At 37.2% G+C, this 250,490-nt stretch overlaps 13 protein-coding genes and 2 non-coding genes across 47 annotated transcripts in view; 8 read left to right on the top strand and 7 right to left on the bottom strand.

Moving 5' to 3' along the window:
• flncb (filamin C, gamma b (actin binding protein 280)) overlaps positions 1-312 on the bottom strand; it is a 56,644-nt gene extending 56,332 nt beyond the window's left edge. For all 17 annotated transcript variants that reach the window (XM_067391710.1, XM_067391711.1, XM_067391721.1 and 14 more), the window contains exon 1: positions 1-312. This exon is cut by the window's left edge and continues 543 nt beyond it. The gene's annotated coding sequence lies outside the window, so the exon portion shown is untranslated.
• A 7,213-nt stretch (positions 313-7,525) lies between these two features.
• Positions 7,526-44,467, bottom strand: ccdc136b (coiled-coil domain containing 136b). 3 transcript variants are annotated; one of them, XM_067391709.1, is made up of 10 exons: positions 44,347-44,467; positions 43,855-44,096; positions 24,513-24,842; positions 24,211-24,285; positions 21,785-22,096; positions 15,816-15,933; positions 14,792-15,065; positions 12,802-12,936; positions 9,659-9,773; positions 7,526-7,645 (listed from the first exon to the last, which is right to left on the bottom strand). In XM_067391709.1, exons 2-9 carry the CDS (start codon positions 43,907-43,909, stop codon positions 9,669-9,671), a joined length of 1,404 nt encoding a protein of 467 aa, XP_067247810.1. In that variant the 5' UTR covers positions 43,910-44,096; positions 44,347-44,467; the 3' UTR covers positions 7,526-7,645; positions 9,659-9,668. The 3 variants fall into 3 exon arrangements, with proteins under 3 accessions (XP_067247810.1, XP_067247808.1, XP_067247809.1); XM_067391707.1 differs by lacking the exons at positions 7,526-7,645; positions 9,659-9,773 and having other exon boundaries at positions 11,084-12,936; XM_067391708.1 differs by lacking the exons at positions 7,526-7,645; positions 9,659-9,773; positions 43,855-44,096; positions 44,347-44,467 and adding an exon at positions 39,616-39,756 and having other exon boundaries at positions 11,084-12,936.
• Positions 44,468-48,406: 3,939 nt separating this feature from the next.
• On the bottom strand, positions 48,407-53,524 carry naf1 (nuclear assembly factor 1 homolog (S. cerevisiae)). Its single transcript, XM_067390948.1, has 9 exons — positions 53,427-53,524; positions 51,917-52,590; positions 51,583-51,754; positions 51,010-51,103; positions 49,749-49,831; positions 49,474-49,634; positions 49,312-49,363; positions 49,063-49,153; positions 48,407-48,928 (listed from the first exon to the last, which is right to left on the bottom strand). The coding sequence occupies exons 1-9, from the start codon at positions 53,463-53,465 to the stop codon at positions 48,606-48,608; spliced, it is 1,689 nt and encodes a 562-aa protein (XP_067247049.1). The 5' UTR covers positions 53,466-53,524; the 3' UTR covers positions 48,407-48,605.
• A 389-nt stretch (positions 53,525-53,913) lies between these two features.
• trnay-gua (transfer RNA tyrosine (anticodon GUA)) lies at positions 53,914-54,001 on the bottom strand. The gene is given in 2 exon segments: positions 53,914-53,949; positions 53,965-54,001. It is a non-coding gene; the product is annotated as a tRNA-Tyr (tRNA).
• Positions 54,002-54,216: 215 nt separating this feature from the next.
• On the bottom strand, positions 54,217-54,303 carry trnay-gua (transfer RNA tyrosine (anticodon GUA)). The gene is given in 2 exon segments: positions 54,217-54,252; positions 54,267-54,303. It is a non-coding gene; the product is annotated as a tRNA-Tyr (tRNA).
• Positions 54,304-54,631: 328 nt separating this feature from the next.
• On the bottom strand, positions 54,632-116,195 carry sbf1 (SET binding factor 1). 5 transcript variants are annotated; one of them, XM_067391701.1, is made up of 44 exons: positions 115,996-116,195; positions 91,272-91,357; positions 91,001-91,138; positions 90,636-90,761; positions 88,326-88,436; positions 87,348-87,401; positions 85,519-85,548; positions 84,001-84,106; positions 83,686-83,818; positions 82,262-82,370; positions 80,827-80,940; positions 77,908-77,985; positions 77,645-77,758; positions 77,423-77,551; positions 77,207-77,305; positions 76,049-76,253; positions 75,822-75,934; positions 74,415-74,564; positions 74,150-74,218; positions 73,753-73,914; positions 72,741-73,003; positions 72,279-72,451; positions 72,045-72,118; positions 68,679-68,871; positions 68,313-68,443; positions 67,173-67,348; positions 66,338-66,474; positions 66,037-66,244; positions 65,733-65,929; positions 64,846-64,983; positions 64,609-64,704; positions 64,297-64,371; positions 63,774-63,946; positions 63,392-63,574; positions 63,183-63,284; positions 62,914-63,099; positions 61,335-61,461; positions 61,069-61,199; positions 60,619-60,858; positions 60,414-60,521; positions 60,126-60,331; positions 57,514-57,601; positions 57,227-57,358; positions 54,632-57,127 (listed from the first exon to the last, which is right to left on the bottom strand). In XM_067391701.1, the coding sequence occupies exons 1-44, from the start codon at positions 116,048-116,050 to the stop codon at positions 57,029-57,031; spliced, it is 5,817 nt and encodes a 1,938-aa protein (XP_067247802.1). In that variant the 5' UTR covers positions 116,051-116,195; the 3' UTR covers positions 54,632-57,028. The 5 variants fall into 5 exon arrangements, with proteins under 5 accessions (XP_067247802.1, XP_067247806.1, XP_067247804.1 ...); XM_067391705.1 differs by lacking the exon at positions 64,297-64,371; XM_067391703.1 differs by lacking the exon at positions 85,519-85,548.
• A 7,884-nt stretch (positions 116,196-124,079) lies between these two features.
• On the top strand, positions 124,080-135,958 carry adm2a (adrenomedullin 2a). The gene is made up of 3 exons (XM_067391700.1): positions 124,080-124,170; positions 124,484-124,701; positions 132,742-135,958. The coding sequence occupies exons 2-3, from the start codon at positions 124,619-124,621 to the stop codon at positions 133,127-133,129; spliced, it is 471 nt and encodes a 156-aa protein (XP_067247801.1). The 5' UTR covers positions 124,080-124,170; positions 124,484-124,618; the 3' UTR covers positions 133,130-135,958.
• Positions 135,959-148,908: 12,950 nt separating this feature from the next.
• fbxo18 (F-box DNA helicase 1) lies at positions 148,909-159,902 on the top strand. Its single transcript, XM_067391699.1, has 21 exons — positions 148,909-149,028; positions 149,248-149,409; positions 149,484-149,956; positions 150,749-150,879; positions 151,340-151,472; positions 151,621-151,811; positions 151,992-152,066; positions 152,677-152,759; positions 152,861-153,029; positions 153,126-153,345; positions 153,564-153,651; positions 154,297-154,383; positions 154,581-154,717; positions 154,849-154,945; positions 155,070-155,233; positions 155,892-155,967; positions 156,934-157,137; positions 157,267-157,392; positions 158,106-158,212; positions 158,319-158,453; positions 158,525-159,902. The coding sequence occupies exons 1-21, from the start codon at positions 149,010-149,012 to the stop codon at positions 158,690-158,692; spliced, it is 3,045 nt and encodes a 1,014-aa protein (XP_067247800.1). The 5' UTR covers positions 148,909-149,009; the 3' UTR covers positions 158,693-159,902.
• Positions 159,903-160,559: 657 nt separating this feature from the next.
• Positions 160,560-170,624, top strand: glt8d2 (glycosyltransferase 8 domain containing 2). Of its 7 annotated transcripts, none has more exons than XM_067391693.1 (10): positions 160,560-160,743; positions 163,079-163,113; positions 165,919-166,008; positions 166,090-166,282; positions 167,770-167,887; positions 168,166-168,253; positions 168,397-168,509; positions 169,332-169,498; positions 169,585-169,697; positions 170,419-170,624. In XM_067391693.1, exons 2-10 carry the CDS (start codon positions 163,095-163,097, stop codon positions 170,583-170,585), a joined length of 1,068 nt encoding a protein of 355 aa, XP_067247794.1. In that variant the 5' UTR covers positions 160,560-160,743; positions 163,079-163,094; the 3' UTR covers positions 170,586-170,624. The 7 variants fall into 7 exon arrangements, with proteins under 7 accessions (XP_067247794.1, XP_067247799.1, XP_067247793.1 ...); XM_067391698.1 differs by having other exon boundaries at positions 165,723-166,008; XM_067391696.1 differs by lacking the exon at positions 160,560-160,743 and adding exons at positions 161,323-161,980; positions 162,231-162,297 and having other exon boundaries at positions 165,723-166,282.
• Positions 170,625-170,814: 190 nt separating this feature from the next.
• Positions 170,815-177,996, bottom strand: hsp90b1 (heat shock protein 90, beta (grp94), member 1). Its single transcript, XM_067391691.1, has 18 exons — positions 177,856-177,996; positions 177,007-177,109; positions 176,543-176,684; positions 176,335-176,451; positions 175,450-175,781; positions 175,265-175,376; positions 175,058-175,180; positions 174,856-174,972; positions 174,624-174,761; positions 174,452-174,529; positions 173,719-173,784; positions 173,338-173,607; positions 173,000-173,245; positions 172,756-172,892; positions 171,763-171,841; positions 171,517-171,672; positions 171,337-171,432; positions 170,815-171,066 (listed from the first exon to the last, which is right to left on the bottom strand). Exons 1-18 carry the CDS (start codon positions 177,902-177,904, stop codon positions 171,040-171,042), a joined length of 2,388 nt encoding a protein of 795 aa, XP_067247792.1. The 5' UTR covers positions 177,905-177,996; the 3' UTR covers positions 170,815-171,039.
• A 624-nt stretch (positions 177,997-178,620) lies between these two features.
• On the top strand, positions 178,621-186,918 carry ttc41 (tetratricopeptide repeat domain 41). Its single transcript, XM_067392052.1, has 16 exons — positions 178,621-179,270; positions 179,504-179,601; positions 179,713-179,736; positions 179,838-180,018; positions 180,098-180,315; positions 182,791-182,942; positions 183,024-183,502; positions 183,589-183,830; positions 184,273-184,432; positions 184,592-184,740; positions 184,888-185,015; positions 185,123-185,288; positions 185,408-185,558; positions 185,913-186,062; positions 186,172-186,293; positions 186,576-186,918. Exons 1-16 carry the CDS (start codon positions 178,621-178,623, stop codon positions 186,707-186,709), a joined length of 3,204 nt encoding a protein of 1,067 aa, XP_067248153.1. The 3' UTR covers positions 186,710-186,918.
• A 1,710-nt stretch (positions 186,919-188,628) lies between these two features.
• parp12b (poly (ADP-ribose) polymerase family, member 12b) lies at positions 188,629-194,767 on the top strand. The gene is made up of 8 exons (XM_067390947.1): positions 188,629-189,004; positions 190,117-190,252; positions 191,093-191,348; positions 191,422-191,514; positions 191,613-191,739; positions 192,935-193,103; positions 193,201-193,321; positions 193,476-194,767. The coding sequence occupies exons 1-8, from the start codon at positions 188,676-188,678 to the stop codon at positions 193,574-193,576; spliced, it is 1,332 nt and encodes a 443-aa protein (XP_067247048.1). The 5' UTR covers positions 188,629-188,675; the 3' UTR covers positions 193,577-194,767.
• A 3,870-nt stretch (positions 194,768-198,637) lies between these two features.
• On the top strand, positions 198,638-216,624 carry si:dkeyp-27e10.3 (UPF0606 protein KIAA1549). The gene is made up of 21 exons (XM_067392051.1): positions 198,638-198,740; positions 205,053-206,363; positions 207,793-207,881; positions 207,965-208,139; positions 208,458-208,588; positions 208,753-208,939; positions 209,032-209,091; positions 209,389-209,543; positions 209,624-209,801; positions 210,254-210,438; positions 211,274-211,479; positions 211,854-211,981; positions 213,099-213,113; positions 213,200-213,426; positions 213,604-213,833; positions 213,913-214,054; positions 214,134-214,487; positions 214,578-214,630; positions 215,568-215,695; positions 215,765-215,919; positions 216,394-216,624. Exons 1-21 carry the CDS (start codon positions 198,638-198,640, stop codon positions 216,622-216,624), a joined length of 4,443 nt encoding a protein of 1,480 aa, XP_067248152.1.
• Positions 216,625-221,993: 5,369 nt separating this feature from the next.
• svopl (SVOP-like) lies at positions 221,994-230,158 on the top strand. The gene is made up of 16 exons (XM_067390946.1): positions 221,994-222,257; positions 224,469-224,640; positions 224,753-224,853; positions 224,952-225,050; positions 225,314-225,385; positions 225,477-225,601; positions 226,057-226,120; positions 226,525-226,650; positions 226,746-226,874; positions 228,331-228,404; positions 228,633-228,829; positions 228,930-229,041; positions 229,287-229,368; positions 229,651-229,740; positions 229,856-229,969; positions 230,080-230,158. The coding sequence occupies exons 2-16, from the start codon at positions 224,508-224,510 to the stop codon at positions 230,089-230,091; spliced, it is 1,530 nt and encodes a 509-aa protein (XP_067247047.1). The 5' UTR covers positions 221,994-222,257; positions 224,469-224,507; the 3' UTR covers positions 230,092-230,158.
• A 1,912-nt stretch (positions 230,159-232,070) lies between these two features.
• mical3b (microtubule associated monooxygenase, calponin and LIM domain containing 3b) overlaps positions 232,071-250,490 on the top strand; it is a 30,848-nt gene continuing 12,428 nt past the window's right edge. For 3 of the 5 annotated variants that reach the window (XM_067391687.1, XM_067391685.1, XM_067391690.1), the window contains exons 1-20: positions 232,120-232,374; positions 236,093-236,418; positions 236,517-236,724; positions 237,759-237,872; positions 237,948-238,049; positions 240,293-240,448; positions 240,643-240,743; positions 240,826-241,083; positions 242,112-242,227; positions 242,325-242,451; positions 242,526-242,610; positions 242,694-242,841; positions 244,233-244,429; positions 244,529-244,635; positions 244,722-244,793; positions 245,035-245,202; positions 247,006-247,116; positions 248,457-248,640; positions 249,166-249,260; positions 250,305-250,490. The exon at positions 250,305-250,490 is cut by the window's right edge and continues 92 nt beyond it. In XM_067391687.1, the coding sequence (XP_067247788.1) occupies positions 236,158-236,418; positions 236,517-236,724; positions 237,759-237,872; positions 237,948-238,049; positions 240,293-240,448; positions 240,643-240,743; positions 240,826-241,083; positions 242,112-242,227; positions 242,325-242,451; positions 242,526-242,610; positions 242,694-242,841; positions 244,233-244,429; positions 244,529-244,635; positions 244,722-244,793; positions 245,035-245,202; positions 247,006-247,116; positions 248,457-248,640; positions 249,166-249,260; positions 250,305-250,490 (2,796 nt within the window). In that variant the 5' untranslated portion in view covers positions 232,120-232,374; positions 236,093-236,157. Of the gene's footprint in view, positions 232,375-236,092; positions 236,419-236,516; positions 236,725-237,758; positions 237,873-237,947; positions 238,050-240,229; positions 240,449-240,642; positions 240,744-240,825; positions 241,084-242,111; positions 242,228-242,324; positions 242,452-242,525; positions 242,611-242,693; positions 242,842-244,232; positions 244,430-244,528; positions 244,636-244,721; positions 244,794-245,034; positions 245,203-247,005; positions 247,117-248,456; positions 248,641-249,165; positions 249,261-250,304 lie in introns of those variants that run through there. The other 2 variants (XM_067391686.1, XM_067391689.1) reach the window with 2 other exon arrangements.

Raw genomic sequence — 250,490 nt, 5'->3', positions numbered from 1 at the left:
TGAGGAAAAGGCAGAGATAGGACTATTTGCCGGACAGGAACCAGCTTCGAAGGACGAAAGAGTGCAGAGACTCCGTAATTTCCGTTCAATTTTCAATTCTTCCAGTCGCCGCTTTTTAGACCGCCGTTAAAGAAAGTTCTCTCCTGCTTGATTTACATGAAACTTTTCTGAAATAAAAGGAAAGACGGGAAAAGAGACGCGGCTTCATATACTTGAATGGTTAAATGAAGCATGAGGCGCTTTAAAAATCTGAGACCCCTCCGGCAGGGCTCACACGTCAGTCTGCTGGATCTCCTGGTATGCTGCTGTCATCATGACCATATACTACTGCGCGATGGGTGATTCTCTAATCTGACCGAGATAGTGATACCGGCGCCCGATTGGGCGAAGCGCGCGGAGGGGAAGGGGATTGGATAGACTCCGAGCGCCGCGACAGTTGTGACTGTCATTTTTATTTTTAGGAACCCCAAATTGGGCACGTGGGGGCTGGAGTTGCGCTTGTTGTAAAACTTGGGCTCTCTTTTTAACAATTGGGGCTGGAAAAAGCAAATGACAGCATAATTAAGTCAGTAATACATTTTAACACAGCGAGCTAAATAGGCTACATATCAAAGCGCACTGAAGAAAAGGCATGACAGACTATTTATTCATAAATAATAAATAGTAGGACAGTTTATTAATAAACAATATTATGGCCCTCAACTGACAAAACTCTATTCCAGTCAATGAAGTCATATAGCTGTAAAACAGCTTTGTTAAATTTAGCTGTAGTTTGCACTTTATTTGACAGTAAGTGCACTAACATAGCCTACTTTAGAAAGTACTGGGTAATATAACTACATGGGTTAAGGTTAGATTTAGGGGTAGGTTCAGGGTTAGAACCTAGTTATTGTAATTACTATAATAAGTACATAGTATGTACATGAGGAACAGGACTGTAAAATAAAGGGTAGCACTTTATTTTACAGTCCTGTTCCCCATGTATACATACTATGTACTTATCATTATTGTGATAACTGGGTAATAACTAACCCTGAACATACCCCTAAACCTAACCTTACATATATATATATATATATATATATATATATATATGTGTGTGTGTGTGTGTGTGTGTGTGTGTGTGTGTGTGTGTGTGTGTGTGTGTGTGTGTGTGTGTGTGTGTGTGTGTGTGTGTGTGTGTGTGTGTGTGTGTGTGTGTGTGTATGTGTGTGTGGGTGGTCCAGGTATTCCCTATATTCTGGGGACCAAATCACCACCATGGATTTCTAAAGTTGGATTTATCTGCATTCTGAGCAGTTTTGAGATATTGAGCTTCAAAGATTTTGCATTTCATATAGCTAATATTATATGGGGAACAAGTTTCTTTCATACATGAAAATGACACAGACCCTAAATGTTTTCTAAATGTACAATGTCAATCCTGTCAGATTTGTAAATGGGGATTTTTAGAACGGGTCAAATGCAGATAGAACCTTCTAATTCTAAAAAAAAAAATAATCACTTTCCGCTTGGAATTATAAGGTTCTATCTTGCAAAACACTAACTGAACCAATATTATTTTTAGTAGTGTTGTTATAATATCAACATGTATGAGAAAGTTCGATTTAAGACACTTATTTCACATAATTATTTTCTTAAGTTAAACATAAAAGGCAGTGCTAAATATGTTGTCCAGTGCAGATGCTAGTTTTAGGTATAGGAATATGGTGTGTAATTAAACACATTATTGCAGGAACCATTAGTTTAAATTCCAGGACTTTATTTCACAGAAAGTGCTGGTAAAAATGGCTTTCTCTCTAGAGATCACTCAGTGTGGAGTGAAAATTTTGTAGACAAACTTTGATGTTGGCTTGAGAAAGCCAAGCCAGAAAGTTTGAAGTAGTTTTAACAGCTTTAAGTTTAAAGGTTTTACATTTGAAATTGTTTTAGTTTAGTAGTTTTAAAAGCTAGAATTTTAGATTAATGATTGTATTAAATGAGTTTATAAGGTATATTATGGAGGCTATGGATTGTGTGATTATAATATATAGGGTAGAGTTTAGTGTTTGTGCCATTTAAACCTTTTAATTACAGAGATATGGCCATATCATGTAACCATAATCTAAACACTGATCATTTCAGCCCCAAAAAATAACTGCTTACCAACCAATTCATGACCTCGAGTCCCAGTGCTGTCAAATATCGCAAACTGGAAGCTTGTATCATTTGAAATGTAACATACAAACTCTCTCTCTCTCTCTCGCTATATATGTGGTTTAAACATTTTATGATAATATTACAAACATTTAACACAAGTGAATTCATTACAAATAACAAACCGCAAGACACTATGGGTCTGTACTGAAATGTATATACAGTGAATGTGTAATACATAATGTGTTATCGTAATTCAGAGTGTTTGTTCCTGTGCCGAACGGTGACTAAACCATATACAGGCATATGGGTCAGTATTACTGGAAAAGTAGGACCCCCGTGGACACCCTGTTTTAATGTGTCATACACAAAGACATAAATTCAGAAGTGTCCAAAAGAAAAGAAATCTTTTCCACAGACTGACACACAAAACCCAGGAATAGAAGAGGTTCACATGCTGACGATGAAGTCACAGCCATGACTCAGAACCTCAGCACGCTTCGATGTGAACTGACAAATAATACAAAAGTGAAGGTCAGCAGAAAGACTAGATAAATGAAGGCGGACATCTGCTTATCATTTGGTGAATGGCATGGATGTCAGCTCACCTTATGATTCAACAACAGACTGAAACAAAAACAAGCTCTAAGATCTGACAGGAATAAATGAGCACATATATTAAATCAGGATGCTCTGGATAAACTACTTTATTTGTTCCTGTTCATTTACAAAATATACATGGTTACCAAAATACTTTAAATATCATTATTATTATAAGTATTAATTAAATAAATGCCTGTTAAGGCAGGACAACATGTAAACATTTCAAAGACACTGTACAGAACAGATACAATTACACAACCACATACAGACAAACAGCAGCAACGCCACATACCGACATCTCCATACATTTGCCACCCTCCCGCATCCGTTAAAGCACATTTACAAACGATTTTGTTAGTCTGTACAACTTGCAATTCTCTCAACAACTAAAAGACTTTAAATAGAAGTTAAATGAAACAGAAGAGAGAACTGGAGTGGAAATGTACAGTATGGAATTAAAATGACATTCAAGATTCATTGAAAAAGTGATAATATTTCATAATAAGGTCCATTTGGAGAAAGACTGGGCTTTCCAAAAGTTGCTATTTGCTCTGCATATTTGGAAATATTTAAGTAACTGAGGCCCCGTTTACACTAGTTTTAAAATGCATAACTTTTGCTACGTTTAAGCCTGTCGTTTACACTACTCCGTTGAAAACGTACCAAAATAGAGATTTTTGAAAATGATTGCATGGCTGCCAGTGTTGCCAAGTCCACGGTTTTCCCGCGGAATTGGGCTACATTGACACTGTTGGTGCGGGTTGATTTTCATGTCCGCGGGTTGAAGCGACCCTAAATAACAAGATATTTAGCACCTGGAATGCAAATTTTACCAGGGGAACACCATCAAAAACATGGATTTTACACCCCGGAACAGTGGGACCACCCTGAAATGCGATTGGGCTCGTTTTGGGCTAGTTTTGAGTAGCAATTGGGCAGATTTTGTTGTGAAAACCTGGCAACTCTGGTGGCTGCCCATGTTCATTCTGTGTATCCTTGACGACAGTGTAAACAATAACATGGAGACTGAACCGCAATCTTTGCTGGCTTTGTTGTAATTTTTAGCAGCCACTGTGCAGTTAAACTCTGGATTTTTTTTAATACTGCAACTGCCTTTATGCGCACTTGTTTGCGCATGCCCAGTGTGCATGAACCTGTGTTACTACACGAACAAAAATGCATGTAACATGACTGTTCATGCCAGGGTTACCAGGTTTTCATGACAAAACCCACCCAATTGCTACTCAAAACTAGCCCAAAACTAGCACAATGGCATTTCAGGTGAGATCCCCCAGTAAAAATCGTGTTCTGGAGGGTAAAATCCGCTTTTTCCCAATTTTTCCCAATTTCCGGACTTTACTAGGGGGAAAAGTCTGGAAATAAATTTCTGCAACCCCAAATAACATGATATTTAGCCTCTGGGATACGAACTTTACCAGTGGAACCCCACCAAAAAGCGGATTTTACCCCCCAGAACACAATTTTTTACCGGGGGATTCCCCGAAATGCCATTGGGCTAGTTTTAGGATAGTTTTGAGTAGCAATCTGGCGGGTTTTTGTTGTGAAAACCTGGCAACCCTGGCATGAACTGTCATGTCACATGCATTTTCGTTTGTGTATTGTAGACAGAGATCGTTTCTGAAATGCGGCGGAAACGCCAGTGTAGACGAGGATAGTTTTCATTTTAAAACGGCGTTTTAGTGCAAACGGGACCTGTGTGAACAGATAAACAATAATTAAGAAGAGAACATTAATGACATTCAAAACAAAACAAAAAACTTCAGTTTCAGTTAAGTTGCCGATTTGGACAATGCATGCAACGTCTACTGGTACAAAATTGTCACAGGAGCTAAAATCTACCACTGGTTTCTATCACTCAGCATGCAGAATCTACTGCCACGGACATGCAAATGCACAATCTGTACATATTACATCATTTACAAATGCTGAGTGGAAGAGTGTGTGAATTTCGTTCTGACTCATAATTGACTCGTTCTGATGTAAAACACATTTTCATATTGCATTTCATCAAAGTAACAAACTATCCAATGCAGTGCACAAATAGCATGTTTATTTCAAAGACAAGTCACTGTGTAGCATGCACTGTCTTAGAGAAAGTCAGCTGACCATTGATACATTGAACATTCAAGTTGTGCTACCACTGAGTTCTGAGTCTATCAACGGGATAGCAGAAAACGGCACTGGAATGACCTTGGGATACTGTAAATATTCTCAAACACTGAGACTCAGCAACAACTAATGCCAAGTCTTAAAACCACACTACAAAGACCACTGCCACAATGCTAGTCAACCAACTAGAAGCAATGTCTACTACTGTTTAGTCACTTTGATACTTTTTGCTGTTGAAAATGACACAAAAAGACATAAGGTGAAGATAACTTGTGTGTATACCAGAAACAATTATATAGTAATAGATACTGTAGGTATAATGTAATAGATTCTGTTCATAACAATAGTACCTCAAGGCTCAAAGCATTCATATACCAGAATCTTTACATGATGGATATGAGTTCAATTACAGTAATATTAATCTTCCTACAGGAAGGAACTTTTGTAATAGTCCGCATCCACACAAAGACCTCAAAATTGTGACTTCTGATGTAAAAAGCTACATTTAAGTACATATTTGTACTGTCAAACTTCATTAGTTAAATATACATCATTTAAGACAAATCATTGTAACTTTTTTGGTGAAAGGCAGTATGGAAGTTTCTACAGAAGCTTGTTTCCACCATAAAATAAAAAATAAAAAAGGTAATTGCGACTTTTTATCTCACAATTCTGACTTTATAACTCGCAATTGCATGTTCTAAAGTCAGAATTGGGAGATATAAACTTGCAATTCTGAGAAAAAAGTCAGACTTTATAACTCGCAATTGCGAGTTTATATCACACAATTCTGAGTTTATAACTCGCAATTGTGAGTTTATATCTCGCAATTCTGAAAAAAAGTCTGAATTATGAGATATAAAGTCAGAATTTCATGATGAAAACACAATTACAAGAAAAAAGTCTAGCAATTCTGACTTTATATCATGTAATTCTGAATATATAACTCACAATTGCAAGTTTAAATCTCGCAATTCTGAGGAAAAAAGTCAGAATTGTGAGATAAAAAGTCGCAATTACCTTTTTATTTTTTTGATTTAGTGCCGAAAACAAGCTTCCATGCTTCTAGCACTCTTATTAGCTAGATAATTCATGCTATGGATTTATGCTACAGATTGAATTGCATTGTAAGGAACGTCTTTGCCATGGTTTTTCTATGTTTATGTCAGTAGTTCTCAACTAGTTTTTACATTACACATTAAGCGGCAACCAAACACGCTATTAAAATATTTTTTTGTACTTAAAAAAATGTCAAACATTGAAATGTATTAATATTAGCATGAACTGCATAGGCCCAACAATATGCAAAATTATTACCATGATTTTGGTAGATTTACAGACTATAACAGACATTTTTAAAGGTCGTATTTTGCATTTTTTTAAATTTTGCTACAGTATTTTAACCTTACTTTAGGAGTGTTTTTCCCTGCTGTCAACGACACTTTAAAAACATAACCGCGACTTATTTTTGGGTTCCGACAGACCAGTTGAGAACCACTTGTTCATGACATTTTGTACTTATGACTTTCCAACTCTGTAATTTGCCTGTCTCTTTGGAGAGAAGAGATTGTATAGATATATATGACATGCAAAAACATAGCAAATAACCTCAGATAAAATCATTAATGCAACATCAGTGGATTTACAGTAGATCTGTGCTTGTTCATTATACTTATTTCAGAGTTCTTTTAGTGTCATTTTAGTGATTAGACAACCCTTGTATAAAAATATCTATCACTCTTTAGCATCATTTATCAGTCTACACACACAAAATCAATCTATACATTTCATGTCTTGGAATAAACAATTCAGATACAAAAATATCTGTGGAAAGTTTAAAATAAGCATGTTTACCTCCTGGAATAACCTTAACCCACCTGGAATCTTCCTTTTTTTTTACCAAAATAAATGTAAAAATGACAAATAGTATGCAGCACATTAGTATTCACCTTTGCTAGTATATAGAGAAGTACTGTACAGTTACCTACAGAGTTTTTAAAAATAGAAACCATGCCATAGACAAAAGTAAAAGAGGTTCTCAGTTACTGAACTTAAACACAAACGATTTTGACAGTACTGAGACTTCAGTACGTAATTGTTAAAAATGGGAAGATCCAGGAAGATTAAATAAATACTGCATGCTCCTACCTAATCAAAAAGCAATGAAGCACAAAGCAATATGCTGCATCCAAAGCGTTGTTGATGAAGAACCGCATCCTCTTCAGTCCCCCAAGAGATCGGGAATCTGTTTATTTTTGATAGCCAAAAAGAGGTAAATTGTGCAAATGTTCTATCTAAAAGTGATAAGGCAAATAGTTTTGAGAGGACCTTTGAAACTGTCCATTAAGGAAAGAAAACAACTCATGAAATGGAAAGCGGGGAGCTAGACCAATCAGAAGCTCCTCCATTCTGACCTCATGGCTTGGCATCAGTGTCTGTAGCACTACTGGTCTAAACAGATACGATTGTCTACAAAAGCAGAGCAAAGCAGTTTAGACGGCAAACAATCAGCATCACAACGCACATCAAAAAGCATCAAGTTTGGAAGCCATGTGTTATTGTGTTCCCATATGACCCAGGTGAGTGATGGTTTTCGGTTCCCATTGGTGGTTAAATGTGGTCAGGGTGATAGAGTTGTGTACCATGGGCAGAGTGGGATGATGAGGTCACTTCCTCTCCAGCCTCAGGCCAAAGCTCTGGTGAAACTGGGAATGAGTAGAATTGCTGCTGCTGCCACAGCAACAACCATCACCAGGTTCCAGTCTCCCTCATTATCCTGAGGTCAATGATAGGAAGAGGATGACATCAGAGGGTAAAGGTCAAGAGAGGTCATATTTAAATTGTTTATACATTTTTAATAATAGTATAGAATTTTGATATTGGCCATTTAACAGTTATTATTATTATTATTATTTTAAGAATTTATATATATATATATATATATATATATATATATATATATATATATATATATGTGTGTGTGTGTGTGTGTGTGTGTGTGTGTGTGTGTGTGTGTGTGTGTGTGTGTGTGTATAAATTCCATATACCATTTTATTATTTTTATAAATATTTATATTTCTATAATCAGAATTTATAAATATGTCATTTTGTAAGAACTTTATTATTTCCTGTTGATTCTTAAAATAATAAAATTCCTAAAATAATTATATATATATATATATATATATATATATTTTTTTTTTTTTTTTTTTTTTTTATAAAAATACTAAATAATATATATAATTTATACACACCCACACACTCACATATACAAATTATTTATAATTAAAAATCCCAAATTATATATTATAATATTATTATGTATAATATACACATTATATAAAATTATAAAATTATATTATAATTTTATATACACACACTATTATATACATTACATACTACTACATTTATTATAAATTTAAATAGAATATTATTTTGTCTAAGTAAAAAATAATATTTGCTGATAACCAATATGGTATCAAAATCAGCCTCTAATTTTGTAGAAGTAAACTTTTATATTCATTATATTTTAAATTAAACTCTCAATTCAAATCTTTCTCTTAAACTTTCAAATCCATATACTTTTTAAACAAACAAGCTTTGATGTTCTTGACATTTTTCTTCTAGGCGTTCACCAACCTCAAATGTCGATGAAACTGCACAAACCAGAGTCAGAACACAATTTTCCTCTGGCTAGAATTCAGTGACTGAGGCTAGAGAACTGATCTGATTTTAATGAACCTTCTGAGGACTTGTTGTTTATTTCCATCTTCTGTTATAGCGCTGGATATAAGAGCTAAATATACCCATCCAGAAATGTGGAGAGATACAAAGCCAAGAGCAATGACCCAGTAAATACTCCAATCACTGTCACACACGTTCTCTTTTACATACTCTATTACTCTCTCTCCATCTGGTGTTGTGAAATTGGCAGTGGAAACCGCATGACTGTCCAGGGGAATCAAAGAACTGTGTAAGTGTTTGTGCGTGTGGCTTCAGTCAGACCTGCTGGGCAGCAGAACTGTTGAAATCAGAATTGTGTCATGCGTTTGGCTGGGATATTAACGTTAGGAAATCTCAGAGGATGTCTGAATATGACTTCATGCAATCTGATTTTTGATGGTGCCAAAAACCCTGACTGAAAAACATGAGAAATATGTCTATGATGCAAAAATTCTGCTCCACTACAAAAGCACATTCTAATTTGGCAATGTTCTAAAAAACAAGTCAACTCCCTTTGGGTGCATGGTGAGTGTTTTAATGCATTTTTATATATACAGAATTAATTTTGCTCAACGAACTGACCCATTTTTGAACATACTCCATCCTAAAGAGAGTTTTAAATGTGTTTAGGGAGGTTTAAAACCTGTTTTTTTTTTTTTTTTTTTACATCCAGTTGCATTGATTCCTGACTGATATATATTTGAATATATATCAGTCAAGACTAACATTAGCATTAATTGGGCTTGTTCTTCCACAGATTTTATTCAGAAATAAAGTTTGACCTGCAAAGTTAAGATTAACATGTCCATTTAAGAGTGAGTTGTCCTTTCAGACTAGTTAAATACGGTTGTGAAACAATGTGCACATCCATAAAAGGCCCTCGTAAAGAATCAGGCACTGTGTCCAATGGGCAAACAAACAGGCTTGTTTAGCTTGACAGTTATGACCATTCATTAGGGCATATAAAAAGTGATATTTTGACCAAGATAAAGATGACTTTCACAGTACAGGAGGGACAAAAAGGCTCGTCTCTGGACTCTTAGAGAAAGAAAAGGCAAAGCCATACCTTTCCCCCTTTAGGACAAGAGCTCCTTCCAGCAGCACCATATCAGGCCCATTATTACAACCATTCCTATGAAGGGTATGGAGAGAATAGGGCACTCAGACGAAGGAGTGGAGCTCTGAGGAAAAACACAGGGGGTGCAGGGATGGAGAAAGGAAGAGGAGGAAGAGGTGGTGAGAGAAAACAAAAAAGAAAAAAATGACACACTCAAAATAAGGAAATGATTACACATGGGAGGTTTGTGCACATGTGAAATTACAAACAAAACATGGAAAATAATAAAACAAATGTAATATAGAGAGAAAGAATGAAGAGTGTGAAGATGAAAGGGAGAAAACAACCAGATAGATAGATAGATAGATAGATAGATAGATAGATAGATAGATAGATAGATAGATAGATAGATAGATAGATAGATAGATAGATAGATAGATAGATAGATAGATAGATAGATAGATAGATAGATAGATAGATAGATAGATAGATAGATAGATAGATAGATAGATAGATAGATGCCAGCAGTTTATCAGGAATCATCAAATTTGTTTGGAATTTGATATAGTTCAGTGTGCGTTGTGAGCATATGGGTGTTTATGGTATGTTTATGTAGGTGTTCAGTGGTCAGAAAGCAACAGAACGAAGCAATGAAGGACCACGGGGGAGCAGGGAGACAGGAAAATACACCGAGATTAGATAGACAGCAAAGATGGTTAAACACAAAATGGAAACCTTGTGCTCATTTTGACCCTCTGGCTGATAAGCACAGAGCCAAGGCCGCCATCTTGGCATTTAAAGATCCTTGCCCACACTGCACAGCCAGCCCACTCCATTAAACCAACGTACCGGGTTAAATCTGTCGACAGCATCTGGGATAGGTTGGTGAACAGCACGGAAAATAATTTGCATTCATTCTTTCCCTCCATTTGGGAAAGTTGAGAGAAAGTGTTGTAACTTTTTCCTGTATTCTGATTGTTTGAAAAACCAATACAAAACTCCAAAGGTGCAGGGTTGTGTTTCTTCATTTAGATGGAATGAATCACTCATACCATAAAGCATAGCAAATGGTAATCAAATCATTATAATATAAAACAAGCAAATTCATTTTCAGTTTTCAAAGCCAAAAACTAAAACCAAAAAACATTTTTGGTTATTAATTGGGTAACTGAACTTGGTATGCTGTTCAGGTTGTTGTGTTTCAATGTGATAAACCAGTTCTTTGGCCATTAGATGCTTCTCAGTTGTTCAGCTGAACAAATTTTACATATTGGTATTCTAGCATCATTTTTGTCACAATGTAGTGCGTCCACACTGCATAAATGAATCCATATATATATATATATATATATATATATATATATATATATATATATATATATATATATATATATATATATATATATATATATATATATATATGTGTGTGTTTGCACATACGTCACGGTTTGCTCAGTTACCCGGATGCACAGCCATATTGAAGATATTTGGATGTTAACAACAGCATGGATTACACGGTTAATGTACCACTGAAGACGCTCTACTAATTTATGATGTCTAAAACAGAAAAAAATGTGTGGAAGCAGCTAAATCATATAGAGGAGGAGTTAGTAAGCAGAAAGTGTGTGATATTTTGTTAAACTAAAGTTAATATGAGCTTTCCTCTCATATTAATGCATAGCACCCAATCTGGATCATCCTTCTTGTACAGCTCAGATCTTTTCCCTAGAATGCCCTAATAATAAATATAGCACCATTAACTAAATTTCATTAACATTTTACAGAAAATATGTAAGTCTTGTACTATTGGATTTTGTTATGAAATGAGATTAGAATCAGATTTTTAGCCAAGAATTTAACAGCAATGTAATATCAAAATGAGTGTATACTATTACACTACAAAATTAGCTAAGATGAGATCCTGATTCAGTTTGGCAAACCTAAAAAAACGCCTACTTTCCTCAGTTTTTTGCACTCTTCTTGATTTGTTTTAACTTTTGGCAGTCTATAGTTCTCCAAATGTTTTTCCCGGTCCGACCGAGTAGTACAGTCTAAAACACAACATTAATTGACCATTTTTAGCAGCAATAATCAGCTAAATTTTCGAGTTCAGTTCAGTTCGGTTCGGTTCAGTGGCATTGTTTACATTCATTGCCGCCAACATGGACGACTTCTGGATTTATGACATGTCATGAAAACACCCTATATATATATATATATATATATATATATATATATATATATATATATATATATATAACAAAGTGATTTTTCTGAATGATTAAACTAAATGTTTTTTTTTTTGTTTTTTTCTGGAACTTGTGATTTTACAGATTCTGTTGACAGAGCTCCATATGTTTTTAACCCGGAACATTCCTTTAAAGGATTCATGGGAATTGTAGGCGGCAGAACAGTGTGAGTGAGGTGTTAACCAGACAATTAAAGTACAACTATGGAGGACAGATGATTGACATGGGACACGGTACTCAGACTGGACAGACTCTTTGATAGGAAAAAACCTTAATAAATTAGGATTTCTATGGCTTGGAAAAATTCATTCTAAGACCTTGTTGTTAGACAGTACAGGGGTTAGAAAGACCTCTATGTCAGTGCACATTGTACACACACAAAAGCTTGATATGCTACAGTGGATCAACAAAACTAGCGAAACACATTAGCTGCTAGAGGTTTGACAAGCACAAGATGTGAAAACACACACAGCCCAGAATCAATGTGTGTGATAGGGCAAAAAGCAACCCAAAGTAAAAAACATATACACTCGACCGAAAATGGCGGAGTGGTTTAGTTAGACAGGATGCGCTTTGAAAGACAGGTATTGCTGCTGGACAGATGGTCACTTCAGGGGTGGTTGACCCCACATGCAAAACGTTAGTCATGTACAGAGCATTTTCAAATGCTGACAAACATGTAGGTCGATGGAGTCATGGTGTCATTCTGTTGATAATATCTCGCCCTACTTGCTGTGTGAGTAATGTCTGTTTGTTTTCAGCGTGTGTACAGTACAGTGATTTATTTGAGGTCACATTTTTACCCCAAGGAAGTCCACACATTCCAAAACTTCTGTCTGAGTGATGGCTGTTGTGGATTTGGGAAGTAGTGTGACTTGATAATGCCCCTTTATGACCCCTCACCTGAGCCTTCCTACCAGCCAGCCGACCAAGCTCCGCCTTACAGCGCTGCAGCTCCGCCTCTAGCTCCGCCCTCTCCCTCTGGCTGCTCTCGTACAGCCCCTGCAGTTCCATAAGCTCTCCTTTTAGTCCCTCACACTGAAAGAAGGGAGAGATATAGAGAAATAACAAATGATACAGGACAAGTGAATGGATTCAGTGACAAGAGAGAACTACAAACCTTTGTTTAATCATTTCATTATTCGATAGTGGACAGAAGAATCAAAATTTCCTTGTTGTCAAACTGTCAGCATATATTCTGCAGTATTTCCCACAAGGTCATGCTGTTGAGCCACCGAAGGTAAAATAACAAGGTATTCTGATAGTATCAAGCTTTTGGTTCACACTGTTTTTTAAAACCACGACAGATGATGACAGGATGTTGTGATGCCGAATTTCGACCCCCTGCCAAATTATAACCCCTCTTGTTTAAAAGGTGCCATCGAATGTTTTTTTTAAAAGATGTAATATAAGTTTAAGGTGTCCCCTGAATGTGTTTGTGAAGTTTCAGCTCAAAATACCCATAGATTTTTTTAAATTATTTTTTTTAACTGCCTATTTTGGGGCATTATTAGAAATGCGCCGATTCAGGGTTGCGGCCCCTTTAAATGCTCACGCTCTCCGCCCCCGGAGCTCGCGCTTGCCTTAAACGGTGCATAAAGTTTACACAGTTAATATAACCCTCAAAATGGATCTTTACAAAGTGTTCATCATGCATACTGCATGCATGCGTCGGATTATGTGAGTATAGTATTTATTTGGATGTTTACATTTGATTCTGAAACAATTTGAGGCTATGCCCCGTGGCTAACGGCTAATGCTACACTGTTGGAGAGATTTATAAAGAATGAAGTTGTGTTTATGAATTATACAGACTGCAAGTGTTTAATAATGAAAATAACGACGGCTCTTGTATCTGTGAATACAGTAAGAAACGATGGTAACTTTAACCACATTTAACAGTACATTAGCAACATGCTAACGAAACATTTAGAAAGACAGTTTACAAATATCACTAAAAATATCATGATATCATGGATCATGTCAGTTACTATTGCTCCATCTGCCATTTTTCGCTGTTGTTCTTGCTTGCTTACCTAGTCTGATGATTCAGCTGTGCACAGATCCAGACGTTAATACTGCCTGCCCGTGTCTAATGCCTTGAACATGGGCTGGCATATGCAAATATTGGGGGCGTACACCCCGACTGTTACGTAACAGTCTGTGTTATGTTGAGATTAGCCTGTTCTTCGGAGGTCTTTTAAACAAATGAGAATTATATAAGAAGGAGAAAACAATGGAGTTTGAGACTCACTGTATGTCATTTCCATGTACTGAACTCTTGTTATTTAACTATGCCAATATGAATTAAATTTTTTAATTCTAGGACACCTTTAAGTCGCTACCTGATTGCTTATCCCCACCCTTAATCCTAACTCCACACCTACTCCATAACCTCCCAATACTACAGGGGTAATAATCTGGCAGGGGGTCGAAATTCACCACAATAAGGGCAAATTAGCGTGAGAACATAATTCCAAAAAAGCACAGAACGGAGTGGAAAGTTCTACGCATGATCTACTGACGAGTTACAGAACACAGAGACGCAGTCGGATCAATGATCAACTCAATCTACCAAGAGCAGCGCAAATTAGCATCTACTTTAAATCATGCTTTTCTGGGGTGGTAAATAATGGTAATAATTCTAGTAAACTGACAGCGCACACCTTAGTAAATTTGTTCATTAACCACAATTCTTAATTTTATCCATCAGCAATTCATTGGAATGTGAAAACTGACAGGTTGTTATTTTGAACAAGATTAACTAAAAAAAAGGTTTAAAATAGAAAAGTTCTAACTTCTGTTATTTTGCCAAGTGGGCATGATAATCTCAAAATATCTGCCAAATATTAACTAATATGTCAGTCTGTCACTAGTGAACACTATGCCGTACCTCTCTCTGGACCTGTGATGCTTTCTCCTCAGCCTGTTTCAGCTGGTCTCTGAGGGAAAACACCTCTGAGAACCCTCCACTCTTGCCCGTCGGGGTGACGGGCTTCCCCTCAAATGAGATGTTCTTCTGGGTATAAGCCTCCACCCACTTCCCACCTTCTACCTCCAACGTGCTGACAAAACCTTCAGCCTTCACCTCCTTCTCGACATCTTTTTCTGTGTCATTTTCTCCATCATTCTGTTCTGCTTTCAGGGCCAGGCATGAATCAGCTGAGCTGTCAGGATAGAAATGGGAAATGTACAGGATATTTATTATAGATAGATGTACAAGAGGTGGCACTTTTTTATTATTATTACTAATGTACTTGAACTTTTGAGCTCCTGCTGCACTTTTTCAGTGCGAATGTGTGGGTGTGTACTTATGTACTCATCATCAGACCCTTTTCAAAATTATTTTTTCAAAATCTCAATCACTTTCTTAGTCTCTAACAGTGTTTAAAAAGTCTTATAATAATAAACAAGAAAAAAACTATTCAAATTATTAAAAAAAATAAATACACAAATCAACTGGTGCTGAAATATGCGTTTGGTCAACTTATTGGTCAAATTCATATATTAAGTACTTTTTTAAAACTTTAAAATGTTTATAAACGGCTGTTCTCACAAAGTTATTCTTTTAAGCTCAAACATCTAGCACTAGTTTGAAAAACATGATGGTATATTTACAGAAGCATTAGTTTCATAAAGTCAGATAAGATCTTGATGTCATAAATAGCTGTAAGGCAACTGTGGTTCATCTCACTTGCCAGTATATTTGGATAAGATAAAATACACAGTCATTAATGCTTCATGTTGCTGTGAAACACTTTCATAGCTGCTAAATAGTTTTAGTGAGAGTGTCCATTGAGACAGATTATGGCTGAATGCTTCATCGGTCACGCCAGCCTTATTAACAGTCTGTCTGCGATGCTCATTGGCTGATTTATCTTGTTTGTGTGTGACTGACAGGCCGTGTGGCCAATCACCTGGCTCGCTGCTGCTCCAGCATCTCCAGTTTCTCAGAGAGCTGCTTGTTGCCGTTCTTCAGAGTCTGACACTCGTCCTTCAAGGAGCGACACTCCTCCATCAGCTGGTCCATGTCACCTGTTCCATCACAACATGAGAACAGATGTCAAAGTAGAACAGCAAAAACACTGAATTCAGATTATTAGCATGTTAGCATACTACTCTTACTATTTCTGTGATTCTAAATTTATGTTCAATATGAAATACTACTTACTATTTGCAACCTTTTAAAGTATTTATTTGAAATATAATTTGTTTTAGTAACAATCTAAATCTTTTATTGTCACTTTTGATCAATTTAATACATCCTTGCTGAATAAATGTATAAATTTAAGGAAAAAAATGTTACTGACCCCAAACATTCGAATGCTACACATGCTATACATGTCGAAATCACTTCAAACAGTCATATTCTACAATACATTCTTGTCACATGACCTTCGTTGAATACCTACTTAAGTGAGTGGTGTGAAGTTATCAAGGATTTTTCATACATTTTTTTTTATATAAATAAGTTTCAATTTTTAGCAGTACGATCAAGGTGTGACTCATGAAGGAGGCTATGATCGATATTGCTTCTGTTTAACTTAAGATGGAAGGTTGGGAGCATTGCATTCTGGGATATAGTATTTCAAACAGTGTTCTCTGCTTGCAAACTACACATTTTAAAAAAAATATATAGTGCTGATGAGGTTTTATCGATTTGATTTTAATCAAAACGATTAATCGCAATCGCAATCGTAAAATAAAAGTTTGTGTTATTATTATATTATATATTATATAAGTGTGTTTATATATACATATACAGTATCTCACAGAAGTGAATACACCCCTCACATTTTTGTAATTATTTTATTATATCTTTGCATGTGACAACACTGAAAAAAATACACTTTGCTACAATGTAAAGTAGTGCATGGACAGCTAGTGTAACAGTGTAAATTTGCTGTCCCCTCAAAATAACTCAACACACAGCCATTAATGTCTAAACCACTGGCCACAAAAGTGAGTACACCCCTAAGTGAAAATGTCCAAATTGGACCCAATTAGCCATTTTCTCTCCCCGGTGTCATGTGACTCTTTAGTGTTACACGGTTTCAGGTGTGAATGGGGAGCAGGTGTGTTAAATTTGGTGTTATTGCTCTCACTCTCTCATACTGCTCACTGGAAGTTCAACATGCCACCTCATGGCAAAGAACTCTCTGAGGATCTGAAAAAAAGAATTGTTGGTCTACCTAAAGATGGCGTAGGCTATAAAAAGATTGCCAAGACCCTGAAACTGAGCTGCAGCATGGTGGCCAAGACCATACAGCGGTTTAACAGGACAGGTTTCACTCCTCAGAACAGGCCTCGCCATGGACGACCAAAGAAGTTGAGTGCACATGCTCAGAGTCATATCCAGAGGTTGTGTTTGGGAAATAGACGTATGAGTGCTGCCAGCATTGCTGCAAAGGTTGAAGGGGTGGGGGGGTCATGATAATACTAATAGTATGCCACTTGGAACAGACCCACTGTCCTAAGAGCCAAATTGCAAGCAATTCGAAGGCTACATGTCTATGACAGGAAAATATTGAACATTTGACCTGACAGCTGTAAATGCACACCGAACACTGTAACTAGTCTCCATGGAAACAACCCATTCCGCTGTCTTCCCTCTGCAGCAGTCTGACCTGTCAATCAGGAGTCATGTTTGCCTTGCACATCCCCCATGGTGCAACGTTCAACCCCCGATAATCTAGAAGGAATCTCACTTGCAAAAACAACTCACATGCATCTCTGCCAGGCCTGAGTGTGTGCGTGGTGTAAATAACCATCAGAAGCGCATGGACTGATAAACAACTTCGCCTCTGCTGCATCTGACACCAGATCAGAGTTAACATGAATGCCTCAATCAAAGGCTCTGATGTGTTCGTGTTTAACACTGTTTTGCGATCAGTGCATCTAACCCCCCGACCCCACCAGAAGCAATCGCTGGTATGTTGTTTTTATTGCAGATCTTAATATAGTCAAGTTCTAACGGCATCAAGGGAGCAGAAAGCAGCCCCGGCGCCCTTAGAGGCAGAGAAAGACATCAACACCAGACAAATGGGGCTCCGCGGAGGTCCTGCAATCTGTCAGAATGTCAAACAGACACTCAGACCTTGAAAGAACCTGTAATACACTCACATTTGTCAGTGGCAATGCATACTGGGTAATATCAGAGCACTGTGTCATATCAGGCAATGGAGAAGAAAAGTTGATAAAATGTCTGTATCGCATTGCAGGGTTTATTTGCTATCAGCAACTGTCAGTTACAGTGCTGCAATGAGGTTATGTGATGTAAAGAAAAGTCTTGCTGGAGAAATCCCTGCTGGCTGTCTGGAAAAAGTGACTCCATAGAGTTGTGAGAACAGGGGCTTCATTTATAAAACTTTGTGTAGATTTCATCCTAAAAGTGTACGTACACGCAAAAGCTAGATTCTGTGTGCGCACAAAAAAAATCAGATTTATAAAACCATGTGTACACCAGAACCTGCGCCCAAATCCCTTTATAAATCCCAGTCAGTGGAAAATTGTGTGTACGTGCATCTCCACCCGTCTCCTACCCGAAATCACCATATATGGAGCTTATAACGCCTAGTTTTACTATGCATAACCTCATCTGCATATCATTTCCATGCATGTTCCCATCCACTTTACACCACGGTTAACCCGTCAAGGGTACCATACATTGGAAAATATTAGATATGGACTATAAATGCCATTTGTGCAATACACTACATTGATAAAAATCATTCAATATCCTCTTTATGTTTTCAAATAAATATATCAAAATATCCATAAAAACAAAATTGTTTAAAAAAACTTCAGATAAAGGTTTTAGAATAAAGTTAATTCATTCATTTCCACTGGCCAAATAGTATTTTAATAGTTTTAAACAATTTGAATCAAATTTATGCAGTTTTACTGATAAGGTGAACATATCTTTTAGGAAGTTTATAGGCTATTTTTAGTGGAAACAGATAGGCCTACTTATTTATTGCAGTGTAAATACAATTGTCTGTCTCAGCGCGTCACTGACAAAGTATTTTAAAAAAGAAACGTGTAAATCTTACCGTTTTCCTCAAATTATATCCTTCATATACAGTGGTAATTGTTTGAATATCCTTTACATGACATCAACACTCTCTGCAGCTGCGGTTGTACAGTAAGATATTATCATTGGACCTATTCAAACTGGACAACGGACCGTTTGACCACCAAATCCAGCAGTGTCTTCCATAATATCGAAGTTAAGTGTGCATCACTGATCATCGCTCCCACTAAAATATTTTGTCATAACATCTGCAGTTTAGTTTAAGGAGGAATTATTGTGCTCCAAGCGCTCCTCGCTATCATTTAAACAGCGTGTACCAGGAAAAGTGATCGAAAGTAGCACATACTATCTAAATTCATATCATTTTTTTTTAACTTCTCCTTAATGACTGTGTAATGTAATTTCAGTGCTTATCACCAATAGTGAAAGTGTAATATTAATGTAAATGTGTATATCAAAATGAAAACGTGAGTTTCCATGCGAGTTTAAATCATTCTTTTATTTATTTAAACTGTTATTGTGAACATGCACTGTATTTATGATTATGACTCATAATTAGGATTTAAAGTGGTTTTCCTTCATCTGCCATCAGTCACTCAGCTCACCATCGGCAAACTGCTCCAAAATGTTCATACGCATGAGTTTGCGTGGAGGTGCGCAAATTTTCCTGTCAAGTTTGTTTTTATAAATCTCAACTTATGCGTAGAAACTGGCGTACGCACTTTCAGGGCCTGTTTTGTGCATAAGCAAAGTTTTATAAATGAGGCCCCAGAACATGTAACTTTGCATGTGTGTGGAATAGATGGATTATACCCCAAAATTATAGATAAGTAGACTGACAAAAGACAAAAAACAAAACTATAGCTGCGAGAATTATCGGGGTTCAATCGCTTTAAGGCCTTTAAGCACATGCATAAAAAGTTATTATCTTTTAATTAGCAAGCCTGTAACTATTGCCGCGTTTCCACCGAAATTACCCGGAACAATTGTACCAGGAACTTTTCTCCCAGGAAATTTTTGTCCCCCCCTAGACCTGTTGCCTTCTGCGTTTCCACGTGGTCTAAAGTACCGTGAAGATTAGGCTAATTTGTCCGGTGACGTAGTACTGCGCGCGACTGTTTCTTCCTGTCAGTGACTGAATTTACTGCTGCGTGGAGTCGACCAATCAAATGCGGCGTGAATCCGACCAATCAGCATGTTCAGCGCCTAGTCCCACCCCTGAAAGTTCCTGAACTTTGAAAAAGTACCACCTCGCCATCAGGTACCATCAAGTACCACCTCGCCATTTCTGAGGGGGAAATTTTACCCGGAACTTTATTTTGTTCCTGGTTCCTGCAGTGGAAACACACCGAGTACCAGCCCAAAGTCTCTAGTTCCTGGGTAAAGTTCCTGCGGTAAAAACGGGGCTATTCTTGATCATAGATGGAAAAGACCATTTACAGCAAATACAGGCAATTTACCATAGAAATATATATATTTTTTAAAGCTTTTTAACGGTTATCGAGTCAAAAACCTAGGACTAGTTCACCAATGTTGGTTTTTGAAATAATCTCCAATATTTAACAAACGATTCGATGGACAATGGCGGTCCTAGAGGCAAAGTTGCTCAGAATGAGGAGTTCTAGCATGTGGTATGAATCTCATGGGTGTGTGCGAAAAATTGAGCGATACACAATCCTTTATGCACATGAAAAACACGAAGGCACCCCCTGGTGGCCGATTTCTTTCAAATTTCTCACAGGCCTCTAGGCCTATGGCTCAAACCGGCCCAGCGAGTTTTGTTCCGATCGGCCTCTGTTAACCTTGTCTGATAGCTGCTCAAACTTCATTGGCCGATGGCGGACATGTTTATTTAAGACGCGTCAATGTCCTCTTAGACAGTCATGGCACCTTGGACAAAGACACTACATGCCTATAACTATAAGTAGTTAAAGCCATTTTCATGTTTTTTTCCTGTTATAGCGCCACCAAGTGTCCAGTTTCCGCATCCTTTTCCACGCGATCACAGAATGAGCTCTCAACTTTCTTCGATAATTGCTAACAATCAGATTACAGAGAATCTTGCTGCACTGTTTTGGTTCTGACTGGGCAAATAACGTAGGACAGTCTTTACATTAATTAATTAAATGTGCTGATAATTCTTGCATATAGAAAGCTAAAATAGACATTTGCATTCACAGTGTTTCACTCTTCTTAGCTACTGCATTTGAGCACACGCAAAAAAGATAAGATTGTGCCAATGCACACACAGACACCCTGGGTGTGTTGAGTTTCATACGAGTGAATCACTGTAGTGTATTATTTAATACACAGATTAAATAGACAAGGATGGTACAGACAATATGGTACCAACACTAATGTTCTAATTTTACAATGATATCTTTATTGTTATCGTTATATTTGTTGTCCTTGGTATGAATGGGCCTTAAAGTCAACATGAAATCAAAATTGACAATTCTTATTTTTATTAAAGAAATATTGCAGTATATCCATACATCATAATTTTTTTTTTAAAGTCGTGTGGCCTTGTAAGCTTCAATCAAAATAACTTCCCCTCTATCTTTCAACGAATTCTTTCTCTTTTCTGATGATGTATTCACGAGTGCGAGTCCACCTGTCGCCAAACACAATGATCCAATCAGTTCCCGATGGACAAAGTCCCGCCCTACATTTTTTCTTATACATCACAATAGTGAAGAAAAGAATAAAGTTAATTTTGCTAGCAAATGGCATGGACCAGCTAGACCAGCACCAAATCAGCACTAACCAGTATCTACTAGGCTTGAAGCTGGTATAAATTGCCTTTTTGGGATATCCCTATAGTTTGAGCCTGTAGTGTGGTGGGAATCAGACCTTCTCCTCCTGCTCTGTCCTTCTCTTCCCTGCGCTGGTTCTTCATGCTGATTTCGGCCCGCAGCGTGGTCAGCTCCAGCTCGTACTCCTGTGTGGTGCCGCGCAGACGCTCCAACTCGGCACGCAGACGGCACAGTTCCTCCTGCAGCAGGGCAATGTCATTCTCCCGCTCGGCCGCCGCCTCCTCCGCAGCCTGCTGCAGCTCCTGCACCTCCTCCTGCGCCACACGCAGCTCCTCCTGGGCCTCCCACAGCTCGCTGGCCTTCTCCTCCTCAAGGCTATCCAGCTCCTCCTGCACCGAACGCAGCTGGGCTGTGGGTCAGAAATCATCTAGATATTTAGTGTACACAAAATATGGATACTATGCAGAACATACATATTATATACTGCAGAAAGAGTAGGAGTATTATGCTATTTCCAAACATGTGTGTACTGTCAACTTATTTGTATATGAACCTCTTAAGGGCATAAAGACCATTTGAGGTCTATAATCAGCCACTTCACTGGAAGCCAAGGACATCTGAAGTGAAAATAAATGCCTTCATTTCATGTCGCATTACAGCAATCACTCTGCACGTCCTGCTGTTGAGAGGCAAAAAAATTGCGAAACCTCTCAAACAAACCACACAAGGTATGAATTTCAGTCTGCAGGGGCTTTTCTGAAAAGCTGTAATCAGTCTCCTTCTTGCAAGGCGAGAATAGGGACAATAAAGGTTGTGATTAAACCGAAAAAAAAAACTGTTTCTCCGTTATACGGTGTGTGAATCGGATTCTGGCGGCGGTTTGTTGTGTTATTCATATCTGTGATTCCATTACTCAGGATGGTACCTCGGCAGAGCCCGTGCACTTCTGCAAATGCTGGTTTACTTTGCCTCCTCACAGTTCATTTAATTTAATTACAGCGCAGCCACTGAGACAGTGAAAGTGAGTCACTGGGGAAGTGAAGAACATTTACATCACCTTTGCTTCTTCCAACTCACACACACTCACACCCCAAGTAGCAATCCACCAAGCAAATGGGAACAGGATGTCAGTGCCACAGGAAATTACATCATGTTTGAAGGATTATTGAGATAATCTCCATCATGTAGACAGATCGAGTTTGACTGAATACAAGAAAAACTTGCAGAAGTGTTTGAATGTGTGTGCAGAGAGTAAAGAAATTAGTTTATATTATCAATTTGAATGCATCAATGAAGCTTTATTGGAAGAAAGGTACATTCAAAATATGATGCAAGCTTACTGCATTCTGCAAAGTATGTACTGCATAGTGGCCACTATTGAAAATGTTTTGTGAAACAGTATGCAGTATTCAATATTAACATTTTAAACAGTATGCTACATTGTCAAATTTAGAGAGTCATTGTCCAATTATGTCTGCAACACAAAAAATGAAATATAATAGATGGCACAAATGAAATAAGATGGCATGAAAAAACCAAATGAAAATGAATTTAAAAAAAATGGCAATAAATGAATAAAATAAAATAAAATAAAATAAAATAAAATAAAATAAAATAAAATAAAATAAAATAAAATAAAATAAAATAAAATAAAAAATAAAATAAAATATCCAAGTTTCTAAGTAATCCATGATCGTGTGAAATGTTTTCAGACCAAAAATGTTTCAAGAAATGGAAGGTCAAGTCAAAAAATGAAATATAATAGATGGCACAAATGAAATAAGATGGCATGAAAAAACAAAATGAAAATGAATAAAAAAAAAATAAATAAATAAAAATGGCACAATAAATTAATAAAATAAAATAAAATAAAATAAAATAAAATAAATAAAATAAAATAAAATAAAATAAAATAAAATAAAATAAAATAAAATATCCAAGTTTCTAAGTAATCCATGATCGTGTGAAATGTTTTCAGACCAAAAATGTGGAAATGGAAGGAATAAAGAATAAAATAAACAATGAAATAAAATGAAATAAAATAAAATGGTTTTCAGAACAAAAATTTTTAATGATAAAGTGGGATAAAGTGCCCAATGCATTGTACTATGATGTACACTGCATATTGTGACTTGTTTTCTGGGTATTTAATCTATATAAATAAATCCGCAGGCTATGCACAGTATACATATAGTATATACTGCAAAAAAGTAAGAGTAGTATATTTCCAAACATAGCCAATGTTTCCTATTTTTAACAGCACAAAAAAATATGAATATTTAAATCAAGAATGTTTATTCATTAGCATTGGATACAGCCTATTATTTAATATGTCAAATGTTAGAGTATATTAAAGCTGCTTGATGTCTGAGAAAAACTATTTTTATTATCTGACATGAAGTTTTTTATTTGAAGTTTAGTTTCATTTAATTTATCATTGACTGCAGTTATTAGTGCATTTATTAGCACTGAGTTTAAGATGAATAAGCATTTGTTTCTGTTTATAAGTGTATTTCCGTTCACCTTGAAGTCTCTGGATCTGTCTCGTAAAGCTCTCGGCCTGGTGGGCGCTTGCCAGCCGCTCTTCCTCCAAAAGACCTACAGAGCCAAAGAATGACATTAAAAGAAGAGGGAAATCTCTACAGGGACATTTGAAATAAGTAATTAGCAACTTATTACTGGAATCTGACAATATTACCAAGCCAAGAATGTTTGTGTGAAGACATGACTCGAGAAACAGGTGGTCAATGACATTTGACCATGCTCAGAGGGTACTCCCGGTGAAGATTTCACACCGTAAAAACAGCTATTACTAGCATACGCACCCTGAAGCTCGTTGTAGCTCTCCTCGTGTCGTTGTGACACCTCTCTGGTCTCCTCCAGCTCCAAAAGCAGCTGCACCACCTGTGACCTCAGCACCTCCAGTTCATCTTCTTCATCAGCTCCTCTTCGTTCCTCCGTGTCCTCCTCCTCCTCGCCCACAGTCTCCTCCTTCACCTCCTTCTTCTCCCGCTCATCCTCCTGCCCCTTCTCTCCATTTCCAGCCTCCACCTCCTCCAGGTCTCTCTCCTCATTCTCCTCCAGTGACCCTCGCTCTTTGGCTGTCATTTCACTGCCTATACCCGGCCGCTCTGCTTTCAAGTCACACACATCGTCTGAAACATAAAAAAATGATCAATGATAAATTAATCAGTTCATTATATGTAATACTTGATTCTGAACGGTCATTCTAAACTGTATTCAACAGTCAAATATACATACATATACACACACATATATAGCTCGTTTCCGCCACTGACTAAAAATTAAAAAAAGGTAATTGCGACTTTTTATCTAACAATTCTGTCTTTTTCTTGCAATTGCAAGTTATAAAGTCAGAATTGTGAGATATAGTCAGAATTGTGAGTTGTAAAGAATGGTGAGATATAAACTTGCAAAGTTTATATCACAATTGCGAGAAAAAAAGTTTATTTCATGTATTGCGAATTGATATCCTGCAAGTCTGACTTTATTTATCTTACAATTGTGAGAAAAGAAGTCAGAATTGCAAGATGTAAACTCACAAATGAGAGAAAAAAAGTTAGAATTCTGAGATTAAAAAAGTCGCAATTACCTTTTTTAATTTTTATTCAGCTGTGGAAACAAGCTTTCATATATATATACAAATATCAGTATCTTTCTAAAATAGTTTCATTTCAAATTAATTTCACAAAAAAATTAATGAATGATTAAATTAAATAAATGCTTATTTATTACTATTACAAAAGCACTTACATTAATACTTTTGTTAAAACTGGTATATTATTTAAGCTGTAAAGCTGTTTAAATCATTTTTTACTTTTTTTTTGGTGTTACATTGTCATGGCCACAAATTTGTACAATTAGATTGTAAAAAAGAGGCTTTTTTTACACACTAAAATCAACTCAGTATACACAGATTGTTTATGTATTGTGCCAATACTATTGAAACAGTGGGTATTTAAAACATTTACAGAATGCAATGCCCTCAGTGCGATCCAGATTATTTTTTCTTTTTAAGAAAAGAAGGCAAAAGTTGTTGTAATCACCATTATGACAGAAATAATGTTGATCGAGTTTAACTTGTACTGAACCCACAATATTCCAAAACCTCCCTGCTCCAATAAACATTAGCTCATCCAGTAAAATGACATTTAAAAGTTCTCTTGATGTCATACCCACATTCACCGTTAGAAAAGGAGATGTGCAGCTATGCATGTCCCAGACCCCCACCCCCAACCTCCACCTGTCGTCTCTGGTGGGGACTTACTAAATCTATCCAGTCCACCACCTTCATCTGAGGAAGCCCTTCATCACCTGCTGGCCCCTGACTCTCATCTCTCTCTGCCCCCAACAGTCCTCCAGACCCCCCTCAAGCAATCAAAACACCCACCAAGGGCCAACAGTGCCTCAGCGCCAGAGGAATGCGTGCTATTTTAAGGATTTAGGCCATGAATTGCCCCTCTGCCTTCACCTGTTGTCTGTTCACAAACACAAAACAAACTCAGTCCTGACAAGAAATCACAGCCTGCAGCAGCAGAGGCCCTTTCAAAGTGTAAGAGAGCCAAAGAGTCCTCTAGTGGCAGGAGTCGGTATAGACAAAGAAAGAAAGAAAGAAAGAAAGAAGGAAAGAAAGAAAGAAAGAAAGAAAGAAAGAAAGAAAGAAAGAAAGAAAGAAAGAAAGAAAGAAAGAAAGAAAGAAAGAAAGAAAGAAAGAAAGAAAGAAAGAAAGAAAGAAAGAAAGAAAGAAAGAAAGAAAGAAAGAAAGAAAGAAAGAAAAAGAAATTGATCAAAAGTGACAGTTAAGATATTTCTAATGTTACAAAATATTTATATTTAATAAATGCTTTAATGCATTTTAATAAATTCTGCTCGTTGAACTTTCTATTCATTAAAGAATCCTGAAAAAGTTTCACCATTTCCACAAAAATGATTTCTGAAGGATCATGTGACACTGAAGAGTAATGATGCTGAAAATTCAGCTTTGGCATTACAAGAATAAATTACATTTTAAATATATTTTAATTTGTAAAAATTTTTTGCAATAACCCCCCTATTTTACTGTATTTTTGATTAAAATATGGCAGCCTTGGTGAGCATAAGAGACTTCTGTCAAAAACATTAAAAAACTGTAACGTTTCCTAAACTTCTGACACACACACATACATATGTATATATTATATTACATATAATAAGACATTAAGCTGATCCCATTTTTTTCTATGCTGAAGGAGTGGGTAAAGAATAATAATAATAATAATAATAACATTATACATATTTCTTTTATAATTATTCATTATATATATATTTATTTATTTATCCTTTTGATCTTTAATTCATAAAATTAGCAAAATCAGCATGTGAATAGTGAGAAATCGAGGGAGGAAACAAGGGTGTGAGAAATGGAAGAGAAGAAAGGGATTTATTTCATAATGTGATTTTCCCCCCACTTTCAATTCTTTTCCTTCAATGAAACGTTAGATTTTTGCTAAATTTATGAATTAAAGATCAAAAGGATAAACAAAACAGATTTATTTTTACAGTCATCTTTGATCATTATTTACCAAGGGTGCCAATAATTCTGACCACCACTGTATATTATATATATATATATATATATATGACATTAACCAGATCTAATGAGTTATTTTCTATGCTGAGTGACACACTGAATGAAAGAACATTCATGTAAAGAGAGCAGCAGATCTCCTCCTGCTGTCGTTCTCCTCTCTAGTCTCTAGTGCTTATCACCCACCAAACTAAAGAGCCATCTGGTTAAAAATAGCTCATTTCAACACCATCCTTCTCTCCTCCTCTTCTATCCCTTTCTTCTCTTCCATTTCTCACACCCTTGTTTCCTCCCTCGCTTTCTCACTATTCACATCACCGTATTTATCTTCATTCTAGTTAACCAAATGATCCTCTTGTTTTTTACCGGGCCCATCCCTCTTTCCAACAGTCACCTGTTCCTCACTTCTTCAATCTATCACCTCGTTCCAAACACCTTCCTGGCCTCTTTCTCTCTCCTCCGGGCTGATCTATAACTAGAGTTACTGTAGGTTTCTCTCACCTGCCCTCTGACCTCTGAACTCCGAGAACCAGACCACTGGCAAGGCAATTACACACACTTAATCTCTTACAATCTCACTCTCTAGTTCTATTTAATGACTCAAGGGCTCTGTGTGTGTATGTGTGTGTGTGTGTGTGTGTGTGTGTGTGTGTGTGTGTGTGTGTGTGTGTGTGTGTGTGTGTGTGTGTGTGTGTGTGTGTGTGTGTGTGTGTGTGTGTGTGTGTGTGTGTGTGTGTGTGTGTGTGTGTGTGGATAAAAGACTGATTCTACAATTACTGGCACAGTTGATGACTTGAACATTAGTAGCATGTCCTGAAATTTAGATTTGATCGTGACATATTGTATATACCCTCAAGTGGATTTTGGTATAATAGGTGATGTGCGGATTCTTAATATCGTTTGTGGTGGAAATATGTGAAACTAAACAAATTTTTCCATTTTTAGACAAAATGTTAAGTAAGTCTTGCTAAAACAACAAGTTAGCAAGAGATTGAATAACATTGGTAATGCTAATTAGCACGGTAATTACAGCGATTCTTTGTTATTAAAATGAACTGAACATATGACTTTAAAGGTTTTTTGGGGCAAAATATATATATATTTTTTTTGCTGATTTAAAGTTTAAACATCTGATAAATAAAAAAATATAATAAAGACTAAAAACAACAATTAAAAAGGCACAATAAAAAAAGCTCAAAGTGATTATAATTAATCTTTTTTTTTTTTAAATCTTAAAAAAACTAATTGAAGACTCTTTTATTTTAGGCTCATGTAAGTAAATAACTTAAAATCCATTCGTTTGTATAATAATAGTAATAATTTATGCTTGTAAAACTTTCATGCTTGTAAACAATTCTTTTATTATAAGTGAAGACAGGCTTGAACACCTCAGTGGGTATCATATGCCACATCCATTTACAGAACATTTCTGAGACGTTGCACATTTATGCACAACTATATGAATCGATCCATATACCTTAGAGCGGTATCTTGAATAAATTAGCCGAATCAATGATATATGTCTATAATATCACAATGCAAATGAAAATTTGTTAATGCTTTTGCTTTGACAAACTCAGAACGATCTGAAGTCCACAAACAGGACAGAGGAGACAGTCGGCCATGCCAGACCTGACTAGACGATTCACCTCTCTGATCCTCTTAGATCAGATGCCTGTGTGGGATTAACGGAATCTGTCGGTGCGGAAAATGAATTGTCTTGCCAGCAACTCCTCCCCCTCCATTCCTCAGTCTTCCTTTCTCCCGTTCACTCCCTCTTTCTCTTTTCATCTGGTTTGTTTTCTCTCATTTCCCTCTCTCTTCCCGAATGAGATTTATCCCACTGTAATGAGCCCTGTGCCGTTTTATTGATCATGCTTTGCAGATTAAAGTCTTTCAAACATCTATCAAATAATAATGAACCAGTGGGGAAACTCACACACACACACACAGGCTGAAACAGCAGCACAAGCAGGGTCTTAAGCTCACAGGATTACAGGCAGCTTTGATAGCACCAAATCAGCTTTATCCAGTGTATCTGAGCTATGAATTATTCTGTGGGGACAGAAAATTATTTTAACATGCACACTGACATCCGGATCATCACTGGATATGTAACACACACCACAATCATGAACCATCCATCAGAACGGATGGGCCATGTTACACAACAGAAGCCTCTGTGGTTTTCTAAATAACTAGTAGAAAGTAGCGAACAAAACTAATTGTTCTGTAAATATATGGGTCATTGACGAATAAGGTTTGTAAAAGGATGGAGATAGTTTTTAAAATATTACAACATTTCCATGTTTTATAGCTGTTGCACTGAATGACCTGATGTTTCGGGACATGCGTATGAGCAAATGAAAACATGAATTTTTCAAATAGTTAAAAGAGAGTTAGTTACTTTGCTTCACAACCTTTGCAGGTGTATGAATGATGTCACATCCTGTCACATGATATTGACCGCATGACTTGATCCAAAATGGTCCCATTATATTAATTACTCCGAATGACATCAATGAAATTAATTTTTCCGGACATTCTTTCTCATAACCAAGCAATGACTTCTACACATAATTTTAATACAATTTTATCATGCCAGAATAAAAATATATACATTACATTTAAAGATAGTTTAATCACAAATGAAATGGCTGTATTGGCCTTTGGATGGTTAAACCGAATGAATTTTTGACATGTCAGAATCTTTAAAATACCTATAATATAATAAGGATAATAAAATATTATATGTAGCAAAATATATTTAAAACCTTTTGGATTTAATGAAAGAGATCTAGTTGTATTACCTTACATACTTTGGATGTAATATTTTAGTTTTTTATTATTATTAAGGCCTTTGGACAAAAAAAAAGACCCACCACGTCATTGACCCATATACACAACATAAGTGTGTGTCTATATATATATATATATATATATATATAACAATTTTAAAATTTAAAGGGGGTATATCACGAAATTTGGTCTAAAACTAAAATAACTAAAAATATATTCCAAATTATAAAAAATTATAAAACAAATTATAGTAGTTATGTATGTACTATTGTAGTTATGTTTTAAATCATATTTAAAAATCATAAATAAAATAATAATGTAAAACTATAATTTAATAAAATGCATGGTATGACCCCTTTAACTGTATACTGCATCACAAAAGTACATTCAACTCCATACTAAATAGCACAATCTAACACTACACAGAATGCAAAACAGAATGCAGAGGCCTCACTTCCTGTTGAACTCAGATTCATGTGATTTTCACTTGTGTATAATGATTCTTAATGGAAACAGCCCAAGAATAGGCCTCTTTGTTCTAAAAGGCATAGTGTGAATATTTAAGATAATGCAAGAGTCCCGTTCCTTTATTTTTGTAATTTTGCTGATTATCATTTCATGACAGAATCTGCCGTTGCAATAAATAAATGAGAAATGGTATTAAAGTGAGATATAAACCAAACTCTGAGATCAGAACATGCATTTACAAAACAACTGACACAATTCATTTGAAAATGAGCATTTAGTGCTTTGGAGATAATAAAAATGAAACAATTTAATTTCAGATCATGAATGGAGGCCATATTAGATCTTAATATCATGAGTGGCATTAAATATCGACCTGCAAAGAGTTCCATCACGATCGTGACAAACAAACACACACAAACATAGTTCTCATGAGCTCAGAGAATTAATATCATTCCAGTCATAAGCATAGCTTCAGGATCAGCCTGTGGCCCTGGCAAGAAATCCAGTGTAATTATTATTTGATGTTGATGATGTGTGATTGATGTGGTTTTCATAACAAAAACAACATCAATCCAACAGTGATATATTCAAATGTCTTGCGCTCTTCCTTTTTTCTTATACACACTATCATTCTTTTTTTCACACTTAAGTATTACTACTAATTAATTAATTACCATTAAAATTATTAATTAATATAATACATTGCCTATACATGTGGTACGCATTATACCAGTGAAAAATTCCTTGTATGCTAAGCATACTTGGCCAATAAAAGCTGATTAGTTGATTCAGAGATTGATTGATTGATTGATTATGTTATCTTCTGTGTACTGACGTGTCAGTCATAATGTCAATACTATTAGCAGCCAATCAGAGTGATATGATCTCAATGAGGGAGGGGACATTACAACTATATGCATAACTGTTTACAAATACACGACAAAAAATATATATATTTCAAGGGTCACAGCAATGCTGCAGGGTCATAATAAAATAAAAAAAAAAAAAAAAAAAAAAATATATAAATATATATATATATATATATATATATATATAAAATAATAAAAAAATTAATAAGTTCATTCTTAACTGCAAAAATGAAATATATTTCATTAATTTCAAATGTGACTTACAAGTTTATGTATGCTTATGTATTTATGCACTGTGCACATCAAAAATTATTATTTAAATGCCTTTTAATATGTAACAGGGGGTTGCTCCATTCAAAGACCCTGAAAGACCCCTATTATACATAATAGGACTTTATATAGGCACTTTCTGTCCGTGATCAGCCCGTGTCTGGCTTAAATCCAGATGGTGACATCAGTTTCCTGTTTATAGCGCTGCTTTCACTCTCACTGCTAGACCAGGGTAACACTACACTGACCTTAACCTTAACACACACATACATCATCTTCAGCCTTTTAGTCTCAAGCTATCCATCAAATCCAAAAATAATATTTAAATGCTTAATCTAATGCAGTCTGTCGGCATCATATGAGCCGCACTGAAAATCAGAGTCTAAACATCATTAATAAGCTCAGCACAGCACTGAGAAGAGGAAAGATGACTGACACAGTCACAATGGCCCCTGGGAAATCAAGGAGCAAGGGTAGAGCAAACACCTTCCACACGCATACATTCACAAAACACAAAGCCTAGACTCTTGCACACACAGTTAACCATGCAAGACATTTTCTACTTAAATTGCATTCCTCATTATTAAAGCATGTCTGCAATGCAGTGAGCTGTTTTTCCATAGTTAACACATGCCAAAAACAAGTACTGCAGCTGCAGTGTTGTGCAAAACCTAAAGTGCTCAGAAATACATCTTCCCAAAGTCGCACTTGTCAATGTTAAACAGCTGCTCGTGAAATCAAGCGGGCTCCCAGATCGTTTGCTTTAGGGTTTTGACTGAGGGAAGCGATGCGGTCGGTGTTTGGTGTTGTATAAGCCTGCAGCAAACCACAGGGTAAGTATAGACTGCAGCATCTCTGTGAAAAGGACCCAGACTGAGCTGGCTAAACGGTGCCTGTCAGTTATTAAACTGACAGCTCTGGTGAAAAACAGATGCATGGGAAAGAGGTCTGTAGCAGTCACCGACAGGGACATACAAGCAAATGCACACAACATTGCAAAAAATTATTGTCTTGTTTTCCAGTAAAAATATCTAAACATTCTTAAACCAAAATATATTGACTTGGGAAGCAAAATTATGTCTTGTTTTCTGAAAAATTTATCAAAATGAATTTGTCATTTTGCTTCTCAAGTAATTGCATCTTCATTTAAGAAGATTTAGATATTTGTACTAGAAAACAGGACAAAAATACTATGGTAGAACATAATTTTTGCAGTGAAAAAAAAATACTAATGATGGGCCCTGTGGTTCTCATTGCTCTTAAACGGACAGTTTCCCCAAAAATTACAATTCTGTCATCATTTACTCACATTTATGCAGTTCCAAACCTATATTACTTACGTTCTTCTGTGGAACACAAAAGAAGACGTTTTGCAGAATGTTCATGCTGCTCTATTCCATACAATAAACATGAATGTTAACAGGGTTTTCTCTCCATTTTCCATTAGCCCCCGGTTTCACAGACAAGGCTTAAGTTAGTCCTTAAACTAAAATGCATGTTTGAGCCGTTATAACTGAAAGTAACTTGTACTGACAGATCTTAAAATATGTCAGTGCCATTGTTTTGTCTCAAGATGAACACCACTAATGTTTTTTTCTAGTGAACATTTATAAAAGTTACTTAAATATCCTAATTGAACTAAGGTCTAATCCTGGTTTAGGCTAAGCCCTGTCTGTGAAACCGGGCCTATAAGTTTTTAATTTCTTGTCACAGTTGCCTTTGGCTTGCGCACTAAAGATATTATGTACTATGTACAATGCATTATGCCATGACTTTCGATTAACTCCTCAGGTAAACTGCCTAGAGGTGGGTAATATGATTGAAATGTTAACCTTGTCATTTGTATGCATCATTTAACAGTGGCAATGATACACATCACAAAATCACTACAAGAATAGTTATAGACTGAACAAAATCTTACAGGTTTCATAATCCTCAATATCTCCACATAACAAATGTTATGTCTCCAAGTATGTCCAAAACTTACCCACATATAAAGTACACTCACACAAATCGATATATACTATATAGCAAATCTTAATTGCTTGATTGTTTATATTGTTGCAAAATGTACACTATACTATCGTCCAGTGATATATTTAAAGTTTTTTCTTTTCTTTTTTTTTTTTTTTTTTATGCCATGCCAGCTTCTATGGCTATATTCATGGTGAGAGACAGGTTTTTAAAGTTGGATATATATGTATATTAAAGGTGCCATCGAACGTTTTTTTACAAGATGTAATATAAGTCTAAGGTGTCCCCTGAATGTGTCTGTGAAGTTTCAGCTCAAAATACCCCCATAGATTTTTTTTATTAATTTTTTATCTGCCTATTTTGGGGCATAATTAGAAATGCGCCGATTCATGCTGCGGCCCCTTTAAATGCTCGCGCTCTCCGCCGCCGGAGCTCGCGCTTGCCTTAAATGGTGCATAAAAAAAGTTTACACAGCTAATATAACCCTCAAAATGGATCTTTACAAAGTGTTCATCATGCATACTGCATGCATACATCGGATTATGTGAGTATTGTATTTATTTGGATGTTTAAATTTGATTCTGAATGAGTTTGATGGTGCTCCGTGGCTAAAGCTTACATTACACACTGTTGGAGAGATTTATAAAGAATGAAGTTGTGTTTATGAATTATACAGACTGCAAGTGTTTAATAATGAAAATAGCGACGGCTCTCGTCTCCGTGAATACAGTAAGAAACGATGGTAGCTTTAACCACATTTAACAGTACATTAGCAACATGCTAACGAAACATTTAGAAAGACAAATTACAAATATCACTAAAAATATCATGTTATCATGGATCATGTCAGTTATTAATGCTCCATCTGCCATTTTTCGCTGTTGTCCTTGCTTGCTTACCTAGTCTGATGATTCAGCTGTGCACATCCAGACGTTAATACTGGCTGCCCTTGTATAATGACTCGATCATAGGCTGGCATATACAAATACTGGGGATGTACACCCCCACTGTTACGTAACAGTCGGTGTTATGTTGAGATTTGCCTGTTCTTCGGAGGTCTTTTAAACAAATGAGATTTATATAAGAAGGAGGAAACAATGGTGTTTGAGACTCACTGTATGTCATTTCCATGTACTGAACTCTTGTTATTTAACTATGCCAATATAAATTAAATTTTTAATTCTAGGGCACCTTTAAACTTTATCCATATACATACAGTATACTCACCTAAAGCAATATATACAATATAGCAAATCTCAACAGCTTGATTATATATTCTGAAAATAATGCCTAGCTCTGCTAAATTTGACTATAAATGGCTTTTTTTTGTTATCTTTATAGCTCCACATCCCCATTCACTTTCATTATATCGTAACCGGGACATTCTGTAAAACATCTCCTTTTGTGTTCCACAGAGAACTTTAAGACATGGGATTGGAAAGGCATGAGGGCTCATAAATAAATGACAAAATGTCCTATTTCTGTGAACTATTCCTTTAAGAAACAGCACTGACTGGATTAATCAAAATAATCTTTCATTTCAATGATGGAGAAAGTTGACGAATGTCTTTTTTACATTACAATAATGTGCGCTGATGAATTATACACAAGTTGAAGGACATTTATTAAGCGAGCAAATATGGTCAATTTTGATTTCATATTGCCTGCATGCACTCAATGCAGAGAGCAGAGGAGAGTTTTCTATGTCTCGAACATGCATTAAACAGCGCTTGTATAGCCCTACCAGACACATACACACTAACACAATGTAAATTAGCATCCGCTTATGAGCACAGACCTGTGTTTCAGGAATATCAATGAGGCCTCACAGGTGGGGGACGATTACGTATTCTCCAAACACTCCAATTATGTGTCTATGTCTGCTCTCTTCTTAGCTAGTGTAACACTGTTAATTAGTTCTCATTAAGTGATGACAACCTAGACATTACCAAAGTAGCAGAAAGCATCTCGTCAGACTTTCATACAATCAAAGCCATTCACAGTACACCGTTTTCAACTAAAAATGGAAACTTTTTATGCGTTTTGGCTGTTCATTTACACGAAAACGGCATTTTGGGGGCCTGAAAATGCTAACTTTTGAAAACGGGTTCCAAAGTGCAATTTTTTGAAAACGATACAGTTATTATCTCCGTGTAAAAAACAAAAACGCAGATCTGGTATGAGTGCTCTGTAAAAGAATATGTGCGCAGACGCGTAGTCTTTCTTTACAAAGTGACATCGCCAACTGACCTGGCATGCATATTTTTTTAATCGTTTTCGCGGATCCATGTGAAAAGGGGTCGCTTTGACTGTCATCTGTACAAAGAAAACACTTTTCCATTTCTTTTACATCGTTGTTGTGTAAAAGTACCCTCGGTTCACAACAAACTCTCTGTGAGCACTGATATTATAGTATTATTTATATAGTATTTATTAATATTTCACATTAGCTTTTATTTTAATGTTTTTAGTTTTTTAATTGAGGATTAAAAAATTGACGATTCTGTAATTTTTCTTAGTTATTTGGTTCCTAAATGTTTCAATTTAAGAGCCAGAGGCCCCCTAGTCCGACAAGAAAAACACATAAAAGATTTAGAATAGAACAAATATATCCTTTATCTCTGTTGGTCCTGTTAGCACGATATCTGAGCTTTTTGCCCGCTGTGTGGTAGAGCCGTCAAGTCTGAAACCTTGACACACATCACTGACCATTACAAACACATGCAGAGTACTGTAAGACAAGCCTTGTGTATAAAGGGCTCACACTGACTGTGTCCTTCCCAATCGGATTAATTTCTCTATAAACACAAAGAGGAAACATCAAAATCAAACGCATTTTCTTAAAGAATAAGAGAATAAACCGATGTGTTTTATGAAGCTGAAATAAAATATTTAACATAAATTTGGCATAGGTAGCGTGAGAGTTGGGTTTAAGTGAGATATCACCGGGTCCCAGAAGCATTAGAGTGCTTTAAATGTATGTGTACGCGTGTCACATTTCTGGCGCAGTGAGGAGAGGCATGAATTATTCACGTCGCCTCTATCCTGGCTTGGCAGGAAGAAAGGTAGAATGAGAGAAGAGGAGAGAAAAAGAAAGGGAGGAGGGGCACAAGTGGGAAGCAGGAGAATGGGAGAAGGCAAGGAGAAAGTGGCACCGAAAAACGAGTTTGTTGGTTTCGCACTCTGACAGACGCAAAAGGAGGAGCTGTATGACGTTAAAGTTTGCAGGAATTCACACGCTCTCGCCTTGTTGCCTTGGTTACAGCCCCCTGCCCAAGCCCCAATAGCTCTTACTGGGATCTTTTTGCTCTTAACATGCATAATAAAAAATTACATACAAAACCTTGTTGTCTGAGGAGTTATATAATGTAAAAAATCCACCAAATCAATCAAATCAATTCAATGAACATTTAAACACTATACACTAGAACAAGGTTGAAAAGTAACAAGGTAAGACCACTCAGAGCCCCATAGCAACCCCATAGCAACGAGGTAAGACCACTCAGAACACCCTAGCAAACACGTAGCAACGAAGAAAGACCACTCAGTGCACCCTAGAAAACACATAGCAACGAGGTTAGACCACTCAGAGCCCCCTAGCAAACACATAGCAACAATGTAAAACCCCTCAGAGCACCCTAGCAACCACATTGTAATGAGGTAAGACCACTCAGAGCACCCTAGTAACCACATAGCAACGAGGTAAGACCACTCAGAGCCCCCTAGCAACCCCATAGCAATGAGGTAAGACCACTCAGAGCACCCTAACAAACATGTAGCAACGAGGAAAGACCTCTCAGTGCACCCTAGAAAACACATAGCAACGAGGTTAGACCACTCAGAGCACCTTAGTAACCACATAGTAATGAAGTAAGACCACTCAGAGCACCCTCAACACCATAGCAACGAGGTAGGACCACTCAGAGCACCCTAGCAAACACATAGCAACAATGTAAAACCACTCAGAGCCCCCTAGCAACCCCATAGCAATGAGGTAAGACCACTCAGAGCACCCTAGTAACCACATAGCAACGAGGTAAGACCACTCAGAGCACCCTAGCAAACACGTAGCAATGAGGAAAGACCACTCAGTGCACCCTAGCAAACACATAGCAATGAGGTTAGACCACTCAGAGCACCCTAGTAACCACATAGCAACGAGGTAAGACCACTCAGAGCACCCTAGCAAACACGTAGCAATGAGGAAAGACCACTCAGTGCACCCTAGCAAACACATAGCAACGAGGTAAGACCACTCAGAACACCCTAGCAAACACGTAGCAACGAAGAAAGACCACTCAGTGCACCCTAGAAAACACATAGCAACGAGGTTAGACCACTCAGAGCCCCCTAGCAAACACATAGCAACAATGTAAAACCCCTCAGAGCACCCTAGCAACCACATTGTAATGAGGTAAGACCACTCAGAGCACCCTAGTAACCACATAGTAATGAAGTAAGACCACTCAGAGCACCCTCAACACCATAGCAACGAGGTAGGACCACTCAGAGCACCCTAGCAAACACATAGCAACAATGTAAAACCACTCAGAGCCCCCTAGCAACCCCATAGCAATGAGGTAAGACCACTCAGAGCACCCTAGTAACCACATAGCAACGAGGTAAGACCACTCAGAGCACCCTAGCAAACACGTAGCAATGAGGAAAGACCACTCAGTGCACCCTAGCAAACACATAGCAATGAGGTTAGACCACTCAGAGCACCCTAGCAAACACATAGCAATGAGGTTAGACCACTCAGAGCACCCTAGTAACCACATAGCAACGAGGTAAGACCACTCAAAGCACCCTAGCAAACACATAGCAATGAGGTTAGACCACTCAGAGCACCCTAGCAAACACATAGCAATGAGGTTAGACCACTCAGAGCACCCTAGTAACCACATAGCAACGAGGTAAGACCACTCAGAGCACCCTAGCAAACACGTAGCAATGAGGAAAGACCACTCAGTGCACCCTAGCAAACACATAGCAATGAGGTTAGACCACTCAGAGCACCCTAGCAAACACATAGCAATGAGGTTAGACCACTCAGAGCACCCTAGTAACCACATAGCAACGAGGTAAGACCACTCAGAGCACCCTAGTAACCACATAGCAACGAGGTAAGACCACTCAGAGCACCCTAGCAAACACATAGCAATGAGGAAAGACCACTCAGTGCACCCTAGCAAACACATAGCAATGAGGTTAGACCACTCAGAGCACCCTAGTAACCACACAGTAATGAAGTAAGACCACTCAGAGCACCCTCAACTCCATAGCAACGAGGTAAGACCACTCAAAGCAACCTAGAAACCACACAGCAACGAGGTAAGACCACTCAGAACACCCTAGAAACCACATAGCAATGTGGTAAGACCATTCAGAACACCCCAGCAACCACATAGTGACAAGGTAACACCACTTAGAACACCCTAGCAGCAACCACATAAAACTGTGCTAAAACCACTCAGAACACGCATAGCAACATGCTAAACCACTCAGTACACCCTAGAAACCACATATCAACATGTTAAAATCATTTATAACACCCTAGCAACCACATTGCAACTTTGGAAAACCAACTTCCCCATAACATCCGGAGATTAATATTATTTTTCCATTTTTCCTTGTCCATCTGTGTTACATCATCAGAAAATAAAAGTAATTTAATTGGTGGAGGAAGTTTGGATGAAAGAATATAAAAAAACAGACTTTTTTTCCTTAAGAATAATGTCCTCTGATGGATTAGAGAAATAAATTGGGTCAATTCTAAATTGTATGTTTTGAGAACAAGCACACAAATCTCACAAACACAAGAAGATGAGAGAGAAAAATAAGCGGAAAGAAAAGCGAGTTCGATCTCTAAAACTCCAAAAGCAGAAACTCCCAAAGCCTGCGCTCTCAGTGGACTCCTTCATGAGAAAGTTTTTTCTGTGTGTGTGGGCCCTCACTTACCCGCATGTGCGGCGCATATACACTATCTCTCCCTGCATGTAACTTTTCTTGCTAACAGAGCGTGATCTCACTCGAACTGCCCTTGAGATTCCCGCTGTCAGCTCTTCTGGAACGTTCTAAAGAGCCACTCCTCACATCCGAGATGGGGTCAGCGAGCAACAGAGGGAGGAAACCCGCAGGAAGGAGGAGAGGAAGATTTGGAGGAAGGAAAGCTGCAGTATGCCTTGTTTTTGTAATTTGGTCAACGTATGTAAACCTCCGCAACATATAAACAAGAACAAAGGAACATTCTGGGTTCAAAATAAGTTAATTTTGTGGCACGGGTAGGAGCTGCACCATTCTGAATAAATTGAGAATCATGTTTTTTTTAGTTTCAAATAGTGCTGTAAAATCGATTAATCGTGAATAAATCGCATCTAAGATAAAGGTTTGTTTACATTATATACACATATAGCACATATACACACACACAGATGCGCACATATATAATATATAAATATAATAATATATATACACACATATATTATGTAAACACTTATGTTAGATATGATTAATCACAATTAATCGACTTGACAGTACTAGTTTAGAGATCACGATTCTCCCACAATTCTGAACAGACAACAAAATAACAGGTTCTGAAAAAATATAAATTGCTGCAGCTTATTTAATGATTCAATGACTCACTCATAAATACTTCACTTGTTTAATTACTGGATGAATCAGAGTTTCTGAACAAATCTCGTGAATGAATGTTTTAATGAAAAATACTTTTTTTTTTTTAACAGTCGCCACCTAGTGGCATATCAATGTAATTGATACAATCATTATTTGAAGCACCGAGTTACTTTCAAAAGTTGATTTGCTCTATTTTGATCGCTTCCATAGACATCAGTGTTTAACTATAAACTTAAATTCTTGCAGATTGTTGTCAATTAGGAATGAGATCACAATCTTTTAACGTTTAATCATACAGCTCTAGCATGTGATCAATTACCTCAGAAAATTCAATACATCCTTCTGTTTGTACAAACAAAACAAAATGTGTATAGTACAAGTGTCCTTGAAGAAAAGTCTTTGACACAAGACATTTCTAAGCCAAAATTTGCAGCCTATATGTTTGTAAAAATTTTTTTTAGCAGTAATGTTGCCAAAAATCTCAATTTAAAATGACTATTCCATATGGACAAACAATGTCTTTCTGGTGTTTTTCTGCATTTTATTTAAAAAGTAACAGGTTTAATGACTACATGGTCATAACAGGAGTTTGTGAATATGGTGCCATGTTAAGACGTATATGCCCGGTTCCACAGAAAAGGCTTAAGCCTAATCCCAGACTAAAAGGCATGTTTGAGTTATCTTCACTGAAAGCAACTTGCAGTGACATATCTTAATATATGTCAGTGCCATTGTTTTGTCTCAAGGTGCACACCAGTAATTCTTTTTCTAAGGCATGTTTATAAAAGCTACTTAAATGTCCTAATTGAACTAAGGTCTAGTCCTGGCTTAATATAAGACCTGTCTGTGAAAGCAGACCATAATGTTTAAGTCTTCTGGCTATATTTTCACGACTGTGTATTTTAATGTTTCCCTCAATGCGAAACCCCATAGACTTCCATTGTAAGTACATTTTAGGTGTAAACTTCTTTTGATTTCACAAACTAAGGAAGTTGAAAACAGACTTCCCTATCAGTGTGAAAAGACAAAAAAAAACAGGCTGCATGGAAATTCTAAACGTTCAATCTCTTGACGTCAGTACTCAGTGAAGTTTTCTAGGACAATTCGAATGGACAAAGACTTAAACAAGCATGAAATGAGAAAGGGCCTCTATATGTAAATGAGCTGTGGTAGCAAAAACTTTTGGGGTTTGACTGAACCTAAACTTTGTAGGTGCTATGGCACCCAGAATGTGGGCGGTGAGAGAAAGAACGTGTGTTTCATCATCCGGGGGTGGACAGGGAATGCAAGTGGCACTCGAATAATGTGAAACGTGGGCGTCTGGTGGATGGAGGAGAGGAAGGCAGCACCATCACTGCTGGCTAAATCAGCAGGGCATTTAGAGGGAATTGTCAAGGAAGCACTGCAAATAAGAGGCATGTGTGTGGTGTGACATGGAAGTGCTGTGCTAAAATGATCCTCTTTCTCCCCAGACACTGTACGAGCTTCTAAACCTCCTTCAAACTATCTCTCCATCTCAAGTCCACCTACAGAAACATATGTCCCGATTTACTGGGGTAATACAAAAGTCAGATCAAGTACAATACTTATGCATCTTGTCGCAGGGGGCGAGGTTCTTTGGGAACGAAGGAATGGAGATGGAGACGTTGGGACTGAAGCTTTGAAGTTTCGGTGCTGCTTTTGATCAGAGGCACAATTTAAAACAATCCCTCTAGTCTGCACACAACAGCTATTTAAGGCATAAAAGCCCTTCTAAGGAGAAATCTACAGCATTAGCGTGCACAAAAAAAATGTATGCTGACAAACACTCAAAATATAATAGTTTCATAACAACACCCCAGTGAGCATGCAACATATCAGAAAGCAAGTATGTGGTTTCCCATAACCCCTTGCTGCACATCTTCAAAGCCTTTTTATTTACGGTAGCAAAGCTGCTCCATTTTCTTGTAAATATACAGTGCGCAAAAACAAAACAGGCTTAATTTACTAGCCGACACACACTAGCAGACCACAGCGAACCAAACTTGGCTGGTTGACAAGATGAGTCATATGAAGCATGAGAACCAATGGTGTGAAATTTGGCAATTTTGTAAAGTTTGAAATCTATATAATATATATATATTTCTTTAATGTTAAAATACTTTTCCTATCTCTTAATATGTAGAGATAACTATAAATTAGCCATTTGTAGGTTGATTTGGATGGATGGATGGATGGATGGATGGATGGATGGATGGATGGATTCAATGGATGGATGGATTCAATGGATGGATGGATTCAATGGATGGATGGATTCAATGGATGGATGGACAGACAGACAGACAGATACAATGATACAGTAGATAGATTTTAATATCTTACGCAATTTTGCTTCTGAACTTCTGAAGTAAATTTATCTTGTTTTAAGAATCTTCAGATATTGTGTTAAAACTTTACTTAAAGCCTTTATATGCATTACAAAAGTATTTTAACACATTATTTATGCCTTGTAATGCACCTTATGATGCACTGTATAATGAATACATGAATAACAGTTAATACATTATAATACTTCTATTCATTAATAAACCTTTAGAAAGTATAATGCATTAAAATACTAAAATACATGACAAAAACAAGATAGAATGCAATTAAATGTACATCATGAATACCAGGGTTAGTTCACCCAAAAATTAAAATTCTGTCATTAATCACCGTCATGTTGTTCCACACCTCTAAGAATTTCGTTCATCTTTGGAACACAAATTAAGATATTTTTGATGAAATCCGAGAGGTATCTGACTCCTCAACAGACTGCAATTTAACCTCCACTTTCAAGGTCCAAAAAGGGACACTTAAGACATTATTAAAATAGTCAACGTGACTACAGTGGTTCAACCTTAATTTTATAAATATATAGTTGAATGAAGTCGCCATTTTTGTTATGCCGCACAAAAAGTATTCTTGTCTCTTTATAACATTAAGGTTGAACCACCGTAGTCACATTGACTGTTTTAACAATGTTTTTATTATCTTTCTAGACCATGAAAGTGGTGGTTATATGGATGGATGAGTCTATGGACGAGTCAGATACCTCTCAGATCAAAAATATCTTAATTTGTGTTCTGAAGATGAATGGAAGTCTTATGGGTTTGGAACGACATGAGGGTAAGTAATTAATGACAGAATTTCCATTTTTTGGGTGAACTAACCATTTAAGTAAAGTGTTACTGATATTTCTACTGGAAACAAAAACAAAAATCATTTTTGCATTGTAGCAAGTGCATTAGAAGGCTAACAAACAGTAAACCACCACCATTTTATAATAACCTGTTTTGTTTGTTGTTTATCTACACATATTTGTCTTAACCAAGACATTCACATAACCTCACATTTGACTGAGAAACTGTCATACTGATTGTCAGTTTCTATATAACATCAGACAGCCTCATCCTTCTAAACAACCTTCTGCCTCATGACAGACCAGATAACAATGCAGATGGAGGTAGGGCTAGAGAAAACAATAATTATTTCATGCATCACTGCACAAATGAGCACCTGTAGAAACATCACACACACACACACCTGCAGGATCCAAGACCTCCTCAATGACGGGCGGCAGACGCAATCCGCAGTCCATGGTTGTCGTGGCGACAGGCCTCAGGAAGTGGGGGGGTAGGGGTTAGAGGGGGGTTAGATGTCCAAACACACGCACGCCAATGAAGCAGGCGCAGTGATAATGGTCAGAAAACAGGAGGGACAATCACACACAGCCCTGCGAGGAATGTCAGGCTCCACACACACTGTGCTGCGACGGTCGATACATCCTGAAACACACACACAAATACACACAGATCAGTTCAATATCCCTTCAACTGCAGACATCACCGTCTAAACTGCTTACAGATGATTTATTGCTCTTCCTGAACAACTGTGCTGTTCTCTCTCTCTCTCTCTCTCGGTTTCTTATTGTCTCCTTACAAAACAAAGCTTGAAACACTGCACAGCATCAAGGGGATTTCAGCAACATGATCATTCTCTGACTCTCAAACACACAGAAAGCATTGGTCTGCTTACCTTTAATGAGATCTGTGCGCAGCTCAGGACACTGACAGCTTACGTCTCCGTTACTCGCTGTGCATTATCTTTCGTTTACTGCGTGCACTCCTCTCGTCTGCTCTCCCTCCTTCCTTCCCCCCTCTCTCTCTCTCGCTCACTCACTCCCTCTAGCTCTCTTGCTCCCCCTTTATCTTTTACCTCAGTTTGCTCTTTTCTCATCTGTTAACTCTTTGATTGCTTTGTGTGGTCCATTTTCTCACAGATTTAAATCAGCTGGATTTTGGGAGCATTTTGATGCTTTTGCACTAATATACATATTTAATTATATTTAATTTAATTAATAAATATGATAAAAGTTTAATATTTAAGTCTTCATAATTAGAAAATATTTTAATATTTTTGTAACTATATTTCCAAAGTTGGTTGCATGCCATTTGTTAGTTTGTTTATGTATTATTTTTATTCAATTATTATAAATTAAAATTAGTACTGTGAAATCGATTAATCGCGATTAATAGCATCTAACATAAAAGTCTGTATATATATATATATATATATATATATATATATATATATATATATATATATATATATATATATTCACAAATGTATATGTTAGATTTGATTAATCGCAATAATCGTGATTGTGTGTGTGTATATATATATATAGATTATATATATTATATATACACTGCAAAAAAAGAATTGTTGGGTTAACTTAAAAAGTTACCTGGTAACCTTAAAATTTTGAGTTCACTTAAATTAAAATTTTGAGTTAATACAATGAAGGCGATTGGTTTAATCAACAGAAACTCAAAATATTATGTTATGTGAACTACATTACCTAAGTTGATTGGAAAAAAAATAAAAAAGTTAAATAATAACATAGAAATCATTTTAAAAATACTTTTGTTAGATGCAATGGTAACACTTTATTTTAAGGTTTCAGTATTACAGTGTAATTATACATTTAAGTACTGAGTAATAATAATTAACTGCATGTACTTACTATAGGTTAATGGTAAGAATGAGTGTTTGGTTCAGGGTTAATTGCATGTAATTATGCATAATTTCTAGTTATTACTATAATAATTACATGTAACAATGACACTGTAAAATAAAGTGTTACCGATGCAATTAATCGCGATTAATCGATTTGACAGCACTAATTAAAATATTATCAAAGTTTATTGAGTCTTAATTTTTTGAAAACTAGTTTAATATTTTATTTTATTATTAATTGTACCTATCATTGATTATTGAGGCACAGTATATTTACATTCCGAGTGTGATTTAGACAGATCTGGTCTTTAAACTCCCAGCAAGATGAAATCAAACAACATGAAGGCCTCGTACTGAAACTCGCAGCATGTTTAGGGTCAGTTCATGCAGATATCCGAGCAAGACGTGACGACACGACACGACACGGCATTACAAAGCCCTGAAAAATAAAACATCCTGAAACAGAAGACATATGTATATATTTCATCAATAGGCCTATGCATAAACACAAACACACCAGAACAAACAAGACTAGAAATGCCAGTGGGAAGTAAAACTCTCATTTGTAACTCACATCTTGGTTAAATTAGCATATACACGTAATATATCGATGAACAATGACCTGTCTTATTGTTGAGAGATGCAATGAACAGTAGTATTGCGCTATCAATTACTACGCCATAAGGGAAGGAAACTTCTTCCCTCATTAAGAAGCAACAGCTGCCTGAGAGAAATATTTTGCAATTCGCGGTAGCTCAGAAGAATCTTTGTTTGCAAAACCATTCAGGTTGTAGGACATTCGTGTCAGCGCGCGAGAGACAAAACGAGACGAGCTGCCACTCTATCACAGCAACCTGATGGCGTTGCTTGGCAACCGAGCTGTCCGCTGGCAGTGAGAGAAACTGACTCACCGCTGATACAGGGCCAAGAATGTTCCCCTTAAATGACACCTTAAAACAAAAAAGGACATCATCAGAAACTGATAGGGGTTCTGTGTAAAGCGTAAGTTGAAAGTTTAATCACATACTTACACAGATACACCTGCTCAAGGCGACGTGGTAATACAGGAATCCGTTTCGATCATTTTATCTCTGTGTTTCACATAAACACACCGAAAAAGCTCACAGGGAATCGATGTTTTAAGCTCAAAGCCAACAAACGGACAAGGACTCCTTTGTAGCTGCAGAAATACGATCTGCCACAGGTAAGGATCGATATGTCATTCTAGGTTAAGTTAGGCCGTTGGAAAATTTCCATTGTTGAGATTTTTTATTTCCCCCTAAAATTCTCTTAAGTTAAGAGAAATAAAATAATTTAAAATAGAAAATGCAATTTTTAAATTCCTTCATTTTAATTAATTTGTGTACCCTATGTTTCAAGGTGCGTTCACGCCATGAAAACCGAACTGTAAAAGGCCTTCACGCGCTTGTAGAACATGTAATTGCAACGTGTAAACTCGTAATTTTCTGAGAGCTAAGACCTTGTACCACGTGGCCGCTGTACCACCTTTACTTATTAGTCAACATTATATTAAAATTATTTCTAAAATCTAAATGCTACAATTGAGTTTACATTTAATTTTCTTTAAGAATATGCGACCCTGAACCACAAAAACAGACATAAAAGTCATTAAAAAAAATTTGAAATTGAGAAAAGCTGAATAAATAAGCTTTCCATTGATGTATGGTTTGTTGGGACAATATTTGGTATCTGGAATCTGAGGGTGCAAAAAATTAAATAAAAAAATCAAAATATTGAGAAAATCGCCTTTAAAGATGTCCAAATGAAGTCCTCAGCAATGAAGTCCCCTCACAATAATACATTTTTGATACATTTACAAAGCAGCCTATCTTCATGGAACATGATCTTTACTTAATATCCTAATAATTTTGGGCATAAAAGAAAAATCGATAATTTTGACCCATACAATGTATTGTTTGCTATTGCTACAAATATACCCGTGCGACTTATGACTGGTTTTGTTGTCCATCTTATTTTCTTATGTTCGCAAAAGTTATATGTCAACTATGTTACTGACACAATATCCCTATGCAACCAAAAACTGGTTCATCAAAACACACAGCGACTAGCGTCATATATTATTATTTTCTTCTGTGGTGAACAGATTAAGTTTTCCCGTTTTTTCAACATTTTATCAATAATATATTGCCAAGGATTATTTTAACCTAATTGGCCATCAACAATGTTGGATAAATTGTTATGCTTTGCAGTTTTTTGAATTTTGCATAACATCTCTTAAAATGAAAATCTATAATAAAAATAAATAAGTAAATCTTTATTTAGTAAATGTACCCCCAATTATAAAATGAGCAATATGTAACTGCAAAATAAACCACAGTAATTTCCTTCCTGTTTCAGTGGCTCATACATGCTTGAGATAGCAGTCGCAGTCCACACTTCCCATCCAGGTGCCCCATATTGGACGGAAGCAAATGAAACTGCCAGTTCCCAGATGGATTGTGTTGCCCTGGGCCCTGCCAATCTGCTGGAAACGCACTGTGACCTTGAGTCACAATGCTTGGGATACTGAGGTCAGAATTACAGCTTCTAAACAATGGAAAGACAAGAGCATTCCAGAACATCCATAACATCAGTAGTAAAAGGTATATGGAATCATGGGATATACTGTAGGTAACAGAGCTGATGCCATTTTGAATATGTTTGGTTAAAGATGGAAAAAAGACAGTATAGACCACGAGTGTCATTTTAGATAATAGAGCAGACTGGACTAAATCATTGGTTCTCAACCAGAGGGGCGGGGCCTCAACAAACTTCCAGGGTGGGGGAAATAAGTCTTAAAATTATTTAAATTAAGTTATATTAATGAATCGTGAATTGTAATTTCCTCATTACTTTGGAATATAATGGTTACTTTACTGAAATGGGGCAGGCTCAATGATGTATGCAGCTGACAAATGCGAGCTTTCTACACTGTTCAGGTGATTTACATTTGTTATTTTTGCACTTCTGAGCCACACTACAAAAAAAAAAAAGGAACATTAATCAAATTTTTGAAGTGTATACTTTGTAATAAATGTACAAAGCAGCTGTGTCTAACACCACACAGTGAAAGAGACTTACTGAAAAATAATACAGTATAAAGAAATTAATCATTTTAATACAAAATGAAAAATTGCACTAACAATATACAGTTAGGTTTAATGCACACTACACACCTGTATACAGTTATATTAGTATGCAAAGATTGTGATCCCTTTAAGGGCGCAGGTTGTGAAGAGGATTCAGTCACAGGTTTACTGATTAAATGGAGGTGGTGGAGGAGGAGGAGGTGGGGGCTGGAACATAAAGCCCTGATTGGGCCCTGGGGGCCACGGGGCCATGCCCATGTGAAAGGGTGGCGGTCTGGGAAAGGGTGGCATCATTGGGTGCTGGAAAGGAAACATGTGTGGATCTGGATGGGGGAACATGTAGTCAGGTGGGAAGTGGGGGTGAGCGTGATAGTTGCTATGAAAACCGCCGCCGCGATTGTGGTGCTGCCCACGGGGAACGTTGCGGTTCTGTCGGGGCTTCCGCCGGCCTGCTTTTTGAGGCGCTTTATGGGCATCCGATTCATCCTCTGTTAAAAAAAAAGTGGTTAAGAGAGAGTGGTTAGCGCATGTGCACATTACGTCATGGTGCTTGTGTGGGTGATGCAGGATCGAATTCAGCTTGCAACATTGCAAAAATGTGGACATAAAATGATTGACCCACCTGAGTCAGAATCGTTTTGCTGCCGTCTCTTTTGTTCTTTCAGCTTCTGTTTGGCCAGCTTCTCTTGCTCATCATCACTGAAGTCAAGTGCCTAAGCAGGATAAAAACCAATCAGCGGAGAGGCTAAACCATCACTTATTAACAGATAACACTGATGACATATTAAAGCAGGATATCACTCTCTCCACAGAGATTAAGCCTTTGCTGACCTGATTTCCCAAATAATTGTTATGAAAAGGGCACATTTACCTCAGGGGGTGGTTCCTGGTCATTCTTCCAGGATGCATCTGAGCCTTTGGTCCTTGTTTGAGAGGAATAATTTGCAAATGTTTGTGGAAAAATACCACAAAGCGTATATCAATAAAACTGAGGCACACCCAAGCTTTCCGCTCGAAATGGTGAGGTACTTACTCATGGAGCCGCTCTGTAAAAATGTAGTCTGTGAAATCTTTAATTTTAGGGGCGAAGTAAACCGGGTCTCGAACTTTAACATCTTTCTGGTCAATATCGTCATGGGAGTTGAACCTCAAAACGTAGTAGGGCTGACAAACCGGCCCGAAGATTTCAAAGACCTGAGGAGAAAACAACAACCTTTTAGTCCCACAAAACAACTGTTTAACAGATTTAAAGACTGTTACAAAAAGTTTGGGAAATAAATCTGGCACAGATGGATAATTGATACTGACCTTGCCAACAGAGTTTCTGTTTTTGTTGAATAGCACACTGTCTTCATTCAGTGCTGGTGTGTTCTTGTATGACTCCACGATCACTAAATAAAATGAATCCATTTTGTATGAAATGTTCTTTAAATTCAGCCAAAACAAAACCTAAATGGTGTCTTTTACCGAAGATGTTTTTTAGTTTTGACTAGTGGAAAATTGATTTCTGAAGGATCATGCGACACTGAAGACTAGAGTAATTATGCTCAGCCATCACAGGATTAAATTACATTTTAGAATTTATTAAAATAGAACAAGGTTATTTAAAACTAATAATTTTTTCTAGAGATGCACCGGTACTAAATTTCACCGCCAATACCGATAGCCGATTATTCAGAACGATATCAGCCAATGCCGATACCGATAGTTTGGTTTTTCTTAAGGAAAAAAAAAAATCTCTCCTATAAAACGTTGCAAACTATGCAGGGAACCCTCTCATATGGTACACTACAATATTAGAGGTTACAGTTAACAACAGAGGTATTATATTCAGCTGCTGTTTATTTTCAGATATAATAATTACACTCAAATAAAAACTTAAATGTTTGTATAAAACTTAGTAGACATGATGTGACATATTGTCCACACGCGGTTTTATTGAAGTCTTTCCACGGTTGAAACACAAATAAAGTGATTACATGAGACGTGATACATTCTGGTAAGTTGTACTATGTTTTTCAACATACCTTTGATGTTCATGCATGTTTTTCGAGACGTAATTTGTATTGAAGAGGAAAAAAAAGACTTGCGCGCTGCCGCCTGAACCGAGGCATTACAGCGATCTGACACGTCGCATTTAAGAGCATCAAAACGCCATTTATTTTTTGAATTTCATGATAAAAATGGACAGAATTTGAAAACTGAAACTTTTAATCTGACAGAAGTAACAAAGCACAAAGCTTTTTGCGATTATTGGGTGGGAGGAGCTACAAATAATTTTTTGTAGGGGAAAAAAACAAACCTGGCAACTCTGGCTTGAATTACAGGTGATTCATAGGGTCAAAAAGAGCCTGGTTTAACGTCACAAGAGTGATTTTCTTCACACACAGTATGTATGAGTTGCAGTGTGAACACGTTTTTCCGCAACCTTTTGATTGACAGGATATAATCGGCCCTGATCATCGGCGGCCGATGGCTGCTTGTGATAACAATAGCTTTTATCGGCCGAAACAGATTGTTGGCCGGTACATCGGTGCATCTCTAATTTTTCCACAAGATGCCTACATACCCAATTGCTCCACAATGCTTGATATCGTGCCAATGGGCTCCATCTCTGTATCCTCTGGAAGACTGATGATCAGGTTCTCCACTGCAGGAAGGTCCTGAACACACAGAAGATACATTATTTCTCATTTATGCCTGGCATTAACATCTTGGTTGATTCGATAACAAGGCAGATTTAGTTTAGTTTTAAACATACTAAACAAAGAAACCAATTTTAGAAACACATCAATTTGGTTTATAAACAAAGTAATGTGACATGTAGCCAAGTATGGTGTTCCCATACTCGGAATTTGTGCTCTGTATTTCACCCATCCAAGTGCACACCCGGAGCAGTGGGCAGCCGTTTTTGCTGCGGCGCCCGGGGAGTGATTGGAGGTTAGGTGCTTTGCTCAAGGGCACCTCACTTGTAGGTAATGTGAGTGGAAGAAAGTGCTGTTCATTCACTCCTCCACCTATATTTCCTGCCAGTACTGAAACTCGAACCTGCAACCTTGGGGTTACAAGTCCGAATCTAAAAATTAGGCCATAACTGCTGTTTAGAAGAAAAGGAGTGGTCTATTATAGCTCATTCCCTCACCTCAATAAGCAACTCATCATGGGTTTTCAATGGTACTGGCTTCTTCTCATTGCCCATGGCAACAACTCCATCATCATCATCTGCATTGTTCATCACTACCTCAAGAGGCTCAGTAGAAGAAGAGGATGAGGACGATGAGGAGGATGATGTGGAGGACGACGAGTCTGAGTCACTGAATAACATAAAAATAATCGTTAAGCATTAATCATTAAATAATCATTATGACTAGCTTTACTTTATGTACATAAAATCATACAATTATTGTATATGAGCTTCATGTGATAGTGCTAGAGCAGAAGGAGTTTAACTGAAGATAACAAGATAACAATTTTACCTGTCTGAACAGTTGTCATCCGAGCTGTTTCCTCTGTACTGCATGCCCAACAGAGCCAATGAACCCGTGCCAGAGTGTGGACTAACCACAACTCCACACTGCATCTTTGCAGGTCCAGTCTGAATGCTGGAGCTCTGACCTCCTGTTTGATCAGACTGAATAACGGACATCTGATCGCTTGCCAGTCCAGAAAGATGACTGATGCACGGTTCTGATGTTGGTCCAAGTTGACCGCTTGACTTCTGCTCACTGGTTTGTTCAGATTGAATGCTGGAGCTCTGATCTCCGGTTTGTTCAGACTGAATAACGGACATCTGATCTGCCAGTCCAGAAAGATCACTGGTGCACGGTTCTAATGTTGGTCTAAGATGACCGCTTGACTTCTGTTCAGACTGAATACTGGAGCTCTGACCTTCAGTGTCTATAGACTGATCACCAGTGTACGGACCTTCTGCTGGTCCAAGCTGACCCCTGCTGCATTGATCTTCTATATGTTCAGACTGAATGCTGGAGATCTGATCTTCTATTTGTTCAGATTGACTACTGGTGCAGGTTTCATCTGTTGGTCCAAGTTGCGGACCAGCGCTCTGATCACCTTTCGTTTCAGTCTGAAACTCTGTTGTATTAATATCCAATTCCATTTTCTCGTTTTCAGATTTGGTCTCACTTTGATCCTGGAAACGAAATGAGTTTGAGAGAAGAGGTTAGATAAGAGAATAATACAAATACAAATTGAAATAGACTTAAATGTCTGCTATGCTAGTTCTGTTATGTCTGTAGTATGTATATTGTGTCTGTTGTTATTTTGTTTAGATATTCTTTTACGATTATATATCTACTTTTCTCGAAGTCTACGAGGGGTGGGTTCTAGATTTGTATAATTGTATTCTTGAATTTCTTTACTTAAAAAGAACAAGGACAATGTTGTTAACAAAAAAAAAAAAAAGACGTTTATACATTTTAAAATGCCTTGAGCACTAACTGAAAGCACTTTATATAAATATGCAAATATATTATTATAGTTCACGGTCACGTGATATCAACCTGCGTCCATGAGGGCGACCCGCTACAGGTAGAATAAAACAGCTTTTTCTAGAAGACTGATGTCTAGATTCTTCACCTCAAGTGAGTGAAAATCATTTTAATGATACTTCTCAAAAGCGCTATTCATTACTTTATGCGTAATATTTATTTTATTTAACAAAACTGTACCTTTAAGTAAGATTAAAGTAACTAAGGAGGGTGGCAGTACGGATATTCGTGATGCCGTGACTTGCAATCCAATTTAGTATCATAAATGTGACAGTTAACTTCCAATGTGAGTTGTATCACCCACTATCTGATAATAATAGTGACCCAAGTAATATTCATGGTTGATGTGCATGCTCAATTATCGATAATTCACGCTTGAAGTATATATTTACACTTTTCTAACAGTCAGTACTTGGTCAGTGCGTGCCAAAATGAATATAAATTATCAAACATATTAATGATATAGAACATTCTTTACCTGGCCATCAATTACGTTCTCTGTGCTTGAATTCTCCATGTTTAGGTTTCCATGTGAGAACAGCGTGAAGAAATCGCTTTTTTTACGTCATATGCGTCACAACAACAGGAACCATAAAGTCCTTTTCAAAATAAAAGGCCCAATTATTAATAAATAATAAATAATATATATATTTTTTGTTTAAATAAATTAAACATTTGTTAAGTGTATATATATATATATATATATATATATATATATATATATATAATATAAAATACTGTAATACTTTGTGTGTGTACATATATATTAAGAGCACAAGCTGGCTTTTCCTTAGAAAAGAAAAACAGATGTAACGTTACTATCTGGAATGGACCACAATTATTCTCTTCTTTTCATTGTTTGACAAATTAAATGGCATGTCAGGTATTTATACAGGCAGACGAGGCACTGCCGAATCAGTATAAAGCTGGAATTAAATCCTTAAAAGTGTCATAGAAAAATCAACTCCTTCGAGCCGGATTCGAACCAGCGACCTAAGGATGTCAGTGTTAAGCCTCTACAGTCCTCCGCTCTACCAACTGAGCTATCGAAGGTATGTAGTGACGTCATGTGCAATGGAATTTAGTCATACGCCTAGCATTGCCAAACTAAAATAATTTAGTCGGCGCGGTTACGCGAATATTACCAGCAATAAGATAATTCTTTATCTGAGGAAGAAGTGTGGATGATCTGAAAACAGTGTAGACAGAGTGTTTGCCAGATAATTTATCACTGCTGGCTGCGAATAAACCGAACCAAATAAACGTTTTCCTTCGAGCCGGATTCGAACCAGCGACCTAAGGATGCCAGCTTAGACCACTACAGTCCTCCGCTCTACCAACTGAGCTATCGAAGGCCTGACATGGCGGTGAAATCCAATTGGTCTATCAACAACCAATCACAATGTTATTTAATTATTCATGAGAGGCTGAGGTAACCGTACAGTGCATGTCGTTCTCTACCAGATAAAGTTGTTGAGAACTAAATATCTTCATGCCAACAAAAATGTTAAATATGAACATCAGATCTACATTTAGGTTACAAGCATAGACTGGTTACAAGACAACACGGAGCCAAGCTACGGCTACTGTAATGTTCACGATTTACCAGCAGATGGTGCTATGAGTCCCTACATAAATCTATGTACATGTAGGTCCAGAAAGCGTAAAATGAGGCTACAGACATCGCCCAAAAATCATTTTTAATATTTTTTAAATTAACTGAAATTATTTACACACACACACATGCTGTTCAAAATATGTATACCTTTCTTCCGTGGAACACACACACACACACACACAAAAAGAAAGAACAGCGTCATTTTGTTTTTTACAAATTGCAAGTAAATGGTGACTGAAGCCATAATTCTGCCCCAGAATAATTCTGCCCCAAAGATGAGAGTGAGTAAACGAAGATATAATTACCATTATTGTTTTTTTTTTATCCTTTATGGAACACTACCAATCCATAAAACAAGAATAACACCTATAAACAGTAAAATTATTACCCCCCTCTCCGAGTTTATCTGACACAGAGTCAAAGGGCAGATATTCTAGTGTTTTAAGGATGGATTGGGATATTTATGTTTTAATTTAATAAACAAAGACAAAAAGCAGCACACACAAATGTCAGGAGGCCATGAACCTCACAGTGGTTTAATCCTAAAAATATATATGGCATGATTGACAACACAACCTGGATCAGATGAAATGAATCTAATTAAAAAAAAAAAAAAAAAAAGTATGAAAAATAAATAATTAAAAATGTTATGCAGTTTTTGCTGTCAGATATAACGAATGTTACAAAAACCGCTGCATCCTATAGGACTCGAATTATGTGAACTTGCACTGATCATTTCAAAGAAGAAAAATAAAAAAATAAAAAGAAATTTAGGGTTTATTTAGGAGTCACATCTGAAGGTTTCCAAAATATATATATATATATATATATATATATATATATATATAATCATTAGTCACGTTAACAGAGAGATAAACAATGGCACATATTGGATTTCTAATTTAAAAGTTAAGTGGTGCTCATATTCAGGAGACAAAGTTAAATAAATTACTACCATTAACATACACATTTGAGTATTATATACAAAGGGAGTTACTGGAACAAAAATCTACAATTCAAATTTTGTTGTCAACAGTTCTGAAGTATTACCCTATTTTACACCATGTGTGTGTATGTGTGTTAGTTCTTGTATCTGGAATTAAAAAAAACAAAAACAAAAAAAACCCTGCAACGGTGCAGTCCTGTGATAAACAGGTGATACTTTTATGCATCCTCACCAAGTCCAGCAAAATAGACCCTTTCTCTAAAGGAATAATATAAACAAACTCCTCTATGTACAGGATTCAAAACAGAACAGGTAACAGACTAACTAAAACACTGATTCTGACAGATCTAGGGCTCAGAGGCTGGAGAACAGAAGCGCATGACGACTGCGACCCGCGTTTGATTTCGGGACAGGATGATTCGGTTTTTAGTTTTAGTTCAATTTGCTAAATAGATATGGCAGGTCTGATATCTCACATAGGTCCAATAATACATCTCAAATTGAAGTTTGAAGAGTTTCGGAATTCATATATTTTTGTTACAGGAAATGATGCGGAACCCAGCTGTCACTGCGACCAGCTCCAGTCTCTGGCCTCTGATTGGTGTAAACAGAAACTTGATGAAACGAAGAGGTTATAAATCTCAAACACACACACCGTGTCCTCCCCGTCTTTTCGTCTTCTAAAAATCAAAGAATCATCTTTCTGTGCATAAATTATGACAAAATACATCCCTCCTTTTCCTTCAGCATCCCTTAAACTCTCAAAAGCAATAGTGGTTTTTATTTTCATAGGGAGAACCCAAAAGTTTGTAAACAGTCAAATGTGAATCTCCAGATGGCATTTTGATAACTTTACTTTTCGGACATGGTCAACTGTCACAACAATGGATCGTTTCTTATTATTTTGATGTAAATAACATAATGGAAAATGAGTCTTGAACACAAATCCTTCATGAACCGTTGCATGGAGACCCTGTTTGACGAAGCCAACCAATCAGGAGGGAGCGAGAGAACTTGTCTAGCCAATGAGAAGGCGGGACATGTGATGTGCAGTTCGACTCCAAGCAGTGGCATAGTGATGGTAAGGGGGTTAAACGTTACATTAGGGGTCACTCTTTTGCGAGCTGTGGCTAGTTATTGGGCATTTTTAGACCCCCTGCATAGCTGAATGGTGCCATTGGCAGTATTGGAGCAATATGGTGGGATGTGAGCGGCACATCATGCCTTTTCAAACAACCATAAGAGAAACATCCAGGGGGGTTGACTGTTTAAAACAAGCCGAGCACTGGTGAGTGCACTTAAAGGGAATTCTTCGTAGCTTTTCGACAAACAAAATATGCTGAAATGTGGTGAGGTGTGACATTGTAAAGTTCAATACCACCGACACGGGAGCCCGTTCCAACTTTCCTCTGTAAACGCTGGGGAAGCGTCGCCTATTGGCTATGAGCACTGTCTGTCACTGGCTCCGCCCCCCCACAAATTGTCACAGTTCTGTTCTCTGCAAAGCCCCGCCCCACTACGCATCAGATAAGCAACTCTGAATACTGTCCATCCATAACTGCGCATTCATGCTGTCCTGGGCACAGAAGTTGTATACTCTTTTGGTCGTCTTGAGCTGAAAGAGAGAGAGAGGGGGGGGGGGGTAACATGCTTAAAAAATGCTGTGTGACTTCTAAAGGAATAAAGCAATGAGAGCTGATTATAGAGGTCTTACATCAAAGAAGGCTTTGTCATCTATATTTTTAGGTGCTCCCATGGTGGGCGTCCCTGGAATGACAGATTCCACTTCAGCGAGCTCGATCATTCCCTTACACTCTTTATCTTGCCTCGATTCGTAGTATCGCAACTAGGAAAAAGAGCATCAAAAGCAGTCCCTTTGAATTATTCCTAACCAAAAACTCATTTTTAATTTAAAACATCCAAGATTTGCTGCATACTGATATTATTATGGGTCTAAATGGGTCAAAAATGTTTTCAAAATGTTCAATTGCAATGAATTACCTGGTGTTTGGTCTTATCCAGTACAAACCAACGTGGTTTCCAAGGTTTCAGCAAAGCGCCTTTTTTGTATAAAATACCCTCGAAGCTCCTATATCCAAAAATAAAGAAAATAAATATCACTTTCATTAAAGAGAAGATCTGACATTCAAACATTCAACATTCAAGACCAATCCATACTGCATTTAAAACTACAGTGAAGAGCATTTTGCAAATTCTTCAATGATATAGCTTTTAAAAACTGTCATTTTAGTGTTTTTAATGTACTATTAGAGTATTTATTAATATTTTAATTTGCTTTAGTCTATAGAATATTTTATTATTTATTAAAATGTACATTATTATTATATTTTTATTTCAGTTTTAGTAATTATAGTACTTTAACTGAAATTTATTTTTTCAGTTACTTGCCAAGGCGACATTTCTAATTTTCATCTAATATTTACACTTTTAATTGTATTTCAGCTTTATTTCAAATGCCGAAAATTATTTTTTATATTTTTACTTAATAACATCACTGGTAAAAAAAAAAAATTAAAACAAAGAAAATATTATAAATGATTTATTAAAAAAAAAAAAAAGTGTAAAAATTAATTCCACCCTACTGGACCATTTAAAGTGAACTAGCGAAGGCAATAAAAATAAAAAAATAAAATTAAAAATCGGGAAAAAAACTTAACAGGGTAACAGTAACAGGACCTATAATTTAGACTTTCAGTTATACATTCATATAAATTTTAACCTAATATCTTGGAAGTTGATTTAAAAAAACAAGTCCATGCTAGTGATGCTTTGAGCGCTGTTGAGCGGATTCGAAAACACCTCTCATTGGCCATTGTGTTCATGCGCTCATCAGATATGTCTGTGATTGGCTACAATGATCAACGCTTCAAAAACATGTTGTAAATAGTTATCAATGACGCTCTTCACCGAGCGCTTACATAGATACACAAGGGACTGTTTGAAAGCAGGTGTCTATGCCAGTGTTAATTTTGAGAGCAAATTTTGATTTAGTTTTAGTCATAGTCTTTTGACTAAAATGCCATTTAGTTTTAGTCATATTTTAGTCATCGGAAATTGTTTTAGTTTTAGTCTAGTCGACTAAATATCATAAGATTTTAGTCGACTAAATCTATAGTAGATTTAGTCGACTAAAATCTAATTTAGTTAAATTGTAATGCATAAAGCATTTCTCTAACAATACACAGATCCTATACACTGAAATAGGTACATATGATATTCCCTAAACTGTTTATGTTCACCCAACTGTACTTTGCTTGCCAAAACGGACGGTTTTTGACCATTCAAGTGCAAAAAGACACGAAAGAGCAAAATTCAGCATATTTCATGGATTGACACACTTATCATTGAGGTACTATAGTTTTTGTTTGAAATTTTATTCGATTTGATTTTTAGTTTTAGATTTTTAATTTTTTTGTGTTTATGTCTTTTAGTTTTCGCTTTTAAATGTCTAAGTTTTTATTTCTGTTATTTTAATACCTCAGGTTAAGGTAAAGCTTAGAAACTAGATGAAATAAAATAAGTTTACATTTTATATATATATTCATTTTTTATTTCAGTTAGTTTACTTCAAATAATGAAGATTTCTTTGGTTTTAGGTTTAGTTAACTATAATAACCCTTATACTTGTAAAATATATTGAATAATATGTCAAATAATGTTCTTAGTCTTTCCTTCCTGTGACAGAAGATACAGTAGTTTACTATGAATTAAATAGAAATTAAATTAAATACAGTTTATTGTATAAACAAAATAACAATAATGACCAGGAAAAAAATAATAATTATAAACCATCCCGAAATACACCGTGACTCTTATTCTGAAATGTCTGCAGCCAGCTTTGTAGCCTATTGTAGCAGGCTACTAATGAGGGAGATAAATATGCATTCTTACAACCTACAACACATTACCATATAAACATAGTGTAGTAAACATTGTCGTAATTCATCAATATTAGTTTATAAGCAATCTCTTGGCATAAATGTGCGCTATTCATTAATTACTAAGCAGTCTGAAGTACTGCTGCGCGAGCCTGTAGAGCGCGCAACAGCGCCGCGTTTCCCGCGGTTAGATCAGCGCGTTACACTTCAAATGTGCACATCTTCCACACAGGACAGCGTTCCTGACTGGATATCTTCCCAAATCGTCCCTCTATTTCATTTTCATCTCATTTTTATTCGTTGACGAATATTAGAGTAGATTTTAGTCATAGTTTTAGTCTTTCAAAACACATTTTTATGTAGTCATCGTCTCGTTTTCGTCCGTGAAAAAAATGTCGTTGACGAAAATTATGACGAAAATTATTCGTCAACGAAATTAACACTGGTCTATGCCCGCTTTCAAAATACTTTCAAATTTACGTTCCAGTGCGTTGATCATCATAGCCAATCACAGACATATCTGATGAGCGCATGATGACAATAGCCAATCAGAGGCGTTTACGAATCCGCTCAACAGCGCTCAAAGCATCAAATTTTTTAAATTTCAGTACCGACTTGGTATTACGGTCGGCACTTTTGATAACACTAGTCCATGCGTTACACCTATACAACCATAACTAAAGCTGAGAGTGTCATTTCCCCATAATCACAGACCTGTTCTCGCTCTCAGTGCTCTGAAACTGGCTGTAGAGCGTGCTGGTACTGGGCCGACCAGCTGCAGGTGTGGACGTGGCGTTGACCTCACAGTCCAAGGCCAGGTTAATGGAGGAGCCGACTCCACTCTCTTGCAGATACACACCCTGAGAGCGCCGCTGGTGACTCATATTAGACGACATGAGCAGAGAGCTGGAAAATGATTGCTGGGGAAGGAGAAACAGACTATGAGTACACCATCCCATTAATAATTTGTAGATGGAGTTAAGATGTTATGAAGTCTCTTACCCTGCTCTCTAGCCTGGACTCAACCCTTTGGGCAGTCTTAATCTTGTCCCACGTGTCCTTCCATTTCTCCGTAGGTTGTCCCAACTCAGTTTCCAGGTTCTGCACATCCTGCTCACAAACACACACATATTTTAAGACGATCATCAGGATACATATATAAAGAAGATCATTTCATTAGAATGAGGACTTTTGCTTTATTCCACACCTGCAAGAGTTTGGTGATGGCATCAGGCACTACTTTACTGAGGCTGTCATAGCAAGGCCAGACGATCCTCCGCTGGGACTTGGGTGCTGTCGTCTCCTGCTTTTCACCAGCTTCTTCCTGTAGCTTCTCCTGTCGACCCCGCACTAATTCCCAGTCAAAGGATGGACCCTCAGAAAGCGTTTCCTCCGTGTAAAAGTCCCAAACCTTCAAGTTGGAGATGAAGCTGTAGGGCTTTAAGACCTGCAAAAAAAAAAAAAAAAAAAGAAGGAATGTGAGTTACACACACTAACCAACAGAGGGCACTAGAGTATCACTCATTTAAAAAACTAACATCAATAGAAGGACATGTATACATGTTTTAATGGTTATGAGTTGCAAATTACATAATGAAAAAAGTCAACTTAATCTCAAACTAAACTGAGAAAGACAAGAACAAAAGTAGAAAGTGACCTCTTCTTCCTCAGGTGAAAACATGTAGTTGTAGAATATGGGGCTCTTCTTGTTGAGTCGGTCAATGTAATCCCAGACAGACTTACACACTTGAGGGTTCTTCCTCTCGCCTTTTTCCTCATACAAGACACCTAAACAGAAAACACATTGCAATAGGTCCAAATAGCAATAACATGAAAAGATCACAATCTCATTACGAGAGTCAAAGATTACAGCTGGCATTGTGTTGAAAAGTTGTCGATTAATGGTTGTCAATTTAGACTCACCAAGTTCTATGCGCTCATAGTCTGAGTCCAGCAGGAAGGTGCGGAAGCGGTTGGAGACGTAGTGGTAGGCTAGGAACTTCAGGTAGTACTGACTGAACTCAAATTCCATGGGGAACTGCAGATGGATCTGTTGTGAAAATTAGCAGATGGGAGAATATGGAAATGTAGCATCTATCGGATCTGAATGTGCAGAACTACTAATTAAATTTGCTTGCATTAAACATGGACTGACTGGAAAACCATCACAAGACTACTAAAAGCGAATTGTAACAGCCGGGTTTATATGCCCAAAACCACAACACAAAACCATATATAAGAGTATATATGACAAAAAGAACCGGGCCCAAGACTGAACCTTGTGGGACACCTTTAGAAATATTAAGCAGTTCATCTGTAAATCATATGTATGCATTTTTGCATCAATCAGAAAAGTAATTATGAAGGTATCTACAAACTGTGTATGAGGTAAAAGCCATTTTTAAGGAGCAGAGAATATACTGGGCAAGTTTTCTTACATATAGTCTTCTACTTGACAAGGATGGCAATGTATTTTTTTCCACCCACCACAGTATTTAAAAAATAATTTACTCATTTTGTTGCATAAATAATGAAACAACAACTATAAACTAAGAATGTCATCACAACATTTGAAAAATACCTTTAGAACCATATATATAGTATATATGAAAAGAAAAAAAAAACCTGACCCAAGACTTAACATATTGGGACAGAGATAAAAGCCATTTTAATGGAACAGACATAAGTGAGAAGGACATGGGATAAGAAACAAGATCATCTGGATTTCTAGAAGCTTAATCGTTTTTATTGTGTAAAAGATAATCATCTTTGATATCTTGTTAAATCCAGATCCAATGTCCTTAAATCCCACTATTAAGCAATCTCATTCTTTATATGTGCGGGGAAAGAAAGTCTTTCCTTATCTTCAGGGTAAATTAACCGGATAAGTCTTGCACAATCCGAGTGAGTTAAAGTACGGTGTCTCATCTTTGAATGTGTGGCTGGTTTAGAGTGACAAAGCAGGAAGTTGGGACACGTATGAGTATATCAGCATGTATTAACAAAGCTCCCTTTCTATTCCTGCTGCATTTCTTGTACCTGCTCACATAATCACCAAACAGATAAGGTTCCTTCCTTTTTCCTTTCTTTTGGACAACACTTTCCAAGATTGTGGTGATTGCTTTTTATCAGCATCCAACAAAACAGTCATCTGACCACGCACATGTGAACAAGATAAGACCTTTCCAGAAATAGATTTTAACAGCTCCAATGAAAAACCGAATAAATATAAATAATGCATGTAAACAAGTGAGACATCCTGTATGCAATAATAGCATGCATTGGAGTGCATAAAGAAAATGGTGAAACATTAACAAATAAGCTAAAAAAAAATCTTAAAATACTGGCTTTTATTGCAAACGCATGTGCATGTACAATTACAGATAATAATACTATTTTCTTGACCAGCGGAAGGTTGAGATTATTATCAGTCATCCCTGCTCTCTAGCTACTGGTGTCAGCCACTAGAAAACCTTTATCAAACAACCACCAGAACACATACCTGGTGCACACAGTCGAGGAACTGAAGGAAGATAGGTGTGAATCCGCTGCTCTGGCTGGTTAGCGTCTGGGCTCCACGGTGGCTGAATCTATGGCCAAACGACAACCACTCTTTCTCCACGAGCAGCCTGAAGCCATCAATCGTTCGGTAGTATGGATCCGACAGCAGCTGCACCAAGGACACCACCTACATCCAACACAGCATTAATGCACACATGGCCCAAAATCTATAGCAGACACAGCTCACGCATGTTTAAGTGTGTGTCCTACCTGTGTTGTGACATCCCAGCCATCTTCCAGACTAACCATGACAGAGGAACCAGTGTCCAGCAGCTCCACAACAAGAACGGACACCTGTAAAACCCTATGAAGCTATGGGACACAAACACAATAAACATCAATAACATCAAAAATTGCAGCAGACTAATACACTGGTTTTTAAAACGTAAGCTATTAAAATGAGAAAAGGTGTAAGGTACCAGATTCATCCACTCAGACTCCTCCAGGCAACGGTGAAAAGTCATGTTTTGATCATTTGGGTTGGATGAGGAGGAAGGCACACAGGCTTTCATCAGCTTCTTGAAACTGTTCTTCACCTGCCGTACATCGAAGACCTCGATGGGCACCACCTCCCACTGTTGGAAGGAGTCCTGCTTTCCACCCTGAACAAGACACCACAAGGCTCGGAGTTTAACTTGTGCACCCACAATACTGCAATTAATAGGTTTAATTAAATCTAGAATATATTGAATCTTTATCGTAGGAAGCAATTTGCAGCTCTTGGAAATTTTGTTTTTGTAAGTTACTTTATATATAGAGAGTCATATTCCTATGAAAGTTTATATATTTTAAGCCAGTAACCTTGAGCTGGGACTTGTCTCCAATGATGTAGAGATACGCTCTCTGTTGGCGAAGGAAATAGGTCTCGGTTGGGCCTCCATTAGCCTGGGGAGACTCTTTCCCTGCCAGCCTGTTCCCCACATCAGGGTTATACGTGCTGAGCCGCCCGCTTCCACGAATACTGCCCCATTTCCCTGAGAAACACAAAGAGGACCGATGGAGATCATTTACTGCTGGAGAATGGGCAATTAATTCTGCTATGTGGAATCGTTTGTGTTTATTTGGGTATTGGTGCAGAGAATTTGGGATTTCTATAAACACGTTATAGACAATGACAATGACGATCTGGTGAATCACATGCAAAGAGATGCTCATAACATCCGCACAAACAATACAAATCAAACAGACATGGTGGTCAACGATTAGTTAGCACAGATAAAAGAGGATGACAACACTACATGGAAACTTAGTGCTCAAACTTGCTGGCGTCATTGTCGAGAAATTTGATTGGTTAGATTTGAGAGCAGGGGCGGGCCTACTGTACCTCTAGGCGAGTTGCGGGCCTTGACTGAAACTCTAGGCTGGGAGAGGGAGATGACCCTTGCCCTCTGACCCAGCGCTAAGGTCAGATGACATAAAAATGCCTATTACTATCAGCAAACAAATTCGGGCAGATATTTTAGCCCAGTTAATTAACATTAGCATAACAAGCCAATACAAAAATGCACACAATGACTTCCTCTGTCAAGTAGGATTGAATGTCAAATTATATTTGAATATAAATGGTTGGGAACAAAGGAATGAATGGTGTGGTTAAGTCGTGAGGATCTTATAATGTCTTAGACACACTTCTCACCTCCTCGACTGAAGGTTCCTGGAACATCCTCTTTAGTCCCCATGACTTGTTTCATTAAAGCTCCAATTTTAGGCTGCCTCAGTTTGTCTGATGAGTCTGAGGCCCAAAAATAATACACACATAACACATTAGGGTGTGAATATCACAAGTGAATTGTTAAGGTGCATCTAATTGTCTGACATGGATTTTGAGGATTAGTATTGGTGGGGTAGAGTAAGGTTAGGGTCACAGTCTGACCTGAGGTGCTCATGTGTGAGGAGGTGAAGCCGCTGAGTGTGTTCCTCCCGCTGGCTTCACTGTACGAGGGCATGGAGCTGATGATGGCCTGCAAATACTTTTCCTGCTCCAGGCTGGTGGAGTCGGCCTGGGACGGGCCTGAAACCAAACACAACTTAGTTTTATTCCATCAATATACTCTGGTTGGTCTCTTCCTGTGCTCATCTGCTTCATGTAAATGTGGCTGGGTGGTTAGAGAGCTGGGCTTAAATAGTAGAGCTCAAACAGAAGAACAGAGGTGCTAGCATGCCAAAGGTCATGGGTTTGATTCCCAGGGAATGCATGAACTGATAAAATGCAGGTCTTGAATGTATAAAAGTGACTGCCAAACGCATAAATAGCCTATAATATGTAATATACTTTTGTATACTTATACCAGTGTTATAATTAATTAAAATGAAAACGCGAATTGAAATAAAGCTGAAATAAAATAAAATCTAAGATTAGATGAAAGACTTGGAGAAAAAAAAAAAAAAATAGAAATGCTACCTTGAAATAAGGTTGAAGTACTAAAATGACTAAATCTGAAATTGAAATATAAATTAAACCTAAATATAAGTATTAAAAAAAACTAATAAAAATGACAAAAGCACATAACAAAATTAACTAAAATGAAAATTGAAGAAAATAATTTTTTGAAACTAATTCAAAATATTAATAAATACTATAATAGTATATAAAAAACACTAAAATAACACTTATTTAAAATATAAATATTAATTAATATTAATTGAAATACAATACAGTATAATGCTAAAAAAATAAATATTTAAAAAATATATAAATAATAAAATAAAATAAAATAAAAACGATTACTAGATAAGATACTTAAAAAATTAAAATTTGACCTGCAGTGGGTGCATTGGGTGATTTAAAGAAGCCCACAACGCCTTTAGCATGCAGGCCGGCAGAGCGCAGCAGCACAGCTTTGGTGCGGGAGTTCCTCCAGCACACCACAGGAAAGCGGTTCTGCCGGTAGCAGCGGCAGATGCGCTGGATGGTGGAATCAGGGATGCTCTGAGGCACGATCAGTAACCCCGGGTAGCTGAAACACATGGACAGAAAGGCGAGATGAGATTTAGACATAAATACTACGCCAATACAATGGTTAACAGTGTTTGAAATTTTGTTTCTGAGAAATCTGGGACTCACCTTCGGCAGACCGTGTACATCCGGTTGACGGTGGAGATCCGGAAGGGTTCGTTTTTAGAGCGCGTCAGGCTGTTGCTGAGCGTTCCCAGTCCCAGGCGCTGATAGTCACGACAGCAGGCCCGCTCAACCACATTACTCATGGTCTGGCGGTCTGACGAACGGATGGTGGAGGAGAGCGTGAGCGAACTCTGGTCCGGCTCTTCAGACACTGTTCAATCAAAGAAGTTGCATTATATTGCATAATCACGTGTTGGTGATCAAAATGTCAAAGTATGAGTGTATGTTTTTGTGTTCATCTTACCAGAGATCTCATCCTCATCAATCTCTGACTGCAAACTGCTGCGGTTTTCCCAGGTCGGTGGGGAATACTTCTTCCGGGTTACATGTTGACGCCCAATGGTCCTCTTTGCGGTCTTAACCAGGTTTTTAGACAGCGTTCTAGAAGAAACAGCAGCTCAAACCTTTTAATCACTTGAAAAATCATATTAATGTTATATTAATATTCAAGAATCAATACATATAAAATAAAAATACATATTTACACATATTCCTCAACAGTTAAATACACCTTGAATATTTATATTGTAAGGTCAAATATAAAAAAATAATAAAACAAATATAAAACAATATTTTATAATATACATTTTCACATAGCTCACTATAAACCATGTTTGCATGTAGATATCAAGCACTTTTTCCAAGCCTAGAGGGAAGACTGTCTGAGCTGCTGTCATGGTGTATTTTTCTAAAACACTAAAAGCTGCTTTTAAAAGAGTTTGAAGATAATTGGTCCTGCCTTCAAGGGCAGCGAAAAACAGAACCGCATCTGAGTTTGCCATGACACCCATTTGCTGCTAATGCAGGATCTAAATGCAAAAGCTTTCGAATTTTCTACTGCTAAATAATTCAAGGCTTGCGCAGCATCGCCAAATGCCATTTCTTTTCCTCTCGCTCTCACTGGTTTTTAACCAGTGCCACTGGGACACATGACCCAAACAGGAAGAGGTTGGATCGAGAAAGCATTTATGTGAGTGTGAGAGAAAGATGGGCAAAAAAAACAGAAATGATGTGCTGAGAGTTGTGTTGTTTAAAGGAGAAGATCCTTCCATCCTAGACTAACATCCATTAGTTCTTACTTTAGCGACTGGTTCTTGTCCTTGGTCTTGTGCTCCACCACAAGTTTGGCAGACTGACCCACAGTGAAGGCAAACGTGCCCTGGACGTGCTGTGGGTATCTGAGCTTATGCATGTGCTTCCTGAACACCTCAGCGAGATCCGACGCCACCTCCTCATCAAAGGCGATCTTCATAAGCTACAAGAGAGAAGAAAGATTAAAGTAACTGAGAAAAATCCAGGCTTGATCAACTCGCATGACACCAAATCACAAATAAAAATATTTGCAAGCAATTTTTTTGCACCAAAATCCTTCACACCAAGTCCGATAAAGGTTTTTGTCATTATCTAAATGGTCAGTTGAGTTTTTTGTGCCATCTAAAACAATTCCAAAGACTTTAGATATACAAAGATGGTGCACTCTAGGGCTGCACGATTAATTGCAATTAACATGAAATCGCGCTTAAACCCATTTGGCAATTTTGTCATTATGAAATCGCAAAAGGCTGCGATTATGTTTACTCAGCTACAACAACAGAATGATTGCCATAGGGATTTCCTGTAATGACGCGTGTTATCGACTTCGTGGAGTTTCTGGAGAGAGCACCCTCTGGCGTTCAGAAGGAGCAGCATTTACTACTGATCACAGAGCTGTGCTTTACTGAGAAGCTGCGCATAAAATAATCACAACCTTTGCCAAATTGCATGTGGTTTCATTTCAATTAATCGCGCAACCCTAGTGCACTCATATTACTATGAATGGGAGAAAGTGCAACGTGCAATATGGTGGAATGAGTCCAACCTTATAAATAAAGCTAAAGAAGCTAAAGTGCTTTGGAGAATTTGATGTTCCTCATTCAAAGAGATAGGAGCTGGACTTGCATGACTGACATAGCTGCCCAACAGGAGTTTCAAATATGGCAGCCGAGTGAAATGAATTGCTTTAAAGGGACTCAGACAATACTAAATATACATAAAAATACTGCTTCGTTATAAAAAAAAAAAAAAACGGAATAATATATAACATTATATAAAATTAAATTACATAATATATAATGTAATATTAATCTGTATTAACTGAATGGGAAGGGTTTTTGTGCACTTATATAACTTCATGTAATGTGAGCGATGGAGCAAAAGGAAAGGCAGGTGATGCTCAATACCTGAAAAGTGCAGGAACGCAGCTGGAGACCATCCTGTATGAACTGATCCATGGGAAGATTGAGATTAGAGATCCGCTTCTCTTTTGTGAGGGAGGCGATAGGGAAGGAGCGGGTGACCACTTGCTCTCCAACTGCACAATACAAACACATACGGCAACATTTATTGCACCTCCAAAAAGGGTTTTTGTGTTGATTTCCGTTTTCATACTTCACAGTATGAGCACAAAGAGTCAAGTTAGTGTCCTACATCTCTTAAACAGAACATTACTTGAGACAAGGACAACATTTCTATAATTCATGACCAACAGACTTGCTTCTCTCATCTAATCATGCAAAATCAATCCCTCTTAACCAACAGGAGCATACCGAGAGGGTCGGTGGGTGTGCCCTTGAAGATGAGCCGGTAGGTAGTGAGAAAGATGGCTCCTTCGGCAGGCAGCAGGGGCGGACCACCCATCGAGCCAGTGGCTTCCTCTCGGCCGTCTGCTATGAGGTGCACTCGCATGCCTTCCATCACAAACTCCTCACCGGGCAGTAGAGTTGGTCTCAAAAGCTTGGGCTGGAGAAAATAAAGAGGAAATAGAGAGAAAAGACTAGTAAATTAAAAGAAAGATATTGAGGAAAGCAAAAAAGGAAAGGAATGACTGTCAGCATATATTATGTTCAAGTTGCTCAAATGTAAAATTAATCACATCAAGCATGCAGAATGCTTCAACATATCATGAACTGGAGGAAACAGATCATTCAAATCACAAAAGGTGCATTTCCTCTCAGCTGGTTTGACATTTCTGTGGGTTAATGGTCTTGAGCATGTAAAAACACTTTCAGTCTATTGAGGACGTGTCAGTCCAAATTCAAGAGAAAGTTTCAGGTCAATATGAAACTGTATTCATAAAGTGACTTCTTTTCAAGTAAAACAGGATATTCAATCAAGTGGGACCGATTCTATCCATGGGAACTGGATCATGACGGCGTTACATATCAAAATAAGTACAACCATAAGAGCATCTCAACAGATCCCAAAAGGTTTCACTTCTTTGCACTTACATTATATTCTATTACTGCAAATTACATTAACAACTGGATTTTTTTTTTTTAACTAATTTTTAAATCAAATAACCATATTTTTTAAATAACCAATTTATCAAATTAGCTATTTTTAAAATCAAATTATCTAATTTTTTAATCTTAAATCACAATTTTTTCATAAATTTAATTGACTTCAGTACCAAAAACAACAACAAAGCAATATTAGTTTTAATATTTTGATGAAAGATTACAAAAGACATTTTTCTTTTCTTCTGAATAATGTGCACTAGAGATGTGCCCCGAATCCGAATACTATATTCAGAAAGAAAATTAGCATTTTACGGAGCCCCTAAAGGGACATGGTGATGGAAAAAAAAAAGTTTTTAAAAAAAGTGCGAGTTTCAGTTTGCGTGCTTGGGATATATAATGGATTCACTGAATTTACGGCCAACAAAGCAACGTAGCAAAACTTACTGAATATTTGAACTGAATTACAGACTGAATATTCAGTAAGTTTTGCTACGTTGGTTTGTTGGCCGTAAATTCAGTGAATCCATGATAAATCCAAGCACGCAAACTGAAACTCACACTTTTTTTAAAAACTTGTTTTCCATCACCATGTCCCTTTAGGATGAATATTTGACTATTCGTAATTATATTGTTGGGTAATTATATAATTTTGCAGGCATCAGGGATATGCGGAGTACTGAAACTGCCTTTTGCCGGTGCGCTCGCGACTTACTTTCACTTTCGAATTCGTGATCTTGTGTACTCTGTGTAGAGGGAGTGGCGGTACTGACCACACATATAAGATATCTGTCAATGAAGCTCAGGATTTGTTGTGCACCAAATCCTTTGACATCATCCTGTCAGTCATCTGGCCTCACTCTTGTCACATTATAAGTGAAATCATGATGTACTGTAAAGTAACCGACTACAGCAACAAGCCTAACCATGTCCCTTTAGGCACTCAGTAGAATGCGTTTTTTATTTTACATGCCTTTCCGAACTGGGAAATCCCTAATGTACACTGATGAATCATGCACAAATCAACATCTGACATGCATTACAAAGTAAATAGGGTCCATTTTGATTTCACGTTGGCTTAAAGCATGGGATACTTGGATAAGTCTATTTAGAATTCAGATTGTAAAACATTCTGTAAAACGTTTTCATTCCCACAGTTCTTCTAACAAAATTTCATAAGTCCAGAAATGCCAGAAGCAACATTTTCATCAGGGAAAAGTAGTCTATGTTTATTTAATCGATGCTAGCATTTTTCTCTCTTTTTTTTTCCAAATAAACAAATGCATTATGGGGCAAAAACAGTGGGCTCTTCAACCCAGTTTCATCACATTTGATGCTGTGATTCTGAATGATTTACTGATCTCATGATCATCTACTGTCTTTCAGAGGAACGTGTCCTCGATCTTCAGCCCATTTGTCTAGAGCTGTACATTAGTCGGGGTCCATTCACACTCACTCACTTGAGTTCTTATGAAAGTGTTCAATGCTAGCGTCCCATGATAGCACTGGTTGCTAGGCAATGAGTGATGAAAGATGCATGACTGGCTTCTCCAGCACAGAGTACTTTTCTTTAGAACTCAGTGGAGTGAAAATACAGTCAAGTCAAAAAAAAAAAAAACACTGCAAGGTCTTTACCACACTTCACTGCGCAGTTCTGCCATTGCGATAAAAGGTGGGCATTTAAAGGAATAAATGACTCAATTTATTCTGTTCCACACCCATTTTACTGACTGTCTTCCATGAAACACAAAAGTAAAGTAAAATAAAATAGCAGCAGGTTATTAAAATAAAATAAAATAAAATAAAATAAAAGCAGGTGTTCTTTTAAAATAAAATAAAAAAAGCAGATGTTCTTATAAAATAAAATAAAATAAAAAAGCAGATGTTCTTTTAAAATAAAATAAAATAAAAATAGCAGGTGTTCTTTTAAAATAAAATAAAAAAGCAGATGTTCTTTTAAAATAAAATAAAATGAAAAAAGCAGATGTTCTTTTAAAATAAAATAAAATAAAAAAATAATAGCAGGTGTTCTTTTAAAATAAAATAAAATAAAATAAAATAAAATAAAATAAAATAAAAAAGCAGATGTTCTTTTAAAATAAAATAAAATAAAATAAAATAAATAAAAAAGCATATGTTCTTTTAAAACAAAATAAAACAAAATAAAATAAAATAAATAAAATAAAATAAAATAAAATAAAGGCAAACAGGTTTGGAACAACATGAGTGAGAGTAAATGAAGATAATTTGCATTTTTGCCCAAACTATCCCTTTAAGACTGCCTTGAGATTAGATATAATAGGAGGTGGATTGTGCAATACAGTGGAAAAGTCTAAATTTGTCTCAAAACAAATGAAATGAACCATAAAGGTTTTGTTAGGGCGTTCTGCTAGGACGTTATGGTAATTTTGCACTAGGTTCTGCGATAAAATCAACCCTATGAGTTAAAAAAAAAAAAAGCATGGCAGAACATCAGACTAAAGTGTGCTCAGAACAGCAGGCCAATAAGACCAGCATGCATCACTCAGGCCACGGTCAGTGTCACGTCACGCAAACGTACCTGCCTTGGCACTCTGACTCAAGGGTGGTGGGGTTGAAGTGGTATGTGGGTGGATCTGCCTGGTTTTCTACACTGCATTTCCTGCCCAGCGGAACATAAAACAATGAGTTGGTTACCTTTTGGATAGGCGGCAGTCGTTTGCTCTCCCTGTGAACAGCGTCCAATGTCTCGATGTGCATCTGAACAATGTCTAAAAGAGAAACAAAATGGAATATTAACATTTTTAAAGAATTGCAATTAAAAGAAAAACAAATTTAGCTCTGTTCAGACCCGCTCTGATGGCTGCATTGTCCGTGAAAATCAACAGGTGTGTCCTTTTAGCTGCAAAACAGGTGTGAAAATCCTTTTACCTGGTATCATTGTGTGAAGGGCCTTCAGGTGTTCGTTGGTCACGCCACTCTCGTTGCACACTTTGTCAACAAAACGGTTGATGAACCGAACTACCGAGTTTGCAACATCCGAGCTTTCGGCATCCTCAAAGCCGCTCTCTGTGTCGTAGCTTTCTGCCATGCTGCCAGCAATACTGGACAAATGGGGAAATAAAATTAGTTGTGTAATATTTTTTATTTTATTTTTCTTTATTTTACTATACCTTTAATTTGACTTTATTTTATTTTTAAAAATGGTATGTCTTATTGTGCCCAAACACAGCAGCACAGGTATTATTTTATTTTATTATTTTATATTTAATTTCATTTAATTTCATTATTTTATTTTATTTTTTATATTTTATTTTATTATTTATATTTTATTTTATTTTATTAATTACATTACATTACAGTCTTATTGTGCCCAGATGCAGCAGCACACACCTGTTAGTGACGTAGCTGTTGCTCACACTCTCCACATCTCCCAGGCCGGTGTTGCGGAGCAAGCGGTTTTTGCTGGTGTCGAGCGGCAGCAGCAGGTAGCTCATGCGGTTGGCGTAGTGAATGGCCTGACTGAACACCGTGCTCTCCTCCTTCTGAACGCGCTCCTGTTGCTGTTCTTTACTCAACGTGGGCCATAGACGGCTCTGCTCTGATGCCAACTCCAGGGCGCTCACCTGCTTCTGACCCCCCATGCCCTCCACCTCCTAAAAGACGCAGAGGTCAAAGGTCAAATACAAGAGGCAACAGTTAAAGAAAATACACCTTATATACATCCATTTTTAAACATAAAACAAATAACACACATTAACATTCTAATGTTTGGGGTTGATGCAATGTTTTTGAAAGAAGGCTGCATTTATTTGATCAAAAGTACAGTAAAAAGTAATATTGTGTAATCTATTATTACAATTTAAAGTTATAACTTCTAAATTTGAACTGTTGTCTATTTTAAAACATTAAAATGTTATTTATTCCTGTTAAACACGATCCTTCAGAAATCATTCTAATATGCTAATTTGCTGCTCAAGAAACATTATTATTACTGTATAATAAGAATTATCTTATAACATTTTTTCGGGATTTTTTGATGAATAAAAAGTTCAAAATATAATTATTTTGTAACCATTTTAAATGTCTTTACTGTCACTTCTGATCAATTTAATGCGCCCTTGCTGAATAAAAGTATAAATTAAAAAAAATGAAAATAAATCTTATTGACCCCAGAGGGTACAGTTTTATTGAAATTAAAGGTAACACTTAAAAATAACTTTCATAACTCAAAAACATTATTCAAATTCTTTAAAATTCTTTAAAATTCTTTAAAATAAAATAAAATAAAATAAAATAAAATAAAATAGAATAAAATAAAATAAAATAAAATAAAATAAAATAAAATAAAATAAAATAAAATAAAATAAAATAAAATAAAATAAAATAAAATAAAATAAATTACAGTGGTGGATACGTCTCCCTCCTCGCCGTTCTCCAGGTACAGGGTCCGGATATGTTTCTGAACATCACTGTAAAACATGGCTTCCCAGAACTGCATATTCGTCCACACCATGTGCTCCTGAACGCAGCTGTAGGCGAACTGAGTGATGCCTCCCCCCAATTTCTGTAACGCACACAAAAACAGCAAACTCACATGCTTAAGTCAGAGAAAATCCAGTACCTTTTACAAAACAGTCATGCATTCATCACTCATTATTGAACTTCTCAAATCGGCCAAATATGTCCAGTTGGCTAGTTATTATCACAGTTATTGCATGTGAAATATTATAGCTTCTAGGTATCTACCAATTTTTATGATAACCATGTATATTTTACTTAAAAATCCTCCATTCACTAACCCGACAGAATGCGGTAACCAATGGCAGCAGGGCAGCAGCAATACCATGTTCATCCATATGTGAGCAGTCCTGAAGATAAAAATAGAAGCGTAATTGATATGCAGACATTAAAATATTTGAATAACACAATTTATGGAGGCAAACAAGGATAACAGTTGAATGAATGAATTTCCCACTTCCTTATTGCACCACAACAATCCGAGAAACATCCTTTATCTGATTTCTTGAAAATCCACTGTCTTTAGAGCACATTCCTGTGATTTACCTGCAGGGTGCAGTTCATCATTCGGATGATGTAGTCAAACTGTTGGTCGTCCAGAACAGCCCTGTTCTGCAGCACGTGCAGGTTGAGCTCCTGGGTCAGACAAACACGCGCCGCCCGACCTTTCAGCGCCCGCAACACTGCCGGCATCAACTGCAGACACACACACAGTTAACACACACATATCCACAAAAAAATGACTCATTTGAGATCATAAAAGCTTCAGCTGAAACACCATAGAACTGGCTTATATTTAAAGTGCCCTTATTATGCTTTTTTCAGATATTACCTTTCAAGTAATGTGTAATACAGCGGTTTATGAATGTAAAAGGTCTGCAAAGAATAAAGTGCACGATCAATGGAGTTATATTAAGAACCGATACTGAACTTCACGTTCCAGGAGTTGTCAGTAATTCCAGTCTTACTTCCTTCATGAACCAACATCGGTTTGTAACAAATTTGCATAATGCCAGCCTATGGTCTTCATTGGCTGCCCGCGAACATCTACTTTGAATCGCCCTCAAACACTGTAGTTTTAGCTGCGGACTGAATAGTTTGGTTTGTGTTGTCAACATGTTGAGAAAACGCCGTTTTCTGCTCTGCAAAAGCAAATCCACTTTGAATGCACTTCCAAAAGATGAGGACTCGCGCTCAAATTGATACGGTGAAACCGATGCCATCGTTATTGTTCGTATCACTGTGTATCAAGTGCTGAGAAGCTGAAATTCAGATATGATACACTTGTTGTTAGTTTCAATCAAACCATTCTTGTTCACATTACTTGAAAACTCATGTTACTACATGAACTTAATTTAATTGAGTTGTTTGTAGAGCAAATAGTTAATTTAATAAGGTAAATTAAGTCAATAAATGTGTTCACCTTATGTAATAAACTTTTATAAATTTAACATATTACTAAGTAAACTGCACAAATAAATATTATGTAACAGTGACAAATTCAAATGATTTGTATTTACTCAAAGAAATTTTGTCAGCTTTACTTCAATTTATTTTGTTCATACAACTAAATTGTTATATGTACAAATTACTCAATACAGTTGCATGGAACCACTTGACATCTTTTTTAGGTAAATCCAACAATTCATTTTTTTGAGTGAAATGGGAGTTTCCTTTCCGACACGTGCTGTAAGCGCTAGACCAATCACAACTGACTGGGCCATTTGACCAATCAGATCAGAGTAAAAGGAGGTGTTTAGAGAAACAGGAAACCGCTTCAGAAAAGAAGTGATGCTGTAATGTATATTATGAGAAAATAAAAGTGTTTTCGGACCTTGGATGCATGTGAACCTATTGTAGAAGACATCCAAAACAAAATTAGGAACCTTTAAAAGAGCATTATATGGGCACTTTAACAGAAAAGCTTGACAAATATTTATAAGAGGTTCTTACCTTCTTGGCTTCCAGCATTTTGTTGTCAAAAATATATGTGATGCAGTTCCTGACCACCTCTAACCTCCTGGCGCTGTTTGCCATAACATTCCCGTTCCTGTCCACTATGTCACCTAGAAGCCAAAGAAATAAAAACACATGAAGATTAGCACTAAGTTGTGTACATATCAATACTCTAAAACGGAGCAGTGGAGGTGATGTTTGCTACATCAGATTTGCAATCTCACCCAGTGGAGGTCCAGATGGAACCATGCCCTTCAGCTCGGCCTTGACCACAGGCGGGGCGGTTTTGAGTTTTGCTGTAGCGTGGTCTATAAAGAGCTGCACAGAGACCTCGTCCAGGTGAGGGAAAGAGGTCTGTGGTAACCGGTGATGCACGACTTCAGCTGTCCTCTGAACTCGGTGCATGGTCACCGCTGGGTATGGGTTTTCCTGCCAGAAAAACAGTGTTTAGAGAAAAAGTGATGCACCGATATTATAAGCCAATTCTCAAGTCTTATAATACTATATATAATTTAACATATGTATTTATATTTAATATCAGTATCAAAATACTACACTAAATGTAAATGTTGCAAATGAATTTATGCATTACAACATTGCAAAGTACTTATGTACTTGCAGAACACACAAGAAGATATTTTGAAGAATGTTGGTTTTGGTTCCCATTCCTATTGTATTTTTTGTTCATAAAATGGAAGACACTGGGAACCAAAACTGTTTGTTTATGATCAATCTTCAATCATTCTTCTTCTTTTATATTCTTCTTCTTTCACAGAAAAGAACTTCATACAGGTTGTGACAATGCCATCCTTAAATGAAAATGAAGCCATCATTTACTCAGCCTGGTGTTTTTCTAATGGAGTATGTCATTCTTTCTTTTTCGGATCACAAAATGAGAATTTTTAAAAAACGTTCCAATCACGCTTGTTCATATAACGATACAACAAGTTGTAACAATTCGTAAGAAATCAAGATTAATAAAAATGTGAACACAGAGGATATATGACGTGTGTTGCATGGGATACTTTTGTGTCTTTACTTAAAGCTTTATGCTGGTAGCTATAACTGCCATTATATGGACAAGCGAAAAAGAAAGAGGTGTGTATGACATTAAAACAACTCCAGGGTGAGTAAACAATGACTTAATTTTCATTTTAGGGTGAACTATCCCTTTAAGTGAGAGAAAATACTTTTTTTTTTTTTTTAATTAATGTTCTCTGATAACTTATTGTACTGATATTGCACATCCCTAACTGCAAAAGAAACAAAAAAGAACAAAAAAACTGTTTTAGTCTTAATTTTGACCTGGAAAGGTGATATTTTTCATGTTGAGACAAATGTGACATGGTGCACAGCAGATATGACGCATGAATTTAACACACATTTTTGAAAAGTTGCTCCGCCAGCTCCTTAATATGCTTCATCACTTTATGAGGATTTCCTGCCTCCTGTCGAATGCGCTCCACCTGATTGGCTATGAGCTACAGTGAAAGGAAAAGAGGGAGAAAGATCATAGAGCTTGAAATAGACAAAAAGAAGACATCCTTCTCAATTTTCTATTGGATGTCAGCTATATCCATCTTACACCCATGACTTACATCATCAAATAGGTCTGTGGCTCGGTACGGAGGACCTCGCTCAGACACGAACCCAGCGAAGGCCATGCCGTCCAGCACCTTCATCAGGAAGTCATCCTCAGCTAGTGATCTCTGCCCCAAAAATGCAGCCTGGAGAAAAAAACAACAAGCTTTATAGGTCTGTTCATGCTTCTTTATTATCATATTTTCTGTGTGAAATTGAATTTTGGGGCTCTTCAGTACCTTATGGAAGCGTATAACGGGTTCAGGGTGGATGCGAATTATATGCAAACACCATCGATAGCCCTGAAAGAGCTGCGCGAACAGCCACAGGAAGACAGCGCGGATCTCTTTATCCTACAACACATATGAAAAAATGGCGCTCTCGTAAAACAATCACATCCTGCAATGTCATGACACTTTGTATTTCTAGATGTGATGTCAAATGCTTGACGATTACACAAGGAAGGAGGAAAACATATTTATAGATTAAACTAAAATTTTACCTGAATCTTAGGTGTGGATGGTTGAATGGAAGGTGGAGGAAAAGCATGATCAGCCACTTCAAGCTCTGGGTCAAGAATCTTTATCACACAAAACATACATTTATATTAAGATTACAGTACAATCCCTTTATTGATTGCCCACTACATACACCTAGTCACACTGATAAGAAGCGACAATGACGTTGACAAATTTTCTTTGAGGAAAAAAAGTAAAAGTAAACAATACAAACAAAGACTTAAGATTTAAGTATTTGCTCAGACAACGATTCTTTGCTAAATGATTCAACACATGAAATTATGTTTGGTCATAATTCGCAAAATAAGACTATTTTGTTGCGATTCATATTATTTAAAAAAAATATATGCGGAAAGCACAAAGGTAAATGTTTCATTAAAGTAGTTATTAATGTTTTAAATTAGCTTAAATATTTTCAGTTTTCATTTTAATTTGATTACATGCTTTTGTCATTATTAGTATTTTTAAAATATTTCTATTTTAGCTTTTTATTTTTATTAAATTAATATTTTAATTTATTTTTGTTTAATTTATTTTTTCAATTTAATAAATTAATATTTTAATTTAATTTATTTTATTTTTTCTTTTCATTTTTTTCAGTTGTTTAGTTATTTTAGTACTTCAACTTAAACTAATTTCAAATAGTTGCTAAAGTTTTTTTAAGTTTTTTTTTATTTAAGTTTTTCATCTCATATTTATATTTTATTCTATTTCAGCTTTATTTTAATTAACAAAAACAATAACAGTTTTACTTTTTTTAGTTAACAATAACAACACTGTCTAGATGGCTTTTCATAATTTTGATCTGTTGAAAACGTAGTTTATTACAGCATAAAATTATTATTATAGTTAATTATTTAATTCTGCAGTGAAAGCACTGAATTTTCATTGATGCATCACACATTTTTAAACCTCAACTAACAATGCCACCATTTTAAGCCTCAAATCATAAATCAGTTTAATGTCAGCAGCAACAGCTTAAAACACAATGTTCATTGTGTCCGTAACATGACAAAGCAATAAATCACATATCTTCCTTGAGTTTTTGCCCAGCCACAACAGCAATGTCATTCCGTCAGTTGTTTGGTGTTACATTTTTGTCGCACTACTGTGCAACCCACTGTAAGATCTAACTGACCTATTCCATATAGTTCTATTTAAACATTAAATCACTTTGTGCAGTAACTCACTTTCAGTGATGACTAAAAAATTAGGTGCAAATATCTTTTACTGTGATTCAATATACAATTCCCTCTTAAAGTATCCATATCTGGCTCATCTGGCTCCTGTAATTACAGAAAGCTGCCGTCCGGAGCTGGAGCTAATAACAAAACTCACTTAGCTAATTGAAAAGGTACAGGATTAGGCACAGGACATAAACCAAAGATGGTAGTTACCTACACAACTATCAGAAGCATCTTTAAGAAAAGTGAGAATCAGGAAAAAAAAGAAAACAAAGAAACCCTGCATTTCCAGGCAATTAAACGGATGAAATGGGTTTATTACTGAGGCATAGCGATCTCTTTTTTTTCCTCCGCCATGACTATCATCTATTTCCCTGAGGGGATGTGGTTATGTGAGCCCCCTCAAACACACATACGCAACCTCTGCCACTTCTGCTGGGATGGTCTTGGCGCCACAGACGCACATTTCAGAGAGACAGCAGGAAAAACACACACACACACACACGAATAGAGGGACTCTGGGCTTGTTTCCAGGGGGGCAAAATGGGAATGCCACACACAAGGATCTTTCTGTGCCAATTTTGATGCAATCTAAAACAACACAGACAGACAACCGAACACTTTTAGGTATGAGCACAGAACGGAAAAACCTATTCATTGTCACTTTCCTGAAAAGACAAATAACTTCCTTTTTAGAAAAGACCCAGGTATGCATCTGACTCATACATCATACTGTAAATTTAAAATTACATTTCCTAATTGTTAACAAGAAACCAGAGATTAAATGTGATATTTCTGCTTTTGTTTCATCATTTGTCCTTTGTTAGAGCCTGTATAAAAAGTGTTTTGAGAGTACACAACTGAATTAGATAACAGATGATATAGTCAATATTAATGAAAATAATGATAAATTAGGGATAAATAACAATAAATGAGTACCATACCAGTTATCAGCTAAAATTTGAGTTTTAAATCTATTGGTATCAGTAAATATATATATATATATATATATATATATATATATATATATATGGAAAAAATTAAGAGACCACTCCAAGTTCAGAAATCAATGTTAAGTGGTCTCTTAATTTTTTCCATAGCTGTATATATATATATATATGAATATTTGTAATGCATTTTATACATTTCCTCTGTACTGAGGTTTTATTCTGTATCAGAACACTTAAAAAAAACTATAGAATTTATAGAATTTAAATAAATTTAAAAAAAAGGACAGTGTAAACTGAGATCTCAAGGGTAAAAATACCTTTAAATATTATTACTTTTGATTGAGAAATTAGTAATAAAATGTTTTATGGATCCTTCACATGTATTTGCACTTTTTTTCCTGTCAACTACAATAATATAATATATTGCCCTATAACTGCAACTACTTTAAACCACTATAAAGCTGCCTGTAAAAATCAGCTCTATCATCTTTCTCGAAATACATTAAGTGTAACTTAAACAAGGAAGTATGCGTGGTTGAGTAATGTGTGCCGAGAAGCATTTAATTACCTCAAAATGAAGATAAATATTTCTTTTGTGTGTTTTTATAGCCCCAGTCCATTAAACCTGCAACACTTCCTCAATCTGTACTATGGTTTGATAAATTATCTTTAAAAACTTGATGTCACCATGACATTGTCACTTCTGTCAGTGATTACACAACGCTGAGACTGTCATACATCCACCTAACGGGTAAAAGGTGTTGATTACCATGGAGATGGCAGTCTGTGTGTGATGAAGAAGTGGCTCAGGCAGCAGGGATATGTGGACACACTCTGGAATGGTCACCGTGCCACCGTCCAGGTCTGCAATGATTACGTCGAGCTGTGAATATAACACGCACATGGGTAAATATGAACCCACATTGAACTACATTTTTCCATATGGGCAGATGCATAGCATCAACTAATATTTCAAAAACGGGGCTGAAAAACTCTTTTAGACAAGTCTAAACTTTAAAAAAAAGTTATTGAATGAGACCCAATGTCCCTTGCAAATGTCTTTTGTTTAAAATTCTGACATGTAGGAACGTTCAAGTCCAAACAAAGTGACCTCAGGTCAAGTATCATTCCCCACTATCAAGTATCATATCTCTCATTTGAACTCGACTACACACAGGTCACTGCATGTAAACATGTCCAGAGATGTCCAACATTCCCTTGTAAACTGATCCAGAGTGGCTTAAATGTTTAGAGAAAAACAGTGTAAAAATTTTAAAATAAAAATTATACATCTATAAATATAAATTATATAAATTTAAAAATAAAAATATATATTATTTATATAAAAATTAGATTACAATTAATAAATAATTACAATAAATTTGATAAAAGAAAAATAAATAAATATGCATCTATTACAGTGCTATAATGAGTAGGAAAAATGTAAAAATTAACTTAAAAGAAAATAAAACATTTATAATATAATTTTTTTCACAATATAATTTGGGTCTTTATACAAAAAAACTAAATAGACGCCTTTAAAAATACATTTTTTGGGGTTCCATGGCATCTTAAAAAAAAAAAAAAAAAACCCTGAAGTAAGCTAACCGAGATAATCACAGTCAAGCAGGTTTAACTGTTCGAGTAATACCTATTGTTACAGCATTTGGCAGTACAAAAAAAAGCAGGTGATATATATAAACTTCAGAAAAATGGGTCAGGTATTTCCCACTGAATGAAATGAAAGCAAATCTTGTAAAATATGAGGTCACATGTTATTATATGGCTTTTGAAATAAATCCATGATAATTCAGAGTTTATGTTAAATAAACTGTTAAGTAATGACCACCCAAAACAATGGGTTACAGATTTGATGCAAAAAACAGATAACAAATGTAACCGAACATCATCAGACGCAAAAGCAAAATGAATATGCTTATAATTAGTAAGGGCCAAAAACTAGTTGAGATGCACCAAGATAAACCAAATCAGGTATATAAGGGTACATGTATTCCTGCATCTAATCCCATGTTGTGCATTGTATGGAACGCTGTATCATCTTACATGTGATTTTGTGTGTTACACAGCACCATATGTCAGATATCTGATCAAACCTTATCTGAAAAGATGTGCGTTGCATTACATTCTCAGGCTCACGACACAGAGAATGAAAGAGGGGAGAAAAAAAAAAAAACACATCTCACCAGCTCCTGGGTCTCCGAGCGGAAGTGCGAGTTGACTCCGATGATGAAGGGCGTTGGCGTGCTGAGCACCTCCAGCAGCTTTCCCGGTAAGATGGGAACATATGTAAAACTGGAGAGGGTGGGAAAAGTCATGGATGGGGTTGAGATGGAGACAAGATTAGGAGGAACAGAACTCATTTTATCAGACTAAATAAATAAATAAAGGGGCAAAATTTTTGAATTTTTTAAAAAATTTTATGCTAATAAAATTTAATTAAAATGGTTTTATATATTGTTATACATTTCAAAGATTTTGACCTGCATTTTATGCATGAAAGGTACTATGCAAATCAAATATATTTTTTATGCTATTTTGAGTTGGCATTGTGCATTTTTATGAATTTTAAAATTAGATTAATATTAGATTAACCTAATTAATCTATTATTAAAACAGATTCACTATTAGCAATAATAACAATAACAATAGTTATAACAGCAATGACAAATAAATAAATAAATAAACATCCCAATCAATAAATTAATAGTCAATTGTTATTATATTATTAAAAATAAACCAGAAATTTTAATAAATGGATGGAAAATGGATGGGGATGGTCAGAATTTTAGATTATTATCATTATTATTATTAAAATATTAGTAGTAATGATAAATAAATGATGATAACAATAGTAATAACAGCAATGATAAATAAAAAAAACAACAAAAATTGTAATAACTACTATTATTATTATGTATACTAAATTGTCATCTTATATTATCAAAAAAATCAATAAAATTTATTATTTTTGTGCAATTATTAGTTTGCATCTTTTATAAATTTTAGATTATTATTGATAATAGTATTAGTAATAATAAATAAATAAATAAATAAATAATGATAACAATAGTAATAACAGCAATAATAATAATATTAATTATAATAATAATGATTATGTATATTAAATTGTCATCTTATTATATTATCAAAAATCAACCAGAAATTTCAACTTTTTTTTAATTAAATTTATCCAAAGCTAAAAACTATGGCATGGAGAAAAAACAGATGGGGACATTCAGAATTTGTAAATAAAGAGAATCAATAAAATGTATTATTATCATCTTGTGCTATTATTAGTTTGTTACCTTTATGAATTTCAAAATTAGATTATAATAGTATATTATATTAATAGCAGTAATAATAATAAATAACAATGATAACAATAGTAATAACAGCAATCATAATTAAAATAAATATAAAAATAATAATAATAATTTATTTCATATGCTAAATCATCAATTTTTATTATATTATCAAAAATCAAACAGAAATTTCACCTTTTATTTAAATTAAATTTATTCACAAATTGGGTGAAAATGGATGGGGATATTTAGAATATTGTACATAAACCAGTCAAATTTGCCGCCAACATAAGATCCCTCTTTACCTGTATTTGAGTGGGAACATGATGGCCAATAGAGCTCTGCAGGCATCTGTTAGACGCTGGTAACTGCTGGAGAGGAACAGGATCTTGTGCTCCGTCAGGGCAGCACAAAACAGACAGAGAACATTTACAATTCCTGCAGAGACAGAGAGAAAGGTCAGCTTAGCCTAAAAATATCAGTCCAACTTCCTCTATTATTTATTTAACAACACAAGGTGGAGATTACACCATCCACATCTGACACTTGACACCAACTGTTGCTGTTTTAATGAAGCTGATTTGCTGTTAAGCACCTAAGACTGCTGCTGATTGGCTTACCGAGCTGTCTGAAAAGCTGGGCCACGCTGCAGCCGCTCACAGGCAGGGAGTCGCTTATGGGCGTCTGGATAACCTGCCTATCGCCCGCACCAAGCGTTATGGTCCTCTGTAGAAGCCGAAAGAAAAAGCGAGAAAACAAGAATAAAGATAAGGGTAAAAGAGATCGGGAGATTATAAAAGAGAAATTAGAGTGAGCTCATCTTTAAAAGAAAAGCACCACCATCTAACACTTCCACCATGGCATTATGGGAAAGATTAATAAGTGTGCGGCAGGCTGGTTGTAGAGTGAACTAAAAGACAGGAGGTTATTTAGAGAAGAAGGAAAAAAAAAAAGAAATCAAAGCCATACACCCTTTATAAACCAGCACCAAAAAGAAAACAACATCTATTTCCTGTTATGAATAAGTCACATTTACATTAAGAGCTTTACAAATGAAAGAGTTAAAAATGTTTAAAGTGAGGATGAAAATTTGCTGTAGAAGAATTTTTGAAATCTTAGAAATCACAAATTAAATTTTTTAGGAGTATAAGGTGAATAATACAATGGTTTGCATTATAAATTACAAGGTATGGTCATACAAAAAAAAATTGACAATGACAAACATCTCCTCTTCAAACATTAGTTGGAAATAAGACAGTAAGGCAATCAGCCAAAGGAAATCATTCACATAATGCAGTTATAATTAATTTACATCACCTACACAACCCAACACATACTGCGGTTATGCCCATTTTAGGACTTTTTCTATCAGTTAATTAAGGCAGAAGTGAGGTCAGTAAGAGTGAAGAACCCAGTCCTTATAGAGTAAATGTCACATCAGGACAGGAAGTAAAGTGGCAGCTGTAAAATGAGAGTCCGGTGGGGGGTGATGTCATCACTTCAAACAGCCACAGCACACAAGCGTTTAACAGCCTCGCATTAGAGCACGTGCACGTTATACACCCTCATAAAATGCTTTCTGTGATGAAACCTCATGACAGGACAAATCCACAGTGATAATGTATGGACCTGCATAGAAGCGTAATTTGCAATCATGCACTCATGGCAATTATTTGCAATCATTGTGCACTTGAAAGTCCCATCCAAACATGGATGGGAATTTTAAGTGAATATAGAAATGCCATGCAATGCACATTTTTTATCCTTTTTTTTAAGGTCTGTCAGTAAATCAAACTGAACCGTAATTGTATATACATATATATTGAAAATGTAAATGTAAAGATTAAAATAGAAGGGGAAAATGCTAAAATGTTGTCCCTCCATCTCTAAATTCATTCTATTTAATGTGCGGCTGCTTAGATAGATAGACAGACAGACAGACAGACGGATAGATAAAACAAATTTATTGTGTCTAAAACAATGGTTAGTCACATATTTGATTAATTTTAATCATAATTTCTGTAATCTAATTGGTTCCCCTGATGTTGAGCATGTGTTTTAATTGGTGCAGCAAAAAACAAAGGGAAAGCAGGATTGACAGTGAGAGAAAGAGCTGAACGAAATCAAACGGAGCGTACCGAGCTCTCCTCTCTGTCGTCCTGGCCCGGCTAGATTAGCATCACAAAGCAACAAAAAACACAAACCGTTAGACACACCAAAATTGAGAGGCATTACAATTATATATTCAAAAAAAAGAGCAAACAAAAAGCAAACAAGGAAATACATGACAAAAATGCAAAACACAAGATTGTGATGATAAAACACAGCTGTGATGGCAAGAGTCACAGGGATATGAAAATACAGCTGCTGTAAAAGCAGGTAAAACCCTTACTGAAACAGAAAGTGAGGCCTGGGAATCTCTGACTTGTGTAACAGATTAGATATTACATTGATGACTTCTGATATGGCCGTATCAGTATGGATTATTTTGCAATTGGGAAAACAGACAGACGTGTTTTACCTGGCATTGTGGCCCTAGGTCAGGGACAGTAAAACATGTCCTCCAGGGAGTCCAAAATAATGGATTCTCAGCACTACTCCAGAAAAACTGCTTCCTTACACACACAGATTTCTGACCAAGTTACACCTGACTCACCAATTCCACTGGCTTCCCAACACACAGATACTTGCCAAACACCTTGTCTCTATCACAAAGACATTCATTAAATCCAGGGCAGGCATCTTTGATATTTTACAGATTGTGTTTTAAGACTCTGTCAGGTTATCTGCATGTTTAAGGGAAAGAAATGTAAGACTTTTTCAAGTAATTGTAAACCTAAACATTTTAAAACCAACTTTGCAACAAAACAAAATCAAATATTTAATTAAAATGTAAATATTAAAAGGGGCTGTATGTTCAAATTTTTATGTATTAATCGCTTTTTATTGCCAATGTGTGAACAGCTTGTAATGAAACGAGACCTTCCCTGACTTCCTAGGCTGTCTATGAAAGCCTGTTGACCGATTTTTATATGAAGGACTCTGGTGTGAATTGAGAATCAATGTATTGTCCCAGCACAACGCAATATCCCACGAAAACCATCCGGCTCGGTCTAAAATATAAACACTTATAACGGCTTAACATAGTGAGTCAAGGTAAGACAAAAACACGTTTTGGAAAAAGGATTGATGGTGTTTTTCGAAAAAAAAAAAAAAGAAAAAAAAAGTTATATAGTGCACCTTTAATTTCAACATTTACTAACAAGCAAGACAAGATGACAATAGTACTTAAAGTTCTTCTGGCAAGTCTCAACTGTAGGGTTGAGAAAATAATTTAGCATCTGCATTTATCTGCATTAAATAATGGCTTAAAACATGGCTGATCCAATTAGAAATTGATTCAGAACAATCAATCATCATCAATCATAAAAATCAACCATATTTTCAAACCGAAAGTAATATGATAATGCAATACACAAAATAATCCCTTTCCAATGCACACAAGATAAAAGCAAAACAATGGAAACACCGCACTGAAGCTGTAGTAGTATGTTGTTTGCGTGTTTCTAAGGCTGTCATTCATACACGCTGCAGTGTGCTTAGACACCATCTGCCACCATCCCCGCCCATATGTTCAATCCACGCCAACCAGGCCCAGGACACAAACGCTGGCCCCATAAGCCTCTGCGTGTTTGAGGAGGTGCTTAAGTGTTTATCTGTGCACTGTCCCATAAAATAAACAATAAGCAGATGAAAAAAACTGTCACCAAAACAAAGTTGATCAATGCATTTCAGGTGCAATCAATTGCAGCCAAAGAATCAGAAAGAAATAAGGCACATTGTTGATTTGCATGAGCAGCAGTGATTTCGAAATGACTGAGAAATGCAAAGCATAGGTTGACGATTGATTATCAGGCAGAATCACAAATGGGTTGATTGGTTGAAGCCACTCAAAGGCAAATGTTACCTGGAAACAACCCAGTAGCCAGTCAGTTAAACTACAAAGAGGGGGGTCATTTATCTGGAACACAAGGGAGTCAGGTTTACACTTGAGGGGAGGGAATCACAAAAACCAAACGTGAACTTGAGAATATGATAACATGTGAGCATGTTATAGAAAAAACAATCATATTTAAAGCAATAGTTCACTCAAAAACAAAACTGTTTTCATGTCGTTCCAATCCATACGACTTGCTTTCGAGGAACATAAAAGGAGAAATTGGCCAGTCTTTTTCATATAATGAAACTGAATCGGGTTATGTGCAGTCAAGCTCTAAAATTAATGTTTTTCAGAGAATGAATACTTACATGTAGGTCCAACCTCACATAAAGTGCTCTTATGACTGCTCAAGATTCATTTATGTCACATTTATGATACTTTTATAGCATTTGTGGTGTAATTTTGGAGCTTGACACCTTAAACCCCTATCATCTTCATTATAAGGAAAAAGAGTAGACTGGATATTTTTTGAAAAGAAAGTTACACAAGGTTTGGAATGACATGAGGATGAGTAAACAACAGAATTTTCATTTTTGGGTGAACTGTCCCTTTAAATTTTTAAAACCTGTTATGGGGTTTAAATAATTTAATTGGTCATTAATGAATTTATTTAGTAAAATATCTATATAAACTAAGATTACCCTTATATGTTGTGTTCATTCATTCATTCAAGTGCACTAATGTACTGTACATAATGTACACACAGTATTCACAGTCATCATGAGTCCATCATTCTGAGAAAGAATTAAGACTAGAGCATCTGTGACATCCATAATAGTGCAGATCTTCCACACTACCCATGAGGCACGGGATTAGAGCACCATTTTCAAATGTGTCTTTAACCTCTGATAAGAATCCCTCAGGAGAAAAACACTTGAACGTGTCTGAGGTCAAAAAACAAATTGGTTTTGGATTAAAACATATTAGATTGTGCACATTTCTTACCTGAGAGCCTCCAGCTATAGGAATAATGCAGGTCAGAAGGTTTCCGATCACCGTTTCCATGGGAACGGTGAGGCTATCCACATGAACAGTGTAGATGAGACTCAAGCAGTTCTGCAGAGTAAAGAGATGCAAGGGTCAATCTAAATATAGGGAAATCTAATAACATCATACCTCTATTGCTAATGTTTTTTTTAAGGTTTTGACACTTATTAGAGATTGAAGCATGACAGGAAATTATTAGAAGAGGGAAATGAGATCAGGATACACCATAGGCTGGATTTGAACCTGTATTTCCTGGCTCAACATGACTGGAGCACGTGTAAAACACTCTGACCTCAGGGCTCAAAAATTGTGATGTCACTTGACCAATCAGGCCACTTCTATGTTGTTACTACATCTTTTATAGGATTTTATGCACTTATGTTTAACATGGCAAATTCTGTGGATTTTCATGTCACTAACCAAACATTGCCTAGCTGGCTGAAATAGATGAGGTTTTGCCAAAATTGCAAGAATGACTCCGTTAGATGACTCTGGGTTGGAAAATGAATCTGTAAAAATGTGATAGTTGTGCCAGTGCTTTCCAGCAAAAGTGTAATTGTAATTATGAAAGTTTGTTTCCATTAAAAATTAAAAAAGGTAACTGCGACTTCTCAATTCTGACTTTTTTTTCCTTCTCAGAATTGCAAGTTTATATCTCACAATTCTAAGAAAAAAGGATATAAAAAAAAATGGGGGATATAAACTTACAATTGCAAGAAAAAAAAAAGTCACAATTGTGACATAAAAAGTTGCAATTACAGTTTGTTTTTTGTTTTTTTCATGGTGGAAACAAACATCCATATTTAAAGGGGTGGCTCAATGCGATTTCACTTTTTTAACTTTAGTTAGTTTGTAATGTTGCTGCTTGAGCATAAACAGCATCTGCAAAGTTACAGCGCTGAAAGTTCAATGCAAACAGAGATATTGTCTTTCAAAGTTATGGCAGTTTAATGCCTACAAAAATGACCGGTTTGGACTACAACAACCTTCTTCCTGGGTTGGTGACATCATAATCCCTGCAATATACAAACACTGCCCCCGGGAACACGCAACAAAGGCCATGTCACGTGCATACAAGTGTTCTTCCTAGTGACGCTGGACTTCGGGAACAATAAAATTTATTTGCACAAAGGCTATTACTGAAAGATGGAGCAGTTCCCACTTTAAAAGCAGAAGCTGCTGTTTATGGGCCCCAAACTTTATGTTTTATTTTTTTATAAAGTTATATAGTTTCTAGGACGTAAAGAAAGCCCAACATGTTTTTGCTCTGCTAGCCAGCTAGCTAAATTCTATTTCAACAAACACCAACAAACGTCAACAAACCAGCGAACTTCTGTTGGTGTTTGTTGGTGTTTCTGTTATCAGTGTACAACATTGTTTCATTATGGCTTTTATGTTGCATTTACCCACATACTCGTTAATGCTATAAATGAAACAATACATTTACAAAAATGCTACTACTCAGTCATGTATTCAGCTACAGTAAAGCTTTAATCAGAACACTATGGGGCAGCAGTAACATTTACAAGTGACAGCATATCTAAACACTAAACATAAATACAAATGAAAATACTTAACATTCATAAACGTCCATTAAAAGCCGTGCTTGCAGAGGTTCTGCTTGACCCTCTTCATCATTACTGCTATCTGGGTCTGATTCGGGCTCAAATTGATATAGCAATATTGATGCCATAAATTTTCAAAACACAGGGCCAGCTAACCAATCTCAGTCCATTGCACATCTCTGAGGGAGGGGCTTCATAGAACCAGGAACTCAACAGAGCGTTTTTAGGAGAAGGGAAACAGCGGTGTAGAATAAAGGTAAAATATTTGAAAAATACAGCGTTTTTTTAAAACCAAGCATTAAGATGTTAAACTGTGCCCCATAAACACAATCAAGCCTAAAAAAAACACTGAACCACCCCTTTAATATTTGTTGAGTTACAATATCTGTATAATTTTCAGCTATTACTAATAAATAACTTTCTTTAACATTTATATTAATAATTGTTTAATTCTTTTTTGTACAGAATATTTGACAATTAAGGATAATAAAATAATAATAAATCTAGATTTTTAAAAGAAAACAGCTAGAAAATACTTTTTTTTTTCTGAAATATAAATTGATGGGGTTTTTTTTGTGATACAGGTCAATGAAAATATTAACAAGACAAGAAAAAATGCTTATAAATCCATACTGTTGAACCGAAACTTAGCCATATGTTTTAGACTTAGTCATATGCAATTTTGTGTGCACGCGTCTCTTACCCTAAAGACCTCTGTGTGGTCCAAACGGGACACGAGGACCAGGCTTTTAGGGGCGTAGAGTTGAGCAGGCTGAAGCACGTCTGGACCATCATCTTCATCGGCCTCACTGGGCTCTCCTTTCTGTAGCTGAACACACACACAACCCATGAAACACCCTCAAACTGGACCTGGAATTACACTCCGAATCAATTTAAACATTATATGTCCAAATCTACAAAAAAAAGTAGTTCCTCAACCACCATAATACATTTTCACACAGCAGTAAATCACCCCACCCATCAGGCCCATTGCATCCTGTTATATAATTTCTCTCTTCCCTTCTCTCACACATTCCTTCGGTTCATCTGCACATGCTCGGAACAAACCTGCGGGTTTTCCACGGACTCCCAGAAGGTGAAGCACGCGCAATAATGCCGCTCGGAGTTGATGTCCGTAAGAACTGACACAAAGAAAGAGGGAGGCTTTCTCTCTGGGACCAGCTGCCATCCACTGGGCTGACAGAACTGAAAGAGATGCCACAAAAATCTTCTTATCAGATCCTATGAAAACACTCTCAGAATTATTCAATATTGCTGGACAAATCTGTGAATTCTGAGATATCGGGACATGCTCTGAGTTTGTTTGTGATGGGCTTACCAGCTCAAGGCCTTGAGGAAAGGGGTTATCTTCCCAGTCTTTCTCTGGGAAACGCTGATGAATCCGGCCTTGACCCTCACTACCTCCTACACAAAAAGAAAGAGAAACAAAAGATTAATAGACGTATAAGGACTGAAGTAACTCATGTAACTTAAGCAAATTTGACGTAAAGAAACTGCCTTTAGCTCGGCTCACATGGTATGATAACTCCATAACCCTCTCTGGAAAAAACATAACTTGACATAATAGGCTGATAATGAGTACTTCCTGACCTATAAACAAAAACTTTATGATGTTTTTGCCTTTGTGACTTTATGTGTTTTAGGATTTATTTGTTATTAGGTTTATTTAGTCCGTAAAAAAAAAAAAAAAAATGATTTCTTAATTTTTCAAGTGGTTTTGTGGGCTCTGCTTTTATAATCTTCCATAAAAATGCAAAAGAAAAAAAATGAAAATACAAAAAAGAAAAACAGCATTTTATACACAATAAATGATAAAATATGTTAAAATATTAAAATATATCTACACATATGAAACATTTCAGCATTCTAAAGTATGAAGCAGGTTGAAAATAAAAAGTAAAAAATAAAAACTAGAAAAAGCACAATATAGTACATAAGATAATAAAAACTACAAATATTACAAAATAACTAAATAAAACAGCAATAAAAAAAAATATTTCAGCATTTTTAAAAAGCAGGCTAAAAATAAAACTTCAAAAAAGGTAAAAAATAAAAAGCATATTTTCTATAAAATAAATTTAAAAAAAATCGTACTCGGTTACTAACGTAACCTCGGTTCCCTGAGATACGGAACGAGTACTGCGTATGGGGAAAGGTCTCCCTTTTTCCCCGCTGCTGAAGCCTTTTTCAATAACGCAGTGTAACTGCACCGTCATTGGTTCACTCATAGACAAGTTGTTGAACCAATGGCGGCGCGGCATAGCTGCGCGGCCTATGGCGACAAAGCGCGCGAATATTCCCGCCGAAATGGGCGGGGTATAGGGCTATATAAGCAGGCGTTTCGCCATAGGATTTCAGTGTCAATCGACTGAAGCGACGACCCTGAGCCGCAGCCTCGTGGCACGGCAAGTGACGCAGTACTCGTTCCGTATCTCAGGGAACCGAGGTTACGTTAGTAACCGAGTACGTTCCCTTTCGATACTTCACTCGTACTGCGTATGGGGAACGAATTCAACCACGCCGTGCCACGGCTGGGAACGATATAGCTTGCATTTGGCCACCCAGAGGGGGGCAAAAAGGACAAGCGGAGGCAAAGCCTAACCGAACCCATGGTTACACTGAAGGAAGATACTTCCTATGGTGGCGTGAAGCGGGACCTGTTGGAAGCCGCTAATCACACCGACAGGACCCGAGCTTGTAAGGTCGGGACATCGAGGTGATAGAACCTGACAAAGGTGGACGGCGAAGACCAGCCGGCCGCCTCACAGATGTCTTGGATGGAAACTCCGTTGGACCAAGCCCACGAGCAAGCCATTCCTCTAGTGGAGTGGGCCCTGACTCCTATGGGGCAATTAGTGCCCAGTGAGGAGTAGCACAGGTTAATAGCATCCACTATCCAACGGGAAATGCGTTGTTTCGAGACCGGAGACCCTTTGGTGCGGCCGCCAAAACAAACAAAGAGCTGATCCGACAGTCTGAAAGACTGTGATCGGTCTATGTAGGTCCTCAATGCCCTGACTGGGCAGAGTAGCTGCAGCTCTGGTTCGTCCGCCGAGGGAGGAAGAGCAGAGAGCGAGATGACCTGAGCTCTAAACGGAGTTGAGAGCACTTTAGGGACGTAGCCATGCCTAGGTTTCAGAACGACCTTAGAGTCACCAGGCCCGAATTCGAGGCATGCAGGGTTCACAGAGAGGGCCTGCAAATCGCCAACACGCTTTACCGATGCTAGTGCTAGTAGCAGAGCGGTTTTTAGTGTTAGGGGCCTGAGGTCGGCTGAACCCATTGGTTCAAATGGGGCTCCTTTCAAGGCCCTGAGGACCAACGAGAGGTCCCAGGAGGGAATAGTGAGAGGGCGAGGAGGATTCAAACGCCTAGCACCTCTCAAAAACGGATCACGAGCCCGTTTCGTCCCACCGATTGGCCAGCAATAGGAGCGTGGAACGCTGCAATGGCTGCTACGTAAACCTTAAGCGTGGAAGGGGAGCGCCCCATTTCCAAGCGTTCTTGGAGGAAAGACAGTATGGAAGATACGTCACTCTCCACAGGGTCTATGTTGCGTGTTGAACACCAATCAACAAAGACTGACCACTTCTGGTCGTAGAGGCGCCTCGTAGATGGGGCTCTAGCCTGAGAAATGGTATTTAGGACGTCCTCGGGGAGGCTAGTCGGCTCCCATCGAGGGACCAGAGGTGCAGAGCCCAGAGCTGCGGCTGTGGGTGCCAGATTGTTCTGTTTGCCTGAGAGAGGAGGTCCCGTCTCAGGGGAATCGGCCACGGGGCTCTTAGAGAGAGCCTGAATAGCTCTGAGGACCAAACCTGGTTCCTCCAGAGCGGGGCCACCAGAAGGACTCTGTGCTGGTCTTCTCTGATACGCCTGATGACCTGGGGGATCAGTGCGATCGGAGGGAAAGCATAAAGGAGCGTGCTGGGCCATGTGTGGGCCAGAGCATCTACTTCCTTCGAGAAAAATGTTGGGCAATGAGAGTTGTCTTCTGAGGCGAAGAGGTCTACCTCTGCCTTCCCGAAGAACTCCCAGATCGTGAGGACCACTTGGGGGTGGAGCATCCACTCGTCGGAGGGGATGTTGCTCCGTGACAACATGTCCGCACCCAGATTGATCCTGCCAGGAACATGAGTCGCTCTGAGCGACTGAAGCCTCGGAAGAGCCCATTCCAGCAGACGTTTCGCCAGAGCGCATAAGCGGCTGGACGAAAGACCGCCTTGGTGGTTCAGGTATGACACCACCGTCATACTGTCTGACCGAACTAGAACATGACGTCCCGTCAAGTAAGCCTGAAAGAACTGAAGGGCTTTCATCACTGCTAGCATCTCTAGACAGTTGATGTGTAGATGGCTTTCCTCGTGGCTCCACGAGCCGAAGGCCGGTCTGCCCTCGCACACAGCGCCCCAGCCCAAGTTGGAGGCGTCTGTTGAGAGCACCGTCCTCCGTGAGACCGCCTGTAAAGGGACTCCGCGTTGGAACCATACTGGATCCATCCAAGGTTTCAGGGCTAGAAGACAGGCCCGATTGACCTTGAGACATAGGCGGCCGTGCCGCCATGCGCTGGGAGGAACCCGGAACTTCAACCAGTACTGAAGAGGCCGCATCCGAAGAAGGCCTAGCTGCAGCACCGGGGAGGCGGAAGCCATCAGCCCTAGCAGCCTCTGGAAAAACTTCAGAGGGAGATAGGCTTTGTTCGTGACAGATGCCGTGAGCTGCTGAATTGCCAGGGCGCGCTCTGGCGAGACTACTGCCGTCATACGGACCGAGTCGAAAACTGCTCCCAGAAACGAAATTCGTTGAGTGGGGCATAGCGAGCTCTTGGCTAAGTTGACCCTGAGACCCAGGCATTGTAGATGGCTGAGGAGCACGGATCTGTGGCGTTCCAGCTCGTCTCGCGAACGGGCTAAGATGAGCCAGTCGTCGAGATAATTCAGAACCCGGATTCCCATCTGTCTCAGAGGGGAAAGCGCCGCGTCCATGCACTTGGTGAAAGTGCAGGGAGCCAGAGACAGCCCGAAGGGCAGGACCGTATATTGGTATGCCACCCCTTCGTATGCGAATCTCAAGAATCGTCTGTGACGGGGGGCTATCTGGATGTGAAAATACGCATCCTTCAGGTCCAGCGAGCAGAACCAGTCCTCGGGGCAAATGTGCGCGAGGATCTGCTTCAGCGTCAGCATTTTGAACTTCCGTCTCATGAGGGAGTGATTCAAAAGCCTGAGGTCTAGGATGGGTCTGAGACCGCCATCCTTTTTGGGGACCAGAAAGTAGCGGCTGTAAAAGCCTGTCTCGCTCTCTGACGGAGGAACCATTTCCACAGCTCCTTTTTCCAGCAACGACATGACTTCGGCCCGGAGGACATGAGCGTCGTCCGGATTGACCGATGTTTGAAGCACCCCGGCGAAGCGGGGGCCGTCGTGCAAACTGGAGCGAGTAGCCCTGGTTTACGATCCCCATGACCCATTCTGACACATCGGGGATGGCCTGCCAGGCCTCGGCCCGAGTGGCTAGGGGTTGAATAATGTTGGGTGACAGACCGCCGTTGAGAGGGTCGTACACCGCGAGGGGTGGAAGAGGAAATTTGCTCTTTTTGTGATGAGGTAAAAATTTGTCCGCCGTGAAAACGGCGTTTGGAGTGGGCGCAACAGGTGTGGGCCCAGCTGTCACTTGGAGTATGTTTCCCACGCCCGGAAATAAACGAGGCGGAGGGGAAATTACTCGTGGGAGCTTTTGGGGTGGTCCGGTCGTAACGGGACGGTCCCCCATCCTCTTCCTGTCCGACGAATCAGGACGACTTCGGAGGCACCGGGTCCAGCACAATCCTGGGCCGGGGTCCCTGGCGCCTCGGGAAGGGAGGGCGCTTCGCAGGGTGCGAGCGCTGGCGATGCTCCTGGGGCGGCGCTGCCTGTGTTGCAGGTGGGGCTGGTTTGTTCTGCTGAGCCGGCGCAGTCCTGGGGCGGCTAGACGCAGAAGCGGAGCTGGAGCGCTTAGGCAAGAAATGCCTCATAGCCTGAGACGATTTCTGCGCGGCAGTAAAGCGCTCAGTGAAGCCATCCACTGCAGGCCCGAAGAGACCAGAAGGCGAGACCGGGGCGTCTAAGAAGGCCGTCTTGTCTAGGTCTTTGATCTCCGTTAGGTTGAGCCACAGGTGGCGCTCCAACACGACCAGGCTGGCCATGGAACGACCGATGGCCTGGGCCGTAGCCTTCGTAGCTCGCAGGGCAAGATCCGTGGCGCTGCGGAGATCTTTGAAGGCTGGCGCGTCGATTCCAGACTCATCCAGAGAGCGGAGGAGTTTGGCCTGGAATGCTTGAAATATGGCCATGGTGTGGAGCGCAGAGGCAGCTTGGCCCGCCGAGGTGTAAGCCCGTCCAGCCAGAGTAGAGGTGGTCCGACAGGGCTTGGAAGGAAGGGCCCTCTTCGTCTTCCAACCCACAGCCGCGGGAGGACAGAGGTGAGCAGCCACCGCTTCATCTAGGGGTGGCAAGCGCTCGTATCCCTTCTCCTCGGCGCTGTCGACGGCGGTGAGGGCGGAGCGGTGCGTAGTGTGGAGGCGGGCAGAGTAAGGAGCGCGCCACGACTTTGTCAGCTCTTCGTGGACCTCAGGAAAGAAGGGCGCTGAACGCTGGCGAGGTGCTTGGCGGCGGCCTGGCAGAAACCATTCGTCCAGGCGGCTGCGAGACGGCTCCTCTGGAGGGGCCCACTCGAGGTCCAGCTCTTCAACGGCTCTAGACAGGATGCGGAAGAGCTCGGCATCCATGCCCTGGCCATGCTCGATGGGTTCCAAGGGAGGCGGTGGAGCGGGGTCTTCCGGCTCGCCAGCCCATCCTTCCGCTTCGGAAGCCGCAAGAGACATGGAGTCGTCTTGTTCGTCGTCTGTTCCCCCGAATGAGACGAGGTCACTCGCTTCTGCGGAGGGACGCTGCTCAGGGCGAGAGAACAGAACGGGAGAGAGTTCCCTGGGAGGAGAGGGCGAGGCACGCGGGGGCTGGGCCGGCGTGAGCTCGCTCAACTCCTGGCGCTGAGTCGCTCTACCCCGCTGTCTTTTCCTCGCCGGCTCGCGGGAGGAAGGAGACGGGAGGGCGCGAGCGGCGAGATCGCCTTCAGTGAAGAAGGCGACCCGCGAGCGCAAGGAAGCGAGACTCATACACTCGCAGTGCGGGCATGAGTCTCCAGCGAGCGCGCCGTCTGCGTGGGGCTTGCCCAGGCAAGCGACACACTCGCTGTGTCCATCGTCGTCGTGCAGGGGGCCCTGCAAGTACCACATGAGTGGCGGGGCATCGTGAGACGCCGCTGCCGTGAAAACGGCAATTGGGTGGCTCTTTTAGAGCGGCGAGGGCCGCGGAAGCTCTTAGAGCGGTGAAAACCGCTGGAAATCGCTCTTTTAGAGCGGCGTTTAAGCCGTGGATGAAGCTCTCAGGCGGCGCGCCGGATGGCGGCAGGGGACGCACAGGAAGCGGCCGGAAGCGGGAAGCGGGAGGCGGCGGCTCGGCGACGGCGCTAGAAGCTGCAGTCCGCGAGGGCGCCGGCGCTTTCTTCCACCGGCGAGTCCAGGCGAGTCCGCTGCGGGAGCCTCTTCAGACGGCGGCGAGAGCAGAAGGCGGCGAGCTTCTTCGGCTTCAGGCGGAGATCAGCGAAGAGAAGTAGATGTCGTCGCTGAAGGAGAAAACACTGAAATCCTATGGCGAAACGCCTGCTTATATAGCCCTATACCCCGCCCATTTCGGCGGGAATATTCGCGCGCTTTGTCGCCATAGGCCGCGCAGCTATGCCGCGCCGCCATTGGTTCAACAACTTGTCTATGAGTGAACCAATGACGGTGCAGTTACACTGCGTTATTGAAAAAGGCTTCAGCAGCGGGGAAAAAGGGAGACCTTTCCCCATACGCAGTACGAGTGAAGTATCGAAAGGGAACTACAAACATTACAAAATAAACCAAACCAAAAAAAATACTACAATAATAAATACATTTTGAAGAAAGCAGGCTAAAAATAAAATTAGAAAAAGCATATGCTATATTGTAAAAAATAAAACAAACAAACAAATAAATAAAAAACCATAACACTAGCATTTTGAAGTATGAAGCAGGCTGATACAGTGCAAGTGAGAGCTGAAAATGTCGCAACAGTCGAGGAGAGGAGGAACAGCACCTGTCTGGAGCTTTCTACAGCTTAACAAAACCATGAACAGACCCACTATAAAGCAAACAATGACCGGGACGTCTTCCAAGACCCGACACACAAATCGGAAAGTGCATATGCACGCACACAAATTAAATCATTTTGCAGGGCTGGACGATCCAATGTACAACGCTGACCGCACTCCAGAAAACCATCACACAGGAATTCATCTGTCTCTTTGAACATCTTATCAGATATGTGGCAACCACACACACACACATACACATGACTGAGCTACAGTAGAAGGTCTGTTGAAAAGCAAGTGTTGTGAGATTGAACACAGGGACTTTGTCAGATAGAGAGCGCTCTTATTGCACAGAGGAATCATGGGATTTGAGCCTGAGTTAATTTAGACAGCTGTCCCTCTTCACCCAGAATAAATGAGTTAGCGACCCAGCTCCTGTGCTGCTGATGGCACGATGACCAGCAGGACAAGACTTTAAGTGTCAAACCAAAGCCTTATGCAAGAAAAGCCCTCCTTTTGAGTAAAGGACAAAGGTCAAAGGTTAAGAATGAACACTGTATTTGAGCCCAGAGTCTCGTGCTTTGGACGCGGCTCACTTATTTGAACAATATTCTAGAAAACTTGGTCTAAACAAAGTTTCTTTTCTTCAAATCTAGACTTTTTGTACAATTGTACTAAAATTGCATTCCCATAAATTTTAAGAAAATGAAGAAAATATAAACAAATAATTAAAAATAAAATTAACATATTAAAATGATGAATTAATGTATTAAAACTTCTCAAATCCTCTTCCTGAAGAATATTTTTTAATGAACATTAATAATAATAATAATTACAATAATTGTTGTTGTCGTTCATAATTCTTATTATTGTAATAACATTATTTATTTATTTATTTATTTATAGTCAATATTGTCATTAAATTAATTCTCTTTTGTTGTGTTTTATTTTTGTTTATTTTATGTCTTTGTAAAACTATATTAAAATTGTATTCCCACTTCTTCTCCATGAAGGTGTGGAAAATATAAAATAAACAAATACAAAATAAAATAAAAAAAAAACATTAAAATTATAACATCAAGCCTTCTTCCTGAAGATTTTTTAAATTAACATGAATTATTGTTATTACATAAATATTAGTGTAATATTTTTTATTAATATTTTTATTAAATTAATTATGTTTGTTTCCTTTTATTTGGCTAAGACCTGAATGCATCACTCTTTAGGTTGGAATGAACCAAAGACAAGTTTGTTAACCAGTAAAATAACCCTAACCATTAAACCATAAAATATAAACTGTTAAATAATAAAAAGCCCCACCATTTCCAGAAATTGGATTTTCCCCAAACCCCCACGTGTGTGCAAGCTTGCACGTATAAAAAGGCGACTCACTATAGCTAAGTGAGTGATGTGGTGCACATGGTTGATGGTGCTATAATAAACTGAGGTGTAAACGACCACACCCTCCGCCTTAGCTCGGCTCATGAAGAGTGTCATGTTTACTCGAGAGCGATCCAGGTGAGCCATAAACAATGAGGCATTGTGGGAAACTAACTAAAGATTGATACGTGCAGTCTGGGTGTCATCAAACAAGCCTGGAGTTGGAATAAGACTTTAACCGCTCCCTAAACAAAGAAGCCAACCTACTACTCATTTAAGGTTAGAAACAAATAGCAACAAAAACTCAAACACTCTCATCTCACAAATGCTGCAGATGACTTTATGATCTCACCAGACAGGGTGAAAATTGTACAATTATTAATAATGGCAATATTAATATTATATAGCATTGCTATTCAAAAAAATACTGTTCCTACTCTGTATTAATTTCTACTACTTTTCCATAAAAGTGTGGAAGGAAGGAAAGTTAGGAAGGAAGCAATGAAGCAAGGAAGGAAGCAAGGGTTAATATATAGGAAGGAAGAAAGAAGGAAGGGTTAATATTATATAGGAATGAAAGGAAGGAAGGATAATACAATTAATATTGTATAGGAAGGAAGGAAGGATTAACATTATAAGTGAATGAATGAATGAATGAATGAATGAATGAATGAATGAATGAATGAATGAATGAATGAATGAATGAATGAATGAATGTCCCACCTTCCATTTATTTCCTTACAATCTAGACCAACAGGGAACATTTTTTGGTACAGTTTAAAAAGGTAAGACTCTAGCCTACAGCAGAAAGAGATGCAATTCAGCTAGAGTGGATACAAGGCAAAATAATACCTGGAGTCTATCTGGAGTGTGTCCAAAGTACAGGCACCACAATAGAGCCTATTCACAACACTGTACGCAGCCAAAATTAGCCTTTTGCGAAAATGATCTTTGGATAGCACTTGCCTGGAGTTCTCCCGTATGTCTCCAGATATTGGGGCGAATCAAGATTAAGACAGTCGGTGCAGAGCAAACCCACCAACTTCAGGTGATATTCATATACGGTTCTGGCCTGCTGCCAAGGCCCACAGGCGGTCACTCTATACTCTACCCCCATTTAGTGGAACTGACATGTTATTGCCACAGGGTGAGAGTGCAGACTCAAGATTAGTTTTGTTTTCTCTTACAATAAATAAGAAAAAAAAAAAAAAAAAATCAGCAAATGCGGCCAAGTAACAAATCTGAGCCAGAATCAGCGTGCCAACATCAAACTGATATTTGAGTCCTGCAGCGTGTTGGGAAATCTAAAACTCGCTTTCTTTCCCACCCCTCCTACTTTTCTGCTATCTTAGAATGAGAGTGAAAGTGACTAGATGAGTGAAGGAGAAAAAGAGACGTCCAAGCACAAACAGGCACTGTTCTTGCAACACTAATTCATGCCGAATTCCGGCATTCCGTAACATTCAGATTCCAGAACTCTGGTGCTCCCAAATAACAGCTGAGTCGGCAAACGAGGCTTGCGTTTTCTCAAGAATATTCCCGAGGGGAACGTTGTGAAAGACCTAAACATAAGTTATCAAGACATACACGAGCATTTAGCACATTTAAACCCAAGATTTTGCATACATGCACAATTAGGAATGCTGCACACAAGGCTTTGGACAAATCGGAGCAGATTTCTGACCTCATTTTTGGACTCAAGGGACAAAGCAAAAAGCTTGGAATCAAAACAAGTGAGTTGAGAACAAATCCAAAGCCAGACGGAGTCAATGCAAGTCTGAGAACCTTCTGAAATCTGAAAGGAAAAATGGGGTCAGCAGGATTTTAAGGAGGTCGTATAAGGTTTCTTAAAGGTCTATCAATGCAATCCACCTTGTTTGTGGGACCAGACTACCAAAAACCTTGCACCTGAGATATTGGCTCGTGAATGGGGTCGTATGGTGCGTGGACATGGGGAATGTGCTTGGATATTCTCACAAGACAGATCTGGACATATGAGACTTCAATTAATCTTTCCCAGACAAGGCTTGCTTGTTTAGAACAAAGGAAATGCTCAGGTGTATATGATCCAAAAGCTAATTGTGACTTTGATTATTATTTATCGGCACACAACGGTGATGACCGTTGGAATTTGTTTCCGCAACTTTCATGTGATTATCACCACAGAATTGCACTGTGAACTTATTATGAGGCCAATCCCCCGGAGCAACCTAGGGTTAAGCGCCTCACTTGTGGGCTCCCGTTTTGCAGGAATCGAACCGGCCCTGAGGTTTAACCACTACAACACAACACCTAATCATTTAATGAGGCCTTGAAAGAACTTAAAGGAATAGTTTACCCAAAAATGAAAATTATCCCATGATTTACTCATGCTTAAGCCATCCTAGGTATATTTTCTTTCAGACGAACACAATCTTAAATGTATCCTAGCTCTTCCAAGCTTTATAATGGTAGTGGAGGGGGGGATTTCTCGCGGTTCAAACAAATAGGGCTGGGCAACAAACTCAAGCTCCTCCTCTTATATTGAAATCAGACATTTCTCTTTAAAAATGATTGTTTTAGACAAATTTTTGACTGGTGTTTTGTTTTGCTCTGCTTTATCCTCTCCACATTCATCATTACATCATGTGTCGGGTCAGAGGTTACTCTTCCACCGCAAACTGATGCACACGGCCGTCTGCCGGAAGATAGTTATTATAGTTAATAAAGTTTTAAAAATGGACACTTTTCTTACAAAAACCCATCACTTCGCTTCAGGAGGCCTTTATTAACCCACTGGAGCCGTATGTATTATTTATGATGGATGGATGATATTTTATTTTTTGGCTTCCTAAATGTTTTTTTGGCTTCATAAAAGCTTGGAGGAGCCAGGAGATTTTTAAATATCTCATATACACCTAGTCATATACACCTAGGTGGTCATATACACCTAGGATGGCCAGAGGTTGAGTAAATCATGGGATAATTTTCATTTCTGGGTGAACTAACCCTTTAAATCAGCAAAAATCTGTTTATAGGTGAAAGTTCAAACAAATCAATGGGTCTAAACTATATAAACTATGATCCTGGCACACAACTACAAAGCTCTCAAATCTCATTTATGCAATTAGGAAAACATGCAGATATACACGCAACACCTTGCAAGTAAGATTGACATATACCCTGAATGATCAAATTACAAAGCACTTCTGCTTTACTATGACTCACAAGAGTGTCTGGTTATTAATAGGGAAATTTCACCCGTTCCTTCATGAAGGATCTGAGAGAGACGCCACGAGACAGTCACATCGACCTGCTAGTCTGACTGAAGCAGGTGAAGTGAAACCAAAGGCAGGTGACAATACAGCAGTCACTGTGGGACAGAAATCACAAGATTCCATCAGATTATTCAATGAGAAAACTGATGCATGAACGCCATCAATGTGGCACTCATGTATCAATCACAGAGATGACAACTGAAGTATGTGGTTAGCCATGAGTAATACAGACTTCCTTAACATACAGACAGCACATTCTGAAGCAACTGCGACTGTGCACCACAGGAATTCACTATCATGCTTGTGTAAGAGACAGACATGCAGCGTGGTTGCGACTGTGTGTTGGCGCACGTGGGTGGAGCAGCAAAAACAAGTATGTAGGCTAGCAAAGTGAAAAGACTGGACTGCATTATATAGTTCTCAAAGAATGTCTCGCCATTATGTGGCAGTTTTTCAAGAATTAATAACAGTCTAATCGTAAAACCTGTCTCTTAAAGAGTTCAACGTGGATTCTCGAGAAAGATTTGGCACAGTACCAAAACCTAGAAAACCGCAGCCTGCTCCTTTGGCCTGCGCCCTACGTTGTCAAAACAACTCGTCGCCATGGTTACAAGGACCTGAAAGGCCACAGTTAAGCGTGTCAGGGAGTATAGCACAGGCTAGGTGGGTAGATACAGGAAGTTGTCAACCACCATCTATGCAAGTGGTTCTCAACTGGTGGGTTGTGACCCAAAATGGGTCATGGGTCTGTTCAAAATGGACAGACTAAATGCTAAATATAAATAATAAAAGTTGACTGAACATGAATAATGAAGGATATGAGTTTTAAACAGTCTAACCTGTCAAACCCATGACATTTAAATTGCAAGGTATATGAATTTTATCATTGACTACTGTTCAATGACTGTTTTGGGTCAGTCAGATGTTTTGAAAGAAGTATATTATGCTCACTAGGGCAACATGTATTTGATCAAAAACACAGTAAAAACGGTAATATTTAAAATAAGTGTTTTGTATTTTGCTATATTTGAATTTTCAGCATCACATGATCCTTCAGAATTCATTCTAATATGCTGATTTGCTGCTCAAGAAACATTTCTTAATATTATTAGTGTTAAATGTTGTGCTGCTTAAAATTTTATGGAAACCATGGCATTTCAGAATTCTTTGATGAATAGAAAGAAAAACAGCATTTATGTGAACGAGAAAACTTTTTGTAACAGTACAAACGTCTTTGTCACTTTTGATCATTTTAATGCATCCTTGATGAATAAAAGTATCCGCTTGTTAAGTCATGACGTAAGGAACGCCGCTTCCGGGTCCAAGCCTGAATTAATTTCACTTCAGAATGCCATCGACGGCCGTTTATGAGCGCTATTTATTCATATTAAACATTAATCATTTTAAAAAGTTAAACATTTTAAATACTTACAGTCTACACAGTAGTTTCCGTGCTCACAGCGTCACAGACATTAATATTGTAACGATTTATAAAAGATGAATCACTGTCTGGCCATCTGGAATTTTGGTGTGGAGATAAAGGTTATGATTATACTTTTTTGGAAGTATTACACCACATCATGTGTGTATATTAGAAAATGAAGTTGTGCTTCTGATGCAATAAGGCACAGACCCGTTTTTCATGTTTGATACTGTAAAGCTGCTCGATTTTAAGCAATCTATTGAATCAAATGTCATATAAATGACTTTACTGGAGCGCTAATTTGCAGAGCTCATGTTAATATACCCATGTTGTTATGATCAGATACTTTTTTTTATGCTTTCTATAAAAAATGCTTGCTGTTTTCTCATTTTTGTTGTGTTTATTTTGTTACCGAGAGGAAAATGTACAGCACATATTTACATATTCATCTAAACGTCACTCTCAGCAGTGTGGGCGGCGTCAGATGTCCGTTAACATTTTACCCCTTAAACGAAGAATAAAAAACAACATTGCCGTGAGTATATCGGGGCCTTAAGTTTGTTTAAAAAAAAAAGCATTGTTAATTTTTAATTTTTTTAGACAAAACAGCAGAATAGTTATCAGCCAAAAGAAAATATATTAATCAGCCAGATATTGTTGCCTCCCTAATAAACACAAATGCTATTTCTGATGCAAGAATAACCACTAGTGAGTCAATGGCTCAATGCACCTTGTACAAATTCAGACCCAAACTCTTGGCCTTGATCGTTCTGGGTGGACTTGCACCGAGAGAATTGCATCTGCCAAACAAAATCTGCTGTTGCTCAGGGATACCGTGAGCGCAGTTTTCTTTTCTTTCTGTGCAGAAAAGCTCTTCAACAAACTCACATCCTTCCTGCACGCCAGCAACCACCCGTCCCACAACCGCATTCAGCCCTGGCTGCTTTTTCAATAGAGGAAATACTCGAGCTTCAAGAAGACTTCCACACTTTTTTTAGAGAGAGCACTAGTTTTCAACAACAAAACAACACTTCATTACCTCTAGAAATACAACGTGGCTTTTGGTGTCATTCAAAATCCCCCCCCAAAAAAAAATCCTAAGCACAGTTTTATGAACACCAACAATTTAGATTTGTTTGCTCAGCCACAATGACGTCAGCGACGTGTGAAACCGTGGTGCTCCTCTTGTCTGTGTTCTATGCAAAGAACTGCGGTTTTGATATTTTAGGTCGGGCACTTTGGTTTTCAGTGGACAAGTACTGGTCTTTCCAAAAACTCTTAAAGAGCTTATGGGCTTCAAAGACAAACTACTGTCACAGCATGAGACATAAATCGAGTTTTATTTAGATTACGGATAAACACTCTTACACACACTGACACAGAGGCCTTAACTGCTGCATTAACAAGGATTAGGGCTGGGAGGGAAACATTGCAATGATTTTAATGAGCTTTTTATTTGGCTGTTAAGTTTCCAAAAGGCCACAATATGAGATTAGTTTCGTGCCCCATTGTTATGTGACAGACAATTATGAGAGCGTTAAGAGGTTTGAATCAGTTCAAAACATTATTTTCTACAAGCTGATTCAAAACTGTTTCAGTGATCAAGAGTGGCAAGTTGTTCTAACAAAAAAAAAAAAAATTATATATATATATATATATATATATATATATATATATATATATATATATATATATATAGTTTATTTATTTATTTCTTTCCCCACAAACTATGACCCCCTAACTGAACCCTTTACACAAATTGATCACAGAAATAAAAGCAGTATAAATAAAAATGAATAACAGTTTTCTCTAAGTCTCATTAAGTGCAAACAATAAGAGCAACCATAATCAACTCTCTCAATATTCAAATTTTTCTCAAATTTTTCTTCAAGCATCATACAGAACTAAGAGATGGTTACAACTACACAGCCTAGCCTAAGATAGTTTTTATATTGGAAGATATTTGCATGCATCAGAGAGCTGCTTTTGAATGGAATGTGCGCTTGCGTTTTACTTTCGCTTTCGGGATCATACTCTGTGAATAGGGAGCGCACATTCTACAAGAGTAGACATTTGTCAGACGCTTAGGCTCTGCTGTGCTATGAATCTTCCACCATGGTCTTGCCAGTCATCTCGTCACATGATCAGTGAAGTCTGCACCAAGGTTATTATAGTTTTGCATTTTTCATTAGCTTTTATTTTTATTTCATTATATTTCATTTACTTTATGTTTTCAAATTCAGTTTAGTTTTAATTAGTTTTTAAAGTGGGTTTGCTAGTTTAGTTTTTATTTAGTTTGCTAGTTTAATTTGAAAATGCTTAGTTTTAGTTTAGTTTTTATTCGTTTTGGTGTTAGTTTTAGTCTTTTTGTGTAATTTAATTGTTATTTGTCAGGGGCAAGATTCAAAAAGGTCAGAAAAAGTATTGTGTAATAGTAACTCAACAAAAACATCATACAATTTTAAAAAATATTCATTCAAAAATAAAACCAGTACATAAAATGTACATATGGGCACAGATATATAAACAGTCTCAACACTCCGCAGTAAGTGCAAAATGTGTGAAAGTGACGTGTGCCAGTAAAAAACCTAAAGAGCCAACAGACCAAAGAAGACATACATGAACCGCATGTATTAAACCCATTTGTGTGTCACAACAAGACATTTCTGTCAGATTGTCAGGGAGCTCAATCTGAAAAAAGAACATGACAAATAACAAATAAAAAAATAAAGCTTTAAATAAAACTTTTCAATTTTTTTAGTGTGTGTGCGTGAGTGTGCATGGGTGAGATAGAGAATTCACACCCTATACAAATACCACAGCTGTACAATTTTCACACCCTATACTAAATTTACCCTATACAATAGCCTACTCATCTGGATTGAAGCAGCAAAAATTCAGTGTAAGAGTAAACAAATAACATTCAATATTTGAATCACAGCTTATATAGTGTTTTGACATCGACAACCCAAGTGCATTTTACCTCAAACTTGCGACTGAACTTTTCTAAAGTAGCAAATCGCTTCTCAGGTTGACATTAACACACTGACAAAATTATATTCAGAATTAAAAATATTTTTATACCACTTTTTAATGTGTGATTGTGTAAAGGTGTTCACGAGATACCATCCTTTCGCGAACTTGCTTTCAACGTCGAACACTCGTTCTCATGGAGACGTGGTGTGCGTGTGTGTGCGCGCGTATATGTGAGAGAGACACGCAAGTGAGAGACGCAGGGAAATAAAAGGCAGCTGAACGTTATTTGCTCTATGAAAGACACTGACAAAGACAAAAACTAAGGACATTTAATCTATCATTTTATTTTATTTTAGTTAGTTTTGCCAAACACACATTACAGTTTTGGTTAGTTATCGTTTTTTTGTAATGCCTCATTTTTATTTTTATTTCAGTTAACAATGTTTTTTCCAACCTAGTTTTCGTTTTTTCATTCATTTTCGTTAACGATTATAACCTTGGTCTGCACTACATTCCACTCCGCAGCCTGAATTAAATGGTTTTTATTTCTATAAAAAGTGGAGGCGCAATGTAAACGTAGCGGTGACATATTCTATCCTAATTTCACCCTCACACTCCGTCATGGCAATATCGCGAGACGGCTTTTCACCTCAACGAGAAATCTTGTCACATTTTAATCTCACGAGATCTCGCCACATCTGTATTAAATATCATTCTTTGTGTTTAATCATGAAAAATAGTCTGGGAAAACAAACATTTCTTATTTTAACAAGGTTTTTACTGTGTTTTACATTATTTTTTTCCTAATCAAGTATTCTAAATGTACTTCACAACAACAGCTATTAGCTCAAAATGATTGATAAATAAAGAAATAACATTTAAAATAAACAATATTTTAAATAACATCAAATGCTAACACATATTCAGAATTTCTAACAAGGATATGCACACGTTTTACAATTAATCTCTTCATGACACTAGATAAACACAGACACCCATTCTCTCTCACATACTTTAATATATTTAACTAACCTCCGGCTAATATCTACTAAGAGATAAGTAGGTACGTTTTAGGTACCTTGTATACCTAGTCGTATCAATAATTAAACAATGCAAAGGACTAAAGCTCAGTGTGCGACTGATATCCTGCATGAAATGCGAAAAGCAAACTAAAAGAACGCACTTGGACTCCTGCTTACATAATGCTGACGTCATTGGTAGGCATTCCACATCAGCAGAAATTCCAAGCCTTCCAACAAGGTTTGGAAATCATATGGAAAGTAGTAGTGAAATTAGTTTTTCTCCGGCAAGGCCAGGAAAGAGGCAGCCAGAAGACATGAGGCTGTGACTGGTGTTTAGATTGAGTGAAGAAATTATTAGCACAGGGAATTCAGGGAATACACATAGCAAAAGTGCCAACAGTTAAGAGTAGACGTTTGATGTCTCACTATCCTCCCACACGGCAACAACACATTCTGTGAGAAAGCATCTATGGCATGCTGTCAATTAGGACATGAAACAATTTTAACATGCCAGTCAGTTTGTGAAAAAGAAAACATTGCACTTAGAATGAAATTCTCTGGGGCAAGGTATTGCATAACACACACACGGTTTTAAAATTTTAGCCACAAAACATTACAAATGATCAGCTGAGAGTAGTGTGACAATGCAAAGTTTTGAATTACAATGACCGACAAAATAGTGAATTTTTCAACTCATCTTGACTGTGTCGCTTCACATTTCTGCTTTGAAACGTTTCGACCCATAGACTTCCATTGTAAGTGCAGTACTATAAACATGCCATTTCAATTGAAAGCAGGACACAGATGATATCGTTAAAGACATCACAGATTAAACAATATCTTTTTTTCAATTGACATTGACTTTGCAGGGTTATTTTGTCATTGCCTCTATCTGTGAGGCTTAAAGCTTCTCATGCTTTTAAACCAACACTCAAGAGTACTGCCTCCCTTGCTGTATAAATGATTCATGTCTATGTAAGATGACTCAGAAATGTGTAATAATGGCAAAACTATAACAAATGACTCAAAAATGGAGAAAAAAAAATTAACAAGCCAAGCGCCCAATGAAAGGTTTGGAGAAACTGACATTGGTAAGTAAATGAAACAGTGGACTTTATAATAAACTGCCACATAATGGCTTAAATTGAATTGCAAAAACTATAGTCTAACCCTCGCTGATGTGAGTAAAGCAACCGGTTCAAATCAAACACAAAAAAACAACTACAATATTGAATAAAAAAATACAATTAATAATTTTGCATTAATTCATAATATTTATTTACTACTTTAATACTTTATGTATTATTTTATTATTAAAATTAATAATGATAAATGTTAATAATAATGACAATTATTAGTTTTATTTTTAAACATATAAATCAACGAATTAATAAATGAGTGAGTGAATAAATGAATGAATGAATGAATGAATAAAGTTTTTACAAAAATTATAGCCTGAAAATTGATGAACCAAAACAACCTCTGAAGAAGGGAAACCCCCCAAAAGAGATGGTGAAAATCCTGCAAACCACACCAGAGCATTATGCTTCACTTGAACCAAGCCAACCAATCAGATCCGTTTTTCTGCAAATAGGTACTTTTTATTTTCAGCTATGGACCAATCGGCTTCACTGCACTCTCTACCAATGGGTGGGCTGCAGCTGAAACCAAGATTAAGACAGAAAGAGTGGGATGCCAGACTATAATTCACTCCTCCGTGTCTGAATCCCAACAGCCACAATGCCAAAGACCCCTAAATATAATCCAGTGGGTCAGCAATGAAAAAAAGAGGATTTAAAAGAATTACTTCCCCGCAGCCCCATAGGCATGTGAAGAAGAAGATTTTCAGTCTCCACCCGAGGGGTTTGGGAGGAGGAGAGGGCCACATTCCCAAAATACCAGGGAAGACCATGAAAGGTTTGCGGCCACGGAGAGCTCGCTCCCCCTTCCCGCCCTGACCTCCATGTCCCTCCAGTAGAGACTGCTCATTGACCCACAAGACCTCTGAATATGAAGCATACAAACAGCTATTAACTAGTCACTGCTTACTGTGTTCCGTTACCAGATCTAATTATTTTATGTCTGTGTATGCGTGTAAAGAAAAACCCAAAGCTGAACAGTAAGTTTTTGCAGGATACTTTGACAAATAGAGAGTTCCAAAAACACTTTCAACTTATTCTAAATCATGCTTCCAAGAGGATCACAAGTTCGACAAAACCATGTCTATGTTGGCCAGATACATGAGTTTTAAATTGCAACAACCTCCAATGCGTCACACCAAACCAAATGTTTGGGATTGCACGGCATAAAAAGGCACATGTACAAGATCAACGAATATAAGATGACAATGCAGTACTAGCCCAATGAGGCATGTGACAGTTCCATTACACGGGCCCTGGGACAGCAGCCCAACGCTGTATCATGTGAGTTAACCACATTCATAATGAAACTTAACGCCTAGGAGTTTCAAATGTATTTACTTGTCTACACAGTATGGTACTGTGCATATGCATACAATCAAATGCCTAACTCTTTTAAAGACAAAAAGAGATGGAAAATGAGTGTGTGTTTGTGTGTGTGTGTACTGAGCCCCCGCGTCTCTCAAAATGAGGGCAATCTCCATTGCCCTCTAGCCCCTCGGCTGCCACATGAATGAGAAGTATTCATCCACCAGCTGGCCGTCGGAGCTTTGCGGCCATACGCTGCAGGCATGGGGACCGGGCTTCTGAATCCACGGACCCTGCCACCCTTTCCTCGGCACAGAGCCGTTTATAGTCAAGCCAGATGACCAGAATTGGGGAGTCATGGTAACACAGAGCGGCCGGCGTATCACGCCATGGCCCCCTTCTGCCTTATTCTTCCTCATGAATAAGAATCTGTACTCTATTGGTGAATATTTCTAGACGTCCGGCTGAGTCAGTGCATTTATCTAAGGCTGACAGAGAGCAGATCTGTTGAAGGTAGGCCACCCTTTTTGACCAACTTTTTTTTTTCTTTTTCTTTTTCACACTTTGGCTTGTTACTCCAAAGGCTTTATATATAGAAAGAAGGTGCACCGGTATTTTTATGAATGGGAGAAAGTGCAATGTGCAATATGGTGGAATAAGTCCTGCCTTTTAAATAAGAGCCAATCACCAATTGGTAAAGTCATCACATCACTGCACCTGCCATTAGAAGCTCTGGTTCCAATAGAAACAGTCAGACGCGTGCTTTCTATAGCGACATACACTTAGGACGGCGCATCCGCATTAGCTTGATCCACTCTGAAAAATAACTTTTTTTTTTTTTTTTTGTCAAGAATCGAGAGTTTAGAAACAAAATTTATAAGACAGTTGTCAGATTTCATTGGTGATTTCAAATGAAATATATAAAATTTTATCAAAAATTTGGCAAGCAGCTTAGGAGCTGCACTTGCATGCCTGAGAGGCGTTTCAAAGATGGCTGCCGAGTGAAATGACTTGTCTTAAAAGGACTTTGGTTACTTGTCCTGCACTATTTGTACTATTGAGTCTGATGAGAAGAGAATCAAAGAATTTAACAATTCTTGTTCGAGTCATCTTTAAGTCGGCATGAAAAGAAAGTTGCGTCCCAAATGACGCACTATACACTATGCACTTATACACTATGTACTTGTGCACTATGCACTCATCCATGTAGTGCGTGAATTGTATAAGGTTATTTTGTCATTTAACAACGGAGTCCGATCCTCCCTTCCCCTCCACTACACAAGTAAAGCTGCGACAGTATGAGTGCACAAAGTGTCCAACATTCCACACTTTGTTTTTTCCGTTAATTTAGTGCATCATCCGGGTATTGAAAGTGCACTTTTTCTTTTTGAAATTTTCTGTGTGAACGCACTACTCGCACTATTTATACTTAAAAACGTCATAGAATAGTGCACAAGTACGCGAATTGGGACGCACCTTTAGTCTTTTCTTCCCTTTTGTGACATATGAATGAAACTGCTTCTCAAACAAGAAAAAAAAAATGTAGGGTGGGACTTGATTTTGCCCATCAGGAAATAATTGGATGGTTGTGGTTTGCCATTGGTGGATCTCATGTCAGTGAAAGGTTGCCCCGCCCTCTCACCAGTAAACACATTATCAGAGAAGAGAGATGTCGCTGCAGGCAGGGAAGTTATTTTGAATAAAGATTACGAGGGTACATGAATTAAAAAAAAAAAATAATGATGTGCATTGATATATCACGTATAATAAATGCTGTAGTACTTCAGAAAACCACACAGAACACCATAGCAACCACATAGAAATGCACTAAAAGCCACTCCGAACACTTAGCTGATGGGCCCCATCACTTTGGAAATCACTGGGGCCCATCAACTGTTTGGTTACCCATACTCTTCAAAATATCTTTTGTGTTCAGCAGAAGATTCATTAATACAGGTTTGGAAAACTTTAGAGTGAGTAAATGATGACAGAATTTTCATTTTTGGGTGAATTAACCCTTCAAGTCTCTCAGATAATTGTAAGTTGTGTGTGCTTGATTTGCTAAATTGTCATTTAATAATAAGTCATTTGTCCTGTAATCGTGTTTTGAGTGTTTTGATTCAAGAACCAGATTACTGGACATCCACTCAAAACACCATTGTTTCGAGGCAGCAAGTTTTACAAGGTCATTTTTTACAAAATGTAATAATCTAGTTTTACATAGAATTATTTTAGATGACTGGTTCTAAGTTAAAAATGTAGCTCATCATACTGCAGACAATCATTTTAACATATACTCTCAACAGCACGCAGGGGTTAAACAAGAAAACAGACTGGCAGAGCCAGAGACAACTCTCACAATGAGTGTGCAACAGAACAAACGCTCTCCTCTTTTGTTTAGGGCCTCTCTGTTTTCAGCCGGGCTCCTCCCAAGAAAAAGCGACAAGAGAGAGCAATAGAAAGAGGGCCGCAAGAGGGGGGAGAGGAAGGGGGGCTGTACGCCGAACCCCAAAAGACATTTTCATGGATGTCCACTTCTAGTGAAGCCCACCCCAAACTCTGGACCTCTATTTTCTCACTCTGCACACCATGGACAATCTGGATTCTCACTCAATCATGTCTTCTCCCTAGAGCCTCAACTCCCATTTCCTGTTTTTAAACAGAAAGCCCCTCATCCAGAGAATCCTATTCACCGCCGTTCTCCTCGCAGGGCCTGGAAATCAAGTGGACGAGTGGCGTTGCACAGTTTCACAACAGACGCTGGGCGACTCCACCCTGACAGCTCACTGCCCTCCAACTGATGCAGTCATTCTGGCTCAAAAATGGCAATTTAGGGATGGAAGAAACTTGATACCGTGGGCTATATGACTGATGGAGACTAAGGCAAAGGGCCCGAAACGGGGACAGTTGGACATGTTCTGAACTGGTAAACAAAACACTGAGAGAGGTTATCTCGTTTAAGAGCGCCAGCCCTCTGGGTGTTAAGTAGGCACCACTTCAACAGCACTTCATAAAAATCCCTTGAAACATGTCCAGGTTCACATTCACTACATGGTTTCAGAGATGTGATACCTCTCAGAGACATGTGTCAGGTAGACATAAATATAACAGGACTTAGCTAAGGGATAGTTCACCCAAAATTCACTCCAAACCTCTTGAGCGAACATAAAATTATGGGGGTCGTTCCAAACCTATATGGCATTCTTTTTTCTGTGGAACAGAAAGAAGTTATTTTAAAAAATGTGCTTTTGCCAAAAAAAATTATTTTACAACCTCATATTGTTTTAAAACCATTTGAATACAATGACAGTCAATGGGTTCCAATGGGGTTTCGGACCCCACTGACTTTAATTGCATGGACCAAAAAAAAAATACTTTGTACGAGCATGTCTGCTAACTGCTAAGCATTGTTTTACATAGTTAAAAGCAACTTAACTTGTGAGACATTGTCAAATGTCAACAGATGGGAAACATGTAGCAACACTTTCACTCGCCGAGTCCTCACAGATCCGACTCTTGAATGTGATGTCAAACCACTTCCACGACAGCACAGCATTATAACATCACAGGTCTGCCCATGAAGCAGCTCAATCAGGACCATTCAATCTGATTTAGTTTACATTGCATGCTACAACATGAATGATTGCTGCTCTACTTTAATGTTATTTTTAGCAATTCATGTGTATTTATTCTTGGATATCATTGGACATAAAAAGAGCAAATGCCAGACTTCAGGAGAGCTCAGTTTTTTTCTCTCCACACACCTTTATTGTAACGTGAAGGTCTGCTTACCAGATGCTGAAAAGCAGCAGCAGACTTGAAACAGGAAAGGAAGACATTATGCAGAGCATGTAGCCTTTCAACATCCTGCCAGACTAAGCGTACGGCCACATACGAATAGCTGCATCTCACGAGTAACAAAAACCAAAGACCTATATGTACCGAACAAATCTTGAAGCGGGCCACTGCACAAAGCATGCAACTTAACATGCATATTCGTCTCGCGAGCCCCTGATATCGTCGTTAAAAAGGGGTCTCAACATGTTTTTTGTGTGTGTGCTTCATAAATAAGGAATAAGACATGCACAGAGGCAGCTCTCTAAATAAAGGTTTCAAAGGTTTGATGCGAGTTTCCAGCAACTTGCTTTCTTCAGATGAGTGTTGGTAAATTATGCATGCTCACCAGGACCATTATATGGCACGAATCTAGGCCACTAACCAAAACACTCAACCTCTCGATAACAAAACACACTAAAGACGGAGGATTTCACAGATACTCAAAACTCACTATATTCATTCAAATTAATATAAGTATCTATGACTTTCTTTTTTCTGTGGAACCCAAAGAAGATATTTTGAAAATATGTTGTTTCCTCATGTTGTTTCAAAACCATTTGACTGTCTTTCGTATGTGGAACACAAAAGAAGAACTTTCACAATGGATTGTGACTTGAAGATGTCATGTCAAAGGATGCAAAAAGAAACATCATCTGGTACTTTTCCTCATGCAAAGTTATAGTATAACTTATCGCAATATGGCCCACAAATAACGTGGACCACTTTTATGATGCTTTTATTGTGAGTTTACTTCTTTTTGGATTCTTGACATTTTCAATCACAATTAATTTCCATCGCTTAGTCCAACCAGGACATTCTTTCAAATGCCTCCTTTTGCATTTTGCAAAACTATTAATGCCATACAAATACAGGACAAAATCCTGACACATTTTTCTCTTTTATGAGGAACTATTCCTTTAATAATGCAAGCTGAAACAGTACTAAAACCTAGCCTGTTGCCTAACAAGACAGCATTTTGTGTATCACAGGTGCCCAAGCATATTGTCTAGGTATGCAACCTATTAGGTTTAGACACAACCAAAAGCGTCTGTGCCATGCTCCATGTTGTTGATGTTTGTTGACATGTCTTAGGGATGAACTGGAGCAGCTTTTGCATTTCTATTTAACTCTACAGACGCATAACATAACAGGCTGTTACATGACAAACACAAGTGGCAAAGGTTACGCAGATAGATCCCTGTTAGATCAGTCACACCCTGGCAAAACAACAAAATAGTACCCGCTGGCAAACTTCTTATCATGAATCGTGTAAAAGGGCATATAGACAGTCCAGTCTTCGTGCAACTTCGGTCGGGTTCGGCTTTTGAGTTCGGGAGTAAAGATCCAGAGGCCTGGGACATCCGCGGCTGATAGTAACTCGCCCATCCCAGGCCGGAATCAGCTGTGTCGGGACTGCGTCCCTCTCCCTCCGCCTTCTGCTGTGTTTACCGTGAATAAACCGCGACTAATACACTCCAATCTAACAGATCAGGAGGAGGAGGAGGGGAAGAGGAGGAGGAAGAATCGCTTGCTGTGTGTCTCTCTCTCTTACCTCTCTTATCGAGATCGTAGCCGACTACTACGAAGTAATCGGCGAGCCTAGTCATCTTATCGAGATCACGGCGACAGGCCTCGGGGGTGACTGTAGTCTTTCCGCTGGCAGACGATATTCCGATCACATTGTGAAGGCAGCGGCGACAGCAGCATCCCTCCAGCAGCAGCCCGCCGCCATACTGTCGCTGTGTGTGTGCCGTGCCCTGACAGCGCTGTGCGCATGCGCCGTGAGCTCAGCGAAGGCAGGGAGGGGCGCACTGTCAGGGAATGTTGCGTAGTCATTCATTACAGCGCGTGTACAAGATACACTGCAAAAAATATATATATATAATAATAATATAAAAATTCTACAATTAAAAAACATGTTAATTTGTTAAGTTACAGTTACGTATACGATAAAATTATATTTTAAAAGGCTTTACGTAGAGTAAAAATGCATAGGCCTTCTTGTTCAGTAATTTTTGTGTTTTTTTTATGTTATTTTACCTTAATATTTTTTGTACGTTTTTAAAAGCTCACACAAAAAAACATATATTATCAAGAGATTTTATCAACAACCTGTTGTGGATAATTGTAATAATGAGAGAGATTAATATGTTTAAGATTGAATGCATGCAAATACAAAGCAGACAAATTATTTGGTGGCATGCAAAAAAAAATACATAAAAGCTTTCTGGTGAATTTTAATTGATCAAAAGCACTTATTTTTGTTCCTAAGACTAAGGAGGAAAAAATATTTATTTATTTATGCATAGTGACATTATTTTCATGATAGTTATCTAAGTTTGCAGATTTCTTTATCTCGGTTGAGGTCAAATTAACCCTCATTACTGCATTTTGTCTTCTTAGGTAGCTGTATAAACCATAGTGGTTCTAGACCCTAATTAGGGGGGCTTCAGTCACCTGCCTTTTATCCTAGCCCCCTAAAAATCTGCCATTAGCTCAGCTGTCATTGTACAGAATCACACTGACTGCATGAACACGTGGCGCAGTTAGTGGATTTTGCTATAAAGGTTCAATGTTTGGACAGTTGTTGCATAAATGTTACAATTCCGAGTTTCATCACAGAGGAAAAAGCTGAAAAGGCCTACCGGATAACCCCCTTATCCCACAATCTGAGGCCTGTGTCCTTGCCTGTCAGCATCGACACGCCTCCAAAAGAATTCCAACACTTCCTGTGTAAAGTCCTTTGACCCAGAGTACTTATCACAGCAGAATTAAAAACATTCACAGGCATGTTATACTGTCAGGATGCCAACTCTGAATTTATCTGAAAGTTCACAGGAACAACAAGAGCTTTCCAATAGACAGTAATTTCCCTAGGAAAATGCGCAAGGGAGTTGGCTGTGTATATACTAGAAAAAGTATTAAAAAATATATATATTTATATATATATATATATATATCTGGGTGACTATATATATATACTTCAGTGACTAGAAAAAGTATAAAAAATTATATATATATATATATATATATAATTTTTTATACTTTTTCTAGTCACTGAAGTTGTTGAAGTCTGAGAGATCCCCAGCCAAAGGAGTCGTGTAATTTCATCGAGTCAGGTAGATCACATGACACTTTAGTCCTCCATTGTGGCAGCCCAAAAGAGGAAATTAATTAAAAAAGTAGAAAGTCTGAAAAGGGGAGAAAGACAGAAGAGTGGAGTCAGTACATTAACAGTAATGAAGTCTTCCGTGCAGCTGGGCCACCTCCATATCCAGTTCTCAAAAGGAGCCTAAATCGAGCCAAAAGGGCAACCATGCACTGCACCTGCACCAACCAAAGAAGCATGAAATGATATTTAGCTTGCAGTATAATTCTACCTGAACAAAACATGCTCATATATGTCCTTCTCAACTATAGAAGCTGAATAATATTCTTATGAAACAGAAAAGTGACAAGTGAAGAGATCACAGGAAGAGTCGTGGGTTGTGCTTTGGTCCTTTGGTCGCCGCCATGTGACAGGAAAGGCAGATAGACACATGTTTCTAAAGGTAGCGCTCTGTGTGTAAAGGTGTCTGGGCCTCCATCGCATGACACGTAGTCTTTTGGGAGAACATGAAGCAGAGCTGTTTTTGGCCGGATTTGAAAGTCACATGACATCCTGTCAACAAACCAATAGACAGGAAGAGGTGTCTTGGCTGAGTGAAAATCATAGGTCATCTCAGAGCATCCTATTCCTTATGTCACAATCAGGACTGTGAGGAAAACCCTGCTTAATATTGATAAAAGTGTTTTCGAGGCTAAGTGTTTGATGCTTGAAAAAGAAAAATTGTTCTTATTATTATCTTAATTAAAAGTTTTAATGTGTTTTTCAATGCTCAATGTGACATTTTTTTTAAAAAATACACGTATTATTTCATAAGAATGTATGTTTTACATCTAAAAATATATAAAATACATACAGTATAATACATATACAATTATATAAATACAAATGTTCAGTATGCATATTGAGTAAGGCATAATGTGCAGTCATTATTACAAAACAATAATAAAATCACCCCAAGCAGGGTGATTACTCTTTTTATCACCCTGAAGTGTTTATTTTGTGCTAATGACCAGCTGACTGCACTGTATCAATAAAGGACCATAAAAATATTGATAGTGTTGACATTATTTTATATGTGAGAAGACCGCATTTCAGAGATATATATATATATATATATATATATATATATATATATATATATATATATATATATATTATATTTAATATATATATATTATATTTAATATATATATATATATATATATATATATATATATATATATATATATATATATATATATATATATTATATTTAATATATATATATATATATATATATATATATATATATATATATATATATTAAAAGACCAGTATTTAGCTGCTTTGATCTTTACTTAGATTCTGTTCTGTTTATAGTAAATTCAACAATTATGAGTTTCTTACATTTCTGTTTTGACACCAAACATAAAACATGAAACATGTTGTTTACAGAAGCAACAGATATTCCATCTTAACAATCTATGTGAGACTGACAGGAAGTGACATTTGACCAAATTCATTGACAAATTTGCATGAAGAAATAGGCATTGCATAAAAAATATTGCATAAAAAAATGTTTTTTCTCCTCTATATCAAAAGATTGTATAATACTAATAATAATATCTTGTTGAATGTTTATTTTACACTATTTTATTTTGTATTAATATTGATTCATTTTTATTACTATTCTATTACTGGCACCTTATTGATATTTTGGCAATATTGTATCCAAAAAAAAAAAAATGTTAGTCATAGCAAAAAAAGAAAAGGTTCTATACAGAACCTTAAAGTGTTCTGTCAGATGCTTCATAAACAACCTTTTAGGGGTTCCATCATTTTAATTAATTAAGTTTTAATTCATTTTTAATGTAAATTAAATGTTATGAATTAAACAGCTCATAAACATACTTAATCACTAGAAAAATATAATATTAATTATATTAAAATATAATTTAACTCATTAAACATGAAGGTATTATGCAATCATTTAAGACATTTCTCATTATATATATGTAACCCCTCACCCAGGTCCTACTCGCCCCACTCTGAGCAGGCCTCGAACCTGGGTCTCAGGCGTGGAAGTTGGACGCTCTAACGAGGAGGCTAAAGGCTGCAACTTCTACCATCAGTCGCTAGAGGATCTCTTGAGAACAGAGAAGTGAGGTTTACTCGCACAACAACTAGCTGGCCTCCGTTTTAAGTTTGGAACCACTAAGATTTTTAATGTTTTTAAAAGAAGTTTCGTCTGCTCACCAAGGCTACATTTATTTAATTAAAAATACAGTAAAAAACAGTAATATTGTGAAATATTATTACAATTTAAAATAACTGTTTTCTATTTGAATATATTTCACAAAGTAATTTATTCCTGTGATGGCAAAGCTGCATTTTCAGCATCATTACTCCAGTTTTCAGTGTCACATGATCCTTCAGAAATCATTCTAATATGCTGATCTGCTGCTCAAGAAACATTTAATGTGTACAACTGTACAAAATATTTGTGTACAATATTTTTTTTCAGGATTATTTGATGAATAGAAAGTTCAAAAGAACAGTGTTTATCTGAAATCTAATCTTTTGTAACATTATAAATGTCTTTACTGCCACTTTTGATTGATTTAATGCATCCTTGCTGAATAAAAGTATTCATTTCTTTAATTTCTTTTCAAAAAAATAAAAATAAAAATTCTTACCGACCCCAAACTTTTGAACGGTAGTGTATAATGCTACAGAAGCTTTGTATCTCAGATAAATGCTGTTCTTTTGAACTTTCTATTCATCAAGGAATCCTGAAAAAAAGTACACAACCGTTTTCAACATTGAAAATAATCATAAATGTTTATTGAGCAGCAAATCATCATATTAGAATGATTTCTGAAGGATCATGTGACACTGAAGACTGGAGTAACGATGCTGAAAATTCAGCTTTGCATCACAGGAATAAATTACTTTGTCAAATATATTTAAATAGTACACAGTTATTTTAAATTCTAATAATATTTCACAATATTACTGTTTTTTTACTGTATTTTTAATTAAATAAATGTAGCCTCGGTGAGCAGACAAAACTTATTTTAAAAACATTAAAAATCTTAGTGGTTCCAAACTTTTGGACTGTACTATATATATAGATATATATATAATGTGTGTGTGTGTGTGTGTGTGTGTGTGTGTGTGTGTGTGTGTGTGTGTGTGTGTGTGTGTGTGTGTGTGTGTGTGTGTGTGTGTGTGTTGTGTGTGTACTTTAAAACAGAGGCTAGAACCTAATAGAACCCAAATGAACCCTTTTTCTAAGTGTACTTTGAAAATGAAAACAACAACAACAACAGGCAAACCACATGGATTACACTGCTAATACACTAAATTAAAAGTGAAAGCCTAATAAACTTGGGGAATGTAACCAGCACCTGCCAGATCAATCCAGTTCAGTGTCAGGATGGGAATATAACAATGAGTCATGTGATGATGATGAAGTGACAGGATGAAACAAGGCGGTCAGTGTCTGTGTTCATACACCAACATTCATTCATCTTTTATAACCGCCAACTATTTGATCCACTATCACACAGTCTCATGTCTTTGTTTTCATTCATTTCTGAAAATATACATGCATTGTTCCCCTGCAGTCACACCCAAACTCAACCGCTCAAGCAGACTGCCATTCCCACACACACATCCAAGCATAAGTATATAGCATAGATGCACTGGCTGATGGGTAATAGTAACAGAAACAGAAGCCCCGTAAAACAAACATGACCGCAAACTGTCCATCCCAGCAGTACAAATAAACTTGATCGTGAGCCATAACAAACCAGTCGCGTTCTCAAACTTGACGTTTGGCCATCGTAAACAAGCGAGTGAAACAAGCTCAGTGGGAACAAGCATGTTTTCAAATTGATTTAGCACAGGGATTTACCATGGGGAGGAGGATGAGTGAAGAGACGTCACTGAGATTTCAACAAAAGGGATGTCATTGGAGAGGTTTGTTTTTGTGTTTGAGATGTTGTTTAGTTTAAATGTAATGAAAATTTTCCCCATGGAGATCAAATATACTATTACTTTCTGTTTTGAACCCCGAAATCTCTCATTACATTGTTGATATTTATTCAGTGTAGGTATAAAAAATGTTCACTAGGGGGCGGCATACAAGAGACAAGAGATACAGGAGATCTATCTATCTATCTATCTATCTATCTATCTATCTATCTATCTATCTATCTATCTATCTATCTATCTATCTATCTATCTATCTATCTATCCATCTATCTATCTATCTATCCATCTATCTATCTATCTATCTATCTATCTATCCATCTATCTATCTATCCATCTATCCATCTATCTATCTATCTATCTATCTATCTATCTATCTATCTATCTGTCTATCTTACAGTTATGTACAGTTTTTCTTTTACAATCAACCCATTTCTTAATACATTTATGTTTTTCAAAACTCTTCACACAGTTCTCCTAACCAACTTCAGCTTGGCACAGCAGTAAATTTCACATCCAAAATATACTACAACTACCAAAACACTTCATGCAATTCTTTTTTATTTCAGCTATTGCAATTGAAAACAATCATGTCATCATAGGCAGCTTGTGTGTTACGGTTTGAACCGGATTCATTGGCTGTGGTGTGTGTATTACTCATGTAAACTAATTGGCACATACAGCTGATGAGAGATCAGAGTTACTCTCATCTGTGATTTGGCTCCAGTTCACAGTTCTGTTGTCACATGATTTTTCACGATTATGTAGCTAAATGGAGGCATTTGCCAACCTGATTCATTCTCAGACACGTACAACTTGCTGGTCTCTAAGAATTACTTGTTCATCATTCACCTTGATTTATTACACTTTATAGTCACTTTATTTGTGTTTTCCAATAACACACAAATATCAATGGAAAAACAAATTTAATAAATGTCCAACACTGACCTGAATAAGTGACATTCACCCTGGAGCCGTGAGACATTTCTAAGAAGAAAATGAAGAGATTGTGAAGAAATGTGATTAGTAAACTAACCAATTTTGGTAACACTTTAGTTTATGGTCTAATTCTCAGTATTAATAGCTGCTTATTAGCTTGCATATTATTAGGATATTTGCTGTATTTATAATGCACATATTAATGCATTATTCCTACTCAATAAGTAAACTTAACTACCTTACTAACTATTAATAAGCAGAGTTTATTGAGGGAAATGTCATAGTTAATAGTTAGTAAATAGTGAGAATTTCATATAGCTAAAGTCACCATGAAGTGAAAACAGACAATTCTTGTTTTAATGGAATATTGCAATATTTATTATAAATTATTAATCCGTGCACATCATTATTTTTATGATCTCTCTTCTCTGATGATGTGTTTACTGGCGTGAGGGCGGGGCAACCTGTCACTCACATGAGATCGACCAATAGCAAACCACAAACATCCAAAATCAAGTCCCGCCCTACATTTTTCTCTTTCGAGGAGCCGTTTTCCTCGGCTATACGTCACAACAGGTAATATTTTACCTTAGAGTGCTAAAAATTCCCTTAAATCTTTTGTGTATTTGTTATTGATGGCACGGTTGTTGCTCAAACATGGACAAAATGTCATTCAGAAGCTAAAATTAAACTTACAAGAGCTCGTGACACCTTGATTGTTCAAGGAAAAGGGGGGAATACCACGAACATTTGAAGTTCAAAGTTTGTTTGTCACATGCTCAACTGGCATTGAAATTGCACCATGCATGACTGTGCGTAAGAGATCAAAGGAAACAAAAACAAAGAGTAAACAAATACTAAATAAAAATAATAACAGTTTCCCTATTCATAATAACATATTGCTGTGAAATGAATGCATATTAGATAAGCTTATGTCATCATTGCTGAAGAATATTGAAGAACATAGACTCACTATTGTACAATTCTCCATTCAGACCTCTATATATAGAACATTTTTGTACAATATAAAATGACTTTGCAGATAATATCACAACAAAAGTGCAAAAAAAAAAAAAGTGGTTGCTTTCTGTGACACAATTAGAAGAGAATCAATTATCACTAAAATGCACATTGATTAGTAACATGCGAGGGTGCGTCCTGCCCTCCTGAATTTCTGGGGAAGTCAACTGGTCTCTAAAGCATCCTTATCCCCTCTGCACACTCATGCCAATGGTTAGAGATAAAGGGGTTTAGTGAGAGTGTTAGTGAAATGGTAAAACTAGGTGAAAAATGCTGTTACTGTTTCCACATCATCAAAATGCGGAGGATCAGTACCACCATACGTTGCAATGCAATAACTGTATATTGCTTATCTCATGAAAATATAGTTATAAGAACGCCTGTCATATCATTTATTTGCATACATTTAACGAGCTGCCCAAAAAATTAATCAAACAAGTTATGCGTAAAAGTAATAAATGCATTTGATCACCAATCAAGTTTGGCCATTTATCAAAATGACTCAGAAGCTGCATGAATAAGGGACACACCTTACTGTAGTCCCGCCCAGTCATATTTAAACGCTTCAATGTCAGCTGAACCTCAGACTTCAAGAGAGCTTGATCTTGGCGAGCGCGTGCGCACCCGTGGGAAAATTCTCAAGACCATTTTGCGCGTGGCACTAAATCTAAACCTGAGATAAAGGTCAGTAAAGTTTATATGTATGATGTACAAATATAGAAATAACATACTCAGAATGTAGACTATTCAAAAAGGTAACTAAGGGAAAGGTGTAAACTGTAATTAGTTGGCAACTAATTAGTGCTGATGGACTAATATAGCTACTTCGTGCACCACTCTAGATTTGTACTATATAATATTTAGTCATATAAATGTATGCATTTAACGATATTTGATGCACAGCAAATTGCTAGCAATAATGTGTTATTAATCTGCGCGGGGGGAAAAATCTAGTGGGCATCAATTAATATTTTCCTTCTTTTCATTTTATGAACAGCTGAAACACCACGGTACCCTAGAGTTGGAGTTTTGGTCCAACTTGGAAGTTTCAGTAGTTGGAAATTTAATACTGTCCAGGTGCATTGGAAGCCCCCTCCTGACCAAGGGGGCGTGATACCATTATTCGCCCACGATGAGAGCACTTTTCCCGGTTTTTGTGTGTTGCATCAGCCTACTCTCCTCACAACTGTTGGCACTACCGGTGACGAGAAACAGGTAGGAATTTGCCTGTTAAATACCTCAGATTTGTTGGTTTGTCTATTTAACTTTTTGTTTTGGGTGCTCATTATTTAATATAGTAGGTAGTAGGTTGCCTAAGTGTGTTTTTGTGGTGAAGTAATCTTACCAAGCTCTGAATGATGAATGAACGGTTGCGCTTCGAATCTTTTTAACGAATCCGCTGAACCAGTTTACAAAACCGGTCTGAATCATAGGTCTGAATGATTTGTTCATTAATCGTCGGCTCCCGAGTGAACAAATCACTGATTTAAAAATATATATATATAAAAAAAAACGGTTTGAAAATATGTTACTTTACTTTCCGAATCGCAGAAATGGTAAAATTGGGTTGGTTTTGATTTATAGCAGTTTTTTAAATGACCAAAAACATTTTGTTCAAGCAAGAAATGTAAATTTATGTCAGTATTTTTTATTATAAATGTAAATTATATTAAGTACTTTATATGTTTTTATGAACTAAATTAGGATACATGAAATTACATTAAATACCCTTATAAATAATAAAACACAAACAGCAACAAAACGGCTTTATTTAAATGTTTTATGCCGCGCTGGTGAATCTTTCAAACGAACCGTTCAAAAGAACCGAGTCGAACTCGCAAATTCAATCTTTGCACCTTCAAAAAGTTAAACACCTGTAAAAAGGCACACTTAACTAAAGTTTTCCGCAATATTTCGAAGTAAGCTGGCACCGCAGATGTATTATATGCAAAAAGAGTTTATTACACAAAGAGAGGATGTTGTGTCGCGAGAGATAATCGTTGCAGTGAACAAGGTCAGTTAGGATGGTAGACGTGACTGTATAAACGCACGCATCCCACCATTCACCGGCACAGCTGGCCGCCTGCTTCTTGGTAAAGTAACACTTTACGATAATAGTTCATAAATATAGCCTATTATAAAACGCTTAACAGATAAGAAGTTCACATACATTCTCATATAAAAATATTTGCACAACAGTAACTATTGAATTCACATTGAATAATGATGTAAAGAGTCACAAGACCAGAGCTGTTAATTCCAGTTGCGCCTCTGAAAGATGACGGCTGTCAGTAGAAGCATGAAACGTGGACATAAATGTAGGCTAATACTTAAATTGTCGATTATTAATGTTTTAATAATGAATATGCATATAAATCATGATAACAATGCAAATCGAATTTGAGGGCAGTGGGGAAGCCCAAAATCTAATTTTGGATAAGGAACTGACTGAGTCGCATTATGAAAATTTCCAAGTACTGTTACTTGTGCATTTATTATTGTATTTTCATTTCCCTTTCCCCACAATTGCCTGATAATAAGAAAAACGTCAAAAGTTTCTATTATATCTCATTACTGTGGAATCAATATTTTGACTATGGTAGTTTCCCATCTGTGACCAGGAATAAAACACTTTCAGTAACTTTTCTGAACCTTCATTAGAAAAGGCATGCAGTTTGTTTACAAAGAGTGTTATAAACTCAGATAATAAGACAATAGTAATACAATAATAGTAGTTTTACCGTATACAGTGTGACCTTTTACATAAGGTAAGCAGCAAAAGTCATTGCATCATACAATTTTTGGCTCCTACCCTCACAAAACAAGTCGTTAGTCAATTGGTGCTCATCATGTGATTAACAGAATACTTTGTGACCGTCTTCAGAAGCGACACAAATGAATGTACAATGTGTTGGTTTTTTTGAGCAGTGATAAACATTTGCTTCATTTCTGAGTCAAGGTTAGGCGCATAAGAAACAGCCTGACTGAATGGTGCTGGAAATAGAGTATAATTCCTCAACAAATCTGACTAAATGGTAATTTTTTTTTTTTTTTTTTACCAGACAGGTGTGGTACTTCAGTTATACTGTATTTTTTTCCAAATGCACATTTGATTGACAGCAAATCTCTGAAATAAGACATTAGGGTAGTTATTCGTGAAAACCGCAACTTAAACGTATTAAAGCAATTACATGTTTTGACAAGCCACTATTTCTGGCTGATGGCTGATGACAGCAGTCAAAAGGAATGAAAGTGTCTGTGTGCCCTCTTCTGGCTGACACCTGTATTCTGTGCTCACATCTGTTTTGCTGAACCGTGCATTTCTCTTCGTCTTGTTGGCCTGAGGAACAGAAAGACAAAAACTGATACTTCAGGCTTTGAAAAGTTGTAATAGAAACTGAATGCCAAAATTTTTTTCCAGAACGTATTCTTACCTTTATAGCAGCTCATTAATATCTTGTGATGCTCTTTTCCACCCAATAATGTCACGTGACAAACCATAATGTCAAGAGAAGCACTGTATTAGTCCTTGACCTACATTATTTAAAGTATAATTGTGGCACATGCATTTCACATGCTTTTCTGCTGGTCTGTGCAATATTTGGTGAGGCCTGATATTGAGTCAAAGACATCTGACTGGTTGATTTACAGTTACAAAGCGACAATAAACAACTGATAAATACTGTGGTGTCAGACCGTTTCTGATTACTGCAATAATGTCAGGCACTTTTAAAGACACAGTTCACCTAAAAATGAAAACTCTATCATCATTTATTCACCTTCATGTCATTCCAAATCTGTATGAGATGTTTAGTAGGATGTTCACACTGCTCTTCTGCATTCAATGAAAGTGGCTGGGGGCTTCAAATCTTCAAAAAGCCTGATAAAAGCGTCATAAAAGAAGTCCCTATCTCATCTCTGACCTTACAATATCTCTCCCTCTCCTTTTTTTTCTCTTAATTTGCCTCAGAGAACTCTATGTTCTTTAAATGGACTCACTCTTTGTTCGATAACCTTCCATGTTCACAGAACATACAGCAACCTTTGCGATATCAGTCAGGGATATTTATTGTTTAACACACTGCATGCTGTCCCTGAATCGAACATGGTGGTAAGTGAAGCCCGTTCTGGTGGATTTTGGTCTCTGAAAATAGCTATGCAAACATAGCCTAGTTTTCTCCGTTACATAATATCTCGAGGTTTAGATCGTGAGAGAATGTGCGGAGACAGGAGCCAAGCCGAACGTACATTTAAAACAGCAGATCGCCCCATTGTGGTTCCAAAAGCGTTTTCACAGCAGTGCCATATAGAACAACCATTTTAGGTTCCCCAAAAGAACCTTTCAATGATCAGTTCTTAAAGGAACCATTTTTATGTTTTCTTAGTTCTAAAGAACTTTTTTTTGTCCACTGTAAAGAACCTTTTGTGCAATGGAAAGGTTCCATGGATATTAAAGGTTCTTCATGGAACACCAATGCCAGTAAAGAAGAACCTTTATTTTTAAGAGTGTATCATCTGCGCTCCATAACTGAAGTGAACACCATATGGTTCAATGCTGTGATTGAGAGGATAGGCTCTCTGCATGATAATTGACTGAAATATGGGACATTTGGTCATCTATAATCAGGATTTAAGGAAGTTGAGGTTCCTGTCTATTATGTAGAACCACTGTCAATTAAGTAAAATAGTATTTGGTTTTCATATTAAGCTACAAATTGACTTCCTGTTTTCAATGCTGGAGGAAGCAAGTCCTAAATACTCACTCAAGGGGAAGCGCACTATCTATGATATGTTGGTTCACACACAATGGGAATCTGGGTCGGTCATGTTTGGACTTGAATTATGCAGTCCTCCATTTACAACATAAACATTAGCATTTTACACCACGCCGCTTGGTCATTATTGTTAAGAGCCGAGAGGGAAAACTCATCCGTCAGGCAGAATTCCGTTGTGGATTAGTAACTAAGACCTGAATTCCTTATCCTCATCCTCAAGCGGCATGTTTCCACTCTGAACAGAAACCATAAAAAAACCATAAAAACAAACACACAAGAGGAGGGAGGACTTAAAAAGCACCCAATCAATGCTATAAGCTAACCATTAACAGACTTAAACTTTCACTTTTTTGAGTTTCACTATTGCTATTCACAGTTTAACCCTTAAAGTGCCATTTCTCCAATCAATATCCAACAGTCAAGTATTGCATGGATGCCTGGTTTCATGAACTAACATAGCACTGGTCACTTTAATTACTCAAATAATTAGTTGCCTGAACCATTTTATTTATATCTATCACCATCTCCCCACCCACATTTACTGAATGTAGATTAACAGAGTGATGTATGTCATAAACTAATATTATTAAATATTTGAACACCTTTCCAGGACCATGGTCCCAACAAAAAATATTAATAAATATTAATTAAAAATATTTAAAATCATATTAAAATGTAACATACAGATATAAATACAGTAGATATAGAATTAAACATATTAAATTAAATTTTTAACACTAAAAACGTAATATATATACATATAAAAACTTAATATATACAAATACTACAAAATATTTGAAAACTTCTCTAGGCGTGTAACCGCCATTGACATTGCAGGTCCCCCTAATACTAAGCATTTGTTTTCATCCTACTGCTTCTGGACATAAAATTCACAAAATGTGCCATATGACCAGGATAGAAGCTGGTTTTAATGGAACAAACATCTCATAGTAACCAGAGAAGGTCACTTGGTTTGACACATGGTCACTTTTCCCATTGTATAATTACCTTTTTCTGTCCAGCTAAATATAACTAGCTGATGACCAATTCACAAACAGCCATGACCAGTTTCAGAGAGGTGCAAAAATCACAGCCTTATGGCAAGAACAAACAATAATACTGGTTTGACCTGAAAACATCTGACCTGCCACTCTCAGTGGAGGATCAAGAAGTAAATCACAATCAAATATCAGATCTCCTTGTTTTCCCACAAAGTCTTTGTTCTCACAAGACTTCACAGGGTTTTCGTGGCAGTCCGCCAGTACCAAGCCTGACAAGAGATGTGCAGCACCGAGCATGTTGCATTTCAAAAGATTAAATCACTCAGACACAAAGTCCACTATCAAAGACTGTAGGCTTGTACTTGCGGGACATAACCAGAATGATTGCTCATTTGATAAAGCCTCAACTTTTATTCGACATAAAACTTGACTGCTCCTCTGGTTTCTGGGAGTGCCTCATCTTTTCAGCGCACTGCAGAACATGATTACCACCTTTATCCCGAGATGGGTTGAATTTCGAGGGCGGCAGGTGCTAATTTTTCTGGCTGAACACTATGCTCAGAGTAGAAATACCCCAGAATCACAGATCCTATTTCATTGTGGTCTGTTGGTTAAATGTCGCCAGGTGAGATTTTTAATTAGCACGTCTGTTCAATTACATGTAAAGTGGCAGCCCTTCTAAAGTTTATTCACATTATAACAGAAGGATCACAGTAGGATGGATAAACTCAACATGTCTAGAAACAACAACTACTACAAGAGTTGGGGAAAGTTAATTTTACAAGTAATGCATTACAATATTGTGTTACTCCCTAAAAAAGTAACTAATTGTGTTACTTAAGTTACTTTTCATGGAAAGTAATGCAATACTTTGTGTTACTTTTTCTCAGCTGGGCTGGTTTTGCTTGTTTGTTTTTTTAATAACAAAAAAGGTTACTATATTTGTGGCAAATATAAAGGCTTTTTCTCACCATAAGTGAAATGAAAAAGGCTGAAGGAAATGCAAATTCACGCCTGTACAGTAGAGGGCTCCGCACTCTTCAACAATAAAAACAAAAAATGAAACACAAATGTGATGTTTTTCTAATATAATTTTTGCTTATCAGTATTGGATCATTGAATGTCAGCAGCAAAGACATTGGTTAATAAAGTGAGATTAAATACATAAAGTATATTTGTGTAATTTAACATTTAATTATTGCAGGTTTGCGTAATATTCTGAGTTTGCATTTCACTGTTTTTATTTATTTTGAGGAATACTGTTTTTGTGAAAGAGACCTTAGCAACCCCATAGCAACGCCCTAGCAACCTCCCTAGCAATGTGAGTTTTGCTGGTGGCATATTTAGGATGCCATTTACATTTTAAATTATTTGAGAAGTATAGAAGTGTGATAATGGAGTCTCAGAGAAGGTCAAAGAGCAAGTGGAAGTCTACAGGCAGCTTATCTCTGCTTAAGCATCTAAAAGTCATAGTTGGATCAAGCTCAAAGAGAAACTAATGCTCACTGGGCAAGCACTTTGCTTTGATCATGTGAAGTTGCTGAATACTCAAAAACTGAAATACAGCATAACATATTAGACCAGTGGCATTACAATAAAACAAGGGTGAAATCACTATTCATCCAAGCCACTTTGGGCAGATAATCATTACATTTTAAAGACGTGGTATTTTGGTTGACCACAATGCAAAGGAAAAAAAAACTTGCTGGCTGCATAGTTTGCAGACTGAGCAAATAATATTTCTGAGGAAAGAAAATTCATGTTAAAGATATATATATATATATATATATAAGTAATATAAGGATATTATGTTATATTTAAAATATTTTTTATATTATATTAAGAATATAAATACCAAATAAATAATAAAAAAAGGCCTAATTATTAAACTTTTGGACAAAAAAGTAACTGCAAGACTGATATTTCTGGAACGTTGAGTTTTTAAGCTTTCGAGAACATGCAAACAAAAATGCTAAACACATGTCTGGCAAAGTCAGCTTTAGTCAGCAAGCTTTTTCACTAAGTTTAGCATGACACTGTGAGATTAGATGGTGTGGTCCAATCTAACAATACACCCTGTCATTTCTCAAATTTCAGCTTTAGTGTTTTTTGTATAAATGGGTTGCCCTTTTACAGTTATGTTTTCCCACTTTTTTAAAATCATTTGAAAATGAAGTACAAAAATGCAGGGATCTTTACGAATCAGAAGGCTTAAAATTGCCACCGTTTTGGCATGCACCTGCCATGAGCTGCTAACTGCTGCTTGCTAATTCTAAGAGCAAGACCTGAATTAGTGGCCTGTGCAAAAACCAAAAGCCTCAGTGTTCAGTGTGATAATCAAACAGAGGGCAGATGGCCTCAGCCATTACAGCAAAACCGGAGTAAATCAAGTGTGTTTGCCGTACACTGTGTCCCAAAGAGTCAAACCCTTTTTGAACAGTGAGCAGCTGACATATTTAGAAGTGTGGTTGCAGTAAATATTTGCATGGTTGACCAAACTGCACATTTAGTATCAGCAGTAAATGATGCTTAATGTTGGATCAAGCCTATTATGTGCAATAAATAGTTGCATAAAACTACCTTCACCATAAAATGTGCCATTATTTTTGAAATTGTTATAGTTTTACAACCAACATTCTTCCACAAGAACAATAAATAAAAAGTGTGGTTTGTTTTGAAAAATGATTTTATGACATCCTTCTTTCATGGATATTGCACTTGAAATATTAATAGTTTTATAACATAAAATAAGACAATAAATTAAAAATACATAAATGATAAAAAAGTAAATAAATTATGTGTTTTTTTTACAATTATATTTATATATTTTATATTATAAATACAATTATTTTATTTATATTTATATTAACTTTTTTTTTCCAAACCTGTTACTGTCTGCATTTCCATTGCGGTCTACAGTACGTAGGACTGCGCAACTTTCCAGTTTCCACTGGATTTCATCCTCCACATATAAGCTTAATAAAGCCTGAACCTCATCGTCAGTCCATCGGTCGTATTTTTTATTTTTATCTCCATTGTTGATTCGAATGGCAAACAACTCTTACTGCACGCACTGCAACTGACTTTTAAAAATGGTAATTGAAATAAAATGCTGCATGAACTCAACCAATCAGCATGTTCAGCACCAAAGTCCCACCCCCAAAATTTCCGGAACTTTGAAAAAGTACTACCTCGTGAGCAGGGACTTTCTGAGAGGGAAATTTTCGTATAGACCCTGGTTCCTGCGGTCAAAACACACCATGTACCACCTCAAAGTCCCTAGTTCCTGGGGAACATTCTTGCGGTGGAAACGCAGCTTATGTAAACTGATTATATAATAATCCTCACAATGTAATTTTTGACTACAGAATGGATCTAATATTATTCAGATTGACCAATCAAGTATTCCAGAGTGTGATAAAATAACAAATTCCTGTTCAAGTACAATATTTATAAGTCCTATCTCTGTCTCATTGCAGGTTGGACTTCATGGCAAGACGCCATCAGCTAAGAGAGGAAGGCCCCATCTCTCCAGATGTGCGTCCAAACACTGACCATGGCGTCTCCATCGACCGCACCATTCTGTGGAGGGCCATCCTTTCCAGACCACCACCTCCAGACCCACTCTATGCAGGTCAGCCAACAGCAGGAGAGCCCAGCGAAACGGCTGAAATCCCCAAACAGAGAGGTCGTCGTAACGTGCATTCGAGAGGCCATCACAACCACCACGCCCAGCTGATGCGCGTTGGATGCGTCCTCGGTACCTGCCAGGTACAAAACCTCAGTCACCGCCTCTACCAGCTGGCCGGCCAAACTGGACGTGAAGAATCCCCCATTAACCCACGCAGTCCACACAGCTATGGATGAGTCAAGTGGGACATCCGGCTAAAACTAAGACCAAGAAAACTGCGTTACACATATCTGTCCTGGTATTTGTCTATTTTATTGCGATACTGCTGTAGTACTCTTTCCTGCTCTCTGGTTTTCTAGAGTGTATACTGTGCCTTTTTGGACAGAAAGGACCTCTTGTTACTTGATGGCAACTTTTGAACTCGGTGCCTCTGAAACACTTTGACTCTGGCCTCTCATTTTATGGTACTCAAACAGATTCTTTATTTTGATATTGTCATTAAGTCTCCAGATAAGACATTATTCCGGTTTATGCCGCATTACATCCAGACATATCTAAGGCTGTTTACTTCTACACCACTGATCAAACACGCTGAGCCTTTAATGTGGATTTCATCAAGGTGTGCGATCGGATTTCTGTCAGTCTGAGGGCCGTGTGTTCGAAAAGACTCTGAACTCTCCCACCTTTTCTCTCCAGTGCACTTTTAAAAAGAAAGCAGACTTTCTCCGATGGCTTCAATGACCAACTGGTTTAAGACCAACTCACATGAATAGTTACTGCAAGTTTGGGCTTAAACCTTGGGTTTTAGACAATGGCGAATTGTGAATTTACAAACACAGTGGTCTTTTGATTGAACCCGCAAACAATATAGTAGCAATCGCTGCTGAATCCGGATTAACACGTTGCTTTACCATCCACTTTGAGGTCTGGTGCCTGAAATATTAGACTTCACGTGATTCATAAAGTCACGAGAATGAGTTATAATCTCCAAGGTCTCAGTTTCCACTCTGACAGAATCCTGCTGGGCTTTGCCACATTTCATAACAGAAGCAAGACTTTTGGAGCATTCTTAAATGATGGCTATAACTCACCCATAAATACCCATAACCAAGGTTACAGCTCCATAACAGAGGCTGAATGGCTATTTGAAAACCATTTCTCCCATCTTGATCCCCCCCCCAAAAAAAGTAATCATTTACTCACCCTCATGTTGTTCCAAACCTGTATGACTTTTTCATTCTCCGCAGATATTTTGACAAATGTCTCGCTTTTGTCCATACAATGCAAGTCAAAGTGATCCAATGTTGGTTTTGGACCCCTTTGACTTGCATATAGACAAAAAAGTATTCTTAGTAAATTACACATTCTTAATAGCATAAACGCCCTCAAAAATATTCTCAACACACATTGACTGGCGTCATTTAAGTAATTCACCAGATCATTCTTGAAGCTCTAATTAAAGATTCTAGTTATACCAAAATATGAGGCGCGAGCATGCCAAAGTCTTTCGGGAACATGGCCTTTCAAAAACACTCTCCATCCGTGTCATGTATTTTAAGAATTCCCTTTTGTTATAATAATCATGTCTGAATACGTGGGTGGATACACACACCAAAAATACCCAGCAGACACAGGAAAAGTAGCCGTAAAAACTGACCGATTTAAAACTTTTAGAAACTTTCCCTGGCTTTTGGGGGTCTGTGGATGTCGGGGGAATGCTGTGAGACATCAAAGTGCATGTCTGAGGATTAAAATAGCAGAAGTAATCCTAAAAATCCCACTTAAACATCAAATACTCAATTTCTGCAGGGTGTCCAGGCCAAACTCTCAGAAAGCATTAGGTTTTCCCACAATGTTTTGTATGTTATAGGACAACTTGCTTTCAAATCACTCCAGAAAGGCAGAGAACCGACCAAAAAACCTGAATTTACTTGATACCTTTCTGTGCATTCAGACTATACTGTTATTATCTTTACATAGGCTTGAATTTCAATTGGATTTGATGGTGTTGATAACTGTAAAAGTCTTTCTGTTTGTCATGGCTGATTCTAACAATGATAATCATAGGAAATAGTAATAATCGCTGGTGCTTTGACGCTAATCTGCTCGAAGGCTCTCTATATATCCGACACCATTCTCTTTGCTGTAATCGATCTGATTAATGTCTCGTGACTGATCATTAAAAGGCTTTTAAACTGCTGAGAGCCTGGTTAATCTGTACTTTTTGTGTACATGCACAGGGAGAGCCTCTTTACCTGTCTTATGTTGACATATATTGATCACATTCCTCTTTTTTTTTTACTATTTAACTATCTATTTATTTATTGTCGGATAAGTTGTTGTGAACGTCTTGGTGACATGGGTTGGAACGTAACAAGTGCGTCAGTATCTGGCCCTGATCGTTTTTTGTATGCGTGTGTTTTTGTGTGCTGTCCCTGTGTATTGCGTATTTTCATGACCTTTGTCCCACTTTAAAGTTTTACTTGGTTCATTAAGAATAATACAAACATTAGCTTTCACGCTAATTCGGATGAGCACTGGGCACTGACTGTCTTCGTGATGAAGGAATACAAAGAATATTATGAATCTGTGACCTTTAAAGACGTGTGTATGTGCTTGTGTGTGTGTGAACGTCATCCTGTCCATGAGCATAACCTTAAATGTTTTAGTTGATACAAAAGGTCAGTTGTGTTGTTACTACCATGCGAAGCACTTTAAAGCAGAAGCATGTTTCTATGTTTGTCACTTGAACTTCAGATTTGTGTTATGTATTTGAGCAGGATCTGAATGTATTTTAAAGGGCGTTAGCACACTGAATTAGGACTGAGGTCAGTATCATGTACGCTATCTTTTGTGAATACTATTATTAAGTCTGATATTTAAGTAAATGTATTTATGTTTGCATTTGTGTATCTATGTCACCAAAGACGTTATTTATCACATACAGTGTTTTCTCACACCTCAAGAGAGGCGAAGATTATATTTTGGAAAGATGATAAAATTAGTCTGTCACACCCATACAATGTTCTTTTTTGTTTGTGAAATAAAGCACTACGTAGTAGTGATCTGATGTAAATCTGATGTGTTGTTCTCTTTGAAATGTGAACAGCGGTTGTTTGTTACTTCATCACAAAACACAAATTGAAGAGACAGTTCACCCAAAAACACTTACACTCAAGTTGTAATAAACCTGTATAGGTTTCTTTGTTCAGTTGAACACACAAACACACAAAAAAATATATATTTTGAATTTTATCTTACTGATTATTAAATCTTACTGACCCCAATCTTTTGAATGGTAGTGTAATAGTACTTTGATAATCATAAAATGATGTACAATCACATGGGTTGAAGATTCCAGTCATGCCAGAGGTCTAAAAAGATCTATTATTCCGACACTTTTAGCTACAGAATAAATGCATCATAACTGACAAATAAGCCTGTAAAAAGGAAATTTGACAACCCAAATCATTTGACTTTCCATGATGGCACATCCACACTGATGTTATACATCCACACTGATGTTATACATCCACGCGCTCGTTATATATATATATATATATAGTAGTCAACATTTGAAGTGGATCAAAAAAGTTTATCGAAGTTGTCCTAAGAAGAAGGTTTCAATCAAATATACAATGTGTGTGTGTATATATATATATAAAATTATAATTATTTATAATTTTTATTTCAGCATTTTTTTATTGTACAGAAATTAGCCCATATATCAAATCATGTTCACTTTTCACAGATTTGCTTAAAATATAACTCAGGTCCTCTAGTCACCTTGTACTGCAGTTAACACAAAGTTATGTAACGCATGACCGCCAAATACTAACTATTAGCAAATATGTCTGTGTCTGTCTGCAATATCTGTCCAAGCTTATCCATTATCTTTATGAATCTAAAGAGCACTGGAACTGCTCGAACATATTCCTGTAACTCACTACAACACCCAGATTCACAAACTTTATAACAAACTTTATCTCTCAATGCACAAATAAGTACTAATAAACCAATGATGCCCCTTGGCAACAGACACAACAAGTTAAAACATTGGATTGAAGTTAGCAAGCCAGTAAAATGCAATAAAACGTGGACTGTTTCTACTTATACATCAAATTCACCACCAAATTTCCACTCAGACAGGAAGAGCTGATTTCTAACAGAGCCATTAATAAGTGACCAGGCAACTATCAGATGAAGCACGCAACTAACAGCTGTGCAGATAGAAAAAGCAGGTCACTGTGAGATGGGTAAACCAATCAGCTGACCGTGTGATCGGGTGACCACAGCCTTCATAGGAAAAAAATAGTATTACTTACAATGCTGATATGAAACTGAAGAATTTTCAACTACATATAATATGCTAAATAAAAATTTCAAAAGCCTGTAAGTGCACGATTGTGGGTATTTTAATACAGTTAAGGGTACTAATATTTAATTTAGAGCAGAACATTTTCAAAAAGGTCAATGAGATTGCACGACCATGTCCTTCAAATGCAATGGGGCCAACGTACAAGTCTACAAATTGCATATGACCAAATTCTTATGTCATCTGACACCGTATCTCTCATATCTATGTACCAAGAGTGGGAATGTGGATGGTAATTTCAAGCCAGGATTGCATCATTCTTAACATATGACTTACACTCAGACAGTTCTATTTCTGATTCATGTCACAGGTTCTCATAAAATATGGCCAATTATGTTTAAAAGGTGAATTCCTGAGGCACTTCAAAGACTTCAAATGTCTAAAGGTCCAAGGTTACAGAGAAATATGACCTTATTTAACCTTCCATTGATTCACAATCTATAGATGCTACAGAAGCACTATAATATATAGCACCAATATAATATTTATATATGCCTACCGGTATATATTATTTCATTTCATTCAAATAACATAAAAGCAATTGTAGGAAGGTCTTCAGCTATTATGTAATGAGCCAGAATATATATATATATATATATTACATTTATCTTTATTTCAGTTTTATTTTTTAAGCTAATTTTAGTACTTCAACATAAACTTACTTAATTTAAAGGCAAAGAAATTAGTTTAAGTTTTTCATTTAATATTTATATTTTACTTTATTTCAGCTTTATTTCAATTAACAACAAAAAAAAGTTTTATTTAACACTGCATTCAATGGAGGGAAAATATTCAGAAGCAGAAACACTGGGTAAAATTACGTTGAGGAAATTTACCAAATTTGGCCTTTTTGAGAAATGAACAAATATTGTTCATGTGTATTTTTATACTATGTACTTAAGGAAATCAGGGTGGTACCAGCTAAGCAAAGAAAATGAGTCAAATACAGACGTGCCTCATTTAACTAAAGTAATCAGAACATAAGCACATCATGCCGTATTTTGCAGCATTTTAGTTTTTTTCTAAGAATAAAATGGGTAATTATAGTCATTTAACATTGTATTTAAAAACCGTCATTGTTAACGATATATCAGCATCACACAGCATGAATTTCCATTCTGTTCCAGGCTGGTTTATTATCACCAGCATTGAAAGCTCAACTTATGCTATGCTCTTCTCAGCAAGGATCTCATAAGCTTCACTCGGAATACTAAAGCATGCACCCCTGAGAAACATCTTCAGGCACAGTGTGTGGGAGAGCACTGAATGGAATTAGAGGTGTGCATACAGTCATTGCCAAACTATAAGCTTGCCCAAACAAGCAGTCATTTACACGTGGTTGTCAATGTTAAAACCTTAGCTAGTTTGATCAGAAGTTTCATTTTTGCACTATAGCCTGTTTCCCAGTAGCACTTGGCATGCTTTTTATAGCCTTTTCCACCTATATCACTTATTTTAGTAATCATCATAAATTAGGTGTCATTTGAAAGCTTAAACAATCAAAATTCATCTTTAGTTCTGAAATTGGACATTGCATTACCATGAAAACAGTACTTTAAATCAATTTTTGTGATATCAACTTCAAATTTGGAATACAAGTTCAGACATATGGCTTTGTATTTCTAGCAATTGCAGAGTCCAAATTATTTTGTAAAATTGTATGAAATAAAAATGTTCGGTTCAGTACATTTTTAACACTTTCATTGTTCACACTTTAGTTTGGGGAACACATATTCACGAAGAATTTTACTGAATTTACTGAATTTTACACAAAGACTGTTACTGAGTTTTTGAAATGAGCGCATGCGTAAGAACAACCCCCCTCCTTCGAAGGAACGCCTCCCAAACCTCGTAAACACTCGTATTGGAACACGAGTGTTTACCACCGGCATTCGCGGTGTCGTGTTAGTGGATTCATTATGTCGGACTCACCGCAGGTAACTCATAATCTGAAGTTGTTACTCCTGTCTCCTGACAAAAACATTGCATGCGGCGCCTGTGGAGTGTGGAAAGTTACTGGAGCGCGCAGCCGCGCTCGTCTCTCACAAGTAACGTCACGGCAGTGATTGACAAGCCAGAGGGCCAATCGTTTACGCGATGATCGCGTAAACGATTGGCTGATGTTTTTAAGGCCCTACCTCGTGCACAGATGATATATATTAATATTATTCCTTTCAGTGCACCTAATAAATTCTTTTATCAGTTAGTAAAGACAGTTTCAAGTAATATTACAAAAATGTATAAAACAAAACATCCTCTTTAGCACCTTTAATAACGAGAATTGGTCCCCAAACTAAGGTGTTACTCTTTCAGTTTTGAAGTGCTGCAATAATCTGCTGAGTGTCTTAAAGGGAGGGTATCACACAGTTTCTGCCAATCTCATGTTAATTTTGAATACCTATAAAGTAGTAGTGCATCCTTCATATCTCCGAAAAGTCTTTAGTTTTATCAAAAGATACATTCGCTGTACCAGGTCTTTCCGAAAACAGCCGAGCGCCTGGAGGTGTGCTGTGTGGAGCTAAAGAGTATAAAGAGCATGAGCATGCGCAGCTTTTGCGTAGCGATCGTCTGATTGTCGCATTATCCATGGATAACTTCTGAATAACTACAATGAATATAGTGTATAGTGAATGATGAATTTAAGAATTCACTATGTTTGTGTTGTTTACATTATATGCACTTAGGTGACTGTTGCCAACAAAACAGACACTCATTACCGCTGTGACCGCTCCATCTTTCAGTTTCAAACTGTAAATCCAGCATCGAACTTGGCCTTGTTTATAAAACCATAAGCGCCGATCCTGAGGGCTCGAGCAGCCACGGAAAAACACGAGATATTCTTCATTTATTTTAACCAATAAAAAAAAATTGATTGCAACCATCAGTTTCTATGATTATTTTAATGACAAATGTCGAGAGCGCATCAATGTAATTTGTGAGCACAAATCTCTCAGCTCCTCTTAATGCTGATTTCATTGGGAAGCAAGGTTATCTTTCCCTCCCAACCAAAAACACACTTCTTTGGTGACATTGTTGATTTCATGATCTAAAAACAAGTGACAAATCTTTCTTCTGTGCAGGGCTGCCGATGACTTCCTTAAAGCCGAATGAATCACATTGATGGGCGCGCTCTTGCCCTGGTCAATGTGTGTGTGCGCTCTTTCGGCAGAAGTGCCTGTTCAAGGAATTCTGCCCCTTTATTACATAATAAAGGGCCATACTCGAAAAAAAAAAAAAACTGTCAGAAGTTTTTGAGCAATCTGAAGAGTATTTTTGGCACAGAAAAACGTATACATCCAACTCGTTTTTTGAAACTTTGGCCATGTTAAGCATGAGAATCCAACTCTAAATTCTAAATAAGTCAGAATGCATGAAATAGTATTAGACCCCCCCTTTAAGCAGTAAAAGGCAAGGTTACTAATAACTTCACAAGAACTTCGCAGATTTCACCACCAATGTGTTGACATATTTTACAGACAATGAACACTCACACTCATGTCAGCTGCTGTAAAACTGGAGTTGTTCAGGCTGTAGACTTTAGAGAATGAACATGTTCAAGGGTTTCCCTCTAGACTCTCTAAAGGACATTTAGAATTGCGAATTTTGATTTATGACTAAATTAATGGCTGCATGTGGTTAACATTATTAAAAAAGACTTTCACATTCTGTTCTACAACATAAATTACACACATAACTCAAAAGTGAATTCCAAGACCGTTGTGTTCTTTAAAAATGTTGGTTTCCATTTAAGGACTACAAATACCACAAGGATGTGAGTTTGCGTTTTTAACTATTGTAGTCCTTCCAATATGTAACAATTTTTCAGCATTTGCCAAAATTTGGAGCATTGTGTGAGATGCTGTATCCCACAATGCACTGCACTTAACTTGACCTTCCATTTATATCGATATCAATATCAGTACCAGCCACTATTTTTTGACATCTTAGTTGCGTCCCAAATAACATAATATACCAGTGGTCTCAAACTCAGTTCCTGGAGGGCCACAGCCCTCCATAGTTTACCTCCAACCCTAATTAAACACACTTGATCCAGCTCATCAAGATCTTCAGGATTACTAAATTTCCAAGCAGGTGAGCCTGGAGCTAAACCCGCAGGGCTGTGACTCTCCAGGTTTGAGACAACTGAACTGTACATTATGCACTCAACTGTGTAATGCATGAATTTTATAAGGTTATTTTGTTATTCAAGATCAGACCTCTCCGATACATAATTAAAGCTGTGACCGTGCATACCCCTGGTTTCACAGACAAGGTTAAAGCTAGTTCTAGACTAAAGTGCATGTTTTAACCGTTTTAACTGAAAGCAACCTGTACTGACATATCTTAAAATATGTCATTGCCACTGATTTGTCTCAAAATGCACACCAGTGATGCTTTTTTCTAGTGTATGTTTATAAAAGCTACTTAAATATCCTAATTGAACTTAGTCTAAGCCGTGTCTGTGAAACCGGGCCATAAAGTTTAATGTTGATGTTTAATCATAATATATATACTAAGTAAATTAATCAAGAATGCCAGGAAGATCCAGTAATTTACATAGAAAAACACCCCAGAAGCAGAGTAATTTACACAGAAAAACACCTCAGAAGCAGATTCACATATATTATGAAACAGGCACAGGAGTTTGTGTCTCGACAGATAATAGCTGGCTAACATTTTGAGGGTCATGAGGAGTGCATGCAAAGACGCACTCTTCTGAAGGAGATGTCATAGATAGTCAAGCCAGACGGGAAAAGAGCCTGACTCAAAACAACTCACACATTCTCTCATCAGGATTCTGAGCCGAGCCGAGTGTTGGAATCATTCTGCATACGTGCAGTTTCACACGGCAGGAATTCCCAGTCACCAGCAGCAGCATATGGAAAAAACGACAAAAAGGATCCAAGCACCACATGCCAGCTATTAATATTATTGCTCGAGTTGAATCCCCCCACAAAAAATGAGGTTGGAAAGATTTGGTAGGCTTTGGTTAAGTTAGGGTTTGGTAATGACTAAACAAGAGCCAAAACTTTAGGCAGGATTTAATTGCTATAGAGGTTCAGAGAAAATAATGACAAGCTTGTTTTGTGGTTAATTATGTGACAAATTTGTTACCATGCCAACGCTTTAGCTTTTTAAACATTGAACTTAAAGAATTAGTCCACTTTTAAATAAACTTTTTCTGATAATTTACTCACCCCCATGTCATCCAAGATGTCCATGTCTTTCTTTCTTCAGTCGAAAAGAAATTAAAGTTTTTGATGAAAACATTCCAGGATTTTTTTTCCATATAATGGACTTCAATGGGCACCAAACAGTTGAAGGTCAAGATCCCAGATGAGAAATAAGGGTCTTATCTAGTGAAACCATCACTTATTTTCTGAAAAAAAAAAAATTTGAAAATTATATAAGTTTTAACCATAAATGCTCATCTTGAACTAGCTCTCTTCTTCTTCTCTGTTAGAATTCTGGCAGTGTAGACACTGCTAAGTGTATTACTGCCCTCCAAAGGTCAAAGTTTGAACTAATTGTTATATACTAGCATATTGCATATTCTTATATAATTTTCAATTTTGTTCAGAAAATGAGTGATGGTTTCACTAGATAAGACCCTTATTTCTCATCTGGGATCGTGTTGAACAATTTGAAGCTGCAGTGAAACTAATCTTGACCTTCAACTGTTTGGTGCCCATTGAAGTCTACTATATGGAAAAAATCCTGGAATGTTTTCATCAAAAACCTTAATTTCTTTTCGACTGAAGAAAGAAAGACATGGACATCTTGGATGTACGGTGACCCAGTAGTGCACAACACAACGAAATTAAAAAAGCAAACATAAGTTCACAACACAATGAAATAAAGCCACAACACAACGGAAACAAGCCACAACACAACTAAATAAAGCCACAACACAACTAAATAAAGCCACAACACAACGAAATAAAGCCACAACACAACGGAATCAAGCCACAACACAACGAAATAAAGCCACAACACAACGGAAACAAGCCACAACACAACGGAAACAAGCCACAACACAATGGAATCAAGCCACAACACAACGGAAACAAGCCACAACACAACGGAATCAAGCCACAACACAACGGAATCAAGCCACAACACAACGGAATCAAGCCACAACACAACGGAATCAAGCCACAACACAACGGAATCAAGCCACAACACAACGGAAACAAGCCACAACACAACGGAATCAAGCCACAACACAACGGAATCAAGCCACAACACAACGGAATCAAGCCACAACACAACGGAATCAAGCCACAACACAACGGAATCAAGCCACAACACAACGGAAACAAGCCAAAACACAACGGAATCAAGCCACAACACAACGGAATCAAGCCACAACACAACGAAATAAAGCCACAACACAACGGAAACAAGCCACAACACAACGGAATCAAGCCACAACACAACGGAATCAAGCCACAACAAAACGGAAACAAGCCAAAACACAACGGAATCAAGCCACAACACAACGGAATCAAGCCACAACACAACGGAATCAAGCCACAACACAACAGAATCAAGCCACAATACAACGGAAACAAGCCACAACACAACGAAAGAAAGCCACAACACAACGGAATCAAGCCACAACACAACGGAATAAAGCCACAACACAACGGAAACAAGCCACAACACAACGGAATCAAGCCACAACACAACGAAATAAAGCCACAACACAACGAAATAAAGCCACAACACAACGGAATAAAGCCACAACACAACGGAATCAAGCCACAACACAACGGAATAAAGCCATAACACAATGGAAACAAGCCACAACACAATGGAATAAAGCCACAACACAACGGAATCAAGCCACAACACAACGGAATAAAGCCACAACACAATGGAAACAAGCCACAACACAACGGAATCAAGCCACAACACAACGAAATAAAGCCACAACACAACGAAATAAAGCCACAACACAACGGAATAAAGCCATAACACAACGGAATCAAGCCACAACACAACGGAATAAAGCCACAACACAACGGAATCAAGCCACAACACAACGGAATAAAGCCATAACACAATGGAAACAAGCCACAACACAATGTAATAAAGCCACACCACAACGAAATAAAGCCACAACACAACGGAATAAAGCCACAACACAACGGAATAAAGCCATAACACAATGGAAACAAGCCACAACACAATGGAATAAAGCCACAACACAATGGAATAAAGCCACAACACAACAGAATCAAGCCACAATACAACGGAAACAAGCCACAACACAACGAAAGAAAGCCACAACACAACGGAATCAAGCCACAACACAACGGAATAAAGCCACAACACAATGGAAACAAGCCACAACACAACGGAATCAAGCCACAACACAACGAAATAAAGCCACAACACAACGAAATAAAGCCACAACACAACGGAATAAAGCCACAACACAATGGAATCAAGCCACAACACAACGGAATAAAGCCATAACACAATGGAAACAAGCCACAACACAATGGAATAAAGCCACAACACAACGGAATCAAGCCACAACACAACGGAATAAAGCCACAACACAATGGAAACAAGCCACAACACAACGGAATCAAGCCACAACACAACGAAATAAAGCCACAACACAACGAAATAAAGCCACAACACAACGGAATAAAGCCACAACACAACGGAATCAAGCCACAACACAACGGAATAAAGCCATAACACAATGGAAACAAGCCACAACACAATGGAATAAAGCCACAACACAATGTAATAAAGCCACAACACAACGGAATCAAGCCACAACACAACGGAATAAAGCCACAACACAACGGAATAAAGCCACAACACAACGAAATCAAGCCACAACACAACGGAAATGCTCCCGACCACTTGGGGGCTCTCAGAGCTCGGTAATATTACTATTCCTTGCCACTGTTCTATAAAGTCGACAGTTTTACAAAGATATCAATACCATGATTAGTTTTATGTAAGCATTGTATATCTACATGATATATTAATTAAAAATCAACTACGTTCACAATAGCTTCATATTTATACTTGTTACACTGTATGGATGACATGGGGGTGAGTAAATTATCAGGAAAAGTTTATTTAAAAGTGGACTAATCCTTTAAATCAAAGATTACAATACTATTTCAGTTTCTGTTTTTCACTTTTAATTCAGGGTATTACTTGCCATATCTAATGACTTTAGAAGTTGCCTTCACTGTTTTCCATATAATTACAATGAGCAGGAACAGAAGCTTCCAAGCTTGAAAAAGAACACTAAGGACCATAACAGTATTATAAAACTTGGATGCTATATTTCAAATCTTCAGAAGTGATAGCTTCAGTCCCCATTCACTGCATGCTCCAGAGAGACCACAGACTGACTGAGCACCACAATGCACTTTACACAGAGCCAAAGTCACACTTTCACCTCACAACAAGGTTAAACACGTCACTGTCCTTGTGTGTTTAAATGGTGAAACCAACTTTCCCTACATGCCTGGACAGCAGAATCCCTCATAATCTTCAAGCACAGTCTTGAGGACTCACCTTATCAAACAATAGCTACTTTAAACATACATCAAAGAAAGAAAAAAACCTGTTGACTTAATTTGTATTAACTTGTAGTAGTTTATTACGTCATGCATCCTTTTTCCCTGGTAGAACTGCATGCTCTTTTAAATGCATCTCCAAGAGTCTTGTAGTCTAATCTTCAGAATGGCTTTAAGACGGCATGAAGTTCAAGCGCAGAATAAGAGCTTTTGATTGATGTCAGGAGCAGCACAGAGATGCAGACAGACAGTATTGTGTGCAGATGATGTTGAAGAGCAAGAACCACCCTTGAACATTTACCGACTGTAAGTGGTGCGTGCACACACTCCGTATTTTAGTATTATTTATATACTAAATAATAGCTTTTATTTTTATATTTTCAGTTTAAGTTTTAGTAATTATATTATGTGCTTTGACAAAATGCTTCTTTTTTTTAGTTAGCAGTAACAATGCTGACTCACACTCACACACACTGGTTTTTATGTTTTATGGGGACTTCCCATAGATGTAATGATTTTTATACTAGTCCCTTTAATACTTTTAAGTGTTATTCTATAGTCTTTGACTGTACAAACCGTATATTCTATCCCCCTACACTAACTCTACCCCTAAACCTACCTATTACAGAAAACATTTGGCACTTTTACATTTTCAAAACACTTCATTTTGTATGATTTATAAACTGTTTTACTCATGGGGACCACAAAAAATGTCTCCATTTATATTCTTGTGGGGACAATGGTCCCTATAACATGGGTAATACCAAACACACACTCGCACTTTGGGTTTTCATGTTTCATGGGGACATTGTATGAATGTTCTGCACTTTTACATTTTCGAAAAACACCACTGTTTTCCTCATAAAATGGACCATAAAATGTCCCCACAAGGACAAAGATTTCAGATATTGCCATCTTTATGGAGACATTTTGTCCACTATAACGCAGGGTTTACCTGAACCACACACACACACAAAACAAACAAGGTCAGTGAACTAAAATCCCTCACCTAAGGACATGCTCCACGTCTGAGGCTCTTGGGCTGGACATTTAACATTCCCAAATGCCAATGTGTAACATCAAGGACACCTACATTTGTAACAAGGTAAATTAATGGTAATAATAACAACTTCAAACGGTTAAACATATCGATAAAGTATCTAAGTTATCATAGTGTGTGTTACTATACATTAAGTAGGCTACATTGTTCACTTACACCAGTAATCAGCTCGCTATCAAATGAGGCCTTTCCCGTTGCAATTAACTTTGATAAGCATTCGCCTCGATTACAGCCTACGCAGTTATATCACGTAATTTAAATATTACAAAATTTATAGAAAAAACGGCATATAAAATTATTTCAATATCATTCTAAGTAAGAACAATATCTAATCGATTTTGACTGCTTTATGAAAACATTTCATTGAAAAACGCACTGTTCACAGAAACTATATCTGAACGGTTGAGTGGAGCAGAGGGGGCGGGGCTTAGCGAAGCGTCAACTGTCACTCTGCTGCCATCTATTGATTTTTTTTAACACTACAGAGAGGACAGGTGGTTTTAAAGAGGGATATAATAACAAACAAATAAAATAAATATTGATTAAAAAAGATGTTAGGTTGTTTATAGGTTTTGAAATCATTTTCCTTAGATAATTAGTTTATTAATTAACTAACAAGTGCCACTGCCTCAGGAAAAAAAAACATAAGTAAAATAAAAGTCCGTTTATTTTTATTATTATTATTTATTTATATTTATTTTTTTTACATTTTTTACATTTACAGGTGGTTTTAAAGAGGGATAATAACAAACAAATAAAACAAATATTGTTTAAAAAAAAGGCAAAAAAAATATTTTGTGTTAGGTTGTTTATAGGATTTGAAATCATTTACCTTAGATAATTAGTTTATTAATTAACTAAAAAATGCCACTACCTCAGGGAAAAAAAACATAAGTAAAATAAAAGTCCGTTTATTTATTTACATTTTTTACATTTACAGGTGGTTTTAAAGAGGGGTAATAACAAACAAATAAAACAATATTGTTTAAAAAAGTCAAAATATATTTTGTGTTAGGTTGTTTATAGGATTTGAATTCATTTACCTTAGATAATTAGTTTATTAATTAACTAACAAATGCCACTACCGCAGGGGGAAAAAAAAACATAAGTAAAATAAAAGTCCGTTTATTTATTTATTTACATTTTTTAAATTTACAGGTGGTTTTAAAGAGGGGTAATAACAAACAAATAAAGCAATATTGTTTAAAAAAGGCAAAAAATATTTTGTGTTATGTTGTTTATAGGATTTGAATTCATTTACCTTAGATAATTTGTTTATTAATTAACTAACAAATGCCACTGCCTCAGGAAAAAAAAACATAAGTAAAATAAAAGTCTGTTTATTTTTTTATTTTATTTTTTTACATTTTTTAAATTTACAGGTGGTTTTAAAGAGGGATGATAAGAAACAAATAAAACAAATATTGTTTAAAAAAGGCAAAAAATATTTTGTGTTAGGTTGTATATAGGATTTGAATTAATTAACCTTAGATCATTTGTTTATTAATTAACTAACAAATGCCACTGCCTCAGGAAAAAAAAAAACATAAGTAAAATATAAGTCCGTTTATTTATTTTTATTTTATTTTTATTTTTTATTTACTTTTAGATATTTTAGTACATCAAAATCAACTAAATGAAAATGAGAAATTTTGGAAACTAGCTGAAATAAAATAAGTCACTTTTTTAAAATTACTTTATTTCAGTAAACATGTAGGGTTGGATTCAGGTTGATTGGGACACTTTTCCCCAGTTATCTCAATGGCAAAAGTGTCCCAGTCAACCTGAATTCACCATACATTATCAAAAACGCTTGTCCAAACCTACTGGTGTAACACAGGTCCAGTGAAAACTACAGTAAGTTACCACTTTTATCCAATAAAATTCGATAATAGCAATTTACTTTTGAATACCAAGAAATATTTGAACTCTATGCCGCTTCGGTCCAATCAGCGTCATAGAGAGCTCTGTAAAAATCCCTGGACTTTTATTTTAAAATATAGTCTGAACTTTAAATTTTAGGGACTCAGAGCGGAAGTGGAAGTTGTTTATGTTTCGGTGGACGCCTCCTGCATAAGTTTAAATAACATCGGTAGTTTGAAGAGTGTCGTCGTCTGCATATCATGGAATCTTCCATGAGAGGTAAATATTTTCGATTACATCTTTTGTTTTCCACTTTTCTATTTGCGCGTCATGTTTGTTGTAAGTAGATCCATGTGTTTCTAAATAAATCACTACAAACTCCAGTCAGTGCTGAGGTACTAGTTCGCATTCATCCCAGATCTTGTGAGTTTGTCTGTGTTTTATGTAATTTAAATTGCTTATTAGCTGTCTAATGCGTTTTACATGTGTTTTCTATAGGAAGGGCCAAACGCAGACACCTGGGGCCATCTGAATGTGATGATCTGGTGCAAAGCAGCTCAGGGAACCAGTCTCTCACACGGCCATTTAATGTCAACCTCAGCAACAGTAATCCAAACCGAGGACTTCAGCCCAGGACACCCACTAAAAAGAGTAGACAAGGTGTTTGTCAGTGTATTTTGCATCTTTCTGCACAAAATAGTGCTAATTTAACATCTTTAATTTTTGCTTTTAAGCTTCAGGTGGTGTGGACCAACAGAGGGGCATTACTGAATTCTTCTCTGTCACTGGAGTCCTAAGCACCAGCCCCCAAAAAGGTAACAAGACTCCAGTGAAGGAGAAGAAGGTGGAAGAGGAGGAACCCATTGGACATCTCATCCCAGAGGAGGATAAGATGGAGGACTTTATGGAAGGAATCACTGAGGACATGTTCGATGATGACTTTGAGTTTGAAAGTACATTGGTCAAAAAAGAAGAATTGGTGGAAAAAATAAAAGAAGAGCACGAGGAGGACCTGGTTGAAGCCCTACCTGATGCCCACTTCGGTCTGCTGGGAGTGCAGGGAGGACAGGAGGTGCCCCAGGGTCACGTCCAGGACCTGCCCGAGGAGATCCTGAGGGAAGTGTTCGCTCACCTCCCAGCGGATGATCTCTATCGACACATCAGCCTGGTGTGCCAACGCTGGAGGGCCGTCGTCATTGACCCCCAGGTGTGTTGTTGATGCTTGAGAATGAATGGGGGAAAGTATGATTGGTTTGAACGATAAATCCCGCCTCTTGTTTTTGTGCGCGATCTCACAAATCGGTCTGAATGAAGGAAATGATGACGGTAATAAGAAGGCTAATTACAAATTAAGTAAGCAGCTGTCACTTAGACATCACCGCTTTCACGTCAAATTCAGACTTTAAATGGCCCAAAAACATGATTACTGTGGGGGTTTTTTTTAGTAAACAATTGGCATGGTAAAATTAAAGGTACATTAATGTGTCTGTGACCATCATGACACCTGCAGTGTTAACCGAGATGATGAAAATAGGTTGACTATTGAAAAGAACAGCTAAACATCAGTTTACAAATAAAATATATTGTTAGAATTTGTTACTGCCTTTAGTTATTATTTTGGAATAAATTTAAAATGCATAAACACACTAACTTGATGAGAATTACACTTGATTTTAATAAATGTAATATTAATTACATAAAAATACAAAATGAAATTGCATTTGGTCTCTTTTTTATGTAATGTTTATTGAAACCAAGAAAATGAGATATTAAATGTAAAAGAAATGATGAAAATTATATATATATATATATATATATATATATATATATATATATATATATATATATATATATATATATATATATATAATAATTAATAATTTTATTTTAAAGAAATCCATACACAATTTATACATGTCTTTTAAAAGTATAAAGTGTATACATATATATTTATTTATGTATTTGTTTGTTTTTTTGATATATTTGGTTTCTACCCTAGTTTCTACCTTGGAAGAAGTTGTACTGCAGATACCGTAAGAGAGAAAAAGAGGCACTGAAGGAGGTGAAGTCTATCCTGCATGATAATCAAATTATCAAAAAGGAGGATCTTTGTCTTCTCAATATGGTGAGGTAAGAATACACACTTCTCATCCAGTAAAGAAACCATTGGACTTAACATTGTGCCTTTGAAGCACAACAAAAGAGGGTTCACAACCCCCACTTTCACACCCTTGAGCTATTTTGTAGTCTACATCAGAGATGCTGATTGAGATCAAACCTGTTAGGTGTGACGTTTGTACATCGGGGGTCAACTGTAGTTTAATGATCTGCTGATTGGTCAGTTGATAGTCAGCAAAGCATCAATGGCAAGATTGATAACATTTAAAATATTGTCAAAGTACTTCTAGAGCCTTAATAGACAATACAGAAAATGAATGGAAAAAAGATGAAAAGATATAGGGGCAAGATAAAAAAAGGATGAACTCGCATGCAAAATAGTGTATTTACAAAACCGAATCGTGTGTTAGAGTAATATTTTGCCAGTTTAAATAAAAATGTATATTCTTACAACAAATGCATGATTTTCCAGGTACATGTCACAGTTCAAACACAGCAAACGGGTGAATGTGAAAGACGTGTTGGAGTGTGTGAAAGGACATCGGCTCTACGCTCACGCTGAAGGCTGCATCAAAGACAGACTCCCAGACATGGCAGATGATGAGGTAATATTATAAACCCACAGTTAACAATTGTTGAAACTGCTAGTTTAGTGCCTTTGTTTTTGTTGCCACAATATGTATTATAATGTGCATCAAGTTCCACTTTTTTAATGTTTTTATTCAATTATTCTTGTTTTGAATTGTATTACAGGGTCCGAACCCTTGGTCTGCCATGGCCCTGATGTTGATTTTGGCTAACGGAGTGAAGGATGTCTTGGATCTGGTAGCTCTCTTGCGGAAGTCTGGGTGTCTGCTGACAGCAGGAGGAATCTCTGAGTACCTGTGGGCCGTGGCGACTCTGCTCCTGGCCATGAGAGAGAATAATATTAACATAAGCAACAGGTGAGAGACAAGGTCCAAACTGTAGTTGAGAAGACTTTTATTTATGGCAGCTGAGGAGCTAAAAGAGGGAATTTTCTGGTCATTTGACTTGAATGAAAACTATTTAACACGAACGTTTAAAAGAGACTGCTTTCTTTATTTTGTGGGCTGATCTGAATGATTTTCAACCTCCATCTTTAGGTGGCATTACAACATCTACTATGTGCTGCACTTAATAGAGAATGCGCCGCCTCCTCCAGGCTTGCATGACAACAGGTGGGCAGGATGTGGTATTTGTATATTAATCACACCTTCTTTTTTTTTTTTTTTTTTTTTTTTTTTTTTTTTTTTAAGAAATTAATACTTTTATACTCAGCAAATACTCATTAAATTGACAGTTGTTATTTATAATGTTACAAAAGATTCTACTTCAAATAAATGCTGTTCTTTTGAACTTACTATTCATCAAAGAATACAGAAAAAAATATCATGGTTTCCACAAAAAATATTTAGCATCACAACTGTTTTCAACATTTATAATAAGAAATGTTTCTTGAGCGGCAAATCAGCATATTAGTATGATTTCTGAAGGATCATGTGACACTGAAGACTGGAGTAATGATGCTAAAAATTCAGCTTTTTATCACAGGAATAATTACATTATAAAATGTATTAAAATAGAAAATAGTTATCTTAAATTGTAATAACATTTTATTGCTTTTTTACTGTATTTTTGATCTAGTAAATGCAGCCTTGGTGAGCATAAGAAACTTCTATCAAAAACATACCAGCCAAAAATCATACCAACCCCAAACTATAGAACAGCATATATATATTTATTACAAATAATATGATAATATTGTAATGATCATCATCATATTTTCAGACAGCTTACCACTCACGAGCAACAGCAGATAATCAACCATGACATCCAGAATCATCACGTTGTTAAAATAATGGCTTTTGCAGGTGAGGAAAAAATAATTTTATATTATTTCACAGTTGAAAATGTTCAATTAAAATAAAGTGAGTATATTCTGTTCACATAATCCCATTCTTATTTATCACAGGCACTGGAAAGACGACCACACTTGTGAAGTACGCTCAGCAAAGACCACACATGCGCTTCCTCTACCTGGCCTTCAACAAATCCGTGGCGACGCAAGCTCAGCGTTTATTTCCGCACAACGTTGAATGCAGTACCATCCATTCAATGGCCTTCAGAGCTGTGGGAATCAAGTCAGTCTAGTTAGCAGAGAAAAATTCACCAACCAATCAGCTATTTTGAAGAATGAATAATAATCAATGATTATTTGTGTCTTTTTTGCTACGCAGGTATAAAAATGCGCGGAAACTATCCAATAATTTGCAGCCGTTTGATGTGGCGTGGGTCTTGCCTGAAGGACTCGGAGGATTCGTCAATGCTAAAGTGGTGACCCAAACCCTTCACAGTTTCTGGGCGTCCACAGACCAGCGGGTTGGCGCTCAACACGTTCCACCAGAGTACAAGAGCACACACGGCAAAACAGTGTACCCAGACGACCAACAAAGAATGGTAAAGTGAAGAGACACAGTTATATCAGTTTACATGCGTGAATACAGCTAGTGCTTTTGGGAATGTTGTTTTAAGGGTTACTAAATGATAAAACAATTTAAAATCATAATGAAAATAGTCTAAAGTGAATATCTTGTTGAACTAATTGGGCTCATTTGCACTCATTTGTCACCAGCAATTTTTGTGACAAAAAAAAGCATTAAACTCTTTCTCTCCAGAGGTTTGCAGATGTTGCACAGGGTTTATGGGACCAAATGGTAGAGCTGCAGTACAAAAGAGAGAGAGTGTACAACATGACCCATGATGGTAAGCACCAAAATTTGGAAATATCAGATATTTAAAAGGTTAGTTCACCCAAGTCGCCCTCATTTCGTTCCAAACCCGTAAGACTTTCGTTCATCTTCAGGACACAAATGAAGATGTTTTTGATGAAATCTGAGAGCTTTCTGTCCCTCCATGGACAGCTATGCAACTGACACTTTGAAGCTTCAAAAAGAGATCGTAAAACTAATCCATATGAATTGAGCGGTTTAGTCCAAATTTTCTGACAAGACTCAATCACTTTTTATGAATATATATATTTTATATATATTTATATTTTTTATATATATATATATATATATATATATATATATATATATATATATATATATATATATATATATATATATATATATAATATATATAATATATATATTAAAATATATATATATATAAAATATATATATATATATATAAAATATATATATATATATATAAAATATATATATATAATATATATAATATATATATATATATATAACAGATTTTGCTCTCTTGGGATGGAAATGGGATGGAAATGGTGACGCAAACATTTAAAGCGATATTCCAGTTTTGTGCATAAGTTAAATTTGCAACTTTGGATGGAAACATGGCTTAATATTAATCATTTCTTTTGATTGTTGCAAATAGGATACCTCAAACTCTGGCAGCTAACGAGACCAGAGCTGGACCGATATGATGCCATATTTATTGATGAAGCTCAAGACTGCACACCAGGTTAAAAAAATCACCCATCTTTGTTTGGTAAAGTCTTCCAGCTTTAGCTCATTTAAGATTGCATTAAAATGTCATTTTAAATGACTTAAAAGACTGGCTTTTGTATTTAATGTAATTATTTATTTATTTATTTATTATATTATCACTTTTGTGTATGCTTTCTTATTTTTGTTCTTCTTGTGGTCTTTTTTTCCCAGTCATCATGGACATTATGCTCTCTCAGAGCTGTGGGAAAATCCTGGTTGGAGATCCTCATCAACAGATTTACACTTTCAGAGGAGCGGTCAATGCTTTGCGCGCTGTTCCTCACACACACATCTACTATCTCACACAGGTAGACAAAACACTCACAAGGAAATTCCAGATATTATTCATGTATAAAGTGCACCTCACATCACTGATCTATATAAATAGCCTCACATATATCTGCCACATGTTTATGGGTAACCACTCATATTTTCATAGAGCTTCAGGTTTGGCTCTGAGATTGCCTACGTTGGTGCTGCAATATTGGACAGTTGTAAAAAAGTGAAGCAGATTTTGGTTGGTGGGAATCAGGAAGGTAAGTTTAAGAAATTATATTTGGGCAATTCTAATAAAGAAATATTTATAAAAATAAAAAGCTTATTTTAGATTTGAAGTATGAAGCAGGCAGAATAATAAAAATACTATATTCACATTTTCAGGATGTGTAAGAGGAGAGGACACACAAACCCTGCAATGTCTGAAGATGGGACAGAAGCTGCCAGAAGGGAGCGTGGCCATTCTGAGCCGCTGTAATGTCACTGTTTTTAGCGAGGCTGTCCGACTCACAGACGTCAACCCCAGCTGCAAGATCTACATTGTGGGAGTGAGTGCATTATGCTTTTTTACATTTTCAACTTTAAGTGGGTAATGTTGCTGTTTGAGCATGAAAAAGGTTGACAAATTATTATTCTCTAGATCAGTAACTCCCTGAAACGCATTAGTAGTGTGTTGAAACTTGTGGTTATTGTAAGAGGCATACTGAATCCCCCCCCAAAAAACTTAGGACAAGCGCACACCATCCAAGGTGCAGGTCAAAGAGAATAAATCTGTATAAATGAGACCGCATGCTCACTTGAAAATACTTTATTATCCAACGTTTCGGCAACAAGCCTTTGTCAAGGTATTGTAAGGGGAGTGTCACTTCTGAAACGCACTCCAAGCAGTTGACCAATCGGTCAGCCAATCGGAGCACATTATTCGGAAAGAGGGTCTTCGAAGAGCAGAACTAAATAGTGTTACTGACAGACTAGGAAGGGAGGTGCTGCAAATGTTACATATGGGGAAAATAAAGTGTTTTTGAACATTCAATAACAAAATCAAGACCTGGTAAAAGGGCATAATATGGCCTCTTTCTTAATTAGTAATGATACAACAGTGCCAATACAATGCACTGCATTATTCAGTCAAAACAAAACAATTTTTAAACTAAATTTGACATATTTGGAAAATTGACATTTTCAGTTTTCAACCTCTGATTTCAGGGTGTTGAAAACTTTGGACTGGAGAAAATTATGGATCTCTGGGTCCTGATGCAACCAGAGGACAAACGCAAGAAGGGTGAGTCACTTTAGCTCTAAAAGTTTAATCTTAGGTCTCACTGTTTAACAAAATATCATAATTGCATTGCTCATGATGGTTTCTCTGTTGCAGTATTTTAGTTCTTGCTGTATTTTTATTTTCTGTAATGCTAGCAAGTTATTTCAGATACTTATTAAAGGTGCTAAAGAGGTTCTTTTTGTCGACTGAGTTTTTGAAATGAGCGCATGGGTAAGAACAATCCCCCTCCTTCACAGCTCATTTAGAGGGAACGCCTCCCAAAACTCGTGCACGAGTATCGGAACACGAGTGTTTACCACCGGCATTCACTGTGTTATTAAGCCGGGCACACATTAACGACTAGCTAAAACATTCTGACTGTGCTCAACATACAGCGATTTATATACTTTAACATGGAATTTGAACACCAACTGTAATCGCAGACTGAACAAAACTGGCTCTGACTGGACACGTTTGAGCGCAATCAGTCATAAGTATCAATTTACATTCATAAACGGCCTTAAACTTAAAGCCGCGCACACACTTAGTGGATTCATTATGTCGGACTCACCGCAGTTAACTCATAATCTGCAGTTGTTATTCCTGTCTCCTGACAAAAACATTGCATGCGGCGCCTGTGGAGTGTGGAAAGTTACTAGAGCGCGCAGCCGCGCGTCTCTCACATGGATCGTCATGGCAGTGATTGACAAGCCAGAGGGCCAATCGTTTACGCGATGATCGTGTAAACGATTGGCTGATGTTTTTAAGACCCTACCCCATGCACAGATGATGTATATTAATATTATGACTTTCAGTGCACCTAATAAATAGTATTTTATCAGTTAGTAAAGACGGTTTCAAGTAATATTGCAAAAATGTATAAAACAAAACATCCTCTTTAGCACCTTTTAATGCCTTGTTGGATCTTTGAATCTGATGGTTGTTAAATTATGTTTTTCTAAAGTTTGGTTTGTTTCTCTGCCTCAGAGAGGCTCGTGATCAAGGATTTCTTCATCCGAGGTTTCTGCAGAGATAAGTTGGGTGGATTCATGGGTCTGAAAGGATACGCCACGGCCTCAGAAGACCGCGAACTGGAGGCCAAGGTAGCCGTGGTGGAAAAATACAACAAACGCATTCCAGAGCTGGTTAAACGTATCTACGATCGCGCCCAAAGAAGCCCGCTGTACGCAGGTGAGTCAGACAGAAATAGAGAGAGAGAAGACTAAAGCACTGGTTTTGAGTTATACATACAGTAAAGTCACTGAGCGCATACAGCCCTCACATGCAAGTTGAATGCTTTTATCTCTCTGATTGTGACAGATTTTATCCTTGGTACGGTGCATAAGTCAAAAGGCTTGGAGTTTGACACAGTGGTTGTGACAGATGACTTCATGAAAGTGCCATGTGCTCGACACAACCTGCAGAGAGTGGGTGGTTTCAATGCAGGTTTGTGGTAATTTATCGAAAAATCTTATAGAAACTAACAGTTCATTTATCATTTGTACATTAGAGGTAGTATAAGATGGCATGACAGAAAACAAAAGCATATTTACCTAAATGTGTTTAATAATAATTTAAAACAATGGTGCTACATGTTGCATCCCATATCTAGAATCACTAAATGATTAATGAATGTGTCTGAACATAACGAAATAAAGCCTAGCTCTTACAGTTATTGCAGTCTCTGTATCTGAGCCTCAAAGTCTGTCTGGGCTTTAGCCAAGTGACATCTGGTAGATCAAAGTGGATATGAAGAGTGTACATTTCTGATGATCTAAAATCTGTGGGCACATCCTGTAGGTTCCATCCAAAGAGATTCTTTCAAAAAAGGCATTAAAAATAAAATAGGAATATTGTTTTTTATCAAATACATTTTACTGCAATGTGTAGAAAGAATCTTATCCCTTAAAGAGATAGTTCACCCTAAAATGAGTGAAAAAGTCATAATTTACTCACCCTGGTATTGTTCGAATGCCATATGGCCCACAAAAGCGCTCGTCCATTTAATGGCATTGAATAACGACAAAATATTTAAAAGTATCACAGAATGATCCCATGCAACATGTGCCGTATATATTCAAAGTGTTCTGTGGGTATACGATGGGTTTTGGTGAAAATCCATATATGCATAAGACTGAACCTTTCCTCTCTGGCTGCAGCAAACGTCCCAGATGACGAGTGGAACCTGTTATATGTGGCGATCACACGAGCCAAGAGAACGCTGTACATCACCAAGACCATCCGCAACATCCTCACATTCACTGGGGTGAGCTATTGCTGCTTCATCTATATTCTGATCTTTTTAATCCAAAGAATATCCAAATATCATGACATTGAAGCATTATTCTTAAATTTCTCCACTTCTTCCTCAGGAGTACTTCCTGAGGTCAGAGCTGACCAGCACTCTGCTCAGTAAAGAACCGTCTCTCACCTGCTCCATTGAAGACTGTCAGAACCACATCACCGCAGACTCCGTCCTCAGCATGTCCAGACTCCCCATCCGATATGTCAGTGTCTCTTTGCTCAAAAACAAGTTCAAAAACTCACTTCCTGTATTGATGACATGTATGTGTTTCAGATGGACAGCGTGGACGCGGGCGGCGTTCTGTGTTTGACCTGTGTCGTGCAGCGCGTGGGACCTACAGCCTTCCTGCTCTCTCCTCCTGAACGGGTCAGATCCATGACCTATACCAATGAAAGAATCGAGCTGCCCATCAACGTCGCCATGCTGTTATCTTTACTTTAAACGCCATCATGTGCCTTTGTCTTTTGTGGTGCTTCTGCGAAGGTCACGTATGTGGATTAATCTAGTCTGCAGTGGATTTTTGTTTTTTCACATTTTTAGTTCTATTTATTTAAGAATGTTCCGGAACCATTTTAATACTTCTTAAAAGAAAAGAAAAAAAAAAAAAAACATTTTTGTTTTTCATCTGAAAATGTTCTCCCACATTGTGACTTGCCCATTTTGGGATACAGTAAACATTGACGTCACTGTATTTAGGTGGAGAATAAGCTTTAGGAGGGCCTCTTCAAGCCCTTGATACCTACAGTATTACAGCTGTTGTAAACGACACAATAGCTGATGAGGAACACTAATGTTTAAGATTGTGTTTATGTCCGTGTTTGTAACATCAGTGATTTGTGGGAAGAAAAATAACCATTCCTCCTTGTAGTTTCACAAAACAACGGATTGTGTAACTAGACTAACTTAAATTTTGCACTTTTATTCTTTCACTGTGTGTTATATATTCATTGTCTAATCTTATTTTTGTTTCCCCAAAGATTTTTTTTTAAATTTTTTTGTTTAACTCTTTGTAAAAGAATGATCATAATTTATGTCATCTTTAATTATTTTTTTTTATCATTTGGAGAAAAAAAAAATGTATGTTGAATAATTTTCTAAAACATTTTTTTTGTTTTAGAAGACATTTTTTTTATTCAAAGTGACTTGTTTGAGAATGTATAATCATATGTATATGTATGTTGCTTTACATACTAACTAAATCTTGGGCAGATCTGCTCAGATCTCAACAAATTGCAGTGTGTTTTTCTTCAAACTTAGTTATTACAAAACAAAACTCCATTTATTTTTATAGTTTTATTTTTAGTGTATGTGTGCATACTTGTTACATACTTGGGTAGGTTTAGGAATTAGGGGTTGGGTTAGGTGATAGAAAATATAATTGACCTGATAAAATCAATGGAAGTCTATGCAATGTCCTCACTAAGATAGCAAAATGTGTACAGATGTACAAAATATTTGTGTACAATATTTTTTTTCAGGATTCTTTGATGAATAGAAAGTTCAAAATGACAGCATTTATTTGAAATAGAATCTTGTTACATTTTAAATGTCTTTACTGCCACTTTTGATCTATTTAATGCATCCTTGCTGAAAAAAATATAAATTTCTTTAAATTCTTCTCAAAAAAATTTTAAATAAAAATTCTTACTGACCCCAAACTTTTGAACGGTAGTGTATAATGTTACAAAAGCTTTGTATTTCAGATAAATGCTGTTCTTTTGAACTTTCTATTCATCAAGGAATCCTGAAAAAAAGTATACAACTGTTTTTAACATTGATAATAATAATAAATGTTTCTTGAGCAGCAAATCATCATATTAAAATTATTTCTGAAGGATCATGTGACACTGAAGACTGGAGAAATGATGCTGAAAATTCAGCTTTTCCAACACAGAAATAAATTACATTTTATATTATATTCCAATAGAAAACAGTTTTTTTGTAATAAATTGTAATAATATTTCACAATATTACAGTTTTTACTGTATTTTTTATTAAATAAATGAAATCTTGGTGAGTAGACAAAAAATATTAAAAACTGACCATTTGAACGGCAGAGTACAGTATCATGATTAATCACAGGATTACAAGACATTCATATTTTATTGTGTGGATTATATTTTAATATATATTAACATCATTAATGATTGTGTTCTATAATATTAGTATTATATCATTATAAAATGTATATAATAATAAATGGTAAAATAATAGAATAGTATTACATTTGTATTTGCCACACCCACTTTTGGTAAATGCTCGGGACGTCCCCTGTAAGACACAGTAAGACTTAACACAGTGGCGTGTGTGGATTTAAGAGATATTAGGAAGAAACCTGAACAAAAAGTAATTTTCTGGATCTCGTGAGGACGAGGGATAAATAAAGGAAAAGCAGCACGGAGCATCCGCGAGTTTAGCTGGAAGGCTCGTGCGTTGGCCACGCCCACTCCACAGCGCCGCAAGGAACTTTAACTCGCGACTCCTGGAAACTGGTAAGTGCCAGTTGCCTAATATAAACAATTCGATAAAAATGGATGACAAGTGCGTTTTTGCTCTTATTTTACCCCCTTTTGCTCTTATTTCGCACCGCTAAGCTTTACTAATACATACTCGCTTCTTTTTATGATAACTATCAGTGATTTATTTATTGTTTGTCGGTTATTAAGAACTGAAAACCTATTTTACGACATGTTTTAGACACGGTGTTCAGACTCCTCCATCTTTTTTCTATAAGGTTTATGTTTTTTGGATAATGTTACCTCTGCATCAGTAGCCTATACTTTAACTAATTATCAGATGCTGATTTAATAATGTCTGTTATTGATATGAATGAAAATGTTGCCTATAATATTAAGTTAACACGAACTATTTGAGGAACAACAGTTGTTGTTTCAGTCGATATTCTTACATTTAAGATGCTTTCTGCTTTTAAAATCTGACGTACAAACTTCCCACATGAAAAAAACTATAGTAATTTATTGTAAATACTAGTGTTTTTGAACCATACTATGTTACATTGTAGTATATTGTATATTATTTTTACTGCATACTATTGGCTATTATTAACTGATAAACTGTAATAAATACTGTAGTATGCTTTAGTTTTTGCTACAGTAAACTGTAGTGTATTGTAGTATATACCCTACAGTTGTAGAAAACTTACAGTACAGTATTGGGTAAAGTAATTTGTTTATATTACTATAGTTGTTACCACAGCAACTATAGAACTAGCACAACAACTTAATACAAGTACTTTACTATAGTATGGTTCAAAAACACTATAGTATTTACTATAAATTACTGTAGTATTATTTCATGTGGACACAGTAATTTTTTACAATAAATTGTATTTCGTCTTGTATAGCCGCAGTCTAAGAAAGAAGACAAGAAGTTGTACATGTTGGTGGCATGTGAGAGCTTTTTAAATAGTTTCATTCCTAAATAACACAATAAGAGTAGTGTTTTGTACACTTGTTTTCTGGTTCATTTTTAGCAAGTTTTCTCTGTGTTTGGTGGCCTTTGAAAATGTGATCTTAAATGTGGAGAGAAAGAAATGAAATAGACAACTCTTGAGTTTAAGGCTTAGTGAAGAATGCCACCAGGAAGGAAAGGCCAGGAGACTCCCGATAAACAGTCCCACATGTGTGCAAGAGCCTCAAGAGACCCAAAATCCACTTAGAAATTTGTCTTAAACATGACCAAAAAACTGGGATGACATTAACCCAAAATGTAGGTATTCACTAAACCTTTTAAAAGTCATTTAACTCTTTATAAATGTAATCCAGAGGTGTAAAGTACTTGATTAAATGTAATGAGTTACTGTATTTAAGTATCCTTTTGGCTACTTTGTAGCTGAGTGTCAAAGATATTGGCAACTTTTACTCTCTACTTTACTACATTTTTGAGCAAGTAAATGTACTTTTTACTCCACTACATTTGTGTTGAGTCATGCAATTACAAATGACATTTTGCATGGCAGCTAACTTTTTCTGCAGCAGTTTGTTTCTGATATAAAGAAGCGATATTGCCATCTAAGGACATTGAAGGTACTATATCTTGTGCATTTTGCCTTTACTCACCCAAAACTTGTCAAACAAGGATACTTTACGTGAATGTGAGTGCATTAGCAGGTAGTTGCTGATCGCAGGTGTTTGATTTATTAGATGAGGAAATGACTGCAGCCGGTGATGAGGCTCAAACCAGCACATACATTAGACTTTGACTATTTAATTTTACTTAACATTGTTTTATTTATCCACAATACTGACCAGACCGTTTTGACGGATATTGATTTACTTATGGCCACTTAACTGAAACTTTGTAGAGTTTGTAGACGTTTAAAAGGTTGTTGTGTCGACCTTGATTTATTGCAATATGGAGGTTTTTATTTTGATTTTAGAAAATAAACTTGATTTCTCATCTAAAAAATCAATTGTTTCTTATTTTCACTGGCAGTCTCAGGACTAGTGCATCTCTGAGCCTACATTCAGCATGAAGTACTGTTAAAATCAGATACTTTAAGACTTTTACTCAAGTCGTACTGGAATTGGTTACTGGAATTGGTCATTTTCGATGCAAGATATCTGTACTTTTAGTATGATTTTTAGTATGATTTTTAGGTACTCTTTACACCTCTGATATAATCAAAGTTAACAATAATTGAATATTTTAATAATTGTAAACAATATTATTGAACTTTTAATAATAATTAATACAAAAAAATTATCATTTTTAAATGATTCAGTATTGTCATTTCAATTTTTACAGTGAAAGCCTTGATATTTTTTAATATCTGTGAGCCATCTCATTCTTTCTCTCCGTTTGCAGATGCTGATGGGGAAAGATGGCTTTGTTGAGGAAAAGTAAGTAACATGCAAGTTTTGTGTTTCAGTTGTTTATTACATCACTGTTTCATAATACATGGAAAAACATCCAAGGCCGGTGATCATGGCCAGTGTATGAGTCACACTCCGAATCAGACTCTTGCTACAAAACTAAAGTCTTATGTACAAGATATTAGATCATTCTCATTGTGAAATCTCATGGATAACTGATATCAGTGATCCGAGAGCACACAGTGAAGTTTTAGTGCCTCCCTTTTGCGTTGCTGTCCTGAAAAACTGGAATGTGTCCAGTGTGTGTATATGTTGGAGGAGGGTCAGTCCCACTGGTCGTCCCAGAGCAAATGAGGTAACCAGACAGATTCAGACCCATAAATGTGATGTATAGCAGCGTCTGGAAATCCCACTCAGAACACATTTACTGAAGCCAAAGTTAACTTTATATTTGCAGGCCTTTATTGTAGTTTTGAGTCATTATTTGAATCATATCTTCTCCCCTAACATTATTAATAATATCTGCTGTGTCATTGTAATGATAGAAACGTAAAGAACTGTTTCTTTTTAAACAGATTTGGTCAGTTTAAGCAACCCTTTCCTATTCTGTTTCCACAGTTTTACTAAGGCCTTGATAGGAGGTAGTAAAGACATGTTTTGCATTAGTCAAGGAGTGAAATGCAACAAAATACACAGATGTTTATTTTTTCTTTGTCCGCTGACCTCAGCCTGGACAGTTGTAGCAATAACCTCCCACAAAGAAAGTTCAGACACCTTTTTGTCTGACTGGCACTGTTATTTTAATAAATGTATATTGAAATGTATATACTATTATAGTATTTATTAATATTTTGTTTTTGTGATGTTACTCTTTTATATAGATTTAATTTATGTTTATTTCAGTTTTTAATCCCCATCATCTAATTTTGGTTTTAATTTCTACAAAAATTTTGTCTAACATTTATATTTTATAATTTATATTTATTTATTTAAATTACAAAAACAATGTTTTAACACTGCTGATTAGTACAAATGGTAGTTGACTAGTAACTTTTCATTGGATACTAATGTTTATTTTGGATTAATTACTAGTAATGATTAGAACAGTTTTAAATGAAGGACGAGATAAAAATGTACTTCCACCTCATCCCAAAGTCTTACAGTGACCTCTAGTGGACATCCTTTTATTTTATAAAGTGCAGCATTTTAAATAGTTGCAGTCTAGTGAACTCTCTCTCTCTCATTGTTTTCTCGAATGTATTAGGCTTAAACCTCTTTTTGTATTGTTAAAACGATTGTTTTTAGGCTTTAAGGAAAGTTTTACCCCCAGGGCTTTCATTTATGGGGCAGGATATACCCGCAATCAAAGATTTAAATGGCAGTTGATTAATTTTATGGTCGGCCAGCCAAAAATGGCCATATATATTTCAAAATGTGCAAGCACGACTGTCAGCGGTTGGGTGTAATAAGCTGGGACATAGATTTGAGCCAAAGAAGCGGTGTGTAATCGATCCGTTTTTTACAACAGTGTATGGCAGAGATATTCAAGGACTTGAGAGCAGACTATCAAGTTTTTTTTGAAAAACCAAGCTTTCCTAATTGAATGGGTGGAGGGGCATAGTTATATCTTTCCCTCAATCATTGCTGTGGAAAACTGGGTGGAAGATGGAAGATGTCTCTGAGGACGCCAGTTCTGAAAAGTTTTGAATCTGCTGGAAAGAAATCTCTATACTTGATATGTGTTAAAGTTTCCAACATGCAATTTTTGAATGGAGTTTCTTCAACAAGATGGACACAGTTTTTTGGAACTGACTCTTCCCCTAAAGGGTGCTGGCGTACCCTGTACAAACGTCCGATTGACAAAAAGACAGGTGACCTCCAGTGGAGGATTGTACACGGGATAATGGCTACAAACAGACATGTGGTACACCTCAATCCTAGTGTTGGGGTGGGATGTCCCTTTTGCTCTGAGGAAGAGTCAGTTTTTCATCTTTTTGTGCAGTGTTCAAGATTGGGTTATCTTTTTAGTTTATTAAGTAATTGGTTCTTGTCCCTGGGTGAAGACTTTTCTTTTCAATTATTCATTTTTAGGCCAAAGTATTCAGTTAAAAAGAAAAATGTGTCGGTTTTAATTAATTTTTTATCTGGCACTGCAAAACTGGTCATTTGGAAGACAAGGAAAAATAGAATGTTGGAGCAAGCGGCAACAAGTGTTGTGCCTATGTTTTTAGGTTTTGTAGCTTCACGATTGAGGGTGGAGTATGCATACTACAAGTTGGTGGAATCTCTGCCAAAGTTCATAGAATTATGGGGAGTAAATGAAGTATTATGCACACTGTTTGAAAATTAATTGGTTTTGATGTTTTAAAAAAACAAAAAAAATGTTTTTTGGTTTAGTTTTTGTTGTTGTTGTTGTTGTTGATGTTTTTATATAAATCATTTGTTTTTTGTTTTTTTTGTAATAATAGTTATTTTTTTGTAAAAAATAAAGGTGAACTTAAAATTAAAAAACTCTCTCTCTCTCTCTCTCTCTCTCTCTCTCTCTCTCAATTCAGTTCAATTCAAAGTGTGCTTTATTGGCATGACAGTTTTTACAGTGTATTGCCAAAGCATTTGATTTCTATTTTTTTTTACAGTGAATCAAAATAAATGTACATGTACACACATAAAAAGTAAGTAGAACAATCAATCAACATTTTAAAGTTCTGTGTGTGTGTGTGTGTGTGTGTGTGTGTGTGTGTGTGTGTGTGTGTGTGTGTGTGTGTGTGTGTGTGTGTGTGTGTGTGTGTGTGTGTGTGTGTGTGTGTGTGTGTGTGTGTGTGTGTGTGCCAGTCAATCGTGGGCTCCTCATTCTGCTAGTCCTGGTGGCTTTTGCTCTCCTGTACAACAAGACCAGACTACAGACGCTGCCCAAGTATTCAGGTACAGTATGCAGGGAACTGATATGCAAGTATATGCATGTTCTTGGTTTGTTATATATTGATCTTATTGTGGTTTATGCAGTGCTCAAGAAAGATGAGGGCAAAATGGGTATGGAGGACGAGAAAGAGATGGACACTGACATCCCTGTGGTGATCTGTGCTTCAGAGGAGCGTATTGGTGCTTCCATGGCCACTATCAACAGTGTCTACAGCAACAGTCGTGCAAGTGTTTTCTTCTACATAGTTACCCTGCGAGATGCCATCAAAAAGATAAGGTGCTAGGTCTGACCTTTGACCTTGATGCAAATATACCACCTCATTCTCAAATGATTTTAGTGTTGACCTAAAATCTAGTAGTTTAGTATTGCACAAAATGTCAATAAAAATATTTTTAATTCAAATATTGAATTTAGTATTACCATAAACCTTTTTGCGTCAAAATGGAGTGGAGTGTTTAACTGGACGATTAGTGTTTGACATCAACAACAAAAGCTATGAGAAGCATATTCTCCTCACTTGTGAAAGTATAATTATAAACAATTTATAATGGTTGATTGAATTTTATTTGCTTTTATCATTGGTTTTTTTCCAGCTCTCTGAAACCTTTTCTTTTATAAAAATATAGAAATATTAGAAAAAAATAAATTATTATTATATATATATATATATATATATATATATATATATATATATATATATATATATATATATATATATATATATATATATATATATACAGTACAGTACAGTCCAAAAGTTTGGAACCACTAAGATTTTTAATGTTTTTAAAAGAAGTTTTGTCTGTTCACCAAGGCTACATTTATTTAATTAAAAAAAAAGAGAGAGAAAAACAGTAATATTGTGAAATATTATTACAATTTAAAATAACTGTGTACTATTTAAATATATTTGATAAAGTAATTTATTCCTGTGATGCAAAGATGAATTTTCAGCATCGTTACTCCAGTCTTCAGTGTCACATGATCCTTCAGAAATCATTCTAATCTGCCGATTTGCTGCTCAAGAAACATTTATGATTATTTTCAATGTTGAAAACAGTTGTGTACTTTTTTTTTTCAGGATTCCTTGATGAATAGAAAGTTCAAAAGAACAGCATTTATCTGAGATACAAAGCTTCTGTAGCATTATACACTACCGTTCAAAAGTTTGGGGTCAGTAAGAATTTTCATTTTTATTTTTTTGAAAAGAAATTAAAGAAATTAATACTTTTATTCAGCAAGGATGCATTAAATCAATCAAAAGTGTCAGTAAAGACATTTATAATGTTACAAAAGATTAGATTTCAGATGAACACTGTTCTTTTGAACTTTCTATTCATCAAATAATCCTGAAAAAAAATATTGTACACAAATTTTTTTTTACAATTGTACACATTAAATGTTTCTTGAGCAGCAGATCAGCATATTAGAATGATTTCTGAAGGATCATGTGACACTGAAGACTGGAGTAATGATGCTGAAAATTCAGCTTTGCATCACAGGAATAAATTACTTTGTCAAATATATTCAAATAGAAAACAGTTATTTTAAATTGTAATAATATTTCACAATATTACTGTTTTTACTGTATTTTTAATTAAATAAATGTAGCCTTGGTGAGCAGACGAAACTTCTTTTAAAAACATTAAAAATCTTAGTGGTTCCAAACTTTTGGACTGTACTGTATATATGAGAGATGTGTTCAATCAATAATTATGTTCCCAAATGCCTCAATCAGCATTTTCTCTGGACTCAAAAAACAGGGAATACATAGAGAAGACCAAGCTGAGAAAAATCAGATACAAGATCCTGGAGTTCAATCCGATGGTACTGAAGGGGAAAGTCAGTCCAGACTCGTCCAGACCAGAACTGCTGCATCCTGTGAGTTCTGCTGTTCTTCTGTGTATTTATGTACAGTTGAAGCTTTAGGTAAACTCTTCAGTATTTCTGACTGATGTGGTCATTAATACACAACATGACAAATGTATGTTTATTCTCTTCAGCTACACCCTAACAGATGCATTAAATCAAGTCTTTTTCTTAGACAAACATTGACTGTGGGTGGTGCTGACAGAGTTTTGGCCAGGTAGTGTACAGTAAGTGATCTTGTAGGTCCATCATAGACTTATTTCTTGATCCTGGTTTCTTTGGTGTTGCAGCTAAACTTTGTGAGGTTCTACTTGCCGCTTCTTGCCATTGAAAATCACGAGCGGATTGTTTACCTGGATGATGATGTCATAGTACAAGGTGAAATCCATCTGAAATTGATACTAACCTTACACATATACTCAGGCGAGGATGATCTCATATGTCAAGTGCATGAAATGAAACCACTTCACTCCAATAGTCACTGTGATAATGAATTATTTTTTTTTATATCTGGCTCGCAGGAGATATACAGGAACTGTATGACATAAAGCTGAAAGCAGGGCATGCTGCTGCGTTCGCCTCAGACTGCGATCTGCCCGCCACACACGAGATGGTGCGCAGTGTGGGGATGCAGGTGGGTGTATGTGCTATGTGTATGCATTTTGGATATGGATTAAAGAGGCCATATTATGCCCTTTTACAAAGTCTTGAAATAGTTTTTGGGGTCTACTAGAATAAGTTTTCATGGTTGAATGTTCAAAAAAAACATTTTTCACATTTTTGAGATTGTTGCAGCACCTCTCTTCCAAGTCTGTCAGTAACGCTCATTTGTGCATTTCTCGAAGCCAGCTATGGTTGCAAGTTTTGTCGATACCAACACAATTCAATGGAACTTGCGACCACAGTTGGCTAAGGATGCTTTTGGGAAACACATGTTTAGTTCCTGTCACTATGAAGTCCCTCCTTCCGAAAAGCACACTGTGTTCTGATTGGGCGGCTGTAAAAGTGTGTTGTGATTGGTCAACTGCTTACAGAAGTGCTTTGGAAATGTCACACCTCTTACCATAACTGAGTTTCAACACACTACTAATACAACTAGGCCCGTCACCCTTTTTTTTTGTGTATACCTTGGGCAGAAATTATTTAAATGAGGAATATTGTGATGTGTTCATTCCGAGAAGAAAACTCAAGACTACAATTGAGGCGTTTCAGAGAGTTACTAATATAGCAGTTACTGATATAACACTGCTTATTGATATAGATAATAAAAATAATAATAGATAATGACTTTGTCCTTTGTAACTTTGAAAAACAGACCTTTTTCATGCTCAAACAGCAACATTGCAGACTAAAGAAAGTAGAAAATGTACAAAAGCATAATAGGTCCTCTTTAAGTTACTGTTACATGGGTTAATTTATCTCTTACATTTCATCAAAACACAACTGCCTCTCACAGACAACCTATATGGGCTTTCTGGACTACCGCAAAGAGGGAGTCAGAGAGTTGGGCATCAACCCCAGTGACTGCTCCTTTAACCCAGGTGTTTTTGTGGCAGACATTGGCGAATGGAAAAAGCAAAAGATAACTAAACAGCTTGAGAAATGGATGGCAAAGAATGTCAGGTGATATAATGGTTCATAATAAGTTGTAATGGTTTTTAAGAGATCAAATTTGTTCAGTAGAAATTTCTTTTTCCATGTCAATTTAGGGAGAACCTGTACAGCAGTGCTGTGGCAGGGGGCGTGGCCACCCCTCCAATGCTGATCGTCTTTCATGATAAATACACAACCATTGATCCACTGTGGCATGTCAGACACCTGGGTAATTTACTGTTTTCTAATGGACTTTTCTCACTGAATAATGACTATCACACTCCCTATTAATTATCCATTATGCTGCAATGCAAACGTATGTTAATCATACTTACGTTAATTAAATCTGAAAAGTACTTATTTAAAACATTGACAACTTAAGATATACTGTGTGTATATATATATATATATATATATATATATACACACACATATACAGACACATACATAGTAGATCTTAAAAGTTCTCAATGTTTTAACCAAGTACAAGGATCTTGTGACACTAAAGACAAATTGCTGCTGTAAATTCAGCTTTGCCAGCATTATAAATTAGTTTAAAATAAAAGTTTAGAACGGTAGTGTACAATTGCAAAATTAAGACTTGTCAATCTGACTAACTATTCTTTAAATGAATTTGTCATATATTAAAAAAAAAAAAAAGACACTCATCTTATGCACTCTTATAAACTAACTATAAACCAAACATCTAAAGCTGATTGAGTCCTTAGACCCCATAAGTACAGGGTTCCTATAGTTCCTAAAATCATCTATACATCTGTATTTGTCAACTAAATTAACTAAAATTAAATATAAAACTGATTTAAAAACATTAAATACTAGGGTCAGCTCTTGAACATCACAATGTCTCAAGAGAAAATGTGAGTAATTGTGAATGTATATTTGCAGTAAAGTAACAAATCTTCTAAACACTCTGTTCATGTTCTATAAAGGCTGGAGTCCTGATGCCCGTTATCCCAGGTCCTTCCTCAAAGAGGCACAGTTATTGCACTGGAACGGCCGCTTCAAGCCCTGGGTCTACCCCTGCGTCCATCTGGACCTCTGGGAGAAATGGTTTATCCCAGACCCCACAGGATCATTCACCCTGGTACGACCATAAGACTGAGCAATCTGAATTTAAACTGAGGTCACCTCACCTTGAGACAATAGATTGGAGTTGGCAATTTTATGTTGGACAGTACCATTTTGGCAACCAATTACAAAAATAAACTAAAAACACCCCAAACAGAATCCTGTTATTTTGAAAGGAGTCTGTAAAAATGGGTAAAACAAGGCAACACGAAGAATTACACACATGAGGTCCTTTTTCGGAAACATTTAATAGTTCTGTGGACAGGAGTCAGCACTCCACAACTGGGTCAGTTAAATATTAACAAATTTACAATCATGGAGGAATGTAAAAAAAAGAAAATCTCAAACACAAACGCAGCGCCTTTAAAAAAAAAACAGCTCCTATCCCCAAACCCACCCGCACAGAGAAAAGACAACCAGCTGAGATCGCCATCTTCACTCTGCATCACAGTCCGACACCCTGGCCCTCCCAGATTTACACTTTACAGCTCATCTTTGCCTGTGGTATCCTGAAACAGAGATGTATGTGCGTTAAGACATATGGAGACATAAGGAACAGCATCTCAAATGGTAAAAGGACACATTTACCCACCCTCATGTAGTCTTCTAATACTCTGATAAGAGCTAATTGACATAGTTGCAAAGTTACTTCGTAGAATGTCTAAATTAGACTATCAAAATAAAAAATAACCCTCTTAAATTCTCCATTTGCATTTCATGAAAGAAAAAACAAGTTTGGAACAACATGAGGGTGTGTAAGTGACCGTTTTCATACTCACCGATTCTTCTTCTGCCTCCTCATCTGCCTGGACCACCTCCTCATCCTCAGCTTCCTCTGTCTGTTCTTCTGGTTCATCCTCTGGCTCCTCCTCAACCTGTGGACACGGTAACAGGATAATGAGCCAAACTTGATTTGAACATCTCCATTTTGTATTACCAGTGCTCGACTGTGCTTGTACCTGTGCGTCGAGGTCTACATTCATGCTGAGCCGCAGCATACGCTCTATTCTGTCTCCGTATGCTTTGGTGTCTGAGAGCTGGTAGCCGGATCGCAGTGTGGCCGTCTCAAAGAGCACTACAGCTAAATCCGCAGCTGTCTGATCCTCCGCGTCTTCCTATGAGACAAAGCACAGTACATCAGACCATTTGAACTCAATTTGTAGATTTAATAAAAGTAAATTAAATCAGAATGATGTTTGACTTACTTTGACTCTCTTCAACATCTCCTTGATGAGAGGATGTTTGGGGTTGATTTCTAATGTCTTCTTTTGACTTGCATAATAACTAGAATGAGAAGAAAATGGGTTTACTTAGTTTTTGACCAGGTAAATAGTATAATGAATATTAGCCATTTTTCCATTTTCATGTAGCAAGCCAAGTTGTGCATTGCATTGTCACGACAATTCTAAAGGTGCGGTCACATTTAAAGACGTTTCGTGAATTTTCATGGGCAAAATTCAGTCATTTCAATAGGAATCCACACAATTAGAAATTTCTTGAGTGATTTCCACACACATTTTCCATAGTGGGTTCAAGTCGGTCATACGTCAATTGACCAAAAGAAAGTGGCTTGGTTTGAGCAGTGCTTTATACGTCGCTACACTACTGACAATAGATAATGATATGCGATAATGTCAGCAATGTGTCACAAATTATGCCCAAAAAAAAAAAAAAGTCACTTTGAGGAAAGTCATTTCACTCGGCTGCCATCTTTGTAACGCCTCTCGGGCATGCAAGTGCAGCTCCTATCTCTTTGAATGGGGAAACATCAAATTCAACAAAATTGTTCACCATGCTTACAATTAAACTTCATATTTGAAATCGCAAATGAAATGACAACCACTATCTCAAATTGTTTCTGAATGCTCGAATTATGACAACAGCATTTTGGGTTTTTTTGCACAGTCCTATGCGCACATAGAACACTGACTGTTTCTATAGGAACCAGAGCTTGTGTGATGCAATGACTATCAATCAGGGATTGGCTCTTTTATTTAAAGGTGGGACTTATTCTGTCATATTACTTGCTGCACTTTCTCCAATTCATAGTAATACTAGTGCACCATCTTTCTGTATATAAAGTCTTAGCCGCACCTTAAGATGTTGTTAATGATTGCCAGGTCATTGCTATGCAATTGCTAAGGTGACTGTCATTAGAAGCTGTATATGTGTGTTTAAGACTTATTCAGAGGACGTACTTTGTGGAAATGTCTTTTCCTGTCTGGTAAGCCTGGGCTTTCATGATACGTTCCATGTTTCCAGACCATCCGTACTGACTGGCAACCAGAGCGCATGGAGAGTTGGTCAGCCTCTGGGACAAAATGGCCTTCTCGATCTGAAACGCGACACAAGGACAAACTTGTTTCAATTAATCTGCCACTTCTACAAGAAAGTCAGCTTATAATATGCAACAATACAAGGAAACAAAGGAAATAATCATACGTTGTCCTTCAGGGCCTTGTCTTTCATCCAAGTGGTGAGGGGTTCGAACTCTTTCTCCAAAGCTTCCCTCTTCTCCTTGGCCTTATCGTTCTCATCAAACTTCACACCCTCCTTCGCCACGTTCTGGAAGCGTTTGCCGTCGAACTCGGGCAGGGCCTGGATACAGTACTCATCCACTGGCTCAGTCAGGTAGACGACCTCATATCCTTTCTTAAGAAGCCTCTCCACGAATGGAGAAGACTCGGCCTAAAACCAGATGCAATATAACATGTTACTACAGAAATAGTAAAATGGAGTACCTTAGTAAACACGGTTAAAAGTAAAAACATTCAAAGCACCTCCTTCCTGGTGGTTCCAGCCATGAAGAAGATCTTGTCTTGCTTCTCCTTCATCCTCTCAACATACTGCTCCAGACTAGACAGCACGGTCTCGCTGTGGGAGGTCTGGAAGCGGAGCAGCTTGGCCAGGCGGGTTCTGTTTGAGTGATCCTCAATAACTCCCAGCTTGATGTTGGTACCGAACTCCTTCCAGAATTTGTCATTGTACTGCTCCTCTGCGATCTTCTTGATCATGTCCAGGGTCTTACGGACCAGCTTCTTACGGATGACCTAAAGATTGAAAGGAACCAACATGAGTATTGAAAGCAATTCACAATTGCGTGTACAGCATGTATAATATAATTTTAAAAAAGTCAAAGTTACTTTAAGTAACAAGCTCACCTTGAGCAGTTTGTGTTGCTGTAAAGTCTCTCTGGACACATTCAGAGGTAGATCATCAGAGTCCACCTGATAGACGAGATCAAACATTCATTATAATTACTGGCCAAAACTTTTTTTAATTTAAGCGATTACACAATCCATCTTTCTGCCTTGGTATGACTACACAATATCAAATTTTTTAAATATTTTTTAAATAAGTAACATCTGTATGGGTAAAAAAAAAAAAAAAACTAATAATTCCCCAGCTAATTATTCCCCATTTATATTATTGTCATTTTTTAATTTCTATTTAGCTTTCATTTACTTTGAGTTTCAGTACTTCAATTTAAACATTTCAGTTAGTTGCCAAGGCAACATTTTAAAGTTATTGCAATTAATTTAAATTATTTCTAATTTTACTATTAGTATCAACACTGATTATTCCTGGGTTAAAATATTAAATAAATTTGTTGAAAATGCTACAATTTGTTTATTTCAAACACCATTTTTGCAAAATAAAAGCACATTTGTACCCTACGAGATGTTGCATTACTGCACACATGCAATCTGCTCAATAAGTGCTCTTCACTAATGAGCCAATACGCAGGAAGGTTATCACTTCTGAGGGAAATGCAGTGCAAACAAGATATTTCTGTACATGCAAAACTAGGATCATAAAGGTTTAATCACGGAACTTAAGTGTGTCCTGAATATCGAAATGGCTAGACCTTAAAAGACAGCCAGCAGCACTTACAACGCCTTTGATGAAGTTGAGGTACTTGGGCATCATGTCATGGAAGTCATCGGTGATGAAGACTCTACGCACAAATAGCTGAGAGAAAAGAACCAAATTAGGAACAGTTAATAACTCAAAACTACAACATAACAATGTGTTCTTTTCCCATTTAAAAGGTTATCAAAGTTACCTTGATGAAGTCATTCTTCTTGGTCCCATACTCGTCGAAAAGACCTCTGGGTGCAGCTGAAGGGATGAAGAGGATGGACTTGAAGGTGACCTCGCCTTCAGCGGTGAAGTGAATGTGTGACATGGGCTCCTCTGAGTCCTGAATGAATGCAGAATTACACTTGAATTAATCAAAGAAGCCACAGAGGATCATAAGAGTTGATTAATTGTGTGCAAAGCACAGGTTTGCTCACCCTGGAGAAGGTCTTGTAGAACGCTTTGTATTCATCTTCCTCCACTTCCTTTGCAGGCCTCTGCCAGATGGGTTTAATGTCATTCATCAGCTCCCAGTCCCACACGGTCTTCTCCACCTGAAGGGAGTGAGGAATCATTGAAATCGTTCTCATCGAAATCAATGAGATATGTTGCTGCTGAAATATATTTCGCATAGGTTACCTTCTTAGTCTTTGGTTTGTCCTTGTCTTCATCCTCTTCCTCAACCTCAGCCTCATCTTCAGTGGTCTCTTCCTTCTCTGGCTCAGCCTCCTCCTCTTCAATGGGCTCCTCTACGGTCTCAGTCTGAGAAATGACACAAATCGCTGAGTTTATGAAGTCCTACGTCTAGTTAAGCTACTGGTGAACTTCTTTGGTGGACACTCTTACCTTGCTGCTCCATACATAGATGGGGAAGTTGATGAACTGAGAGTACTTCTTCACCAGGTTCTTAATAGTCTCCAGCTCAAGGTAGTCAGAAGCTTCCTCTTTCATCACCAACCTGATGAAACAAGACTTTAGTTATAACATGTCACAACCTACACATTTGAGACATTTCAAGTTCAGCTGCTTACGTAATGGTAGTGCCTCTGCCCAGAGTGTCACCACGAGGGTCCTCGATGACGGAGAACTCATTGGAATCAGATTCCCAGATGTGTTGGGTGCCGTTGTTGTGCTTGGAAGTGACGATGACCTTATCAGCCACAAGGAAGGCAGAGTAGAAGCCCACACCAAACTGACCGATCAGCTCAGAGGTGGTCTGACTGTCATCCTGGATCTCAGTCATCTTGTTGAGGAACTCGCTGGTTCCGGACTTGGCGATGGTACCAAGGTTCTTCACCAGTTCTTCTTTGGTCATGCCGATACCAGTGTCAGTGATGTGAAGCATGTTCTTTTCTTTGTCGGACTGGTGAGAGAAAAAAGACAGGACTAAATATACTGGATAACCTTGATAAAATCAAGTAAAAATATTGGCTAAATGGACTAGTTGATTCGAGTTTTAATGCCATGCCAGCTTCATTGGCTATTTTCATGGCGACTAACAAGTTAAAAACCCATATAAAAGGTTTTTAAAAATTTGCTTTAGATTAAAACTCTACAATGGATACAGGGTTGACAAACAGTTCTTCTGTTTGCAGAGTAACCATTTCCTGAGAACTTAAACCATAATTTAATCAAATATATTTAAGGAGATACTGGACTTTACTAAATGAACTAATAAAAAAAAGTAATCATTTGCATAGTTAAACAAGGTGCTGAGCATCAAAATTAAGATATGAAAATTACAGGAAAGAAACACTCCTCAGTTTGCTTCACACACACTTGAATTTTTACACTTTTGCAATGCAAATGTGTAAGTGATGCCATTTCTCTCTCTCCACTGGAAGTTTCCAGTACTGTAGGTTCGGTAGACGGGGTTGATCAGAAATGGTGAGTCTCAGGACTCATTTTTAACACACCTTGATTTTAATAGTAAGCTCTTCATTTCCAGCAAGGGCATCATCGTTGGTCAGGGACAACAACCGGATCTTATCCAAGGCATCGGAAGCATTAGAGATCAGTTCTCTAAGGAAGATCTTTAGGATGAAAAATGAATAATCATGAAGCGTCAAACTATGATGAACAGCATAAAGACTAAAACTATCTTCTAATACCTCCAATACTCACCTCCTTGTTCTTATACAGAGAATTGATGATCAGTTTCATCATCCTGTTCACTTCCGCCTGGAATACGTGCTTTTCTGCTTTTTCGCGAATTTCCTTTATTTGCGAGGCGTTCAAACCATCCAGCTGAATAGCTTCTTCCTCCCTGTTAGAGGAGAGATGAAATCATGGGAGTGTGCAAAGGATGCTTGTGACATGTTGGTTCCTCTGGGGACTTATTACCATTTACCCCTGGGTATTGTGGAACAAGACACATAAATGCATCAACCAGATGTTCAAACCCCATTGGGGATCACTTATTGTCTTTGTGAGGAGCTTAAAGTGAATATATCCAAATGTAACCTCGTAAGAGAAACAGTTTGCAGCCAAGAACACTTTAAGATCCGAGTCTAAATGAAGGGTCACAGTAATTTTCCTCAATCTTGAAAATGAATGTTCAGTCAAGTGCAGTTTATGTCCATACAGACCTCTGAACAACCTCGTCATCTGTGCGGGATCCATCTCTGCTCTTCCCAAGGTCCTCTTCCACTGTGCCGTCAATGTCAACGTCATCATCAGCTTTCACGGATGCTGCAAACATGCAAAACAAAGATAGCAAGAAACCCACAATTAATGTGAATGTGATGTCGGTGATAAAAAAAGCCAAACAGATGAAAACCATATTGTGTTAATAACATAATGATATAACAGCACACAGCACCAAAATACCACTCTTATTCGGATCACAAGTTTTATAACTTAATTCCTAAGCATATTTGCTCAGCAAAAACCCTTTGTGCCCAGCAAGGATGTTCAATTTACATAAATGAATATCTGTTAAGTGAAATTTGATTATAATGGTCAAGGTAATGTGCAAAATGCTCTTGATTTGTGTGATGTGACAGTTCACATGGTTCAAGACAGTTAAATGTGCAATTAGACTACATTTTTCCATTTTCATCGTACATTACTAGCCCAACAATTTCAATACAATTTGTAATTTTAAAGCACCATATAACTATCATTATTATTAAATGGCATCTAAATATTATATGAAGGCCATTTCAATCTAAGGAAACTTCCAGAAGCACATGCAAGTCAAATCCATTCTCCATGTTTTATTTCCTGTTCTGAATCATTCATCCATTTAGGAAGCGTTAACATTATCTGCAAATAAAGTATTATCAAAAAACTGAATTATATAATATTAAAGCTTATATGGCAGGAAGAGGAAGCACACATTACTGCAAACACTCACTGAAGCTTTGTCAAGTTCAAAGACAGCAAACTGCATAAGGCTGCACTTCATGGCTATTTAATAAAAAAAACATACTCACCGAAAGCCAATAGTGTACAGAGGAGACCGATAATCCACAGTCGCCTCATTTTTTTAGAAAAAAAACCTGTTTATTATTGAGACTCAATAGCAGATTAACGTCTTGAGCTGTTGCTGCTCCCTCAACGCCTCGACGGACTCTTGCAGTGCGTGGACAGAGAGTGAGAAATCGTCTTTATAAACTCCTGCACTCTAGGGCGGTTCTCGGCCGTCACGAGCCAATCACAGCACCCCACGCACAACACCGCACCAATCAGAGAGCGATCCGCAGCCGGTGTCGCCCAATCACTGCCTTACATGTCCGATTTTACACGTTCCGATCGTGGCTCGCGTTGATTGGCTCGACGGGATGTCAATCAATCATCGAGCGAACGTTACAAGAGGATTTTGTCATAGACTGGAACAGCTGGTCTGGGGACGGTGTAGGTTTTGTTTACTGCCTTGAGCGGGTCGGGGGAAACGGAACTGGGTGATTCAGAATCAGATCAAATTTATAATTACGGTTACCTTAGCAACAAGTTGTTGACATGATTTTGTAGACCTCAAGAAAGTCCCGATAGGATTGGTTGACTTTTTTTTCTTTTTTACTTATTTTATGTTGACTTTAATTATTAGTAATGGAGAGATTAAAACATTATAATATTTTTTACTTGTGTACCCTTTAATATTTGTGCTTTTTTTCTCTATCTCTCTGTTGAATGTACATATTTAGAGTTCTGAAATTGTCACACACTAAAAAATGCAAGGAATAAACATCCAAGAAAAAATGATGGGAGTTTCTGACAGCCTATACCTGTTTCCTCTTCAGCCTTACCTGTGCTATTTTCCAGGTGATCTTCAAGAAGAGTTGTCTTACCTGAAAGCAAAGGTGTTTCCCCACCTAAATGCACTTTGCCAGAAAAGAGGCACCTGTTTCAGACCTGTGGACTTGCAGCGAAGCAGTTATGTATGTGACATTGATGGACATCAGATTAATAAGCCTGATCTTTTCGATCAGCAGTTGAAAATCAGTTTGGATCTCATCGACCGCTCATCTTTTTTCATCTGTCTTCTTGGGCACAGCTATGGACAATGTCTGCCAGGGGAGAACGGTTCTCAGTCTGATATCGGACCATGTTCTTTGTCTGAGGTGGCTAGGAACTTGCATGTTGCTGCAAAGGCTGGATACCCTTGGGTCATGGAGGACGAGTATCGCACCTGTAGCCTGACAGAGCTGGAGATCACCAAAGCAGCCTTCATTGACAACCACAGAAGCTGCTTCTTCTATTTTAAAGACTATACCCCACAGGACATGGAGGATGACAGCAGTGATGAAATGCACATCTTCTTGAACATGATATCCAATCAAAGCCAAAGTGAGAGACAGAGAATGAGAGATCTAAAAAGAAGAATCATAAATCATTGTCTTCCTGTCAGGTTTGGACACACACACACACGCATATATATATATATATATATATATAAACCTCTTTTATGTAAAATATCTTACTCAGGAGAGTACTAAATAAAAAAAAAATAACATGCATTTTGTATAATCTCTTATTTTGTTAAAATTTTTCACTTTTTCACAGATTTTGCAAGGGGTTTACAAACTTTCAAGTGGCACTGTATATACATGTATACTTCTTTTTCTTACCACTGTGTGACAGATTCTTCAGAAACCTTCATGAACTTGAGGAGATGATAAGGGTGGACTGGGAAGGAGTCATTTGTAAATTTCATGAGGATCCAAAACATCCCATCTCAGGTAGGCCTATAATTGTGGACAAGTTTGGGTCTCAGAGACTAAGTAATAATAGTAATTTTGAACTATTTTTATTTTATATTAATTCTTTTTCTGGCCTAATCAAAACCCAAGGAAAAGTTATGAAGTATAAACCTGGTACTTCAATGTTAAGTATGCTTTTTTTGAGTTGTTAAATGGCTTTGGGTTTCTCAGACCTCATAGGTCAAAATAAGATTTTTTTAATTGATTTGTTTTAGGATGGCAGGATTCATTCGATCGGCATTACCACGAGAGCCATGCACGTAGATTGTGTGACTGGTTTGTGCCCTCTGTACCCACCACAGAAATACTGAATGCATTAAACAAATTTCTGTATTGCATAACCCGTAATGCAAAATCTGAGACGCACTCAAGAAATCCAGGTGCTCATTTCAAATGGTAAGAGCATAAAAACCAAATAAAGCAGGCAAACTGTGTTTGATATTATGTTATAGGTCAAATTATTGTTTGCTTTCAGTGATCTTGACCAGAAAGACTCAGAGAAGTCTATCTTTCTGGTATGTGGTGAAAGGGGTTGTGGGAAGTCTACTCTGGCAGCGTGGTGGCTGCGGGCCTTCTGCCGACAGAATCCTGATTTTCTAGTCATCCCTCACTTCTGTGGAACCAGCACATCCAGCACTGATGTCAGGTCTATGCTTAGGCAGTGTACTGCTCAACTTCGAAGAGCACATTATGGTAAATTTCCTCAATTTTCCAGCAGAAGTGTGTTCATGGGTCTCAGAGCTTCTTTTATAAATACAATACAAATTTGTGTGAATAATATTATTTTTGAAATAATTATTTACATATGAATTCATTTTCCAGGAGGGGTGGGGCAGTACTAAGAAACAAATCTTAAGATGCATTCATGCATTCGGATCACTGGTGGACGACGCTAAATACAGGTGTAAACGGGGTGTAAAATGTTATGAGCTTATCCACTTTTGACCACTTCCAGAGGTAGTCGAAACATCATTTGACCGGATTGCTATTGTAGTGTAAACGCTCCCCTGACAGCAACATAGTGTCGGCCCAGAACCTGCCCACATCTGGTCTGCGTGAAATCAACATGTAACAGATGTGGGCCGGATCTGGGCCACACTATGTTGCTGTCTGGGTCATTTGGTCAAATGTGCTCGAACAGCCACTAAATACCGCCTACCCTCCGTCAACTGACCTAATGCGTAAACATTGTGGGAAGTGCGCTAGCCAGACAGGATTTAAAGGTGCCCTTGATTCTAAAATTGAATTTACCTTGGCATAGTTAAATAACAAGAGTTCAGTACATGGAAATGACATACAGTGAGTGTCAAACTCCATTGTTTCCTCCTTCTTATATAAATCTAATTTGTTTAAACGACCTCCGAAGAACAGGCGAATCTCAACATAACACCGACTGTTACGTAACAGTCGGGGTGTACGCCCTAATATGTGCATAATGCCAGCCCATGATGTTCCCAACATTATAAAAGGCATTAGAAAAGGGCAGCCAGTTAACGTCTGGAGCTGCACACAGCCGAATCATCAGACTAGGTAAGCAAGCAAGAACAACAGCGAAAAATGGCAGATGGAGCGATAATAACTGACATAATCCATGATAGCATGATATTTTTACTGATATTTGTAAATTGTCTTTCTAAAAGTTTCGTTAGCATGTTGCTAATTTACTGTTAAATGTGGTTAAAGTTACCATCGTTTCTTAATGTATTCACGGAGGCAACAGCCGTCGCTATTTTCATTTTTAAACACTTGCAGTCTGTATAATGCATAAACACAACTTCATTCTTTATAAATCTCTCCAACAGTGTAGCATTAGCCGTTAGCCACCGAGCCCAACCTCAAATTCACTCAGAATAAAACTTTAACATCCAAATAAATACTTTACTCACATCATTCGAAGCATGCATGCAGCATTCATGACGAACATCTTGTAAAGATCCATTTGAGGGTTATATTAGCTGTGTGAACTTTGTAAATGCGCTGTAATATAGTCGACAGCTCATTTAAAGGTGCGATTTAAAGGTGCGGCGGCGAGTGTAAATCAGTGCATTGTTAATGATGCCCCAAAATAGGCAGTTAAAAAAATTAATTAAAAAAAATCTATGGGGTATTTTGAGCTGAAACTTCACAGACACATTCAGGGGACACGTTAGACGTATATTACATCTTGTGAAAGAACGTTCTTGGGCACCTTTAAACTTTGTCGGCTGTTTGGTTTGAAGATGAAAAACATACCAAGCACAATGTTCTCTCGCCATTCCTGATTTCTAACACACACTCACTGCGTTCGGCTGGTCTTGCAGCTATCAGAGCAGAAAGGAAAGCTGATGCTCTTTGTATGTTTTTCCGTTGTCTCCGATAGAGATCAAATGTAAATTGTGCAAACTTATTTAGTCCATTAGATTGAAATATCTGAAAAACCCCATACATTTACCCTCAAATAGACCCTCCCCTCGAAGAAATCAGGACGGACATGGTTGTAAGTGGACAAAAGACGGATTAAATTACCATGTGTAAATGGGTATGTCTCCCTCGTCCACTTGGGATCTGATCGACCAAAACGCATTTTAATACCAGGTGGAAACAAGGCCTAAGAAATCTGGACTACTGGCCTGACCAGGCAACGAGAATAAAATAATCTAAATAATGTTTTAGAGCAGGGGTTCTCAACTCTGGCCCTCAAAGTCTACTTTCCTGCAGAGTTGTTGTGTTCCATTTGTCATTGAAAGTGGGAAATTCCTAGTTCCGAGTAGGAACTTTTAACTGGACACCCCCTCAATTCAGAGTTGCGATTGGGAAACTCTGGGGATCCGCAACAACCCTGATTATGAATCCAATATGGCTGCTCAGCTCATCAACCGTAGTGAAACAGTAGTAATAAAATGTTTATTAGCACTTCTGTTTGTCTGTCTCAATAAACTAGCTTCAACATCCATCTTCTGAGGTAAATGGAATGCAGCGTTAGCTCCAACCCTAATCAAACACACCTGAACACGCTAATCAATGTCTTCAGTATTACTGGAAAGTTACAGCAGGCGAGTTTGTTCAAGGTTTGGACCTAAACTCTTTAGGAAAGGGGATCCTGAGGGCCAGAGTTGAGAACCCCTGTTTTAGATCATCATAAATAAACACCAAATACTATAATGTTTTTCATCTAATTTGTTTCTGTAGGTGATTTTCCAGATTGGGAGGACGCCATTGAGTTTAAGTACCTCCATCGAGCGGTCCAGGCATTTACTGCAGCAGCCAATCTTGGGCCTTGTATTCTTCTTGTAGATGGTATTGACCTTCTGACAGAAACACTTGGACTCTCAAAGCAAGAGGTGATCTTTCAGTCCCCTGCGTAGTTTGCTTTAGCAAGTTGTCTTTAACTTAACGCTTTATTTCTGTATTTTGTTCTCCAGGTGAAGGAACTACGGTGGCTGCCAGATGTTCTGCCGCCCTATTGTAAAATGATCATCACAACAACCTTCACTGACCTCACTTACAAAAGTCTCACCAGTAGAACCGATGTCCAGGTTCTCAGCTGTCCTCATATCTCCGATCCTAGTGTTCAGCAGAGCATTTTGCTCAGACATCTGGCTTTACCTTACAAGGAGCTGCCAATCAGTGTTTTGCAAAGAATCATGCATAAGAAGCAGTGCCACTTGCCTGCATTTTTAGCAATCATTGGCACAGAGTTACGGACGTGTGCAGTGCTGAGGGAGAAAGAGGAAGAGATGGAGCTTTTGCAGGAGTATGTAGAAGCTGATTCAGTTCCAGAGCTTTGGGTGAAAGTCATACATCGCTGGGTAAAAGATTTCAGCAGAACTGCTCCAACAGAAGTCACTGAGACTCATACAAACACCACATCACTCAGGGAGGGTATGTCATTTAGTACTTTATTATATAAAACCATGCCTGTCCTGACATTCAGATTTCATTAGTTATAGCTAATAAGCATTTCTTTTTCTTTCTCTCTCTTTCTACAAATCTCTCAGGATGGGTGTGGGACACACTCTGCCTCATCCATGTGTCTCGCGCTGGCCTGACTGAGGCTCAGGTTCTGGCTTTGTTGGAAGATCTGGGTTACTTTGGTAAGCTGAGAGTCAAGGTTTTGGAATGGGTCAGATTGCGCTCTGCTTTTTGGCCTTGGGTTCAGGAGGAAGCCAATGGTCTTCTGACCATCATGCATCAGTCCCTCAGCCAGGCTATGAACCTGTTGTTGCATGGTGAGGATGGTTTTATGTTATATTCTTATTTTTAGTTATGTTTTTTAGCCTTTTTTGTGCCTTTATTAGACAGGAAAGTAGAGATATTTGACAGGAAAGCATGGGCTGGAGAGAGGGTAATGGGATCGGCAAAGGACCTTGAATCGAGAATCTAACTTTGGACTTAAATTCAGACTTTAAAATTAAATTAAATTAAATTAAATTAAATTAAATTAAATTAAATTAAATTAAATTAAATTAAATTAAATTAAATTAAATTAAATTAAATTAAATTAAAAAAATAAAATAATAAAAAAAACTTTTTCAGTAGCAACGTGTTGTCATCTGAGACTAGGATTCTTGACATATAGTACAAACACTTTTGAAGATATAGATTCCTTGTAGTAAAACAGGCATTTCCAGTGCGTTCACACACTTATGCTCTTGTCTCTTTTACTTTCAGATATGGGATGTCATAATTCCTACCATCAGATCCTTGCTAAGTTTTTTCAAAAGTCCAGTTTAGAGCTTTGTAGCTGGGCAAGAAAGATGGAAGAGATTCCTTGGCATCTCAAGCAAACCGGTTCATTCAAGGAGTTGCATGACTTCCTTAGCGATCCAGCGTACGATAACTAGAATTTATCTTTGGGTAGAAAATATTCTATAGAAGAAGGCATTGTGTTTTCAGTCCATAATAAAATAAATAATATATATCTTAGTCAGCACTGATGCTTATCATACAGACATGTATGATAGATATCATATCTCCATCTTTTTTATAGGACCATGGAGTTTTTGTCAAGCAGCCTGAAGCGATACCCACAGATGACAATAGATGTTGTACATTATTGGACACTACTAAGGGAGAGAGGATTTGACCCTGTGACTTCATTCCAGAATCTGATGGCTCAGACTTGGGAGTGCCTTAATTGTAAAACTGCCTATTTTTATTATCATAATCAAATGAAATTTAAAAATAAGCTTCTGCCTTTGCCACCATACACACAAAAAAGCAGAAATTAGGGCATAATGATCACTTCTTGTTATACATTAACAAAGTTCACCTGGTCTTTCTTAGACGCTCACCCTCCAGATCACAGCAGTGTGTGGCGATTATCATTGTTCAGCTCTAAAGTTCTGCTCTGTTTGGGTGAGATGCAGAAAGCTGAGGAGCTGCTACTAAAAGCAGATCAAATTTTCCAAAAGGTAAGAATAATACAAGACACTGTCTGTTATATGATAAGCTATAATCATCATCAGAAATTGTATACTCTACGTAAGGTTTCATTGTGTTTTCATGGTTTCCTCCACAGGGAATGGAGCGGGATAGTGACAGTATGAGGTTACTGATCAAAGTGCAACATATGCTGGCAGAGCTTTACGTCCAAATGCATCTGCCGAAAGACACAGAGATGTATTGCCACAAGGGACTTGAGACTGCCAGGTCTCTTGACAGCGCAGAGGTCAAACTGATAGTTGGTAACATGTACTTCATATTTCATCCTAAAATTTACATAACTTTTAATTTACATAAAAAGACAAGTGAGTTATATTTTGTCAAGCATGCATATTTTGGTAGCTCTAATCTGCTCTCACAGGACAGCTGCTTTGTCTTCTGTGTCTGGCATTGCTGGCGGATGGACGGCTATATGCAGTGTCAGGGCTTTTCAAAGAGATCAGCTCTTCTAGATACATTTCTGTCCATCCTTGTGCTGAAGGCACAGCCATGCTGCTGAAGGCCATTCACAAGTAAGACAAAAAAGAGTGTGAAAAAGTATATAGAATTAATAGAATTATTTAAATACATGTAATAATTATTGAATTTAATGTAAGAATTCTTAAATTAAATAACATTGTAATTTTAACAGCATCAGAGACTGACATTTTTGAACCACTGTAGTCACATGGACTATTTTAACTATGTCTTTACTACCTTTCTGGGCCTTAAAAGTGGGAATTACATTGCAGTCTATGGGGGGTCAGAAAGCTCTCAGATTTCATTAAAAATATCTTACTTTGTGTTCGGAAAATAAATGAAAGTCTTACAGATTTGGAATGACATGAGGGTGAGTAATTTTTTTTTGGGTGAACTAACCCTTTAAGGTTGAGTCTTTGTGAGACCAAGACTGCTGAGAGATGCTTCCAAGCTGCACTGGCCAGCAGGAGGCGCTGGTTTGGCCATGATCATCCTCTGGTAGCAGAAGTGGAGGAGCAGCTTGCAGATCTTTGGGCCAGTGCCCAAACCAATACAGAGTAAGAGATTGACTTCTGTGTAATGTTTAGTTACCTCAATCTGTCATAAAACCAAAAGGTCACATCAATATATTTCATTTAAGGTCACTGGCTTGATTTGCACTTTTAGATGGACACAGAGGAGAATTGTTGAACTGTACCGCCATGCTGTAAGCACTAGAGAGACAGAGGCTCGGACATTGCAACTTCCCTCCACGCAACACAACCTTGCTGTCGTTCTTATGAAGCTTGGTGAGTGACTAAATGGATGCTTGAACACAACAATGACCTCCCACTTTTTAAGTGGCCTTGGTTTCAGAGGCATATTCTTCATGAAAAGCTTTGAACCAAAGCAAGCTGCTCTGAAATGAATCACAACTGTAGAAACGCTGATTTGAAGGTAAAATGTGTTTGTTTTTTTTAAAAAGGTGCAAAAACTCCCTTGTACTGTATGTGTGAGATAGATATGCAAGTTGAATTATTTGAATTATTTTGTCATTCTCTGTGTTTTGTCTATTTGATGCTGTCTGGCAGGTAAAGTGTTGTTGTGTAGCTGCAGTAGAGTGGAGAGGAGAGAGGGGCAGGATCTGCTCCAGAGAGCTGCAGACATAAGGATTCAACTCCTGGGCCCTGAGGACCTATTGACCCGAGACCTGGAACAACAATGAGCTCTATTTCATTACAGTACAACTGCTTTTAAGGAATTACAACAGTCTTCAGACTAGGAGCTTCTCTACAGAAAGAGCATCATCTTGTAATCAAGATGAAACCCTAAAAAGACAGTGGACGGCTTTACAGGTCTCTGTATTTGGGCCACAGTGTGACATTTGTACACTGGTTTGTTTGACTGGCGACTGTCTCTTACCAGATCAACCTTTCCCAGGCCTTTCCCAGGTAGACACATCATCCAGGAGGAAGCTCTGAAAGCTCTAAACCGATTAATGAGAAGACTAATTTACAGCATATCAGCTTTGTCACTTGGTCAGACCAGTGTCTTTTCTGACACCGATCAGGCATAACATTATGACAGGTGAAGTGAAGAACACTGATTATGTCTTCATCACGGCACCTGTTAGTGGGTGAGATCTATTAGGCAGCAAGTGAACATTTTGTCCTCAAAGTTGATGTGTTAGAAGCAGGAAAAATGGGCAAGTGTAAGGATTTGAGCGGGTCTGACAAGGGCCAAATTGTGATGGCTAGATGACTGGGTCAGAGCATCTCCAAAACTGCAGCTCTTGTGGGGTGTTCCTGGTCTGCAGTGGTCAGCACCAAGGAAGGAACAGTGGTGAACCGTCAAAAGGGTCATCTGCGGCCAAGGCTCACTGATGCATGTGGGGAGCGAAGGCTGGCCTGTGTGGTCCGATCCAACAGACGAGCTACTATAGCTCAAATTGCTCAAGAAGTTAATGCTGGGTCTGATAGAAAGGTGTCAGAATACACAGTGCATCACAGTTTGTTGCGTATGGAGCTGAATAGCTGCAGACCAGTCAGGATGCCCATGCTGACCCCTGTCCACCACCGAAAGCAATGGAAGAAGGTGGCCTGGTCTGATGAATCACATTTTCTTTTACATCACATGGATGGTCAGGTGCGTGTGTGTCGCTTACCTGGGGAACACATGGCACCAGGATGCACTATGGGAAGAAGGCAAGCCGGCGGAGGCAGTGTAATGCTTTGGGCAATGTTCTGCTGGGAAACCTTGGGACCTGCCATCCATGTGGATGTTACTTTGACACGTACCACCTACCCTTTCATGGAAACAGTATTCCCTGGTGGCTGTGGCCTCTTTCAGCAGGATAATGCGCCCTGCCACACAGCAAAAATGGTTCAGGAATGGTTTGAGGAGCACAACAATGAGTTTAAGGTGTTGACTTGGCCTCCAAATTCCCCAGATCTCAATTCAATCGAGCATCTGTGGGATGTGCTGAACAAACAAGACCAATCCATGGAGGCCCCACCTCGCTACTTACAGGACTTAAAGGATCTGCTGCTAACATCTTGGTGCCAGATACCACAGCACACCTTCAGGGGTCTAGTGGAGTCCATGCCGTGATGGGTCAGGGCTGTTTTGGCAGCAAAAGGGGGACCAACACAATATTAGGAAGGTGGTCATAATGTTAAGCCTGATCGGTGTATAAAAGGCACGTTCTATTCTGTTCTATAAAGGACTATTAGAATAGATACATTTTCTGTCTGTAGAAAAGATCTTGAATATCCATATTAGCAATTTATCATTTGTATTTCTTTGATCAAAAACAATAAAAACAGCAATATTGTGACATTTTAGGACTGAATTTTGACATTTCATTTATTATTGTAATGGCAAAGCTGAAATTTCTGCATCATTACTCCAGTCTTCAGTGTCACATGATCCTTCAGAAATCAATATAATATGTTGATTTGCTGCTCAAGTAACATTTATTATTATCAATGCTGAAAACAGTTGTGCTACATTTATCCATCCGTAAGCCTGAGGGGGAGTTTTTTGTGAGGCTTTTATTTTGAAAATAGCTGGCACTGGGTAGGCTACTTGGCATGAACACAGTTTCCGCTTTCATTTCTGTAGAAACGCAGATTAGAAATCAGAAATACAGAAGCGCAGCAGCCCAGCAGTGGTCTCAGTTATGCGCAGACATGTCTGGCTACTCTCGGATCATACATCATGCGACCAGCATATTATGCAACAATAAAGGCTCTATGGAGATATCTCAGCTGCACCGGAGGGTCTTTCAGCGCTTTGAGATAACCGAAGCAGATTTCTGGTACATCGTTAAGAAGTGTGCCCGCTTCTCAGTGGTCCAGAGCAGCCCTAGAACAGAGGATGGAGAGTCTGACTACATTGTTGTCGCGAAAACATCTCTGAGGCTATGCAAGAAATATTCCAAGAATGAATGTTACGAGTGTCAGGATTTACACCTGTGCAAGTATTTTATTTATGGCAACTGCAGATATGGGAAAGGAAGGTAAGGTTGGGAGAACATCTGGATATCTAGTGCAAGATTTTCCTGTCATATAGTGCATAAAGTGCTGTTATCCTTATAAGGACAGATGCGTTAATAAAAGACTAAAAATAACAACAATTGAAAAATTGACAGTTCATAACGCCTTTAACTTCTGTATGTCCCATTGATATGTGGCATGCGATAACGTGTCTAGAATTATTATTATTTATTTTTTTTAATTTATGACTTTTATTGCTTTTTTCAATTGCTTCCTCGAACATGTACACTGCCATTTAAATGTTTGCAAACACATACGTGGTGTTTATTATGGCTCTTTTCCGCATTTCAAAATAATATTACATTGGCGAGTATTTTTATATATTTATAACCGATGCTCAAATTTTTCTACATAGTTGATTGCTATAATTTGAATTACCACGTAATTCATTAATATTTATGATAGCACCCAGCAATAATTCTATTCAAACGCATATTAATTTATTCAATGTAGCCTATTAATTGGATAATTACTCAACTTATAAATAATAATAATAATAAAATATTCTTAATGCGTATTATGTTTTCGGTATGGTATTAGGTATAAGTATCAGTTATTATTGTGCCGAAAACGAGAAATAAAACAATTAAAAATCAGTTCTGAATATTATGAACATTAAAACTTTGTATTGGTCATGAAAAGGCAATATTGTTCAATCTCTTACACAAACAAAAGTTTGGGTAACACTTTATTAGTGTCCTTGTTACAAGTATTTGCTGTAGTAATAACAGTAGATAATGTATAATTGCATTTAATTAACCCTAATTATATAGTAAGTACATTACACTTTATTTTAAGGTGTCTATGTTACACAGTAATTATACATTTAAGTACTGAGTAATATTAAGTAACGTCTTATGTACTTCCTATTAGGGTTTGGTTTAGGGTTAGTTGCATGTAATTGTAGTTATTACTATAGTAACTACATGTAACATATGTAACAATGACAATTGTTATCAATAATGCACTTGAATGCATAATTACATTGTAACAAGGACATCTTAAAATAAAGTGTAACCAAAGTTTGGGAATTTATAGAGACCAAAAACCACTATATTCTTTTTGTGTTTGTCAGGAAGGAGTGTAAATTCTCCCATAATATCCAGTCGCAACATAACTATCCCCTTCTGCGGGAGTGTACGCTTCATGAACTGAACGAGGATGATCTCTTCCTGCTTCTGCTTCAGAACGATCCTGCCCTACTGCCAGAGGTGAGGAAATACAAACAGGAAGGCTTAAATAGCTGCCTAAATGTTTTTTGGACTCCATTCTCATGACAGAATTCCTCCTCGAAGCCAAACTCATGCTATGATTGGGATATTTCTGCATTGCAGGTACCTCTCCTGCCGTTTGAAACGCCCTTCTCCGTTTCTTTCGCTGTGCGCTCAGTTACGAGACGTTTTTCAGAGTAGAACAGAGCTCACGTAACAGCTCAGATGTTTGTTCTGGCATGTTTGAATCGGCGACTGGTTACACCCAAATATACAATGTCACAGTGCGATGCAATGAAATATTTTTGAGTATATCATTAGTCCATGAGAACACAAAAGGAGCTTGTTTTCTGCGTTGTGTCCTGGATAAGGAGCAATCTGATCAATACCATCAATCAAAAGCCTGTAATCTTTAAAAAAAATCTTCACAAAAAGATCTAAAAGAAAAAAAATCAACTGTTAAGTCATCCAAGTGAAGCCCTACTTCAGTAAAAAAAAAAAAAAAAAAAAAATTGAGAAGAATTGTGGTCCGCGTTCAGGATGAAGAGTTGCTCATGGAGAGATATTGATGTTCTAAGATCTTCAGGTGTCCTAAGCGTGTTTGGTTTGGACAAAAAAAAAAAAGAAAAAAAAAAAAAAGGAAATTGTCCTGTAAACAGGTAAAGTAGAATGTTTTGCTGAGCTCTGTGATGCACTGGTTTAATCTAGAAGTATTTGTAAGGCATTTCATTAGTTTAATTTAATTATTAATGAATGCATGTGTGATTTTAAATATTTTGTAATTTGCATATAGCTATTAATATTTAAAGAGTCCATCCATCCGGTGCTGTATGTACGCAGGTGTGTGCTCACTACAATAAAGGCACAGGGCTTTTCGGGGCCTGTACCTTTATGGAGCGCTGCACTAAGGTGCATATTTGTCAGCACTTTGTGCAAGACGACTGCTTGTTCGGCCCCAAGTGCAAACGGCAGCACAGCATCGACGAGCACAGCCGCAGGATGCTGGAGGAACGAGGTCTCGGTGGTGACATAATCCATGACCTGCCCTACATCTACCAGAACGTTTATCGACTGAACTCACAAACTCTAAGCAGTGGTAAGGGCACTTATATTCATTCACAAATATTATACATTCTTTAATTCATAATATACATGCATATACGTTTCAGAACTGATATCTGATCAAGGCGTCAAGCCGGTCGCTCAGATGGAGAAGAATGAAATCTGTCTGCACTTCATAAGACGGAAATGCAAGTTTCAGGGTTGGTGTCTTTGTCTTTCTGGTTACCTCTGGTTAATCTGGTTGTCTTTAAACTATTACTTTAGAGTTGAGATGTAATGGGAGTTTTTATTGCTTCAGACCAGTGCGTTCTTGTCCACTTTAATCTTCCGTATAAGTGGGAGGTTTATGATGGGAAAAGCTGGAGGGATTTAAGAAACATGGAGGAAATAGAGAAAGCTTACTGCGACCCAAAGAATGAACATGGGTTAGTACAAATACACAACGAAATTTTGTCAAAATTATTTTAACTTAAAAAAATTAAGTTTCTTATAGAAGCTAGTTTCCGCCACTGAATAAAAAAGGTAATTGCGACTCTTTATCTCAGAATTCTGACTTTCTTTTTTCTCACAGTTGCGAGTTTGTCTCACAATTCTGATTTTATATCACACAATTCTGACTTAAATCACACAATTCAAACTTAAATCACACAATTCTGTATTTATATCACACAATTCTGACTTTATATCACACAATTCTAACTTAAGTCACACAATTCTGACTATATCACACAATTCTGACTTAAATCACACAATTCTGTTTTTTTATCACACAATTCTGACTTTATATCACACAATTCTGACTTAAATCACACAATTCTGACTTTATATCACACAATTCTGACTTAAATCACACAATTCTGACTTAATATCACACAATTCTGACTTAAATCACACAATTCTGACTTTATATCACACAATTCTGACTTAAATCACACAATTCTGACTTAAATCACACAATTCTGACTTAAATCACACAATTCTGACTTAAATCACACAATTCTGATTTTATATCACACGATTCTGACTTTATATCACACAATTCTGACTTTATATCACACAATTCTAACTTAAATCACACAATTCTGACTTTATATCACACAATTATGACTTAAATCACACAATTCTGACTTTATATCACACAATTCTGATGTTATAACTCGCTATTTTGACTTTATAACTCTCAATTGTGAGTTTATATCTCGCAATTCTGACTTTATAACTTGCAATTGTGACTGTATAACTCGCTATTTTGACTTTACAACTCGCTATTTGACTTTATAACTCGCAACTGCGACTTTATATCACACAATTCTGACTTTACAACTGGCAATTTTGAATTTATAACCCAATTCTGACTATATAATTTGCAATTGTGACTTTATAACTCACAATTTTGACTTTATAACCCAATTCTGACTTTATAACTTGGAATTGTGTGTTTATATCACGCAATTGTGAGAAAAAAAGTCATAATTGTGAGATAAAAAGTCGCAATTACCCTTTTTTATTTTTTTATTCAGTGGCGGAAACAAGCTTCCATAGTTTCTTTTGACATTAGCTATTCCTCTTTTTTCCTTATGCTGTCCCACTCTCTTTACTCATCCCTTCTCTTGGACTCAGTCCAGGCTCGAGACCGGTGGATTTTGTGTCCATGACCAGGAACTGTGACCCTGTGCGTCGACTTTCAACAGTCTCTTCCGTCTCTAAACCCGCCCACTACATCCTGACAACAGAGTGGATGTGGTACTACAAAGGAGATCATGAGAACTGGATAGAGTACGGTCAACCGGTGAGACTGGATAGCAAACATTGTGGCCATACTCTCTGAGAGGAATTCATATTTCAGGTCAGGTTGTGGTTTTGTTTCAGTATTGTTTTTCTTAAAGGACGACAAGGAACGTGTGACATCTGTAACGTCCCGAGAGCTGGAGAAAGCTTTTCAGGAGAACAGCAATGCAGAAGTTACTGTTATTAAGGGCAATAGGCATTACTATGTCAGTTTCCAAGGTAAAATAATGTAATTTTCTTGTAAAGTGACCTTGAGCATTTATATTATATTATATTATATTATATTATATTATATTATATTATATTATATTATATTATATTATATTATATTATATTATATTATATTATATTATATGACTTTCTTTTTTTACAGATATGTATCAAAGGAACCCCAAACACAACACAAAGAGAAGGGTGCGCAGACGGCCACGCTTTGTGTCTATCAATGAGGTGGAAACTAAAGCTTCCCAGTGACAGACCAAACACACAATTTATGTTTGCATACATGAGGATAGACATTCAAATTATGAGTTACTGCTTTTGTTTCTTGCTATTTGGACACACTCACATGCTTTTAAAGGGATAGTTCACCCAAAAATGAAAATTCTGTCCTCATTTACTCAATCCACTTGTTCCAAACCTTTATTAATTTCTTTATGGTGCTGAGGACAAATGAAGATTTTTTGATGAACGTGGGTAATTAACAGTTTCTGGTCCCCATTATATATATATATATATATATATATATATATATATATATATATATATATATATATACAGTCAAACCAAAATTTATTCAGATAGCTTGAACATTTCATTCATTAATACAGTTTATTCACTATAGTTTAAAAAATGGTCATAAAATATGACAAGATCTCAGAGTTAAAAATAATCTTAATTATGTCAGATAACACTTAAGCAAAACATGGTCAGGTCAAAGTGTCTGAATAATATTTGGTTCCAAATTTTTATCAGTTTTACTGGGAGTCTGTATGAAGACTTTTTGGGTATAATATGTCACAGTTTACTTTATTTTGCTATCCTCACTTATATAAATGAACTGTAGCTTCCTACACCCACTAGTAAAAATATATCAAAAATGTCTGAATAAATTTTGGTTTGACTGTGTATACAGTGCCCTCCAAAAGTTTGGAAACACTCCTGGCAAAGTGTGGTTTTGGACGATATCAGCATAAATCCTTATAATTGTTTGGTGCAAATACATAACAGTAACTTGACATTATCATTGAAGACCAGCAATAATAATTTTCATTTTGATTACATAATAATGGCAATATATACATGTCTAAAGTCAGACATGCCCCTTTGCCAGCTGTGATGCCTGGTTACTGGTTTAAACTTGTCCCAGGTTTGTAAAAGATTTTTGGGTCAGCACACCTTAATATCTTCAACAATTGATTGCCAATTAAGTTTAGAATAAAATGAACCAATTAGAACCCAGTTTAGGTCAGATAGCTGCTAATGGTGGATATTTTGATGAATTGAAAATTTAAGTTTTTTCCTATGTATAAACTGTTTATATAATAAAATATGTTTTCGAAGTTTATGTTGTCCCTTATCAGTGCAAAATGATCACAAATTAAAAAGGATTCATGCCAATATTGTCCAAAACCCCACTTTTCTAGGGCGTTTCCAAACTTTTGGAGGGCAGTGTATATACATACATATATATATATATATATCTATCTATATATATATATATATATATATATATATATATATATATATATATATATATATATATATGTGTGTGTGTGTGTGTGTTCTGAATGAAATGCAATGGCTTTGATTGAAATATTATAGACATATTAATATGAAGAAATATTAAATATATTCCATAATTTTTTAACATAAATAGATCTCTCTTTGCCAGAAAATGTTCATCTTTGTTTTTAAGTGCTTATGATTTATTTAGCTCAAATATCTGCTCATATGAGAGGGTCCCATACTCTCAAATCAACACATTTAGATACTGTGAACTTAGCATTATTTTTCTATTGGTTTTTCATGCCTGGATTTGTCTGGTGTGCCTTCAATGAATGTGGTAACTTTGTGGGGTGATATGGATCAGCTCATGAGGTACAAACTTGCACTTTTTTCATATTGTGTATTCATCAATAAATACTGCCTGTTTTTCCTGTTTTGTCACTCATTTGCATACAAAACACAGACTAGGTTTTCTATTTCTACAAGAGATAGTCACTGCAGTCTTATACTAGTGAGTACCAGGGTTTTGAAATTAAATTTGCATCCTTTTTGTTAATATCTCTGAGAGCATATCTAGAGATTTTCTTTGGGTAGCAAGTCTTGAGGGATGTGCCCAATATGTATGATAATGATTTAATAATATGCATTTTTTAAAATATATTTGAAGACTTCAGATGCAAAAGCCTCTAAGTTCCATCTGAAATTTTCTTCTAAAATAAGCATTTTTATCGTTTAGGTTCAGTAATTCCACTTTAATGGCAATTAATAGGTCCTTTTCATTGCCTTTAAACTGAAATAACTGAACATAAACATATGAGCTTAATAAAAATGCTTATTTTAGAAGAAAGTTTCAGATGGCACTTAGAAGCTTTTGCATCTGAAGTCTTCTTATCCACCAAATACTAGAAAACATTTCACTTTTCGTTGGGTCTCAAATGGTTCAAAACCCCCAAGGAGGAGGGCCAAAGAAAAAGTTATGTGGCTTATTATTTTAGATTATTACAGCTCTTATTTAAAAAAAAATACCATGTTGTTACTATAGTAAAATTGTAATCATATCATAGCATGATTTTGCTATAATATGGTTAAAATATAGTTACTCTAGTTAATTTACATTAAAGGGTTAGTTCACCCAAAAATGAAAATTCTGTCATTTATTACTCACCCTCATGTCGTTCCACACCCGTAAGACCTTCGTTCATCTTCAGAACACAAATTAAGATATTTTAGTTCAAATCCGATGGCTCCGTGAGGCCTTCGTAGGGAGCAATGGACACTTCCTCTCTCAAGATCCATTAATGTACTAAAAACATATTTAAATCAGTTCATGTGAGTACAGTGGTTCAATATTAATAGCGACGAGAATATTTTTGGAGCGCCAAATAATGAATAAATAATGACTTATTTAGTGATGGCCGATTTCAAAACACTGCTTTATGAAGCATCGGAGCATAAATGAATCAGCGTATCGAATCATGATTCAGATCGCGTGTCAAACCGCCAACGACTGAAATCACGTGACTTTGGCGCTCCGAACAGTGATTCGACACGCTGTTTCATTTATGCTCCGATGCTTCCTGAAGCAGTGTTTTGAAATCGGCCATCACTAAATAAGTCGTTATTTTGTTTTGTTTTTTGGCGCTCCAAAAATATTCTCGTCACTTTATAAAATTAATATTGAGCACTGTACTCACATAAACCGATTTAAATATGTTTTTAGTACCTTTATGGATCTTGAGAGAGGGAATGTCATTGCTCCCTATGCAGGCCTCACTGAGTCATCGGATTTCAACTAAAATATCTTAATTTGTGTTTCGAAGATTAACGGGTGTGGAACGATATGAAGGTGAGTAATAAATGACAAAATTTTCATTTTTGGGTGAACTAACCCTTTAAGGGATATAAATATATTAACTTTTCAAATGTGTTTTCAAACAAAATGTAACCAAATTTACATTAAAAGTTTGTTAGAGTTATTATATAATTATAGACGCAGCACAAATATATCACAAAACAACCGAGAGAAAATTACTAAACGAAATTAATTTACCCTTTTAAAGTAACTGAATAATTACCATAATTAGACTAAAATAAGATTAGCTTGTGATGGTTGCTAAGGGATCCTGCTGACAGCCAATGACAGTGAGTCGTTTATATACGTTTCAAATGAATAAATGCAAGGGGCGGGTCTTTGCCGAGCGCCGCAGATATCGATAAGGCATAATTCTCCTCAACGGAGTGTTTTATGCTGAAGAAATGGACACGGGCTGCCAACAATACCTATTAGAAGCGGCTCACGTATTTATTTAAGCGCTGCAATTTGTCCAGCGTGTTTGGAGGGGAAGGGATCTTGGGAAATGGGCCGTTCATGGGAAGAGCGAGACCGTTGTAACCGTTTCTGCACAATTATATCTACACCGGATACCGGGAAATGAACCACGCTCGAGCAACGAACTGGATACTGTCTTTACGAGGAGCTGTCGGCATAAATATATGATATGTTTCATCCGATTTGATTCCTTGCACTGATAACATCGATATTCTCTATTTATGGCCGTTCTGTCATCTTGATATCGGGTGTGTAAAGGGGCGCGCGCGTGAGCCGCATCCGCGCGAGGTGCATCTCAACATGACAGGTAACGAAAATGACTCCGATGTACGGTGCCATTCACCCTCTGTATCCTTGCATGTCAATATTTCATTCAAATACACCACAAATATGTAACATTTGATCTAGGTTTTGAGGAGATAATGCCGGTATTTGCGTCTGAATATGCTGTTTTTCTATATTTGACCCTGTGCATGCGCCTAGTCTTGTTCCTACACCCGCCCTTTTCCATCTGTACCGCTATTTATCTTCTTCAGATCATGCTTGTTATACCTGTCTGACATGATGCGCGTGATATTAACCTCACGGGAGCCTTGGGCCGCGCGCACCAGTGATCTGTCGTTATAACCTACATTCCCACAGTGTGTATATTCACTTTGTGGCATTATAGGTTTGCATGGCTTTGAAATAAATGAAAATTAACATGATGCATGTGTGATAGATAGATAGATAGATAGATAGATAGATAGATAGATAGATAGATATGGCAGGTCTTAGTATATTAATTCTGCACAATTTTGCTTCTAATGAAACATTTAAGATATTTTACTTGTGTTTGAGCTTTTTATGAGTTAAAATATTGCATTAAAACATTTGATGCTAATCCTCTAAAAAAATTGTATTTGAAAACAGAAATTGTACACTATTCATCATAAATTATCTACCTGGGAGATGCATCGTTCTATTACTAATTACTATGGACAAAATACAAAGAAAAAAAAATGACATTGGAAGAAAATTGTAAAAACTTAAAGTTCTTATTGAAATCATTGACCATTGGTATTTTGACACAGTTTAAGATGTTTCTGAGATCTCTTCTGAAAGTTTTAACACAGTTCTTTTTCTCAGAAGAAACATCTTCACAATATACAACATATTTTACAAGAGAATATATACATAGTATAGCAGAATGATGTTATTTGGCAAGAATGGACCCTAAAAAAACAACTAAAAACTGATTGATTGATGTTGGGAGGATGATGATGATGATGCCCTCAACTCATCTTATTATGAGCACTGAACTATAGGGATTTAGCTTTACTAGTCTCTAACAGATTATGTTTCCCCTTCTCGCAGCAATGTATAGAGGAAGGATACCAAGCGGGAAGACCTGTGGCTATCCGGGGGACATTTTATCAGGGTCAGATGGCCTGTCTTGAATAAGAAACAAGCAAAAAATGGACAGCTCCAATTCAAGGATGGTCCTGAGGAGCTCACGGCGTCTGCTGGGATGTTGTGTGCTTCTGCTCATGACCGTGATGCTGGTGGGCTTCATGCTGACGTCCAGCACAACCGTGGCAGGTATTTCATCATAGAGTGCATTGAAAGTTTGGCATTGCTTTTTGTCACTTCTGTCACATTTAATTTGGTTTCTTTGAACCTAGTGTGAGTCAATATCATAAATAGTATGTCTTTTCAATCACAGATGATCTGAACGTCAGAGTAATGGTGGGCGTTTGTACGAGTGATGCTCTCTTTGTGTGAATGACGTCTGTTGCAGTTAGAGGTGCAGAATGAATGGGATTCACAGTGAATTGTATTGAGACAGTTTCAACATTGAAGAGAGCGAATATCTGCCCACACAGTGACTTCTTGGATTGATATATGCTTGAAATTACATGCAGAGGATACAGCTCAGAAATGGTAGTTTTGTTTATTTTTTGGTTACTTTATTCTTCTACTTTCTACTTCTATTCTGCTTTAATCATTCTTTATTGGCATCAATAGTTCCATCAAAGAACCATTAACATACATGGAACCTTTCCATTCTACAAAAGGTTCTTTACAGTGGAAAAAGGTTCTTTAATTTATTAAAATGTTTGGTAACACTTTAGTATGGGGAACACATATTCACTATTTACTATGACTTTTGCCTCAGTAAACTCCTAATTTACTGCTTATTAATAATTGGCAATGCAGATGTTGTAGCATTTAAGTTTAGGTATTGGGTAGGATTAAGGGATGTAGAATAAAGTTATGCAGAATATGGCATTAATATGTGCTTTATAAGTACTAATATTATTTAAAGTGGGAAAAGGTTCTTTAGATCATCAGAGGTTTCCAAACTTTATTGTCAGCCAAACCTCTTGGATGTCAAATATTTACCCCTTACAATATTTTAGGTTAATATTAAATGATTTAACAACACATTTGCATGATCACTGTTCTCTGATGCTGATAATAATAATTAGTAGTTGCAGTGTTGCCAAGTCCGCTGTTTTCCCACGGATTTGGGCTACTTTCAGAGCCATGGGTTGTTTTTCATGTCCGCGGGTTGAAGCGACCCCAAATAGCTTGATATTTAGCACCTGGAATGCAAATTTTACCAGGGGATCTGGCCAAAAATGTGGATTTTACTCCCCCGGAACATGATTGGACTTGTTTTGGACTAGTTTTGACAATTGGGCCGGTTTTGTTGTGAAAACCTGGCAAACATGAGTAGTAGTAGTAGTAGTAGTAGTTCTAGCAGTAGTAGAATTTTAACTCTAATTTAAAAAAATAAAAGCAGAAATATATTACTGTTGTAAATTACACATGTACTAATAATTATTATTTGATCATTATAATAATCAAATGTGACTAGATAATTATTTAATTAGACTATACAGTTACTTAATTAAATTGCAGCCTTTGATGTGATAATCGCACTAAGCTATATTGCGATTATCATGCAGCTGCATATATTTATTTTAATTTACATTCAGTATAATTAATTATTAGTTTTTCATCAACTTACAAACCTCCTGCAGTTCCTTCACAAACCCCTGTTTGGGATGTTTAAAGGGTTAGTTCACCCAAAATTGTCATTAATTACTCAAATTCATATCTTTCCAAACCCATAAGACCTTCATTCATATTCAGAACACAAATTAAGATATTTTTGATGAAATCTGTGAGCTTTCTGGCCTCCGATAGACTGTTTAATGGTCTCTGCTGTTTATGTTGTAGACACAGTGCAGCACTTCCGATAATGCCGACTCATTGTTGGCTGGCTCCTGCGTCAGCATCACACGCATGAGTCGTGCTGCTCACGTGACCATTTTTTGGCCAATAATGAGCTGGCGTTATGGTGTAGAACCTGGAAGCGCTGCACTGTGTCTACTACGTAAACAGAGTAGGAGAATGACGCGAAAGAGAAGAAATTGTTGAATAAAGTCGTTATTTTGTTTGTTTTTTGCGCACAAAAAGTGTTCTCATCGCTTCATAAAATTAAAGTTGAACCACTGCAGTCACTTGAACTGTTTTAACAATGTCTTTACTACCTTTCTGGGCCTTAAAAGTGGTAATAACGTCACAGTCTGTCGGAGGCCAGAAAGCTCTCGGATTTCATCAAAAATATCGTAATTTGTGTTCCGAAGATGAAGTCTTACGGGTTTGGAACGACATGAGGGTGAGTACTAAATGACAAAATTTTCATTTTGGGGTGAACTAACCCTTTAACATGTTCTTTACACAAAGACAAAAACCTTCACTGAAAGGTTCTGAATGATTTTTTCTATGATATTTGCTGCAAAAAACAGCATTTGGAACCTTTATTTTTAAGATAGTCACTCAGTAACTGGAGATGTGCTGTGGTTGCGTTTGGCTGACAGCAGGCTGATTACCGTGAGCGTGTTTACGCAGGTTACACATCACTGTAAGACACACACACATAAACCCAGACAGATGGATGAGTGTCTCAACACTCTCTGAAATGGAAGACGCAACTTTCAAATGCACGTTTGCTCACCCACTTCATCAAATACTGGAAAGGAAGGCGGTTTATTAGGAGTCATACACCCCGGCAAGCCCACAGCTGTGATGGAAGTGTGTCCTGTGGTGTAACAAGCCCCCCATTAAAGCCATTGATCTTGCGTTGAGGAGTGGAGTCTCTCTCTCTCACACAATCTTTCTCTTTCTGTGGCTCTGCGGAATCTGATGGTCGGCATTGATGATTGGATTTAGTAACATCAAAGCTAAGTGGACTTCGGTCTGTAATAATGTGCTGCTATTCATAGACGCAGTTTCTCCTGTTTTCTCCTTTATGCCTGGGAATCTGTGTCAGTGTAATCATTGTACACGTGTACGTGAGCGCGTGAGCTCATTCTGTCGGTGTGAGAAATGCCTGTGTGCTTTCTCCGCTGCGTTTGTAGCATACTGATGAAGCGGTCGGCGTGTGACATACTCCTGCAACACACACACATGCAACACGCAGCATCACCATGGAAACACCTCGCCTGACCACGCCACAGAGCCATTCATAGGATGTGTGAGTGTGTGATAGGGTCTCTCTTTCCCCCTGTGTGAAGTTGTGTTCTCCATCGGGGATGCTCTGACAGTTAACCGAGTCTGAAGTTAATTACTGAAGTTATTTCGCATGGCGTTCCCCAGTGGTTCGTCCTGCAGTTTCAACACGCATACATTAGAGCCTTCATAGATGAGATGATGTACATGACCAGATTTCAAAAGGGATAATTTACCCAAAATTTAAAATTCTGTCATTATTTTCTCACCCTTATATTGAACCTTCTTTCTTCAGTGAAAGAAATATTTTGAGGAATGACTCAGTGTTTTAATTGTCCATATAATGAAAGTCAATGTGGTCCAAAGTTGTTTGGACGCCTACATTCTTTAGAATATTGTCTAATACACAATTCTTATATTTTCCTTATTTTGTGTAGATTTTTACTGTAGTGAAGTTACAAAAATGTGCATATTTGCTTATTTAAATGATGGTGAAATTGAGAAATTTACACATGAATAAGATCTAAACAGTGTTATTTTAGTATAATTGAGATAATATTATAGTTTTTATTAATATTTTGAATTATTTTATATTTTTCATTTTCATTTTAGTTAAAGGGGGCCTATTATGCCCCTTTCACAAGATGTAATATAGGTGGCCCCAGATTGTGTCTGTGAAGTTTCAGCTAAAAATACCCCAAAGATTTATTATATCTTCTCAAATTTGCCCCTATTTGGGTGTGAACAAAAACACCCAGTTTTTGCGTGTCTTCCTTTAAATGCAAATGAGCTGCTGAAACCGCGCTGAAAAGGGACGGGGCTACATAAGGTCTATGGGTCTGGTCAAAATAATAATTCTTCTATTTTAACCTCCATTGTGTCTTTTCAATTCATTGGCTATTTAATTTTTTTCTGTGTCATTGTCTAGGTATAAATTATCACCCAGATTCTTGCTGAAGTAGACGACATTGTCACATTTTGCACTGGCCAAGTTTGGTCCAGAGATTATAAACTTTATATAGTTATAAACTACAGCTATATAAAATATAGCAACATTTGCTGTCTGATGGTTGGCACACAGCTCCAGAAATATTTTATTTTTTTAGCGTTAACACTCGCTAAATAGACGGATTGCTATTTTTGACAAGTGTGTTTTAACAAGATGGAACAACGATATTTGGCCTGAGGAAACATGATAAGGCATGTCTATGTCTGCCACTGTCTGGTGCCACCATGAAGCCATTCGAATTCAGTTAAAGGTTCACCTTTGCTACTGTATATGTGATGTTGATTTCTTTCTCTCTGTGTCCTCAGCTAGTATGACACACTGGCCTACTAATGTCACTCAGCTGTCCTGTACTCTCCTGCTCCCCCACACTGTGCTGTTCAATCAGCCTCATTACCCACAAACCCTCTGTTCTACCCTCAGTGGCCCACAATGCCAATGAATCACAGTCACATTAATAAAAGGGCAGCTCTCATAGGCAGCCTCAGCACCATATGGCTCGTTGAAATAAAGAACAGTCATTTAAAGAGTCAACAGTGTCACATTTACTGCAATAATAAGACTTATAATATGAGTTTAGTTTAGCTGTTGTTATTTCAGTCCTTGCTAAACCATAATTGGGTCATGATTTCATGAAAATGGCAATTAATGTTTTATGCACTTTCACAAGCTGCATGGACAGTGGCCACTAGATGGCGGTGTGTGCATCCCAATATTCAGATTATGGGTTTTTAAACGGTTCTTCCTAAACCATCATCTGTATTAAAGATGCTCTAAGCGCTGTCACGCGTTTTTAGGCCAAAACATTTTTTTTCACATACAGCAAACATCTCCTCACTATCCACTAGCTGCCTGTCCCCTGAACACACTGTAAAAAATGCGGTCTCTGTAGTCGCCACAAGCTCCAAAAACGGCAACAAAAACAAACTGGTGCAGTCTGGACCACAAAACATAATAAACATGCTCCAGCCAATAACCGACAAGAATGATTTTAAATGTTCATTCATGACTGTTTCAGGAAGCACGGAGGGGAGGAGGAGGAGGAGGGAGGGTCCAGCTAGCCTCTGTTTTGTTTGACAACACTTCGAACGTCAACATTAAGTTACTCCACCCAGGATCGCTTAGAGCACCTTTAAGTAACATTTTGAGCTTCATTTTTTATATTTTCAGTTTTCATTCCAAAACATTATTTTAACCCAATACAGCAAGTCTGGAATTCATATGCTGTAAATATATAATTGAGTAAGTTGTAATATGAAGCATGTTGAGGCAAATATAAGCATCACCATAATGAAATATCGATAAATATCAGTGCTGTCAAATCGATTAATTGCAATAACATAAAAGTTAGTGTATATATATTAACAAACTTTTATGTTAGATGTGATTAATCACAATTAATCGATTTGACAGCACTAATAAATATACTTCTGTTTCAATCATGTGATCAAAAAGACTTCAGGCCCTATCATACACCTGGCGCAATGCAACGCCAGGCGCGACACAAGTGTTTTTTACTAGTTTCAGCCCAACGCAGTTATCATTTTCACATACAGCACCACGTTGTTTAAATAGCAAATGCAATCACACCCATCTGTTCGTCCATGGGCGTGCTGGTCTGAAAACGAGGTGTGTTCAGGCGCATTGTTGGCGTGTTGCTATTTTGAGGTAACTGCGCCATTGACCAAAAAAACCTGGTCTAAAGTCAATAGCACAAATTTATTTATTTATTTTTTGTTATTTAAAGGGCGTGTTATTAATAGGCGGGTGCACAAGACGCGTATACTCTGCTTGTTACACACACAGGAATGAGCAGCAGCACACAAACATACCAAATATTAAAAATAAAAGGATTATAATGTAAAAGATTATTATTTTGTACACAAAGATAAAATGCCTACATGTCATAATGGGTAGTCATTGCAGAATTTGCATTTGTGTGAATGAAATTGGCTAATTATTTGACCAATCGTGGTAATATATACATGCATTTAAACTGACTCGTCAGGTTGAGGGTGTCTGTATTCCACCATGTAAATATTAATCCGCCATGGTACAAGTGCACTTGGCTTTTAAATGTAGATTTAGATTGATTTAGATTAACTACATTAATTTAGCTGAATGTAAATTAGATTGATTGATTTAGATCTTACATTCACTTTAATACTCCTCCACAGAGCTAGTTCCTATAGAGAAGTTGTTAAAAATGACTGTGTCTTTGGCACAATCTGGGCTTTCCCTGTACTGTGTGTTATGAAAGATTTGGATGAGGTGTATTTACAGTCTGTCCTTCTGCTGTTTGCAAATATTGAATTTCTTGTGGTTTGGTTGTGTGCCATCCTGCAGAACACTCAAACTTTACTTCTGTTTTTTCCTTTCCCAAGTGGAGCTCCCATCCAGCATATCTAGAAGGAGCCTCAATCAACTTCCAACAAGAACACGTTCACCTCCTGCCTTATCTTCATCTTCATCATCATCTCCTCAGCGTTCTGAAAGAAGCAGGCGTCCAGCTCACACGCCACCAGGTGCCAAACATCCCTCGTCTCCTGGTCACCATGACAGTGCCTCCAGCATAGATCCCACCCCGTCCCTTGGCTCCGAAGGGTCGGGTAACTTAGGCGACGGGGCCCAGGGCATCCACTTGCTATTACGGCCCCCAGACCTTCTAACGCCCAGCCAGATGCCTCCTCTCCATGGCGACAGACCGCCTACGCCAGCCCCCCCGACCCTAGTGCCACCCGAAGACCTGTATCCCGCCCACTCCGCGGAGGTGGACTGGGGTTCCGGAGACTACCTGGAAACTCTTACATTCATGGGATCTGAAGGGGAGGAGTTTTCTCTCGTCACCACCCTCCCTACCCATGGATATGATCCGTATGATTCTGACGATGATGCCACAGTTAGCTACAACACAGCTTTCCCCTCTCGTCCCATACTGCCTCTCTCATCCAGAGACCTCCAGCCCAGCGCGACTGTAAAATATGGGACTAACTTAAGGACGGCCCATCCTACTGATCCCCGCCTTCCATTAGCTCCTGACTCTGCCCACACGAGCGATATGGAAGATGATTTGGATTTCGATTGGGCGGAGCTTTTTCCCATTGAGCCGACTGAAATGCTGCTTCCTGATATGAACAGTCTGGAATACTACAACACGTTGCAAGCCAAAGAGAATGCTAGTATTGCGAGGAATAGGACACACCCTTACATTACTCCCACGCACACTGTGGGAACCCCCCACACTACCACTGCAACTTTGGAAAAAGTCCCCGATCATATTGACCTGATGGCCCCTCAGCCCATCCCATCAGTGACCCCAACTCCACCCCAAAAACCTATGAAGCCTCCAGTCCCATCAACCACCGAGACCCAACGACCTCCTGAAGCCCCAGAGAAGGGTGTTCCTTCCATACCCACTTCCCATTGGGGCAAAACCCGGCCGTCAGTGCCACCACCTCCACCCGGCACCTCAGAGGGTCCAGTAATACAAGCCGTCACGCTGAAGCCCCCTGCTACGAAACCCCGTACGACCACCATCAAAACTACAACTACAACTAAAACCACAACTACCATGAGTCCCACCAGCCTCTCCACCAAAAGTCCACCGCCTACAACTCCCAGAATTCCTCTGTCCATCGCACCCCGACAGTATGTTTGCAACATTACCAAACCGGACATGTACCTAGTCCGAGTGGGTAAGACAACAAGATATTTTAATTTTGAGAAATTAAGCATGCACAATATATCGGTATCATATCAGATACTGGCCGATATTAATTTTCTCTATTTTTGCATTTGTTAATCACACTAATAATTTAATCATTTAAATTTAACACTTAAATAATTTAACACTGTTAAATGTAATTTTTAACATGTTGTGATGACTAATTTATCTTTTATTATTATTATTTCATTTTTTGTATTTTGTTTATTTATATATCTTATATATAATTTATAATTATTGTGCACACTAATTCCCTGTTTAGTTAATCTTTAAAGGTGCCCAAGAGTGCTTTTTCACAAGATGTAATATAAGTCTAAGGTGTCTCCTGAATGTGTCTGTGAAGTTTCAGCTCAAAATACCCCATAGTTTCTTTTTTTTATTAATTTTTTTAACTGCCTATTTTGGGGCATCATTAACTATACACTGATTTTGGCAGCGCCACACCTTTAAATCGCATGCTCCCTGCCACACGAGCTCTCGACTATATTACAATGCATTTACAAAGTTCACACAGCTAATATAACCCTCAAATGGATCTTTACAAGATGTTCGTCATGCATGCTGTATGCATGCTTCGAATTATGTGAGTAAAGTATTTATTTTAAATTTTTCCGTTTGATTCTGTATGAGTTTGAGGCTATGCTCTGTGGCTAACGTCTAATTCTACACTGTTGGAGATATTTATAAAGAATGAAGTTGTGTTTATTCATTATACAGACTGCACATGTTTAAAAATGAAAATAGCGACGGCTGTCTTGTCTCCGTGAATACAGTAAGAAACGATGGTAACTTTAACCACATTTAACAGTACATTAGCAACATGCTAATGAAGCATTTAGAAAGACAATTTACAAATATCACTAAAAATATCATGCTATCATGGATCATGTCAGTTATTGTTGCTCCATCTGCCATTTTTTGCTGTTGTTCTTGCTGGCTTACCTTGTCTGTGCACAGATCCAGACGATAATACTATCTTTCCTTGTGTAATGCCTTGAACATGGGCTGGCATATATGCAAATATTGGGGGCGTACATATTAATGATCCCGACTGTTACGTAACAGACGGTGTTATGTTGAGATCCGCGTGTTTTCCGGAAGTCTTTTAAACAAATGAGATTTATATAAGAAGGAGGAAGCAATGGGGTTTTAAACTCAATGTATGTCTTTTCCATGTACTGAACTCTTGTTATTTAACTATGCCAATATAAATTCAATTTTTGATTCTAGGGCACCTTTAAAAATAGTAATAATTTAAATGTAAAACTTAAATAATTTAACACAGTTAAATGTAATCTTTAGCATGTTGTGATGGTTAAAAAAATTTGTTTTAATTTATTTGTATAATCATACTTAATATATGTATATATCATCTCTTACGTCTTGTGTGACTCCTGCAGGCATGCCAAGTGGGTCATCCGTGGCATTTGCCAAAGCTCATGTGCGGGAGATTCTTCGACGAGAGTTCAACCGTTCAGTTGAGCTACAGGTCAGTAGCTTAAGATCACATCAGATCACACATCAGCATTTTATCTATAGGATCAGTGATATCAATCTGTGCTGTCCATCCAGGTCCTCAAAGCCCCGCCAAATTTCATCTTCCGGGCAGTGTCCGGTCCACTAGTGTACACTGCTATGTCCGTCATCAATGCCCTCCGCCAATCAGCACACAGCACTTCCTCTTCTACCATTTTATCCGTCACAACCATATATGCAGTGCCCGATTACAAACATCAGGTCCACACAGGTGAAAGAGACAACACAAACATATAATCAATATAACCAGTGAATGGCATGCTCACGTGTGGTTAAAGCAAAAAAAGGAAACATAAAAGTTAATTAATACATTTATTTTTTATTTAACATTATTTATTAGCAATAATTATAAAATAAATTATATAACTTTTTAAATAAATGTTTAATTATAAAAAAATAAATATTTTAATATTATTTTAATATTTAATTTTATTTTAAAAATAATTTAAACATATAATATAATTGTATAATTTAAATATTGTATTTATATTTTAAGAATGAGTGTTATATTAGTTTATTTTTCTTGCAGTGCTGCAGTTTGTCCCGAGTCATGTGGACGTGCGTTTGTGTAGCTTCAGTGAGCGTGTGGAGAAGGGGCTACTCATGGCGTACGCGGAAGTACGCAAGCGCTCGCAAGAAAATGGAAATTTCACAGTTCATGTATGTAAACCCTTTAGAACAACTGGCAGAGGCACATTCAAAATAAAACACACTGTTCTTTCATGAAAAGCATGTCAACAAAAATTTATTTTTCTCCTTTAGTATAATTCTGTATATTTCATATTTAAATTGTATTGATAATGCTGTATCATTGTTTTGTCTAGATTGTGAATATCACTAGTAGCCTTCCTAAGGGTCAGCGGCAACAGAAGGCTCCGGTGGACATCACCTTTGCGGTACGTGATTCTCAAGGCTTCCTAACGGGATCAGACGTGAGTGGCCACATGAGGCAGCTCAGCGCTGTGGAGTTCAGCTTCTATCTTGGTTTTCCTACCCTGCAGATCGCTGAACGTGAGTGACATATATACACACAGGCTCTTTGTCTTAATTTATTATAAACTTATTCCTTTATCACATATTTTATCTCAATTTTTGTCTTCCAGCTTTTCATTATCCTGAACTGAATGTGTCCCACCTTTTGCGCACATCCTGGGTGAAAACAGGTATGTAATATGATAAAATATTAATAAGTATTAAAGAAACAATATTATTTTTGAGGCGAGTTCTTATGTTATAAATCTTATAAATATTAACATTAAGTTATATAATTAATGAATGAATTAATTAATCAAATTAATTGGATTATTTTTTAAAGTCAGTATGATCTAATCTTTCTCATTGTGTAATGGTACAGTTAATTTCAGCACCTATAAATGTTTGTTATACTAAAAGATGGCAGGTAGATTTATAATAGACTATAAGTTACACATTTTCTCTCTTTTTTTGTGCATTTGCTCTAGTTTTACTGGGTGTGTTGGACCAGCGTGTGAATGAAAGGACATTCCAGGCCAAAATGGAGAGGCGATTAGCACTGCTGGTTGGAGAGGGACTTGGGATCGGGGTTAGCAATCGACGATGGAGAAGAGCTACTAGTATTGGCAACAACAGTGTACAGGTACATACAAACACACAAGTGTACACACTTTTTCTATCCTTCCCACACATGACATAAGTATGAACCCTGGTGTGCCTCAGATTGTTCGAGCGTCCCGTCTGGATGGCCCAGACTACCCACTGGAGCTGGTGTATTTTGTGGAAGCAGGGTCAGGAGAGAGACTGCCAGCCCAGGCCACTGCAGCCATGCTTAACAGACTGAACCTGCAGAGAGCTGCCATCGTACTGGGCTACCGAGTACATGGAGTTTTGGCCACACGTGAGTCAAAATTTTATAGACTAGGAAACGGCTTTAAAGGGGTCCTGACATGGATTTTTTAAAATAAACCATCTACTTGTTGAAGTCTGTACACAAACAAACTGCAAACAAATGCAAACAAACTGTTTAAACAGGACAAAGCGAACGTTCCTTTACGCTTCTATTTGTCTTATTGTGAGCAGACTCAAGCATCCATGTTTCCCTGTAGAGGCAGTCATATGCAAATGTATTTGTCCATGTGACATCAAAGATACCACAATATCCAAACAAGCCATTTTTGGAGCTTGGTTAAATGTTTTTTTTATAATGAAGAGGACATTTTAAGCTATGAAACTTGCAGGATGTTTTAATTGTACAAAGACCTCCTTTATGTCAAAAGCTCAAGTCATGACCCCTTCAAGACAATTTTTAAATAATCTTTTTGTGCTAAATATCCCCTTACTCTGTTTCAGCGGTGCAGAAGCTGGCCCTAACACCCTCTGAGACTCAGCCCAGTAACGTTTGGCTGATCATAGGAGTTGTGGTCCCAGTGCTGGTGGTCATCCTCATCATCATCATCCTCTACTGGAAACTGTGCCGCTCTGAGAAGCTGGAGTTTCAACCAGACGCCATGAGCACCATCCAGCAGAGACAAAAGGTTTGGGTCACTGAGTGTGTGTGTGAATGTGTTGCCCACTCATAGACACTACATGTGAAGGAGGTTTGTGACTGTACTCATTAGTACTCACCCATATCAAGGGCTTTTACGGAAAAATGGGCTAGATGCAACAGTCAGTTTAGCATGTTGTATCATATTTATTAGTGATGGGATGATTGATACTGGGGCCTCGATGCTCTGACACAGTTTTCAAAGCACTATTGTATCTCACACTGTACCAATGCTTGTATCGAAATGACAATACCATGTGATTGATGACATTTGAAGCTTCGAACGTCATGCAGCATCGGAGAGTCGAGACAGCTGGTTTGAAAAAAATCGGCGCTTCAGCTGATGCATAAAAGGAAAATGCATTTATGTTTTTTGCTGGGGTCTCAGAGACCCCGAACAGAACATAAGGGTTAAACAGCTCAGCCAAAATATTTTTTCAACTACACACATCAATTATGATCACATAATTGTATATTTTATATTATTGATCAATATGTGAATCCGTTGACCAGGTTACACATGACACGAGTGGTGGTCTCATTGTCACAAATTAATTTAGATGAGATTACATCAGATTTGATAGAACTGATTCAAGACAAGAGTGATTCTGTCACGGACTTCCGAAGCTTTTTCAAACCCTATCTGCTCAGCGATGGAGAAAACAAGTCTGACCACCAGATGTCGCTAATGCACACTGTGTTAAAAGCTTCGAGTAATGAACCTTTTTATCGGCACAATTTGATGAAAGCCTTAAATGCTTCAGAAAGCCTCGGTTTCCCATCACTAATATTTATTGTCCATTCATGTGTGTTTGTTATTTTAGTTGCAGCCTCCCAGCGTTAAAGGCTTTGATTTTGCTAAGCTACACCTGGGGCAGCACAGTAAGGATGACATCATGGTAATCCAAGAACCCTCCTCTTTACCTCCGCCTGTTAAAGAGGCCACGCCCTCAGAGGGCGGAGAATTGAACACTCCTAAATCGAAGAGCTCATCTACAAAAGCATCACGTGCAGCACGGAGAAGAGGCCGGTAAGGAATTGTATGTTTCGGATTGTATGTGAACAGGTTCTGTTTATATCAGTGTTATTTCAGTATTATTTGTACACTATTGTAGTTTTTATTAATATTTTAAATGATCTTTTTCAGTTTATTTGTTTAATTTTTATTATGCAACTCTCTTTTTTTTTTTTATTATTATTATTTGCATTATTTTTTTAAGTATTACAATTTATGTTTCATTTTCTTTTATTTCAGTTTTAGTTTGTATATATTTCCAGTTTGTAATCATTTCTAATATTCTAATATTTATCAAATATTTGTTTTATTTTAGCTTTTAGTTTTATTTAACAGTAACAACCATGGTTCATATGAGTTTTTAATCACACAACTTGTGTTTTTGTCAGATTGTCTCCATCTGATGGAGATTCGTTAGGAAGTGAAGCATCTAGCGGTAGAGAATCAGCTGAGGAGAGCACCAGACCTGCTGTGACGCCAAGTGACTGCAAACCCCAACATCGCAAGAGCAAGCATGGTACCGTTAACACATTTAACAGACCTACATAGATCATCTTACATTTCATCCAGTTGATTGGTGACAAACATGATGCAGGGCAACAACTCAACTTGATAAAGAGAGCCCTTTACTTCAACACTGAATGAATCGGACATTTGAACGAATCGAATAAATGACTTACTCAATGGTTTACTCATTTAGACATTTTCTGCCACCAACTGGCGGTTTTAGTTTCTTATTTAGTGTACCATATAATTAAAATAAATAATTTCCATATTAATAAAAACACATTAATACCCATTTAAAACCTATTATCTATTATCTAACCTATATCTCATTGCATTATTTATGCCATTGTAATTGCAGTGTAAATGATTCATGCCACCTCTGAGCTGCAGTTACAATTTGAAGAAGTTTTTGTTTTTCATGAGACTGACTTTTCCTACTTTTCCATATATTAGGGAGTCAATAAGTGCTCCCCTGCCACCATCTAGTAGTAATGTCATTTTTTTTTTTAAAGTGTTCATTTGCCTACAAGTTTTCCTTCATCTTTAAAAAAAGGCCTTAACTTTTAGTTTTACAAATCATCACATTAAAAATAACATTAAAATCTGATAATATTTAGCGCTTTGAACTGCAGGAAAAGTGTGAAGCACTTTAAAAAGTCCTTGAAAGTGGTTTAATTTTACTCTCTAAAGTTTGCATGAACCCTGAAATGAATAATGTAAAAGCATTTGACTATTTCTGCTACAATACCATGGTTTCAGTAAGCATTACTACATTAAATCCATGGTGATTCGTGGACTGGTGAGACTTAACTTGTTCGTTCATTGCACAGTGTTTCTCCTGGTTTCTGATATTTGTGATTTAGAGCAGAAAATTCTGCGCTGAATTTGAATGCTTTCCACTAGATCTCAAAGCGATGTTATTAATTATGCTGCAAATTCAAACGCTTTCTCACTGGATCTCCCATCATGATCAAGATAGGCACGCGAGTACCTGTTCTGCACTTTGGAATGATGTGAAAGGCTAAATTAAATTACATATCAAATGAAAGGAATTAAATATGACTATCAAATAAAATGAATGAAATTAAATTTCTTTCTCTCCTCCATTTATTCCCATGGTTCAACAGCAAAAAACAAACTTGGTAAGTTTCTTTACCCACAGTCATTTTGCATTCGCATATTGTTAGTTACAAATGCGTGACCTTTGACATCTGGCCTTGATGTTCAGGTACTCAGCCTGGAAGTGGTGTGGATGAGCAGTTGTCCTCATCATCCATATTTGAGCATGTGGACCGCCTGTCTCGAGGTTCGTCAGATGGAACACGCAAAGTGTCCAATAAAATACAGCTTATCGCCATGCAGCCCATGCCAAGCCCGCCCTCCTATCCACATAACCAAGCCCTGAGTCCCAACCTGACGGACAAGATGCCTGACGGGTCAAATGTCAACAGTGAGGTTAGCAAACAGGCTCACATCTTGCACACACACAGATACAGCATTCACATGATGTTTAACTTGTGTATAATGTGACATATTTTGCAGAATATTCATCAGTGAATTACATATGACTTGATTTCATGTCATCTTTAAGAAAACATTCATTACTTATTCCCATTCTTCCAACTGACGCAGATTCAAGTAGCCTTAAGGCATAAATCCGAGATTGAACACCATCGCAATAAAATCCGCCTGCGTGCCAAGAGAAAGGGCCACTATGATTTCCCCTCCATGGAGGACATCATGGCAGCATTCGCCGACAGCTCCGAGCAGCAGCGAGTTTATCAACAAGCTCAGGAGCAGATACACAAGATCCTGCATCCTGAGGAACACACACCTTCATCGTGCGGAGAACCACGCAAAAGGTCAGTGTAAATAAATCTTAGTTGCACTTTCCTAGTTTGCAATCTAAGAAAGTGAATGCAATTTGTTTGGGTTTTGCAGTTCCAGAGGAAAACGCTCTCCCAGGCACAGACAGAGACAAAATTTGAGTGGAAGCGGAAGTCTCAGAGACAAAGATCGCCTCATTACTGACGGAGATGCCACGTACAGGAAGTACCCCGGGGTGAACAATGTAGCCTATGTGGTAGGACACACACATGCATATATGTGATTTCACTGAACTAAAACACGCAAACTCACCATCACCATTTCTCTTCCTGTAGTCCGATGCAGATCAGCTCCCAGATGCAGAAAGCCCTTCTCCTACTGATGAGGTGTTTTTGGACCCTGGATCACCACCATCTGGCCCCGCCCCTGCTCCGCCCAGCTATGTTCCCCCTCAGCCAACCATCGAAGAAGCCCGGCAACAGATGCACTCCTTATTGGATGATGCTTTTGCTCTGGTCTCACCCTCTTCTCAAGGAAGCCCCGCTCCTCTAACGTTCACTGGCGTTACTGCGGTCACTGGCGTTGGAGGAATCAGCCCCGGTCAGCCCTCCAGCCCGTCCTCACGCCCTGCACGCCAATGGGGCTCCTCTTCTTACCCAGCAGCCCCTGCACACAGTCCTTTCTCTGCGGTGAGTGACTGTGGATATTTGAATGATAGAATTTGAATGCAGCTAATGTGAAATTTCATGTGAAATATTTCTTCTCTCTCTGCTCTGTAGAGGTATGCCGAATTAGGAATGTCTCCCACATCAGTCCAGGGTTTATTGCAGAGGTGAGGAGGATTCTGGGAGGTTTTATGAATAATCTAACAAGAACAGTCAGGGGGAAGGAGAAAACAGCAATTTAATATGTAAACATGATAAAGAAGGATTATGTTCCTTGTTAAACAAAAAATAATGCTGATTTGCAAAAAAAAAAAGGCCTATTATTACTTAATTGGATGATGTTCAGTTAAAAAATATCAATAAAAACTTTCCAGCACAGTTTTTTCACAAAATAAGAATGAAGATTTTTCAAATTATATATATGCAGTAACAAAAGCAGTAAAACGTTTTCAAAATGTAACATTTAACTTACAATCTGCAAAAGAATTGGAAAAAAAAGTTCAAATAATCCATTTAATGTCAAAGAACTTTAAAATAAATAAGTACAAATTAAAACACAAATTTTTTTGTTTGGATGTAGTAAACCACCCACAGATGTAGTAGAAAACATCTGGGTCTCCTTTGATTAAGACTACTTGATTTTACAAATTGTTGTGAAAAGCAAAACTGCAATGAAATGCACATCATATTTTGTTTTTTAGAATCAGCGCCCCAAAATTAGTAAGAAACAAGTATGGGATTTCTTGAATTGTTTGGTATTTTATTCATTATTTCTTTCTCCCTGATTCTCACAGGATATATTTCCATTTATTTTATTTAAAATGTATATATTTAAAATTAAATTTAATGCACATCATATTTTGTGAGAAAGTGTGATGTGCTAGAGCAAAACAGGCACTTTTTTTTGGAATCAGCACCCCAAAATTAGTAAGAAACAAGTACTGGATTTCATTCAGCAAATATGATGAAAGGTGGTGTTATCAGAGCAAAGAACAAGTCTGAGTAAACGAAAAACAAGCACGCCACTTTGTCTTCTAGTGCTTATCTATTGATCAGTTTTAGATATAATATGTACTTAGCAGATTGTTTGTATAATTTCCACAGGCAGGCGCAAGGCTCTGCATATCTGGCATCAGCAGAGATGCAGTCAGATCCTGGATACTCCAGCAGGGGACAGTATGGAGAAGAGATGCCATCGTCTTCTCGGCCACGACCAGTAGGGGGCAGCACAGGTAAAGGTCTTATTAGTTACATTTAAAATGTGGTTTATGTGCTATAATTGCTATGTGTTGTGTGTGTAGGTGCACAGCTGCATCAGCTGACACAAGTGGGCTTGTCAAGTCGGATTGGACTGTATCCTGGAGTTGGCCGTAGTGTATCTGGACCCTCGGGATCAAGCTGGGCTCAGTACCGTTCAGATGAGGAGATCTCCAGACCAGGATCCAACAGAGAGGCTGTAAATCAAACATGCATATTCATAATAACTTTTTCAGAATTGTACTAGTAAATATAATATGGGATGTTACAGAATCCGAAAACTGTGCTTTTGTAATTCCAAAGCACTGCAGTTTAGCTGCCAACAAATATACATATATTTATATTCAAATTTATATATATATATATATATATATATATATATATATATATATATATATATATGTGTGTGTGTGTGTGTGTGTGTGTGTGTATGTATATATAAAAATATATATATATATAAATATAAAAATAAAATATAAAATTGTTGGTATTTTATTCATTTCTCTCTCCTTCTGATTCTCACAGAATATATTTAAACGTAATTTATGAAAAATATAAATACATTAAAATATATACATATTTATATAGTGCATATTTAATTGAATTTAAGTTTGTGTTTTTTCCTGAATTGTTGGTATTTCATTATTTATCTCTCCCTCTCTGTTTCTCACAGATACTGACATTCCCAGAATACACTTCATCACCTGTATTCCAGATGCCCAGGACGTCCCTGCAGGATCCCACGACACCCCAGGCCCACCTGGAAGCCTCGAGCGCGGGGTACATTGGCCCCGAGGAGCGTTCTCCACCCCCTCACTCCTCTGCCTCTCTCATCAAGGCCATCAGGGAAGAACTGCAGAGACTTTCTCAGAAACAGGCTGCTGTTGTCAGCTACCACAGTTGAGAAAGACCATCCCAAAACCCCAGTCCCGATGTACCACATAAACAACCTCACAAATCCCAACACAGCTCAATGGCTGAGAAACTGCTTTCCTCAAAACCCAAACCAAAATCTTCAAATTCAAGTACGGCTGGTCTGTTACATATGAAGAAGTACTAGCAATCATCCATTCTTGTATTGGCAGGAAAAATCCACAATTGAAATTTCACTGCTGACATGCAGAAAATACACTTAAATACTGTCTCCTATAATTCACAAAGAAAAAACTTACCCTAAACCTCATGTCCAGACTGTTTAGAAAAATAGACAAAGTTGCCCCATATTCAGACTCTCAATTTGCATGCTGAGAGCTGTGAACCTTCGAGACTTAGTGCTGACTGTTGCTAATGTGAAAATCACTCCCATTCAGTTCCATGTCTCTCAAAGTGCTTCCTTCAAATGGGTCATCTTCGTGTCTCCGGACTTCCTCTGGTGCTAAAAACCATTTCTGGGCTCTGCCACAATACCACAAATCAGCCCTGATCAAAAACTCTGAAGTGGCGTTCTTTTATCTTTTTCTTTTTTTCCCGCTGTCCAGTTCTGTCCATTTATTCAAGACGGCTTATCAAACGGAAACATGCTCTGTTCCACAACCTAGTGAGCTGCCCAGAAAAACGTAGCCAACATAATTATTTCCTTTATAAGATACCTTATGAAGTTTCAGCCAAATTATAAGGCAGAAGAAGGCAAACCCACAAGCATGGTGGACGAGGCAAGAGAAATGTCCATTATAAAGTTAGATTTCATTTGATAATGTTTATAAAAACTATAAATTAATTATTTTACCCAACATTTGCGAGTTCTCTGTATTTTTATATTTATTATAGTGTCATGCCATTAGCTTAGAAAAATGCTAACGTCAAAGACAAGGCAAGAGAAATGTCGGTTATAAAGTTACATTTCATTCAATAATGTTGGGTAAAATAATAGATTTTAACTTATGAACGTTATCGGATGAAATATTACTTTATAACCAACATTTCCCTTGCCGTCTAGACCTTAACCAAAGACTTTGCTTTAATGTTAGCATGTTGATACACTAACTGCGTGATACTCTAATAAGAATAAAAATACACAAAATCTATTATTTTTCCCAACATTTATGAGTTCTGTGTATTTTTATACTTATTCGTATCACACAGTTAGCTTAGCAACATGTTAACATTAAACTCGAATGATTGAAATCAGTTGCAAATCGAGTGTGTTCCAAATGAGCCACTTATGAAGCTCCATGATAATTGGGATGCTGCCCATGTAGGCAGTGCGGCAGCTCACTAGGCTTTGGAGCAGAGCCATAGTCTGTCAAGGTCTTCAGGTCTTGCCTTACATTTGAGCTTTGAGTACTTCAGACTCTGCAGGGGAGGGAAACGGATTTAGTTGGGATTGTGAACAGTGAAGTTACTCTGCTGCATACTTTTGAGCCAGCCCACATGTGGAGATGATCGACAGGCGGCCTCAGTTGCCGACCAGCATGGTTCCCATGCCGATAACATCATATTACTTTGTCCAACCTGTCTGCATCTGAGGATAGGTATCAAAGCAAACATTCACGATGCCCGTGTGTATTCTTTTGAGCTCTTTTTGCCACTGGGTTATGAATGTTGGCTGTCCAATCAGTTCAGTGTCTTTGTAAAGTATGGCTGAGGTAGTTTCTCAGATATTAATTTTGCACATTTTCTCATCTTTGCACATTCATATCATAGTGATAATGGAAGTCAGTCAGTTAAAGAGTTTATTGTGGAAAAGAGAGACTATACAGTTACTATATAAATATATAAAGAAAGATATGAGTTCATATTCTATACAAATATATATATTGCATATTAATGTATCAACTCATTGAGCACAATCTGATTATATGTTAGATTCTATGTTAAACATATTAGATTGTATTTATTTTTTATTGTTATGAAACGTATTGAAGATGTGGGAAAAGTGTTGCTATGGGACATTTAAAAAAAAAAGACCAAATCACTGTTGAGGCATATAGTTCCTTTAGCTTCGTAATTCGGTCTCAATGTATTTTCATGTATATGGTCATGTGGATTTGCACAGAGGTATTGTAAAGATTCCTTTAAGGAAATGTGTTGAGGTTAAAGGCCTTGTTCTGTATTTCGTTTTAATTCTCTGTCCTATTTTTCCTCTCTTTATTTTTTATCTTTTCTCCTCGGTTCCCACACTCATGGAGAATAAAGTGGCTTCAAAAAAGGTCACGGAAAAAACATCAAAATTTCTGGAATTAATATAATATTTTCTAGATTTCAGGGTACATCATATATATCTAGTAAATATTTCATTATCTCGAAATTGGGAGTGCAATAAAAATCCGTATCCAATAATCATGGCTATAATCAATAATGAACTAATTGAATGTCATAAAATGTATTGGCCAAAAGGTGTGGAAACCCTGTCTGTCTTTTTAGTTTTCTTTTCTCTCCTTAATACCTGGCTTTTCTTACATCTAGACTTTTCCTTTCTTCATTCTTTCTTTATTTCTATCAATCATGTAGACTCCTGGCAGGCCTTAAATTGGTGCGCATGTGAAGTGATGGGTTATGCTTTATTTCTTCCTTGTTTATTTTGTGTGATTATGTCTTGATGGGCATGCAAATAGTCTTTAAAAATATTGAAAAATACTACAAACAAGCTTGATAGAATTTAGCCTACTTTGAAAGACTAATATGTAATGGTTCATTAGACAAAAAACCTATGGTCAAAGCACAGAAAAACCATCCTGATCATCGAAGAAAGAAAAAAAAAAAAGAAATTTTCAGTATTTTGTCATTTTTAAACCTGAATAATATTTTTGAAAGTATTTGAAAATCAATATTTATGACTAAAATATATCTCATAGAAAGAGTATTAATGTGTAAATGGACATTTCTCCATATTTAAATATTCAGTATGTAGTCCACAGTTGACCAGTATGAGGCAAACATCATTGGTAGACGCCCCCTTTCCCACTGTGCAAAGACCAACTGGGATTTTTTTATTTTCTTTCATTTCTTTTATAATTTCAATTTTGCAGATTCCCTAATGAGAAGTGTACGCATATAAAAGACTAAGTTGTGAATAAGTGTTATATTTACAGTCAGTTGATTAACATGGTGCTATACTCAATACACTCTGTGTGTGTGCATGTGCGTCTGTGTGCGTGTGTGTGTGTGTGTGTGTGCGTGTGCGTGTGTGTGTGTGCGCGCAATAGTATACCTGTCCCTATGTCGGTGCCATAGAGGATGTTCTAGGAATGTAAACTAAATCTTACAGAAAGTTCCTTTTTTGATTAATTTAAACTACCTGAAATCTAACAACATTTATCATCTTTTTTTGTTGAAGATGCTAACACCATCTTTGTGATCCTATCATGGAGGTATATATGTATATTTCTCTCATTCTGTCTTGTTTCTTTCTCTCTTGGTCTCTGCGAACTGCATCCCAGTATTTGATGTTTAATGTCTCTATATTGTCGTGTAAATTAAATAATAAACAATGTGCCGTCAGTTATGTCTCTTTTGTGTCAGTGCTGGGTGGTGAACGTGATTTCACCAAGTACAACATGTTCCTGGATCAACATTCCAATCAACCAATCAGATTTGAGGGACAAGTTTACCATTAATGTCAAGTTTAGGCTTACAACCTGGGTTAGGTGCTTCTACAACAGTGTTATTCAACTATCATTTCCCTCTGATTTTAGGGATAAGTTACGGGTAGGGTTAGGTTTAGGGGTTGGGAAAAGGTTAGGACTAATTTTTGGATAGGAATGTTGTTCCAGGATCAACAGGAACATGTTACTTGGCAAAATTACGGTGACCCATTAGTTGACTACATTAGTTAAAATGAACATTTTCTAATACATTATTAAAATCTTGTTAAAGGGATAGTGAAATGAAAATTTGATGTTTATCTGCTTACCCCCAGGGCATCCAAGATGTAGATGACTTTTTTTCTTCAGTCGAACGCAAATTATGATTTTTAACTGCAACCGCTGCCGTCTGTCAGTCAAATAATAGCAGTGATTGGGAACTTGAACAATAAGAGTCGAAAAAACTTCCATAGACAAATCCAAATTAAACCCTGCGGCTCGTGACGACACATTAATGTCCTAAGACACGAAATGATTGGTTTGTGCGAGAAACCGAACAGTATTTATATCATTTTTTACCTCTAATACACCACTATGTCCAACTTCGTTCAGCTTCCGGCTAGTGAGGTCGGATTGCGCTCTGATAACGGAAGTGATGTCTCGCGCTCATTGAAGTATATGGGCGAGACATCACTTCCGTCATCACAACGCGTTTTTTGACCTCACTAACAGGAAGCTGAACGAAGTTGGACATAGTGGTGTATTAGAGGTAAAAAATTATATAAATAATGTTCGGTTTCTCGCACAAACCAATCGTTTCGTGTCTTAGGACATTAATGTGTCGTCACGAGCCGCAGGTTTTAATTTTGATTTGTCTAAGCAAGTTTTATTTACTGTTATAGTTGAAGTTCCCATCTACTGCTATTATTTGACTGACAGACGGCAGCGGTTTCAGTTAAAAATCATAATTTGCGTTCGACTGAAGAAAAAAAGTCATCTACATCTTGGATGCCCTGGGGGTAAGCAGATAAACATCAAATTTTCATTTTTGGGTGAACTATCCCTTTAACATCATTAATTATAACAGTGAATAAGCAGTGATTTGTTTACTTTTCTGTATCCACATTAATTTAACATTTAATTCAATAAGAGTATGCCCCCAAAATGTATGTCTGAGACTTGCCTACCTAAATAGAGAACTTTCTCAAATGTCAAGAAAGTAACCTAAAAGCTTTCATCGAATTTAGTAAGCAAATGGGACCTTTTGTTAACCGGTTGAACGGATTCGTTGAAAAGATTCGACTCAAAATTAGGATTCATTCACTAGCCTATTAACTAAAGTCGCCATTCAGGATATTTTGGCCACGTCTCCTCTTGCCTAACAGGTCCGCACAATTATAATTGTTTCCTTTGAAAAGAATGTAGGCCTATGTACACTACAAACATGTCACACGATTTGTTTACAAGATATAGGTCAGCATAAAGGAGGGCAGCTGAAAAACCTGTTTGTCCGCTTAGCTGCGTCCACTCTCGATAAACTCCCAAATAATCCGTTCAGTATAGAGAAAAGTAACACGATCTTGGGTGTGTTCTTTGCAAAAGAGAGTCATGGCCCTTTAAAAGCTAAGCCGAACCCTTACACGCTGAGGTTTGTGACGTTGTTTACCTGTCGGCAGGTGTATGTGTGCGGGTGTTGTTACTGCGGGAGAGGTTGATGCGGCATCTTTTCAAAGGGAGTTTTAACATTTCAGAGTAAAGAATCAGGATTATACAATCGAAGTAGGTAGGGTTTTATAGTTTAGAAATCTCCTGGACCCATGTTTATCAGCGTTTTGCGAGACTGATTTGCATAAATCGCTGAAAGGTCTGAGCTCAACATACGGGAAATTCTTGAGTAGCTGCCTGTCGGTGAAATACAGTATCAAAAAAGTGTCAGTCGGGTTGAGATGCGATGGGAAAAACTTCCAAGATTGACCAAGATTCGTGTTTGATGAACTCATCATTCGATGTTACAGTAAGATTTTTTATTTTGTATTTTATTATGCTCACATATAGCCTACGTTTTGAATAAATAAAATAGGCTGCTGTGTGTAATGTTATTTTAACATTACACACTAGAGCACTTTCAAAAATATAAGGTATCAAGTGGTCATACCATGTTATTGAATTATAAACTTATTCATATACCATGTTATTTGTTTAATGATCAAAAGATAGCCTACATAATAGAATGGTATTATCATGATATGTGTCCAGAAACATGGTGTAGGCCTATGTCCAAAAAAAAGGTGATTACCATGGTTCCATGTCTAAAAGCGTGGTAAATTACCCAAAATAGCATAGTTTTATCATGGTATTTGTCAAAAAAAAATCATAGTATTACCATAGTACCATGTCCGAAAGCATGGTAAATTACCCAAAAAACATGGTATTATCATTGTATTTGTCAAAAAGATCATGGTGTTATCATGGTACCATGTCCAAAAGCATGGTAAATTACCCAAAAAGCATGGTATTATCATTGTATTTGTCAATAAATTATGGTATTACCATGGTACCATGTCCAAAAGCATGGTAAATTACCCAAAAAAGCATAGTTTTATCATGGTATTTGTCAAAAAAATCATGGTGTTATCATGGTATCATGTCCAAAAGCATGGTAAATTACCCAAAAAGCATGGCATTATCATTGTGTTTGTCAAAAAATCATGGTGTTATCATGGTACCATGTCCAAAAGCATGGTAAATTACCCAAAAAGCGTGGTATTATCATGGTATTTGTCAAAAAGATCATGGTGTTATCATAGTACCATGTCCAAAAGCATGGTAAATTACCCAAAAAGCATGGTATTATCATTGTATTTGTCAATAAATTATGGTATTACCATGGTACCATGTCCAAAAGCATGGTAAATTACCCAAAAAAGCATAGTTTTATCATGGTATTTGTCAAAAAAATCATGGTGTTATCATGGTATCATGTCCAAAAGCATGGTAAATTACACAAAAAAGCATAGTTTTATCATGGTATTTGTCAAAAAAATCATGGTGTTATCATGGTATCATGTCCAAAAGCATGGTAAATTACCCAAAAAGCATGGCATTATCATTGTGTTTGTCAAAAAAATCATGGTGTTATCATGGTACCATGTCCAAAAGCATGGTAAATTACTCAAAAAGCATGGCATTATCATTGTATTTGTCAAAAAATCATGGTGCTATCATGGTACCATGTCCTAAGGCATGGTAAATTAACCAAAAAGCATAGTATTATCATGTTACCATGTCCAAAAGCATGGTAAATTACCCAAAAAGCATGGTATTATCATTGTATTTGTCAATAAATTATGGTATTACCATGGTACCATGTCCTAAAGCATGGTAAATTGCCCAAAAAAGCTTAGTTTTATCATGGTATTTGTCAAAAAAATCATGGTGTTATCATGGTATCATGTCCAAAAGCATGGTAAATTACCCAAAAAGCATGGCATTATCATTGTGTTTGTCAAAAAATCATGGTGTTATCATGGTACCATGTCCAAAAGCATGGTAAATTACCCAAAAAGCGTGGTATTATCATTGTATTTGTCAAAAAAATCATGGTATTACCATGGTACCATGTCCTAAGGCATGGTAAATTACCCAAAAAGCATAGTATTATCATGTTACCATGTCCAAAAGCATAGTAAATTACCCAAAAAGCATGGTATTATCATGGTATTTGTCAAAAAAATCATGGTGTTATCATGGTACCATGTCCAAAAGCATGGTAAATTACTCAAAAAGCATGGCATTATCATTGTATTTGTCAAAAAATCATGGTGCTATCATGGTACCATGTCCTAAGGCATGGTAAATTAACCAAAAAGCATAGTATTATCATGTTACCATGTCCAAAAGCATGGTAAATTACCCAAAAAAGCTTAGTTTTATCATGGTATTTGTCAAAAAAATCATGGTGTTACCATGGTACCATGTCCTAAAGCATGGTAAATTACCCAAAAAAGCTTAGTTTTATCATGGTATTTGTCAAAAAAATCATGGTGTTATCATGGTATCATGTCCAAAAGCATGGTAAATTACCCAAAAAGCATGGTATTATCATGGTATTTGTCAAAAAATCATGGTGTTATCATGGTACCATGTCCAAAACATGGTATTCATCTGTTGCTTTTAGGTTTTTGCCTTGTTATTGTTAACATACATTTTTATCCAAACTTTTCAGTGCCTACGATTCAGGAAATAAGCCGATTTTTCAGAGAGGATGGCATTAAAGCGATCGTCTTCCATGAAGACCGAGCTGGTCAGTGCCATTCAGCTTCAGGAATTGGAGCTGGAGGAAGAGATCAACACCAGTAGCAGCAATAACACACATGCTGAACCTGCCGAGGCCAAAAGTGAGGAGCACACAAACAAAACAGCTTACACAAAGCAGATACCTTAATACTTTCAGCAGATACGTTAGTAGCTTCCAGTCATATAATAATCGATGGGGATTTTGATTTTTAGCCCACACAGAACCGAAATGCTACACCGTTGAGGAGGCTGTGGAGAGCATCGGCTTTGGACGCTTCCATATTCTGCTTTTTGTCATCATGGGTAGTGCCAATGTAAGACAAATGTGTGTGTTTGTCTCTGTAATTCATTAACTAGCATACTGTGTTTTTACAGCTTACATGTTTCAATGCTGATGTGTATGTGTGTGTAGATAGTGGAGGCAATGGAGATCATGTTGTTGGCTGTGGTTTCTCCTGAGATCCGCTGTGAATGGCGTCTAGAGGATTGGCAGGTGGCCCTTGTCTCCACGGTGAGGAGCTCATCCAATCAGAGCCCTTTATTTTGTTTTTCTTTTGAAGTTTGACAGGAATGGAATGTTGCAGTGCGAGATGCACAAATGTGCCTATCCGACCAGTTTGGTTGATCTTTTTGTATCTCATTGAAGGTACTTCCTTCTATGCCAGATTTATATGCAAAGGAAAACTTGGTGATTTTGTTGTTGTTGTTGTTGTTGTGCAATTCAGAAATTATCATTAAAGGACTTATTTTGTTTGTGTATGTGTATGGTTGTAGATGGTGTTCCTGGGTTTTATGATATTTGGGGTCCTCAGTGGCTATGTTGCTGACAAATATGGACGTTGGAAGGTCAGACGATATTTCGTTTAATCCATAAGTGGTATATTATGTTTTTAGGGTGAATTAGATTTTAGGGAATAACATGTGTTTGTGTGCACAGGTGGTATTTGGTGGCTTTATATGGGCTTCATATTTTTCTATGCTCACGTCATTCTCTCCATCGTACGGCTGGTTCATCTTCCTGCGCTGTATGGTGGGCTGCGGTGTTGCAGCCACATCTCAAGGGTGAGGTTATGCAAAACATACTGTACGCACATACTTTCAATACACACAAACCAGGAAATGTCAAGGAATTTTGTTTAAATAGTGTTTTTCAGGTCTGGAAAGTATACATTTATACACGTATACACATTTTTCTAAATATGCTTAACTGAAAAATATTTCAAAAATATCGCTCTTTGTTAGACAATGTCTTGCTTGCGAGCCAAATTGTTCTTCTGAGTCATTTCTTTTCAGTTGGCCAAACTGGTTCACAAATATGTTTGAATGATTCATTATGAAGTCTCTCTGAATCAAAATACTTTTTAAACCTTGATCCAGTAATCTGGAACAACTGGAAAGGGCATGGAAATTCGTTGGTCATAAATTGTGGGAACCTTGATTTTTCCAGTATACATAAAAACATGAATTCAAATGCATTGACTTACTCTCCAAAACTCTCTACTATTTTCTTTCTAAAGGTTTGTTTTGAAGACCGAATTCATCCCATCTAAATACAGAGCATCCCTGCTGCCTCTTGCCTCAGTGAGTGTCAAATGGAAAATTATTATAATAACTTTATTTTTCTATAGCACATTTAAAGGGTTAGTTCACCCAAAAATGAAAATTCTGTCATTAATTACTCACCCTCATGTCCCTCAGAAAATTTGGACTAAACCACTCAATTCATATGGATTAGTTTTACTATCTCTTTATGAACTTTTTGAAGCGTCAAAATGTCAATTGTGTAGCTGTCAATGGAGGGACAGAAAGCTCTCAGAAAATGATCTTCATTTGTGTTCAGAAGATGAACGGGTTTGGAACGACATGAGGGTGAGTAATTAATGACAAAATTCTCAATTTTGGGTGAACTAACTGTTTAAAAGAGCTTCTCAAAGTGCTTTTTATAATTGTTTGACCTGCAACTTGGAAACCTTGTTGGTTGACAGATTTTCTGGATGCTGGGATCTATGCTTATTATCATTCTCGGTATGACGGTGGTGCCCACGATGGGCTGGCGTTGGATGATCCGTTTTTCCATCATTCCCAGCATCTTACTCATTGGTCTCTTCTTGGTGAGTTTTGTTTAAATGGTGTTGAAACATGCTGAAGGAAATGGAAGCAGGTGTTTGTCTTTTACTCACTCGCTCACTCTTTTCCTTTGTCTTAGTTTATTCCAGAGTCTGCACGGTTTCAGGTCTCAGCAGGTAACATACAAGGAGCCATGTCTACACTTAATTGGATCGCTAGGATGAATGGCGCCACCCTACCAGAAGGAGAACTACGGGAATCTGAAGTGGTGTGTATGAAGAGTTCCTTTTTCTTTATTTGAGTAATTTATGACTTTAACAGAGTTTCAATAAAGCAGTAAGCTAAAGTAAATAACATGTATTTCAATCATTTTATAATGCCTGATATAATTTTAAGCTCCTCAGGAGTAATATCATACTGTATATAGTAAGTGTGCACTAATATAAAAAATTTAGACCAAAACCGATTGGAATAGAGTGTTGTTACTAGGGCTGGGTGATATATCGCATGCGATTGTCACGCGCATTTCGTCAGTAAAGCCGGTTCCCTGATTACCACTAAATCGGCATCACCTGCTTTCAAATGGAGCGCCATTTAATAGACAGAACCGTAGATCACTAGCAAACTACGCAATATTGCGTTCATTATCGCAGATGAATCGCCTTCGATAATGAGCACGATATTTTGTGGCTTGTCAGTGAACTACGGCTCTGTCTATTAAATGCTGCTCCATTTGAAAGCAGGTGATAGCGATTTAGCGGCAATCAGGGAACCGGCTTTACTGACGAAATGCGCGTGATAATCGCATGCGATATATATCGCCCAGCCCTAGTTGTTACGCCGTACTGCTCCAAAAACGAGGACACTGGATTTGCACAAAAGATTAACATGACTGCTCATGCTAGTCGATGAGTTGAATCAACTCCACAGCAACTACATAAATTAATCCACTAACCATTCAGAAACGTCCAGTTCCTGAGTCTCTCCATCAGTGTCTGACTCCGGTTTGAACACTGTAAGGCTGAACACCGTTACTGACAATCCTCATTTTGGCTGCGTGAGATTTTCCAGCTTTGTTGGTGTTGAGTATCTGAAACGCAAGCTGTTAAAGCTCCGCCTTCTCTGGAAAGCGGGCGGGAGCAGCAGCTCATTTGCATTTAAAGGGACATGCACAAAAATGGCGTGTTTTTGAACACCCAAATAGGGGCAAATTTGACAAGCTATAATAAATGATCTGTGAGGTATTGAGATGGAACTTCACAGACACATTCTGGGGACACCAGAGTGTTCTATTACATCTCAAAAGGGGCAATTAAGGTTTCCTTTAAAATTCTAAATAAATTACAAATAAAATACTTAAAATTAGAAAAGTTTTAAATGGTACAAGTTAACTTAGGCATCACGACATAATCTATAGTATGAAAAATGGATATTCATTTTAAGATTTGATAAAGATTACTTTTTAACAGTGTTATTACGTTAGTTGTTTTTAATGATTAACTTTAAGTGAGTGTTAGAACCTAAATGCAAAAATAGTGAAAATGAGCATGCACAATTAAATATATAATATTTACAGATACTGATGAATAAAAAAATCAACCAGTAACTGATATGTTGTGCATTCTTAATATTTTGAATCCTATACAGATGTATATCATATATACTTCTTTATGTATCGGTGTAAACTTCCCATAAGTGCAATTGACAGTACTGTTTATATTCAGACAGAAAGAGGAAATGCAATCACTCTGATCAGCCCGGCCTTTAGAAGAACATCATTATTGTTGTGGTACTCATGGTAATGTTAACTCATTTCCCTTTGGTTTGTGTGTGTGTGTGTGTGTGTGTGTGTGTGTGTGTGTGTGTGTGTGTGTGTGTGTGTGTGTGTGTGTGTGTGTGTGTGTGTGTGTGTGTGTGTGTGTGTGTGTGTGTGTGTGTGTGTGTGTATGTAATCAGCAAATAAATGTTTCCGTTCCTGTGCAGTTTGTATGCTAGACATTTGATATATTGCACTGTTTATGCACAGGTTTGTGGCTTCCTTCTCCTACTACGGCTCCGTCCTGAGCGGCTCTGAGTTACTGGAGAAGAACCTTCTATGTATGACAGATGCCGACCCAGAGCACCAGATCAAACACAACCAGGAGGAGGCGCTGTGTTATTGCATCCCCTATAACATGGCTGATTATCAGACCCTCCTCATCAGCTGTTTGGGCGAGGTGGCACGTGAGTGACCTTTGACCTCTCACTCAACCTAGTTTCACATACTCCGCTTAATCGAACATTAAATGCTGATGTATGTTTTTCCCATGTGTTTCCTCTGCAGTCATCCCCCTCAATATCGGCTTGTTAAATGTATTTGGACGGAAGCCCAGCATGGCCATACTGCTGATGCTGTCTGCCATTTTTTTCATGCTGCTTAATATTTGTACAACACTGTGAGTATATTGAACTCTTGTTCTTTAAAATGATTTAAAATGCTTTTGCAACTAAAATTAAAACCATAAAAAGGCATTATTCTTAATTAAAATACTATTTGAATGCAATGGAAATCATTTTGAATAAAAGTGTCTGCCAAATGCATAAATGTAAAATAAAATAAACTTTATTTGTGGTCCTCTTGTGGCCATGTGTTAGAAGTGCAACTGAAGTAGATGACTGAACTGTATCTGTCCCTGTGCAGGTTTGGTTTCACTATACTGCTGTTCCTTCTCCGCTCAGTGGTTTCCATGAATTTTAATGTGGTCTATATTTACACAGCAGAGGTGAGACCCAACACATGAACACTCCACTTCCTTTTGATGTCTTAAAGGGATAGTTCACCCCAAAATGAAATTTCTGTCATAAATTACTCACCCTCATGTCATTTCAATATATCCAAAATATCCATTTTATATCCAATATACAAGTCTTATGGATTTGAAATGACATGAGGGTGAGTTGCCTAATTGTTGACTGAATTTTAATTTCTTTGTGAATGAAACCTGTAAAAGAAGAGTTATTATTATATTAAAAATTAAAGTGTAATGATTGGTGTGTGTTTGCAGGTTTATCCCACATCCGTGCGCTCAATCGGAATGGGCTTTTGCACATCCTTCAGTCGAATTGGAGGAATGATCGCACCTTTCATTGCACAGGTGCTGTATCTGTTTGACTTTGCATGTGTGTGTGTCTAAATAAACATCTGTGTTCACTTTGTGTGTTTAACCCAATTGATTTATACAAAGATAACATTGTGTTTGCATGTGTCAGGTGTTAATGTCTAGGTCTGTGATTTTGGCCCTGTCACCGTTCGCCACAGCGTGTGTGATTTGTGCGGTGGGAGTGGTTTTAATGCCCATTGAGACCAGAGGACGAGCATTACTGGTAAGCATCTTCACAACTCTCAAATCAACTTTTTACTGAGGTCAAATTGAGATGATTTTGTTTTGCTTTCATACAGTTTAACAATTTTTGTTTTTTTCCCACCATTTCAGCAAGATGCCTGAAATACACCTAAATGGAGATGAAGGAAATTGCACTTTTGTAATAAAACATGATCTCATATTAAAGCTGAAACCGTTTTGTAATGAATTTTGCTGTCTGTGTTGTGTTCTTCATGAATAATTATTGCAAAATCTGTTTTTTCTGTGTTAAAGGTGCCCTAGAATAAAAATGTAATTTACCTTGGCATAGTTAAATAACAAGAGTTCAGTACATGGAAAAGACATACAGTGTCTCAAACTCCATTGTTTCCTCCTTCTTATATAAATCTCATTTGTTTAAAAGACCTCCGAAGAACAGGCGAATCTCAACATAACACTGACTGTTACTTAACAGTCGGGATCATTAATATGTACACCCCAATATTTGCATATGTCAGCCCATGTTTAAGGCATTAGACAAGGGCAGCCAGTATTAACGTCTGGATCTGTGCACAGCTGAATCATCAGACTAGGTAAGCAAGCAAGAACAATCGCGAAAAATGGCAGATGGAGCGATAATAACTGACATGATCCCTGATTACATTATTTTTAGTGATATTTGTAAATTGTCTATCTAAATGTTGTTGCTAATGTACTGTTAAATGTGGTTAAAGTTACCATCGTTTCTTACTGTATTCACGGAGACGAGAGCCGTCGCTATTTTCATTATTAAACACTTGCAGTCTGTATAATGCATAAACACAACTTCATTCTTTATAAATCTCTCCAACAGTGTGTAATGTTAGCTTTAGCCACGGAGCATAGCTTCAAACTTATTCAGAATCAATGTAAACATCCAAATAAATACTATACTCCCATAATCCGATGCATGCATGTAGCATGCATGACGAACACTTTGTAAAGATCCACTTTGAGGGTTATATTAGCTGTGTGAACTTTGTTTATGCAATGATAGAGTCCAGAGCTCGGGAGGGGGCGGAGAGCGCAAGCAATTAAAGGGGCCGTAGCCTGAATCAGCACATTTCTAATTATGCCCCAAAATAGGCAGTTAAAAATATTAAAAAAAAAAAAAAAAAAAGGGTATTTTGAGCTGAGTTCGTTCCAATTGGTGTTTAGATGGTAGTTCATCCTGATAGGTGCTTATGGTAGTTCGTTCCAATGGGTGTTTAGATGGTAGTTCGTTCTGATAGGTGTTTAGATCTCAGAGGTTTTTAGATTGTAGTTGATTCTGAGAGGTCCTTTGAGCTGACAAGATTTGCTTTTTTACATCCATAATTAAGATGGTAATTCATTCTGAGAGTTATTTAGATGGTAGTTTGTTGATGGTAGAGGTGTTTGAGCTGAAAGATATGCTTTCCCTGTTTTTACATCCTTTATTAAGGTGGTAGTTGGACCTGTTATATTAATGTATTTATGTATTTTGTTAAATGTATTATTTGTTTATTTAATTTTAATCTCATCAAATGTAATCTATTTAATAGATTACTAATATTTTTATTTCATTTATTTATTTATTTTAATCTTGTTGTTTATTTATTTACTTTTTTGGATAGTTTTTTTAGACTTTCCCATGGATCCTGTCACTCTATTGTGGCTCCCTATAGGGGTCCATACAGACAAACTGAAAGACAACATTTTTTTTTTTTTTTTTTCCATTCTAAATTAGGGTCTTCAATTCAAAATGCAAAAAAACAACCACTTGAGGGAGACATTCCACTCATTTTGTGTTCAGCAAAGATCAAGTAGTCACAAGTGTTATAGTTTAAGGTTATGTTCTCCAGATCTCTGTTTTTCTTCCACCTCTCCTCTCTCACCCGCCCTCATCTACGCTCTGTAATCTCTTTAAGAAGCCTCCGTCCCGGGGTAAATCAGATTAGATTTAGGGCTGCTTTCTATAACACACCAACACTAACCACCAGCAGATCCCCTGCAATACTGAATAATGAATCTGTACGATTAACATGCGCTGCCTGGGATATGCGAATCATCTACAGTATGTATGTATGTGTTTCCTGAAAGACAATGTTTGTGTTTGTTGTCTGTTTAAAAGTGTGTGTGTGTGTATAGAGGAGGAGTCAGCATGTGCCTGGTAGCTCCTTCCTCTGACCTTGGTTACATAGAGATGGAGAGAGAAAGAGGACAGAGTGTGTGTGCATGAGTGTGTGTGTGTGTGTGTGTGTGAAGTGGTGGAGCTAATTCCTGCACTGCAGCTGTGTATATGACACCAGAGTTAATGTGGCTCCAACAGCTCTAGATCCACTTGGGAACTTGCCAGAGAGAAACAGAGCGAGAGAAGAGGAAGGAAAGCATGTCAGCAGCATGTGCACGCCACAGAGAAGCAGCACGGTAAGTATCACTTGCTAGTGTCGAATTGAATGTGTTTGTGTGTGTGTGTCACTCCGGTGCAGCAGTGTTGATGCTTTGTGACAGTCTGATTCAGATGCTCAGTATGATATGGAAAGAGCTGAAAAAGCATATGACTGCAGCTGATGGATAGTCATTCATGGTACATGCTTGCATGGTAACACTTTGACTCTACTGTATGTACTTAATGATTAGCTTTATAGTTTCATTAATATGTGCATATGCTGTTTTAGTTTCACGGTGTAATCAATGTCTGAATGGCTGACTACAGGAAAAACTGTGATCGATCCTCTTTCTGCAGCACTTTCCTTGCTCTCTGTAATCCTCTGCTCTCAATCGGCACAGCAGTCAATCAGAGACATTTGGGAGGAGAGAGAGGGGAATAAGGATATTGATACAAGTCATTCATTTTAATGATGATGCTCCAGGGTTTTGCCCTCCATTTATGGTGGACGTGATCATGTGTGGATGATGTCCAATGCAGTGGAATTTTCATTTTGAGAGTTTGCATGAAAATGCTTGTGTTGGATATTCTTTGCTTAAAGGGATAAAGCATGTGAAAATTAAAATTCTGTCATCATTTATGCACCCTCAAACCTGTTTGACTTTCTTTTTATCCGTGGAGCACAAAAGGAGACGTTTAGCAGAATGTTCACGCTGCTCGGAGACCAAGTTATGTCAAGCTACAAAAATGACAAAAAAAAATACCATAAAAGTGGACTTGTGTGTCATCTGAAGTCATAAAAAAGTTTTGCATGAGGAACAGACTAAAGACCAAAATTTAATTTTTATGATTTGAATATGTACATATTGAAATGTGGGACTTTACAAGCAGTTATAAATCTTGAGAACAAATTAATTTCGCATCATTAATGTCAAACCTGGTGTCTTGATGTTACAGAGCCCCTAAAGGGACATGGTGGTGGGACAAAATATGAGATGGGAGGAAAATATATATGTTTAAAAACTTTTGTGTTCCCCTGAGAAACTTTGCTTTCGCAAATGCAGTTTCTTGGGGGAACGCAAAACATTTGTGAAAGTATGCAAAAGCATTGACATATTATTTTCCCTCCCATCCCCCAATAACCATGTCCCTTTAGGGACTCAATATGATGTGGTAAATGAGGTGGAAGATTATTACTGTAAAACAACTTAAAGGATTAGTTCACTTTAAAATAAAAATTACCCCAAGATTTACTCACCCTCATGCCATCCTAGGTGTATATGAATTTCTTTCTTTCTGATGAACACAATCAGAGTTATATTAATAAATATCCGGACACATCCAAGCTTCATAATGGCAGTGAACGAGACCAACAAGTATGAAGCTCAAGAAAGTGCATCCACGGCTCCGGGCGATTAATAAAAGTTTTCTGAAGTGAAGTGATGCATTTGTGTGAGAAAAATATCCATATTTAACAAGTTATAAAGCAAAATATCTAGCTTTCACCAGACCGCCTTCCGTATTCATAAAGGAATACCAATAAGTCATATACACATAGGATGGCTTGAGGGTGAGTAAATCTTGGGGTAATTTTCATTTTAAAGTGAACTAATCCTTTAAATTTTGCTCTTAATATAAGCTATATGACATCAGGAAACTTAGAATATAAGTTTAGGATCCTTTTATTGTGCTTTTTGTCATTTTGAGAGCTTGATAGTTCCTGGGCACCATTCAGTTTTGTGACAGACTTTCCATTTTTGAGTTAGCACAGTCATTAAAGCTCATAGTTTAAAGATTAGATTGACAGTCAACTTTTCGAACCCATAATTCCGACCCCATGTACCTCTAAAGGTCCCCCATTTTTCAGATACTGTATCAAGACACAGATGTGCACAGATTATACTGTCATACATTTAAAAGATAAGTGAGCACAAGAAGGAAAGAAAATCAGCCATTGAAATTATTTGGACACCAAAGTCACACATAAATAATATGCTTATCATTGCATATAATTACGAGATATCAAATCAGGCGTCATCTGCAAACTCATTTAATGAGTCATTCTTATGTAGGCGCTTAGAGGTCAAACTATTTATCCAGGCTGGATTGCAGAGCTGAATAGTAGTGCTGAAGTCAATGCAGCTGCTGTAATCTTTTGTAATGTGTGTAATGAATTGGCTTACTGTCTGTCATTTATTGATGACTCTAAGGAGCACTGCAAACCCTGCCCCTTTTATGTAACAGCCAATCAGAATCAGTGTGGGAGCCACTGACCACTGTACCACTGTATCTATATATATATATATATATATATATATATATATATATATATATATATATATATATATATATATATATATATATATATATATATATATATATATATATATATAATATAACAAATTATTACATATATATACAGTACAGAATTTTTTACTGTATTTTTAATTAAATAAATGTAGCCTTGGTGAGCAGACGAAACTTCTTTTAAAAACATTAAAAATCTTAGTGGTTCCAAACTTTTGGTCTGTACTATATATATATATATATATATATATATATATATATATATATATATATATATATATATATATATATATATATATATATATATATATATATATATATATATATATATATATACAGACCAAAAGTTATATATATATATATATATATATATATATATATATATATATATATATATATATATATAGTACAGACCAAAAGTTTGGAACCACTAAGATTTTTAATGTTTTTAAAAGAAGTTTCGTCTGCTCACCAAGGCTACATTTATTTAATTAAAAATACAGTAAAAAATTCTGTACTGTATATATATGTAATAATTTGTTATATTATGTTATATTATATTATATTATATTATATTATATTATATTATATTATATTATATTATATTATATTATATTATATTATATTTATGAATTATATTATATACCTTGTATTAATTATATTATATTATATTATATTATATTATATTATATTATATTATATTATATTATATTAATTATATTATATTATATTATATTATATTATATTATATTATATTATATTATATTATAAATGTTATATTATAAATGTTTGTATATCCCTGATATAATATAAAAATATATTTAAGATATAGTACAATATACAAATTTACAAAACTGGCGAAATTAAACAACACTTTTTTATTTTTTTACATTAAACATCACTTTTATTTTATATTTACTCAAAATTCAATATTTGAGAACAGAGATTTTGCATTATTTAATTTTTTTGTAGAATATATGACAATAATGATGATCATAAAATTTCAAAATATCAGCTTATTAATCTCTCTGAAACATATATATATAATAATTTGTAGGATAGTGATAAAGTATTGTGTATGTGTGCAGCCCCGGAGAATGAGACAAATGATATTTCAATTTCAATTCAAATAATTTAATTTCAATATAAATATTTATTTTCCTTGAGCATTCTGTTGTATAATCAATGACATACCAATGAGTGTCACTGAGTTGAGGAGCTAATGAGAGACGTGTGTCTGAGTGCAACATGATGTGCAGATGAATAGAGAGATTGAAGAATGTGGCAGAACTTTTGCTGACGCATCTGCTTCACAGCCTATCTACGCAAATTGCTTCTCTTTCTTTTTATCTCCATCAGACCAATAAAGATGAAATTCTCTATTCCCCTCTATTCCAAGTTCATCTCTTCCCTCACCCTGCAGTCCTGGAAATAATTTCTCTTTCTCAGATGTCCTGTGTCTGGTGCGTTCTGGAGATGAGCTGACTCCTGTGCGGGTCTTGTGAGAAGCAGACATGTGGGACGGACGGTCTGAGACGTGTCATGCACATGCCCTGTTCGACGCCTTCGTGCAGGCCGGCACATGTAAGGAGACCCTCAGGGCCTTCCAGGAGCTGTGTGAAGAGCTGAAGCTGCATCCCGTCGGTCAGCCGCAGTTCTACCACACCCTGAGGAGCAGACTGCACTACTGGAAGGCCAAAGCACTGTGGGCCAAACTGGACAAAAGAGCCAGCCAGAAAGAGTACATGAGAGGCCACGCTTGCACCAGCACCACGGTACAAACACAGGGTCACCCGCAATGCATTGCAAGAGAGAGTTCTCTTCACTAGTGTGTCGAAAGGTGATTAACATGTCCGTTTTGTTGTGTGTTCAGTGTCTGATCATAGGTGCAGGTCCGTGTGGACTGCGGACGGCTATAGAGCTGGGATTTCTGGGTGCCAGGGTGGTTCTTGTGGAAAAGCGTGATGCTTTCTCACGGAACAATGTTCTACATCTCTGGCCCTTCACCATTCAGGACCTCCGTGGTTTGGGGGCCAAAAAGTTCTATGGAAAGTTCTGTGCTGGAGCAATAGACCATATCAGTGAGTAAACATAAGATCAAAATTGAATCAAAATTTGATTTACTTCAATTTTTTTACTTTCTTAATACACATTGTGCACAATTTATCAGTGCAAAAGGAAAAAAAATGTTTGTTTTCATAATCCTTTTTAGGCTCTCCATTTAGGCCACTATTTGTCAACGCCCACTTTTTACAATCCAATCAATTTCCAGTGAATCAATAAAAGTCATGACTTTTTTCTCATTATATTAAATGTTACATTAAATGTTTGGATAGCATTTAATGCTCATTAAGATAATTAAAATAAGATTTTCATGTTAATTTGTGCAGGTATTCCTTTAATTTATTGGTATTAATTGATATTTTATATTCAAATAGTATGAAATTTGTATTTCCTTTTTTTATATTTTACATTTAATTAATAAAACTTAAAATATTTAATAAGTAGATTTATATTAAATTTATAATTTATATTTTATATATTCAATAAATGTAGCAAATATAATGTACATTATAATGTTGTGATTCCTAAATTCACTTGTAATATTTATTTTTGTTTTAGACTAAATAGTACAGAAATGTAAAGTTTGTCAAACTAAAAAAAAATTATTTTAAAACTATCAGCCATAAAATAAAATAATTATTAGCTAAACAGTATCATTTTTATATATATCAGAATTTTTATAAAGCTGTAATTTGACTTTGCAAATAAAAATTTTTATTCATATATTTCATAACTAAATTTAGTGAGTTTTACATATCAAATTTAACATAAAATATGCTTTGAAAACTATGCAGTTTCAAAAATAATACAAAGAAGCTGATTAATATGATTTTTTGTAGTGTATTCTGAAAGCATTTTTGATATTCTCATGAATTGATTTTATTGTGTATTTACCCTATTTCTCTACCTTTTTCTCATTATTTATCCTGTTTTAAAGTTATAATTTTAAAGTAGGTTTGAATGGTATTCCATGCTCATGGTATTCAATGCTCAAGATCATTTAAATCACATTTTTATGTTTTATGTTCAACATTTACGTATTTATATGCAGGTATCCGTCAGCTGCAGCTGATGCTTTTGAAGGTGGCCTTGTTATTGGGTGTTGAAGTTCACGTGAATGTGGAGTTCAAACATCTACTGGAACCTCCAGAGAACCAGGAGAAACGTAAGAGATATGTAACAAATTCACCCTAATTTTAAATGCAAATTAATTGACAATTTTCATGTTTGTCCTGTTCAGGTGTTGGCTGGCGAGCAGAAGTCCACCCCAGCTCTCATCCAGTCAGACAGCTGGAGTTTGATGTGGTTATTGGTGCAGACGGCAGAAGAAATACCTTACCAGGTATCTGCAAAAACACTTTAGTCTATTGTACTCACATATTATCCTATCAGAAATGCACCAAACAGATGCATAGTCAGTGGTTAATATAAACCCTTATTGGCCATGATGGCAGTGGGTTCACACCGTTTATAAACTGTAGTTCCTCAGTTTCCTGCTTATTCTTCCCTTTTTTATTCTAACTGAAAAATGTGTGCTGACAGTTTGTACTCTAATTTGTACTTTAGTTTGAGTCATAGGAAATGACGCTACTCATATTGTGGTTAACTAATGACAAAAGCTAAAAAAATCCCACCGCTTTAGGCTTAAGATGTGCAAAGAAATCTAAAAGATGTAGTGGCAAAATATGTGATATATGTGTGATATAGGTAACATATGTATATAAAATACCAAAATAAAAAGCAATTTTATAGTTGATATGTCTTGTTTTTACCATGTATACCATGTTATTACTATATATATATATATATATATATATATATATATATATATATATATATATATATATATATATATATATATATATATATATATATATATATATATATATATATAGAGAGAGAGAGAGAGAGAGAGAGAGAGAGAGACAGACAGAGAGAGAGAGAGAGAGAGAAGTATAACACTTGAGTAAAAAATATCATCTTATGCATCATGAACTGAGGAAAGTGAGGTGACAAGAAGCCTATCACATGCTCTCTGCTTTTCAGTCATGTACTGCATAACAGACAGTTCCTCTTTTCAAATTTTACCCTGCTTTGGACATCTTCATATGACTAATTCATTTTATGGGTTTTTTTAAAGGGGACATATAAGCAAAATGTACTTTTATAAGGTGTTTGCACACAGATGTGTGTCCACAGTATGTGTAAACAACCAGCCTATAAAAATCCACCCACTCCTTTTTTTGTAATCCCCATAAATCATAAACAGTCTCTCTAAACACACAGTTCCAGATTTCTCTCTACTCTTACAAAAGAGCATTGAAGCCCTGCCCATGACTGGTGACAATCTGAATCAACTCCACAGCAACTACATAAATTTATCCAATAACCATTCAGAAACTTCCAGTCAAGTTGTAACTTCTTCTTGAGTTTCTCCATCAGAGTCTGACTCCGGTTTGAACACTGTAAGGCTGAACACCGTTACTAATAGTCGTCATTTTGGCTGCGTGAGATTCTCCAGCTTTGTTGTTGTTGAGTATCTGAAGCGCGAGCTCTTAAAGGGATAGTTCACCCAAAAATGAAAATTTGATGTTTATCTGCTTACCCCCAGTGCATCCAAGATGTAGATGACTTTGTTTCTTCAGTCGATCACAAATGATGATTTTTAACTGCAACCGCTGCCGTCTGTCAGTCAAATAATAGCAGTAGATGGGAACTTCAACTATAACAGTAAATAAAACTTGCTTAGACAAATCAAAATAAAACCCTGCGGCTCGTGACGACACATTAATGTCCTAAGACACGAAACGATCGGTTTGTGAGAGAAACCGAACATTATTTATAGAATTTTTACCTCTAATACACCACTATGTCCAACTTCGTTCAGCTTCCTGTTAGTGAGGTCAAAAAACGCGTTGTGATGACGGAAGTGATGTCTCGCCCATATACTTCAATGAGCGCGAGACATCACTTCCGTTGTCAGAGCGTGATCAGACCTCACTAGCCGGAAGCTGAACGAAGTTGGACATAGTGGTGTATTAGAGGTAAAAAATGATATAAATACTGTTCGGTTTCTCGCACAAACCGATCGTTTCGTGTCTTAGCACATTAATGTGCCGTCACGAGCCGCAGGGTTTCATTTGGATTTGTCTATGGAAGTTTTTTCGACTCTTATTGTTCAAGTTCCCAATCACTGCTATTGTTTGACTGACAGACGGCAGCGGTTGCAGTTAAAAATCATAATTTGCGTTTGACTGAAGAAAAAAAGTCCTCTACATCTTGGATGCCCTGGGGGTAAGCAGATAAACATCAAATTTTCATTTTTGGGTGAACTATCCCTTTAAAACGCCGTCCTCTTCTGGAAAGGGGGCGGGAGCAGCAGCTCATTTGTATTAAAAGGGACACACACAAAAACTGTGTTTTTCTCACAACCCAATAGGGGCAAATTTGACAAGCTATAATAAATTTTCTGTGAGGAATTTTGTGCTGAAACTTCACAGACACATTCTGGGGACACCATAGACTTATATTACATCTTGTGAAAAGGGGCATTATGGGTCCGATTTATACTACTGTGTCCTGTAGGGTTTCGCAGGAAGGAGTTTCGGGGGAAACTGGCTATTGCCGTGACAGCGAATTTCATCAATCGCAACACCACCGCTGAGGCTAAAGTGGAGGAGATCAGCGGTGTCGCCTTCATCTTCAACCAGAGGTTTTTCCAGGACCTCCGGCAAGCTACCGGTACTAAATTATTTCAGTGTAACTATAACATCACCTCAGTTTAAAGATACCAAGACCTTATGTATTGCACTCAACTGCATTTTAAGCAACTAATACATTTTTACACAGTGAGGCACTTTTGTCTTCTCTTATATGAATGAGTTTATCGTGTTTAAGATGATGTAAACATAATGCATATCATCTTTTCTGTGCAGGAATTGATCTTGAGAACATAGTGTATTACAAAGACGACACTCACTACTTTGTAATGACCGCCAAAAAACAAAGCCTTCTGGACAAAGGAGTCATTCTGCATGTGAGTCGTCAATGTTGTGTGCAAGTATCTGCGTATAGTACACACTATTTTGAGTGATTATTCTCTTATATTTGTTTTGCAGGATTATGCTGACACTGAGATGCTGCTGTCCAGGGATAACGTGGACCAGAATGCACTGCTCTCGTACGCCCGTGAAGCAGCTGATTTCTCCACCAATCATCAGCTTCCTACACTGGACTTTGCCATCAACCACTATGGGCAGCCAGATGTGGCCATGTTTGACTTTACCTGCATGTACGCCACTGAGAACGCAGCACTGGTGCGCCAGCGCAGGGGACACCCTCTGCTGGTCGCTCTGGTGGGGGATAGTTTACTAGAGGTGAGAGCGAGAAGAATAAACAGTGAAAACTTTTTTTCTTGTTTTGCAGTTAAATATCCAAAATCTTAACCTTAAAACAAGACAAATTAACCTGAGAGGAAAAATTGTATTAGAAAAACCGCATACAAAACATAACGGTATCTTATCGGTTATCGGCTTCTTTATTGTTTTATTATTTATCGGTATAGTTTTTTACAAAATTGTCTCTACTTCTTCTACCACTTAAAACATTAATAATTTAATGAATAGTTTTATATTAAAATTATAAATAATATTTTAATGTATTCAAATAAATATTGGTATCATATCAGTTATTAGCTTATATCAAAGTTTTTTTATTTATCTATTTTTTTATTGATATTGGATATTTAAATAAGTACAGAATTTTCTTTACTTTTTATATCTACCACTTAAAACATTAATAATTTATTTAATAAAGTATTTAATAAATATAAAAAATAAATAATTATACTTTTTATATATTATACATTATAATGTTTTGATGCCTAAATTCACTTGTATAATTTAAAATGTTTTATTTTTTGTTTTTAGTATTTTATTTTTAATTTATTTATACTAGAATTTTTAAAAAATCAGCATTTTGGAGCATGATATTAATAAATGTTTAATTAAAAGCATCAATAAATAAATAGCATCAATAATTTATTGATTTTTATTCACACTTTATTTATTTATTAACAATTTATTTATTTATTAAATCTATATAGTATAGAATATTAATATTTGGCAAATATTTATTGGCTAAGCGATATCGGGCAGAATTTTTAATATCGGTAGATTTTAACTTAACATATTTCATCACTTATTCATATACTTCAGTGTGTGTTGTGTTATGCTTAAAAATCTACAAATATAAACTATACTTTAAGAATTAGTTAATTGCTTCTCAATTTAATCCTATTTTGAGGATGTTATGAGGAAAATTTGCACATTCTGAAAGGTTTTGTAATATTTTCAGGTGTTGCTGGCTCTGATTTTGTTGATTTTAAACATTTTTTTTCTTAAAGCCATTCTGGCCAATGGGAACAGGAATTGCTCGGGGCTTCCTGGCAGCCATGGACACAGCCTGGATGGTTCGCAGCTGGGGTCAGGGCAACACCCCTTTAGAGGTTCTGGCTGAGAGGTCAGAGCTCAAATGGATCAAAATGAACATTCAGTTTTGACAATGTAGGAATGTTAATTCTCTTCTAATATTGCCCTCTGTTTCTTCCCTATCTCAGAGAGAGCGTATTTCGGTTGCTTCCTCAGACAACACCAGAAAACGTCAGTAAAAACTACAGCCAGTACAGCGTGGATCCTGCTAGCCGCTATCCCAACATAAATGTGCAACTCATCAGCGCTGCTCAGGTTAGAAACATGCAGTCCTAATCGAGTCATAACCAGTGAAGATGATCATGATGATGCTGAAAATGTGTGTACAGGTGCGTCATCTCATAGACACAGGTGAGGGTCCGGTTTTGCACCTTGATGCAGTTAGCTCCCCACACCCGAGACTTACACGGCAAGGTACGTGTGACTTCATATATAACATCTCCCACATATACAGTCATACACAATCTCACATGTTCTCTGTGTGTGTGTGTGTGTAGAGTCAATGGCTCGTTACAGTAAGCTGCTGACCTGGTGTCAGGAGCAGACGCAAGGGTACATGAATGTGTGTGTGACGGACTTCACAACTTCCTGGAGGAGCGGCCTGGCCCTGTGTGCTCTCCTTCACAGATTCAGGCCTGACCTCATGTGAGTCCACACTCTTTAATCTGGGTATGAATTAGGGTTGTGGCGTAGTCATTACAGATAAGGCCTGGTAACCAAGTTTACAAGTTTAATTACATTTGAGCGAGTTAGATAAGGACCAAATTGGCTAGACGATTGGGTCAGAGCATCTCTAAAACTGCAGGTCTTTTGAGGTGTTCCCGGTCTGCAGTGGACAGTATCTATCAAAAGTGGTACAAGGAAGGAACAGTGGTGAACCGGCTACAGGGTCATGGGCGGCCAAGGCTCACTGATGCACATGGGGATCCAACAGACAAGCTACTGTAGCTTAAATTGCTCAAGAAGTAAATGCTGGGTCTGATAGAAAGGTGTCAGAATACACAGTGCATCACAGTTTGTTCTGTATGGAGCTGCATAGCTGCAGACCAGTCAGGATGCCCATGCTGACCCCTGTCCACCGCCGAAAGCGCCAACAGTGGGCACGTGAACATCAGAACTGGACCATGGAGCAGTGGAAGAAGGTGGCTTGGTCTGATGAATCATGTTTTCTTTTACATCACGTGGATGGCTGGGTGCGTGTGCGTCTCTTACCTGGGGAACACATGGCACCAGGATGCACTATGGGAAGAAGGCAAGCCGGCAGAGGCAGTGTGTGATGCTCTTAGGCAATGTTCTGCTGGGAAACCTTGGGTCCTGCCATCCATGTGGATGTTACTTTGACATGCACCACCTACCTAAGCATTGTTGCAGATCATGTACATCCTTTCATGGAAATGGTATTCCCTGGTGGCTGTGGCCTCTTTCGGCAGGATAATGTGCCCTGCCACAAAGCAAAAATGGTTCAGGAATGGTTTGAGGAGCACAACAATGAGTTTAAGGTGTTGACTTGGCCTCCAAATTCCCCAGATCTCAATCCAATCGAGCATCTGTGGGATGTGCTGAACAAACAAGTCCAATCCATGTGTCCCACCTCACAACTTACAGGTCTTAAAGGATCTGCTGCTAACATCTTGGTGCAGATACCACAGCACAACTTCAGGGGTCTAGTGGAGTCCATGCCTCGATGGGTCAGGGCTGTTTTGGCAGCAAAAGGGGACCGACACAATATTAGGAAGGTGGTCATAATGTTATGCCTGATCGGTGTATATTTCATTATTTATCCATGTAGTGATTTAAAGTATTTATTAAATCTTATAATAAATATTTATATGTTAATATGGTACTCCCAATCCTCCATAGATAATACAGTATATAGTTGGGCTCAAACTAAAAGCTGGAAAACATTCATGGTGTGTTTGAAGTGGTTTCAGCCCATCAAAAAGAGATTTAGGAACTAAACGTGTGGGCCGACTGTATTATTACATTGAGATTTTCTGAATGTGTGATTCTGATACTAGTGCCTTTGTTTCTTGCAGCGATTTTGCGTCTCTGGAGGAGAGTGAGGCGGTGCTCAATGGTCAGTTGGGTTTGAACATGGCGGAGCAGGAATTTGGTATTTGTCCTATAATGACCGGCAAGGAGATGAGCGCACTGGAAGAGAGTGACTCTCTCTGCATGGTCATGTACCTCAGTCAACTACATGAGCTCCTCAAAGACACAGCACCACCTAGTGGTCAGAATAAGACATTATCTGTTATTTTCTTTTTATTTGTGGCATATTTTTGACCCTTTATGGTTTTTTATGTAAACAAACACTTTTTTCTCCACACAGAAAATCAAAGTTCAGAAGAGAGGGCTGCTCTGTTCTCCAGCACTAGGTCACCCATCTCACTGCTCAGCAAACTGGGACAGAGCCTGTCCCGCAAACGCAATCCCAAGGTACACACACACACACACTCTCTCAATTACACAACTACTGTTTTGCTGCCCATATGTTAAGCTGATCTATTTTTCATCTCTATCAGGATAAGAAAGAGAAGGAAGCAGATAGTGTTGGAAAGCGGAGGAGGACAAGCCAGGCTGGCCAGTCAGAGGAGGTGAATCATATTGACATGTTGTTTATATATATATTAAATATATTAAGTGTTTATTATATATATATATATATGTGAGTGTGTGTGTTTGTGTGTGTTAAATACTTATTTTTGTACATAGCAATTTTTTTAAATACGCATTTTGTATAATGATCCATATAGTTACAATATAATGTGTTTTTGTTGATCTGTCATCTGGTAAAACTCTTTTTTTCCCAATTTCTGTGATATTTTCCTGATTTAGGAGGACGTTCCTGATGATACCAAAGAAAATATGACTTCAGCAGTAACTTCCGGGTCAGAAGTGAAGGTCACTGAGGGTCACAGCAAGGTTCGGTCCATATCAACAATGCTGCTGGCTAAATTTGAGGAGAACACACCATCGGTCTCAGCCACTGCACTGCGCAGACAGGTGTGTTTGTGATGCATGGTGTACTTTAACAGTTGAGTTACACCATGTCCAGACCTGGTGCAACACAATTTTTCTGTATACTTCAAGCAAAATATACAATAATAATGTGGAGCAGGATTTTGGCCCAATGAGATTTTGCTGTGGGCTGGGCTAGAAAGCATGACCCAACAGAAATAGATACCTAGCAAGAGACAGGATCGTTGGCGTCAAGACTGGTTAGGACTTTGTGTCAGTCAAATAACCATCAAATATACAAATAATCATTTTGTTTTGGTTGAGATAAAATATCACAGCTCTGTTAGCCATTATATGTTGTGATGTATTCCTAATATAGAGTGAATTAGCTCATCTTGCCCCCAGCGAAAATTGCTGACTCAACTTGTGGCCCATGCGCAAACTTAGCATACACACTTTAGCGTAGCTGCTAACAAGCTGAGGTAGAATTGGCAAAGCCTCTTTAACATACATTAGCCGGCATTCATCAGGCGTTTTATTAGATTAAAGGCAATTTAGGTGGTTGACAGTAACAACCGCAGCATTAGAATATGTTTCCTTGTATGCACACCACAACAGGGTTTATGATTCAGGGAAAAGATTCAATCCCTGCCAGTTAGAAGCGAAAAGGTAAAAAGACACCTGCGCTTCAAGATAAAAATGGATCCAGTAGTGTAAATTTTTGTGATAGAAATGGCTGATCTGGTTTAAGCTTCTTTGGTCTCTGTTGTTGGTCAGGGACTGTTGGCCCAGTATGAATGGGTTATGAAGGAGCTCTGTGTGTAAAGTGACCTGGGGCTCAACAGCCAATCAGTGTCCGGAGGCTGTGGAACATGTGATTTGAGGGTTTTAACTGAAGAATCTCAGAGAGAATGATTTATTATCTTATCTCTCTGACAGTTTTTTTTAATTGATTTTTTATAGATAGATAACTACTTTATAATGATAACTAATCGTTTGAACTCTATGAGAATAGAGAAGTCTACACCAAAACTATAACACCAAGGACACAGAGGAACAATTCAGAACAATTTTTCCAGCTGATGAATCAGATTTTACCTGACTTTTAAGAGCTTGACCATTTTAAAGAGGCAAACGTCATAACTGCAGCGCACGCTTACAATAAACAGAACATTATCTTCCATCGGTGTGGCAAAGACTATAGAATAACACAAGACGTGTCGCTTGTATTGTTTTGAATGGGAGAAAGTGTAACACGGAATAAGTCCCGCCTTCTAAATAAGAGCCAATCGCCGACTGGTAAAATCATCGCGTCACTTCAGCGGCCGTTAGAATCACCGGTTTCTATAGAAACAGTCAGACGCGCACCTCCGAAGAGACGCGCATTTAGGTCTGCGCATGCGCATTAGCTTGATCCAGCCTGAAAAATACAGGTTTTTTTGTCATGATTCGAGCGTTTAGAAACTAAATCTATGAGCCGGTTGTTGTTAGATTTCATTGGTGATTTCAAATATGAAATTTAATCGTAAGGTTGGCGAACAGTTTTGGAGAATTTTATGTTTCCCCATTTAAAGAGATTGCATGATGCCCAGGATGCCTGAGAGGCGTTTCAAAGATGGCCGCCGAGTTAAATGACTTGTCTTAAAGGGACTTTGGGTGTGGGCACTAGTTATTGTGATAGTTTGTTTTATACTTTTCGTTCTTGGTGCCTTTATTCTCTACTTTCCAAGACCAATCTGTCAAACCTTTTTACTCTCGTTATTTCTTTTGCTTTTTGATGGTGGGTTTTCATCTCAGGAACATGTTCCATTCCTGCTTATTTTTCCATGCTCATCTTTTGATTTGTAGAGCTACATTCAGATGTATACAGGCGGAGTGAGCTTATTGGCTCAGCAGATAGCCAATCAGATTCAGAGTCAGCAGGATCAAGCTCCCAAGCTCCTTCACAGGGGGGAGTTGGTAAGAGTTCACCTGAAGTGACAACAAATCTCCCCTAACATGGTGAATGTTCTTGTGTCCCTTTAAAGGGATAGTTCACCCAAAAATAAAAATGATCCCATGATTTACTCACCCTCAAGCCATCCAAAGTGTATATGACTATCTTCTTTTAGAAGAACACAATTGGAGATATATTTAAAAATATCCTTGCTCTTCCAAGCTTTATAACGGTTGTGAAGGTTTTTCCCCAAAAAAATCAACCATCCATAATAAAAGTAATCCATATAGCTCCAGAAGGGTTAATAAAGACCTTCTGTAGTGAAGAGATGCATATTTGTAAGAAAAATATCCAGATTTAAAACTTTATGAACTATAATAACTAGCTTTGGGCAGATGGTCGTACTCAACGATTTGTAGCAGAAGAGTATTCTCTGACCCGACGCGTGACGTAATGAAGAACGCGGAGGCGCAGAGGATAGAGCAAAACAAAACACCGGTCACGAATTAGAAGTCTAAAACGATAATTTTTAAAAAAAAATATTGGACGATTTTGATAGAAGAGAAGAGGAGCTTGAGTTTGTTGCCCAGCCCTATTTGTTTGAACCGCGAGAGGCATCTAAGCTTACAATACTCCTACATCCTGCGTCATACGTCACTTCAGGGGTTGCTCATTTGGTGCAAGTCGAATTGCGCAGTATGCGTATGGTCATCTGCCGGAAGCTAGTTAATTGATTTTATAAAGTTTTATATATAGATATTTTTCTTACAAAAACGCATCAAACGCTTCATTTCAGAAGGCCTTTATTATCCCCTGGAGCTATATAGATTACTTTTATTATGGATGGATGCATTTTTCACATTAAAAAGCACATTAAAAAGCTTGGAGGAGCCAGGATATTTTTAAATATATCTCCAAATGTTTCCGTATGAAAATAGTCGTATACACCTTGAGGGTGAGTAAATCATGGGATAATTTTCATTTTTGGGTGAACTATTCCTGGCTTTAAGTGCCTGTATTACTGTGTGTATGATATCTGTAACCCAGCGCTGAATTTTATTTGATGTTATATTTACTAATTACTGTGAGTGTGTGAGTGAGTTTCTGCTGTAATCCAATTTCTCTAATGCTTCACAGCTTTGTTAGACTGATCACACCCAAAGTGTCGTTCCTTGAAAGCGCTGCAATCATATGTAATTTATTGCAATGATCAAAGTTTTGTCTATGGCATCTGGTGAAATTTGTTTGTATGTTAGCCATATTTTATTTATTATATTAATATTATTGTATATTCATAAAAATAAAATAACTGGGTCTGTAACTACTACTGACCCATGTGTGTCTGTTGACTTCTCACCTGTAGAGTTCTCAAAAGGAGTTTTCTGTGAATATGGGCGGCAGTGATGTGTGTTACTTCTGCGGCCGTCGCGTTTATGTCATGGAGAGGCTGAGCGCGGAGGGAAAGTTCTTCCACAGGAGCTGCTTCCAGTGTGACCACTGCAGCTCCACGTTACGCCTTTCCAGCTACGCTTATGACCAGCTACAAGGTGTGTATGTGTGCAATTACCATATAATACTTCCACTAATGAAATTATCGTTATCATTACTTAGTGATTCTAAGATTTAGGTGTTTAGCTTTTCATGGATGCTGTCACAAGATGGGCGACACAGAGTGTGAAACTCCCCTGTTGTTCTTTGTTGCTGTGGGCTACTGTTTTCGGCCAAACAAGCTGCTCTTTTGTAACCATTGCACAGTCATAAGGTCTGCAATGTGTGTGTGTTGGGACAGGGCTTTTATTGTTGTCCGACAGTAGGGCACACACACACACAAAATGAAGGCCCTCAGCAAATTGCCACTTAAACATTTTTTTTTTTTTTAAATAGGAGTCAAAACACTAGTTCTAACTGATAGGTTCATGTAGTTCACATGACTCAATCACTTCAAGTTTGAAAAAGAGGCGGTATTCAGACTGACTTCTTCTACAGTATAAATAAGACATTTACTCCCTGCATCAGCTACTTTTTTATTTTCTCACTCTCTCATTTATTTTTCTTTCTTTCGGTGTGTACAGGGAAATTTTACTGTAAGCAGCACTTCAGCTTCAGAATGGCCAACGTGGCTCAGAGAAAGAGACCGGCCCCATCTGTGGCCCCTCGGCCTGCTCAGGTAACAACTTCATTCATCAGATCACCATTATACTTTCTTTAGATCCTCTAAGTGCCTTTTATATGATATGATATATATACAGTACTGTGCAAAAGTCTTAGGCCACCACCAGCTTTGTTGTTTTACCAATGTTTTAATGACCATCCATATTTATTTTTCTATCTCTTTATTACAATACAAACAGAAAATACAGGAAAAAAATCCTGTTTTTTAATACTGCATACACATTTACTGTATTTTCTGGTAATAAAGAGACTGAAAAATAATATATATGGTCATTATATCATTGCTAATGGTGGCCTAAGACTTTTGCACAGTACTATGTGTATATATATATATATATGTGTGTGTGTAACAATTTTATAACAAAAATGTTTTATAGTACACATGCATTATAAATATAATGACTATTTATGTCTAACAGATTTATGAGTTAACTGAAGTATAATTAGGAAGCGCTTTTATAAATAGTATTAATTTTTTTTCAATGTAATAAATTTTAAAAACATATTTAATTAGGCGTTTTTAATATATTTACACATATATACGTATATACCTCTATAATTTACGTATATACTGCATTCAAATATATTTATGTATTTTATTTAAAATAATATTTTATAACAATTTATGTAAAATATAATTAAAATTTTATAAAAACAATATATTACAATATATATAAACATATAATTATTATATGATATACATAACGACCTGCATGCTTATAATAAAGTAGAATATTATTGTCCGTTGGTGTGGATGCTAATATAGTTGTTGTTATAGTTATCTTTACAATTATTGTTCTTGGTGTCAACCTTTTTACTCTCATATGATACATTATTTTGTTTGTCTTTGTGACACTTTTCATCTCAGAAACATTTTCCAATTATGCTTTTATATATATATATATATATATATATATATATATATATATATATATATATATATATATATATATATATATATATATATATATATATATATATATATATATATATATATGTGTGTGTGAGTGTGTGTGTGTGTGTGTTTCTGTCTCTTCAGGCTCCCCCTGCTCCATCCTCAACTTCTACGACTTTGTCCTCTCCTGGGTCAGTGGGCACAGCCACTCCACCAGATCTCTGGTCCTCCAGCACCCACCCAGACATGGCATCCAGCCTGGCCAAGAGACTGTGTGGTACGCCAGAGCGCATTGAGCTGGAGAACTACAAACCCTGCCCACAGCAACAG

The sequence above is a fragment of the Chanodichthys erythropterus genome, chromosome 8 (assembly GCF_024489055.1).
Source record: "Chanodichthys erythropterus isolate Z2021 chromosome 8, ASM2448905v1, whole genome shotgun sequence".
NCBI lineage: Eukaryota > Metazoa > Chordata > Actinopteri > Cypriniformes > Xenocyprididae > Chanodichthys > Chanodichthys erythropterus.
The sequence above is the reverse complement of the archived record's forward strand: the minus strand, read 5'-3'. Positions and strand labels throughout refer to the sequence as shown.

Coding starts and splice junctions, on each gene's coding strand:
- ccdc136b (XM_067391707.1), bottom strand. CDS start 43,909: ATGGACTGCGGATTGCGTCTGCCGCCCGTCATTGAGGAGGTCTTGGAT. Junction 15,934..21,784: donor GGACAGAGCAGGAGGAGAAG/GTCTGATTCCCA, acceptor GTGATGGAACAG/GTGACATGGACCAGCTGATG. Junction 15,066..15,815: donor CTGGAGCAGCAGCGAGCCAG/GTGATTGGCCAC, acceptor CTATCCTGACAG/CTCAGCTGATTCATGCCTGG.
- naf1 (XM_067390948.1), bottom strand. CDS start 53,465: ATGGAGAATTCAAGCACAGAGAACGTAATTGATGGCCAG. Junction 51,755..51,916: donor GATGACAACTGTTCAGACAG/GTAAAATTGTTA, acceptor TATGTTATTCAG/TGACTCAGACTCGTCGTCCT. Junction 48,929..49,062: donor GCAAAACGATTCTGACTCAG/GTGGGTCAATCA, acceptor TTTTTTTAACAG/AGGATGAATCGGATGCCCAT.
- sbf1 (XM_067391701.1), bottom strand. CDS start 116,050: ATGACTAGGCTCGCCGATTACTTCGTAGTAGTCGGCTACGATCTCGAT. Junction 91,139..91,271: donor TTCCTCAAGGCCTTGAGCTG/GTAAGCCCATCA, acceptor CATCTCTTTCAG/TTCTGTCAGCCCAGTGGATG. Junction 57,359..57,513: donor TGGATAAGACCAAACACCAG/GTAATTCATTGC, acceptor TCTTTTTCCTAG/TTGCGATACTACGAATCGAG.
- adm2a (XM_067391700.1), top strand. CDS start 124,619: ATGAGAGCACTTTTCCCGGTTTTTGTGTGTTGCATCAGCCTACTCTCC. Junction 124,702..132,741: donor CTACCGGTGACGAGAAACAG/GTAGGAATTTGC, acceptor GTCTCATTGCAG/GTTGGACTTCATGGCAAGAC.
- fbxo18 (XM_067391699.1), top strand. Junction 149,957..150,748: donor CCGTCGTCATTGACCCCCAG/GTGTGTTGTTGA, acceptor TTTCTACCCTAG/TTTCTACCTTGGAAGAAGTT. Junction 152,760..152,860: donor TAAAATAATGGCTTTTGCAG/GTGAGGAAAAAA, acceptor TATTTATCACAG/GCACTGGAAAGACGACCACA.
- glt8d2 (XM_067391692.1), top strand. Junction 166,283..167,769: donor GATGCCATCAAAAAGATAAG/GTGCTAGGTCTG, acceptor CTCAAAAAACAG/GGAATACATAGAGAAGACCA. Junction 169,698..170,418: donor GTGGCATGTCAGACACCTGG/GTAATTTACTGT, acceptor TGTTCTATAAAG/GCTGGAGTCCTGATGCCCGT.
- hsp90b1 (XM_067391691.1), bottom strand. CDS start 177,904: ATGAGGCGACTGTGGATTATCGGTCTCCTCTGTACACTATTGGCTTTC. Junction 177,110..177,855: donor CTGTACACTATTGGCTTTCG/GTGAGTATGTTT, acceptor GCATGTTTGCAG/CATCCGTGAAAGCTGATGAT. Junction 173,608..173,718: donor AGCAACACAAACTGCTCAAG/GTGAGCTTGTTA, acceptor TTCAATCTTTAG/GTCATCCGTAAGAAGCTGGT.
- ttc41 (XM_067392052.1), top strand. CDS start 178,621: ATGATGGGAGTTTCTGACAGCCTATACCTGTTTCCTCTTCAGCCTTAC. Junction 179,737..179,837: donor AGTTATGAAGTATAAACCTG/GTACTTCAATGT, acceptor GATTTGTTTTAG/GATGGCAGGATTCATTCGAT. Junction 184,741..184,887: donor GACTTGGGAGTGCCTTAATT/GTAAAACTGCCT, acceptor GGTCTTTCTTAG/ACGCTCACCCTCCAGATCAC.
- parp12b (XM_067390947.1), top strand. CDS start 188,676: ATGTCTGGCTACTCTCGGATCATACATCATGCGACCAGCATATTATGC. Junction 189,005..190,116: donor TGCAGATATGGGAAAGGAAG/GTAAGGTTGGGA, acceptor TGTGTTTGTCAG/GAAGGAGTGTAAATTCTCCC. Junction 191,515..191,612: donor ACGGAAATGCAAGTTTCAGG/GTTGGTGTCTTT, acceptor TTATTGCTTCAG/ACCAGTGCGTTCTTGTCCAC.
- si:dkeyp-27e10.3 (XM_067392051.1), top strand. CDS start 198,638: ATGGTCCTGAGGAGCTCACGGCGTCTGCTGGGATGTTGTGTGCTTCTG. Junction 214,488..214,577: donor CACACAGTCCTTTCTCTGCG/GTGAGTGACTGT, acceptor TCTGCTCTGTAG/AGGTATGCCGAATTAGGAAT. Junction 215,920..216,393: donor CAGGATCCAACAGAGAGGCT/GTAAATCAAACA, acceptor TGTTTCTCACAG/ATACTGACATTCCCAGAATA.
- svopl (XM_067390946.1), top strand. CDS start 224,508: ATGGCATTAAAGCGATCGTCTTCCATGAAGACCGAGCTGGTCAGTGCC. Junction 225,386..225,476: donor ACAAATATGGACGTTGGAAG/GTCAGACGATAT, acceptor TTGTGTGCACAG/GTGGTATTTGGTGGCTTTAT. Junction 228,830..228,929: donor CTGTTTGGGCGAGGTGGCAC/GTGAGTGACCTT, acceptor TTTCCTCTGCAG/TCATCCCCCTCAATATCGGC.